This window comes from Dufourea novaeangliae, unplaced genomic scaffold (assembly GCF_001272555.1).
Source record: "Dufourea novaeangliae isolate 0120121106 unplaced genomic scaffold, ASM127255v1 scaffold84, whole genome shotgun sequence".
Taxonomy (NCBI): Eukaryota; Metazoa; Arthropoda; class Insecta; order Hymenoptera; family Halictidae; genus Dufourea; species Dufourea novaeangliae.
The window spans coordinates 2,138,370-2,397,596 of record NW_015373964.1 but is presented as its reverse complement, the minus strand read 5'-3'; the positions used below and the strand labels follow the sequence as shown (position 1 = coordinate 2,397,596).

Sequence of the window (259,227 nt, the reverse complement as noted above, 5' to 3'; positions counted from 1 at the left end):
ACAGAACATTGGCAAAGAATTACCTAATTGAATTACTTACACTAGCGTTAGGCGAGACGTATATGTTTGAAACGAAGGTTGTGCTATTCGACGTTCGGCGTCGTTACAAAGATATACCCGTTAGTACGGCGGGCTCTAATGCCCAAACGGCGCGAGCGACTCAAGCAGCAGGATCACGATATTACCTCTCACGTTAACACGTATAGAGTCGGTGATTGCCTGGCTTCTCTGGCTTTTAACCTAGATATGCTTGATTCTCACAGTTATCGATTTTCTTACTTAAATATGAATTGCTATGATTTTATATTGAAAGTATCGTTATTTTGTGATTTGTTAATGTGTAAAGAAAACGTGTGACTGCTACGCTGTTGCTTCCAGTTAGGTGATAACTGTGTTAATCACGCATAGTTCGGTTACGATACGGTTGCTACACGGACTCTGCTGCTTGAGACGCACACGCGGAAAAGACACACGAGCCGGTTACTATTCACGTCTTCGAAACTCGCCTAACGGACTCTACTACAGAAGACCACCTGAACTGGATCGCGTCCAGACGTAGAGTGAAGATCGACAGCCGCGTATCGACCTCCTTCGATCGAGATTTGGTGGGGCGTGGTGCGCACGCACGCTGCGCTATCACGTGGTATCTGTGCTGTTCGGATCTCACGCGCATATTCAGCGTATCGTCGCGTATCGATGTTGGTGGGGCGCTTCCCCTTACTCGTGCCTATCATTCCCCTCTCATGTTTAGGGTTACGCGTATATGTACGGTTACAATCTTTAAGTGAAGAATTTTGTTAATTTATCAATTGGGTTGCTTCAAGTAAGCTGCCCCTTTTAACAGGGCGATAGAAATAGAAACATATTCATATTTGATAGTTCTAGTGTTAAAATTCAGTTTCTGATATTCCTCTGTATTTTGGGTATGAATGAGTAATTTATTAATTCTTTTAATATGATGGCAGTGTAGTTTAAATTTAATATATCCTTCTGCTTTTGTGTCTAATATTATTAGATAACGATGTGTTTTTTACCTGTTTTTTAATTTACTTAACTTGTCCTACTTTCTGTTGATTTGAACTACTTTGAGATGTAGCTGTACTGTGACCTTTTGTAAGTAAGTATTAGATTGTTGGATATGTTTCGACAATTCCTAGAATACATTAAATAAGAACTGAATTTTATGGAATCTTTTGTACAAGAAACTGAACAGTATAATTATTAAGCCGTTGATATGGTTTTTACAAAATATACAACAGAAAGATTTTGGAGAAAGAATAACGTGCTTCCTTTTTATGAAAGGGAAAAACAGGTAAACGACAATTATGCAGTGACCTAACATTTATATACCTAATACATAGTTTCAATATTGCTATGATGAAAATAATTTATTAGAAACTTTCTACGTAAGTATTCACTTCAAATATGAACAAACAGCATTAGAGAAGCAACTGATATGCGATACATATAATCATTGTTAAATCAACAACTTCTTTTTAGTTCTGCCAATATGTGGCGGCACATATTACGTTAGATTTCTGTCAGCTCAGTGTAAGTAATATTACTGGCATATTGGAAATCGTTATCGATTTGCTTGTTAAGTAAACTGCCACCCGCATTACTCCGAATGGCGCGTGACACAGGCAAGGGAATCGCTGGAAATTTGAAATGGCGAAAGGAAAAGCAATATTTAGTAAATCCAGTACAAAGAAAAATAAACCTACCGTATATACTGCTCGATTATCATGTTTAACGATTATAAATTTAGAAAATTGAAAAACCATGTATCAAGATTTTGAAATTTTACGTATTCATATGAATGAGTCCAATCTTTCATTACATAATAATACCTAATATATTAAATTTTGCTTTGAATACTTTGTATAAATAATTTCTATTTATTTTATAAATTTACGATTTTGCTCTGTGTAAGAACTAAAATACCTAAAGTCATTGAGGTATAAAAACAGTCTGAACAGCCAGCTAATTATCACGCAACAATGAATTAGTCTTTAGTGCAAACGATCAATAAGGAACGAACGATTCCCTCGGATTACAGTTGCTCGACGAAAATCGGTAAGTCCCCGGTAATCCGGAAACGACGCCGGTCAGCCCGAATAGTTTCGTGCATCTCAAACAGTTCGTTGATCTCCTTATATTCAATCGCGCGCAGTTTACTCGATTCGCTCTAAAATTATTCCGCATGACCTCGATTATTCGGCCGCGAATCGAACCGTTCGCCGTTAAGTCGTGTAATTGGACGGATCCAGTGCCGACTCGCACGCCGACGGGAATGGTTTATCACGCGAGACATCGGAATACGAAAAATTCATTCGCTCGATTAATTTTCTCTTGCAACGGATCAGAACTTATTATTAGATCAGCCCGTTAATTCGTGTGTATTTTTGGGAAATTCTGAAACAAGGCAAGTGAAATAGAGTTTCATTGTTCACCCCTGCTATTTCCCTCACTTATTCTTCACGTTTGTATACGTTGGATAAAATTATTACAAATTTTGAAATTACTTGTTCTCAAGAAATCGGAAATACACAAAAAGTAGATGTGTAGTTTAAATAAATAAAAATATTTAAAAACATAACACCTATTGAAATACAAACCTTATTTCTGGTCGTATAGACCCGAGGAGGACAGTAGTATTATACATATACTTATTGTTTGCTTATGGTTGATGATATGCGCAATTGAAACCCAATGTAAACCCAACCGATGTTAAATAAACGCTAAAGAATATACCAACTGCCAAACACGAATCACGAATTAACTGGTGTTTTCCAGTTAACAGGTCAATTATTTGGTAATAGACAAGTATAGAAATAAAACATAGAAATTATAAAAGCTATAAAATGCAAACTTTTCAAGTTACGTTGTCGTGGTTATGCTATTTCGCTAAAGTTTCTTCTTGGTATACGTTTTTTATAGTACCTGATTAAAAACTCATTGAGGGTCAAGGAGGTTTCCTTAACCGAATTAATGTCCCTAGGGGAAATAGATTCAAGATGTCGGAGCAGGTGAATTCACCGCAAGGTTTAGAATCGGATTCGGGGACAGCCTTAGATTTGGGCAAACAGGAAGCAAATAGTAAGCAAATTATTTGGGTAACCACCGAGACCGTACCAGTTACTCTTGTTGGGACAATGGTTGCATTTCAACGTGTTGTTCGTGGTGCTTCGAGAACCCGTTAAAAGCGCTCGAGGCAATCCTCCGTTATTGTAGCCGCGCGTGTACCATTGTACGAACAACACAGTCCTATCGGTATGACAGTGATTAGCAATTATAAACAGTCGTAATTGACAACGAGAGATAAATTCGTTCGGTTCTAGGCAATATGTATAGCAACAAAGAGTATGTTGTCTATTATACAATATTATTATTTTCTATATAAAGATCAATTATTTTTATTGACAGCCAGTGACAAAGAACTTCATTATTGTCTACTGCTAACTTCAAATATTAATGTTAATACACTTTTGAATGTCGAGATTACTCAATTATTGTCTTCAAAATTATTAACGTTAATTACTTCTGCACAAATTGTTCAGGTTAAGGTGATACTGGCGGTGTTTTCATACGCATTCAGATTTTCATAGGTAAATTTACAGAAAGCAAAATGACAGACAATATTGCGTTCTTTGTTAACAGATTCATTAAAACGGAAACTATTTGTTAGTACCGATAACAGATTCATCAAATGGAACTTGTGTACTAATAGAGTATAAAATCCACATCGTTATTATTACAGTTATTAATGTACAGTAATTAAAATGTTTTACAGAGATAAAGGGTTGACTGTATTGTAATTTAGAAGGTAAAGGGTCCTTGAGAAATCAATATTTTTTTGGCACGTACAATAATGTATTCGTCAATAAGACAACTTTTGTATTTCGAATAGAAAAATGTGTGCAAATACTATAAAAATATAAATAATAGTAACTATCTTTTACAAAAATTTTTGTGTAAAATTAATATCACAATACAATGTAAAACAAGACCAACAGACTCTTCTAACTAAACGCATATATTATGTTACGACGAGTTATGACTTGAAAAACGAAGTAATCTGTGTCTGACTACATACGGCTATTTTTACTGTGGCAGTTAACGTGTTAAAGAACGTTGCAAATTCATTTCATTGGCATTCATAAATATATTTCATTTAAATAGATATACTTTGTAAAATCTGAATAATTTTTACAGTAACGAAAGCTCTACAATGAGCTTTAAAAAATTACACATATTACTCAGGTTTAATTATGTATACTAAGGATCTTCCGGTGATCGTAAATTGCAATTCATACAGAATTAAATTTTGTTGGCGTCTATAAAAAATATCTGCATAGTTATATACATATTAGTATTTTCTTCATAGAATTATTATTAAAACTATATACTACTATCACAACAAATACGTAAGCAATTCAACACTGTGTAAACTAGACCACGCGATACGACAGTCGACAGTATCTGTTATTACTTCGCACACGTGTGCAATAGTGGTAATAGTACTAATTAGTCGTTCTATTGCTAAAACAGAATACCGTGGCAGCGATTGCATGTGAGAATTGAAACACGTCTCGCTAGTGTATGAGATACATAACAATTTTGCTCCTAATTCGTAGGGATTCCTTACTACTATGTCATAAGTAAAGAGGACAAACCAAAAAGCATTCAGATTTTTGCAGTTATTAAAACGCTCAATAAATATTTTTGCATCATTTCGTATCATTAAGTAAATATAAAATAATATTTACTTAAATGAAAACATAGAAATTAATGTAGGTACCAGTGTACCAAACTAATTACGATTCAACCAAAACAAATGAAACATAATGAAGTATCTATTTGAAAACTGATTATTCTCAAACTTGTCAATGATTATTAACACTAACTTTTTAAAACCGTCACATGGAACTATTTCAAGTAAAAGGGAAAACTATTCCACGAAAATTCTCTCTACATTAACAGAAAAGATTAAAATATTATTGAGCTAAGAATTTCCAAAGAATGGTAAAATATCATAACATAATTGACCGCCTTGAAGGAATAAGTAAAAACATTTGATCGCTCCAATTATTGAAACAGCCAAATGTTTATTCATTACTTTACCATTTTTTCCTTTTTGTACATTTCAGGATTCTTGCAAACTTGGCAAAATAATTTTCTCTAATTAAAGAAATCAGCCAGTCCACGGTCTCGAGGACGCGCCAGAGGAAAGATTGAAAATCAGGACGCACGGTCAATCCCCGAAGGAGATTAGTTCATCAATGTTTCATGAGACGGCCATGTGCCGCGTAATCCACCCTTTAAAATGGAAATCGGAAAAACCGGAACGAAGTGCGCCAATCTTCACCGAGTGCATTCTCCGTGTCTCTGGTTTCGAATAGTACGAGACACCTCCCGTAAAATTATTTTTATAGCAATAAAATCAGATAAGATAGCACACAGATAATGCACTTACCTTACCGATCATAAGTTTGGGATCACTGATCATGTCTATAACTTTCTAACGCGCATAACATAATGTACTATAAAGTTCCATTTTTATTTCTGTACGCGTACAATGTAATCCATTGCAAATAAACCACTGTATTGTACCCCGCAAAAAAAGTGCTACAAGTCGAAAACATGTAAGTTTTCAGGAAAGCCAACAGAAACTGATTCATTACATAGAATTTCATATTTGGAATTCTTTTATTATGAACAAATCCGAAAGGGTTAACACTGCAAGTAAATAGAAACTATTGTACACCGTTGATCCGACTAGCAACAGTATTTGTTCGTTTTGCCCGAAACTAAACCGGTCGTCAAAGTCGACATTGGCGGGAACAAGAAAAACTCGCGTGAAATGAAGAGCGAAGAAAAACAGAGTGGCACGTCGAGAAGAAAAATGGCAGAATTTCGAACCCAGCACGAAGCGGGCGGAGAAAAGTTCCCGGGGCTTTTCGAATAAAAGACGAGACCAAGTATCGCGGCTGGCCGTAATTCCTTCGTGTTTACTATCCGTGATAACGGAATAGGACGGCTGTCCGACGAAACACAGGATTCCGAAATCACGAAAGACATCGGCTGCTTCCGCTTGACGTTCGTTCCGCGCTATTTACAGTTCCGCCGCTTTTCCTCCGAAGAATTTTACTTCCGTCCCGTTACCGAGACAATTATTCGAACGCTTAATGGCCAGTGAGAGAGCTGAACAAAGTTTTTTTTCGTCGGACACCGTCACGGTACACCATTTTCATTCGATGGAATCCATTTTGATTAAATTCTGCTTTGTTTTCATAATGAATCGTTATGGCACCATTATAAATCGTTTTTATGACAGTTTAATTTGAATGAGAAGATTCAGTAACCTTCAACTTTAATTTGTTAAATCTACTAAATATAGTTATGTACTACGATAATTGTTGTGAATTCATCTTCGAAATGTTGAATAATTTATTAAATATGTCTTAAATGAACCAAAAGTGTTATGGAGATCGTAAAGCTGAAGGATTATGGAAGAAGTAGCAGATGGTAAGCGAACAACCAGTATTGATCGAATAATACGTGAGAAATTGAAGACAGTTCCTCGACAGGGTTTACTTCTCCCATTTTTCTTCCATCTGTCACTCCGGCCCGCTTTTGTCCACCCTTTTTTCGTTTATTATCCTATTTTCACCAGCATTTCGCTTCCTGTTACGTCATCGAGAAAATTTAACGAGGACAAATGAAGTGGAAGAGGATGCGCGTTGCTCCTGATTCCGGAAAGCAAACTTTCCTTCATACCCCGTCTAACGTGACTCATAAATTTTCGATTATATATACATATATCGAGCTACTAGCCGAATTAAATGTCGCGACATATTTCATAAGATCCAATTTTTATCTGACTTTATCAATTACAAACTATCAAGTCGGTTGAAAACCTAAAATTATTTTTAAGTTCAGCAAACTCAACTGTTGTATTACAGTAATTTATAATGTGAATCAAATTTTGTTTACAATTAGACTTCCACATGATTTTCAAGTTGATTTTTCAAAAACTACTTATATTTCACGATAGATTTGTAAAACTGCACAAGTTAATCTTTACTCACTTCGAAAAATGAATTGGTTATAGGTATGTGTAACTATAGAACTAGTTAAATTCTGAATTTTGTACGAAACAAATTGTTACGTCCACGCAAAAGATGTTGAGTTACAATATTATTAATGACTGGAAAACAATCTCACAACGCTTCAGTGATATCTAACTTCTAATTAAAAGATTAACACTACAATTTTCAAACTGATTTCTTTTATCATACAAAAATCATGAAATGAAATTAGAAATGTCAATAATTCACGCCGAAAACATTATCTTTCATACTGAGTTTGCAATAACCATAAAAAAACACGAGCAAATTTAAAATTCTTACAACTAGACTGCGGATGTTTATGCAGTTACGATTTATATCGACTAATTTATAGAAATTAATATTGAAGAAAAATTGTCTACTCTATTTAAGGTTCTCTAATATTCGAAATAAAACGAGAATCTAAAATTGAACTTTATCGAACATTCTATGTATTCTACTACGTCTAAGATAGTCTGAATGCAATAAATCCATAAAATCCATCAATCAAATTCAACCTTCATCGAGATAGAATGGTTTTACAACAGAAACGGATAGAAGAGCCTCAGAAGCTTTGAGTACACAATAGCTGAAATGAATGATTCTAAAATATTTTATTTGTTTCGATTCAGTTGATGTATTTATTAAAATAGTATCATTAAATTTTTAATTATGTATTGTACGTGTTATTATACTTTTCATTATGAAATGGTAAAAGAGCCTCAGAAGCTCTTCTATCCGGATGAAGGTTAATTTCTTTAATTTCGTGACGAAGGAAGTCGAACGCGGAATATAATGAACGCTACAGCCATTTCTTTACCCCTTATCAGCAAGAACTCTCTCAGCAAGATATTTAATAAGGCCGCGGCATGGTGTCAAATCATCGCGCGTTACACCGCAAAGTACTTTGATGTACGCGGATAATTCATGCGGATCCAATTAGACTTTGAGATCGCCCCGTAATTATTCCGGGTCAATGGTCCAACGTTGGGACGAGCTCGAAGAAGGGAGTACCGCGGTTCACGGTGTGAAACGGGCAACGTATTTAGAATAGGAATCACGTTTGATTTCGTCAACCATTACGGCGCATGTAGCTGCACAGGTGCAATCACTGCGACGGCTTTTCTATCCCCCTAACTTCGACAGAATTCGATGAATTCAAACATGGCATTGACAAGCTCAGAACTTCGGAACAGACAAATTAGAGATTAATATAAAACAAATGGCCGTCTATTATTATTAAACTGCGTATGTTTATGCATTGTTAACGTCCCCTGATTTGCAAAATGTAGCACACTAAGCGTTCTAGTAAAATTTAATAATATTTATGTATTATTGTTAACGTGTTAAACCTCCTAGTACAGGAAATCAAATTCTGTCCAATTTTGTTTTTTATGCAAGGTAGTTCACTTAACGACTACCTCAATTACTCGTAAATTATTGGCCTTGTGAAAAAATATTTTAAACAATAGTTAAATGGCTTCAAGGGGGACATATAATGCAATAATATGCTTTTTACCATGTCACATTTTTATCAAGATATAATGATCACAATCAGATTTGTTTAATGGAGTGACTGTAATATCTCATTCCGAATTTTGATAAATATCAAATACTGCATAAAAAATTATTAGTCTGCAAAAAGTATCATATCACATAGGGTCTACAGTGAACAGTTTCTGAGATATCAGTAAATTTTTGTAACATGTTCGTGAGATCCTTCCGATTAAAATGAGACCATACCACAATTTGGACCATATTTTTTCATCAATGTTAATAAGGAGACATAAAAATAGAGTACTACAGACATGAATGTTGATCAGCCATTTATTCCTGATCTTCATAATCTATGTATTTAATGCTTTATATGTATATTCGGAGCCAGAGGTTTATAGGCTCTTTAGCTGAATATCGCGTACAATTTTAAAAAATCTGTAGCTGAATACCGCAGGGTTCCGCTATTTAAAGTATAACAGGTTAAAATTCACGTTCTCAAAATACTAAACAGTTCCAGCTAGTTATTACACGAAGGGAATATCTAATCTAAGAAAAATTTTAAATGAAGATAATAATCATCTTGCTAAAGAGAAACAATGAATGCTGCACATTTTGAAATGACGCAAACCTACGTTACCGGCATCCAGCTAAAGACTTTAAAATGGTGTAGACCTTTGGAACCTGTATTCGGCTAAAGACTTTAAAATGGCGTAGATCTATGGAACCTGTACTCAGCTAAAGACTTTAAAATGACGTAGTTCTACGTTACCTGTACTCAGCTAAATACTTTAAAATAACGTAGAACTGCGTTGGCCTGTTACAAATGTTTTCATAGAATTACATATAACTGTCTACAGGTATGAATAGTGTCAGGCGTATATACATATATCAAACTTTACTAATATTCTTACGCCTCCTAATATTACGCAAAATAAACAGACTAATAAACCTCAAGGAAATTTTTCTTTCTCCTATGTTAAAAATGAATCTATAAAGATATGAATTTCCACCAATACGCGTAGCCCATTCATTGGACTGAACCGCTATATAGGTCAATACAGCATGATTTGTTCTCTAAATCTCTGTTTTTCCTAAACATTCTATTCAGCGATAAACGATTTCTGGAAACCTTCGATTTCATTACGATTTTCAATACTTCACACGAACGATGAACACGAAGTAACGACGTTAACGCTCGAGCGTGGCAGAGACGAGTGCAGCGTGGCGCAGAAAAATAAATGTCGTGTATACGCGGCCACGAGACGACGATAGGTGTGCGTTGAGAGAGGTTCAAGCGATAAAAACCGCGGTGGGACGAGGAAATTCGATCTCGGTCCCTGAGGAATATTCGTCCCTGTCGCGTGTACGCTTATTATTCCCCGTGGCTTTTTCAACGGGCTGAACGTATGCGCATATTTTGCTCGCCGCTAGGAAAAGCTGCGTATACCTTATAGAGGCATGCATGACTCACTGTTAAATTAGAATACCAACTCGGCATATTTCTTCGTTTTTTCCTTCTTTTTTTCTTCCCCCAATCCCTCCCACCCCCTCCTCCGTGGAGAACGTCCGTAACAGGAGCGGGAAGGGGGCGAACAGCATTGACTAACGAGTTCTGTTCTCCCCGGGCAGAAGTTTGACGTTGAATACGAATACGTCGATGAATACCACCTGGCAGAAACAACTGCGTGCTCCCTGATGCACACGCCGTTATTACGGTTTCCTGTAAAAGTCTAAGTGTTTGCTTTTCAGAAGAATTTCTTGTTTCTGCATTTCTCTCTGCCAAAGTGTTGTAATTTTGGTGTCGATGCAAATGAAACGTGTTGATCGTTTTTAATTGGGTATCCTTCGTTGAAAGTTGTTTAAATTTATTGTGCATGCTGTCACACAAGTGCGAAAATGTAAAGTATGTTTGTTTATTGTTAGCTTTGGTATTGCAACAAAGTGATATGGAAGATAAGTAGATCGTATTGGAAATACCTATTTATATATTTGACCCAAATTTAGATAACAATGTTTAATTCTATTCTGTATCAGTTTGACACCAGTAGTTTACATGTATACGGACGTCACGTAACTAGGGGTACAATCGAGTAAGTGGTGATTCTATGTGAAAAAATAAATTGAAAATATAGAATAAAATTTTTTCATTTCAGACATCTTTTTCGAGAAAATCGACTTTGAAAAGGAGTTGGACAAGTTTAGAACTTGGCCAACGCGTCTGTTCATTGCATTCCGTTTCTACTTACTACCATGACGAATAATACTTGCGTATCAAATTAATCTTCAAAGTCGATTTTCTTGAAAACGAAGTCGCAAATGAAAGAATTTTATTTTATATTGTCGACTTATTTTTTCACGTAAAATTACCCACTGCCCCGTTGAACCACCAGTTACATGACAGATTCTATTAATTCGATTTTTGCTTAGACCAAGTTTAATTCAAGGAACAGTAATGCTAGGTGATAGTAGAATATTAACGATTTAATGTAAAAATATTAATTGTATTGTACATATGTATGTATACTATCGACATGTTTGATGTGTTTCAAAGAATTTTGTAACACATTTACTGCCAAGAGATATAAAATACAAAAACAGGTCAAAAACGACCGGTTAAATGGATGCTAGTTTTTGCAACCCCGATTTTGTTACATAAACAAATACATTATTTTTGCAATCTTCTTATACCTACAATTGCATTCCGTATTGTAACTGAAAGCAAATATCAAAATCCTCTTGGATTTTATTTTAGATTATTATCGTAAAATCCAAACAAATCTTGCAAAAGATACTGAAAAAAGTACAAATATTGTCATGTTTATTTCACTTATACGTCTGTGTATATTAGACATTCTACACAGACCGACTCTGTTAATTAACCCGATCCATTCTATGAAATATTTACATTTATATTAAATGTGTTGGACTTTATGGTGTAGCAATGTAATGAGCACTATTTGCATAATAGCAAACCTGTATTTGCATAGGGTTCCGTGGTTCAACGAGCGTTTTACATTCGTCCCGCCTTTTATAACTCTGTGTTCTTTATTCTTGCAACCGTTCATTCCTATTAAGTTAGAATATAATAACATATTGTCAATTTCAATAACGGACCATGTCATTCACAAATACTTTTAGATAATCTGCTAAACATTTTCATTTTAATGAAACTTTTAGGACATGTAGCAGGCTTCTTGCACTTTACAAATTATCCTGCATATAGGGGTAGTTACTCGGAAGTTTTTGAGTTATTTGCTTCTGAAGTTTTCCGCGAGACCTAAATACAAATTATGTTACACGATTATTCGCAGGTGTTGTAGCATCGGGTCAACGTTTATGGTCGTAACGGCCAAAGTTCAAATACATCTCAAATACGTCCAAAAATCTTTAGCAGTGACGTAAGTCTTATAAAGCCCACCAAAGATTTTTGGACGTAATTAAGTCACGCGGAAAATTTCAAAAGCAAATAACCCCAAAACTTTCAAGGATCTGCCATTATGTGGGGGAGGATTTGTAAAGAAGAAGAAGTGTACTCCAGCTCCTAGAAGATTTGTTAACTCCTTCAGACTCCGTATGTATAACTATGCACATATATGTATTTTAAAGGTTTTCTTAGAATACTTTCAATTAACTTTTTTTACTCGCTGTTGGGGTTTTAATATTGGCAAGATGTGCGAATATAACCTAAAATTAACGGGGTTCTGTCTTCATCGGTTTTCCTGGAATATTTAATAATGAAGTCGCCATGAAGAAGCCATCCGTGGGAGAACGAAGTAAGATCCGCGAGAAGATGAAGTCAGATCTTCTTAAATTTGTTGTATTTACCAAAGCAGTTTTCAAAATCGACTCTTTTGTATTTATATAATGTAAAGAAAGAATGAAATTGGTCAATTGGATCACTTATTTTTGTTACGCCCTATTAGAATGTCAATACTTAGCCATCAAAAGCGAATGTGCATAATTATGTAGGTCTAGTTCATACTTTGTACAAATAAAAAAAAAATCATTTTAATCTTCTTTCAACCTAAATACAGTAAACATGTACATAAAAGCATATGTTTTATCTCTTACAATTCATTCGACACAGAAGGGGTTAAAATCAGCGACCAGAACTTGTTGCCCCCTCTCCGTGTTAGTAAGTATGTACCAAAGAAATCGAATTCCAACCTTTCAGTTGTAAATCCACAGAACTCTTTCAGGCAAATTGTCGTACAGAGCATTCAAGCGTTGCCCACGCGAATAACGTGCGCAAGCGACCGCAATTAATCACGCGGCCCCGTGTCGTTGGTTGATACTGACAGCAAGAAAACGGTGATCACAGCTTAATGCGCTGATCTGAAACTGATACGTGGGTACCAAGTCGCTCAGCGAAAAACGCGATTAATATTGCATCAGCCCTAAGGTACGGGTTACGTCTTGATCCCTTCGCGAATCCAAGTCGTCGTTAATATGCAATTAGATATCGTAGCGAATATTTGCATTAGCGCATTCGTCATCGGTTTTCCATCCAGTCCTGCGTGGGGGGTTAACGTGCACGTGTAACAGAGGAGGCCTGTCACGAATCGGCTGTTAATTTTCCAGGCACGGGAGTTTCTTGCTACTCTACCCCCATCGGGTTAATTGGATGAAACGGCCGGAATAAATTAACCGACACCGATGTCGGCTAAATTTAATACAAAATTGAAGAAGATTAATTAACAGGTTCCTAAATTGAGATTAATATCGTGTGCTTCTGCCGACTGGCACACGTCAAGCAAATGGGCCCGGGTCGGAAACGCATTAACACGCGCGCGCCTTTGATTTAATATGAAACTGGGGAGGATTGATACGGCATAAATGGATGTTCACGTTTACAATGATACTTGATTCGACGGAACAGCGATATTGGAAGATTTTACGCGAGTCAGTCGTGTGTTGATTTTGCACGAGTTTCTCTGGAGAACTTGTAGAAGCATTTTATATACTGCAGTAAATCCTTGATGAATGTTCGAAGGCTCTTCGGAACTGAATATGAAAGATTTCATAAACTAATGGACATATGCGGCTGAAACGAATATCATTGACATCAGAATTCCAAGGTCTATTACTGTGGTAACCCTCATTAAAAAAGTCAGCGGAGTCCAGAGGAGCCTTCGAACACTAATCGAGGATTTACTGTAATAATTTTCAGGTGTTCTTTTAATAACACGTTCTTATATGCATTATTCAAAACATTGCGATTATTTCCTTTAAAAAAATTCAAAGTAGTAAATCGGTGCACATGGAATGTATGTTTCAATAACAAATATACTTGATTTTTCTATGATGAATAAAGTAATCAGTACTTGCATGTTAAATTAAAATTGGCTGCGTAATTTTCATGAGGGGCTATTTGTTTGGGCAGTGAAACGACTTAAAGATTAATTAATAGACTGCAGAATTTATGCATCTATAGCATGCCCTGTCTGGAATTCAGTATATTAAGAAGTTCAGTAAATTTTAGTACGGTTTTTACTTTATGTGGGGCTTGATAGAATCTTCGAAGCAGTACAGAAATTTTTGTTTACTTCGAGTTTGTGTAAATAAATTTTTAAAAACTGATACTTGCATAAATACCCGCAGTCTATTAAATAGTGTAGCTTATTCCATGGGAATAATGCAACTCGAATAGGAAATCGAAGTTATAAAGATGGAATTATTAAAAACCAATAATATTATGCTCAATGGTGTTATTTGCATGTCACAGTACCGCACAGAAAGCGTCAATCACTTCATTCATTTAATCAGAAACTTGATTGCGACTTTGTTACTAGATTCTCCCGTCGCGAGGTATTAAACAGGCAAGTTACTTTGCAATTCAGAACGGTCTAGCGTGTAATCCTGCATGCATAACGAATAAGAGGGAAAAATTCGAACAGGTAAATTGATTTCTTCACGTTCCATTCGATCGCTCCTTTCGACCGCCTTGGTATACAAATTGAAAGTCCGTGAAACTGATAATTATACTTTCCACAATTACTCTTATTATATAAGAACAAAAGTAAACATTATAAAATACTACTCACAACTGTCATTAAGAATTGGAGCGTTAAAATACCTTCTCAGTTATTTATTTTTTAATACCTTACTACACATTTTGTACCAACGAGGATAATCAATACTATGACGATCGGTTAATTTCGCGAATAAATTTCACCACTCGCCGACTGTTTTTATCAGGAATTAACAAAATTTAGTTCTCGTATACATATAGGTACATCAAAACATTCGAAAACGTTTAATATCTGAACAGAACCAGAAGACACTCACATGATGTCATAACGTTAATGTAACAATGAACACGTGCTTCCATTTCCGAAAAACACAAGAATATTATAAAAAAAATATAGACCGAAATAATATTGCAAAGAAATACATACTATAAAGAAAATCTTCTATACGGAAAAGTCAGAAAAATAGTGCCCTATCGTAATTTTCTTCTCAACTATTTTCATTTCGCAAAGAAAATACAATTTCTCCCAGACCCATAAAGTTACATAAACGGTAGAATGTATAGATGTTTCACGGAATTATAATTTCGACGATCGCCTAATTTGCAATATGCCTAATTATTAATACGTGACATCGATACATGAGATAATTAGGCAGGGTAAAAATGCCGGAGCCGATCACAACTCGCGGGATGGCCTAACGAGCAAACAACAAAATGGTCGCACGGGAGGGTTGAAGGTCCTCCCCCACGTTAATGCTGTCGATTGACCCAAAAAGCTTCGGGACGATTGACGCGAGCCCCACCGCGTTCGCGGGAAGTTCCGCTGATGGCTTTTCACTCCGGACGGCTCGTTTCTGTACTTAATGGCCAGTCAGTTCGAACGAAAGCGGCCGGCTTAATAGCCATTGTTTGAAGCGGCGGGAAGTGAATAATTATCGGTTGCATGCCACCCAAACGCCGTGCCCAAATGGTAACCTTCAATACCCCGAGGGATCCGCCGATTTTCGGCAATGCTAAATGGAGTGGGTTCTTCCACCCCCTATCTAGCTTTCACTGGTCGCTTTCGAGCAGAAATTCAACGGGGACCAGCTGCCCCGAGTGTTTCATTCGACGTTTAATAGGAACCTACTTCCATTGAGACTTAGCGTGAAATTTCTTGTAAATTGATTTGCAACATGCATGTTCATTTCGTATAATATAAATTTATCGAAGTAATGGATTACACTTACGGTGTCCCATATCACATCGGTTTATAAAGCGTTCGACTGAAAGAATAATACAAACAGGCAAGAAGTTGCTTTACATGAAAAAAATAAGTCGAAAATGTGGAATAAAATTTTGTCGGGTGATGTTTAGGATATGAGATAATCGAATTTGGAACTCTGCACGATACCTGTGGAATTGAATAAGACTGGACTAATGTGTCTGTTCGTTACATTCCGTTTCTACTTACTGCCATAAGGAATTTTCAAATACGATTTTCACGAGAACCAAGCCTCGCATGAACAAAATTTTATTCTACATATTTGATTTATTTTTTCATTTTATTTTTCATAGTAAATTTATTTCAACCTTGCATGTTGAATTCATATAATACACAGTAAGTAAAAGAAGTATTTGCAAACATCTATAGATTTTAAAAATAATTTCACAGAAAACAAGATACCTAAAAAATTGCAATTACTCTTACATTCAACCCCCCTTTGCTACACTATCATCCAACAAACAGGTAAATAAAAATTAAACACAAACACAATATTCAATCCCTATCCGTACCGCGCAAACAGTTCATAAAAACATCCAACGAGAAACAGGAAGTCAATAATTAATACTACAAAAGTAAACCAAAGCCACAACAAAACTCAAGATTTCACGTACAACTTTCGAATCCCATTAAACTCCGGACAAACATCCGGGCGTCGTCCCGTAAGAGCAGCCGGAACCACCAAATGACCAAAACAATGCAGCCTAAATAAAAAAACCGTACCGTTTTCGCCTCCCACCCTGAACAAAAAACTGATCGTCCCTGGTGAACAAGGGTGGGGAGGGGAGCGAAACGTCAAGAGAGACAAAAAGAATGAACAAGAACAAAAATAAAAAAATACACTCCAACGGAGAAGAAAGAGCCGCAGCAAAAGCCGTTTGGAAGGGGCAATTTCGTAATCTCAGTCCCGGGTCGCCGTGGAGCGTGAAAATTTCAAAAACGTCCCCGGGTATCTAGCCCACGGGCCACTAACGACTCCCCGGACGGTATCGCCCGGCATCTAGACCGGTGCATTTTCGCGGAAAATTCCCGAATAATGATACCGGCCCGGTCTTTAACGACCGCCACACGTTTGTTCGACCAAGAATTCCGTCCGGGCATCGGGCCGTACAATGCGCGGTAACGAGCAGGAGTGTCCGTTGCTTGTACCACGAAGTTATTTCATTGTGCTCGAGAAACCGAGAAGCCTTCGTTTCTCCACGCCCCCCGCCCCTTAGATCCCGATCGTCTTTCTTCTAAACCGGGTTGAGAACTCATCCGGATTCAGCCGCGGACATTTTTAATGACACTCGAACATCGTTTCCAGCCGCGAGCAGCGTTGCCGGGAGATATCCCTACTGCGCACAGTGGTCCAGAATCAAAATATAGCAGCTGAAATGGTTAAAACCAAATTTCTCAGCGAAATATTTTCAGCAGAAACCAAATCACGTAAGAAAAAACAGCTCGATAATATTACTATGAGCTAAAGTGTAACGGCGTGTCCCCAACACAAATATACTCACACAATTTTTTTATTCAAGATAAAATTAACAGTTGCTATCATGACAGCCACGGAGATACATTGTTTTAGCGGCTATCAGAAAATTGTCATTTTTAATATTTAGGTACTATATATTTACATCAAAGAAATTTGACGTATTCCTGTGATTATATGAATAAATGTAAAACAGTTTAAATTCGATGTACCATATAGTTTTTTCTACAAAAGTCACTGAATTATACCTAATCTTTGAGCCGTCACAATAGGGAAACCTCTTAATACTCTTTCAATATCTTTTGGATTAAATTTGCTATTTTTTTATTGGATAAAATTACACGAGACTCTCAGAATATAGACGTGCATCTATATAGTAATCAGGATAGGTAAATTGGCTGGAAAAATAATTAAAATTATAATTTTCTTTGTTATCATTTCTACTATTATTATTTTATCACGCTGGCACAGCGTATTTGGCTAGAATCAAAGTAGAATGGGAAGATTCTTTTTTGCGGTTATTTTCGTCCTGGCATTAAAAGCACGCGTATGATGTATTATGTGACGATGAATATTTTTCCGAGCGAACGCTTTCATAAGAGATCAGAGAATGCACAACATTCGTCGAAAACAAATGTTCCGATCCATTGATCATCCGAGAAAAATATTCACATTTGACCTGGATTTTTTCAGTGATTACGAGCGGGGTGGGTTATCCCTTCTGGCTGAAAGATATCAATTCCGCTTTTTGAAAGCATTATATCGCGGAATGAATAGAAATATTCAAATGTGACATGTTCTCGACGCATCAGAAAATTTCAATGAAAAATATATTTCATCGTAACAATTACAAATATTTACTTCCAAATCAAATAAGGTATTACTTCGAAGCAATATTTTTAAAACAAAACATTAATATTCTTTATTTAACGTTCCCTTTTTAAATTCCTTTGCTGAAAAAGATATTGATACTTCAATATCAGGAATGCAGAAAACATGACCTGTTTTATTGATTTCAGTTTAAGTTGCAATGATATTATTTCGTTGCCCCCATAAAGACTTCCGATTTCACAAATAGAAACTTGATGCCACTTATTTATTGACATTAGGCCTCAAATAACTGATTTCACCAACTAAAATTTTAAATTATTAGGAACATTCAGGAAATAAATACATTGTTCAACCTTTAACTCGCGAGGTGGGGTCTGAAGAACCTTATCAATATTTTTTAAATATTTTATTTCTATTAGGTAGCTATTTTTACTCAAAGAATTGCTTCTTTATTTCGATGTTTTCTTATACGAGAACGGAAAAATCTGGATATACATTGCGCAATTAATAAATCACAACATTTTTACCAGTTTTTCTTTATATGTGCCATATGTTTTAGCTTAAAATATTTATTTATCGTCAGTCCTATATTTATGGAATATTTTATTTTTATTCAATAGTCACTTAAACAGATGCTTGTTCATTTTGATGTTTTCTTCCGTGAGAATGCAAAACAACTAATTGTGTAATAGTAATAAAATTTCCACCTCACCAGTTAATTGAACACGAAAAATATCGAGACTCACCACACGTGTAGACCACTCTCAAATAGGCTCTGCTCTCCGGGCTGCAGGGTTCGCCAAACGTCGAACTGTTTGCCACCACCGTGCAACGACGTTTTCCATGGCACAGATTCATCAGGGTCTCCGTCGCATATGACGCCATGCACGCTGTAACCGAGCAAAATTGATCTATTCATTGTGCGTTCCGTACTCGATGTGCTCCGTTAAAAATAGTTTTTCGACACGCTATGAATCGCGGGGATCGTTTGTCAAATGAGAATCGAATGCCGGTTTAGCGGGTGACTGAGACTACTTTACAACGAGTACTGAAAATGTCAGGCTTCATGAAGTTACGACTAATCATTCAACAATCGACGTGAATTCTGCATTGAACAGGCGTACATCGATGACACGAGTGCATTCGTTTCCCTTTGATTTCAATGAACTTTTCAGAGCTTCACTGTACAAACAGTAATTATTACACAGTGTAACTAATACAAAGTGTTCCACTGTAATAAATTTCTGTAAGACAATAATGTGAATTTCAGATTCAATTTTCTTTACCTTTTTTTATAAATCTTCCAGTATCACCTTCCTCTGGCAATTAAGAATTATATTTCAAGATTATAGCTACAATTTTTCTCGTTCAAACGTTCACACGAAACAAAATAGATAGTTAAAGTAAATTAAAAATTAAAATTAAATTTCTGCTTTCAATTGTTAATACTACTTTTGATATAGTAATACATTAAGAATTATTTATATCCAATTGTACTGTAAGAGGAAAGCTTTCTATTACAGCAACGACGGGCAAACTGCGGCACGCGAGCCACATGCGACTCCCAAGATAATATTAGTTTTATTACAATTTTCCCATAACTTTTATATTAAGAATCTATAGTAAAAAATATAAATATAATTTTCAAATTATATTTTCTGTGGCTCTTGATCATTCAAAAATGTATTAAAAATGTTCTATATGGCCGTTATTAACACAGAACTAGCCCACCCCTGTGTTAAAGTATGAATGTTTGAAAATAACTTTTAACTCAGTTTTACACTAAAAATAAAGGAAAAAAAGGTATATGAACGCTATTATCTATCACTTTCTATGAAAAAAATGCAGAAACTTTCTTCATATTGACAATCGAAACAATTTTCTCGTTTTAAATTAATTTAGTCTAACATATATAACTCTGGAATTCCAGATTTTTAACCCTATGAACTTAACTTCCGAGCGCATTATTTAACGTCGTAAAAGCGCATACTTTTTATCAGCCTCGATAAATTCAACTGTACTTCCGCTAACTTTCACTCTGTGAACCCTCCAGAATCACGAAATGTGTCAGATACAGAAACCACTTACACGCGCTGCCTTTCCGGCGCGTTCCTTTGTGCGAACGACGAGCAGAATCGGGCGATGTGTCGCACGACGAACGGACACGGGGACTGAAACGATATCGCTGACGACAATATCAAGGACCATTCGAGCAAAGACTATTCTCTATTCCTCATTGTCACGTCGAAGCGATGGAATTGAGGGACACGTGGAAGTCTATGGATTGGTTAGGGTGGTCAGTCGACCGTGCGAGGGCGTGAATCCTTGCGAAGGATATTTTACTACGAAAAATTCGCGACCGATACCTGTACATCATAGACAATTTGTATGGACGATCCCTTTGATTTGTGGCAAAATTAATGTAAAACTACATACTGAATCAAGCAAGTAAGAAAAAGAAAATTAATTTCGAAAAAAATTATAAAAGAAATATTTTGAATATATTCAGAATAATACATATACTTTATTACAGACATAAAATGTTATATGAAACGGTGATTAAATGCATAAGTAGCATTCTACGCGGAAATTTTGTCAGAATGGTTTCATTAATCTTCAAGTGCGTCTACAAGGATGTGTTTATAATCGAAAAATAACGCAAATAGCAGCTAAAATTTTCCATAATATTTTACAGGAATTTATTTTATGTATCCGATATTTCGAAGAGTAATCTTTTAAGTGTCGTTAAAATATAATATGAAATGCGGTAGTTTACCAAAATTGAAAGGCTTAAGGAACCAGCGCGAAACTCATATTAAACCAAACTTTTCGAGATTTATAAGCAAACACCGTATCGTGTATTATATGCGCACTTTCGTTAACAGCACGCCCATGAATGTTTATGCTTGCGTAAACATTTAATGACCCAACTAACTTCCTAATATCTTTTAGGCGATTACTTTCCTCGAAAGCTTCACGGTCTGAGAACAACACTTAAGGGAATTATTAAGAGATTGATGAAGGGAATCACGAAATTGGAATTAGAAGGATTAATCGTCGATATTTAAATAAGTTATAAATATATACTTCACTATTTAGTTTGAAATTTTTAAATCAAAAATTTGTAAATATAATTCGTAATCGAGGAAATATTTAACTCCGAAATCAATACTATTTAAGCTATAGGGAACTGAATTTTACTTAATATATAATAAAGATTCAGAGTAAGCTAATGACATTCAGACACATCGTTTCGTTATTTAAAAAAATAAGTTCACCTGTTCCTTCATTACAGCCGCGGCGTATCAGAAAGCGATTATCTGTTGAAGTATTTCAAATACTCTTCCGTACCTTATGAAGAATTATCCATCGAAATGTTATAAATATTCTTGCAATGTTCATGAAAAATATAACAATATCGTTTTGCGGAACACACCTTTAGAATAGTGTTTATTGTTTTAATTCTAACACGTGTAGTATGTACCAGTCATCTTCATTAATAAGCTCTCTACAGTTTAGATTTCTTTGACAAAACTTACTAAATAGTGAAGAACCTCTTTAAGAAAATATCATTTTAATAACACAACACGTTAATGATATATTTATATATGTTAACACTAACCGTACCGAGATTTTTATATACCTATTTGTACCCTATTTAAAACCGGTCATTTGACCGACGATCGGTACGGTTAGTGTTAAAGACAAAGTTAAGAAGCACAGTTTCTTTACTTAAAAGATTACTCTTCAAAATATTGAATACATAAAATAACTTCCCATAAAATATTATGGAAAATTTAAGCCGCTATTTTCGTAATTTTTCGATTGTAAACACCCTTGTAGATGCAAAGTAATTTAAAAAAATCTTGCAATTACAAAGAAAACATATTAAAATTATTGCACTATTGGTGAAGACATGTTAAAGTTGTCAAGTTACTAAAACGTTAAAATTTACTCACTTTCTTCCTTCACTCCGCGTGGCTGTGGACACTGGAGTGACTCGTGTTCCGTTCTGCCGAACGACGCGCTGAAAATGACAACCCTTTGTCCGGGATAGCAGTCAAGATTGATGACATCAGTCTCGCAAGCAACCTTACTCCTGAACTCATCTGGAACAAGGAAAAAGATTTTTAATAAATTTCACCGTTCCCTGTCTACTTTCACTGTCGCATAGAATTTAATTATATCTTCGAGTTTCAACTTTAACCATCCGGCTCCATTACCAGTGCCAGTTTGTCAAAGGGATACGTTCGCTGTCGATCGAGAATTCTAGACGTTCTTGGATAATTCAGTCTAATGAATTTAATCGTGAGAAATGGAAGAATAACGTAAGATATTCATCTTAATGAAAATCGTTACATAATTTTTATGTTATATTTTATCAATAGATATGTAAGTCTATGTAAATGACAGTTGAAAGAAGTTTGAAAATTTCTTATACATAGATTTCCTTTTTGTTGACTAGATATATGTTTTAATAAAATATTATGGATTAATAAAAATTGCGGAAAGAGGACACTTTTTTTTTTTACAAATTTTTTTATTTTTGAGAATTATACAGCTTATGAGTGAAACACGAATTGTGTGTATTTATAACACGTGATGGTAGAAAACAATAAAATTCAAACTCCAATTGCGCTTTTAGTTTCGCAATCAATTTGTTTACTTTATAATATTTCAATCGCAATAACATTTTTAAGGTAGAAGTAAGAATTCTGTTTCACTCATGATTTCAAAGTGAATTTGTGAGTCATGTTTGACTTTTTTTGGAGATGCATGTGTTTATATCAAAATTAGCTGAGACTTTATAAAACTAGAGCGTGAAAACCGAATTCACGGATTCGTGTTTTGTAGAGAAATAATAGAAATATGTATGAGGTCAACAGCATGCTCAAGGTTTTATTGGAATGAATGCTCGACGATTTCAAAAGACCTTTCATAGATACGAATGAATTTTACGAGGCAATAAGTTCTTGTAACGCAAACCCACCATATTTCGTAACATGTTATAAAATCTGTAATGATTTTGAACATGTATAACACTTCTTAACATTTACTCTATAGACATTTGGTCTTAACACATTAAATGCGCAGCTAATTTCATTTTACTTTCCATTTAGGCGAATACATACATAGTTATAAATTGTATCAAGAAAATCATAACTTTTTGTAATGCTTCTGAAGGAAACATCTCATTCTTTAAAAAAATGATTCAATAAAATTAATTAAACAAGTGTAAATATATTTTTTAATATTACATGAATTATAAAGTATTATTTTTAAAATTTGATATTGTCAATCCCCAGGGACCGACGCCGCTTGAACAGAAATTTTAGTATCAGTCCCCAGGGATCGGCATAGCGTTTAACGTGATAATTCATTAAACTATTAGCACAAAAAAAGCGATTGCTTTTTGGACATTGTAATGAAAGCGAAAAAAAAGATTCCACTAAAGTCGCGTGAAGATAGTGACGGTTTTTGCGAAAACGCCGTCCGTACGGTAAAACCAAAGTCGTTTCGTTGCAGTTCGTAGTATCCAGGAGTTTCGACGAACCTAACCGAATCGGGCGTCCCTTCCAGCTGCCGATAATGCGTTTTTGCGGTCGCGATCGTCCTGTTCCCGGTTCGCGATTCTTGCCGGTGCCATGGCCGCGACATTCCTCGGATTTTCACCTGTTCTTGCGCCGGGTCGACGCACGAGTTACACATCCGACTAAATTCCGCCGCGAATTACAGGGCCCGAAACGGTATCAGAAGCTCTACGGGAAGCCATTGTGCCTCAGGCTTGAATTTATCGCGCATTGTTTCACGTAAAAGTGTAGTTTGGTATGCTAACATCGTGAGTGCATTAAATTGGAGATTTTGTGTACTTGTAGTTTATGCAAATATTGAGAACACAATGAAACAGAAACACTAATGTATTACTTACGATTAGTATAGAAACTTCTATTTAATTTTTTCTTTTGTGAAATTAGGGTTAAAGTTAGAAAAATGGAAATGAGATATTTATTAAAGAGATTGATGGAAAATAGTCTGCAGTAAATTTTCACTAATGAAATATTTGCAGAATGGAATACTGAGGAAAGTTGCAGTATATATTCCAAGTTAGGGCATGAATAATTAAATTTAAACTAAAACAATATGCTAATCCACTATGATGAGCCGTGCCTTCGAAGTTACATACGCATACATTTGGATTGTTGAACTTCACTTGACTTCTGTCTAGATCCTGATACATATCGAATTGAAGGAAAACTTTTTATCCAGGAAATATTCACCTGCTTGCTTTGTTTATTTAGGTCTGTTCAGAAATGAATAAAGTTTTTCACAGGGAATTAAAATTCACCGCGTTTGATGTATCGGACAGAAATATTGATAACGACGAAGATATTAACAATTTTTGGAATTGTTCAGATGTTTTTAGAATTCACCAAAAATTGATTTTCCAAGTAAATGCAAGTATCCAATTAATATTATTAGCCAGTTACAAAAAAAAACTCTATTTTTTTGAATGTTTAATTTTAATTGACGTTGTCCAATTAGCAAGTTATGATACGCAAATCTACATTGAAACAACTGCATTGTTCTAACGAATTGATTGCTGAAAATCCTGTACACTATTGAAGAACGTCAAACAGTCGAGTAATAAGAAAGATAAATTGTATGTATAATCTGGAGAAATAGAGCCGCCATTCGGTACGGATTTCGATAAACTGTGTAATTGAATCATAAATATGATGATTATCTCGGCCGCTCGAAACGCAAAACGTTTTCCAGCATACAGAGTTTGTCAAAACTCTGCATTCGGCGCACCGATCGTTAGTTATGCATTCTGTGCGCATCTGTTGGTTAATGTGTAGAGATTGCAATAAAAGTCCATAAATTTTACACGGGAATTCGTTGCACGTTACATTAACAACATTGTCAAAATTCTGCCACATAGAATATATTTTGTATTGCTTATTAGTCCTGTTTGTTCGTTAGATTTTCCAATTATCTGTTAGATATTTGTAAAGATATCGACATATAACAGTTTGTTTCTATGCAGTCACTTGGGAAACTTTCAATCGTTTAATTAATGCCCGCCCAGCATTTAATATTAAAGAATATCTTGTTACACGCATTACAAAATTTATTATCCGAATTTAACGAATGTTATATGATTCAACGAAATCGATATGTACGATTGTAAATCTGAAATTTATTAAATCAATGGGTTATAGGTATATTACGAGCAAAAGGTGAAGCAAGGAAAAACCCTGTATGTTTATACAGAAATGTAGTTAAAGAAATACTTATACACTATTGTAACAGCATTTAACAATCTTGCTCATCAGGCTAATCATAATTTTGACTTTATATGGTAACATTACATATTATTGTAAACAGAACTCTTATTTGAAATTTATTCGTTATTCTCGAATAAATTCGTTTTATTCGCAACTTTCATTCGAAGATTATTCAAATAAAATTTTATTCGAAAAATTGATTCGAATTTTTATTCGAATAAAATTTCATTCGAATAACGCCCAACTCTGCTGTGATTACATAGTGTAGATGTAGCCTAACAATTCTCGACAAAGTTACATTCCCTATAGTTCCGTACACTTACGAACGATTTACGAGTGACACAAAAAGAATCGCGAAGAACACTGCTACCACTCCAGCGAGTCCATTCCACCGGATGCTCGATCGCCGAAAACGCAAGGTGTTGGAGGGCGGTGCGAGAAACCATTTCTCCCAGCAGTCAGGGGGATTCGGCTAATAACGTCGTTACGTCGCGTCTAGGAGAATGAATTTATCTGTTCCCGGAGGTCGCTTGCAACTCGATACGTAAGGCCGTTGTTCGCCAGCACGAGGGATGGTTTCTCTCGCGGGTCATTCTCCGCCCACGCGGCCTTTCAACTTTCAACGGGCGCCGGGACGAACACCACCTCGAACGTCGCCAAATGCACTTTACCACCACCCTCCCGAGATAAAGTGTTATGCCCTGGTTTATTGAGTCGCCGATTTACAGCAGAGGCGCCTCTTCGCGGCCCTTCGAACTTCTGGCCGCAACTACGCCCCCATGTTGGGTTTCACGAAAAATTAGGTGGCGTTGGGAGGAGGGGGGAAAACTACTCTTTCTTAGTCTCTTCCTAGGACCGTTGGACAAAGATGTTTTACGAACCTGGTTTGTCAGTGTCTCTACCGTCTGTTTGCTTGGGGAACGAAGTGTCAAAATCTCTTAATCTACTTATTAAGTAGTAATAGAAATTTATATGCCGACTAATTCGACTATCATAAACGTGAAATCAGAATTAACACCAAAATTACAAAAAATCTAAAAAATTCAGCAAATGCATCGAATGCAATTACACCCCACATAGGCTAATGAACGAAGTGAATTAACTTGTACATAAAAATGTCACGTGACACACAAGTGTTTCCGAACCACCTAAACGTTCACTCTTTCAAAGCGTTAACTCTGTGACGAGCTTCCGGTAAAAAAGAAACGATTCGAAAGAAATCAATGAACGGTGGCTCTACGAAATTCAGACGATTCAAGTAACGTTCACGATGTTAGAGCAAGTCGTCGGGCATGTAGCGACGTGGCTCATCAAAGCCAGGAGTGTCAATGGCTCGTGAAATTCCGCAGGAAGTCGGGGGAACTTCCTTATCGAGGCGAATGCCTCCAGCGAGACGTCCAGTCTGGGGGCTTTAATTGGCAAGAAGATCTCGAAGGGGGAGAAAAAAAAGCGCGGTGGAACGGGTATAAGAGGTAATTCTCTCGACGCCAAGCACGCTCGACCACTCGATGCGACAATGGACCGGGCTCGGAGCTTTTCCAGCGACCAGCTGCCTCTTCGATTGACCCAGTTCCGATGGAATTTTCAGTTTTCGCGTGCGCCCCCCTGCCTCCAGAACTGTCTATAACTTGCATTCCCTCTCGGTGGGATGTACGCAAGAAGAAGCAAGCAGTGATACACGTGTATATCGTTTCTTGGGACGGCGTACACTGGGACGAAATGGGTAAATCTCTGGACATCAAAGTTTCTTCAAAACGACTAATCATATCTTTATCAAATATTTTTTTAAATCGTGTGTCTTTGAACGAAGAATCCAACCAATGTAAATAACTTTTACAAGAAATCGTTTATTTAAATAACAAAGTAAAATTTTCGATTTTCTTTTTCTTTAATTTTTCTTGATGAGCAATTAAGCCTGAAGTTTTCCATGGTGGTAAATATGTGGTTGCTCTAAAAAGGGCTGATGTTATTCTATAGAGAACCCGTGGTGTCAAATATGTGATAGGAAAATCAGGTTTTAGACAACTTACAAAAATTCTTTCTTTGTGATTGCTTGTTGCTTAATGTCCAAGGATCATATTGAGATAGTTAAAAAAAATTAAAATTCGAAATTGAAATTCTTGTCCATGTTGCACTGTGCGGTGGCGTTTGGGTCGATTTTATGACCGAAAATTTAAAAAATTTTAGTACTATTCCAGCTCACGAAAATTAACAATTGTGAGTATTCGGTTTTCATAGGAAGATTTGCAATTCTTGAAGTAAGTGGTTCCGAAACATATCCAAAGACAGGTGAGTAGGGGTCTATCTGGTCTCAAGTACCGTCATCTGTTGGATTCTGTAATTTCCCAAAGTGGACGTCGAGACCTGGGAAGGTGTTTCAGTTATTTTACTTTCACCATTTTCACTCCAGCTTTTTAAAATTCAGAGATTACAACGCATAACTATACGCTGAAATTTTAATAATAGAGATTGTTTAACCGAAGGGGGCCCTGAACAAAAAAAAACACTTTGAAAGGGGGCGGTGAACCAGAAAAGGTTGGGAAACTATGTATTAGACCATCGAAAATAGGGAGGAGAAACACACGCCCAACCGAAGTTGTTTGTGAGACCAACTTTAATCAGCTAAAGTGAATAAAATGAAGCGAAAGCTAAAATACGTAAACAATTTTTTAATGAATAAACTAGGTTGTCTGAGGTTGATGTTGCAACGGAACGTTTGGCTTATTGAGTTTTCAATTTTAGCCCGATAGAAAAAGAGATTGCCCATTATGGATCAAAATGTTCACCTTCGTTTCTAACTAAATAAACATAAATTAATGTTACAAAGTTACATATAGTTACTGTTCTGAAATAATTTTATAAATCTTTGGATCCTTAGATTATATGATAAAAGGTCCTATTATTTCTATATAGTTTTCGAAAAGAGACTAGAGTGTGCAAATTCAAATTAATTCTTTACATTGCACAGATAATGTAAACTGTACTCTGTGTTGCGAACACTGTACTTTTTAATCAGTGTGTACCTTTAGTTCGAAATAATCATTCAAACGAATAGAACTGCTTTAATGGCGAGCTTTTTCAACATTCCTCGAATAACTCCATTCCATGAGTTTTTCATTACGCTTTAGATAGACTGCAAAATGTAACGAACAATTTACAACTCATTATAATTCTGTTAAGCAGTTCCGTAATATATTCCGTGTACATTTATGGACACCATTTCATATAAAAATGAAAAGGAATTGTGTTTCTGAGATTTCATAGCAAAACTCTGAACAAATAAAACAGATTTCCATTTACTTTGTGTTAGCCCAATGTAGTGCACAAAAGTATATCTTGGATTTATATAAACCTACATAATTCGATTACAAAAATTATTTCGGCAATAATAATGGTATATTTAGAATATTTTAAGAATCAGATACTGTTCTTATGGTCGGTGTGAGAAATAGGAGGAACACACTGAATTCCATCAAACAGAGGAAGGAACAATCAGTTATGCCGCAGGTATCGCTGTAAAGAACAGTGGGGGGAAGCACGAAGACCGCAGCAATCCATTGCGCCATGCATCAGCGAGACGATTACATATTATACGTGTCACGTTATGTGTCAAAGCCAGCCGACACCTCACGTGTCGGCTGCAAATCCATTCGACGACACACGTGCCACTTATTGCGCTATCGTGTGATAAGCGAAACGTGTTTCGTCCGACTGATTCATTTTTCTTTTAAACGATCCACTTAAACATCAGTTCGTTTCGTACATCTTGGCGTACGTTGCAGAGCGAAATGCACATGCATAATCATTGTTCTATGGATTCTTATGCGGGCATAAACTTTTGTGAACTAATTCACGTGAACTGGAATCAAACGAAAATTTGTTTGTTCTAATAGGTATGACGAGTATTAAATTATCGATGAACAATTCGTAATTTATTTGTTAAGGGCGGTGAGATTGGTCTATTTCAGTTGAATACATTACATAATTCCAGGATCGTGGACTTTCTATTGTACATTAATTAATACAGTCTCTTGTTCACACACATTGTGACAATAAGAGTCCTACCAGGTTTTCAATTAAATAAAAACTTCATTGAACATTACTACAATTTTTACTATTACTGGATTGTGATGCTGTAAATATGTTTTGACTTTTTATTCGTTTATTTCAAATGATTTAATAATTGTTTTATTTGTTATGTAACTACATATATGTACTAATTGTATTTAATGTATAACATTCGAAATTTGATCAATGAAGCGTGTAATTCTAATTTACTTCATATCATTGTGAACTTTATGAAGATAATTACATCTATATTTTCCACGAGGAGAACGTTCCATGAAAATTTTTATCTTCAATACTGCTGCCTCAATTAATCGAACAAATCGTGACCTTATTGGGCAGAAATTACTGAAAGTTTTATTGGAGGGTAGAATTTAAACACTAATGTTGAAATCAATCTTGCTTTCCATAGATGAAGCTCGTTCCTCTTGAACAATAAATGCTCATATCGATACACTTCTTAAATAACGGAGTGATCGTGCACTATTTTATAGATTTTATAAGAAAGCAAATGCGATAACAATTAATCACCGAAAGAAATCACATAGATTTTATTTAAAATATAAGACAAAGATTTACATATAACATATGTATATTTAATTTCCAAGAAGTAGAAATAAATGCAGATTGCTAAACACATGTATAGTTTTTCGCGGATATGGTTACTAAATATTCCTACCCCTATTCGCAAAGTTCTTCGTAACATCATCCGCTACCATATTTAATCGCGAAGACACGAGTTTTGAGCACTGTCTGGGGCACCTTCACTTACACCAGAAAATTTTAATCTTTACAAAATTAGAATTTTATACAGGAGCCGAAGGGGGAATTGAAGAGCAGGTAGACTAGCGTTTAATAAAAGAAGTACGTGAGTTCACTTGTTAACAAGACTCGTTCCAAGAAAATGAAAAAATTTTTAAATATTGAGGTACGGAATATTCATGTTTACCTACATGTCGAGATTATACAGATTCCTATAATTGTAATGTCTCAAAAACTTCTCCTCTTCTAATCGTAAGTACTAATTAGACTGCTCATATTTATGCAAATTCACATTTCTCTAATCTTACTGAAAACAGCAGACGTTAAATCGAAATTTAGTTTCTGTGTTATAGGCTCCATTATACTACAAATAAATTACAAATTTCAATCATTAAATCTAATCTGGTGTGAGTTGATGAGTAATGTTTGAAATAATAATAGTGTATTAATTTCGAAATTCAAACATTCATTGCTTTCGCACATATCTTCATTCGAACTATTTAACATTTATAAATGAACCATCCCGTTTAAACAATTCTATAAAACTCCATTTCTAATTATCACAAATCCTTTTACTAAAATCATCATCCATGCATTCAAACTACTTTACATTCATGAATAAACATTATCGCTTAAAGAATCCTGTAGAAGTTACTTTCTAATTGCATAAAAAAACTGTTCAATAAAATCAACAAACCTTAGCCATTGAAAAAAAACACGATACAATGCAATCTAACAGATTACAGTGAACAATTTCTCTGTGAAATTCACAATTCTGGTGACTCCCGCAATTTACATGTTTTTTCATTGAAATTTACATTGCAAACACATTACACCGCCACTGTGTAATCAAGCTCCGCTCTCTAATTCTGTACACTGTTCTTTTTTTCCTGCTGACGGTCAATGATTAATCTAATCGTCGCATGATTAAACTTAACGACGATCATTCGCCGTCCAGCTGGCACGCCACGCCAGAAAACACTTCTGTTCGACGTCGTTTATTTAATTAAACGGCGATTCAGGGTGTCCAGCACGGTGACATTAATCCGGCGAAAGCAATTTACACGCTTACGGCACGTAACGCGGATTTTCATCGTTGTGCTCTCGCGCCTGTCCCGTATCATCGATCCACGGGAAACCAGCTTCCGTGGGAAGATCGCAGATCGATTTAATCGAACACCATCCAGAATATTTCAACTGATTCGTGGAGAATAATATAATTACCACTATTTTTTTGTTTTATTGTAGCGTATTTTTCAAATATGTATACCAGGTATTACGAGCACTAATAGAAATTTCAAGAATGACTCATCAACAGTAGCTCAACAAAAAAGATCATCTATCACGCGATTTACACTGTTTACCCTCCCATTAAAAAAGATTTACTCGTTTTCATTATAAATTTCACTTTGGAAATTTTTGAGATATGCTTAAGAAGTTTGGTTGCTTTTATGACCCTTATTTTGAGAAGAATTAATGCCTTTGAACAAAATTTGGCGCATTTTTTCGTAAAGTAGATTTTTTCTATACAATTATAAATTACAATATAATTACATTCTTATACATGTAACAATATTTTGATTCTATTCCTGAAATATTTACTTGAAACAAATATACAGCAATTTTTCATAAGATGCTAAAAAAAGTTGTTTCAAAATTTAATCTATTTTAGTAGAAAGTGCTTCAACGTTGATGTGATGTTATGAAATATCGGGGACATTTTGCACTTATGGTTATAAGTATATGCTACCGGACGTTCCACCATTAGGATGATTTAAAGCATCTGTGACGGAAAATCTGTTGACCCGAGAAACATTTTGAATCATAGAATTCATTTTTCTATGAATCTGACTTTTATAGAATAGTTCATGGAATTGGAAATTTCTGTACAGATTCATAATATTATGCACATTTCATTATTAATACCATGCATACATAAATAATTAAAATAATTATAATATCCACAAGTGTGTCTCCTTAGCAGTGTTTGATTAATACAGATGACGCAGTTGAACGTCCTTAGGAATGATTTAATTGGCTTAGCATTGAGACGTCACTGGCAGGAGCCATTTAGACTGAGGCTATCATCTACTTCGAAGCATTAAGCATTGGAATTGTACTAACAATAGAACTAATTTTCCGGAGAGGTTCATTTGTCTTCAGATAACACGAATCGGTAGCTTAAAACGTAACAAGTTTAGAGGAGAATTTTAAATTTACATCAAAATTATTTGTATTACCTTGAAGAACTCACTTATTAGTAGAAAACTGCATAAGAAATACTTTAATGTTAAGTATATATTAAATTTTACTTTTTTGAATTTGACAATTATAGGCTATTATGTGTTATACTACTTTCTCTATTACAGGCTATTATATTCTATTATTTACGTTCAAAAATGTTTAAAATAAGTAAAAATTGATGGGTACAAAATAAAATATTTCACACTGATTTTAACCACATTGTCGAAAACAAATTCTCACCACAAACGCATGATTCTAACGTGAATAAACTATTGATTGTTGAATTGACTTTTGTCGGGGTCTAGTATACCCTGTTTATCATTTGCATTATATGCATCTCGATATTCAAATTGAACTGGAACGGCGCAGTACGCAAAAGCATTAATTTATGCTCGTGATAATTTATGTTAATCCGAACGATGCTACGTTTACGAGGATTTAAATCAGCGTGCCAAATGACCAAGTAATTATCGTTTAAGCTACCTATTCGTTAACGTGATAAAAATATCAAGTTCATGAATCTATCTTAGTGGTTATTAATTGTTACGAAATGTACACATTCATCAACTCACTTCATAATATTTTTCGTTCTTAACATTTCTGTACTTCGAGTACAATAATGTATCTACATTAAAAGTTGTACAATGTACTTGAAGATCTATTACGTGCCAGTATGTGCTTTAAGTGTGAGTAAAAACTTGATGATTTAATTATTATTATGTAAAGTATTTACAATTTATATACAAGTCATGTCGACACAATCTAACTTATAAATTTCTATAATTTTAGTTGTACCGACAAGTAATCCACTATGGTTCGAATATACTCTAAATACATCTTAAACTCAGAATACCTCACTGAACTTTTATTTAGTCCAAATGGTGGAGAATGATTAAAACGTATAATGAAGACTGTTAAAATAGCACCACGTTTTCTATTATTTCAAAAGAAATATAAAATTTCACAAAGAATAGTGGACTACTTACTGGTATACCTAATATAAGAAATCCTAATGTCGACCTATTTTCATTATTGCAAAAATTTATTCTCCAAACACTTGAGAAAAATGTGTGTCCTCGGTGTCCGTACCAAAAGATGTGACGAATGGCGTAACGCGTACCGGGACGAGTACACGTTGAAACAGAACTGTTTATTGCGCGGCCAGTAAAATATGTATATGAACCGTAGGTACGCCACCGTGCAGATCCGTCCACCTACAATACGGCCACGACAACCTGTTGCGGTAACAAGCCTGAAGTAATTTTTGCCGGAGGGCGTAGTAATTCTTTCCGTTTCGTGTTTTACGCTCCATGGACGCTCGCCTCTGTACTCGGAGAACGGTCATCTTATTATTCATTGTGTTCATTTATACAGTATGAAGACAAACTCATGGTAGAACCGTACGAAGGATGTCTAAACGTGAAAAAAATAAACTGAAAGTCTAGAATACAATTTTGGCAAATGAGACTCGTTTGAGAGGAATTACTTCGAAAATTTGGTACCACGAGTTATTGAATAGATCTTGAATAATGTGTCTGTTTATTAGATGCAGTTTCTACTTGTTAAAAGTTTGTTTGTGTACGTGCTCAATTAATGTTCAAATTTAATTTCTTTTTAAAGGACGCCAAAGAAGATATAGATTTTCGACTTATTTTGTGGTACTAATTATTCGTGCCAATCTTCTATAATGCTTTAGAGTTTAAAGATTTCGAGTATGTTACTTTAGTACTAGAACTATTAGCGTTGGATGTATGCTAAACAAAACTGTATAATATGAATTTTCATATGTCTAATGTATAATACAATATAACAGAATATAGTATGATGTAAAATGTATACCACAGCAAAAGTCAATATAAATAACGACAAAAGCACTACTATGATTTCAGTAATTGTAAAACCAGAAATTTGAAGTTCGTCATTTTGATGTGTTCGGTTGTTCTAGTATATAATGTAGAATGTTAACTACGCTGGTGTATAACATTAACTGAAGATTAACATTATTTCTTTTATTTTGATAAACAAGTAATTATAATCTTCTTTTTAATTATCCGGACGAAACGTTTAAACATGGGGGAATATAAAATATGTATTAAGTACAAGTTTCGACACTAATCAAATAACAGAGACATACAACCGGTTCTTTTATTTGAAATTTGGATAACCGGTGTTCTACGGCATATAATATTGGCAATAAACGGAAAGTATTATACTATATGCAAACTGAAGATTTTATAACATGTTTGAATATGATATTTGTGGACTAGCTATTCTTCGTTTACTTTTCTATATTATATACCTTCATCGGATTTATCAGCCTTCTTGAGGATAACCCTGCTTTACAGTTCTCTAAATTAGTTTGGCTTACTTACTATGTGGAAGAAACTTTGCAAAACTTAGCCTTCAAAGTTTTAAATACATGTAGACATTGATGAATGATACTCTGACAGAGTAGGGTGACAATGAAATTATAAAGTAAAGAAATTTACAATTCATTACTAAACTAAGCTGATACAAAAAAATAAGCAATGCATTCTTTTTGTAAATAAAGTACAATGCAATAACGGAGTAAATGAAATAAAACTGTTATGAAAGCCTCGATACGACCGTCATATTGCATCTTTTGAATAGATATTGCCGTCATTCGTTTTTTTTCACAAAACCATTGTGCCACCACTAGACGTAAGGTATATTAACTTTTGCCAGAGACAAAAAAGAAGATGCGGGAGTCACTCAGTCCGCAAAAAAATTATTTCCTTGCAGTCCATCTTTATTTTCCCGGTCGTACGATACGATTATTTCGTCCTTTATTACGCATCGTAAAGGACGACCTCTTCTTCGTGATCCACGGACAAAAAAATGAATGACTCTCTCTTAAGCTTAGTAATGCGAATGTTAAAAAGACTCGACGAACTGGCGTAAAAAGCGGAACTTCGTTATTCTAGACGTAATATTATAGGATTTACGCGAGCTTTTGCGTTATTATCCACGTAAAGTCCCGCGTTTTAAGAAAAATACGAACATAAGATTCTCGTTAAAAAAGTACTTCACGCGTTTCGCCGCACAGAATAACGAACACATTCAAATTAAATATAAACTGATTACGTTTCAACGGTAATTTCATAAGCAATATTTAAGTACCTTAATTCTTTATTCTACACAATACTGTTATTTGTGACCTCAATATCGTGGCTATTGTTCATTAGAATCGCGTTGCTAGTATATGTGAGATGTTATAATACAAATGTATTATCATTGCAGTGTTTCATTATTTCTATTTATAGAAGTAATCCTAAAATTCTAAACTATCATATAATATATTTTTCCATGGTATCCAATATTTCTGTTTCTATTGCGATATAAGTTATATATTTCTATGTTTGCTCCTTTTGAGATATAAGTCTTAAACTTATATTATATTTCTACATACTGCCATTTTCCTTATTTCCATTTATAAAATTAATCCTTCTAAAATATCACATATTCTTCTATTGTATCCTTTATTTTATATTTCTACTGCGATATGTTTTTTCGTTTAAGTAAGCAATCTTAGAAATGATGTTCATTGACGGAAACACGTCTACGTTCCCCCGTCACTTACTGTAACGCGAGCAAAGAATCCCCTCGAAGCTACATCAATATCTACGGTTTGTGCGCGGTTCTCGAACTGGGCTAATGTTCAACGTCCTCGCAAAAAAGCATCGATAAGTGCCAAGAGGAAAAACGATTTCACCGCCGCAAGAGACTTCCAGCTACGCTCACACGTGCACCTTAAAGTACACCTTGAACATTCTTATTGCACTCTCTTCTTTCACAGTTTTTTTGGATACACTTTGTTCTTAATATCAGTGTATTCCATAGGTACTGCATCAAATAACGTTACATTAATCCTCTGCTGTAATTCTTCAATTGCCTAATTCACTACGACTGATTACATTAATTTGTACGATGAAAACATAACCATTGAATATTTAATACCCTATGAAATATCATTTCTAAGATTCGGCACAGTTTTTCGTTTCATGCAAAACAAATTCAGACGAACACTATTACTTATGAGTATTAAGACACGTGGTCTGTTTAATGAAAATGAGATGTTTTGTAAAAATTATATTTTCTAGACCACTTTTATTACAGAACTGCGAATTTTATACATTTATATTCTCTACGACTCTGTGAAATACCATGGAAGACAAAATTTACATGAGATGAAGCGAGTTACCTGTCTTATTCTGAGCAGAATAAGATACTTAAACCCTTAAGCGGGGAAAGAAATTTCGCGCTGTGGAGTACATGGCTGTAAAAAGCTGGCCAAAATTTCAAGTCTTAAACCTAATTAGAAACAAAGAGCGTTTTCTTCTTGTAATATTACGGAATTGAAGTGAAAATAGAAATTCCAACATTTGCTCTTCTTTTAATGGTATATTTTTTAAAATAGCATATTGCATAAAAATCCGCAGTCTATAATTATCACGTTATACTAGCATAAGCGTTGTCCATTGAGCTATATCCCCTAAACACTATTTATTTCAGACTATCAGCAATTTTGTAATGCCTCGTAACATTTAACGTATATTCAATAAATGTACCAATAGCTATGAGCGGAAATGTATGAAAGATAAACTAATAAAAAGAAAGAAATCTTTAGACGTCTGAAAAAATGAATTTTCAATGATAAAAAAGAAAGCATGTATCACTTACAAGGACGGCATTTGTAGGCGACCTCGATGTATTTGGGAAGGCCAGGACACGGATCCCCTTGAAAGGTCTTTGGACTGGTGTTGAACTTGCACTGCCTCTTCTTCTGGCACACCTCGACCACCGTCTGCAACAGTGAGTACTAATGCGTCATTCAGATGACCCGCTCCTTTTATGACAAGATTCAACGAGAACTTAATCTAAGGGAACGTGATAGACGTTGATTTATGGACGCACAGTAAACTCGCAATAACTGCCTGCTGGATAAATACTCGCAAATAATGGCCCCTCACGCATTACTTATATACACGCGCACACACCACACGCTGTTGCTTTCTGTACCTAATAATGGTTATTGGCACTCGATATTTACCCGTTCCTAGAACTGACCGCCTCTAAAGCCCCAAATGCAGCTAATTATTGCGAGTTCACTGTACATATTGTGTTTGCAGGAAGTCGAACCTGGATTCTCAGTTTCTCGAATAACTGCTTCGATGAATTAACAATAAACTAAATATCTAAGCTGATTCTTCGTCTCGTAATTATTATTAATTCTTATAATTCTAATCAATTTTAGTTATAATTGTAATTAATTTTCAAAACAAATTTACTTAACACAATCATCGGTGCATCGGTCACCGGTGACCGTCATGTAATATAGATTCAAGTGCCAGATCAGAGAAGCTACGTGAACAGAAAGCACAGCCAAAATAGGCAATGAACGTGTTACATGAATTATAATATTATCGAAACTTCAGTGTCACACCTCGTAAATTTCGTTTCACTTTTCACATAACACGGAACTTGAACACGTCTTTACGCGAACCAAGTAGCACGACGACTGAAACGATGGACAGTGATTACCTTTCGTGTGCAGGTAAAAAAGGGTCAGGATACACAGCATTGTACGTAACTGTTTACATTGTTGGCATTTGGATGGAAACGAAATTATTCTCGAAACGTTACTGTTGTTGCATGTCATAGTTTAGTATGAACGATAATATTTACTAGGGTTAAATGTGACAAAATTATGTGAAAATCAATATAAATTCTCACATCACTGAATATGTTATTAACCTACTAGCAGAAAAACGATATAGGTGAATTATTCCTTTAAAATATCTGAACTATATGATAACATACATTCGCAAAATGAATAACTTTTACTAATATACATTGCATTATTGTATACGGAAAATATGTTATTAAGAATTTCAAATATCAAGGACTATCTATATAGAATAATATAGTGGTCCACAGTTCCATTCTACGTTTCTACATCATTCATCTTTCGATGACACCGTAATATCTTCATGATCATTAGGATATATTTTACGCGTATTTCACGCTAAAAGTGCAGTGAAATATTGACGTTCAACGTCATGTCGACAAGTGATGGGATCCTGCATACAGTAAATTCATATCAAAGTATATAATTAACGACTATATGATTACACATTTTGCAATGGAACGCCCACTAATGCAAATACACCTCTGTGACATGCACGCACACGTTTTAGCAACGCGTTTACTTGAGCGATATTAGCAGCAATATGCTCCAATCTGATAGCCATTAATTCAATGATTAATATGCTTTTCGGTTTCATCTGCTGCAGCTCCGCGGGGAACATATTGGACATCACTTTAAACGAGCATCATGCGGATGCTGGTTACAAATGACTCCGTGGTGAACTGGAAACCGGCGAAATGCAGATACCCGCGCGTATAACTGCAATTTCCTACGGTTAATTCTATCCGATGCGTCGAATTAACTTCCCGTTTGGAACCCATTAGGACGTGAATATGGGATCAATATTAATGCCTGAGGTGCTGCGTGTCAACGAGAAAGCATAAAAGGCATTAACCTCTTCAATATGGCGATTGCTAGACCGTGATGAGTAAGCATTAGAAATGTAATAAGATCAAGGTTTTAATAAAAGTTAGTACTATTTCTATGTTATTATTAACATAGTAAAGCTTCTAGTACAGAATCAAAATTTCTGCTGCATTTAAATTTTTAGATATTGCTATTGGAAATTGTAAATTTGCGTAAACTTTCGCAATTTAGTGATGAACAACTAATGCCAGTATGTACAACTCACTTTAATTAGCGATAATGAAAAAAATTAAATGAAAAGTGAAGTAAGCTTATAATGTTTACATTAAAACATTAGAGTTTTTAAAGTTTGGCCCGCTGGAAAAGAAGTTTATCATTATATTACTGTACATGAAATTGTGCATTTTTTTCGTGAAATTTTCTACTATCCAAAATCTGAATCGGTTAATTTTTTTTAGTAAACCTGTAGTACCACTTCAATTCAAAACATCCTCCTTTCTTCCCTAAAAAATTACAGAGTACCTTGGAGGGAAAATGAGGGTGAATATTATTAAAGCAACAGACGCTATTAATGTTCTGATTAATATGTATGAAAGGGTCTAGCCGGGTCAGCATGGGAAAACAGCCTCCGCACCAATTTTAGTATTTATGTTTTCCAACTGATACTCTATGCCTAAATTACAACTGTGAGTAATTTTAAATCTCTATCCCCTCTCGTAAGGGTGATATGGGGATAACAACCCTAAACTTCACCATTTTCCTTCTCAACAACTAGTTAAGATATTTCAATGCTACAAAATGCTGATAGTAGGTAATTTTTAGAAACCAGCTATCGAACCTAAGTCATGTCAAACGAATTCTCGCAATTTCAAACCAAAAACCACCGGAGAAGCTTGCAACCAGGTCGAAATGAACGGTACACCATCGTTCGTCTTAAATTTCCCGCGTCGGCTTTCAAAGTCCGTTCATTAGCGGCACGAAAAACTCCATTAGAGGGTATCGGCAGGCAGCGCGGCGAGGTGAAGTCGTCGAGGATCCCCCCCCCCCTTTTTTTTCACCCAGGTAATTCGCTTTGGCGGAGGGTGTCACGTTATTCGACGATATGAGGCGGAAAACGGAAACAGAACGAGCGTCAGGTGGGAAGGGTAACAAAGGTGAAAAGCGGAGAAGAGAGTCGAGTTGCACGGGGAACAAGGGAGGGGATGGGGCGCACAATGCAGTCTCAAAAACGCTTTGAAGTCAGCTCGAAATTAATCTGGCAACACCCTTTGGCGCGTTGCGGTTATTGCAAATGAGTCCAACCGGAGGAAAAGGAAAAACGAGCCGTGATAACCGAAATAAAGAAGAAAAATCGCGCAACCAGGCCGGGATTCATCTTTCCTGGTTGGGTTATATTCAGGTTGCCACTTAATTTTGCGTGAGCAACCTCTCGCCGCACTTCGAGGTCTCGTTCTCTCTTGGGTGGACCGCAGTCTTCGCCCTTTTTATGAAAATCTCCGCGGGATTAACGACGCCTCCCCTCCCGCGAAACTCGTAAACGAATCCCGGCGTCGACGGAACGGGCACCGACGAGACGATGATGTCGCAAATAAACCGACGGAAGGGATTTCAAGGCTTTTGCTGTCTGACGTTTTGCTATGGTAACTAGGGAGTATGAGGAAATAGTCAAAGGTTTATTTCCGTGAACTGGTACTGCGATATTAAAAATTTCGTAGAAATAACGAGAACACGTGGTATATTAAATATAAACATCGTCGTGGTTGTTGGCTAAGGTCGACATGGTACTTTTATTAAAGTTAGAAATCAATTCGTGAATTGAGCATGTAGATGAATCGATTAATAAATCGTGGCAGATAGCGTCGGCAAATATTAAGCGTTTCATCGAATTGATTTATGGTTGAATTTATGTATAGTAGATAAAAGGCGGACGACTTAAAGGACTCGCATATAGGGATGTGGCAGTTAAGACATGGAGTTAGTTATGGCTTCTTTCAAGTACTATTAATATATTTTAATGAAATTTTTTTGCCAATGATTGTTACACAGATTAATTAACAGATCAAAGGGAAAAGTACATAATTGACAGTGGAAAATTAAGGGTTATGTTTTTCTAAAGGGGTGAGTTTATTTGTAGATTGTGCATATCTACAAGTAGTGTCGGATTGTTTCTTAATATCGAAGGTGAAAAACGGCGTTACTGGGACAAATAGTTCGTTATTTATCGTTCGTTTTTATCGTTGTTTATAAAAAACATATATTAAAGAATGTTTTAAATAGTTCTAAAATGTCTATTGGTTCTTGAATTTACGAAAAAATATGGTTATACAAAAAACCAAAAGGATGCATTGAACGGTTTAAAGACATGCTTCGCTTGTCCAATGATTTATTTAAGTGTAATCTTTGGTATGTTTCGCAGTTATGCGTTGTTTAATTAATTTTTCGAACGGGGAATCTAATTACGCGAAGAATTTATTCTTTTAGATTTGAATATTTCTGATCGGTGGAATTTTCTGATAAAATATTCAGCAAGGTATGTGGCTATTACGCGAATGCAATTTTGTCGAGGCAACATTTTTACAGTGGCTTTGTTAATCGTATTTTTAATGAAGGAACTCATCGAACTGACTGGGAATTAAATTGGAAGAGTAATTAGAAAAGATATTTTTCTCTTTTGGAAATGTATAAATTCTATGTGATATGAAGAAAAGCGGTTTAAACGTACACTCTTTTTCTTTTACAGAGAAGAAATGCCGATTTGATGAAAAGTTTAATACGTCTGGGCATCGACGTGGCGGTTCGTTCCGGTGTGGGTGTGAGCAAACAGAGATTATTCAAGTTTTAATTAAGAAAATTTCATTTTGGGCGTGGATTGCGTGAAAAAGGCAGGTTCAATGGAGGAAAAGTTTACCGTCACGGTTTTTGCAATCTCAATATTCTCGAACTGAGGAAGTTATTCGCCGTTGAAATTGACGGTGCTCTAACAGATATTGTCTCAAATTCCTGAAGCCCTGTTTTCATAGAAAACTTGGCTGACCTTCGTTCAACAAATACCCCCAAGCTGGCTGGAAAATTGGAAGGAGATTTTTAATATCACGAATGAGGCAGCGAATCATACTTCTGTTATATATCATTTCAATTGATTTTACCATATTGAGACGATAAAATGTTTCTACTGTTCTCAAATATGAACATTTCTGTTCATAAAAATTTTCAGATCATACGTGGAGGAAACTGTTGATTAATATTATATTACGGGACCGTTAAAGAATAATAATTAACCCATCAATGCCGATTTCGTATTTTTCAACCCATTTTCACATGATTATTGGACAACTACTGTCATTTGTCACCATTCAAAAAATATTTGTAAGCTGGTACATTTTCGTATCGGTCGGTATTAATGGGTCAATAATTATAATGTTTACTAATACAGTCTACAATTATACGTATTTCGTGGCATACCTGAACGTACGCTACCAGAATTTCAAACGATTCTAAGATTTTGATATTCTTTTAAAATGTACATATTCAATTAATAAAATAAATCGGTAACTACGAGAGAAGTAGAAATTAAACACATCAATTTCTACTAGTACATCCAACAACTTAATTTGATGTTTAAATTTATTATTGTAAAAATTTAAATACTGTAAAATCTGACATATTATTACCTCCATTAATAAAACGTATTCTTATTAAGAATCTTTAAAATACCTACAGTGGTAGCAGAATTTCGATAATATTACATACGCAGTGTTACAAATACATCGATATATTATTTAGATAATTTAGATTAAATAAATGTTCAGAAACAGATAACAAAGAGATTCCACCACCATTTCACCTATCTCTTGCAGGTCCTACCAACACAATATCATTCAGATAATTTCTCACATCTATATTTCACATTCCAAAACATTGCACGAAGCATCCTACATACCAATAAATCAATCATCGACAAGAAAAAAAAACAAAATACGTACACGTAAATCATTCAAAAGTGATATCGTGAAAAGCTTTTCATCGTGCCACGTTGTTTCCTCTATCCTATAAGCTACAGGAGAAAAGCAACCTCGGAATTGATCGTGGAGCATTAAAATCCGTCCCGATAAAGGAGTTCAACGTACGTGTTTCAAACCTGCCAGCGTATATTTGCTTGCTCCGTGCACGCATTTAATTATTCGGCTGCTAGGTTTTAGACTGGGCCCCGTATCCATGCATTTCACGTACGAATGAGAAAATCTCCCGCGGGAGAAATCGATTTCCGCTATACATCGATGCACACGTTCGTGCATCCAACCCTCTCCACCAACCCCCTCGTGCCACCCCTTTGCACGCTCGAACGCTTATCCCTTGCTCCATTAATTCCTCGGTTAACGATACGCTCCTCTATCGTTCCGGAAACAGGATATCATCGGAATCAACGGAGGCCGCAGGTGCGCGAGGAAAATCACTTCGGTTTATCGGGTCGACGGTGGACTTTCTGTTTTTTTTTAACTCGATTGATGGTGTCGCCACCGGCAGGCTACGAATAAAGCTTCCGTTCGCGAAATTAACCTCTTCGCGCGACGATGTGTACAGTAGGGTGAAACAAAATATAGGGGCAGAATATGTTTTTGTTATTCATGACTGTAAAAATCTAAACTCGATCAAGAAATTTCTTGAGGTGCTAAATACCACACGAAAATTACTATTTTTATTGAGTTTTTTTTTAGTAATTTACAATATTTTACTTTTTGTTTTCATTATCAGATCATTTTTCGTTACTATGTAACAATAATTTTGGATGAATTGATTTAGGAGTAGATTAATGAATACTATCATTTTACAAGATTTCTTAAAATAGTTTTAAGTTGTTTCTTCAATTAATTCTGTTTTGAAGGGAAACTTCTTTGACCTTAAGACTCTAAGAAAATTAACAGGTATAGGAACTTTAAAGATAAGTTTAGAAAAAAAATTAAGACTTCCAATACAATTGTGAGAGATTCGTTATCATTGTAAAATCTGCTTCCTATCAATCAAATCAGTTCCATTATAAACTCTGCACCTCAATTGTTTTACTTACCGACTCCTATCTTCATCACGTTCCCAACTTGGAATATATAATTTTAATTATACTGTAGAACAATACGGCATCATAAAGTAAATGATAATATGGAAAATAATTAATCTGAGTATACATTTCATATATTGACTCATCTGATTCTGTCAGCATTACAAAGTCAACTCGACTTTTAACCAGCTGCCATCGCAATTAATTGTACTATACTGAGCCGTCAGTGAGCAGAATGATTCGATGAGGCGACAGTAAATGGTCGAAATCCGCTTGAGTTATGCAAAGCCGATTATATAAAATTAATTGCTCTGGACGGTTACCCAATTCAATCGTTTTGATCAAATCTATACGATTTACAGTCATTACTAGTCGATATTGTAGTTCACTTGTATTCAATGTAACAGCTGTCTTTTTATCGAACATTTTTATTAATATTAAATAATTACCATGATATCTGTTGCACGAAATAATTCCCCCTATGTCGTACTACATTTTACTATTGTTCTAGCAAAAGTTAAATACTAAAACAGATATTTATTGCAAAAACGTGCAACTCACTACCTTGGCCAAAGTAAGTTGGATACAAACCATTTCAGCAATTATATTTCTATGAAAATTGCGCGTACAACATAAATTTGAGAGTGTTACAATAAATATTTCCAATACAGTATAGTATCGACCTCTTCGCTATGTTAAAAAAATCACATTCTATTCATAACGAACGTTACTTATTTTTCTGAAGTTTGTTCCCAAAAGAGTCCGAATAACAATGCAATCTTTTCCAAATAGACTGCCCTACCCGCCCGAAATTGAACGCCGACGAAGAATAGCCCGACCGACAAAGATTTTCGATTTGGTCTATATATCAGGCCCTCGAAAACTCTCTTTCCTTCCATCGCGGTTTACGATCGCATTTGTATTGCGCGGTCGGCGAAATATATTTCTCCGAATGAAAAGAAAACGAAACACAGTATCGACGGCCGAGCTAAAAAAGCGACGTTGTTGGTTGTGGGGGTGGGGAAAAGGGATTTCGATCTTTCTGGGTACTACAGTCTCGACGGCAAGCGATTCCACCAGAAACTCCGTTTTTGGTCTGCTCGAACTTTTAATCCGTCGCGAATCTGCACTACTGTTCGTAAATATTACACCTGGTCTGTACCAAGAAAATGTGACGTTTCGTAAAAATTACACAGAGTGTAATCTTTGAAACTGTTGATGACACCGATAAATGTTTCAGATAAAATGGGCTTCAGGAGGGGTGATAATTTGATGAGAGTAATTTTTTGTAGGTGAACGCGTAGAGGACATATGAAGGTTAAATTCGATTTCTTAGATGGAATCATATATTTTTTAATGCATTAGTGGATCTTTAAATATTATACGTTTAAAATTTGCGTTTAAAATATGCGAAGGATACTACGCGCAAAATCTAACATCTAACATTTAAGATTAACTTTTATGTTTTTTTAGTACCACTTCGAAATTTTAACATAAAAATATCTCCTAAATGAACTGCTTTTCGGCGTAAATATCTGAATAATTTTTTTATAGAGAATGACGAGTTGCATGAACTAATGCATTAAAAAATATTCGATTCCTTTTAGAAAAACAAAGTTGACACATGACCTCTAAGCGATGACCTAAAAAAAATACATCAAATTATCACCCCCTCCTGAAACCATTCAATTTGTGTCAGAAATATTTTTCGGAATCATCAACGACTTTGAAGATATTCTAGGGGATCAATTTAAATGAGTGACGCTGTATATTTTAGCCCATGTTTATTATTTCATGATAGCATAAGCATTGTCCATTTAGCTTTACTGTTCCCTGAACGATACTTATTTCACTTTCATCAACATCGCAATGCTTTGTAACACTTATCGCTTTCGATAAGTGTTCTGAAGCATATTTGATAACTGTCCTAATGCATATTCAATAAGTGTCCTAATACTTACAACCGGGAGTCTACGACGCCATCGTGAATCAACGAGCGGAGATGAATGAATGAAAAAAATTAATTGCTCATATAGACTAGGCATGTTCTTTTTTTTTCTAAAGTACGATTCTAGAAATGCCGATCGTTTGTCGTTAAACTTTATCCCCCTATTTTTACAGCCACACGAGCCGGCAGCCGTATTTTTTCCTTTACGCAACAGAATAAGGTCTGAATAATGCCAATAAGCGTGCACTTCGAAGGTGGTAAAAATTTTATTTTTCTTCGAACCGGGTCCTGGACGCCCGGGTTCGATGAGATAGGGCTCGAATAGGTAGCTTGCTGTACCGTGTAACGTTTATGGCACACGTAACGCCCTTAATGCCGGTATCGAAACAAAAATTGTGCTGGACGATCATTGAGTTTTATATATTATGGGCTCGGAACGTCTTTGGTATGAGATCGTTCACAGATATTAATTTTGTAGGGCGACGATGGCTATAAGAATTGGAAGATTCCGTAACAGGACACTTTCACTTGGCAGGGATTTGTTCGACAGCTTAAGAGCTGCAGATGGATAAACTCAACGATGAATGAAACAGTTTAATTTTGTTGATCTTTTGTGCTGATTGATATTGATTAGTTTAGTGATTGATTGATGTAATCGCGATTTCTTGAGGTATGCAAATTTTTAATTATTTTGATCATAATGTTAATTGAACTGATAGAAAATGTTAAGTGTTTAATGTCACAAAAAGACAATAATATCTAAGTATACTATAATTAAACAGTTACACGTGAATAATTGTTTTAAGAATTTAAGTAATATAATTTCACCATTTGCAATCGGTATTTAACAATCGAAAGGAAAATAATGAACTATACTTCTACTAGTTTGTATAAAAAAATATTCTTATTAACATATATAGTATAGTACAATTTGAATTCAATAAATAATTTAAATTCCAGATACCTCACCGTTCTTGCACTCGATGAAAGTGTTAGTTAGCATACAAAAATAAGTAAATGACCATATTGTTCATTTCATTCTTGGACTCCTTAGAAAAATCAAATTACAAAAAGCAACGACAGACTCATTGTCATATTTAGTCTTAAAACTCGCGTATATACTTCGTCGCAACAATCTATGAAACTTCGAAAATGTTTGAATTCAAGAGTCCTCGACCTGAAGTATCCAAAATGAAGACTCCATTCGGTATCATCGCACTTTATTTAAGTTCACTTCAGATCCACTCAAGCTTCCATTCAAAACGACGTTCACTTCGCCAAATGTTAACGAACTATTTTACATCAATTAAAATTTATTTACCCGGCAGTTTGAAGAGACCCTCCGAGTGTCTTCTCGATGGTGGAATCGGGGAAACAAGAACACGATCATTACGGTTTGATTTTCGCGCTCTCGAGGGGCGCAGCATCGGCTTCCAATTAACCGGAATTTTCAAAGGGCATTAAGAAGCCGATATTCACGGGCAAATGCATCCCAAAGGCTTCGTCCTGATAGGGTAAGCCACCCCTCATCCCTTCTTTGAGATTAAAGAAAGTTCGCGCCGATCATTAGTGGTTAAGAACGCTTACTTACACGATCATCGAGCAATCTCGTCGCGCGAAAGGGGAATTTTGAATGTCTGCCAAGTCGCGTTTCTTCAGCCCCTCCTCACAGGTTGGAAAACACGCGAAACTTCTCGAGTGGGTTGGAAAAACCCGCTTCCGCGGGAAAACAGCGTGCCAAAGTCGGTTATAGAAATCGAGGGGAGATTAAAACGATAAAAGCTGAAGAGTTTACGATTTCAAGATATGCATCTGATGTTATGGTAATAGAACTCCCATAAGGCCATTTTTAAAGGTTATTTCAAGATTAGTAAAAATTATTTGCATGTAACATTCTGTTTTTCATAATGAAACACAGTGGCTAACATCAAGACCAAGTCAATGTGGTATTATGACCTTGACATGACCTTAAACAGTAAGATATCGATGTTACGTTATTTCTCGATTCCTGACTAAAATTAATTGACCCCAATATTCTTGTTACTAGGTCGTACTTTTCGTTTTGTTTACTGAAGTCTGTTGGGATTCATGGATACGCAAACTAATTCATGAGGCGAATGTTGCTCTTTCTTAATTCAGATGCCTGTTTCCCCCTGTTTACACAATGTTTGTACAGTTCTCTATGATTGTTAGCACTTATTCTAAAATAATAATAGTAATAGTATTAAGATCTTTATTATACCACAGAAGATGTGAAATATAAACCAGCAGTTACTGTACGTTTCAGTTTACTTTTACATAAAGAATTACCTCTACTTCAATTCCATCACAAATATTAATTGGAGCTCCATACTTTTTCATCATATTTGAAAAACATTTTTCAACGCATTTAATTCGACCGATCGAGCAGAAATCGTCCAGAATAAATTTTCTGTGACAAGAAAAAGAAATTCCAAAAAAGTAGCTGTTGCCTTATCGCTACAATAGGCTCCTGTTTAAGTAACACCGAAAAGTTACGAACGCTGTCGACCCTCTTTACTGCAGAACGCGTGAAATCTGTTTTTTCGAATAAACGGCCGGATGGAACGGATTCCCGGGTGTTTTTTCTGCCCCGTTAAGACCCAATTCCGTTGAAATCCTCGTTACAATATGAACGGAGGGTAACGAGCCAGAGTGGAAAGTTTTAATTTTTAAAGGTGGCCTGGCCTGGGCGGGATGCATTAGTGCTTTAAACGCAGCGAAATTGCGGCCCGTAATCTTTTAACTCGCGTTTAATACAGTCCTCCTGCGGAAAGGATCGCGCGTCCACTTAAGAAAATTCCGTCGAATAAACCCTACCGAGGCAATCAAAGCGGCGAGAGTATTTGGCGCGACGCCACCCGCTCACGGAGACTGTGTGTTTCCTCTTAGTTCTCCAATTTGGCATTGCGTTTTCATATTCCGTTTCCGATAAGGTCCATTGAAAAACGTGCACGAGCAACCGCGATTGCCCCTGCGTCTTCAGGGAATCACATTGTACTAAGCGTACACGAGGTAACCGGAAGAGGATAATTCCGTTTCGTAGTTTACTTCGACATTAGTGTGTATAATTTCCAATTCTTGATAAACATTTTTGAGCATGCATGTTTCACTTAACACGACAGCAATTATATTTTATTTTATTTGAACAGGACGTTCCGTTCAGGAGGGATTTGTAGAAATATTAATACTTGATGATAAGTGCGAGTATTTGGTATGAAAGAATTATCAAGGAAAAATAATGATATGTTTAATACGTTTAATATCAATACATTTACATAATCGATGTCTAGTATGACTTTATGTTATAGTTTCAGTACTGAATCTGACTTCAGAAAATGAAAAGGTAGATTTATTGAAAATTTATTTGAAAAATACTATACTTTACTTCTGTACTGAAGAATTTCATAGAATGAGTGAGAAGCTCTGAACAGGACACGAATTTATACTCTTGGATTACAGTCATTTTACATATTACACGCAGGCTGAAGTGAAATGTGATGATCCTATGTTGGACTAGACAAAAATCTCTCTTATTCATTATCTTCACGTAAGATCGCGAAAAGATAACCATGTACATTCAGTTAGATTTTATTAGGTTGAAATTAATCAACATTAGATCGATTTTTCTAATTACCAGAAGGTAGTCATAACCACGCGTAAAAGTAAATATTGTAATTCAAGTAATGATATTTGAATATATTAACAAGGTGAACTTTACAAGATTCGATATCTTCCAGGACATTACAGTATTATCCAAAGAATTACAGTAAATCCAATTTAATCCAAATTAAAAGTATCATGAATATGAACGTGTAAAATGTGGAAATTAAAAGGAACTTATGAGGGTCCAACATTCACCTAGCTAAGAAAGTAAAAAATAAATGTCTCCATTTCCATAGAAGTCGTCGTAAGGATTGAGTATTTACGCCTGGAGAAAATTCGGAGGGCGAGGACTAGAAGAAGTAACCAAGGAAATAAACGAGTGGGGAAAAGATCTGCGAGAGAAGATAGTACCACGGGCGACTCCAACACCATTGGTTGAATAGAAGAAGTTATCTTATTTTCGCTACTGGTGGCTGCACCGGGGATCACACACAATGGCCCCCCTACTAGAGCAGCGGAAACGTAAAATACGAAATCAATACGAAATCCTCGTACATCTTTCCTGGCCATTGGACAGCCACGAAGATTCCTATTGTGGTTTCATGGATAAGTTATTATTCACGTACGTGTGACTTTCGGACCTTCCGGTCTAAACGATTTTTTTTATGCTATTAGTAATCGATTCTGCCAAAACATTCAGGCTATTGGATTCCGACGAAATTCTGCTTCACCTCGAAAGTTTCGATTTGTTACCGAAGAGGATAGTTTCCCTTTATTGACGATTGGAACAGATTCTTACTATGGCAATGGTAGTACGAGAATTATTTTTATTGGTTTAATGTGATTTAATTAATGTTGCCAAGATAGTTGGAAATAAAAATAAAGAATAGACTGATGTTTTGATTGTATTTGCTACTTGTGATGAATCTGTGAGATCACATGTAACTGTCAAAGTGGACTAGTTGGAAGTGTTTGCGAACTCACTTCTTGTTGTTTGTTCGGTTCTGTTTAGGCAAAAACGGCAAATTTAGGAACAAAAGGCCGCGGTTTAAATCCTGGCTCATTAAGGCTCCTTTACACGGACAAATACATTGCGCAAACTGATTTGTGCATTATACATTCAGTCTACCTTGCATAATTATTTCATATACATGTAAAGAATAAACTATAATTATAATTAGTTATTACAAATAAAATAATAAGGAATGTCGGGGTAATTATTTGCCAGGGACGTTAGCTTCCATTTAAATGCAACGACTTACTTGCGGAAATGTCAATGCACAAGTCAGTTGACGCAAATTATTTGACTTTGTAAGCTACCGTTTCGACGCCATAATTTCTTTGTGCAACTGTAAATGCACAAGTCGGTTTACGCAAACTATTTGAACGTATAAACTGGTATTTATGCTCGTGAAATTTCCTTCCCATAAATATATTTCTTTCCATGAGAATCGAGCTGCAGCCAACCAGTGCAAATTGCAGCACTTACAGTTACACAAGTATAGACTTCGTTGCAATTGAAACATCCAAAACATCCAAACACGATTGTGGAAGCATCTATGAAACCTAGAAACCTATTTCTTGTTCCTAATTGTTCCGTAAATCAAACCAACGAGGCACAGAAAATACCATTAAAATCAACTGGAGGAATCCTGCACTCCAGCGAATAGAGTCGAAATGTTAAACTTGTCCGAGTGGATCAGAACCGTGCATCTCGATGGTGTAAAGAGGGTCGAGCGGCATGGTGAAAATAAAAAAAATATTCTTCTCAAAGCCCGGTTAGACGGGATTCACGAGTCGGCTGGCAGGCGAAATGACTGGAAACGCGGTGAGCAATCGCGATTCTCGTTTTATTTCAACCGCGAAAACGGAACGCGGAAGGAGAACCGAGACCCCCTGGGGAAGAGTCTCGAGAGCCGTGAGAGCGGGAAATGTTGCTTTTTTTCGGTTGGAATTCAGTGGCAATTGAGAGTCCCGTCTGGCGAGACGAAAAACACGGGGAAAACTGAACGAGCAGACGGATGAGGAGAACGGTAGGAGATCGCCGCCCATTTAAACACCCGCCATCGAGAGATGATGGCAGCTGACCTGAAAACGACACTCCAGTGTTCTGTCTAGCGTGCAAACTTGTTCGAGGGAAGAAACGCGTCTCGAGAACGGGGCTCGTGTGCGCCGCAACCGAGTAATCTGAGGGGAGGGCAGTAGATTCGTGATGTAGATTAGGATTTCTTGGTTATGTTACAACTGTACGTTTGAGAGGAAAGAGGTTCCAAAAATTTCGGACTATCTGCAGTTCCATGTTGGCTTCTATTCAAACTGTACGTACGTTCACAAGCAAATGTTGCTTCCACTAGGGGAAAAAATGGCGTGGAGGAAAGGCCTTCGATCACTTGGTTTCGGAAGTTACTGATATTTATGAGAGATTAACATTCAGTTTAACATTTATTTGAGTACTTGAAGTAAATTTACCAAGGTATACATACATGTTAGACCGAAGGTGTATGCAATTACAGTTGTTGGGTGATCCACCCATGTACACCCACGAGCAAACTCTGCTTCCACTAGGGAAAAAAATGGCACAGTGAAAAGGCCTTCTACCATTTGAATTTGGAAATTTCTGAAATTTATGCCAAATTACCATGCATTTTAACATTTATTTCAGTACTTGAAATAAATTTACCAAGTGGTGGAAAGCCCTTATCCTACGTCACTTTTTCTTTATTGGAAGCCAAATTTGTTCTTACAGTTCTTGCTATTTTGTCTTTACAGAACCTATACCATAGTGTACAAAGCCTATAAATTCATCCTAATAAAATCCTCAACTAAATACTACCTTCACGTACATTGTGACTCTCGATGATTGACCAGCGTGTTAAGGAATTTCGAAGTTCGCGCCCAGTTTGCAAATAAAAAGAGGCAGGAAGAATGAGGAAGGTCATCGACTAGAAACGTGCACAAAACACTAAAGTCCGATACGAAATCCCGGCGCTGAAAGGGTCTTGCTCGAAATCGTTTTCGGGACGTACCGGCAGCGAGAGCTTACAAACCTAAGCAGAGGTTACGAGGGTTGAACCGTACAAGGGTTAACCTAGCGGTGTGGATCCGGTTTACGATTCCTTCCAGCTCACTACCTCCTTCGAGAATGAGGCCGTGGTGCTAAGGCAATCGCCCGGCGCCCTTTTTTCTGGATTAGAAATCAGGGTTTCGCGAAAAGCCAATAAATATAAGATGGCGGATAAACATTCGGGGGTTGAAACGTCGATGCGGAAACTTCTCACCGAGAGTTGTGCACGAAGCGAAATCGGATGATTGTGTGTACAATGTTTTACGATGGCATTTTGAAAGTTACTGCCTGGGTGAGCTTCGTTTAGATCGAGGAGGGGCGTATGAAACATTTATGATAGCTTTTGAATTTGAAGGGAATTGAAGTCACGGAATGAAACACCTGATATTCCCAATATGAATTTTCTATCAAAGTTAATGTATGTTCTAGTAGAAAGAAATATTTGGAATTATATATGATTTATATTTATGCAGTTTGTTCCTTAGAATAGACATAGGAAGAATTTTTTTACTAATTTTAAAGATTTTACTTGATCGAACTTGAAACTGGAGAGGAATGTGAAAGTTACGATTTTCAATTCTCCATTATCCTTCATAAACCATTTCAAACTATTTTATAGAATCGTTACTACTGCGAGATAACGATTCTATGTGCAGAATAGTTACATTGTTGCTCTCTCTCACCTGTACGTTCATAAAGAAAAAAATGAAAATGTTCCCGGCTCATTCCGTTTAAAGGCTTATTTTCATCCGTTTAAACTTTGCCATCTTTTCTCGAAATGTTTTTGCACCTTTGATCTGCTCTCCTCTAAAGTTCAAAAAGTGCGACTTAATACACTCTGGGGTCCAGATACATATTGTAGAAAGATGCTTTGTTGACACGTACCTGTAGACCCGGAGGCCAGATGCAAGTGTCATTCAGTTTGTCCCCAGCAAGCGACGACGGCTCGTGAGAGCTACACCTGCCGGTGCCATTCGCCCCAGCTCTCCCATATTGGGCGATGGTGACGGAGATGGTTGTACCAGGTGGACACTTTAGCGTCATCAACTCCTCGTCACAGGCTGCGCGCTGATAGGTCTTCAAGGTGCCTGATAACAAGGCTATCGTTTTAATCCCGTGATCACGAATCGGTATCGAATATCGTTATGAAATACAAAATGCAAATCGTTGGAAAAATCGTACAACCAAAAGTACAGACAATGTGGTAATATCATTTTGAAGTGTAATTGGTACATGATGGAATGTGGCAATTGTTAATGAGAAGCAACATTAATAATTACACAGCATATTAAAACAATGGGAATAGATAAATAACAAGAGAAATCAGCAAAATTTATTTATAATGTGTTTCAGGACAGGGGGTTATGTTTAGATAAAAGGAGGAAAAATAATCGAGAATACAGAGAGTAAAAGGTGAAGAAATTATCAAAGTCGAAAGAAATTAGACATTGTAGAATATGAAATTCAATAACACACGAACAAAATTAAATAAGACGTGTTTAAAAAGCGTATTCGAAATTAACACACGAGAAATGAAAGAAGTCGTTAATATTTATGATATTCCGAAGAAATAACAAGAATCACGATCAAAATCACCAATAGCAAAGAAGCCATATAAATTTTCATATCAAATTAAGACACACATCCAAAATTTGATCCACGAATCGTCCGGGAATGTCAAAAAAAAAAGTACCATTAACATATGGCAATAATATTTAGAATAATTTTTTTTTTTCGATGCACCGGTCACGGAAGCAACATCAAACGCGTCGACGAGCGTCACGTTGACAAACACACGAGCGTTACAAAAGTGACGGTGGTGGATTGGGTTCCAATAGAAGTGGGGAGAAAGAAGCGCGTATGAAAGAGACGTCGAAAAAGGGTGGCGAGGGGGTGGGGCGCGAGTGCAGAGTGACGGCCGGAAGGAAGGGCGAACGGGACGCGGAGGATCGATCGATGGACCGTAACGGTGCCACCGCAATGGTGATCAGTTCCGAGGGATTCGCGTTAATTAACGGGTGGATCAATCGAGGATCGTTCGAGCGGCGATGTATCGATGACACACCCGCGGAAGCGGTGTCGTTTCGTTTACACGCGAAATACAAGGCCACGACCAGGGGGAGGGGAAGGACAGGGGAGGGACGCGGAAGCAAACGGCGGCCGAGCAGTTGCGGGATTCGGGGTGGCGAGTTTGCACGCGGAACCACAGACGTTCCCAGCGTTCCGTTGGAAATCCACGGGAATGACGGTCGCCGACGGTAAGAACGAAAACGACGATTGTAAATCGCCGGCGATTTCGCGGCGCAACGGCGGTGTACCGGGCGTGTCGTTCGTCACAGGAACGAGCAACAATGAATTGCGCGGACATCGATTTTTGATTTCCGTTGGTTACCGCGGAGATTTTGGGAGTTGAGATTTTCCGAAATTAATGGTAATATCGAATTTTCGGGAATTCAGGTTTGCAGAGATTAATATTTGGAAGAAAAATTTGGGAATTAACATTTTTAAAAGTAACACAAATTTCGAATTTTGGGAATTGAAATTTTCGAAAGGTAATGAAAATATCGGAATTTTGGAATGGAGATTTTCAGACGTTAATGAGATTATCGGATTATGGGAATTGAGATTTTGAAATATGAATGGAAAGTATTGGACGTTGGAAATGGATAGGAATATATTGTTTTTGGGAATAATTTAGAAGTGATTGGAATGAAAATGCAGGTTGAAGTGATAGAATTTGAAGTAGAAGATATGGGATAGTGGGTGATGATTTTTAGTGTCAATGAAGCGGATTGTGTAAAATAAATGTTTAGAAATTATGAATACAAGAAAGCGATTTGGAACAAGTGGCAGAAGTAGACGGTGAAAATTGTGAAATTGAAAGTTAAGAGAACAGAGACATCGAGTGAATAATTGATTATATGAAGGTGTCGTTTGAAAGCAATTATGTGAAACAATTTGAAATATATAACAGTAGTACAGAATGTCAAACAATGATTAAGTTTACCAAATGATAACCAAAGCATCCAATTGCAATGTGTAAGAGCAATTAATATAGAATAAATGAAATGCAATATTACGTATCGATTATTATTAAAGATGTCAGAAAAAGAAGAAAAAATGAAGAAGCAATATTTTATAGCACAGTTGAATGAAAAGACCGTATAACCACATAGGAAGAAACGATGAAACAGTGGAAAAATGTTAGCGTACAGCGTGTGTAATGCAATTGTAAGCGTTCAAATGTGCACCGTGTGCGCAATCAAGTTATTGACCCAACAGGGTACAGAACAAAATGTTAGTGTACCAATTCGGTCGCCATTGAGCGTGGTTTGTTTGCACGCCAGGCGTGGTTACCATCACCGTGATTTATTAACGTGTCATTGTTGTCACCGTCACCACGGTGTACCAGGCATTGCGGTCACCATCGCCACGACACATAGTCGCGTTATCGTGGCCACCATCACCAGAGTTAATCAGCGTGTCGTTGGTGCCATGCGGATTGTTAGGTTTTCGTCATTGTGACCATCGCCATTGCCACCACCAGTAATTGTCCGAACGGCCAATCAGAATACGTAGCCCGAGGAGGGGAAACATGAAAAAGAAAGCAGATGAGCTTCTGTTAGCGGTTGAAATCGACACCAACAGATTTTGTATGGCGATAATATGTACATTAAATGTCTTATTGTTAACTGATTTTCTTAAACAGAACGATTTGATAAATACGATAAAACGAAGAATCTTTTAAACGTGATAAGAAAATTTAATGCTTAAACAGACAAAAACGTTATTGAAAAGTGACGTCATTTGTTTTGCCAAATTATAGTAGATGTTGAGAATGAATATCAGTTTTTTAAATAATGCAAAGGTTAATTCGGAGTAATAGATATAAATGAATTCATAAAAATGTATATTTCGTGGTATTTTGACTTGTAGTTACTATATTCTATGCCAATAAACAGTGCTGCCTTGTTGATGATTATTATCGCATTACATACGTGCTTCTAGGCATCACGTTCATGAATCTATTTTTCTCCATTTCGTTTTTCCAATTACAATTTTAATGTAAACCACTAGGCATCAGAAACGCCAAGTATAGTGTATTTGTGATAAATTCATGTGTTTTTACATATAAAATTGTTTGATAGAACGAGAAAGTTTATGTGTTACCATTAAATTCTTTGCATTTTGTAGGAAATCCATAGAGCGAAATTAAGTTTCTTGAAAGATACGCTATATACTTTTTTCTTGTTAAGTCATTTATTGGTCCAGTATCTAATGTTATCAAAACTGTACCAGAAGCTATAAATTACTAATTACAAACAATCACCCATAACAGGATATACATTGTATAACAATCAGCTGTGATAGTATTTACAAGTACCACTTAACATATTTATATGTATACACACAGTTTGTAATTAATATTTAGGAAATAAGTTAAACTGCACCGCATTGCTAACGACTTTTGGCGTTAAAGCAACGTTAAGAAATTTAATTGAAAAAAACTACAAGGACAAAAATATTACAAGATAAAATTTCAGACAGAAGACAAAAATACGATAAAAACGTTAATATTCCAATGTACATATAGATAGAAAATTTTGCCACGGGCCAAAAATAATTAAGCTTCCTCCATTGCAGGACTGTCAGACATTCCACTGTACACCAGTCAATTTTCAGTGAATATCCATGGACGAAAATACCAGAAGATTTTCAGATCTCCCGAACAGATCACTCGCAGACCACATGAAAGGGAGAGGGAGCGCGTGAAATACCCAAGGTTCCCGAGCATGTAGGACGATCCGATGGATCGGGGTCGAAGTAGCGAAGTCGATAATTCACCCGACCGGACAAGTGCTCTTGAAGGAACATCAGCCCCGACGCCGTGGCCGGGATCGTTTCGAGTCCGTTGCTCTGCCTCCTACACCGCTCGCGAAACGCACGTCGCCGCTGCGGTGGACCGTACCGCCGCCACCGATGGCTGCCATTCGTTCCCGTTCGATAAAGTAATTTCGTTTATGCGGGCGAAAAGTAAATTTCGCCTGGTGGATTGGCTTAATAATTACGCCGTGGTTAGAATGAAACGAAACACATCTCGTACGAGATCAAACACGAGGAGTCGAATTACCGGGAGATGATTGGAGAAATTCAACGAATCGGTCGGAAGTGTCGAAACTGTTATAGTGAAATGGAAACGAAGTTGGATCGAGTAAATGAAATAGGTCACGTAACCGACGACGAAGTTTCTTTTTTTAATAATGGAAATTGTTTTAAGAAAAGTTGAAAATTGGTACGATTTTTGTAATGTTGCGAGTAGAGAAGGTAATATGGACACGTTAAGTGCTCAGGGTTTGAAAATTGCGATGAGTAATTGGTAATTTTACTGTGTACGACATGGTGGAAAAATTGTAAACGTTTTAAATTTTGAATTATTTAGTCTTCATCTTAATAGAGAAATATAGTTGAGTAAGGGAATTTGCAGGTAGTGAAACGCTTATATTCCTCGTATTGAATCAGAAAAATATTATTTTGTACCGTTGTATTAGTTTGTACTGTCTTCCTTCCATAATATTTTGGTGTTAATTTATAAGGTACAAAGCAATAGAACCGGTGGCAAATAAGTACCATCGTAATATCTCCGATTTTTATGCCAAGTGGAAATGGTAAGTAGTAGATAGACTCATTAGTCAGCCGTATCTATAAGAACACGCATCACTTGAACTTTTATGTTCAATTTTCTTTAAAACAAATCCTTTGTATGAAACATTTTTACTCTACACGTTTTCCTTGTTTTCCGCTTAGGATCTTCTCAATTGCACCACGAATTCAAGATTAAACAAAATTGTAATTCGTATTTTATAATTCTCTTTTATACTTACGAAAATACGATTTAAGCGTGCCGATCAATTTGATCAGCTAGCAGTATAAGCGTACCTATAATAGCTTAGCAGCAGTTACGGGTTAAGATAAACCATTTTCATCTTTCATTCTGACATTTACAAACATATAAATTCTAAAACACATCTAGAAATGTCAGGTTTACTTTTTCTTCACATGTCACAAAATTGTCATATTCGTCCTTAGATTAACTCCCTAAACATTCTACTTTCCGTATTAAATACGTTCAAACCAAATGTTACAAAAACGTCATGCTCGGCGTTACAGGGTTAAAATGGAACATTAGTATCGCATCAAAAAACATTAAATATTCATACTAGAACATTACATGTCGGGAATCAATAAAATAAGCGGACAGGACTGGACGAAACAGTATCACTCGCAGTCGGCATAGCGCCACAAACCGATAAATTCCAATCCAATGAAACTTCCGTCACTTCGTTACCTTTTTTTTTAATGCTCGTCATAAAACGCAGTACCATTGTCCCGAGATTCCCGGCCGCGTAATTACGGGCGGCGCGATCGTAGATCCCTCCCCAGTGGGAGGGGGCGGAGGGTAGCTCATGACAGCGGCTTTTTTGTCCCGTCTAGCCCGCCAACATTTCAATCCTTTCCCGACCCTTCACCTCGAGTTTCAACGGCGCTGTAACGCCTTTATGAGGCCATTTCTCAAACTCGCAATATCGCAGCCCCGCTCGTTCTTCCGTCTCATTAACTCCACGCGCTCTTTACAAGCCGCCCCCCTACCGGGAGAAGATCGGCCACGGCGAAGATACGGGGAGCAGATTTCGCGGCGGACGGTATCGCGAAAGACGAGTGGGCCTGGCTTTGGAGCGGAATTTACTTTCCGTGGCGATTTTTCGGACGCTCGTGTAATCACGATCTGTCTTCTGTAACCGCGGTTTTACGATGTATAAGGGGTGTTCCGTTTAAAACAGGCCACCTAAATATCTTCCCTATCTGTGATCATACGGGAAATGTCTTTTGTGTAATTTAAATGGTGTAAAGAGACGAATCAGATGGTGTAAAAAAGTATATAAAATTTCTAGAGTTTAAGGTCACTTCAAGGTCGCACTATTATACATGGATAAATGCATTACAATGTTGACTGTAATATGCAACTTCTCGATCTTGAAAATAACCATTAAAAAATGACACTTATAACAAATTTTTATCGCCATTTGATTCGTCTCTTGAAACCACTTTAATTACGTAAAAAATATTTCTCGTTTATTATTCTACTGCTATGCATGGAATGGTATATAAACAAATGTATAATTCCATTTAAAAAATAGAGATGACGTTAAAGTCTTTGAAATGCCTTCATTTTCGGAGAAGACACATGCACCACGTGATGCAACATTCGAATCCACTTAATTTTCCTTCGTGAAATGTTGTTCTATCTTCTACTGTTTTAATTCTACAACTTGGTCAAGTTGCGTGGGATACTCTGTATTGTGTCTTCCATTTTATTTGTGAGATCGGTGGCGCGCAGAACTCGGGTACTCTTACAATTCTGTTTTCCACATGTTATCTTTCTTTCTCACGAAGGAAGATACCCGTATGTGAAATTAGTTTTGGGTAAATAATGGTTGGAGATTACAGGACTCGACCTCCTATGGAGTGAAATAAGTGTTACTCGCTCGGAAATTCAGTATCGGTCAGAAAAAAAGTAGTTTCATATATAAAACAAAAGGCAACATCCGTATCCTGAAAAATATGCAGATAAAGAAACTCGGATTTACGAATGTCTTACACACTTAAATATGTATAGTTCAACTTGTGTCAAACACCATGTTTTTATAAAATTCAAGGAAAGTCTTGAAATTTCGTGATGACACATGAGACATCCTGTATAAGACGTTTGCTTTATAAACTTGAGAATGTCCAGTTCATTGAAATTTTATAATTACAATCGTTGCTCTACTTTCTGAACGTACAGTGGCTACCAAAAGTTTTCGACCAAACTATAATTTCAACATACTTTATTAAAAATATGTACCTACGTAATACGAATAAATTCTTGATACACCTATTTTGACGATACATTGCATCTTCAGATTCGATATTAAAAGTTTTTTAGCATGAAAATAATCTTTTTTTTCCTGTTTCTAACAAACACCAGCCTGATAAAAATTACGACAAAGGTACGCTGAAATTACAGTTTAGCCGGAAACTTTTGGAAGCCACTGTATTTGTTCCGACAAGATTTACAGCACGCTCATAAAAAAGGAAATTCATTCAGTTTGATTACCTTATTTGAACGAAAAAATTGATTTAACCGCTTCCTTAAAAAATTCTACGATTATGAATGTTTTTCATGTCGGAAGCATTCGCTACCCGCACACTTTTCCTTCACGATGGAATTCCTTTGAAGGCCCTAACTGTTTTAATACCGTGAGTTAAAGAATTTTCTTTTACGACAGTTTCAAAAGTGCCCCCCCTCCCCTACACTAATCTCGTGTGCGATTTTTATGCTCCCCGAGAACTTTATAAACATCTGCACACCGGAAGTTCCTTCTCCCTATTCAGCTTGTAACTCTTATCCCGAGTGTCAGGAAGAAAAGAAAAATTAATGAGAACTGTATACGTATCCCGAATAGCGATTCAAACGTTTAAAAACTTGCAAAAGTCCGACGCGTGTATGTTACAGGTTGTTCAGCATATCGTAGTGTACAGGATAAGAACGTGGATTTACATATTACACATTCCCGCGTTCAGACTAGAAGTTCGTCACTGGGGACAAACAAACGCGTTTCGGAGGTTCGTTGCAAATCTCTGTGTGTAATCTGCAATTCCTAAATTTATCTCCGCGTAAACGTACCCCGTTTCAGAGCTGTCTCTGGTGTCCTCTCTGCGCGGTTTGGAAATTGTTTGCACAATGGTGCAGCTTGTAAAGTTTCGATAAAACTGCCACCAGCGACCTTCTTTCGTGAAATATGTCGTCCATAAATTGACGAAGATTACTACGATACCAGTTAATAATATGATATATCTAATAACAAATGTATTCAATTTCAAATTATACGGCGATAAATTCATGATCTAAAATATTAATCTTTAATAGGATCATAAATTCTGACCCAGGGTCTGATTTTTCATTACAGTTATTTCTGGGCTGGTATTGAAACTATGTATATGTCAAGTATAATATATTCAATATGTTTGTGAACATACGGAAAATGTGTTAACAGAATGTACATTATGTAAAATTCACTCTTTTTTGTATTTATGTATAGTGTACCTAAACGTTTATAGATGCAGAAGCAATCACGAGTTAAGGATAAAGAATTGTAATTGAAATTTTATACATTTCTTATAAATATTATTTTGACAAAATACTTTCTATAAATATGTGAAGACATAATTCATGAGTAATATAAAATCAAGACTTCTGTCTTCAGATTTATGAATGACTTATGTTTTTATTTATCCCTTGTTAGTGTCCATAAGTGGTTAAAAATGACCCAGTATTCTGTCATCTGTTGAAAATGAATCATATTCTTAAAATAAACATTCTGTACTCTGATATATTTGTAATGAATAAATCCATTAATATTCAAATTCAAGTAATATAGTCATTAATATATTTCTGTCTCTCGTATGATAATCTATCTCGTTGATTTTATATGAATGATGATTATTAAATGAATGTGGAAGCCAGTGCTTCATCATGTACATCGATTGAATTTGTCAGAACCATTGCAATTTGAAATTGTTGATAAAAATAAATATAATAGCAGAATAATACCAAACAAAAGAAAAAACGACAGCATACTGCATGAGTTCGAAGTAGGGGATTACATTTACCAGAAAAAAAAGCAGATAAAGGGTTAGTCCTTTTGAAATGGCCACCATTTTATATCCCCGGTATAGGACCTATCCGGTCGTAGAATAAATTTCTGCGGTTTCGAATGTATCCTTATACGTACGTGAACGGTTTTCCAAAGTACGTTCGATACAGTAACGCCACTACTCGCAGGCTTTTATAACAAGTGCTTGAAAATTAATGATTCCGCTCAGGTTCGTTTCGAAAACAGCTCACTACATTTTTCTTCGACATTTATCCGCTCGTTGGTATAAATACAGAGCCTCATGAAGTATGAAATATTGGAACAGTATTAAAGGTGTTACAATGGAGTTTGAAAACGCGTTATGTACTTTTTTTCATATTTGACTCCCAGTAATACAAGTTTTATAGAAGCTGATTTGATTGACTAAATTGTTGTTCCTTGGGTATAATTTAATCCTTTCGTGGAGGTAATAAATCATATAATATTAACGAGGCTGAATGACGTAAAGTAATTCACATGATAAACCTTTGTAAGTAATATTTATATAATTTCTCGTTTCTGCTGTAATTATACTATATTACATTTACATTACTATATATAAATACTGTTCCCATTATATTTATATAGTATCTTTTTTTTTAAGTAAATGTATATTAAAGGAATTAATTTCGAAACCGTTAATATTATCTGTACTGCTTGGCGAACAGTATATAAATATTATTGAATGATGTATGAAAATAAATTATTTACTGACCATAATCTACTATCTGAGCAAGTATACATTGTTATTATCTATTGATTAACGATACAATTTTTTATTTAATTTCTGTTATTACCAACTAATCTATAAAACTATGTGATAGCATAAACTTCAACAATCTACCGATAATAAAGACAGAAATACAAAGAAAACAAAAATTCAATGCTACTGAACCAAAAAAAGAATTCTTTAATTGCAGTACAGAATAAAAACACCTAGAGGATATAATTTTCTATCTAATTTCTGTTTTTACAAACTGTTTTATAAAAACGTGAAATTGCATAAAGAATCGTAATTTATTAATAATAATAACAGAGACACAAATGGAAAAACCATCCAATGACACTGAGCACAGCAAAAAGAAATTTAAAGCTTCCAGTACAAGATAAGCAAACTTAATCAAGTAAGAAAACAAAAATCCAACGACACTAATAGTGAGCACAACAAAAAAGTTAAAAGATTGCAGTAAAAAGTAACGAAACTTATTTACTTTATTATATAGGCAGTTCTTGACCATAAGCATTTGAAATTCACTTCTCTCTCCGTGTACCTACACAATTCCAGACTATATAACCGCAAATCCACCGTAAGAATGCATTTCCGTGAAATCGATGATCGATTTTCATTCGGCGCTGATTCATGCGAATTCTGAAAAGCCTTTGGACGAGCGATTGCCTCGGACAAAAATATCTTACATTGTACGGGCATTGTAACGGGAATATCGGTGCATTTTGTGGGATACGATAGGTTGGGTATCGCGGTGGTACTCGACTGCAGTCGATGCACTAGGATGTAACCTATATCACGTATGCAAGGACGACGATCGAGCAGCCCTCGCTCACAGGCATTCGAATCACGTATTCGCGTTAAGGCAGTCGAGGAAAGGTTCATCACGTACCGGTGATAATCGGACTTTGGCGTTTATGCCTTTGACTCGAGGTAACTCGAGCTCTAATCAAGATGGTCGCAAGAATCAGGAGTTCAACGAAGTTCCCGGATTTCCTAAAATAAATGTCACTTTCAAATTTTTAACATTTAAATTATTTCTCTTCCTTCCTCGTCAATTTTCTATGGTAATATTTCAACTTTTTTTTCTGGATGTTTATATTTGAAGATTACTATTTATTGGATCAGGAAAACAGGTGCAGGTTATTCGTATTTATACATAAGCATTATAGGTTTGATTCTTCATTTTTAAGAAAGAATTTTAATTGTGTTTTATTTCTTAATTTCTATCGTTAAATTTACGTTCTGCGATTTTTACTTTAAATTAAAATTCTTATTTAAGAGATATTGTTCATTAAATTAAAAACTAACTTTTACTTTAAGGTAAAACATAGAAGCTGAAATTTCTTCTTTCACTTAGTTAGAGTTTACTTACGGAACTAAAAGCTAGGTGAACATAGCAGAGAATAAGTTATAATGTTTACATAGCACTTGCATATTACTAAGAAGGTGGAAAGGGAAAATACGGCAAAAATAGGTCAATTAACTGTATGTATTCTCAGATTTCAGTTTCAAGAATGAAATTTTTTCAGCACATTTAGGGTCCTTCAACATTCCCAAATGCAATTTAACCTTCGTCAAAGTGAAAAAAAGTTTTTGCTTAATTGCAATGTCTTTTCGCACCGGCCGAACTGTAGTTTCGAAATTTTTGGTAATGGAAGTTCCACTGAATGAACTTCATTCTAAAAGTGCTTTCTGGAACAGAAAATGGAACAATGGAAAGGTGGCGTCATTTCTCATAACAAAGCTATCGTAAGTAATTGTAACTTTTAAGTGATCCGTTGGGTATCTGGAAAGAATTCATTATAAAATATATAGATTATAAAATATATACGGAAAACAACGATGTCTTTTGAAATATAATGTAGGTATTGTTTGATGAAGAAAGTAGTTTTATCTAAAATGAATCGTTTACTATTTTTCAGTAGAACCTATTACTAAATTCGAGTACATCAACAATGTTAAACTGTTGTTCATTACACAAAACCGAGGAACACATTATCAAATATTCTTGTTTATTCGTTTGTGGTAATAGCTCCATTTAAATTATTGATGTCCAGTCTGTTGCATGGTGCGCAACTAGCAAACAAAAGAGTGTACGTATACTGTTTTTCAACCCATTAAAAATACAAATAAATAAACTTTTCGATCGACTGTTCCTAAAAAAAATTGAATCACACACTGTAGTTCTGTGAAAGTAATTAAACACGTTTAATAGTAAAACTCTACACTTTTTCAATTTATGTTAAGAAGTTTCCATTTGGAATATTTTACAAAACTTTTAACAAACGCGTACTTTGTTTTGAAAATACTACTAAAACAGAAAAAAAATATTTAGATCTAATAAAGTGTACAATATAACTATGTTCTGTAACTTCGTAATAATATATCAATGTAATTCGATTATTCACACCTGCCTTCACGTATCGAGCATTACGGTCCTTGTCCAGTGAACAGAGAAGTTTACCCTATAAATCAGTAATACTACACTTGTTCTGCTATCAGTTCGAAACTGTTCTCGAATTTCAGGTATAATAGTTATTGACAAGTGGACAGACTTCTTGGCTAATAAAATGGGCCCAGGAAACTGAATCCATTATTAGAAACAGACCACGTTTCATGTATCGATTATAAGAGATTCAATCATTTTAGCGACCGTCGTATTTCAGTAAGTGAAACCAATTTCAATATAGTCAACATAAAAATTCTTCACAAGCGAAGAAAATGTGGTCAAGTTTTATGCACATAGTTTATAAACGAATGGCTTCCTTTTCAATCATTAATACATATTAACAATTTAAAAGAAGAATACTTGGAAGATGATAAATAATTTAGAGCATTCGAATGAAAATATGACAGAAACACAGTTCATTTTCAGATTTTCGGATATATGTATTACTTTTACCATGAGTCAGAAATGACCGAGCTCCGTGATTTGTCAGAATGTCACACCTTCCACCAACCAGTAGTTAGAAAGTGACGTTTTTGATCAGTCAAAGCTCGTGAACACAAATATATTACCCTAAAAAAGTTCTAGAGACAATACATCGTAAAGATTAGCACAGCGGCTGCAACACATAATCTTACAATTCTTTTGATACCTTATTAACTACACAGTAGCTGTTTAAAACGTTTTTTATTCATTTCAGTGTTTATCCAAAAGAATTCTATTAATTTACCTTTAACCCTCTCCTTATAAAATGCTAATACAGACAGCTACACCCGTTGGGTCTAAGAAACTAATTAAATAGTCACCGCCAGGTAATATATTAACCCTTGCACTCCCACATTATTTAAAAATTGCCAAAGAAACACTTTGTTATATTTGTGTGTATATTGCATCAAATTATTACACGTAATAAAACCCCATGTATCTTACTTTTCATCAATAAACCCTCTTGATGTATTTGAAAGAAATCAGAGTTTAGTAAGTTTCCTCAACACATGAATTCCATCGAATGAGGGAGACAAAGGAGCAGAAATGTCTTATTTTACCGATAAACTTTCAAATACCCATCCAAATTTGTGCCACAACATTTATACAAGACTAGAAGAAACTATTGTATACTCACAGATATGAGAAAATACATGATAGTAATATTTTATTTCGTAATTTAAAGTACGTAGCCATTTGACAATAATTGGATCGAAAGAGTTAAGTAGTGTATCCCAACTATGGAACAATATTTACTTCAATATGTACAAATCCGGTTTCAATAAGTACAAGTTTGGTTCAAACATTCGTTCGATACCGTCCATACAGTTACACTTCAACATTCTAACACTAAATATTCAGGGAATCAACTTACGGCGGACAAACAGGTTTACTATACCCGAGGAGCACCACAGTCGCGGAGGATTCAACATTTGTTTTAAACGCGAACTCCCAAGCCGTTTCTGTTTCCCTTCCCTCGTAAACCTGCTCGGAAAAGATGTAAATACACGGACGGAACATTTATCGCGAGTGCATTTTCCGAGGAGCTCGGCTTTCCAGCCGGCCCAACATGGTTGACCTCTTATTTCAAGTGCATCCTGCCCGCGTGTGACCGTGAGGAAGAACACACCGTAGAACACCCCCCGTTGGGCGTGAATTTCAGTCCATGTTGAGGGGTGAAAACGGAAGGAAGACTGTAAATTCGAGCGTTTATTCAGCTGCGCCTTTACGGAGGACACTTCCGTGAAATAGTTTCGTTGGTTAACACTCGGGTGGTAAATGTCGGCCATTCTAGATACAGATTTTGAGCATACGTTAAAACGTGGGTCGAAACTTTTAATTAAACGTGGATTTAAAATTTTGGCGTGGGTCAGAAATGAGTCTTTCAGTCTTTTGAGAATTAACTTGAGGTTTAGAGGTTAATTGGATGAGAGTTTACTCGTCATTGAAAAAGGCTTTTGTTCAGGCATAGTCTAGTAAAGTTGTCTTAGAAATTCATTATTCGTTTTTCAATACTACTAAGGATCTAATGCACTTTTTGTTACTACAATTATATCATAATTCTCAACCTTCTTATCGTACAAGATAACATTCTTGAAGCGACTAGTCTGTTTATTTATTGGGCCGATTTTGTTGCTTTTTCTATTCACGCCACGCAATGTCACTAATTAGTAATAGTATGGAACGAAATATGCTACAAGTTAAACTACGAAAATAACAGTTTTTTTTTTAATAAATTACATTGATATATTTCAAGAAACTCCATTAAAATCGTTGTATTGTATTCATTAATGTTATTAAAAATTAAGCTACATTTTTACTGTTTTCGTAATTTTACTATTGTTATTTTTAAGTGCAAAGTATTGCATCTTAAATTTACAACTGTAACCGACACGGCGGTTAACGTGTTAATATCGTCCTTCCAGATTTGCAACTACACGTGCATTACTTTGTAGCGTCTTTGTCAATGAATGTCCCAGTTAATAGATCAATATGTATTTCATATACAGATAGAGTAATATTCCGAGTTTCCGACTTCGATAGTCATCCACAGATTATTGATTCTTCCATACTGTGCATTTGAACTTTTGAATTCTGTCGATCAATTATTACTTTTAATACTGAAAATGTTATCGTTTTTATTAAACTCATCGTTTTCGTATCGAATTGAATAAAATAGGTGTGAGGTGTCCCCAAATTGTATCAAGGAGGACATTCACCGGCTGTATCGTCCTGGATGTTGAGTAACTGCGAGCCACGGGAATAAATTGAATTTTCGGTCCGCGAAATTTTAATGGTTTCACCCCAATAGTTCTGACTGTGCACGCGATCGCCACCCCCTTTTAAAGTCCGAGAATTTATTGCTGCTTGTAAAATGAGCATTTTATTGTCACCCGCGAATTGAGGAACACGCCATTGTCCGCGACGTGCCCTGAATATTGGATTTAACACTAACTTTTAATTTATGACGGTGAATTGATTTGTCTCGCCGATGACTCTACTATTTTCGTTCGTGTTGTTGTAGACAGTATATGTTTTTAAAAGTATAGGTTCTTGAACAAGTAATGATAGCGAGCACTATGGAGGTCTTCTATAAGTGAGCCGTCTTTACTACAAACAGTCGACATGTTTAAAATTGAATACTTTGATATAACTCGTTAATTTTTAAAAATTGACATTATGATTAGATGAGTGTCTTTTAAAGATCATACTTATTGATATTAATAATTTTAAGTTTCTATAATCATGTTTTGTAAGTATTCACTAATTTTATAATGGAGATATAAAACTTACATCTGGTTGTTATTTGTTCTGTTATTAATAAAATGATTTCAAATAATTATGAATCTGAGAATTTTTTCAGTTTTTATGTACTCGAAACTTTGTATAGAATGTATACGCTTCATTAATGCTAATGTTCAGTTCCTATCTTAAAAATATCATACCGGTGGAATTAGAATTCGTGAAAGTATAAATTCAATAAAGTCCGTATAAGTATTTTAAATATCTGTGTTCCCGAAATATAGTATTCATTATGATTACTTTTCACTATACATGATCATAATTGTAATTGCCACGTCATACAAATACTAGGCATAAAAAAAATACAGACCCAGTTCCGGTCACATTCATTTTACAAATAATATCTGAAATAAAATTTATCACGAAATAGGCTAATTATCTGTATTCAAACACGGTCGATAAAATGTCCGTGTCTCATTAACAGGGTATAATTATACCCGTTATAATTAGAATGTCGCGTGAAACATGGCTCGTTGCGAGCGAACTCTAATCTCATTCTTTCATAAATGAGCCGTTTAATCGGGACAGGAAATTCTTTTTCAGAGCTCCGCGAAACCTGAATGTTAATCCAAACATAATTAAACTATATTATTCGTTACGGTGAAAACTGCAACATAAAAACTGTGCATATTTTGCACACAGACAAAAAAATTGATTATCTACAATATTCGCCAATTTCACATTGAAGTCATTCTTAAAAATTCTCTGTATACCAATCAGTTATTAAAGAACATCCAAATATCTGACACAAAAAAACGCCAATTGAATCTATCATTATTTATAAAGGTTTCTATTCATTAGGTGTACCAATAAGGAACTCCCTATGATTCCAATACGGTAGTAATATATTTTATATTCAGGATACCATTCCAATATCTTGTTCAGTCAAAATAGCAGAGGATGCTAGGAACAAATAACTAATATTGTTAAAATAGCATAGTTAATAAATATATAACGAAACAAGTATAGAATTCCATAAAAAATAGAGAACCAGTTACTAGTACCCCTATACTATTAATAATTTTTAATTGACTATTATTGTATAAGATTCACGATTATTCACCACTGCCACAATGATTTTCAAAATCGATCACAAATTCTCTATCAACCTTATGGTCCTCGAAGTATTAATACTTCAAAAGTGCCTTTGATTAAAGACAAAAACAGTCGCGAGAAGAAACTCATGAGAATCGTCCCGGAATGGCCAGACAAGAAGAGTAACCTAACAAGACACGGAAGTTACCGAGTCAGTAACCGAGTTTCGTTGTCAAAGCTCGAGCTAATGAGCGAAAATTCCAGCTGGAACTTCGACGAGTTTCGATCCCGCTGTTGAACGTCCGCGATAAAACAATGGAGGTGAGTCAGAGGGCCAACGAGAAGTTTCCGTCGTGTCACCTGCAATCAATCAACCGGGCGGAGCATAGTTAACCTGAGTTAATTTGTCCATCGGTTAAGCCGAGCATTAAGGGGTATTCGAAACGAAAGCTTACCAATGGATTACCGTAACATCCCCTCGATCGAAGGGATGGCCGACGCTGGTGTAAATGTCTACAAGCCCCCTATCTGCGTACAAGCTTCCTAACGATGTACACGAAGATTAAAAACGCTCTCTGTTTTGGAGACGAAAAAAACTGGATGTTGAACTATTTTTCTCTTCTAATCATTTCTTATATTACCGATACTAGACTGCGGATATGTATGCTAATTAAAGACTAAAACGAGTTTCACAAGCCTTATACAATTTCTTGGTTTTTAGATAAGGCCTTTATACATAAATTAATTTCTCCATTCCTGGATCTGTAATAATGCTTGTATTTGAATTTTATTTGATCAGTATGAATTGATTGACTTTTGATTTAAGAACCGTTGCTGTACTCAATGTTGAACTTTAACCAGACATATATTTCTTACACTTGTACTTTTGAACCATAATTATATTGAATGACAATATCGTACTACAATCTATCCATTGGATTCAGAATTATTGAATCATATACTACAGCTCAAACTTATAAATTCTGTTTGGACTTCAGTTTTGAAATAAAAGTTCCAATTATTCTTGATAAAATCAACTGTAGAACTTTCTTTATCTAGAAATACTATCTATACCAATGAGTACTTCATTATCTCTTTAATAAAATAGTAATACCCTGTCTGGCTACTATATCTTCCTGCAGTTGTGTTTATTTAAATGTCGTAGGATTTTACAGAACACTAACTAAAATCACTAAAGCAGCAAGTGTTCTATCATTAATTTTTTAAGTGAATATTGAACTTGCTAAAAAATATTGCATTACGTATTTGTGCATTTAATAATAATAATTAAATTTTAATAAGATAGAGGAATTTAAGTTTTTAATTTAAGGGAAATTGGTATACAATAAATGGGCATATACTCGGCGCAATTCGTTTGAAAGCACGCGTGATATTTGCACAAGGAACGCGCGCCCGTCAAAAATTAATTCCACTCAGCATCGGTCCGGATTGTAAACGAGTGCCACGAGCGTTTTATTTCTTGCTGGATTTTTAATGTCACGTTTAGCGATACCGTTAATTAAAACGGTTGGCAGTGCAGGAATTGGACAGCAGGGAAATTATTTTCCGTGAAATTCGTCGGATTACAATTTCAGACGTTCGTTTCGGATCATTTTCCCATTTAAATGTTCGATCAAATGCTTGCAATGTTTTCCGTCTATTCATAACATACAACCGTTAATTCGTTACATTAATAAATCGAATTCTGCTATATCAACGTATTAATTTTAACTACTAGAACACACCTGCTATACCGTCTCAACTAAAGTTAAACATTACAGCAACATATATTGAATGAAATTATTGAAAAATATTACTAAATATTTAGTAACAAATTAATGAACAATTCTTCCAAGGAATCGAATTTGAAAGTGTTTTCAATTTCTAATTATGCATTGATCAGAATGTCCTATTTAAATAATATAAATTCGATTTAAAGAAAAATGAGTACTAATTTCAATTACAAATTGACGGCTACTTTCGTAATTTAAATAAAAAAGGTTGTAAAACTAATTATCAAGTAGATAAGATTGTATTATCTATGGTGCAATAGATTCATTTCAATGACAAAGACAATGCATATCATTAATATCTACATGAATAGTTTGAAACCACGAATGTTTCGAAATTAATATATAATTAAAAATAATAATATCTTTGCTTTTTAATTCTGTGTACTGTCCACTTACCGTTTTCTTGTACGTTTCAAAATAGAAGTCTTCAATATTTCGACTTCTTTTAATTAATGGAAATAGTTATTTATTTAAGCTTGATTTTTCCTTTATATGCACAACAGTAATCCGAATTCAGATTTCGTGGATCGCCGTCGCCGAATTCGAAGAACACTATGTATACATATATGTACTCCGTTTCGCAGTGGGATTCGATCAACTTCGCCGTGACCGGAAACCGGAAGACATGGCCGTTCGACCTGCTTACGGGGCAGCACCGCTCGAGTTCGCCCAACCCCGAACGTTTCGTTGGAACAACTGAAATCTGGAAACGATGCCAACTTTTCTGAGCTCGGGGTCTGGCTCTAGACTACGCTCTGCCCCCTCTCCCAACCGCTACAAGAGTGTTTTGAAAATTTAAAGATCCTCCCTTTTGAACGAAACGGAAGAAATATTTCGAGAAATTCAGGCAAATTCTCTATTCACAACAATGTCTTATCTTGTTCTGTTTCCATGAGCAAATTTAAATAAATATTTTTCCGTTGCTTAGAATCTTACGACACGGGTTTTCAAATGGTTGAAACAATATTTAATTATTGTTGGTCATTTTCAAATAGATACGTCAAAATTTTATGAGACATTAATAAATTCTCAAGTTTCCAGAACCTTTGGTATCATTCGTGTGTAGGTTTTTCAAATATTCGACATTGTTTATGGCCTTCAAAAAAACTTGTATTATTTTATAGATTTTTACGCTGTCGTTTCAAGTATTCAATATTTTTACAAATGTGTAAATTATTGTTTCGTGATCCTACTAATATTTCAGTAACATTTCAGAATCTCGGTTTCTATTAGTATGTAGATTTTTGAAATATTTGACATTATTTATGCTCTTTGTCTAGAAGCTAGTGTAATCCTATACACCAAGTGGAGTAAAAAATGTCTAATCGACATAGGTCCTAAAATCAATCCTTTTAATGTAAAATTAACTTCTCTATTTACGAGTGTTCAATGTCGTAAGTCAATCACTTTGCAACATATTGAATGTAAACAGAAGATTTCGTTTAGAAATATATAAGTTCAATGTTGTATGGCAACAAGCAATACAAGACATGGAAGGAATATTTGAAAATGTACATACATCATGCCAGTTTTGTATTGAAATGGAAGGAAAACATGTCGAACATCTGTAACACATATGAAATGAAACTACTGTATTGATTTCAGGATCTATGTTGATTAGACATTTTTTATTCCACTCGGTGAGTTCTATAAGCACTTAAAATAAAGCATTTTGTTGAATAACCTGTGCATGATTATGGTTATGTACTACAGTTTATTGTTTCATAAAATTTTACGCAATCATTTTCAGTATTGCTTTAGTATTTTTACAAATATGTAAATTAATCCTTTGTAATCCCTATAAATATTTTAGTGAACAAAATTCATTGCACTCCAAGCTTGTTTCTTGTATTTCTCGAAATCTGAGTGTTCTATAAAGTAACAATGCATTAAATATTTTCTGGGTGTGAAATCTCTAAAGTAAAGTAGAAAGTACAGAGAAAAGAGTCTGGTTCTTGTATTACGTTGGATGCGCGCGGTGTAACGATGCAGAACGGAAGTTAACTTTTCTATTTCCCTGGCCAAGTGGACAATTCAGATAATCTAGCTAATGGAACGACGTGATTGTCTGTTGTAACAGTAGCAATTTATTCTAATATATTTAGCCAAGTCGTAAGCCAAATGCGAGAGCATTAACTCCCTACCCTATATTTTCCGACACAGAAATACACTTACTACACATCCTCAGCTTCAAATTTACATATGTATGTACAAGGCGTTGCAGGATAAATTGAATTACAAACATTTAAAATCCTTTACGAGTGACATAATAATTTACGTTACATTATCTTTTCCAGAAATACTTAAGATATTAAGTCGGAAATTTGTCGTCTTGTAGTACCTTGACCATTATACGTTTACAGTGCGCTCGTGATGGACTGCAAACTAAATGTTCGAGCCTTTTGTATGTTATTCCTTTATGTTAGCGTAATCTGAATTGAAAGAGGTCGGTGTCGAAAAAGTTTAAAATGAATATACAAAGGAAGTAAAATACTAGAAGTGAATGGTATCGTCTGATTTAATAGTCGTCGTTCCTGGTCTACGACAGAACATTCACTTTAAAGTTCAGGAACAATTATAGAAGAATTTAATATCACATTCCGGCAAATTGTTGACAGAAATGTGGTTATAGGTTTTAAAGCAAGATAAATATTGACGCTAGCCACGCGAAGCACGGATTTGTTTTCGCTTTCATAGAATATTCATTAAATCAGTGACTCGAAAAATATTATACAATATTATTTAACCCGATTACAAACAGGTTTCCTATTCAAATAATAAATAATTGTTTTATTTGACTGAATGAAATTTCGTTATGCAACGATTATTCCTCTATTTTCGAATAATGATCGATAATCGAATGAATCGATTATTTATTGTCAGATAAATGGGTTTAAGTGAAAGCATTGTCAATGCCAAAAAATGATTATTTAACAATTTCATGCGTAGTTTTCGTATGGCATGGGTCTGTATACCTTTTGAAGATTCTTTTCTGTTCTATCACTGTCTGTGAGGTAATACACTGTATGAAATAAAAGGAACTCTAAAATGTTGCTCAAAAAGAGGTATAATATGAACAGCATTGAATATACATATAACAAAAGAAGGATTTTAAATATTTGTACCAAAGGAATTAATTCATTCGTGTATTAATAAACGTTTTGCTAACAGACGAAATAAACAATGGAGCCATTATTGCACGTATTCGAAACGCGCTGCATTGACGATGCATTGAAATTTTTCGACAACATTACAACGACGATATATCCGGGTCCATTGAAATTTTATGATCTCCATTTTGCATTCCCTACGAATATATGTATGTGTACCGCTGTAATAAATTAATTTCTGGGAAATTGAAATTGGCTGCCAAACGAATAAACCTCAGTTGAAATGGATTTTGACCAAAAAATTCATTTCATTGTTTAAAATTTACTTACGTTATAATACGAATACTAACATTAAATTCGACTTGCACAATGGACGGCTGTACAATTATTATGGAGAAATTTATTAAATAATATTCTACACATTATTTTTCTTACAACGTCCAATTATTTAATCCAGTAAAAAAGTTTCATTAATTATTCAATATTGAACATCTCCGTATCGTTAATTGTAGGATACCTTGGATATACAAGTAGATCCAGACATGACAAAATATCACAAAACTTGTATAACTGTTTTCTGAAAATGGAAAAACTAACTTTTACTCCTTCATATTACGCCTGCAAAACCTAGTTTCGGTCAAAAATGTTCTGAGGTGCCTCAATGGCTGTAAAGTTATAATTCATATTTAAATTTCATTTCTTAAATTTCGTATCTGTGAATTTCTTTAATATGTAGTTTTAAGCTCGAAAATAGTGTTTCCTTCTAAAACGGTATTAATGTAAGGAGACAGAAAACATTTTTCAAAGAATACCTAAAATAATAATGTTCACAGTATAAATGAAAAGAATAAAAGAATTTTAAATAATTGACTGAAAAATCCCTTTAATCCAGAATTACTGTTACTTGGTCAGAAAAATAATCTACTAAAAACAAAATATCACGAAAAGCTTATAAAATTAATCAAAACAATGATTTTTAAGTGACCTATGCGTCTAAAAAAAAGTTCTCAATCAAGTTCAGATTCTGACAGTTTAAGTATCATTATAAAAGTCAACTTTTACCCACGATTAGGTGTGACGAATAATAAAGAAAAAACAAATTCTGCCCCTATATTTCGTTCCACTCTAATGCCCAGCATTCGGCTGGCGAACATTATATCCCACCGCAGTGAATTTATCATGAAATTTAATGAACCGATCGAAAGGAACAAGCAACATTTCGTTTCTTTATCGTTTCACATTGTCCTTTGCGTTATCGGCGCGGAAACAATTCCCGCGTTATATTGCCGCTGACGATTTTCTGTTCGGGGGCCGTTTGTATTACCCATCAGCAGAGAAGAAACGCTGTTTCACTGATCGATTAAATCCAATCCGGCCGCGCCTCGTCTCGCGCCCGGCTCCAGGTGTGCAATTTAAAGCGGGCACGGCGGAGCTGCATCTGCCCGGAAAACGCAACCGGCGAAACGACGGGCGTATAACTCGCCGAAAAATGAATTCTATCGTGTATCGACACTTTTCCTCGGGAAACCGATTATACGTCGATTTCGGTCGAATATCGAGTTAGTCATCCCGCGGAGAGCTTTCCATGGTTTCCCGAATTTTATCGCGTGCACTTCCATCGAGCGCGCCTCGTCTGTCGATTTGACATACATCTCTTGAATTCCAAAAACGAATAAGTTTTTATGATTTTATGGACGACGATTCAGCGGTCTTCTAATTAGAAATATGGTTTTATTATTTGAAAAATTACGAATCTTTTAAAGACAGTTATCTGGCTATGAATCTGTTTGAAACGTATCGTTGAGTGCTCTTTCCTCCTTTTTCAATTCTTGGAAATCACTCGAATTCCAAAAACGATGGAGATTATGATTTGATAGACGATGGTTCAGTGATCTTCTGATTAGTAATATTGTTTGGTTTGAAAAAATACCGAGAATCTGCATGTTTTGGAGACAATTATTATCCAAGCATGAATTTCCTATTTGAAAAGTATCCCAGAATGCTTTTATTACATTGTTATACGAGGAACTTAATTTGTGTTTAAATAACGTCGAGAAACTTTCCCCAAAAGAGAGAGGGGTTAGTGAACAACACAATATTTCTTGTGAATGAAGACGGGAATGTATTAATTTTCCCTCGACCAGCTGAAGTTAATCGTGCTAAACACTTTTCTTGATATCATTGTGAGAATTATATAAATAAATAACATTGACCGCCCTCCGCTAAAAATAACTTTATAGACAAGCTTACTCTATATTATTACGACAGCAGTTTTTATGTGTTCATATATTAAAATTTAGTTAATACACCCATCAAATAGAATAATAAAGCTTTAATAACGCGGTGTAGTAAACACCACCGTTTACTTGTGATTTATTAAATTGATTTCGAGCAAAAGTGATCATTTACGATAGCTATTAAACTACTAATTAAACATTTTAATAATACCCTGATAAAGTGACGTTTAATGAAGTTTCTGAATTCATGTATACTGTACTCAAATTCTTCATGTATAAAAGAGTAACTAAATTGTTGGTGTAACTCAAGTTTTTGTAAATTATTCCCCGAACAGTTGGGTTTGCTCGTGACTGTCTCGCAGTTCCCGTTCACGTAGAACATCAAACGTGTTTCATCAACTCTAATAGCATCTCCTGTGCTGCTGATAATTCAGATTAATGCGTTTCCTCAAACAAAGATGATTACCTTGTTTTGAACGTCCGAAACGGTAACAACGCATCGATCAATTTCATCCTTCCGTCACGATATACAGAGTGTCTCATCGTTCACTGGTCTTCACAATTTTCCTTCTCAATCACATCTATTTCTTTTATACTTGAACGACGATTCCTGGGTGTTTAGGATTTCAGTAGTTCCAAAATGAAAACTCGGAGATCCGCCACCTCGACGGTCTCGGTAATTCTAATGTCAAATATTTTTATTATAATAAAGTATACAGGGTGTAACAAAAGTTTTGTAGTTCCCTGAAATGAGTCACTCGTGAGGTGATTTGGAACAAGTTTTTCCTTATGAAAAATGTTATTCGAGGCTTCGTTAACAAGATATTATTGAAAAACCCCGTCCAATCAGCGTGCGCGTCTACCGGCCGAGCTCTCTGCAGTAGAATTCGCTACGCCCTGCGATTGGTAGCCAGCGCTACCGCGGGAGCTCGACCGGTAGCCTCGAGCTCTGACTGGTCAGAGTTTTTCGTTAATATCTCGTTATCCAAGCCTCGGATAACATTTTTACTAAGGAAAAACTTGTTTCAAATCACCTCAGGCGTGACCCACTTCAGCGACCTACAGCACTTTTGTTACACCCTGTATAATAAAGTCTGCAGTTGAGTCCAATTGAGCCGTATCAGTGTAACAGGGATCGGTAGACCAGTGAATAATAAGACACTCGGTAGAAATTTCTTACTTTCCACCTTTCGCACTCCTTTTCCCACAGTTTCCGTGTTCCCCACCAGCACGAAACCGACTGAGCCGCGGGAGGACCGTTTTTAACTCGAATTAACGCGGCTCGTTTGAACAATCGCTCCCCGCCCATCCCTGAATCTCGAGGTTCCTCAGCGTCGAGTCGAAAGTTTCCGGGCGCAATATTCGCCTGGCCAGATTCTTTATTCACCGCGACGGCCATGAAAAAAAAGTTCCCCTCCCATTCCCGTGGAATCGTTCCTTTTTCCGCTACTCTCATCCCCTTTCCGTTAGCAATATTACTGTTTCGTTCTTTTGTCTCGCGAACCCCGGTACTTGGCTGGAGAGGCGGTCGACTGAAATTGCTGTCGGAGACGGCGTCTGGCGTCGCTGCAACGCCGCCGCGGCGCAGTCAAAGAATTTCGGGTTTACCCTTTGTAAACGTGACGTGAGCTGTTGCCCGAGGAAAATTAGTATGAACGACATAATGATTGCAACCTTAATTAGAAAGCAATTATTTGGTTTAAGGTTTCGAAATTATAATGTTAATCTTAACCTTGTTGCACCGCGGACGTGATCAAAGAATTTTTGGATTATCCTTTATAAACGTGAAGTGATCTATTGGAAGAGGAGAATTAGTATAACGGGCATTATTATTGCAGTCTTAATCAAAATGCAATTATTTGCTGTAATGTTTTGAATTAATAATTTTAATCTGAATGTTGCACGGTGAGCGCGGTTCAAGAATTTATGGCTATACTTTATAAATATAAAGTGAGTTATTGTGAGAGATTTGTTAGTAGATAGTAGGATATTATTATTGCATTCTTAATCAGAATAGAATTATTTGTAACATTTCGAAATCAAGATTTCAATCTTAATAATTGTATAAATACACCGTGCTTGTGGGTAGGCACAGAGGGTAACTAATCGTATTATTCCTTTAAAACGGACTAAAATGTCGAAGGTGAAGTAGAGCTGAGTGAAATATGCTTTAGATAATATTTCGGAAAATATTCAATTTATCTTTCATTAATATTTGAAATTCATCTAGTACAGATTCTATGAACTTTTTAGTTTTGACCGTTTGCACGAGAAAATCGAACCTGGGATCCCGGTTATAAAACCGGACTCTAAAACTTCTATGAAATATGACGTGGTATCATTCTCGGAAGAAGTATAGTGAATAGTAAAAATAGATAGCGAGTTTCAAAAGCGAATTTGTCTTTCGCCTCGATTTTCGAACAAAATGTTTCGGCTTTCTGTGATAAAGTGTAAAAACTAAACTTTTAATATCATAAAATATTCATAAAACATTCGTTATTTCAGTAAGGAAGTCTATGCAAACCTTCGGGAAAAGTATTTAATGGTGCAACCTAAATTTGCTAAAAACTGTGCGCACGTTGAACATAGAAACGTTTTTACTAATACTAATTATGTAGAGGCAAAAAAAAAGAGTTATCTGTACATATTTAAATAAAACATTAATACAAAAATAAATATTTTTTAATTGTAAAATAAGAAATACGTAAGAAGACCATTTCTTCCTATTCTTCCTATCATTTCATTTATTCGGAAAATCAGAGATACTTTAATATTTCATAATACTACTTACACAATTTTCTATAATTTCCACAGTCCTGTAAACATTACACTGTTGAATATTTACTAGATAGACAAAAATATTCATTACTTTGTTAATATTATCTTTAGATATGATGAATCCGTCCATTCTACTCCTTTAACATAAATGCGATAATATTTTCTATTCTATTGTAATATACATATACATGTGTATAAATTGTATTGTGATCATTTTAAATTCTTCGACGAAAAATTTGTTTTGCAACCATCTTTTTGAAGTTATATCCAGGACAATTAAAAAATCTACGAACTCGTTTTGATAGTCCTCCATTTGCAGAAATATTCCGTTCCAAAAATATGAAATAACTGATCGATTCAGTCGTCGCTGGTTGATCGTTTAAGTATGCAGCCATAATTCAATTATCGACCAATTTGAAAATGCCACGAGCGCGTGACGTACAAGAATTTGTTAGAATAAAAAAAAAACTATGACGCAACTCGGTCGGTTATAATCGCAAAAGCCAATGAAGGACTGGAACCAGGGGCTAAATGAACGTTCCTCGATACGAACACAGCGAAACCAATTACGGGACTGATGAAGCAACGCCCGAGCATTTAATCATTAACGCGATGATATTTGTTGAGAATGGAATTTAAATTTGTCGATAGTTTTTAAAGCATGGAGTATCGTCCATGTTTATTTCGAATATACTGTTTTCTGAATTTCCAAGTTTTTAACTTTTTAGTCTAATGAGATTAAAACTACAATGATGAGTCTGACAGATGCTAAAACTGTAGTGTCACTTTAATTTGGGCGAAATTTGTGTATAAATGTGTTTCTTGAAAAATATTCGACATGTGTATAAATCAGTAGCTATCATCTACAGTGACAGTGACAAGAAAGTTTAAAAGATAAATATGTTGGTAAACGTTTTCTTCTTCTCATTGTTCACTTCACTATTTCATTATTTTTTCAACGTTCAAGTTCACCTCAAGGGCATAATTTAAACATATTAAACACGCGCTACATGATGGAATAAAAAAAGGACATGTTGTTTGTGACAAAATGAACAGTGACCTAAACAAAATTTGAAAAAAATGTTCATGTACGCTACTACCCTTCTAAATCAAAATGCGTTTGAAAGATTTCTCATATTGTTAAAAATAAGGAAGGTATCTACGTGTTTTTTTAAGTAGCACACCCCGTATGATGAATAGACAAAAATTTGTAATTCTCACATTTTTCATATAACGTGGCCAGCAATAATAAACTGCAAACAGAATAACATACTTTCGACTTCATTAAAATATCAACAAATTTTGAAGAGTTATAAGTGAAAACTGGAACGTTCGGAAGTTTGCATGCGTTCGATTGATCTGACAGGGAACCAATGCATATATTGACACCCCTGAAACGGCCTTAACGCGATAACACCGGGACCCGTCTTTTCCCCGAAAATTTCCCTCATCCGCGAGAACAGGGTCGTCTCGTCTGGAGCCACGGCTGTCGTTGGCAGCGTCAAACGGGTGAAATTCGCCGCGTGAGACGAGAAACTTCTTTGGGCCAGGCCTTTGCCCTGTTTCCGATGGAAGTCGAGCGAAGAGTGCAACGCACGGTGCATATTATTACGCGGCTTCAAAGCAAGAACAAAGGAGAGAATCATGGTATGGTGACATGAAAGTTTAACCGTTTCGTGGCCGGAACAGTTTTTTTTTTTAAACTGGTTGTTTATCTACATATTGATCATCACGTTTGTAATGGATGTAGAATTTAGATAAATTTTTATTTTTTCTCTAGTTTTCATATCTTTTTCTTAAATCTTGTGTAGGGCGTATTTGTCCCAATAAACTTTGAGAGGTGTGAATAGGGAAAGGGCGTTCGGATAAAACAAATTTATATTAAAACTACTGTACTCTTACAAATTATTCTTTTCGCGTTGTGACAATTGCTTCTTATGAAAATCTTTCGAAGGCTGAATGGGACACAAAACAAAACTTCGCCTGAAACGGAGTTTTACAGTGAAGATGTAATATATTTAATACAAAAATCTCATTCAAATGAGGAGGCATTTACACGCCCAGCCTCTTAACTGGATTATTCCGTTTAAAAAGTAGAAATGAACGTAGAAATACACAGTGACAAGAAGATAAAGATATATATTCACACAGTTCGAGTACATATATGGGATATACATATGCATCCAGCTGATTGCAGAAGGGTTAAAAAAGTGTAACTGATAACAATAAGAACTGTATATTCAAGAGGAAACAGTAGATATTGTATTCATGACCACTTTGTTGGAAAGAACCAATATCACCTGGAAATGTATGTACACTGTTTTTTTAAAAGGTAAAACATACCGAGTTAGGAGGTTAAGTTATAATTACTATGTTTATAATCATGATCATAATCAGGTTTATAATTATTCGTGTCGTGAGAACTGAAACGGAAAGAGTTTGTTGCACCAACTGTACTCGTTACCAGAGGGCTCTGAGATGACACTTTTCATTATATGTATATGTATACACAGTGAAACAGGTAAACGTAAACACATATATATCTGTCTTATTTATAGATATGTGTACGACAAACTCCGATTAATGTAAACAGGTGAATAGACTGATAAAAAGCAATATCTACTCCAGGTGATTTTTATCAAGATTTAAATGTCACCAATATTTCTCTGAATATCCTTGTTATACCGAAAGTGTTTGGTGTTTATAGTTAACTGATGTAACACAGAATTATATGAATTACGGAGATTCTTGCAAGAAATATGATTCAGATAATAATTATAATAGAGTAATTATCGGAAATTAGTGTGGGTCTGTAGTGGACCAGCAATTATTTCATCATTATGTAATTGATCCTTCACGCTAATGGAGAACAGCTGTTTGATAATTAATAGAGTATCTTGTAGAGAGTAACATATTCAATTTTGTGATATGTCTGAAAATTGATGATAATTAATTGGTGTATGAGGGCAGCATAATTTTCGAATAATATAGTAGTTCATCGTATGTTGATGCTAGTGATAATGAATATATTCTACAGGAATTGGCCTCGTATTGTATATTTACAAGAATATTCTACACTTGTGTTATTATTAATGTAGTATTCTACAGTTTATGCAATATAATGAATTTTCCTCGAATGAAGGTTAACTTTCAATACGCTACAAAATCTGTCCTTTATAAACCTCGTACAAATTTGATCATATATTACTTAGTAAAAACATTGTCCATTTCTGCTTTATGGCCACAACACGATTTAATTAATTTCGCACGTCTATTATCCGGAGAGATCGTTTATCATGTAATCGTACATCACTGTCATTAAAATCGTTATACAAAATATTGTAACGAAATGGAGATTCGTGTTATTTATATTAAATTGTATCAATTTCAACAATTATAGGTATATCCAAATCAATATTCCTCGTGTACCGAAAGGAATTTGTTTCTTAATTAATAATTAAGCACATGTATTCAATGCTTAATTGACGGTTTCTATTTTGAATGTATATACAATTTTATGATCCAGTATATCATTTACGATATGTACTTCCTAACCTTTTATTTCTGCATATACATAATACATATAATTTGTATAACATGTTATTTCACAATTTTATTCCCTATTTCCTACTACATACGTCACAGTTTTCCGGACTTCTCTTGTTATCATGTATATGCTTCCTATCATGTACCACAATTTTACGACAAAGAAATAAATAAATTACTTAATTGAAGAAATATACAATTGAAATGTGCTTGTAGAAAATGCTATAAGTGCCAAAAATCAAATTTTAGACTACGGTATTCCTATTGGCACGTAGAACATATTTCGATAAAAAAAAATTTTATTTCAATTTCGGTACTCACAGTGTTTTTTACAAGCACTCTTCAACTACCGTCATACATACAATCCCAACTGCATATTGAAATGTACCTATACTAACAATATCGCAATTGTACTGCAAACTTTTACGTGTGAACAATGTATGCAGGTGTATGTGTAGCATATCAAATCTGCAGTACAATTTTCACTTCACTCTTTCCCTCCCAAAGCCTCCAATACTGAAAAAAAAATTCCTCTAATTCTTCTTTTTATCAAATATTTTAATAAAATCTACATTTACAGAAAATTCTTGTTCTCAAAATGTCTAGCATAATAATAATAATACTAAGACTCGCAATTAATTTCACTAGTTTCTATGCCATCAAACTTGTTCAATCTAATAAACAAATAAACTAAGTTCACTGATAACCTTAAATCCGCTCAAATTCTTAAAGCACATATTTCAACAATATATTTTCTTCCTCAAATCATTCTGCAATGTTTTTCTACATAAACTTCTTTTCAAGACTTCCTTCTGTACTTTAAGATCTTCAATTATTAATTTCTGTCTACCAGGCTCGCAGTGCTTAGCTCGGTGTAAAATGGGCAGATATAAGGAGTAAACTGAGTGAAAAAAAGCGTATGCGGGTCGAGTGTGCTGGCTGCAAAGCGAAAACATTTTACACCGTCACGCTGGGAGACATTTTACAGCGCGCGGAAACTCTTAGCCCCCGTTGCGTTTTCTTCGCAGCGTGAACGAGCCGGAAGTGGCTCTCTCACCGTGAACAACCCTCCCACGACAGCATCCGTGAATCGATTTTCTCGTTCGAGAAATATATCGCGAATCGGAACCGTCGGAATTGCATTTCACTTGCGAGCACCGATTCCGCGAGCATTTATTCGTATGGTCTTATACTGTTCGGGACAACAATATTTATTCTCATTAGAATCAAATGTTTCAGAATGCGATCTCATATGTTGCCTGGTAGTAAATAGGTGGAGAGAACATTTATAGGCTTGAATAATTGAAACTGAAAGTTATATTCGAACGATTTCAAAAATGAATAACTTGACTTAATTGTGAATTATTATTTTTTATGGGCGCACTATTGTTTACATTTTATTAAAGGACGTACGCAAATATTAAATGTTATTATTGTAGTTTATTCTCGTGTTTGAATTATTTCATGGATACTCTTTTCTGAAAAGTAATTTAATTAAATTTTGAAATTCCACCACCCTTTCGATATGTTCAGTCATGACTGTGAACGGTTGGTATTTTCTACGAGAACATTTTTTTCTCTAAAACATACTGTATTTAATCTAACTATTTTCTAAATCATTTTTGTACACAAACTCGGAGACTGATACGCATTGAACTACAAAATAATTTTCAGGATTAAATATTGCGAAGGTAGGATACTGAAATGATTCCATTTCTGCAGACTTCGTGCAATAAACGGCTGTTTGTACGAAATTTGGGAACGTGTGCATTGTTGTAGAATCCTCGTTAAGTTCGCAGTCGACGCCCTCATAAACATTATTGTTAACTAATCCTATATCCCAGTTCTGTACACAAACAGATTATAATAAAGCTGTATACATATAACATCGCGAACGCGTCTGATTCCGTGAACGAGTAACTCCAGAATTTATCTCTTATATACACCTTGATTCATATGTTACGGTTACATTCCGTACATTAACATGTTCTGCGTAAACTAGTGACAATAATTTGAGTTTCAGAAATACTACAACGTTTCTATAATTAAATTCATAATCTCTATTTTTAGACACCCAACCATTCAGCACCAGTTTTAAAATATCCAACTTTAGACGACCTACTTAGAGTGTGTTAACAGAGATTTCCGACGGAAGAACGGTATTACGTTTGCATAAACTGAATATTTAATACTTAGGTACTTACCTTAATATTTAATATTAATAAAATCTGTTACACTTGTTCAAGGAAAATCAAGTAAAATAGCCCATGAAACTTCGATATCATTCTTAATCATAATTAACAAACAACCAAAGCTTTCTCATTCAGCAATCACAACAATAATCCATTTGCACGAATGTGTTTTTTAAGGCACGATAACAATAGATAACTTTTGTCTAAAATACTTCCTTATGAAATGCTTTATTCTCATGATATTTCCGTGTGTCAACTTAAATGCCGCACCCTGTATACTAAACAAAATAAAATTTTGTTTCGTATCTTAAAATGTATATTAATAAACCCCAAACTGATTGTTTACTCTGTGAATAACAGTTTTCTTTTACAAAAATCCTAAAAAAGCCTTTATTTTACAACGTCTGCACCAAAATGTACGCTTAACCGTAATATCTCTCGATTTCTTGCATTCTCGACGGGCTGCACGTTCTATTCACGCGACACAATGACTCGTGACGCTTACCCGGTGAAATCTGTCGCAGCCACTGTGCAACCGACTTAATAATAACAACCTACGGGATGTCTATATCCGTAATGGAGCGCGAATATCCGGACACCGAGGACATTTTCCCCGATTTTCCAGAACTGAGATCGATCCATGTCACGGTGTCGCCGGTTTCAAATACGATTGTTCTTGGCCAGGATTCGAGATCCTGTTGTGTCCTACGATTTCTTGCCGGAAATATCACCTGTCAGACGCATCATTGACGACCGAGCTTCGATTGCGAGCTTACAAGGAGGGGGAGAAGCCGGTATTCGAGACACTCGATGGCTGCTGATCGATCGTATCGGGACATTTTGTTGCTTTTACGGGTGAATTAACGTGGCAAAGGCTGTTCCAGTTCAAGCACTATACAGTCGATATTCAATAGACGTAATGAAAACGGAAATAATCATTTGAAATAAATGAAGTTCTATTGAAATATAAATATTCTCAAAACGTCATTTTCTTCATCTTAAAATAACGTAAAGTAGACAACTTCATTTTCAATTGTATTTATACCTTAGAAGTCAGTAATTAATAAATAATAAGAGATATTTCAATAAAATATTTAATTATTTCATTATAATTTTTTGTTTTATTCATCTTCCGTCTACTGTCGGCGAAAAATATTCTGTCCCATAAAAACCGTTGCGATACAAGCGAAGCTAATTTACCGCATAATTTTTCCGCGCTTCGTTAACAATGAGTTTCATCAAAATTTCTGGAAATAATAACCACATCCCGGAGAGCAAACGAGCAAACTCGATCAACTTTCCCGCCCTTCTGCGCTTATGAGTAACTTGATGAAACAGCGCAGGAGCTAATTTCAGAATCGCCACGTGAAATCTGTATTCTGCGTTTCGTTAATTAGATCATCGACGAGCTATTTCGTTGTCTCGCGTAGCTAGTACCGAGTGAAACAGGAAAAAGATATTGTGTAACACTGAAAAGTACGAAGTTTAATGACACTGAAGGTAATTACGGCTACGACACCATTAACATTGGAACTACCGATGATAAAGTCATATCTATTGCGATCGGTCGATAAACATGAGAAACATTCGGAAATTTACAAATTTATAAATTGATTAATTTCTTAAGTTCCATATGGTATTCAAAATTGCAGAAGATCTGAGAAAATGTATTGTTCTGACATTTTAATCATCGTTATAAAAGTGTGCTGACAAGTAATTTTAACTTGCTTGGTAGTTCTAGTGATAATAAATATATGGAAACCAATAATGTATTTTAGCCAAAGACGAGATTATTATTAAGTGAGGAAAGTGTATAAAGTCGTAACAGAATTAATGAAACGAAAAAGTGAATGAGTCGAAAATAGACCCAAAGACCGTAATAGGGTTAGCTCGTCTGTCTGACCATTACTAGATATTTCTACTTATACCAATATTTACAAGCTCTGTTTATGGTACAATATTGTTCATTTTCAATGAGAAATCGATATAAAGAGACGGTCAAGAAACGTTAAAATCGATAAAAAGTAGTTAATGTTTATAAACACGGTTGACAGTTGAAAACTGTATCATCGTCACTATTTATTCTAAGTAGAAATAGTTCGTAATAGGCAGACATGGTGGGCAAATCTTCGTCCAGAAAAATTGCATAATTTCGATTTATTATTGCACATTGGTTATGCATTGAGAAATCAGTTTCTGTGATTCTCGATTATCGTTACCATCGTAATTTATATTAATACACATATTATTGAAGAGGTTGTGACGTTTATTTATAATTTCTCGTGTCTCGATAATATGCCACGCGAAATCTTATCGGGCGTGAACCATCGTCCGATTTCTCTGCTCGATTTCACGAAAGGAGAATCGTAAATTGTTCCATGACAGGGGATCGATTTTTCCACGCGACCGCTCAGAATCCTGGATCTTACAACGGAACCAGTATAATCCGTACTCGAGATTTCCGTAATTTGTCTTGCTCGTACGGTGCCTACTTATTTCCCTTTTCGACATCGATTAGATACCATTTAGTTTATTTCATTAGACGCATTTAGGCATTTATCTTGAGTCACAGGGAAACTGAATTATGTAGAAAAGTAAAATACAAGCGGAGCGTAACTTTCCCATCGTATTACGACGAGACAGTAAAAATTTAGAATAATGGAAGAGACGAAAGATAATAGGAAAAAACAGAAAATTAATGGCTGACGAAGAGTAATTAATGGACATATTAAAGAAGAGAGGAATAAATAAAAATACTTAGTGGCTTATACTTAAAAGCAGGGACTGAACTAATTATTCTCCTTGGTTTAAGTTTTTTTAAAGGGAAACCAGATTTATCTAATAAAAAAATTAACAGGGCTGAGAAAATATATTTTTCATGTTGATTCGTGTGATATGTAAAATGCATGAATTTTGTATAAACGAGAACCGGGACGCGGATTTGTTTATTAAACCAATACACAGTATTGATATTACAGATTCATTAAGTAATTAAAACAAGCGAATATTCTCAACGAATTTGATGAGTACGTGGGAATTGTGAATTCCTCTTAATGCAATTAACTAATTCAATATCAGATTATTAATTTGTATCTGTTTCACAATAAACGATTCTATCAAACTGAATCGATCATGAATATTAAATAGCACACTTTTAAGAGTTATGTAATTAAATGTTACACTTTCAAGCGTCGCCGTCGCCTTCATAAAATTATAAAAAAGCTTTGATTAATATTTCCACGAACGTAAACTCCACCCTCGTTACTGAATTCCCTTAACTACATCAGCAAATTAATGTCCATAACCTCGTAACTAGTGCACCAACAAGAGAAGCAAAATATTATTCGTTAATAAACTGAAAATTCCTTTTTCAATTTACTAATAATTAAAATCTTAATTTTCAAACAATCTGAAAAGTACATTCAATCCCTTCAGTATCGAACAAGATGTGTGGTTGACGTCACATTATTCTCAAGAGTAAATATAATACATCTATTCCAATTTATTAACAATCGGAAATTTAAAACATTAATTAAATCCTTTCAATGTAAATAGATTAAAGTGACCGGATCATGTAAAAATGAAATATCAGACGTGCAATTATGTAGACCGTACTAAATCAGTTCCATAAAAATCACCATTAACCTCGAATAGAAAATTTAATTAAATCCCTAAATTGTTCGCGAAACGTAACACGCCGCGATTTTTATCCAAGACCTGAGCGTGTGTTGTGTTTCGTGTATCATTGTCAACTCTGGCGGTGAGAAAACACGGAAAATTTCTCAGAAGGACAGCGAAGTCCACGTGGTCTAGTTCGCGTCGCGACGACAACGCTTCCCGTCACGAGAACAGAAGCGGTTACACACGGTGGCTGTCGCGTGGAAAAAAAAGGACAAATTTAAGGAAGAATTTACTGATGTTTCAGGTAAACACGACGCCGAGAAAAATGCATTACATGTATTTTGTTTTACTCCGTGTTCCGTGATTAACACTGGAATTATCAGCATTGAATGTATACTAAATTAAATTGTATAAAATAGTAATATACATAATATAGTAAAATTTAGTTTAAGATAGTGTAACATGGAATGTATAATAAATTAAAAGCCAATGTCAATTTCGTCAAAAGCAAGATTATAAATGTCAAAAATTTTAATTATAAGAAATCTGCCATCCGTCATTTTGATCGGTTTAGTAGTTTTCGCACTCAGCAACCCTTTTTCTTCTATTTAATGGTTTGTTGTATCGAACGCTAACATTTGTTAAGAAGGTTCAGAATATTTTTGTACTTCATTGGTAACTGTAATATCTGTGGTACTTGAATTATTCTGACTTTATTTTCATTGATATTTATCAGTTTAAAATAGAGAAAAAGCAAGAAAATGTACACTGTTGATCACAAATTTGTACAATCTATAATTATTAATGGCATAAGTTCAATGGAATAAACAGATTTCTATGTAATCTCTGTTTTTCTAAACCTGCTACGGTCCTCAAACCAGCTATAGATTCGAAATAATGATATCGAAAGAGAAACACGTAGATCAGCAACAATTCCCTTAAATATTTCGCAAACATAGAAACACCTCAGAAGAAAAGAGAGTAAAATTAAGTTTAAATAACTATGTAAAATCATCACAGCGTTCAAAAAACAAAAATGTAATTAAGTAGAAATACCTCCGAAAACCGAAGAACAGTTAAATTATGTAGTTCATTATGTAGACGCAGTCTATCGATAACCAAAAACAAATACAGTTCATCGAACGAATGTTATGTAAAAGACTACAAAAAAATTCTCCATTACGGAAGCGGCCTCGTGCCGGTAAACTTTTAAGACGATAAGCTAACACAGTGGATGATAGGAACAAATGCAATTTTCTGCTCGCGAAATTCCATCAAGCAGCGAAACGGGGTCCGTGACTTATGCACACGCGCGTTGTACACGATCGAACGTTTCCCAGAACCGGCCGGGGAACTTCCTACGGGCAGGGAGAGGCTCGAAGTGGAACGATTTTTCTCGGGAACGTTCCGTGGGCGGGCCAGCGTCGCGGAAATACAAACGGCCCGCATAAAAATTCATTGTTTCCTCAGCGAAATGGATAGACAACGACGATAGGGGGTTATGCCGCGCGTTAAATTGCCGCTGACGGATGAAAAAATAACCGCCACGCACCCTTTCCATTCAGCAAATTGATATACTGGTGACAGACACGCGACGCTGTTACGTTCGATTTTATTCATAATTGTTTGATTCTGCGCATACACTACCGGAAGATATTTACACTAGTTGACACATGTTATTAGAAGAAGCATTGTACCCCTCCTTGCACCGGTGCAATACTGATTTTAACAGCGCGTTACATTCTGTCGCCGGTTGAGGTGGCTTACGCAAATTTGTAATAATTATAAATTTAGTTGACAATTTAACGGCACATTCGTGAAAGCTTTAACTTTTGATTGCTACCAAAAAATCGCAAGGTCAACGATAAAATTATTGAAAAAGAAATGTTAGAAAAATGCGGTTTTAACACGAGCCTTATGGAACTGTAATTGATACTTGAGAAGTTAGTCACTTCTTAATGTAGTTGCACAAAATATTTTCATACAAAATTAGGTGGATATAGATTTTTTACGGAGATTATGATGACATGGAGAAAAGATATGTTAACGATAAAATAAAACTAAAAATTAAGATCAAAACATGCAAACTTAGATTTCAATGCGTTTTGTAGTATGTTTGTCTGCTATGAGCGTCAACGTTACTTGTATTCCTTTGATTTGTTCGACAAACTTTCCAATTTTTTCTTGAAAATGAAAAAAAAAAACTGAATTTTGTTTACAATAAAGAAAAAAGATATTGGTTTTTTTCACTTATTTGTAATTTTTTTTTACCATCTCAGTATTTTGAATTCGTTTAAAAGATTAATCATTCTAATTAATTTGGTAAAATTGATAACATGTACAAAGCACTATATGAATCCCCAGCTAGATATGACACCAAACACAAAGTTATTTTTGTAATGCGAAAATATTAAAAATATTTTTGATTTGTAAATTTGACCCCTAGGTCACATCTGAAAAAAATGTGGCAAAAGTATGTCCGTATTCTGTGATCTTTCCTTTTTTAAATTCATTTTGTTAATTTGCGGACACTCTAAAACTATGGTCGGAGCAGGCTGACAAATATAATGGCGTTCGGTGATTCAGGTCCTTTGTAGGTACTATTGATTGAATTAATTATGTCGTGAACTATTGTAGTCAACGAAATGACATTACTAGTGTCCCCAGAATTAGCATACACTATAGATGAACACCATATTATTGAATTGCGTTCAGAAGGTTCAAGATATTTCTAGCGACGAGACCGAAGATGAAAACGAAGATATCGGTCTCTTTTTGGTTGAGAAAATATAAAGAGTCAAAACGGAGAAAAAGACCTAGAAAGTAGTTTTGAATTGAAATCTTCTTATCTTAACGTTTTATCTATCGAATACACCGCGACCTCTCAGGGAACATTTAGGACAGCGACCACCGGAGGGTAAAGTTAAGGTTTTTAGTTCACTACGTTCCGTAGGTCTAAACACTCTAGAGATGCATAACATTTGAATATTGGAACGCGAAGAACTCTGTTTTCAGAAATTCTACATTTTGGACTGTTTTTCAAAAAAAACCTTTACTGTGAGAAAAGTAAAATATTTGAAGAATAAAAATGTTTTCAGAAAGAAAGTGTAGAGAAGCTTCATTTTCAGTCGACAGGATGTGGTATAATGGATAAACAAAAATTGTCTATAATAATTAAAAGTTATACAAATTACTTAATTTTAACAACTTAAGAAATCGTTTTTCCCGTTATCGAAGCAGAAAAATTTAATTCTAAACGTTGGTCAATGATCAAATTGCAAATTGCACTGTAATTAAATTTTTAACGCAGATTCGATATTGCAATCAAGAGATCGGCAAGGTCTTTAATATCATATTAACGTGATTTCCATACTACAAATCCTCTTTCGAGAAACTGCTTTGCTGACCATCCATAAGCAAGTAAATCCTCGTGCAGCTGAACTACCTTTGGAAGCCTGTAATAATTGAAGCACTGTTTGGTACACTAATGCAAATGTTAATTAATATTCACGCTTCAGGGGATGAAGCCCTTGTCATAGAGGTAATGTTTGAGATACCAGTAATGATCAACAATCAGTTTATACTCCCACACCCCAATTGCGAGCGAAATAAGCTATATCTGGCGTTAACGGCAAACTCAAACTGCACGACATTCCTAATCAATGTAAATTGATTATTTTTGCCTACACGGTGGACATCAAACGTTCTTCATAGTAGAAACAAAAAGATAAATTATATAAATTATATAATATTTTTAACGACGAAGGTACACCCTTGACATAATGTGGCAACACTCACTACATTTCCATTTTTCTAAATTGTCCATTGCTTTCACTTTAAATTCATCTGAAAATTACATTTAACCGCAACTCTGTGTATCTGATAATAAACATAATAAATTACACCTAACTATACATTTGAAACTCTATCAACTTATTTCGACAGACATTTCGGAGAGCAATTATTATTTTTGACAAACTTTTGTTAAAATCTCCGAGCACATATTCCGTAATTACCGTACTCGATAATTAAGCACTCCTCAATAATACAGAGTGTTCCATCATTCCTTGAGAGTAGGGCCGCAAAAAAATCATCGATCGCCAGAAACGATAAATTTAAACGTCTTTAATAACCTTCTCGTTCGCGAAAAGAAACTTCCACGAGCGTAGATGCTCACATGTGGTCGTTAATTACGGGATCAAATATATTATAATTAATATTGAAAACTAATGAAAGTTTGATTAAACCATGGAAAAATGAGGTTCGTTAAAGGAGATATTCAGTTTTGTGAAGTAGAGTGATTTTTAATGTTACTCTAAATGCAATGTATAACGTGAATGCAGTAATTACTTATTTTAAAGGGTCGATTCTTAATCGAAATAAGATCTATTTGATTCAGCATAATTTTGCTAACAAGTTATAAGTTTATTGATTCCAGTTTTGTATTAAATAAGATGGGTGAAATAAAGCGAACAGAAAAACAACATGTAGGTGGGGATATGAAAAAGTTCACGCAAAAATTTAGTAAAAGACAAATCATGAATTCCAGTAGATTTATTTTTCCACATATGATCCTTCGTTTTCAATGCACTTTTGAATCCTATATTTCCTCCTCTTCAAACCTTGTCTGTTGAAGAGGCATCCTTTGAATTGAATCATCTTGCAATAGCCTGTTTTACAGTTTTTTTTAATTTCCAGTTAATTATTCTTGATTGTTTTTCTTTCAACTTAAGAAAGAGGAAAAAATTATGAAAGAGCCAGATCAGGTCTGTAAGGTGGTCACACGTTTTCCAATCAAGCCTTATTCTGCGAACTTTTTGATATCCCTACGTATTATGTCAATAATCTAACATTACACATTGTTTCCACTGGTAATAGACATTAATAGCGATCTACTGTGATCCTTACTCCAACGAACTTATTCTTATATTCTACCCATCAGTTTATATCAAATTATTGTATAGAATCAGTGATACTAACTTAAACCACATTCAATATTCATGGACATTATTATAAAGAAATACCAGAAGAATAATCAACGATCGATAGACACAAATTCACTAGCCCCTTTCAATACTGATCAAACTCAATAAAACGAACTTCAGATATTCGATCAATTCATATAATTCGGTCCACACTGAACTTTGTCCCATCGTTGATCATCAAACCGCCGGTTAATTGCGTCCTCTAGAGAGGAACGCATAGTTTAAATGTTTCACGCTAAAGGAACCCGTTTCTCTGTATGCAAAGGTCACCCTCCCTTTGGCCGCCAAGACCTTCTCTCCCCATTGTTTCAATCCGGGGGTCCAATTAATTAGTGTTAATATTCATGAAAGCATCCGCGCGAACGGGGCTGCTTTTAAAAAAACAATTAAATTAATCCCAGCCCGTACGACGAGATTCTTTAATTCGCAACCGTATTCGTCGCGTCCTCGTTCCAGTCTTCTTTTTCCCGCGTCTTCGTCCTGTGCTCCCCACTTTTCCGGGCTACAAATGTAATCCAACTTAATTCCAACGGCGCGGCGGAGGCCGCGACAGACGGCGAAATCTGTTTAATCAGTCTCCACTTACCCCTTGATAAGGAATTAAGGACCGTGCTGGGTTACCTTGAGGAAGCACGTCTCCGCCCAGGATCTCTGCTCCGCGCGTATTTGCGATCTACTCTTGTAGCCTTTTCGCAGGTCCGGGCCATCCGCTTTGTTCCAGCGACCCACCGAATTAATTCACACGGTTCCGTTTGTCAGCGGTTCTTCGAGGATATACTTGGTGGAACCCGAATAGCGAGGTCGTGAAATCGGTTGGACGTTGCGGTTGACATACTTGGAGCCTCGGAACAATAATTTTAGAAATTGTCGCATCGCAAAGTATTGGCTATCGGAGCTAGACCGTCTGAATTGTTTTGTTGCCTTCAGTCCTGCCAGCCTGTATAGGAGCCTGTTATACACCAATTCTTAGCAAACGCTGATTCTAGGATTCCAGGAACAATGAGTAAGGACATGGAAGGAAGTTGCTCTGGTCATTTTCCTTCTCGCTTGGATGTGAACCACCTACATGTTATAGGTTTTATGAGCATTTAGCCAATAGGAAAGATCGTTTATTCTTTGGAATTTTTCTCATCGTCATACCCAGTGAGAATAGTCAGTCGAAAATCTACCATTGTATAATCAGCCTTTCTGTATATGAATCCACGTCATTTCAGTTAGTCTCGGTTGTTAAATCTATCTTTTTCAATACATGATTATTTAAGGCTCATAGTGTTATTTGTTGTTCATCGAGTATTTGTTCTGCTTGTCTTAATTATTCACACAAAGTTAAACCGGCGTGAGAGGTCATACATCCCTAAGGCAATTGTGCTGAAGACTTGTGACGCAACAATATGTACGGGGTGATAAGGAGCTGAAGTTTCCTTTGTAATATATATAAAAAACGGTTCGTAAAGTGTGCACTATTCAGACAACCGTGTGCACGATAAATGTACAAAATTCGCAATCTGATCATAATACAAGCCACGACTGTACAACAATTAATCTGGTCTTCGTAACAAAAAGAAATCGATATAAACAATTAAGAATATCTTCTAATAAATGTACCGAAACAAGAGAAAAACAGGGACAGCCCAGAAACGAACCATACTTCTTCTCCGTAACGGATCACCGTTTGCCAATTCCGTAAAAGACGTCTCGTTACAGGCTGGTTCACCACCCACACGCCTTGCTCCACACCAATCCATCCTATCCGAAACGATACCATCTAGCGAGCCCCATAATTACCCGCAATCAAGATAAAATCCCGTGGCGGAAGAGACCGTGATATCCACGAATTTCATCGGTCATTACCCATTCGTTAATAACATCGTGTCTTTCGCTGGGCGCGCGCGCACGCGTTGCGCCCGCGATTAAACGCCCCCGTCCGTAATTGCATTGGGTACCTAGCCCGCAATTCCGCTTAAACGCTCGACGGGATATCCGTGTGTTAAGCGAGCCCGCACGCGTTTGTTCCGTCACGCGGACAACTCGGAAGTTCGCGTTTCGAAATGGTGGAAAGGGGTTGCTTATACCCACTGGGTTCGCGATCGTGGGATTAAACGTGCTTTCGTTGAATAATCTTATCCCGGCCTTTCCACTGGCATTATAGGGGAAATGGGAGCGCAACAACTTGCGGGGTAATATTTGCAGGCTCCACGGAAACCGATTACGCGATCGTCTTGAGTGGTCTGCGAGTGGCCAAGTTAACCTCGTGGTTGTAGTTAGAGGATACGAGGAAGAAACAGGGAATGTACACTTTTAGTAATTTCACGGTCGTATAACGCGGTTTGGTGGTGGTAATTGGACTACGTACGGAACTATCGAATCATACAGAGTTGCAAAATAGAATTGTTCACGTTAGATAAAGTTACAGATTTGGTGTAGGGGTTGGTTACTGAATTTGGACCATCGCCTAAGTTGAATCACTACTGTAACTTGCGATGTATAAGGTTACGGTTTAATATAATTATAATAAATATTTTCGTAAAGTGTACCGTTAAATCATTATTCCAGTTAGCTGAGACACCCTGTATATTACAAAATGTAACTCTGCATACGTTCTATGGCTGGTAGTTCTACTGTTAAAACGGAACACTACTCATTGACCCACCGAACCATGTACAAACTCCATATACAAAAGCCTGACTTCCAGAAACCAGCATTGAAATTCCAACTTGGTTCGAAAAAAGTGTTCAAGCCAACACCTCTGACGAGCAAAACCAGGTTCGCGACAATTGTTTTGACTGCAGATGCATAATGTATCGCGCGATTACACGAAAATGCAATTACCATCGGCTCCGACCGGAGCTGTATCTCTTTCACACGCAACACGGTGACGGCTGCTAACGACACGAGAAGTATCTTAGCGAACGGAGAAAACGCGCTGGAGACGTCGAATCGCGTGGTCCGTACAAATACCAGAACTATTTTAAATTGTTCGCCGGTGGAACGTCGACCTATGGACACTGGCTCCACGGGAAACGATTTTAGAAAGGAATTCTCGTGGAGGACCCCGTCCACCGAAAACATGTGTCTCCACGGGCTTCGCTGTGAAAACAAAGGTGTGGGGGCTGAGGGAACAGCTGTAAGATTTATCAAGAGACGCCGGGGTCGGTGTGAACGGCACAAATCATCGTTTTCGGAAGCGTCTCTGCTTTTCCAGACGATGAAAAATTACGTCGGGACGATCCACGTGGATAATTCGGGGATCGAACCAGCGGCAAACGCGAAAAACGAGCAACAAGCGTTGCTCGGATTAAAAATTATCGAGCGTCCGTTTAGGAGGAAGATAAATAAATGGGGTAATCGGCGAAAATTCGGCAAAAATGTGTAATAAAAATGGTCGGAAATAATGTGTACCTTTGGAGATGAATTTGATTAATTTTTGCGTCGCAGGTTTTGTTTTTCATGGTACTGCTTTGGGAGAATGAATTGGGGGAATTAGACGAAAGAGGATTTGAAGAGTCTAAGACCCTCTGGAACTTTTAAATAAGAATCATGATTAATGTTATCTTAACACGCTCACTGCATTTTTTTGGTATCTTGTATATATTTTCTTCATGAAATCAAGAACCACTAATCATTTTATGAGTATTTAAAACATTTAAAATTTATTTTTTATAAACAATGTGTTTGCTCACTATAAATAACGAACTAGTAATCGCAGTAACACCGTTTTTTTAATGTTTCGATGTCATTTAAAGAATATTCGTACTAGTGATCGTCAAGAAATGTTCCAAATATTGTTCTAAATACGTTCTGTTAGTAAAGTACAATATAATTGGATAATATCATCGTTATTTGCAATGATATCCTTATTCAAAAATTTTATATTTAAATTTTCTAATTTGTTATTTTTTAATAGACCTTGGATGTAGTAAAAAGTAAACTACGAATTATACAGATGAACGCAATTTATTCTTTTTATTAATAAAAAATAGAATGAGATGATAGATACGAAGTGAATCTCTAAATAAAGAAGCTTAGAAAGATTATCAGATTGTCAGAAGTCTCTACTCTGATGAGATCTTGGAGTACATCCAAGAGAAGACATACGCAGCTTCCGGTGTGAGGAATAATAACACGATGGCGGAACGAGTGTCGCGGCGGAACGATTTTTCATCAAGAGATTAAGTGGATTTGGTCTTCGCAAGTGACACCTCTTTAAAGATTTATGCTCTGATCGCGTCCGTTGATTCAAACTCGATTTACTTTAAAGCGATCTTCAATCCTGAAGAAGCAGCGAACAAAAAATTTCATGTTAAATAGATAAAGTAAAATAATTATACAATCAAACTAAACGTGAAAATAGAAGAAAAATTTTACGGCTTAAACATGTATAATATTGAACGGTTTTCGTGGTGATTTTACAATTTCTGAAAGTCCCTGTGCAAAATTAAAAAGAAAATATGAACTATACAAATTTTTAAAATAATATAATACTATACAACAACTATACAATTTGTACTGAACGTGATTATTCGATTCCTATTATTTCTGTTCGCTTTGATAATTATAAATTTTGGATCTGTGAGTCGTATCTCGAAATAATTCAGTATAAACTAATAGAATGGAATTTTCCCGCGAACTCATGACTTTTCCCGGTGTAAAAACGTCTAACAGTGTTCTATTGCGTTGCACCGAGCGTGTTTGCCTCGTTCTCGACGCTAATGGGGGGATTGTAGCGTGGCACGATTTTATATTTGCCGTCTCCTGGCCAAGAAAATGGGTTTACTCTCGAATCGAATTGAGTCTCTTTGTTGGGGCTTCCATGGTTTGTTCGAGCTTCACCGTATAACGTGTTTCATTAATATCACGTGCTTTATTTCCTGACTAGATATCCTATTTTAACTGTTGCAGGTCGTATTAGATCTGTAATTACGTTGGAATAATATGTTGCAACTTGGATTAAAAAATTTGTTAACCCCTTGAGATAATATAGAAGATCTCGATTATTTAGAAAATATATTGAAGAACCACAAACGTGTACATTACCATTTTCTTTTCTCTAAAGATATGAATTAAAAGGTATTTAAATAAAATTATACTGCTTCTATAAACACAGTAATGTTAAGAATACGATACTCGTTACAACATAATCTTCGGGAACACCAGAACGTCTGGAAACCATGATTTCAATTTACGAATTAATTTAAGAATTAAAATAAATTAATTACTATTTTTCTATTTCTGTTATTATTCGGTATACTCTTTCATTATATTTCCAATTTCTTTGTCATCCATCTCAGAAATACATCAGGAAAGTATTGAAGAATTACTCAGTGCTTGAAGTACAATTTGCCCGTGTTCGTCAGACCAACAAGAACCAGTTGCTTTCAGTCACGGGCTGCACATAAGTCCTTATAACTATAATATTTAAGATTTTCCGTGAAAATAAAAATTCTCGTATTCAATTAAATAGCACAATAAAGTATTCTCAATCTTCCAAAGAAAATTGATTTAATACATCCTTCACAAAAAATTCCCAAAAATTCATTCATCTTTAGCCCGTTTACACCTGGCAACCCCCTTAATACACTTTGGCTCTGGGGTCCACAAATATATATCCCAATATTACAGGGCTGCGAATATAAATATTGAACTTTCGAATAGGAATATCTACGGCACCCGTTAGTATAATGTTATCAGAATTCTTTGAACGATTCTTCGTCGAACGAAACATCCAGAATCCCCTGAAACATCGACTAGGCAGGCCGGTCCGTTGCTTTGTGCATACCTTTAAGTGGATTGCGGCGTTGGTCGGCTGCGATGGGGGAGAGGGCAAAGTACGTTGGAAATACGCGTTCCAACGAGCAAATTGCTTATTGCGGTCCCGCGGTAATATGTAATTTTCCACTATGGAGGCTCAAACGATCTGTCCGCGACGGCATTACCTGCTGACAGCCGGCATTGCTTTCGGTTAACGACCAAGGAATTGCCCCCGTAGAATTCGAGCGAGATTCGCGCGCGCCACCGCGACGCTAAGTGCGTGATATTCTCGTTCACCGACGATGCAGCCTCGTGTCTCGTGTTCCTGTTATCCTCTACGAACGGGGCTGACCCGTATCCATTCCCGTGAACGCTTTCGTCGGCGCCGCGATTTCCGGTGCAATTGAGAGATTAGAGCGCCGCCACTCGTCCCACAGCGGCTGAACGAGAAAACGCGACGTGGTACTTAAAGTGATTTCAGACTCTCGGGCACGGACGATGCTGCGAAAATTTGTGGATAGAGCGAGGTGTAGATTCGTTAGTTTTTTTAATTGTTTTTAGTTTGAACCAACTTTCCTGTTCACTACGCCCCGTTCGGTACTATACAAGGTGAGTCACCTGAGATTTTCATCGGAAATTTCTCCGTTGTTTTTATTGATATTAGAAAATATGTAAGGGAAAAAATGTTTGCTACAGTGGGACAATTATTGTGATACGGAAGATTATTTCCTGAAGGCCATATTTTCCGATATTTCAAGGTTATTGTCTTTTTTTAAGTGAGATAACGTGTTTTGATTACAAGACAAATTCAGTCATGGGTAGTAGGTTTGTAGTTATAAAGTTTATAAACAAGGGATTTCTTCTGACAATGTTTCAATGTTTACGTTTATCGAAGCCTACTGGAGTACGGAAAGCGTGAATACCGTCTTCGTATGCGAAGACATGCTTTCTGTAGAATAACTACTCTAAAGGATATTTGAAGGTTAATATATTATACATGTTGGTATGTGTGTTTCCATGATTGAAACGGAGATGTGTTAAAGCTATTACTAGTGATACTCTGGCCATTAATATTAAGAGACTCACGATAGATAGAGCGAAACAAACAGTATGATTCAGAGTAAATTGAAAGTATTTCAATACAATGTAAGTTAAATTATTAGTGAATGTAAACAAACCACAAAATGTTTTACAACGACAGTGAAAATAGAATTGTAACCTAGAAAATTGTTGCATAATAAATGCTGCTTTTAAAATGTAGAGTTTTAACGATGATGATTTATTGTGAAGGAAATATTTTTAATCGAAGCAAGATGCATATGAATCGACACACTCCTGTCAACAAGTTACAAGCTTCTCCATCCCTTGTTTAACGATTGTAAGAATGCTGAAATGAAATGCATTTAAAAACGACATTTATTGTACAACAACTCAATGTTTCGTATAATTAACTGTATTCCTGTACATATTAACGAACATAACAGATCCATGAAAGAAAACTCACAACAAATAGCAAACTAGTAAACGACCAGCTGTATCCGTGTTTCAGGTTCGAATACACAACCTCGTGTAAACATTGGGGCCGACAATTCAACCAGAATATCGTTGAATTCCTGCGGAATAATCGAATTGTAAATGGACGCAATGTATCGCGGCCAATTTGAAGTTCAATTCACCTTGTAACATATGGTAACATGGGACGGTGAATTCTTCGCGCATTAAACGATCCGGAAATATATGAGTTACGATCGCGCGGGACGTGTGAAATTCGAAGTGAAACTTTTTCGTCAGCGCGATGAGGACGGTGTTCTGCGATTCATCCGAGCGAGAAAGAAAAACGTAAGCCCTGTAAGAACTGACAGAGTCATCTTTGTGTCGATCGGTCTTTACTCTTGAGCCGAGAACCCGGCAATTAACTATCGAATGAAAGAAACTGTCGAGTTCGTGGCTTGTAATGAAACAACTTGTTGTCGAATCGACGTCTGCACTGTCGCGCTTGACACGTCGCTTCCCTTTGATCGGTAAGTACCCTGATTAAATAGTCTCAAGTAATTAAATACTTGATATTGCTGGCATAAACATGATAATAATTTTTTATTTATGTGACTGATTTAAGAGTTATTTTTTATACAGAGTGTTCAAAAAAAATGTTACATATTGACACCTAAAAAACTATAATTTCAACATACCTTTTTAAAAACTTAATACGAATGAACTCTTGACCCATCCATATTGAGGACAGTTTGCTTCTTCAGATATGATGGTATTATATATTTTCTTGCATAAAAATAATCTGTTCTACGCTTTCTAATAAATACGGATCTGACTGATGTGAAATTACAGTTTGACTGGAAACTTTTGACAGCCACTGTATGTAAGGAATTTGTACATGTACGTATATACATTGTTTCTGTTTCTCTAAAAAAGTTACTTCCATATAAATTGTAACATTTTATTAAGCACCCTGTATATACATAGATTAAATAGTACGATTTTATGGAAAAAATTCTTTGGTGCTACATAAGCTGTGATCTTCGTTAATATGGTTTTTGAACAATTGTGTTGGCTCCGTACAAAACATTTAAAAGGAATAATTTTCTGTTGTTGAAATGCTTCAGAGTCGAAAGGACTCATTACGCATGAAGAATAAGAAGAAGAAACGATAAAAGATCTATCTATTTATTACTGCTAACCATATTTTACCAGATGAAATATCCATAACTCGTTTTATTACCATTAAATAATAATAAACCGTTTCTATTTACCATTAGTTTAAAATTGAACAGTTACAATAAACAATATTCAACCGAAACTGCTCTGAAGTAAACGTCGTTACCTTTATACAACGTTCGCATAGAAATTTCGTCTATTCTAAACTCTTTGACATCGAAGACAAATATGATTAAGTAAGTAAAGTATACCTTCCCTCTTTCCTACGCAGACTCACGACAATTTTCCCCTACACTGATATCAAATTATCGTCTACGTTCCGCACAGCCAACTTACAAAATTAATTTCTCTTGTCAAATGACGTTCATAAGAATGTTTACTCGCTCTGTGCTACGCACGATAGAGAACTGCATTCTCTAAACGTCGCGCGGGTCCTGTTGGTGCTTTGTTGCAAAGCTGATGGGTTGAATTTACCAACAATTACGATCGGTCGGAAGGGGGTTAATTCACGAGAGACGGATTAGCTGGAGCGCACTGGGACTCCGATATTACATGAGAAACTTCCACGCGCGGTGTATCCCCTTGACAACACGCGAGGACGATGGAAGACGAGCGTGTGCACGCGTATAGTTACGTATGCACGTACCCTGGAACACAAGGGGCTCCTAAGCGGGGCGCAGAGGCACGTTTCCGCGATGGAAACACGTCGCATTCCTATGTACATTATCCAATCGGTCTGAACCGTCTACATGTAACCTTTACTCGAGCCACTTACATCGCTGTTACAGAACGATGGAAAATTGTGTCGCTGCATGCTCACAGGACTCGGAACATTGTGGTTAAACCAAATGTTCCCTTCGATTTTCTACTGTCAAATGAAAACGATTGATCTTTTACATTAGAGACCACATTATAACCTATAAATTATTAGTTTGCTCCATTTGTTTTATTTTTATTGTTTTTTAACATCAACTTAAAACTTTAGTATGTGTTCAACACTCATTCGTCCTTTGTGTCAATTTGACACATTTTTCTCCTAAAAAATGATGTTATTCTGGCATATGTAAGTAACTCTAGCTGGAGCTCCATGAGTTTTTCTTTAAAGAATTTTCAAATTTAACTATCTATCTCTTGATTTTATAAATCTTTTACCATTGTGTCAATTTAACACCAAGGGACAAATAAAGTTGGGGAAATGAGGGACGGATGAGAGTTAGTATGGAGGGTGTCATGTAACTGGCAGGAAAGAATGGATGAAAAATATAGAATTAGGTTTTTTCATTTGAGTCTTCGTTTTCGAGAAAATTGACAATTAATTTGGAAGGCGTGTATTTGCGATGGTAGTAAGTAGAAACGGAATGCGATGAACAGACCTTCTAAAGAATTAGAATAAAAATTAGACGAACTGAATTTCTCCGTTGTTTTTATTGATACGAGGCAATGTGTAAGGGAAAAAATGTTTATCTTGTGTATTTTAGTAGTTCATGAAAATTCTAACATTTGCAAAGCATTCCTCAATAACCAGAATTTTAGTGGCACCTGGGTTGCTAGAGGATTGTTTGTATTTGATTCGTTAATAAGGGAATTCGTAAAATGTTACAAATAAACAACTTCAAAATTTAATGTAACGCAATGAAACCTTCTAAAAGGGTGATATATGTTACTATTCAACCACAATTTTTGCAAATTGTTATATGAAAATATCGATTTTGAATAAACTTCCCCAGTATAGTCATTACCACTATCAATCTGTAAACAACAAAGGTTCTAGCCATCAATCAATATCCATCGTGACCGATGAAGAACCTGAATATCATCGGCTTTACAAAACGTCATGAGTTTTTCGCAAATATTCCCCGATTAAGAGAAGGGCTCGTTCCGATCAAGCCTTTCATCATATGACAAGTAGTTAGTCAACTCGGTTGCATTTCTGCGCACAATGCTGAATCGAATTGAAAGTTCCATCGATTGAAAATCGTCTATTGCACGAATACATATATCGTTTAAAAATAAATAACATAAAATATCCATTACGAGTGATAAAATTATTTTGTTAATATCCCTCGTTTCCTTTTAATAAAGAGGAAGGTAGAAATAAAGCCGAGGAACCATCAGTATAAAAGAGACAAATTTCTAACGACGGGACAGGTGTTATGATAGCAAGAGAAAAAAAAACCGCACGGAATTAAGCTCTGTGAAAATATGAAGTACCGCGGAACATTATGTAAATATTCATATCGTACTATGAATACCGGGCGAATAAACGGGTCAAGTGCGTTCAAAAGGGATTCAAAGGGTAAAGGAAAAGGAGCGCTCCTCTCTACTGCGAAAAAATCGATAGGCTCAGCCTTAACAAATATTCGGTAAAGAAATTCAAGTGCGTTCGTGGCTTCCTCTCCAACCACTCGATCATTAATTACAATTAATAAGTTAATTTAATTTCATCACTTCCAGGAGGCGTTTAGTAACGTAAACGGCAATAAAATTGTGGAGAACTGTCTAAAACTTGGCACAACCAATCCTAAAAAGATATGCCAGTATAATCGTTACTAAGGATCAGATGTTAATAAATCTATCTAAATTGTATATTGAACTGAGGATAGTCAAGAAAAATACGAATTTGTAAATATGGTTTTTAATTTGACAATAAATTGTTTATTCTTCCAAAATTGCTAAGAAATATATATTCTTAATAGACTTAGCGTTTTAATTATGTCGTGTGAATGAAGAGTGAAGGAGGTAAGAATCTGTTATTTTTTATGTTTAAATGTGTATCGTCTGTGTGTAATCAAATTCTAAGAGTAAAAATGTAAAAAGGTCTATTAAAAAGTACTAAGGACGCATATAAAAGGTCTCATACGTCTCATACATCATCACAAATGTTTATGAAAATTCGCATTTCTTTACGTGAAATTAAAAAATAAACGTCGAATAGGAAATTACTTCCTCCTTTCCAAATGACATATTCTGTACATAGGAAAATGCATGAAATTAACAATTGCATTGTTCAATATTCGTATACACTACTCAAAATAATCATAGCATCAGATAACTAAATAAATAAATTATTGTTCGTTTAATGGAGCACGAAACACTTTTAATTCATTTTAAAAAATTGCATAAATTCTATTTTTAATAGAAATATTATTACATCGTGTGGAATAATGTACTTACTCTATCAGATTAACACGTTGACTGCTATAGTGAAAAAGGCCATACGTAGCGAGACACACATTATTTCGTCTTTTAAGTCATAAATCGTTGAAAATACATGCGTTTAGTTAATAAAGGCTGTTGGTCTTGCTTTAAACTATACTGCGATGTTAATTCTACGCAAAATTTTCTAATGATATTTAAATAATCCAGCCTCTTTGCAATCTACGCGTCACTCATATTTGGATGACGTGGCAGTCAGTGTTAAAAATATCCTATAAATTTTTTGAACATATATAATCGTGTCAATTGAAAACAAGCTCAAATTGCGGAAAAAGGAAACGAAAACCGAAGGAAAAGAGAATTCTACGAGAGCAATCGGGACAAGCGTGATAGCCCTCTCAAAAAGGCCGTTTCTGATGAACTTTATGACGCGAGTGCAGCAGAAGCGAACAACTTCGAAACGTTAGGATCGTCGTGTGCACCGAGGCGACACTTTGTTACGTATTGAAGCTCGTCGATCGATAAGCCACCGGGCAAAGAGATTTCAAGTGCACTTACGCTACTTCAGAAATCTTGCCAGCGAGACCCCAGAACGAAATATTGTTTTATCCTACGCCGACGAGACCCTTTGCTCGACCGATCGTTTCCATTTCCGTTTTTTTTTTTTTGGACCGTGTGAAACACTCGAAATCGTAACCGACATTTTCGCAGTCAAGTGAAATAATATCGCACGTTCCACGAACAATATCGGAAGAACGACTGTTTCCATGTTTTCAGAGCCGCCATTTGTATTTTCGTTTCTGGTACCTTATTCATCTTTCGCTCGTTTTTCGTGATATTATTTTAGAAAGTATCACACTTTTCCAGCATAATTGGCTACTATGTACTTAACTTTCGAAAAACTGACACGTTGATCTGGGTTAAGACTTTGGATTCAATGATGCCCTGAGGAATGTCTCAAGCAATTTTAACGATCATCAGTAGGAATTGAAAATTATATCACGTAATTAGACTGTGAATATTTATGTAAATAAACATTTCATAATGTAATTTATAATGACGTAACTAAAAACAGAAGCTTCTTTTTCCTGTTGGGGTGTTTATTGTGTTGAGAAAAAAATGAGAAATGTATTAAACCTGATGGAAGCTTCATCCTCTATTTTATTCTAGATACTCCTCCATGCTATAAATTCATAATATCCACAGTCTGTACGGAACATTTTATAAAGACATGCTTATAATTACACCGTGAATTTTTATAGAACTTTATATTTCTTTAGACTAATTTACAAGAATGAAGAGTACATAAATACGAAGTTATTCATTTTGAAAGATAATTCGACAGTCGACAATACTATGAAGAAATTATGAAAGTACCAGTTGGTGGAAATAACGATATAAAAGGTAAACGCACACATGCATTTATAATAATGGAAATTCAACTGTGACACTCGAGATGAAACATACAAGTCGCTAAGTAGTCTGTATGTCTGTAAGGACATGTCTGTAAAGCAATATTTACGACGTTTTACAAAGGAATAGTTTATTTAACCATTTATGAGCACGTTCATAAAAATTCTTTATTTAAACGAATAACGTCTGAACGCGTAAACGTGTTATCAGAATGGATCATTGCCCGTAACAAGAAATAAAATACGACAGTAACGAAGGAACAAATTAGCGTTAATAGCGCAGAAGATTGATTTATTCGCCGCTATATTTATCACGTCTATTCAAAAGTCGGGGCACTGCGTTGAAAGTGTGTCACTGATGAGAGTCTCGTGTCACTGACATGATGGATCATCCAATAAACTGTATTAGACCAGCCATCCTTTCCACTAGCCTTTTACGTTTTATTCAAAATATTCAGCCCTCCTAGAAGAAATTATCGAAAATTCTTTACGAAACAGCTGCCAAGTGGCTTATATTCCGAAGAAAATTGCACATTCGTGAAATAATTTAAAAGCAAAATTGTTTCAATCGTTCAATTGTTAACATCAAAATTTCATAATCGTAATTACTCGAAATTTAATATTCCTTGAAAATTGACAATTAGTTTCGTTTCATCCGACTCGAGAGTAGTTATTTCTATTAAATTGATGGTACTTCGCTAGAGCTGTCGCCGTATTATAAATATTTATTCTCGATCTTCGAGTAAGCGGACAAGGATTAAGCAAGTAGCAATTAGAAGGCACAACTGGTACCACCGGAGAGGATAAGAAAGTCGGTGCTGGATGCTTTCAAGTGCTTTTTCGTGTACAAGCGGTGTCTCCTCGTGGAACGCGTCGAGTTGTAAGAAATGAATTGTCGCTCTCGTTTCGAACGGAAGCTTCCATTCAGACGGCCGGGATGAAAGCTTTTTTCTTATTAGAATACAGGACACTTTCCATACACTTTCGTATGTCACTGTGTACATTTAATATAGCGCGGCGAAAAAGGTATTGGGATCATGCGATTGCTATTGAATGACCAGTTATACAGTAATTCTGGGACAAACTAAAGCATTGGAAGCTAAAATAAATTAAGATCAACTTGATGTTCATATCACATTTTGTTGTAAAATGATAGAACCTTATATTGTTGCGAATGAAATTATCTTGACAATTCATATTCAACAGAACAAAAATTATTTCTAAACTCATTTGTATTCATAAACTTTCAATCAAACTTTCATTATACTGTCGTCTGTCGTCACTGACTCGTCTCCGAATTGTCCTCTATTGCTGAGCGAAGGTCCTTACATACTTTTCCTTATCTTTCGATTGCGGTATGGGTATATCATCATCATCTGATTGGTAAAAATATAAGTACCTTCCAATATTTTTCTAGTTTGGAATATTATAATTTCTGCAATCTACAAACAGAAATGTTTCCTTGGCCATGTCATCACATGACCTAAGCAGGAGGTGCTCTTTGCTAGCATATCGGGCGAATATAATTAGTAAACTCTAGCCATTATTAATTCTAAATAAAACGAATACAATTTCTTGGAAGTTATAGTAGCCCCTATAGTCGAGAATAATTTGACTGAAACGTTTCGAATTCCCTCCCCATAATCACGCTTTATCGTTTTAATAACGTTAACGTCATCCTCTGCCTCCAATCATGCCCAGGAAAAAACACAACGACGAGCCAATAAAAGAAAACAGGATTAAAACGATCAAAAAATTTACGAAACAATAACAAAATTGTCTCCTTGTTTTACATCTGTCCATTTCGAAAGTGTACGTACAAGAACAGAAAACCAAATCTCATTACATGTCGATCAAAGATTCCTCCACAGAACGAAACAATAAAACAGACTCGACTTAAACATTTTATAAACGCTCAACCGTGTTCGCCGTACGATTTAATATTTCTCCCCGAAACGCGTTACGCGTATTGGTAATAATTAATTGCCGGAGCAATTAGGGTAACGATATCCAAGCGAATGATGAGCCCCTTGTTGTGGCGGTTCATTGCGCAAACAAAAATAACTTGGCTGGTTTCCATGCGGTGCACGTTGAACCGACTTTAAAAAAACTCGTCGAAAATAGTCGGCCGAAATAGACGCACGCCACGTGCTGCGAAACAAGTTCGCGTGGCAAGGTATACAAGTGCAGTGACGTTTTCCACGCGTCAGACAGCCACGCGGACAGGAGTTTCGTTCGCCTCTGACACACCCCGAACGAGCATTAGCAATACCGTCCCCGGTGAACGTGGTCGGCCATAATCGGTCATCGAGTTCTAACTGTCTTTTCGTGTCAACAGAGATTTCACGCACGTGATTCAATAAAAAAAAATATATTTGCATCTCGTCTCTTATTTAGTTATTAGATGTATTAATAATAAGATGTGTCAGTAATGCAGCATTTTTTTTCATTGTTTCTTTAACCACTACCTATCAGTATAGTGAACGAAATGAAATTGTATAAACTTTATTAAAAATTGTTTAAACGAAGTGAATTTGTATAAACTTTCGCAGTCTAATGATACATGATATAGCTGTCGATGGTAATCACTAGACTGCGAACGTTTATTCAAATTCAAATCGTTCTAGATGAATTTTTAAATGAGACACACATGAAAATTTAACGTCTTTATCGATGGAACAATTAGGTTGAAGATAAATGGATTATTTTGTTACACAATTTTATAGTCCTTATTTCTGTATATGTTTGAATACACTATAAATGCACGTACGATCGCAGTATAGTATTCATATCAGTTTGTTTGCTGTGTGAAGTAAACAAACAAATATTAGATCCTTGTTATCATAGCGACCAGTAATAATAGTTACAAAGTGTTTACTCGTGGCAAGGGAGGCCACATACAGCGATAGCACTTTTCGCCTAACTTCGACGTAATCGAGCGGTTTACATTCAGTATCTGTTTGTGGGAAAGTCAATATTACATGAATAGTTCTTTCGAAATTTAAGATAATTGAACAGCTATGTAGGATACTCTAATTTTCGTCGTCTTATAACTTAATGTTAATAAACGGAGCTTGGAACATTTCAAAAACATGGGGAGTGATGGAGCAAAAAAAAATTTCAACTTTAGAGTAGCAGGGATAAGGAACTTATCGAAGTTCAAACTACTTTTGATACTTAGCTAACGTGTTTCACCGACTTTAGGTATCCTGCTCTGAAGCCCACCTACCGTGAATTCGAAACAGAACCTTCATCGGCCGACTTATACGATCAAATACTACTTTAACTCCAGGCAACCGCTGTTGACGTAGTAGAACATTGAAAAGTTCGACTTCACTTTCACGTATGTATCACATGAAGAATCTTTTATCTACTCCTTCCATTTATTTTTCACTTCTGACATCTTACTTGAAGAACAGTATTTTCAGACACCAAACGCGAGGAAGCTAACACATCTTAGAGTTGTAAGTCACAATTCTCAAGATGCAGAGAACAAGGAAAGAATTCTTTTTCTTTGTAAAGCAATCAAAACTTTATCAAATTTGTAGTGCCAACTGACGAGGGAACTTTGGTAATCCAAAAATTCCAATTTTTTTTAAACTTTGCAGGTATGTAGGGGACCTTAATGGAAGCATCAGGACATATTTTTGCTACTTTCTGCTTTTCAGAATGAAAACATCTCTCAAAGGTGAATGTATATTTTCCTATTTCACTGCACACCTTGCAAATTTTATTGGATATATAAAAATGGATACAATGAAAATTTAACGACTCCTTATGATCTATAAAACTGTGCAATAAAATTGTTAAAGATCTTTTTATCTGTTCATTTATTCTTGTAAAGAAATTTTTAACAATTACATAGCACAGTTTTATAAAGCATAAAAAGTCATCAAATTTTCATTCCAACAATTTTGTTATATCTACTATAATTGTCAATATTAATATTAGATATTAATATTCAATATGAACCGTCAATATTAACATTCAATGCCAATGATTCAGTATTAATATTCAATCCCAATGTGCAATGCCACTGTTCAATATTATTTTTAGATGTTCATATTTAATATTAATATCAATATTAATTTTTCATAGGTGTACAGGGAAATACGAAATCACACATTAACCAGTAATGGCTGTTTTCACCCCCGAAGAACCAAAAATTAGCAAAATAAAAAAAATTCTCCAATACTTCTGTTAAGGTCCCCTACAAACCTACAAAGTTGAAAAAAAAACGAAATATTCGCGTTATCAAAGTCCCTTTGTGAGTCGCTAACAACCGCCTCCTACAGATTGACGCGACTCTAAATAACAAATAAAAGACAGAACGGAATAAAACTTCAACCAAACGAGAGTAGAATTTTCTAATCGTAGAAACCCGTAGAAGTTATTGCATTCGACTCCGCCTTTTCATCCTCACGGTTTACCGCAACATTAGACGTCTCCGTAACGAAACCGGTTGAAAATCCTAATCGAGGATACGATGGTGACCGGGTCCAACGTCACTCGGTTTATTTTTTAGTCGATTCCGTGCCCCGCCTTTTGCTAATAATTGCCGGCCTCGTTATCTCCACACGAGGGACCCACGGGTATCTGTTTCTGCGCGGAAACAAAACAGTCCGCCTGCTATCTTCTTTATACCTGAACGACGAAACCGGTGGAGGGTGGATCCCGCACATCCTGGGCCGCGAGTTCCGCCCTAATAAATGCAGCCTCTAATTAAGATTTCGCCGATTAAACTTTCGGGCTGCCCGGGGATCGTGAACTTCGTTTCTTTCGACGTTAACTTGCCCCCATTTATTCCGACTTGGTTACCACCGACCGACCGACCGCCATCCCCGCCTGCCAACGTATTTACCGTGATTTCGCGAACGTTTCGAGATGCCCTGGCTAGGGGTTTTATCGATTTCGTGGGCACACCGGGAACCGTTTTGCGGGCTTATTTACTTAACGATAGAAGAACGCGAACGGCAAATATTGGATGCAAATGTTTATCTTGGTGTAATTTATTTGGGATCTTCGATTTGGGGCTAGGCGATAGCGATTTGTGGTTGGATAATACGTTCCGGTGGTGTACATGCTGGATCTTTAGATTTTCATAAAAAGGAATGGGGTCTTTTTTTATTGTGGCATATGGATAAGTAGGTGATTATTTTGTTGAGTATGTTCATTTAGTGTTTCATTTGGATTAGAAGAGAGGCATGTAATTTTGATATTGTTTTTGGTAGTGAAAACGAAGGTAAAAATTTGTCCAGTCTTGGTGAGAAAAATGTATTACCATGGATTTAATTACATAGACAATAGTTGCTCTTGTTTTTACGTAAACACCAGTCGTGTTTGCACAAATTATGCATTATTACTGAGGAACATTGCAGCAACGTTGTCAGAAAAATTAGTGAAATTTTTAGTAGATTATCTAAACGCTAATTTCGAGTGTACTAAACTAGGAGTAAACTAATTCCATAGTTGGTTTAATTTGTACTCAATTGTGTCATATAGGAACTAGCAACTTTATTTATAGTTAATTAGCTCTACGTACATAGTCATCAAACCTATGTAGTTTCACGCTTTAATTAATATATATCGTACTGTTATCTGATAGTCAGGTGACTATTTAGATGTATTTGATATAAATCGTATACAACTAATGCAAGGAATAAAAAAAACTGACAATTTAAACGTTCTTGTAATAGTTAGAGGAATGTAATAGAGACTAAACTGGCAGACTACAGATTCCAAACACTGCCATAAGTTTGTTATTATTAAATTTGAATAAGTAAATAATTATCCTTTTCATATGTATTGTTCCATAATCGTGTACATAGTACTACTAAAGTGATATATATCCACGAACCAAAAATAATAATGGAAATATAATTGAAAAATGATAAGCAACTGAGTCTTTTTTGTACTCTCTTATGAGAACTGAGAAACTAATCTGACTACTTAATACTTGCTAATATCAAAATTTTCTTTCTTATGTTTCCCTTAACCATACTACTTCTGAATACTTTCTCCAAAAAACAATAAAACTTTTTCTGTAGCTTAATAGACGAATCAGGTTACCTTAACAGATGTACGATACCTGTTTTATGCAGCACCTTGGACACCACTGCTGCGACTTCACTACCACTTTTAAAATACCGTACGCTGCTCAAAACAATTAGGAAGTCGCTACAGTGGACAACCCCGTTTGATAATCAAGCGAAAGAAACCAGAAAAATTTTATAGGATACATAAATTAACAGTATTTCCGTGCAATGCTAACATCTACATATATAGTTTTAGTTCAATAAAAAATTATATAGAAATTACACGCCGTACTGATGTTTGCAGCGGCTGCAATACATCTCTATTGTTTGGAGCAGCTGATATTTGGCACACACTTAAGACACTGAACTCTGCAGTCAAAACACGTCATTACCCTTCGACGGTTTAATCACGACTAATACATTCTTATTTCCACACTACATTCACTCTACTCAGTCATTTAACTTTCGTGTTCGTACAGCTGGTTCACCAGTGACCCATCGATAAACACAGTTCCTGTACCGTTTATGTAACGCCAAATGGAATACCGTTTTTTGTACAGTTGCCTCGGAAAGGAAGATAATAACCAACCGTAATTTAACACTCGGAAAACGGATGTCCTAGAACTGACGTGGCATACGAATACAGGGTCATTTTGACCCATAAGTAAAACTTTATTATATGATCCGTACAAAGGCCAAAGTGACTAACTACATTTTTAAAACTTTTTTAATTTCAGTGCCAAAAGCACTTGACTGGTGCTTTAACTTTTTATATTAAAAATAGATTTTAATTGTACATTTTGTGGAATTAATCACTTTGGCAAATGAACGGCTCATACGTGGATTTCATGGATGAACTGTGTACAAAATGTCAAGTATATTTTCACGCATATATATTATATTTAAGTACAACTAGATATATGTATATAATCTAAGTATAACAAGGTATAATACACACATAAAGTCATATAAAGTCTATCTTTTCAACACGGACTACGACTTCTGTAGATTAACAAAATAACCCTGTGTCCACACTACGAGGATTAATACACAATTTCGCCAATACGCTTCTAAAATAAATACCACCTACGTTAGTGAAACTCCAATAAGTGACAAAAGAAACACAAAAACGTTTTGTCCGACAGCAACACGACATTTATCATTATTCCCAAATTGAAACAGTTTAGAAGGACTGTTGATTTACTTTCAAAACGACAGTATATACATGTTTATAACATCTTCTTATGGCTCACAATTGACCCAGCCACAAGCTCTGGCGATCCATACACCAAGGGTTAATTAAAAGACCCCAACTGTACACGGATTCGTTGACCGAGTTTGATGAACCGTCCGTCATATCAGCGGCCCCGTGGAAAATTATCACGAGCCTTTATTCGAACAACAAACGTCCACCGTTTCCCCGCTCAGAAATTTTCCAGCCGGCCGATCCCGGTCATAATGCTCCCGGGCACAATTCTATCGTCGAAAATTCATGTCGCGACCTCGTGAGTCTAGACAAACGGGTTCATGGAGTGGGGATGAAAAGTAGGGGTGGAGGGGTCAAGGCGAATGGGGGAAGGAGTAGGAAAAAGGGCGCGCTCTTGTCACGAGTCACGCATGGCACGCGTGCAGATAAACGCACCTGTTAAATTGGGTCGTCGTTCGTCGGCCGGCCGAAGAATATCCCATCCATTATGAGAGTGTCGCGCGGCTGCAACACCGACAGCAACGTCGCTCCTGCAGTTAATCCTGCCGCCTAACGAGCCGAAATTTGTCCGCGTGTTGCGTCGCGATTAAATGCGACCCGGGCGAAATGGAAAAGTCGAAAGGGAACGGAATTGATGGGGCGCGTTGGAATGGAAAAACGTGACTTAAGGATGAAGGGAATGGAACGCCTTGGAATAAGGGTGGAAATAATTCAACAGAAAGGAACAAATAATGCTTAGCGCAGACTAATAATTGGACACACTACGATTAGACACGGAGTTGTGCTGATTGAAATACGTTGTAATTGAATTATGTAATTTAATTAGATTGTAAGTTGCTTGCATAGTATTTGAATTATGTTGTAATTGAATTATGTAATTCAAACCATTCACTTAATTTAATTGCTAATCTCTCCAATCATAGGTAAGTGTAATTACACTTCATTGTAATTTAAATTTAATGTACTTGAAATACAATGTAACAGAATTATTCGGAACTGTGAAAAATTATGTTTCATGTCTATCCTTGTTCCATCATTTCTTCCGTTTCTCGTTCATATGCGACTCACAATCAGTCGTCAGTGTTTCTTGTAGATTACAAGTTCTGATCACATACTATGAATTTATGAATAATACCATGTTCATCACTGGTACTAGTCTTTTTTTAAACTTTTACGTGGTGTTTGTTCACCTCTTATTACCTCTCAGTATCGTTTCTTGCATCCCACATTCGTCTTAATTCGGAATTAGATTGTATTTCGTAAATGTATTTCAATTGTAAAAACGAATTACATTTTAATTTAATTGAATGAGAAAGCAGAATTACACCGTTCTCTGAAACGTTCGAATAATTTTTTAAAAATAATACGACTTAAACCTGAAAGATTCAACAGTGGTAACTATAAAATAGAAGAAGAATATTCGCTGACACAACACGCCCAACAGATTCTATTATTAATAAAGCTACAATGATAGAAGATATAAAATATACAGAAACAGGGGGAAAACAGTAACAATACCTTTGAATTTAATAACAAGGATGAGAGTTCAAAAGTAACATCACAAAGACAGTTCACTTTAAAAGATGTTTGTAGAAGGAAAGTAAATGAAGAGAATTATTAAGAAACACAAAGGAAGGTAAACGTGTGGAACAAAGAGGGGTCGATAAGACTCCTGAAGTTGGAAACAAGTTGGAACTGATGATCGATCACGAAGAAAGAAGATGGAAAGAATAATACCGTTAATAAAGAAGAAAATACAACTGAAGTTTTATAAAATTGAAGAATGTGCATGGCTATCGTGATTGATAATACATTTAAACGTGCTTCTCACTTTTCTTTCAAGTATAACACTTAAGGAAATTGAAGTGTACATTACTTAAAACATTAATACTTATGTGAAAATTCTTCAACATTAACTCAATGTACGCAAAATGAAGTTCTAATCGATCTACAAACATTAGTACAATGATTTGTACCCAAAAACTAAATTCATTTAAAATCGATTTAATTTTCTCCAATTCCATTATCAAAGTCACCCACCACTGCCATATGCCCGCATGCTGCACGGTGTTGCCCGCTAGTGAGTTTGGCGGGCGCTGAGTTGCCCATCACTGCCTTAAATATGTATACATGCAGCGGTGAATTCATACAAAAAATCTGGGTATTGTTTATTCCCCGAATAAAAAAGGTATTTGTCGTCGATGTAAATCCGGTCGACCCTATCTGGTCGGTATCGGTTATTAATTAATTCCAGATTGTAATTTCGGGTGACAAAAGATCTCCACGAGCGACGGGAACTCGTAGCCGAATCGCTGCTCCGACGTTCATTTCTTTTTTCAATTCCAACAATATCAGTTTCCAATACAAAACGCAGTTACAGTTTGTGCGTTCGCCTGCGTGGCTATTTAAGTTAGGATATTGCTTGTATTCGAAACCACAAACCAATGAACTTTCAGTGCCAGGCGTGCATTCAGTCACAATATCCCTGTATTAAATGCTTTAATTTAAAATGAACAAACTGTAAATAGAATTCTGTTCCATTTATGGCGTATTTATTTTCGTGTTTTCTACAGAGATTTAACTTATTTCCGATTGATAGTATGTTGAATTAAATTTGTAATATATACACAAGCTTCGCGTAAGTAATATTGGTATTATTTATTGGAGAATGTCAACGATTTTACAACTTCGATTAATAATACTTAAATAGAAAATAAAAGTAAATTTCTTAAGTTTAACGCATTGCGTACATTTAATGAGTCTAATCGACTTGGAACCATATTCAGCAGATTTAAGTCAAAAGCTCAAAGTAGATTCCTATGCGTTTCAGAGACAATGCGTATTTATAACAGAACACAGTTGTACATGAAACAACATCCTACAGCCATCGCCATCACAGACAAAGTGTTCACAATAATCGTTCAGTTTCTAAGTACACCGTCCTCAAAGTGTTAAAGAGAACACAAAATCAATTTATGTCTAGGACCGAATCCAATCTTTACCTCGGCATATTTAATTTTATACACTTTACGATGAGTTTTTTGCTCCATTCATCATCAAACACTTGAAAAGAAAAGAAGATCAATTTACTTAATAACCCAATCTAATATTTCTATGACACATTTAACTTTACACCCCTTACGATCAATTTTGTACTCCATTCATTAATAACAGACGCAAAAGACATTTCTATTGTGCTAACAAACTGAAGTGCTCAGTTTTCGACTACTCCATCATCAAACAGTTAAAAAGAAAAGAAAATCAATTTACCTTCTAATCCAATCTAATATTTCATTAGACATATTTAACTTTACACCCCTTACGATCAATTTTTTTACTCCATTCATTAACAACAGACGCGAAAGACGTTCGTATTCCGTTAACAAGCTGAATCCAGAGACAAAAAGTAGCTAGAGCCTCGATGAATATTCCTGGACCGTATTCAATTAAGGACGCCACCGACCGGAAACCAACGGTGTTTTCCATACGGTCGACTGGATCCGGCGGACTTACGATCATCGACATTAAATGTTCCGCGAAACGAGACACCGTCGCGTCGGGGCAATACACGGAGTCCACGGTTAACAATCGACGCAAATTTCGTTCGGCAATCACGGAGGAGCGTCGTTTCGGTAACGACACTTCGAGGGCATAAACCTGAAACCCCCCCATGCGTAGTTCTCGTTCGGCAGCGGTCCACCGACACCGAAATTTCCATTTAAATCCGCGAAACAAGCCGAACGCGTCCTCGAGCCGCGAAAGAATTCAATTATCCGGTAAACAAATTTTTCCCCTTCATTATGGCGGCTTAACGCGCCCCCGACCGACCATCCCAATCTCTCACCAGCGTCAAAACATTCTCGTGATTTTCCAATTCCGTGGGAAACGTCGAACCGGAGCTTTATAACGGCGCATTTGAATTTTAAATCGACGACGAAACGAACCGCGACAAGTTTTTCCCGTGGAACGAACCACGATTTTCTATTCAAAATTGCCGCGAACGAGCGTGTTATCCTTCTCGCCACGGCGCAGTGAGACGAGGCCCGATAGGATACGCGAAACACTCCGGTGTCTGATGGGATATTTATTAAAAATTTGCATATTCGGGCGATTCGTTCGTTGCGTGGCTGTGGTAATTTCTAGAAATCGAGAGAAAGAAATTTCTGATGGAATTAATTGTATTTTTTCGATGGACTTCAGGATTTTTCAGTATTTGAAGATACACTGCAGTTCTTAAATATTAGGACAGTTGTCGAATATCGGATGGATGTAACGAGGCATTAAATAATTATTGAAGGTCTGAAATAAATACAGTTTAGGGGATGTTAAAGCTCCATGGACAGCACTTACGCTAACGTAATGTAATAAAAGTAGTTCAGAGTACATCATTTTTATTAGAACCAGGTGTCCTAATGCTTATGAATGACAAAGTAATTGCTCAATATAAAGAGCACAGGTATTGTAAGAGTTCATGTTGTAGTAGCAGACAAAAACGTTACAGATTCTGTTAGTTCTCTACTTCCGTTTTTACAGAATAATTTTCCTGGAATTATATACCATATTGACAAGCAACTTGACCGCAATATTCGATACTCTATGAAGTAGCAACTCCTTAATAATAATTTTGATCAATCATCTACGAAGCAATAATTGTCGTAATTTAGATCAATCTTCCTACTAAGCAATAATAAAATGTATTTCATAACTGGATACGTAAAGAAATTTCCAATTTCAAATGCCGATATTTACAAATTAATATACTGCAGAATTTTGAATTCTGTACTACATGCTTTACTACGTTTGCAACAACATGAAAACAATAATAAACTTTATTAATACCTTTCGTTTATTGCATTTTCCAAGTCAAGAGGTGCTATAAATGCAGAAACATCCGCAGTCAGCATTTATCACTATTAAGTAGATTTAAGTAGATTTGTAATAATCTGCTTACTCAAATAATCCTACCAACAGGTATTTGAAGTAGAGATGTATTATGGTAGCCAATTTGGTATTCAAATTTAGATAAAATGGATTTGAGAGGACTCTTCATGGTTGGAAATGAGTAACATGATTAGAAAAACTGGTGAACCAAGTCACTTTCATTCTGTATCTCGCTGCTTTGCATCAGATACGAGAAATGATCCCTCGGTCTGACTGTCGAGGCTTTCACAATCTCGATCATTCAGAAACCACTGCACGAGGAACGAATGCCTTTTATTCTGACTCTTTTTCTGAGCGTATGTATAGTGACTGGATTCCGCCGGAACACGCGGGAATCAATCTTGTGGAGCATGTCGGTTTTATCGGTGACCTGTTTCACTTGCTAATGGTTCGAGAAATCCTTTACTGGAGATTTTATACAGACGTTTAATTAAACAGATAGTAACTTGCATTGTTGATTAGATTGTTAAAAGTAGTAACTTCCAATTAGATTGTTTAAACTTGTGAAAAAACATTTTTACCGACCAGTTGATTAAAATCACAAGAAATTGAGTTTATTGTCTTGAATAAGGAACAATATTATAATTCTACTACCTAAAAATTTTCTGTTTTCGCTTTCTGTAGATTTCCATGAGAGTTAAATGCATAAAATTCAAAGATTATAATCAGTACATACACAGTAGCGAACAAATAAATACCCCTTTTCCGATTTGTTTTGTTAGTCTTATTTTCTAACGTCAAGTATGGCTTAATATATGTATATTTTGATATAGAATTAAAACCTGTTTAAAACTCAGTATATTAAGGTTTTAAGCTGATGTTAATGAGATTACAAAAATCAGAAAGGTAGTAAATTTTTTGTCCGCTAATATATTAATCCTGCCTGCCTCTGCCCAAATTTTATGTTAATTTTTATAAATCTCACACTTCGCGTTGTGCATTTCTCTCCTATTCTTTGATTTACACGAGTACATTCACGAAAATCTCTGAAATGCTAAATGACATACTAAAAATCAGCAGATCACCTGTCGTACGGTGTGTAACAGCTCCTAAAAGCTTCCTTTGCTGAAGCTGCATTTATATGTATACCTAATTTACGATGAAGCTCTTAGCAGATTGCCAATAATTTCAAGATACCTGCATAGACCTAATGGAGTGTACCCGAAAATGTAGTCTACTTCAAGAACGAAATGTCTCACGAAAACGTTTTATAATCCAAAGAGAAATAAACACATTTTTATTGTATACATATATGTTTAAAGAAGTTATCGTACTACTGAAACTGAAGCATATTTAAGAAAATTATAATTATGAAAATTCGCCGAAAAGATGTTACGTGGATAATACACGTGAATTTATACGTTCGAAATTACATGTTATTGTATTTTCACTGGTCCTGCATTACGTAGCAGAAATAACGGGAGTCACGTTTCCCGTAAAACAAAGGGAAATACAATACGCTCTGTGACACTTGCTAAAATTGGAAAAAAGCTATGGATTGCGGTGTAAGCTGTGTTTCTACCGAACCATGCCAGAATTTGGTCTACGCTTCGTTGATGACGGATTGGTATAATTCGCGAAGTGCCCGGAACGTGAAATAACGAGGACAACATTTGCACAATGCGAAAACGTTTCGAGCATGTTCCAGTCATTTCAATTTTCCGATATGTACGTGCATCGGTTAATTTATTAAAATTAAATCCTCCCGCGAAAAAATTTCTTACTGCATCCACTGTAAAAAAGTGTAAATAACTTATGCCTCAATAATATTTATCGAAGTTACATAATATATAGTAACATTAATAATTTGAGAAGTTTTTAATAACAGTTGGTAAATAGAAAAGTGAATAGAAATTTTTCTATTATTAGAGAATAAGGGATACTTGTTAAATTTTATCGAGGTTCTTATTTTACTTTGTTTCATGGTGGTATGCTGACTATAAACGCTTAAATTTTGCAGTCTAACAATAATAACAATATGTCATTGTTGAATCAGTCTGGCATAAATATGATAAGACATTAAAATGTATAATTACTAGGTACATAGTATGAAAGGATTAAAGTTTTGTAAAATAGTCCAAAAGGGAAGAGATACATTTACAATGATGTTATAAACCTAGCCCAGAGAAAATAAGAACTAAATAAACTGCAGCTGCATACGCATTAAATCTAATTGGTCTTCACGGATTTTTTTATCAATTCCTATATGAATAGGAGAAGAAAAATAATATTCATCAAATTGTCCTTCAATAAATAAGATACTAATCATCTTTTCAAATCAACCAGAAAAAGTTTCTTATCGTGTAGCAATTTCCACATCAACTAGAGGAATTTTTATTAAAAATGGGGCTCTCCATCGTTAATCAGGAAATAAAGAAGAGCAAAATTCTTCATAATTTCCGTCAATTGCTCCGTAAATCGTGAAAAGGTGGTGCTCATGCCTCAAAAACATTAAGAAAGGTGACTTTTTAACTCTTTTATTAACCTCGATAATGTATCTGCACAGCTTATTCTTGTTCGATCGGGGACGACCAATTAAGTCGGGACTCGATGGTAGCCAGAATTTATAGTATAAATGATGGAAAAGTTTTCAGTGAAGAGGCTGGATGCCCCGGACCGCGGGCGGCGACCCGACTAAAAACTTCTGTCAATGCGCGGAATTCTTAAATTCACCACCCCTCTGCAAAGGCGAGATAATCGTGCTAACCCGAGTTGCCGCGTTTGTGTACAGTATTATCTGATTCGAGGATAATTAGGGACGAAACTGCCGTCCTGAATAAACTCAGAGCAAGTTTTACTCAAGCGGAAGATTACTATTATATTATTATGAAGATAATTTTCACTTAATAGTGTGATTTGATAAGGGGTATAATAACACTGGTTCTAAATTAATTACTTAAAACTTAAAATATCGATACTTCGACTTAAGCTTTGAATCGATATAAGTGACATATTGAAAATGGGTTAATAAATGCATGCATAGAAGTTAATAATTAAAATTTGGCTGAATTTAGTAGGAGTTGACAGAGTATTACAAACATACTCAGGTGTTGTAGATATGTAGAAGAAATCTCAAATTTTTGAAACAATTCGTAACGAAATTGTTAGAATGCTAGTTCTAGGGAGTAATTATTTGAAATATTTTAAATAAATTTATTGAATTTATGAAATTATAAAACATTGCATATGTAACTTTTCTTGAACATATCAGTACATATGTTTAAAGAATCAATTAATTAAACATGAAACGAACACGTATAGAATTATGATTCTTTCATAATTTAATTTTATACTAATTTATTATTTAATTGTATATTATTGAAATAAAATACAGAATTCTGCAAAAAAGTTACATCATTTCGAAAAGTTTGCCATGAGTTCCTGTTAATCCTGTTTTATAGATTAAATTAATATTTCTGTCAAATAGTAAAAATTGTAAGATATTGATGTTACTTTCTTTTGTAAATACATATGAATCTAATTATTTAAAACTATAAAAAGTGTAGAAATGAAAATTTATGATATGAAGAGAATTAAAAAATGAAATACGGGTGAATAGACTATTTATTGGGATGTTGAAGTAGATTTTACTTATCAGAATATACATTATAATTAAAGTCCTTAGTCAGTACTCTAACACCTGGATAATTAAAGAAAGAAGAAGTATTGGAAAGTCCTCATTATGGCCGGCTACATGATAAAAGTTATCGAGCGTCCTACATTCAATTCGTTTATCCAGTCAAAACGCTCGAATAGTTCAAAGAGTGCCCAATACCGTTATCGAGAAAACACGAATGCGTTTTCGATAAAACATTTTCACACGGTACATTTGTTCGCCGCTTTAAAATTCCCCCTCGTAACTTTCATGGGCGAATCGTGCACATAGATCTACGATTTCCATTGTTCGAAATTCTTGAAAGTTTCACGAGTCCTTGTAGTTTACAATATAATCAATTGTTTAAATTCAACTTATCTCTATCTTTTATCTTCAGTTACGAAGTTGTTGCAACAACGAGATATAATGTTCAAGAAAATAACTTAAATGTACCAAATGGTCAACATAAACAGTTACGAATTGATTGTTTTTAGTATAATATCATTTTCATATGAAAATAAAGACAATTCTAATAAGTTCTAATAATCTAAATAAAGTGTAGCACTGGAGAGCACTGCAAGAGGACTGGAATTATTAAAGGACAAGATCGTTACAATATGGATCGAAGCAAGTTCCGGTATTCTCTATGTACCTTCCGCAAGGTGCGCCAACTACGAAACCGGAGATTAAACCTATCAATAGCAATATGCCGCTACTTGTCGCATATGAAATGTTTGATTTCCTGACAAAAGCACTCCCGTGGCGGATCAATTTCGAAAATGAAGCAACAATTAACGATTCCTTAGCTTCATATTACAATTAGTTCCTCTATAGTCCCCATTTGGTTATACATGAATTAATTAAAAATATACATAGAAATCTATGTTTTAAATATTAAGTTTTACTATCCAACAATGTGAATTCATAATGATACAAAAATACGCTGGTGTGCTTCATCGTGTGAACGACTTATTTAATTGAGGCTAAATGAAATTGCATTCCCTTGTTACTTAGCAACGACATATGAATGTTTGCAATTACCGCATATCACTTTGCTACTTAGCAACAACATATGAATGTTCGCAATTACTGCATATCAATTTGTTACCAATTATTATGCTTCATTTACAGCATTAAGTAGGTTTGATTTAGAGCAGAATAAATTCCATATTCTACCTAAAATAATCCTACATTACCTGCACTAATATTACAGAACTTTTCATTCAAATTTTAATTTTCAAATCTCAAATATAATATGACGTATTTCAGCTAAAGTGATTCTCTACTTTCAATATAAATATTGCAGAATTTTACCTTCAATTTTGAATTTTTAAACATTAATTAAACATTATTTTGAACGTTATGTTGACAAAAAATGGTGATACTTTGTTTGAAATTTTATCTCCTTTTCTAACGTATTTATTTACGAAATAGAGGCTTCTCTTTGCGACGAATTTAGTCGCGGAAAATACACGTATATTTAATTTCATGAAAACGAACATCATTTCCAGGGATAAGGGACATTTTATTCTCAAAAGTGTCCAGAACTGTATAAATAAGACTTCAATGAGTATCTAGAAATCCGTCGTTCGATTAACAAATTTCTGTGATATGTATAAATTAACGATATACACGATAATCACTTTAAATATTGCTAAAAACAATATTAATCAACAATAGTCTGTTAGCAACAAGAAAGTTCAAGAAGGTGTTACTTTCAAATTCCATGAGTCAATAATTAAATTTTAATTCTAATCTAATATTAATTCTTCCGTCGAAATATCTCCGCGGAGTCACCTGCTCGATAAAACGATACCCAGTCCCCCTAATAACGGTTACGGGAACGAAATTACCGAAATGTTGCTGGCAGACAATTTCAGCCGCATTACGGCGCTCTACAATTTCGTTATCGTTGACGAACGCCCGAGTAGTTCTACGGCAAAGGCACAAAGGAGTAAGAGCACAAAGTAAAATAAACTCCCCGCGCGCGATGCCTCGCGATTCCCGGCCTTACGTTCTGTTATCCGGATCGAGATCAAAGATCCACTGGAAAATGGCTAATGCTGCTCCATTGGTATGATAATCCATGGATGTCGTTACAACTGCGATCATAAGGGTATTGGAACACGTCATCCCGTTGAAATTAATGCATTGTGAAATTTCAGTCATGCTACGAGTAATTTCATTGGTACGTACAACATTGTACACTGCTCAAACGAATTTAATTAGGAGATTGCTAATGTGGGCAGTACTGTTGCACCCGTCAAGCGAAAGAAACAAAACTGGTGCTGTATGTTTGCTGAATTAATCTTTTCCGAATAATACTGTACAATACCTAGTTATATTTGTATAAAAAACTTTTTACAGGTTATATGTAGTATTCACGAGCGGAACGACAGCAATGAATGATACTCTGTTTTGAGCAATGTAGAGTAAGTCATCGATGAGTTTTGGAAGGCTCTTTGGTACTGAGTGGGGGAAAGGGTCTCGTGAACCAGTCAAGCGTTCGGTAAAGTAAATGTACAGTATACCTTCGATGAGTTTCTGTAGGTAGCATAAGAGTTTTAAAAAATTGACGACTAAATTATCGCCATGAAAATGGTAGTTAAAGTGTTATGTATATAGTGTATGTAGTCTGATTGAACGAATTTTAAACCACTGTATGCCTACAGCAAAAGTGCATCGAAGAAGAAAAAAGATTGGTAGGAAAAATACAGGCTCATTTAGCGAGGTTACCATTTGATGGATTTACCTATTATAGAAAAGTGAAATTGTACGTAACAGTTCGATAAATATTAAAATATTGAACTTCATATAATAGTTTACATGGGACTGACAAGGATGGTGTTATGAATGAAACAGGAACATTTCATGGTGCAATATGATGATGTACGAAGGGCACATCAATGGATTGAATCATTGAACCTATAAATGGAAGGATGGTTCGAGTATATAATTTACTGTTTCCGACATTATGCAATACTGTTCCTCATTAGCTGCAAACAACGTAACGTGATGTAATATGTACGTAGCCTAGAATAGAACTGGAATTTCATATTATTGATATAGTATCTCGGATTTCTGTTATTTTGTTAAGGTACAGGGTGAATACTGGTGTAAATGAACGAAATGATTGAATATAAACTTTTATGGGTTACTATTTCACTCCATATACAAAGGGACAATCTTCGATCAAAATACCTTGGTCAAAAATTCTTAATGTCACTCTTCCATCGAGATAAAAGCTTAACGGAGTGCAGAATAACGTCGACACGACGTAAAATAAACTCTACGATCTTTCTAACGTCCCTTCTCTGCTCTGCACTTAAATGGATCGGGAAAAGCGATCTATAGACACACGGTGAAACCAGTAAGCAATTTCAGTTGCGTTTCCCAATTCGTAAGTAAAAGAAAATGGCAGAAGTCGGTCATTCTGGGCACTACATGGAAAATAATGATAATTTTGTATTTGAAGGGTCATGGGAAATTTAAAAGAAATTAAATGTATATGATATAATAATTACAGTTCATTTTCATATTCTGCAAAAAACAGAAATATTCAGGTACACGAGCTGAAGATTGATATTGAATAGAACCGAAGTACTATAAAATTGATGCTATATGAGAATTGTAACTATTACATGTTTGACGACATTGTGTCCGCTTATTTAAGCAGTGTATACGATGAAATGTTATTTATCGAAGAACATAATCAGCCTAACTAGGTACCTTCACGAGAAGTGTAACCACTTTGTCATTACAAGATTGTGAGTCATTACATGTTCAACACTAGAAACGTTTATCATCAAAGGAAATAGAAAAATCTTTTTCCAAATTCTAATAAACCCGCCAATAGGGAAACTAAACTTCCGTTTAAGGGGATACATACCTTTGACAGGTAGGAAAATGAGGTTACGTTTATGAATTTGTTTTTATATAAAAAAACATTTTATTTAAAAATGAAGATATACATCTTCATGTGTATAAATCGAGCTATATTATCTTTTTAATAGAAATCTGATATCTTGAGAAATGATACGACAGTAGCCCCTTCTGCCAAGACCTCTTCACATTTGCAGCTTTTGTGGTAACATAGGTATCTCTATGGGTTTTTATCGGAAATGTAACATATTTTTTCGCATTAAATTAGACAAAAACAACTAGTAGGTACATACTTACCGAAGTCAATTTTGAAAAGATTTATTTTTTTGAAAAATGGCAGCTACTCAAAATCAAGCATACAATTTTTGATCCAAATATCCATTTTCTTTTGTCAATAAAAAAAACACGATCTGAATCGAAAAGTCACTTTGACAGGTACTAGATTATAGTCTTAAGAATATTCATGCTAAATTTGATTTCAATCGGTCCAGTAGTCTCTGAGATATTTTTTAAGTGAAAAGTCCTTAAGAGAAGGGGTTGCTACGGTATCATTTCTCTACATATCAAATTTCTATAAAACGAGAATATAGCTTAATATATACACAAAAATATGTATATCATGAATTTTAAATAAAACATATTTTTACATAAGAAAAAAATTCATAAAAATAACACAATTTTCCGACTTCTCAATGGTACATAACATGCAATAACAAACCTTCAGAAATGTTAATTCCCACGAATTTCTGCGGTCTAATCATTCCCAACGAAATTTATAATTCTTAACATAATTCTCAACTCCAAATTCGTAATTCTATTGCCACCGAAATCTAAGAGAGAAATTCTCTCAACGATCTCTACGTCCCATAAATTATTAATTCGAGTCATGTCTACACGACCAAAACGCGTTGTCGTTTCGATAAATTCCGTCTTTTCAATATTTTACTGGGTACGTAGCTTTTGTATCTCCGTTCGGGCAGAACGGAGTCAACGATCCTGGCCCTTTTTGACTGCGCCAACTGCGGCCCCGGCGAAAAATCAAAAATCGAAAGAACGAGCGTGGTACGCGGCACCTGGTGCTTCGCATCTTCGACTCGGGACCGAAATAGTAATCTGTTTCGGCGTGCCGCGCTGTTTCTCGAGGGCCACCATTTTCCTTCGCCGCGCAGACACTGTTTTGAAGAGGTCCGCGGACAGAACTGTCACCGAATAATGCTTTCTGTTCTGGGGCACGTGTCATCGTCGGGGATCGTTCACTTTCGTTTGCTGGAAAACCTCACGGGATTAGACTCCAGAAACTCGTGGGAATGAACGTTTCTGAAGACTTATTTACAGACAGGAGCATTAGGGGGTTACATGTTACATATCTTTGACTAGTCGGAAAATTGGGTTATTTTTATGAATTTTTTTCTGATATAAAGATACGAATTGAAGGGGCAAAAACAGGGAATGTCCATTTTCAGTAATTTTGACAGTTCGTGCGACGTAGTCACAATAATCTCACGATTTATCATTGTTCGTTAGTGAATTAAAGCCTTATTTTAGTGGTCAAAGGTAGGGTCAAATCTCGATGAGTTACTGTGTTGAATTTCACCAAGGCTTCAAACTCAACGATCAGAAAGAATTAATCTCATCGAAGTTACGTTCATTTTTATTCGTTCAGTCGAGAAAGGAACAAAGTCGTTCTCCAAACATGATTTAATGAAAATAGCGGTAATTTAGCGGTATATAGTTTTATTTTAGATGATAAAGTTTTTATTTTAGTTTTCAATTACGTAATCTCTTAAACAGAATAAATTTTTTCACTGTTTTTGAAAATAGGGTATCGCGGTGTGAATTTATATAAACAGTAATTTAATGATATTAATGGAGAAAATCAAGCTTTCTTTTATAGGAACGATACTTCAACTTAATCTATGAATCGATAATAGTAATTTGTCCAACAAGTGAGTTAGTAGAAATTAATTGGTGCATGGATAAAAGTTAATAATTAAAAGTCTAGTTAAAATTAGTAGTCGTTTATACGAAATTACAAACTTACTCCGTTGTCGTGGATATAAGAAATTTCAAATTTCTGAAACAATCTATGAAAGTCAGACTAACGAAACTGTTAGGATGCTAGTTCTAGAGTAACTTTAATACTTAGAATTGTAAATCGAATATATTCTACATTTTAGTAAATTCTTCCTAGCTTTCGGGCACGATTATTTGGGCCAAGGATCTCGCGAAATTCCGTCCTCGATCGGAGACGCAAGCAGAGTTTGTTTTAGTCGTCTTGCGAATTCACAAAGTTCAAGCGTAGACAAGGCCAATTAGCATGAAATTTGGAAGGAAGATCAGGTTTCACGTGTACACGGTGTCGCTTTGATGTAGCCGCGTTAAGTTCCTTCCAAGCGAACAATCAAACATTCAAACGAACCGTAAGTAATGAAATTTTCGTAGGGTCGGAGCGTCAATCTTAAGCGACGATTCTAGTGACAAGTTTGTGAGAGTCGTAGCACGATCTTCCCCGTTCTTGGCTTAAATATATTCATTAAATGAAGTTGTTTGCTGAATGAGAGCCAATTTTTACTGTTTAATCGTAGATGGCTTATTAGATGTGGAGCACTGTTAATTGGTATTTAACTTTACGAACAAAAGAATATGCAATAGGATTGTAATAAAATCAATGATAATACATTGTTTGAACGTACAATATAACGAATCGAAAATATGGCATAATAATTTTTAGAAAGGATAATGACTTTTGAAATCTAAATTATTGTAATTCGTTTTTTAGACCGAAAGTAATAGAACCCCTATGTTGTATTTTACTGGAATAACTTATATTTCAGAGCTTGACAAATACCTACACACTTTTGTACGATGGATAATACTTCTGTCATTTTCTGTGATAACAATATCTAATTATGTTTCAACAAATATAAAAAACATTTGTCAAAAAAAAAACTGTTTGGTTTCATAAAGATATTTATGTCATCTTATTCCCTTCAAAACATTAATTAACTATGAAAACCCGTTTTCCTTTTTCAACTAATTTCATGAAGAGTACCTTTGTTACTAAAAAAAAAACTCGATTAATTGTCTCTGCAAATATTATTCATATAAAAAATTTCTTTTACCAATTTCAAATATTAATTCTCCTTTTAGTATTCCATACTCCCATCCTTCGCTCGTGAAATCCCATGTTTCCAAATTAATTCGTAATTGCAAAACACGTCGTAAATTCCGTGATATTCGACCTAGCAGGAACATCCTGCAAGGTGCTCGACGTTCCGCAAATCCACGCCTCCTTTCATCTTTCGAGCTTTATTGTCCACAGGAGGTGCATCGCCAACGTGCTCCCGCCCGGAAGAAAGAACGAAGAAAACGTCCGAGCTATGCGAAGCCACGGTACATAACCAACGATAACCAGCAGCTATTTCTGCTTCATCGCATGCCGCAAACCGTTTGCTTATTCCCCCTTATTCGACAGGGATGCGAGAATGACCACGTAAACGGATTCGAAAACAATGCGGGGTATCGCGAATTTCCGCTTCGGTCCTTTTATTTTACAGCTGTGTTCGCTGATTCCGACTGAATAAAGCCGAGATTTTTGTTGCCGTCTTCAGAGAGCAGTTTAATTCGGTATTCTTCCAGTAGGTAATTAATAAATTGTGTTGATTCCTTAGATTGACGGTGGATTAACACTAACACTACCGTTGATGACCATATATTTATTTCTACCCGATCCATAAACATGACAACTTTTTGAAAATATTCAAATTTACAAATGAACTGGTTTATTCATTTTTATAGTGGAATAAAAGTTGTGAAATTTCTGAGGAAATGTAGTGTTATAACGTTATAAGCATGGTTAAAAGAGTGTACTAACCAGTCATTTTGATTGCTTTAATAGTTCTAGTGTTAAATAGCCGATATCATTATCCACGAGTGCGTCAAGCACTACATTATTCGATGAATAAGTATATGTAGAGTATTTATGAACGATTATTAATTATGCTGATGCATACTAATTACTAATTTTATTTCGAACCATTATGATTCATTGCTCATAGTTATCTGAACTGCATCAAATTGAATTAATGTTTATGTAATATCATTTTAAAACTATAGCAATTTGTAAGAAGAAGGTGAAATACTTTTGTATGGATTCGTTGTAATATTATTTTTTCTATTCTTCTATTCTAAATGAAAAGTTATGACTTAGGTAATAGTAATGAGTACCTTAAACAAGAAATTGCTTTTTCCTTGGAAACTCATTGTATTGAAGTTGTTTACATTAGGTCTGCTTAACTCACCTGCAACAAGAAAGAAAAAATGATATTAGACATAAATGACATTTGTAGTATACAGATGACAAATTGTTATATTCTACTGATTTTCCATGATTCTATGTTTACAATTTCAAACTAAGACATTTTTAGAAAAAAAGGACTTAATACACTGTGTCTCTGGGTCCTGAATATGACAACGGTGGGCAAACTGTGGCAACCGAGACAATACTGCGTTTTCTTCCTATTTGTCCTAAACTTTTATATTAATAATTTATAGTGGTATAGTATGTGCCAATATTAGAATATTTCATTTATGTGGCTCTTGAACATTCAAAAATGTATGAAAAGTGTCATATGTGTCTGTTATTGTCGAAGAATTTGCTCACCCCTGATATATAATAGGAATGTAAGTTTCATTCACACACAGAATACAAAATATATTAAATACTTGGACAATATTTACAATAACCACTTTTAACAAAAAATTTATTAATCCCAAGCTCGTGGATGTTTCTATACTATCATGGAATAATACTCTTCACAATCGTCTTAAAAACATTCTCTTGAAACCAAAAGCAACCAACGAAACTACAAATTACCCTTTTTCAAGGAACAATCAACCATCTACTTTCGCGCGTGTTATCGCACACGTGAAACGTAAACGCGGTTTTAACAAGCAGGATCGTTAACGTTTCCCAATTATGACGCTCCGAACGCGTTGCATCCGAATTCTTTCGGGTCTTACGCAGAGCAACCTCTATAAATTATGTCTGTTCTTGGCGCCCTTACGAGGAGCGATCCAACGCGAGTCTTCGAGATTCCACACGCGATTCCTCGGAGTCCATAGTCGTCGGGGGCGAGGCGAAGAAAAATTTCGTCGGTTGCTGCCGCTGGCACGAATAAGTAAACGCCGTGTGGTGTCGAGGAAATGCATTTCGCGGATGCCACGATGCATCTTCCCTTTATTGCAAACATTTGTGCAGGTGATTGGAACTGGTTTATAAATGGTGGGAGGAAGATGGTACCGTGATGGAAGCTTTCACAGCTTTCCCGCCGCGGCGTCGAGGGGCGTTGAGTGCTTGGGAAATACTTTGACGCCTTTTTCACCCCCGCTTCTTCCTATTACCCACTTACGCAGAAGTTAATGTCGTTTTGTTTGGTTAACGTTGTAACGGGAATTTACATTTTGTCAACCTTTGGAAGAGTGAATGAGAGGACGGAGTTGTGGAGAACAAATTGAGGGCCACTTTGAACTACAGCGAATTGTTTCCTTGGATACAATTTTGAAAAAGGGATTTTCCTTTACAGGTTAATAAACATAAAATATTATTCACATGTATCGTATATCATCCAGCAAATCCCTTATTTCTACATTCAGGGCACAGAAATTGGTCAAAAGTGACTCACTATCGGCTACGTGAGGGTCGAGTCTTGCATAATAATGCATAGAAACTACGGTAGATTCTACCTTCATCGCCACATGCATGTTAATAAGCATTAGAAAGTTTTATTGATCATTTACACTAATTTCCATACACGGTAAAAGTCTTACAGTTTCTAGTCCGTTTTCTCAAATATTTCGTACAACCAAGTTGCCATCTATTTATGGTAACGGATACATTAGCCGACAAAATACTGTTACGTAGGTACACACCGGCGGTTAGTAGTTTGTGACTTTGAAACTGAATTTGCTGAAATTCAGGAGCGACGGGAAAGTTTATTATTTTTCCTGGAAAATCTAGTTTGATATCGGCCACATGTCGAACTCCAAAATTAACCGCCACAGACCGGATTAGACCGTATTGCGGCTCATCTCTCTCGATAAATAACACACACAACTCATAAATATGCGCGACGAAACATACGTTAACTGTATTAAAAAGTTACGGAGGGGTTTGGACGTTCGTTGTAACTCGTTTTTCCGCGCGCTAAACTGACGTAAGTGGATTATTGTTTCCCGGGGAGTTCGGAGCGCGTGCTTTGTGTCTCGGCCGGTGAAGCTCGTTTCGTTCCATTCTGTACCGACAACTATTATTCCTCGTTATGAGAAACATCTATCTGTCGAGAGGTTTCGTCTCGCTATTTTTGTTTCTCATCGCGTCCGCGCTCAGTTCACCCTTTAATTGCCTATTTCTATTGCATGTATTCGCGTTTGTACCCGTGACTCGTTCGATTTTTCTGATTTTTTTATTCGGTCGAAGTACGGAAAAAATCCAAACTGCACACGATTCCAATTATTTATATTGCATAGGAAAGAAATTTTCATGTCTGCTAGAAAATAGATTTAATGAGGTAAAAATAACTGCAGATAATTGATGGGCGAAGATACCCCTTCTCCTTTTAAAAAATCAAAATTCGGTCAAGTATGTGTTTACTATTTTTAATACAGAAAGGCTTGTATCGAGAAGTATGTTAGTTACCTCAGTAATTAAATAAATCTTTGTACCTGTATATATCTTCGTATGATGGAGAATTTCTATTCTACAGAGTGTTTCACTCTTTTCGACCATAATGAAAAAGTGTTCTTTCTTAACACGTTCGCCACCATTGTCACACATATGTGACGCTACAATTTCTATGCTACTATACGTTATGACAGAAAAGCAGAAAGTACTTTGCAATATTCACCTATATTTTATCTTAATGAATAACAACATGGGAGGTAATATTTTTGAAAATGCTACCTCCCTACTAAATTGTATAAAAATCGGAGTGTTACATTTGAATGATATCGTTTGTCAGATCTGATTGGAGACTTCGTCTATTTTTATAGATATTTGATATGCAATCTACCCCTAGTTGCATATCAGATATTTAAATGAGCATCTGCTTGTTCAGATCTGTCCAGAGACCTTCGACTATTCTGATAGGTATCCAATAATAAATCCATACCTAGTTGCATAACAAATATTTAAATTAATACCTGCCTATTCAGATGTGATCAGAAGCCGTCGACTATTCTATCAGACATGTGATATTCAATCTACCCCTAATTGCATATCAGACACTTAAATGGGTACCTACCTGATCAGGTCTCATCAGAGATCATCTTGACCATTTTGATATTCAGTCTCCACTAGTTTTATATTCTCTGTTTTATCTATCGTCTCATTTGTAATATCTGTCAAGAAAGTAATAACATTCCATTGAATGGAATGATGGAAACCTATCGTTGCCTGTGACAAACGTTTTCAACGTAATATGTTATGTACTAGCGAAACGTGTTGATCTTTATCGGAAAATGTACAGAGTAGCTGGCCTGTGATCCCGATAATCCTTCGCCGGCGGAGACGTTGTAACATAAAAATTGTCTGCCGTCTGCCGCGAAGAAACTCGGTTGGGTGTCGCATCGTGTATCTTATCCCCCGTTCAATTTTATTGAAACCATGGAGAATGATATACACTGTTCGCGACCGTTGCGTTCGCAGTCGCAATTCGCTCTTCCAGTAACGTCCGGTATGACTGGGTTGCTAGGCGGTTTTTTTCTCTCCGAGTTGGAGTACAAGATCAAGACTCGAGGAACTCTAGTCGCCTCGTTCCGAATGTCGCTGTAACATTTTATTGTGCGGAGAAACTATTTTATGTGCAGACCGTTACCCGAGGCAGTTTACGAGGTTCGAATCATGCGGGCTATTCCACGCGTCAGATGGGACTCCTTCGGGAACACTCGTATTTTCTTCCGCGTTTTTCCTGTTCACCGAACACGCGCAAGCTTTTGCGCGTCGTACTGCTTTGTTTCGGACAGGGAAACCACGATTTCCGGGGTGAATTTGAAATTAGGTCATTGCGTTATTCGACAGGAGAACAGGATTGCGAAAATAAGCCTGAGATTTTATGAATGTTTAACAGGCCCATTTACTTTTACTTCTACCCTTGAGAATAATGTTAACCCTCATCCGTTCATCATTTTCTCAACTTCTGTCCCTCGGTATCAAATTGACAGAGTGATAAAGAGTTAATATGATATAATAAAGAGACAAATAGTAAAATTTGCAAATTTTTGAAAATAAAAGTTACGGAGTTGAGACTTCAGGGAATTTACCTGCACATGACAGAATGACGTCAGTTCTTGAGAGTAAAATAGGTTAAATTAACAGAAGGGACGGATGTGGGTTTACGCGTGTGTGACATAGACTACTTGTTACAATATAGAGTGCAGCGGTGATAGGCCATTTGAATTGTCCGTGAGAAGAGTTAGTATTCCAAGGAGAAGAAGCAATTTTTGTTTTTTTTATTTTTACTTGAATAATAAAGCGTCTTATTAACTGACAGAGGCGACAAGATATTATTAAAAAGTTCATGTAATAAAAGATTATTCGCGGTATATACTACTGCAAAAAGATATCCGAGCAAACTTCTGTTCCTAAGTGTATACGTGTAATTTACAAATCTTTACATATACATCAAACATTTTTTTAGTGTCTGAATTAATATAATGTCTCAATTGCAATAAATTCGAATTTACGTTAGACGTATATGAGCGAAATTAATAGAAATAGTCATAAATCCATCATGAAGACCCGGTGTTCCGCTGAATACAAAACTTGAAAGTTTGCGCCATAAATAAAAATATGCGTACCCGATGATTAATGGTTCTAAGTAGCCAAGAGAAATATGAACGTGATTTATGCGCAATATTTCATTATAAAATGAAGTCGCATCTGCTACGAATTACTGACCGGAAAGTATTCAGCAAATAAGACATAATTCAATTGAGAAGTACCTACTTTTCATCCAAGCTCGACAATAGTAATTCATTAAACAAACTTTCCATTAAAATAGAAACGCATACATCATATTCCAGAGTAAATTAATAACATTTACTTCGTGTTATTTTTCACGTTTCACACGTACATTATACACAACTATAATGGATTTAAAAATCCTACATGGTAAACTTAAAAAATGTTTAATGTTATAAATAAATATGTACTTAAACATTATATAAATAATGTGACATTCAAGCACATTAAATAACCTTTTGCGAAACACAAGACAATCGTGAATTCAAATCCACTTTTTTGACTAAATATTATTTTTAGCACATCTGTCCAGATATATTAGACCACGTAATTTTGTTTTCAATTTTATAGCAAAGGTTCGAAAGGGAAACATTTTCATAGACAAACTCGCGAAGTTGTGGGTATACCTGGTGAACTGTATCACGAAACCAGAAATCGAGGGATCGATCGGTAAACGTATGACCAATGAACTTACACGAAGCAGCCTCAACTAAAAGCTACCGGATAAGTAAGATTAATACGATCTTGCCGGAAGTTTTTCGTAGCCACGGCTTGGCTATCCGACGCCACCGCTGGATATCCCAAAAGTCTCGTTTCAGCTGCTCTCTCTCATCTCCCCTCTCCCCTTCGCCAGCAGGCTTCTTGTTTCTGAGGCAGAAATGTTTTACCGACACCCAAAATTCGATAAACTCGTGACATTATCTTCCATTTCATTTTTTTTTTCACTTCAACTGAATAAAATGGCTCGCACAAACAATTTCGACAAACTGCAGGATGCTCATAATTGATTACAGTGTTATTTTTAGAGATAAATCAATTTTAAATATTCATCCAGCATATGTGGTTCTAAGTGTGGTTGTTATTACTGTCTATCACTCACTTTTATCTCACGGAGCAGATATTAATGATACTTTATTTCCCTTTCCACCGATTTTACCATAATTTCACTGAAACAAATAATTCCGTACCACTATTCCTGTTTATAACCAAGTGGACAAGTGAAAATGATTCAGTACTATCAATTATGTGAGTGGAATTGATCAGTAGACAGCAAATTTTATGCATTTATACCATACGCGATAGTATAAAATTAAGTGTATCGAAAAGTTTCATTTTCAGTACAGTTTTTATTTTTTGGGAAATAATTGATATAACCTTTAACACAGTAAACAAACTTCTGTTAGTTCCTAATTTCTGCGAATAAATCTTTGAAGATCTGCATTTGCAACATTACGATTGCAATCATTTCGATCATTTCCCTAGGTCTAAATTATAAATCCTCTGTCGAATCACTTTGTACCATGACAGAATGCATCAAAACATCGAGGGGACAAAAGAAAATAAAAGAAAATCGAGAATGATAATAGTATAGAATTCAAAATATTGAAAAGTTTAATAAAATCCAGAACGGTTTTTATTTATATGACCCCATAGACCTTTTAATACAGTGAACAATTTTCTGTTTATATTTACTTTCCAAGAATAAATCTTTGAAGATCGATATTCGCACAAACATCTTCAATCAAAATCAGTGTTCCGCCAATCGCTTCACTCAGTATAACTGTTACGTTCGTTTCCCCGGGTCTAAATTATAGATCCCCTGTCGAATCACTAGGTAGGTACAATGACAGAATAAGCCAAGACATCGACGGGACAAAAGAAAAGAAAGACAACGGCAGGGAAAAAAACACTTACGAAACCGCGACACGATCCCCCGGAAGGATGACACGTGGCCACGATGAAAATGGCTCCAAACAACGTAGCTTTCAGGCGCAGCTGCGCCATTTTTCCCTCCCCCGGTCGGTGTTTCCATTTTCTTTTTTTGTTCGTCGTCCACCGAGAAGGTCTGCCTTCGACTCGGCCCGTCCTTCTAACCCCGTTGCGCCGATTTCGAGTCGTGTCACTCGGACAACCGACCCGGTTCCCCTCCGCGTACCATCCCGCCACCAACTCTATACACCCGTGGATCGGAAATTCCGATTGTTATCCAGGCCCCCGTCTTCGTGACTCGTTGCTCGTGATTTTCCGGCGGGAAAAGAAACAAGCACCGAGAAACGTGGAATTACGCCGCGGCCGTGTTCTTTCCTCATTTGCCTGAGTGTACCCTTTGTCTCCTCGCGTATCGCGGTTCCCGAGTAATTCGACCGTTTTCACCCCCCCCCCCCAACCCCTCCCTTGGATCTCGTTTTTTCGAGCATCGTGTGAGACTACTCCGGGTGATGGAGCTTTTTTACTGTTAACTGTATAGGAGACACTTCTGAGCCGTACCTACTTGATTCTCGTTCGTTCCGTTCGTTCTCTCTCGTCTCGGACGATGATTAAATGCGTTCTCCCCTACGGACCATTAACAATGGGAACGTGGAAAAATTCTCGGCGACGATTCGTTGGGAATGTGTAATGTGATGAGGGGCTGGTGTTCGTGCCAAACACTTTCTGCTTATGCAAATGTTAAATAGTTTTTAAGGGTTTTTAATCGAGGTGATGCTGCGAGGGTATAGGTACCTACTGATGTGGAATGCTGAAGAATTTCTGGTTTTAAGTACACTTGTTTATTTTTCTGTGAACTTTATTGTGCTTATATCGTTTCGTTAGATTGTTCATTCTCGTATCTAGGTTTCATACATTTTCCTAGGTTAATATATATTATAAACAAAATCTAATTTATATTATTAATAAAATCTAAAACCTAATTTATATTATTCCCTCTCGGAACGTGATTCTGATTTCAGATTCGTAAGGAATTAATGCCGTTGTAGAACATTCATCAAGGATCAATAAAGTTTCCACTGCGTTTATTGAAACGTTTCATTCCTGAATTCTATAAACCGTAATACTGAATAATCTACGAACATGACCGTATGCGTAAACATCGTCGGTTTAATAATTAAAGTATCCACGTGCATTGTTTTATAGAGCTAAAATTAATAGAAGGCTCAATCAGCAAGGTTTTAATATACTATTATACAGAGAAATTAATACTTGGAAGATATTATTTGTATATACTTTTTGAGTTTATAATGCAAATGCGAACAATGGGAAATCAATATGTAAATATTACCCGGAAGAATTAATATTTGAAGGAGGAAATTATTTGCAAATATTTTCTGAGTTAATAATGCAAATGCGAACAGTGGAAAGTCAATATTTAGTCGAATAGACTAGCATCGTGTACCTATACGCGGACAGACCGGTATTAGCCATAGAGCAATATTCTCATCTCGAAAGAGAAACTTTGGCATCAAACCTGCCCCAGACTGTATGTATAGTTCGAAGGGAAGGAAGTTCGGCGAGGTTATTAACGCTTGACACAGTTTTGAAGTTTCTGTTGCTGCGTTACCATGAGCAGGACTAAACTAGCAGAAAGTAGCAAGGGGAAGCAATTTCGGAACTGGACACTGGCAATCACCTAAAGAGTATACCGCTGTTGGAGTTTCCTACCTATATGAATACCGATGTTCTTGCAAATTATAGTAACAATTTCCTCACGAGTAATAACGCTATAATATTATCACCAGACATTGAATTAAATATATTTATCTATTATTAGAATAATCTGGGAATATTATTAAAATTATTAGTAAATGTATCAATAACAATTTTCACAAAATTCAATAGCTGTTTCAAAGAATGTGTGTGGTTGTTTGATTATGTTTGTTCATGTTCTTCTATATCCTGTGGCATTTTTAATAAGCAAACAAAGTGGTCCAACTATATGTATATCACCTTGTTAAGAAAATAAATGTATTCTATTAACGATACGTACTCTGTTAGCAATTTAACGGTGATACACATTAGTAAACCTAATATTATTAAACCGTGAATTGGAAATTCCAAACACTTTGATCAATAGCGTTTGAATCATGATAGATTTTCAAAGGAAGAAACTACGTTCGAAATGTATGTCGATAGTAGTTCGAAGGTACCTTTGAGACAAAAAGTTCACCACTATCAAAAGTTGACACAGTTTTAAAGTTCGACAATGTTGTTACCGCAAAGGCAGCGGAAGACGATACGGTAGTACAAGTTGAAAATGATCCCTTTTACGGTTTCCTCCATAGAATCAGATTTCCTTAAGGATTTAGAGGGAAGCCGTAAAGTTGGAACTTACAAGCTGAATTTCTTACCGCTCTGGATATAATATCACTATCATTTAATGCAATTTAAAATCAAATGGACGAGATTGCTTCATTCTCTATATACAGCTTAACGTTATGGTCTCCTGGAAACAATTAAGTTAAAGTATTAATTTCATTCACAATTAATGTTACATGAATTTCCTAACTTCGACAGAAGCAGAATATGGAATTTTATCATGTTTTGCATGAAAGTGCCTATTCCCTAGGTACATTAATACATATTTCAATAATTTCTTGTTAATATTATCAAGGAAATATAAGAATTAGACTGTAGAGGTTCAGCCAAACTAAAACATTTGTGGCATAATTTACAGGTACAGAAATTAAGTAGATGTTTAGACCCTACATAACAGAGTTTCAATAAATTATAAATAAATGATTGATCTTTTTAGTTTTCATTGAAACTTTCATTTTACCCTGTTTCGCGTATGAATATATATCACAAATAGATGAAAGCCAAAACTCAATTCTTCAATTGAATTCTTCTTAAAAATTAATAGCAAATAGTCCATATAGTAAGAATTTCACAGATTGCACTTGGAGACTCCTCTTATTTATTGACTCGATTATCGTCTGGCTTGTTCTACACGATTATTGTCCAAGCGTTATCCCCACCATTGGGGAGGGAAGGGGGGCGTGGAACCTGTCAAGCGCATAGTTTGTTGCCGCTTCACTTTTGTTGCCGAGGCTCGGGCTTTCGGCAAAAAACGAATTTACGAAGATCTGAAGAATAATGAACGATAATCGAGAACAGTGTGTAATCATTAAGTATAATTTTTCTTGATCATTCACTAGTATTATAAAATACGTATTTCGTATTTACGTTAATACTAGAATAAATTGCGTTCGATCGTTTTTTTTCAGAATGTTTCTTAAAAAACTGACAAACGTATCCTTTCAAACGCAGCGAATTCTTGAAACGAGACGAACCGTCGCATTGATAATTTCCTGGCGTCCTCCCAGCGAACATCCGTGGCGGTCGTAGATCCATAAAGATTCCTCTGGATCCACCTCACAGCGCGGAGCACAAAGGAAACAAGACGTCCGGGTCGAAAATCAAATGAACGCCGGGCAATTAAGCGGATTTAGGCACTCTCAGGCACAAGCACCTCTCACCTACCGTCTTTCCCTTTTACTCGCCGGTTAAACCACCATTCGTCGATTAATTACGAAAGATTACGCCTGGTGATGAGGCAACCCCGCGTCGCTCCCTTTTGTTCCGTGCCGCAATTTCTTCTATTTTTTTCCCTCAAAGACAAAGAGACGTTTGCCTCCCGAGATAATCGATCCTTGAGGTTGTCTCGAAACCATCTCGTTAGTCCACTTTAACAGCTGTTTAACCAGAATGTTTCCTGGCTGATCAGTTTTCTTCTTTCATTTCGCGATTTTTTCGGATAATGTGATTCAGCTAAGAAGACACAATGACATTTACTGTTTGCTCAATCAATTCTCTGACAATTTCTGGCTATATGCAACAGTTTTGACTCTGATTTGTTGAGTTTCGTTCGTTGAATGTCCTTTAATTAACTGTGCATTCTATGAATATATAGTACATATTAATATGTTGTAGATCAAAGTGAATTGAATGGTTTAATACAGATTGGTACTATTATTTGTTTGTTTTTAATCGAAGAGAATCTATGATGTAAAGCCTGAAAAGCTTGGTTACTGTGTCTATGAATTAAGTTATAAAAATTTATTTATGAAATAAGTACATAATACTGACTTTTATTACTGGAACACTTATGAATCTTTAGAACTTCATGCTTGTTGGCATTTATTAATTTATACCATATTTTCTACTCCACATTTTTTGACTAACTAAAAAGCAGCGACGTACGAGTGGTGTCATTTCGCGATAAGTTCAGAACGATTCGAGGCGAAAATTGTGATTTTCATGCGTTCTCTATATGTATAGGACTGGTTCTTGAAGTCCCACGGGGGCAAAGAAGCTATTTTGAGAAGCGATTTTCTTTATCGATTTTCCATTTCTACTTCAATGCTAGGTAAATAGAATTTGCGAGACGCCACTGGCCTCGAATAGCGATGGACCTGTAGCCCCATGAAATTTCATTTTTGTACGAAATCCCGGCAAAATTGGCACAAGGATATCTCGCCGTTACAGGACTACAAAGCGTGTTTTAACAAGGAAAAACTGATTCGTGGTAAAATGTCATTCCGTTACGATTGACAATAAAACTGAAAAATGGTCAGCTTTCAAAAGTCAACTGATTCTTTAGATATGATAGAACCATACAACTTATTCTGAGAAATATAAAATTTTATTAAAATAATTTTTCACGAGATTATCATTCTATATGTCTGAGTGAATGTTACTACATTACTTGAATTAACTTTAGAGAAACGCATCCACTTTTCGTTTTATACGTGAATGATATTGCTTTTCCCTTGAATTCTCAGAATGAACATATATATATACCACTTATATATTAACTTTGGTTGTCTCGACTTTAGTAAAATTTAATACCATTTGTGAAGTATTGTTAACATATTAGCCATTATCAAACGCTACATTTGTGTCTATAACCTGTTGGAATCAGAACTTTTACTTGTTCAGTATTGTCACTTCCCACGTGACAAACTACTCACACGATAAACTTGCAATGTCACATCAGATGTAACATACAGTAGCGGACAAAAAAATGAACACTCGATTTTTTCCACTTTGATTATTTTTTAACATCAACATAAAACTAGTATGTGTTTAATACACATCCTAATAGGGAATTAGAAGCTGTATAAAGTCCAGTATATGAAGGTTTGAAGTTGATGTTAAGAAATAACAAAAATAAAAAACATCAGAAAAGTGGTAACTTTCTAGTCCGCTTCTGTAGGATCCCTAAAACTTAAAACCCCTAATATAAGAAACAAAAGTCTGCGCAATTTCGTTTTTTAACAAATCACTGCCAAACACTATTTCTAAAACCCTCTACTTGTACCTTACGACTTGAAAAAAAACTTTTGATTAATCACATCCCCAACGAATTTGCTCCTCAAACAATTCCAAGTGTCCCAGTTCCAACGAGTCTTCGCCGGAGCATCTGCAAACGTTTCGGTTCGGGTGTATCCATCGTCAGCAATCGATCTCTTGGCGCAACGACGACGGGGATGCCGGTACTGGCTGCCTTTATCAGCTAATTTGATCAAACGAGTGGCGCAGGGGGGAGGGGGCAACCCACCGAGTTCACCGGAACGCGGGTAACCGAGCAGAGAAATTTCCTTGGCGTTTCGGCGGCTGGAACGCAACATAAACGACATCTGCATGACAAGCCCCGCTAGGCGCGGTCACTCGAATTATTTACGGTGGCAGTGTCAGCAGCGGGCAGAAACGCAGGCTGCCCCTATATATATGATACGGGCATTTGTCATCGCGCGCCGTTTCGGGCTTCGATTATCGATACGTCCGGGCACGGTCGATAGGTGCACCCGCGCCGATGGCCGAATACGTATTTATGGCCGGTCGTTTCCTACTTCCGTGCACGTCCCGCGTTTCTTCTTTCACCCCTTTTCCCAACCCCATCCTCCCCCCTAACCGAACTCATCCTTGACAGTCTCTCTTCTGCGGATGATGCTCCATTTTCTCTTGCTGCCCGCTGGCTCCTGGAGCTTTTCCGGTTCGTCCTGGATACTTTTTCATTCACCGCCATCTTCCATTATGAATCCCGTAAGTTTTGTCACCGGGACAACTCTGGGTCATGATTCTTAACTTCATACACCCTCTTCTATCCCGATATTGTCCACTTTACTTCGCGGACGTCCGTCCTCTTCTTGTTAATCTGGTTCCCTGTAGCTCGAGACTCGTTCTTCTGTTCTTTTTTTGTTTTGCTTTTTTTTTCGATTACCTGTCTCTCGCTCACGCCGGCCCGGCAGAATTGCATCAGTCTCGCTGGCCGTGACGCGGCCGTATTTTTCGAGTAATGTACTTTAAGGCGCAAAAAGGATTGAACGATGAATAAACATCGCTAGGTAGATGCTTGTTACCATTGTAAATGTATGTACGACGGCGTGTAATGGTTTCCGGAGAGTGGAAGCTCTTTAACTCTATTGTGCTCGAGAAGATGTCTCCTCGAGAGTAAAGTACATAAATACTTCTTTTCGCGGTATCTCTGGAAGTCTTGTTACGATGCCGTAAGCTTTGGGGGCGAAATTTATGTTGCAGTTGGCGTTTATTTTGTGGGGTGAAGGTGCATGTGGTAACACCTTTGCGATGCAAATATAGATATAATCATTCGAATTTGTGTTTCGTTAAATTAAATAGGAAGAGTGAAAACAGCTAGGTTCGGTCATACTTTCAGTATTCGTTGCTCCTACTTGCACGAATAGTTTGCAGTCAACATTGAACTATTGCACATTAACAATCGTTACTAAATTCAATCAATGCTCTACAGTTGAAGTATTTTTATTATTATTTTTTTATTATTGTTTGGAGGTAGTTATTTGAATAAGTACGATTGTTTGATTTCTTTATTCCTCCCGGCTAATAGACTGTACACTATACCTTAAATATAACTTGCAGTATACTGTCTAACGAAAATTGACGAACACCGCCACTCTTATTTACATTTATTATCGAAAATTATCAATAGAGAAATATTAATAATAAACTAAGTAATATTCGTTCACTTGCCATGTTTTCTAGTTAATATTAAATTTAAGTTTTGATTTTTCCATAGATGCATGGTAGTAAATAATAGATATTGTTCCCATCGATTCGTATCTTTCTTTTCGGCACCAAGGATGAATTGGAATCAAAATTGACCTCATTTCCAAATTTTGATTCTAAATTTCTCTTCTAGATACTTCCATATAGCTGTATTCGCCAAGATAGATATTTCCTTCTTTCTCTAGGTACGACAATTCATAAAACATTCTCTAAAGGCAGTCCAAAAATTCAATTATTACACCACTTCTATTCCCCTCTTGCGTCGAGAAATAAGAATCCAAGAATACATCTGATTATTAAGCATCAATCACCCAGCCTTCTACGGAGGCCTTCGTCCTCTATCATCCCCGAACACTTCCGTATCCTTCGCCTTAAAATTTCGACATTTATCTCCGGCGTTCTGAGCCTTATTTCATAGCCGCTCCACCTGCCTCCCCCCTCCCACATCTAATCCCCCTCCCGCCAGGTCCATCTGTCTCCATTATCCGGCATCCATCTCTACCGCCTATTCTCTTCGATCCTATCGCCCGTTCTTCATCATGAAAATCGATAAAACTTATTAGATCCTACGGCCAAAGTAATTCCTGACGGCCGGGGTTACCGGAAATGAAGTCTGGAACCGCGAGGCCCTGTGGCGACCGCGTAAAGGACCGTTTACACGCTCGAATAATTTGCGCAAACTGACTAGTGCATCATATGGGCGCAAACAAATCGTTGCGACTAAACGGACAGACTAATTTGCGCAAACTGACCTGTGCATTCACATTTTCCCAAGCAAATAGTTGCGTCTACATAGAAAGAATAATTTGCGCAAACTGACTTGTGCATTCAATTTTAATATATTGTGTAGTTTGCGCAAGTTATTTGAACGTGTAAAAGGATCTCAAGTAGAATGCAACTAATCAGTTCATTTGCGCAAATTTGCATCCACAAGTCAGTTTGCGCAAATGGTTTGATCGTGTTGACGGGACTTAAAGGTCGAGAAAGACCTAATCACGGCACATCAGGGAGGACAAAAACCGTCCATCCACAGTTTTCGCCTTACCTTTCAACGGATCAAGTCTGATACAAGAGAGCCTGTCTCTCCATCTGGACGTTCGATCGATCTCCCTGATGCCTCCATCAAGGACGGCTAGGAATATCGCAAGCCGTACGACCGCTTGCGAAATAAAATATGGCACAAATATTTATGAGGCACGCAGAAATGTCCCTGATAAATTATAATATGTACCAAACTTTTAATTCTTATCGGTAGACAGCAAATTTTTATGCAAAATGACATTTCGTACAGTGATTTGTAGAGATCGGAAAAAATGTAGAAATTTCTTTCATCAAGTATTTTATTGTGTTAAGAATAAAATAGAAAACTCGTTGCATCTGATGAAAGTTCTATATTTCAGTGTACTTCACAGAGTTCTATAGGGTAAATCACCTTACACTGGTGTTTTGCCCCTATATTTATCTTTAATCTATGAATAAGGTTCACCAAATAATGACACTGAATTAAATATTACCCTAAATCACTTGCAGTACCTACAAATTGATGAAGCCGAAGTACTTATCCACGACGTTCTAATAATTCGTGTCTCAATGGCGAACCATCTGTAATTCTACAGAACCAACCAATTTATCTATGTCAAGTGAAGTTCTTTAGACCAGAAATAGAATTAATCATTATGGCATTTGGTTGTATATTAATCCTATTTCTCATCCAAACAAAAAACTCATCCGTCTTCTCAAAAACAATACATTAGCGACTCCGTAAAGACCAGATCTCGTTTACGTACTTAAAATAAATAACAAACAGCGTGTAATCTTTCAAATTTGTCGAGCCCTAGTTTTTAAATCTCGATACATCGATCCAGTTATCGCGAAGTCGAGGAAGTAGCAAGGCGATCCATGATTATCAGAACGATCTGCAACTGACAGATCTGCTGGGCGATCTGCAACCGAGAAAGGTTTTCGAAACAAGACCAAATTGTTCCCCCATTCGATTGTTAATCATCCGTCGGATCGTGTACGTGCCTCGTTTCCCTTTCTTTCTCTATAGGCGACTATGCTTCACGATTCGGTCCCACGGATTCTCATTTCGAGAATCTGCACGTCGCCCGAAATCGATTCGGAGATCAGAGAAGATATGTGCCGCTCGGTATCCCCTGTTGCGGAGTTATTGGCTAGGGGTAATCGTGGATTTATGTGGTCTGTTTAATGAAATTTGTGCTTTTGCTCGATCGAATCTGCCGTACGATCGAATACCCAGGCCGGATTTCAACCTGGCTCGAATACGATATACCCCGACCCGTTGTTTTGACTCGACGTTTGCCTTCGAACAGGCAACGTTTCAACCAAACGAACTTGAGGATCCGTCAAAAGCTCCCTGACGTTGGAAAGTAGAGGATCCGATCCATTAAACTGTTTGTTAGACACAATAGAATTCCACGTGTTCAGGAATTTAATTTCGTTGAAATAAATTTATTAAATGAAATGAAAGTACCTTTGATTAATCATTGCTCGCTACGATAAATGCGAAATGGTGGAATTGTGCCATTTCTAGAAGAAACTGGTGAAATATAATTTCATTAAACTTAATTTGTTTTATGTTTCAAGGAGGCATTATAATGTATTAGAGAAGAATAAAATGATTTTCTATTGTGTAATAAATTTCTTTTTTTACGCGATTTTTAAATAGTCCGTCTCAGGTCACGAAACTCAATGCTCAAAGCTATTACCGAGTGAAGCTATTAACGGTGGATAAAGTGAATCTATTTTAATGTTCACTAGGGTACAAAAATAATTTTTCAAGTCCGACCTCTCCACCACGTTCATCGACTGTACTGATTTTCTCTTCGTATATCGACTGAAACTGTTACTGACCCCATTCTTCTATTTCTGTCTTGTTCGTTGAAATTAAAGAAAATATTTAAATATCGAAATAATTTGCTGTCAACCATGAAAATAAATGAAACGATACTGTGTCGGTTACATTTCCGGGCAATATTTCCCGAAATAACTGACGGCGTAAAAGCGTATAAAAATGGCAGACACTTCACATGTTGCGAGCGATGAATCACTCTTTATGGCTGTACTTCTGCAAGAATATTTCTTCCAGAAGCAACAACGCTTCTGCATAGGAACTTTTAACGTTGCCGGCCTCTGGTGGGTAAAACACTTTGTTTTACAACGCACCATGACGGACGGAAAAATCATGGCAAACCAGGCATTATATGGATGTGCTCTCTTAAATATTTTTTAATCGTTGACTTTTTCAACGTAGTCGTTAAAATTTCTATTTTCGTGACAGTCTAACAATACCTAACCCAGACCTCAAAGTATAGTAAATGAGCAGTTTATTTGCCAAAGTATCTACTCTATAAAGCAATAAGTAGGGAAATTAAAAAATTTATATAATTAAATGTTTTAGTGCTATTATCTGAAAAAATTCGAAAAGTGAAGCTGGTCACTTTGGCCTATGAACGGATGAAATAATTCTTAAAAGGAAAGAATATATTCCACTTTGCAAATATATTAATTACTTATTGTTAGTAGGAGGAACTGAAAAAAAACGTTCTTTCTACGAAAAGAGTTTCGAAATTATGCTATTGTTTCACTTCTGCTGTAGAATTATGTACAATGTAATTTCAAATAATGATAATAAGTCGACTCTTCGTGCAAAGTGTTTTTGTAGACACAAAAACCGCACTTCTTTCATCACTCTGTATGATATTGACGTGAACGCAAATATACAAGTTGCGAGATTCTCAGTCCGTAACTCGCAATATTGCTTTTATTTTTTCCATAAAAGAGAGGTCTGGAGCTGGTATCAAAGTCTTTTTTCCAAAGACGACTGAAATACAGATAAAAGAACCAGTTGCATTACTCTTCTCAGATTAAAATATAAATTTTATAATTGAATTTTATATTAAATACTTTCTTGTGTACACTCTGAACAAATCTGCGTGTTGTAAAGAGACTGATAAATCATAATTCGTAATAAAATAATTATAAGAGATAACCTCGAAATACAATATGTAATTGCATTATACAGTAATGCTGGTTATTATTTTCAGTAGTACGAAAATTTATGTATTTGATTTCTGATTCTTCTTTTTAATAGACCAGCTTCTGCAAAGTGATCTGGAAGAACAATTTCTTACATCTATTCAAAGATAGGAAAACAAACTTAATGGCTATCGATGCCTCTCCATAGTTTAGGTAGAATAAGTAACAAATATTTACTTAACAAATAAACAAAACGAAATATTTAAAAAAAATATTTTATCCATTCAGATCTATTAATTTCGTGTCCATTTTTCATCGTACTCTCTATCGGTCATTTATCTAACCTTATAACAATTTAGTGCATTCAACGCACGTTCAGAGTGCTACTGCATTCCATGTTATCAAATTCATCCTAAAGAAGGTATCTGTTAAATGGAATATAAAAAAACTGAAACAAATGTGCTAATAAAATATTCTACAATTGTTTACACTGACCACTAATTTCAAACGAAAACAAAGTATCCCAAATAGATTCCTTGGTGCACAGTTCAAAGCTGAGGGACGAATGAGGGTTACTTCGAGGAATAGAAATTTAACAATTTATTCATCACTGCAGAAGGGTTAATACACCGTTAAAAATTCCTTTCTCGGTCCTTAATTCCTGAACACCCCATGTACACTGAACTTGATTCTATTTTCAAACATGACGTCAGTCGAAATGATCTTCTCCAAAAAGGGAAACATGCTTTAAAAGTCACCGGTTCGCGACCACGAGACGCGTTTCCGTGTTTTCCGCTGTCTGGCCAGGACAGGCGTCCAATTTTCTTAAGGGTCACAGGTGTGGCCGAGCGAATAGAAACGGTGGGGGACGTAGGGATAAACGTGGATGCCGATTCGAGGAGAACGCGGGTTCAAGAATAGCAGCTGGCAAAAATAGAGGAACCGCGGCGAAATGCCGAAAGGCGAGGAATAACTTCGGGGCTCGGGACACCAACAAAGCTCCAGGCGGACATCTGTAGCCCCGCTGCCACGGCCTCGACGCGATATTAATGTCACGGCGAAACGGAAAGATCGAGAACGCGAGTCGCGAAACTCGGTGGAAATGAAATTTCGTAACAATCTCCAGGACTATTTAACCCATTAAGTCCCGAGCAGTGAAACGAGGCGATTTTTACACACATAATTATTTATTACTTATAAAAGTATATAAGAATGAAAATAAATGCTATTAATAAAGTTTTTTGGAACAAAATGTTGCCTTTATGTAACTTTGGACAATTCTTGATGGAAACACGTAAATAAAGTAATTTATATATTATTTTACCGAAATATAAAAAATGTATTATAATATTAGACATCATATTATAGAAGCCCACTACGCGAGAAAGGTAAAACAAACAAGTTTCCATTATTTGAGAAAAAATCTGGTTTGGCATACGGCTATAATAAATACTTCAATTTCTTTAAATTTCAAAACGTCATGGGAGCTAAGTGGAAGAAGAAACTGTGACGAAAAATGTATTAAGAAAATCTTTGAAATCCTCTTTCATAAATGCAACATATGAAAAACAGAATTCAATAATGTAAATTCACTGTAAAATTGGGAGCGAACTGTTGCGTTAACATAACGTTGGTTCGTATTGGATCAACCGCGAATTGGTTTTATTGATCGATTCGTCGTTGTTATAATTGGTTGTCAATAATTTATACCGACAAGTTCAAATACACAGGAAAATTTTAAACGTTAATTATGAAGTTACTCTAGACGCTTTGATTTCTCATAGTACACCTACAATATGAATAGTATAATTTCATATGATTCTTACAAATATATACAAAATGAAACTCAAATTATACAGTGAATTCAACCGCAAATAAGCCAGAATTATTTTACTTGAGGCCACTTCTGGTATAATTTATAGGGCGTTTCGAAAAATCACGTAATTAATCATTGCCATAATCAATATGTTTCCGTCGATATAATCTCTAATGGTTCAATGCATTAATGATTTTAATAATTTCAACTGTTCACGGTATTATATACATAATTTATTAATCATTTCATGGAAATTATTTTGTGCACATAGCTTGTATGTTATAGGAATAATTCACTTAAATGTACGATGGTTCCAGTGAAGCGAAACAACACGTGTCCTAATTAAGTAACTGTGTATAATGCACAACCATTCTAAAATTATTAACAATAATGTACAGAATTTTTAGAGTATATTTGTACCTCCAGAAGCTCAGAATTACTGAATTAATAATTCGAATACGAGAATTAATAATGACAAAGAATTGCAATCGTTATTTACGGATGCCTTCCAAACGTCAACGCCGGACAAAAATGAAAATGTAATATTGATTCGTGTGTTTCGAGGTTTCGGAAAAATCTCACAGTTTCGCGGTCGGAACAATAAATCTGCCGGGGGAACGAAACGGTAAGCAGAGCCCTGATAAATCTGTCAAACACGGCGAAACGATAAATCAAAGTCTAGAATTTACTTTTGCTTACGTTAGTGTTGTACATTGTAAGAATATTAAGCGAGCCTGTAAATCAAAATCGGAAAACGCGAAATTGATTTGTGATGAACCACAGGGAATTTCAAACGTTCCTCGGGAGAGTCCCGCAAAACAAACGAACTTTTAAAGTTTCTCGCAAACTAAAAATAGCAACAATATATCATTAATGCACACACTGAACTGTTAAGCAAATTCTCATTTCTATGGAGAATTTTTTAACATCCAAAATTGAAACAATTATTTCATCAGTTTTATTAAGCCTCGGAGGTCACCCATCGTCCAGGCAACCCCAACAAAACTTTACAGCTTTATATCTCTATATTTCGTTTCATTAAACGAACCAAATTTAAGAAGTTATAATTCTTTTAGTGCAAAAAACTCATTTTTTAAGAAACTTTATGTCCTATGGTGTTAAAAGTATACTTAAGAATTTTTTTAATCTACAAGAATGTATACTGTAAAAACGACAACCATTTCAAAGTCCGTGTAGTCAATGGGACCCCGTGTGACCATGACGGAACTACCAAAATGTGTAACCACGGAGGATTAAGTATTTACGAAATTGAAAATAAAACATAAAATTCTATGAAGTTGCCTCCGCGTATTTAAATACGTTATACAAGTTGCAATATACTTATAACTCGATAAAATTAAAAAACTTATTGATGAAAATTATCGATAATGATTGAGGTGAAAATTCTTTCAGAAATTTCGTTTTACCTGTCGAGTCGGAAATTCGAGAATTTCAGATCCCATTTCAGAGTGTCAATGTGTTGCTAGCTTCTCGAGGAAATTCTCGGCGACAATTAATTACAAACTTGGAAACCCAGTGTTCCGGAAAATGGAATCCACCGATAAAATCATCGAGCTAGTCCTGGACCGGAAACGAATTGACGTGACGTCAGCGCGAAAAAGCAAGGACACAAATGCAATAGAAAGATGATTTACCCAGATGATCTTGTTCCCTCTGAACCTGGCCGGGTTCGACGATCAGCAGACACCAGATGGACACCAGGGACACCGAGGGAAGCAATTTTCCCAATATTCCCATTTCTCTTCCTCCGAGCCTTCCGTACTCAAGCGGTGAAAACACGGTCGTTGCCAGCACACGCGAGCGCGAGCACATGGAAACGTCAAATCAGCCCGGGGAAACACTGGCTTTTCGTCTTGTCAGCCGCCCAGTTAATATCCTTCCAATTCCTCCCTTTTCTCTCCGTCAAGAAATCATACGAACTATTTACCCCTCCTCTTTTCCAGTTTTCGATTTATAGTCACGTCGAATCCCTGAATGACATAGATTGAAGGCAATTTTTCAAAATTCCTCGATATTTTTCTCTGTCCAAACGGTTTTTCTTTGTGTATACATAAATTGCTCTCTGGAACCTTGCAGGGTGTACTGGTTCAATGTGTTTATTATTCGTTCCATTGAGAGAAAATGTTGATTCTGTCTGTTGTGTTTGTACACTGAAATTAGAATGGTTTTATACAGTTCATAATTGCATTTCGTGCTGTTGTTGCCCAACTTCATTCGTTATTGCTTTATTTTCTGCATTCTCCAATTTCTTGTTCCAGTTTTAAATAATAGTAGTGTACACATCAACTGGAAACACCATTATCCTCGAAATTTCAACTTCATTTTTTGGAATCTGATATTGTCACTACTGTATTTTTTTGTCACTGATAATATGAATAATAATCGTATTTTGGTCGAAGGATATTAATTATATTATGGACGAAATTCTTTTCACTGATAACCCAATTTAGTAAATCATGGATTTTATGCATCTATGATAAAAATGACTGTATAAAATAGAATCTTTTCAATATTAGTGTATTAGTTACATCAATGAGTAACTCAATGGTCCTCTTAGCAATAAAGCAAAGTTGTAATAATTTGAATTATAAAAAATTACACAGTTTAATATATTACAATGGCATATAACCGGTGGAGAACAGTAATAAATATTATTAAGAGAATATATGTTTCTGATTTGTGTAGAAATAAGTACTGAATTTGGTAAGAAATAGCCTATTACTCATTAAAAACTCAAAGTTTACCCGAAAAATTGCCGAAGAATGTGCCATTTTCCAATGAATTGATTACCACCATATATTCCAATTTTGGAGCAAAAGGAAATGAAATAACATAAAAGAAAATTCCAGTTCTGTATATGTGAAAAACCTGCATAAAGGATACGTTAGCCAGTATGAAATGCACGCAGAGGTGCGCACAAATGTTCCGCCATTTTTTACTATTTCGCGAACGTCATATTTCTCGATTAACCACGTCGCCCGCCAGTGAGTGAAATATGAAATTAATGAACGCATCTCGAGATAAAGTATTTATTCTGGTCGCTGCGACAAATGGTACAAAAATGCAAATGTACGAATGACAATTACGTCGTATTCGCGTAAATATCATACGCTGCGCATTCGCCATGTTTTTCGTACGATTTCCCGAGCACTATTATAACATCAATGACAGAAAATCGGATATGCAATTAATGAAGAATAATGGGTAATATTTGCGGACGAAAAACCTGACGAAACAGAGATAAATCATGATAATACTATTTCTTTTTTTTCTCGTTTCATCGAAACGTTCGAAAATAGATCGAGGAACAACATTCCGAAAGTGATGTGCTGTCGACGTTGATTTCCTGTCAAGAAACGGTCCCCTGTCGCGGGTTAGTTCCCCAGAAAATTATGCGCGTCTATTTTCACTGACCAGGCGAAAGAATGCACGTAACGCAATAATAGAAATGTCGATATAACAAACTCTCGTCGGTTTTATCAGAGTGATACGTCTGAAAGAAATCGTGTTCAGTAAATATCAACTTAATAAATACTACAAAAAGTGTACTATTCTTTTGGACTGTAAATAATATACGAATATTGTATTTCAGAATAAATTGTCCTCTTTTGTAATATGGGATAATCGTACCTTTTATTGTTCAGTACATTGTACAATTAAATTTATTAAACAATTTTAAGATATTCATTCCAAGTCCAAGTCAAACATACCTCCTTACTCTCCGAATATTTTCGTTACTTGCTATAATTATCATTTTTCGTCAATATAATAAGCTGTCTTTATTAAATAAAATATCACGATGATATATTAAAAATATAATGTTTGTACATCGGCACGTTTTAATGGAAATTCGCATCATTGAATACATAGTTCACTATTATTAATTCGAACTATAAATTCTTTTAAAAAATCGAAAATTCGTATCATTAAACAGCTGAAGCTGAAATTTAATTCTCCCCTCAACGGAGAGCAAACGGGAGAACTTCATCTCCGCGTGGCACAACGCAGTTCATTTGCGCGTAATCGAATTTTGATTAATCAGTTCGTTAGCGGAAACTCCTGCTTGCACTTGAATCGTCTTTTCACACAGCATCCCTTTGCAATCCGTCTTCGGCGAATCCAACTCCGTGCAATTGAAAAATGAGAAAAATTTAAAGTAATTGAATAACGAAGCGCTTTGAGCAAGTTACTGGACTTATTTAAATATAATAGTTAATACAGTTACTACGTGTCATGTTAATTTCCAACATTTACCTAGGGATTATTGCTCGCGCCAGTCGACCTCGAAACACTTTCTAATTTTCCCTCACAAGTCAAGATACAAGGCGAAGGAAAAAGTTCCTGCTCGACGTAACTCGCGAGGTTAGCTCGCTCTTAAAGAAATAAAACGATTCGCCGTTTGAAACTCTTCCCTCGGGCATCGATACGACGCGACGTATCCGCAGAGACATATTTTAATAACGAGATTAAAAGTTATCAGGATTCCGTCGGACGGAGTGCATTAAATATATTAACCGGTGACCTCGCGTGCACTGTGACAGATCGAATGCATTTTCCTCGTGCATATACCTACAGCACGTTTTCCCTATAATCGAGATTTGTGGATCTCGTTATAATCGTAACATCAGTCACATAACCCCCATCTGTCCCTTGTACCAATTTAACACATTTTTCTCATAAGAAATGATCCTAAGAATGTCCTGTCATGTATAGGTAAATTTAGCTACGTCCCAGTGACTTTTATTATAAAAATTAGCAAATTTAGCTATTCATCCCTTCGTTATATTAATTTTTTAACATTATGTCACTTGACACCGACCACATCCTAGACTTCATTAGCTAACTATAAGTAGTATCATAATTAAAATGTTCACTAAACAAAGTATTCGGATCAGAAATGACTACATACATTCCTAATAGCAAAAGTGCGAATTAACTGGTATCCTAATTACAAACGTGAAAATGACTCCTGAAAATTATCTTGAAACTCTCACCGAGGTAGCCCAGATCAACGAAAAAAGAACTCAAAAGCCGAATGATCAAATCAACCAACGATCGTTGTAAAAGTCTGTCAAACGCACGAAAAACTTCATCGAAGCTAATATTCGTATCTTTACCACGAACTTGAAAACGATTCGTGGAAAGCCACTTGAAATACACAGATCCACGAGAAATATTCAGAAACCGAATTTTCAAATCAATCAACAATCCTTGTAAAAGTCTGTCAAACGCACGAAAAACTTCATCGAAACGGTTCTTATGTATCTGTCATGCTGTAGAACGTGCTCGGGTAGAATGTCGTTGAAACCGGTGACAAGCTCGAATGACGAATTTCATACAGACAAAAGTTTCAACCCAGTTCGTGGGTGGAAACGAGCGAGTGAATTTCTGAAATTAATTAAACCGGAGCCGGATCATCGTGAAAGTAAGTGGATTTACACTGTAATGGACGCGTCATTTTCGAGCCGTATAATTTAATCCTGCGTATCGTAAAATTTCACGTGTCCGGAGGAAATTTTACTTCCAGTGACCCAGGATCCATCGCGACAACCTTGAATCAATATCGTAAAAAAAAAACACAAGATTCATTATATTACGCATTTTGATAATAAAAATATGTTTAGAAATATAAATGACAGAGCAAGAAGGCGATTTCCTGGTCGAACCGTTCGAAGGCTACTCGACACTAACAAGGAGAGGTCCCTAGGAGTAACGCTCACTTTTTCATTCGGTTTAGCACAGTGATAGAGCCTGGAATTCTGAAGACCATAATACTTGCTTCAGCCGCAAAATATTTAATGTTCAGTGCTGAGAAGCCTTCAAACAGTCATCGAGGATTTACTGTATCAGTAACATAATAAGATGATTATGATACGCAGATTCGCACTTATCGTATGGACTTGACCCATTTTTTAGTAACGTAATTCGAATTAATATACTTTTCAATGAAACTTACTGTTGGAAATTTACAAACTGGTCAATCAACAAATGTGATTTGTGGTAGTTGGACTACAAATATGGAGCATTTAGGGAGAAATTCCAGTCTCAATGACCCGTGTTCTATCGCGACAACCTTCGTCGACGTTCCTCGACCGCCAATTTTATTCATAGAAATCTCAACAGGGACTGTATCGAAGTTTTCTCCCCGATTTATAGACTCGACGTTTCGATCCGGCCTCCCCACGGTAACATGGTAACAGCATCCACGGGACGGGCCACATCAGAGAAAAAGGGGAAAAGTAAAGAAAGTAGACATTTCACTTCGCGAATCGGCCCGGGAGAGTTTCATATCCCTGAAATAATAAAGATTTCCCGCCTATCGACTCCCCCCTCCCGCGATCCTGCAAATATTTACGTTGCTCGCTAGGACAGCAGCTCGATCATCGACAGGGGAGGCATCCCTTGTTCCTTGAACTTTGACCCAACGAAACGCTGTATTACTGAACGTTGCGCCGGTACCCCTTTATGAGGGAGAATCGAATAAAGGACAGCTTGTCTAACTGTACCGTGACAAATTTCACTGTAAGTTTCTACTTTATAGTATACACGGTGTAACAAAAGTGCTGTAATGATCCCTGAAATAGGTCACTCGTGATGTGATTTGGAACAATTTTTTCTATAGCAAAAATGTTATCCAAGGCTTTGTGAACGAGATATTAACGAAAAAAAGCCTACCAATCAGAGCTCGGCCGACAGACCAACGCTTTTGTATGTTCCACAGTCCTGAGGCTACGTAGCTCCCCTAAAATTTTAATGTCAATACCCGAAAATACCGGTAAAGCATAAATTCAGGGTATTACTAGCCCAAATGGAGCATTACATGATTCGTTCATATTATGTGTATCTAATGTGATTTGGCGAGAACAAATGTATGCACTTCTCTAATTTAAAGGATGAATGTAACACTTATGAAACATGACGCCGAAAACTTATCTAGAAGATAACTTATCAAATGTCCGTTAACGTGTTTATAAAGAATACTAAATTTATGTAGATCGTACTTGATAGAAAGTACGATCTGGGAAACTGAATCTGGAGAATATAATTCTCGTTCTCGTAGACAAAGTTAATGTCGAGGTTGACAACGATTCTATGAAAATGAAGGTTCTATTTTGTTTCATTTATATTCGTAAACATTTCCCAACGTGTTAGATCATTTCTATTTCATGAATGGCCGAGAATCGGATACATCATCTTCTTCATGGATTATTTTCTTTTATGAGCCGTTATATTTTAACAACAAAAATACGATGTGCACTCTACACTCAAGCTGCTCGAGAACCAACTGCTTTAGAGTCATTGTTATTCATGCGAACGTAAAGTAGTATAGGCGTAAAGAACCATCGTATTTTTTTATGTTCCCAAGATTATTCTCCTTGCAGTTGCACTTGCACCAAATACGTGCATATTTTCTTCAGTTCCTTCTCATATTTTTTTATTAATATCAAAGTATGTTTTACAGCATTCATTAATTCCTTTTTCAAGCCCGAAATCATAAGTTATTCAAGAGACATTGTATTATAACAAATTTATTTTAAATAAAGGGCAATAAAGGTACATATTTGTACTATAGAATTAAAATCCTCTAAATTTAAGAAAAAGTTTTTCTTCGGATCAACAAATGTAAAGCTGTCTAAAAAATTTTAAATTATTGAAAGTTTTAAATGTTACAACATAAGAAATGTTAACGTGCTCATGATGTTTCTTCCTTTGTTTTACTTTTATGTATGATTTGGAGAAAATATTCTGCCAATATACAAAATTATTATTATTAGATTTACTAATAAGTAATCCACAGTTATATTTCTCATCACAAGAAAAGGCAGTTTAAATGTAAAGCATCTTTCGCAAGTTTAATTTGGTAAAAATATCCTACATCGTTAATTAAGAGAAATATTTTTAATTTAACACAAGATTTTTCTGGAATCACGTATGCATATACTCAATTCAGATGCAACAGCAGTAAATAACCAAATGGTACAGTACCGGACAAAAAATTATAACAACTTGACCATGAGAATTCCTTGAAAATGAATTTCTTTAACATTATCTCTATTAATTACCAAAAACTATGGGTTTAGTTAAAATTATCAATATTTAAGAAAATCACATTTAAAGAAACCCCCATACTCTTAGTTAATTAATATCGAAAATGCTTAACAAATTTTCATCAAGCATTCATTTAGTTAATTGATATTAAAAATGCTAAAGAATATATTCTGAAAGAAGTACGCTCAAGTAGTTACAATTTTGCCTAATACTATACATCCAATAAAAAATATTTATCTCCGGACGAATCTTTCGCTTTTCCAATTTCTCGTGGAAATTCGTCAAAGTAATCGGAGAAGCCCGCCTTCCTTCCTTATACGCCGGTAGCAAGAAAAATCAGACGTTAGCTGTTTCGACGGACACACGGATGGATCGACGTGACCTACTATATTCGTCCCCGTTCCCGATCACCAGGATCAAAGTTAATCGAGTGGAACGAATTTCGGGGCAAGGGTGGCTTTGAAGGTGTGATGGGTGACGGGGACGTGACAGCTGTAGCGTAGTCCCCGAATCGCATTAACGTGTCACGTCGATCCTGCGTTTACGTGTATCTTGGACATCGATGTGTGGCCAGAAACTGAAAACTCTCGGGACGATGCCCTATGACACCGTTCAAGATATCTATGCTTGCATATGAAGAGCACAGGGGAAAAATATGGATAAGTTCATTCTTATCAAGTTAACACTGATTTTTCTGTCATCTGGTAGTGAAACGGGAGTATTCCCTATAATATGACATAGTTGGAAAAGGGAACAAGTTGTTAACACGAGCTTTTAATACGTGAATCGATGTCTTTTGTTCTCCGAGGAAGAGCTGGGCAAAATGTAATTTAATTACAAAATCGAAATTGCAGTTACAATGTAATGTGATTGCGGGATAGTTACAATTACAATTACATTTTTTTTTACAATTGCAAATTTAGTATAGTTAATTACAATGTAATTGTAATTGTCTTGGAATTACATTGAAATTACATTGTAATTGTTATTTGGATTTTATAATAAGATTACACTTTGCCCAACTCTGTCCCAAGCATTGAGAACAGGAGACGTGATTCGATGTCTTCAGGTTTTCATTTATCCTGTATGTATATTGTATTATATTGTGCCTGTACCACCCGATACTGTGGAAGCGAGGCTATGTGTACGCGTGTCACAGCGTATTGTCCACAATATATTAAAAGTAGATGCAGAGGGATATAACATGACGAGTACAAGTAAAACAGGGGCATAACTCGATAAGTTTACCCGAGATCGATTTAATCCTTCAACGCCTACTGTGACGTAAATCCAGGGGTTTTGTCGTGGAAATACTGATGAGGTAAACGTATGGGACCATTTTTGAGTTAACTAATAGCGAGAAGTCATTTTTCCCCCGAAAATGGTGTTTGGGCGTTGAAGGGTTAAAAGTAAATTTTTAAAAATTAAAAAAACAGTTTGGTTTAATATCGATATTTTCGACTTCAAAATAACAAGATACAACACATTGTTCTTAAGCGCTTCTCAATTCCACATAAAGACACGCATTCACACAATTTGAGCGTGCAGCCAATTTGTCTATGTCTATACGAACTGGTGGGTTAGCAATTTTAACTGGCACTCTAAAGATTAAAGAATGATTATTTTCACTAAAGGTATCGTAACTTCTTTCATGTTCATAGTCTTTTGATAAACCATAAAATATACAGGTATGAAATGTTTGTTGGAGTCAACTGAACCCCAGGGTGTCCACGGAGGGTTAAAGGAATTGCGATGGGCAGGCAATTGTTGCGTCAAGGCAGAAGAGATCTTTCTCGAATTCGAGGTATCCAGTGGGGCCGAAAAATCGGTGGTGCGTCCCTAAGTTCTCGAAGCTCTTCGCCCGTTCGTAAAAAAAACACGGGATCTCTTCCCGTGCGAATAAATACAGCCTTTCGCGGCGCAAACTTCGACGAACTGTAACAGATGGCTTCGTGACTCGGGCGTCAAGTTCCGGGAGGGTAACTGTGGCTGGAAGGGCGCGCGCGCACGATATCCTAACCCTGACCCCTGCCCCCTCCACTTGTGAGCAGAAAGGAATTTAAGAGCGCCCGAGGGACACGGCAGAGTCGAGGATGCCTTGGTTTCTCGGTGCCGACCAAGATCTCTTTAAAACGACTTCAAACAGGGGCTAGTAAGTAATCCCACCCCCGTCTTTGTCCAGGAGTTAGGAAATAGTTCGTTTCACGGACAAAAGCGTTATTTGTGGAACGACGTGTCCTACGAAAGGACGCTGGAAGGTATACTGGCCGAGCGAATTTTCTTGCGCGAACATTTGGAGGAAAGCTGATTATGTACATAGCTCGAACGAGTTTCGAGGAATTTTAGCATTGTACGTTTTTTTCCTGACTGGGAGCAGCGATCTTAACGACAACACTGTACAGTAAATTATTTTATAGTTTATTTAAAATCAGGAAATCGAACATTTTGATGATTTATTTTTAAGAAATATTGTTTGATAGAAAATTGGCGAAAAATCTTTGAAACATTCATTTTCTTTATGAATAATGCTTAGTACGTATTACTTTTTTTGATTTTTTTACAAGTGTTAAGAAGGTCTGCAATTTATATGGTTAGACTTTCAAAGAATATGGGATGATTATTAGGTTGACATGCAAAAATATGACTGATTTTAGTGAGAATTAAATATTGTTCATACAGGTTACTACTCAAACCTTAAATTAAGATGTACTTTTCCATGTTTTCAATGTATATGTATATGCACTACAACAAATACACAATGCTGTCAGTCGAATATAACAAATATCCCTAGACATATTAAAGAAGGGAAATTTTCAACAAAACTCCTAATCAACATAATGAAACTTTACTAAAACTTTCGATAATAAATATTGTTTAGGAGAGAAAATATTTTTAACGATTAAACATGTCTTCGAACTGTCTAATACAACTTTCGAAAATAAATTTATATTAATTTCTGACTTATAAGAATAATTACTGAAATACATTGCAATTTCATTGTGAAACGACTACAGAATCTGTTAAAACTTGCTTTATCACGTAAAGTTCGTGTAATTATTCATTTGACGTAAAATTTCACTAGAAACCTACCCACTTCACGTACAAATACATAATAATTTTCAGAATGTAAATCCGTTAAATAAAGTATCGTGAAAAAAGCCCGATACCCGCTCCAGTAAAATTTAAATCACGAGTTCCCTCCGAACAAAACCTGAACTTCAGACACCACGAAATAATCCTGCACCGAACTGATGAAAACGCGCCCTTCGAGATCACAATTGGGGTTACTGATCACACGTCACTGAAAGACAGCGGAGCAACAACAATAAAAAAAGGTACCGCGTCTCCTCTCTAAGAAATGAGAGTCCTCGAAAATGACAGACGTACCCCAAACGGGTATAACCCTGGGCAAAAAGCCTGGAGAGTGGATTAAGTTCCCAACGGCTAATCCCCTCTCGTCGGCGGTGATCATCAAACACCGGGGGTAGAATCAATGGGTAGAGACCTGTCACCTAACCATCCGAGGAATTAAAAAATCTCGAGCATCGGGGGAGTGATATTCAACGAAGGGAAAAAAGAAAGAGGTCCGCGAAACCTCTTTAAAGTCGGGTCCAGGATTAACCCGGCTTCGACGTCAGAGTCTGTCGTCAAGCTCCTTTTTTCTGGCCTAGGGAAGTCCTTTCAGTACCCAAAAAGCTACTCTGTGCAGCAGAGCGAGATACAAGTGGGAATCAGTTCGTATAGGGTAGCTTGCACCCTTGTCTCAGGGCGTAATCCTCTTAGACGAGAGAACGCTTCCGTTTTAATCGTGTTGCTTGACAAGTGAGAAGAATAGAGCAATTAATCGTTCTTCGGAACTGACACTTCAATGAAATTCTTCAGATTTCGATGAATAATAGTATGGACTCGGTAGTTTTAGGCAGGAACCAGCGAAATTTAGAAAGAAAATTAAAAATATAGTGCACGTTAGTGGTTTGCCAATTTGTGTTCGATTTTATGACTACAGGTTCGAAATGAATTAATTTCAGTGGATTGGAAATTTTATTATGTGGGTTAAAATATATACGGGTTAAGTATTCGAGCATAAGTGGATTTAGTTTTCCGGAAAATTACATTTGAGGATTCGTTTCCCGTGTGTGCATTTGAGTAGCATTGATATGATCTGTCTGACCAGTACGAGATACTTCTACTTGCGACAGCAATAATAAACACCGAGGTGATATGTTGTTATTGGGTTCTATAATAATTGGACCTAAAATTTTAGAGTAAAGGTTTAAAATACAAATTCATGGAAAATATACATTAATCATCAACACGTATTATGCACCTGAAAATAGTGAGTAATAGTTCAAATTAAGTACTTCTTTGAATTTATGTCATCCTTATGACTACGCCACATATATAATTTAATCTTCTCCTTGGTTAACAGTATTATGAGTTTGTAAATATTTTCTTCGTCTGTAATTTACATTGCTATCAAAGTTCCTAATAGAAACATATGTATTTCCAAACTTTATACATCAAATCACTATCCCCGTATATTTACTCAAAAATAGTATACCAATGTGTACTTAATTCCTTTTGTATCTGAATTTTCATTTTTGTTCCCTGTCTCAAGAGAGATTCTCGATATTTTTAATCCCAACAGAAGTAAATCAATCCCTGTTTTGTTTCCAGAATACAATGAATATAATATTATTCTAGGGAGATATGGTACCGATGCCGGAGGCGTGGAGTTCAGGGAATGTTTCAATCATTTTCTGGATTTTCTCACGAAAATAGTGAAAACAAATGGTGCAGCAGAAGCAACAAAACAGACAGAAATACCAAGGGAGATACGTGTAGGCCGACATAAAAGAGGAAAGGAGGAACAAAATAAGAACAAAGGAAAACGCGTGAAGGAATGGGCTTCTGGCCTGTAATCAATCACAATAACGTGGATATTCGATTTTCCCGTCAATTCGAACCGTTCGCCAATTGACTTCTCTGCCATCAGTCTATCTGGGTCGTTCTTCATGAAATACTGGGATTTAATAGTCGCTGCAAATTGTAGATTGTCCTTTTTCATTAACCAATTTATAGTTCTCAATAAATTTATTTATTGAGGAGATCTCGATAAAGTTACCACTGCTTTGATAATGCTTCCTTTAGGACTGAAATTATAGAATTTATATTAGTGCGTGTGTGATGGTTACCGCTGTCGTCTAGCTTGATATTTTCAACTAAATTTCTATATTTTTGTGAGATGTTCGGTAATAAATATTTTAAGTAATGTTGCTACTATTTAAAACAACTGTCCATTAAGGTAAATTTATTCCACCTAAAGTAATATAAGTAATAAATTATCAAGAACATGTGAATATATTAATTTAATCATTTACGCCTTGTATGTTTCTAGCCGTAATCGTTTCTTATTAAACCTAATGGTAAAGAAACATTTACGTTCAGTCAAATCGTAATATTTTATATTTTTCAGAAAAGATTTTATATGACGCGGTAGATTCCACTCATTCGATCTGCTTTGCCTCACAAATGGTGGAGAACCGTTCCAAATACACTCGGACTTACAAATGGCAGAATGCGATAACGACACGTGTTGGACTACAGATACGAAATTGGAACCTAGATAGGGCCGTTCCGTGCATTTGTGTCAGCACGGCGCGGATCTAATGTGGTCGGTATGTAATGTATAAATGTGAACCACGGCAAATGCAATTGCAGTCGGAACTATGCTGAAACGTTACCTTAAAAGAAAGAAGCACATTATCATACGGAACAAAGGTAACAATCGATAACTTCCTTTTGTATAACAATACACCCAACCATTCTAGAATTTTGAATCACCCTGCAAATTGAAAGAAATAATTACTTATTTGTTAAATAAAAACTATTTAATTGAATGTATATAATTTTATCGATATTCAAAGGTTTTGTTTCGGAAAATATACATTTAAAATCAGGGAAAAGTGTTTATTACGATATAATTTCACTAAAACTCAACAAGCGGTTTCCAATTTTTAGTCGAAAGCGGAATATGATATTGTAATAAAATAATATGAGGTTTGAATTAAAAGTATATCCGCAACTACGTACATAATAATATTAGGTGTACCAAAAAATAATCCACTATTTTTGTACCAAATTTAATATTTGTTTCCTAGAAAATAACAAACATATGAACCCCTAATTAATATTTGTTAATTGTTCTCTGACACCCTACACTGTTTTATCAAGCAATAGGTCAAAAACACACACTGCCTTTAAATTCTATTATAATTTCATTAAGGAAACAGGGAATCACTTATTGGTACACTTAATAATTGTACTCACATCAATAAGTTGTAATAAAATAACCATTCATCTCGACCATTACTAACTTAACACCTCGATTAAAAGGATCTAATACGTCCAACAATATAACTAGAGTTACATCTTCCAACGATCAATTTCCTGTTCAAGGGAACCACTCATACGCGACCCGAGAAATAATAGTAAAACTTCGTTCCCATTCGTATGGCTAATCTCTGCATGAACATTTACGGCTGAAACTTGAAGCGAAATAAAGCAATCTGAAATCTCGAACGATCCCCGGAGCAGCTGCAACTGTCTTTCACCGAATGTAACATCAAAACTTCAACGAGATACGGGGCAACTTCGAAACGGTACAGGCGGAATGATAGTGTTTCTTCCTTATACCGCTCCCTTGCCCGTAAAAAATTACCCCAACCCTACCCATGATACTTCCGGGCAATTTGTTAAAACTCGGCAAACTGTATCGCCGTCGATTCCCGTTCGTAACAATTCGCGAGAAACGAACGAAACGAGACTCAGGCCAGGAACTTTATGAATGATTCCCCCCCGAAAGATGAACGGCGCCTCTTTTGCGTAAAATATCGTAAAAAATTCGTTGATATATCCGCGGACCTCGATCTGGAAGCCAGTGGCTTCCCTCGTATTTCTTTGCGAGGAAACTGTTCGTTACCGCCGGTTTTCTCTTTCTTGCGCGGACACACACGCCGCATAAAATTTATCCGTGAAATATTCGATTGATATTGGATCCCATTCTTGCGGAAATACAACGGTCGAACCCCTGTGAGAACTAATATCGGGACGTCAAAGGCGGATATTGCCCTCGTGACGCTTAAGTGCTTGTGCCAAGCATACAACGTAGACCATAAGTACTGCAATTTACTTGGAGCTTTAAGATTCTTTTTCGATCACTTTTGATAAAAATGATCGTTTATTTATTGTAGATGTTAGGGAAGATTGTTGGAGATTTTTGTGTATTACAGATTGGATTAATAACTGGATAATTCTTCGACCTCAAACTCCATCTAGGCACAGTAAAAGATGAATAATAATGACCGAAGTATCTCAAAAAAACGCAATAGTACAATATAATTTCCATAATTACACAAAATATGAGACGCAATTAAATTCTCGAATGATTAGCGAGGTAATTGGAAAACGGTAAATTGTCGGATGGTTCTATTGAAAATATGTAACTCGCTCAGTTACGGTTGATAGTCAATTCTTCAAATTAAAACTGATATTTGCTGAATAAATACTGTTTGCCATATTTTCGGAAAAAGTCAGCTTTCAAACTTCAGTAAATATTAAGTGTATCAATAAGTACTCCACTATTTTTTATGATACTCCGTATTCGCTCCAAAATAACTAAAATGCATCCTACTTTAACAATATTCATTTCTTGTCTTCATCATCGTCTGCCACTCTGATTAAACAAAAGATTTGAAGAATATTTTGAATCTCATATATAATGCCACCAGACTTGAACTATAGTGAACTACTTATTAATAAATACAAGGAGACTTTCTTCAACAAGGTTCAATTAAAAGCTTAAAATCAATACCTCGACACATTAACTCCCTTTTCGTAGTCCAGGTGACATATCAGGCTAAATTATATAATATTATTTATATTACTATATCGTGCTATTTAATTTCGTTTACAGCCAACACTGATAATTTCAGCGTTAAAGGTCTACAAGAACACACTGTTTCATCTGTAACAACTGAACAGTTTCCTGGCCAATCATCACAGAAACCATGGGCGGGATACGACTATCGAATCCCGGGTGAAACGTCTCGAAGATCCATGCATTACAATGCACGCTTTCCGGAACGTGGGGTAGGGGGCAACTGACTCGATAAACCGCCTTAATAAACAGGTCACGATCACAAAGCTGTGAAATCAGAATCCATCTCGAGCCAATTATCGCTCCCCGATCCTCCGCGAAGTTCCGTACCAGAATTCGGCCAATAGACGCCGCTCGAGCATACTTGGACAAACGGATCTGTCTTTCCAGTATAATAGCGTGGGCAAGATGCGAGGAGTTACTCCCAGCACCCGTGTTCGCCAGACACGACAACGACGATCCCCTCCCTCCTCGAGTATCGGGTCTACTTCGTCGCGCGTTCGACGTGCACAAGTAAACGCGGCAGGAGACTCACTGACTTCGGGAGTACCGAAACTCGTCCCGAGGATTGCGTTCAACATCTCCATCCCCCTTTCTATCCCCCCCCCCCATCCACCGCCACTCTGACCACACAGACGAACAGACCACCTGTGTTCTCCGGTAATTGCGCTTCTGGGCTATTGAACTCCTAATCACCAAGTGGCAACTGTCCCCACCTCCCTGAGCAACCGTTGCATTCGAATCTCCATTCGTGCTAACCGTTTAGCTACTTTCTACGCGCTGACAATTGCATGAACATCCGTTGGCTACTGATATTATTGATACTATTCAGGCTATTGAACTCCTAATCACTAAGTGGCAACTGTTCCCATCTCCCTGAGTAACCTGGCGCATTTAGATCTCCATCAGTGGTAACAATTCAGCTACTTTCTACGCGCTGACACGTCCATGAACATCTGCTGGGTACCGATCAGTCCTGGAACATTATATTCCTAAGATGTGACACGTACACTACTAAACATTCTCTACATTCGCGTTTTTATGAGTGTGAACAGTTTCGATTTCTTTTATTAAGTATACCAATCAGGAATCCACTATTTGTTTTTCATAAACTGGTAAAATAGTTTGAATTTAGAACATCGTCCTACCATCTTCTTCTTTCTAAATGCCAACGGACATTGTAGAACCAGGCCAAATATCATTAAAACAACATACGCGTCTGATTTCCTCGAAGATAAGTCTTGAAGTTGAGAAAATTTAGTCGATTACTCACTGGTACACCTAATACGTGCCACCAGTATACTATTGTGTCGTTGTTTCGTTACCCTGACACACCGTGTCCCCTTCAGCTGATCCTCGAAACGCGACTCCTAATTATTTCTCTTTATCCACCGTCTTTCTGGCAACGTCCCCGCAGTTAGATTCTTTTCTGCGTTTCAGTGAAATGAACGAAGGCGAAACAACTGATTCCCCGTTGTCATTTGAGGTTCGGTGTTCCCCTTCTCTCTTTGTTCTCGCCCATCAGCGCTCTAATGTCTTCCTCTAGTTCCTTCAATCTCCTTGATCTCGGCCCTAGGAAGCCGAGGCTTGCCCTTCTTGATGGCTTTCTCTGGCCCCCATCGGCCGGATCCCTTCAACCCTCTCCCAACGGTATTGAAGACACTATGCATTGTCGACGAAATCCTCCCATTCCCAAAATGTCTGCCGTACGTACACGTGTAGCCGACTTGTCCTCGGGGGTATGCTCTCTTCCCGAGCACATCGCAGAGACAGCGACGTTCATCAAGCGATACAGACGGTCATTAAGAGGCTGACCGAAGTCGTTATCATGGCTAACCTTGCTACCAGCCCGTATCACGTGGTCGTTCAATCACAGCAGTAGTCATAATTAAGTCGTTCCGTCCAATGGACTCGAAAGTTGGTTAGTACATTGCCGCCGAAAAGTTTCGAGTACCCTTTAGAATAAATAGCTGACCCATGTATGTACACATCTATCCCGACACTGTCTTTATACACGGGTGTTCTAAAATTTCTGTACTTATATAGATACGTACGTAGATTGCAGTTTGAAAATATGTGCACGTTTATTTGTTTCTGACACCACTTTAATTTAAATGGAAGCTATGATTTTGCGATGATTTTATGATTTGTTACAATTCTTAAAATTGTGTGGATAGAATTTTTTAAAGGATTCACGTTCCTGCAGAAATTTTTCAAGTACTTAATATGTAATAAGGAGATTCAAATCCGTGAGTTTCAAGCCTAATGAGAATGTTTTGTTACTTGAAAAGTTCTTTATCTTTGGGTATTAGAAGTTGGAGTCACCTTATTAGGTACTTTTTCGTTTACTAATTGTGAGGGCCATTGAATATATGTATAATTTATTATTTTAACCACTGGGTACATTCCATTCTTATCACCTTTTTATGACTGCCCCATTATACCGCTGCTTCAACAAATATACATTTAATAAACTACCATATTTGTAGAACGTCAGGTTGCTTTTCCAAGGTATGGGTTACATGAAAATAGTTCTTTGGTGTATCGAACGAAATTAGATTGAAGAATGTAAAAACTTGATTGAAACCTGTCGTGGATAATAACTCCAGTGACGAAATTTAATAGCGTAGGTCTAATTTTAACACATTACTGATAAATATTTTTAATTAATACTTTAAATTTACAGTCTATGTATTGCATAAGAAAATAACCAAGGTTACTTCCATTCAGTAATGCACACATGTTTACTACTTATTTTATCAAAACTATTGCATACAAAATTATTTCCTTGGTGGAATTTTAAAAAAAGAAAAAACGTTATCCGTAATATATTCAGACCGACAAATTTCAAAAGATTAAAGGGGAAAAAGTAGGAACAGATCATACCAGACAAATCGGTTTTCGATGATTGCCACGCGATCAATGGAAACGAAGCGACAGAGAATGCGCAGAAATTTTCGAACAAGTTCCATTCGAGCGGGACAAAGTATTACGAATTGGAAATCAACCACGCGAACCAAAAAGAAACTGGGGAAACTCGCAAACGTTTTACCGCGATATGCATTAAACCGTGCGCGATATCAATATTTTCCGTCGACGGGCATGAATATCTATTGATCCTGATCGGGATGCGCAGAACTGATGCCATATTGTGACATTAATATTTACATGTATATAACTTTCAGTAACGGAAGTTATACAAATTTTGCAAATATCCTTATAGTTAAAAAAAAACGAAATTTTAATATAATAATTTTCACGTTTTCTTGTCCAAAATAGTAGAATTTCTCCAAAAAAAAAGAAAAATGGTTTCCACAGAAGAAAAAAAATCAGGTCTGAAGAACTTCAGGCCCTTAAAATTTGTAATTGTTCCTAAATTAGTCAGAAGCGTTTCAGAAGTAAAATCATATGGGAACTATTGCAATTGTATACAAGATATTTTAAAGATCCATATTCCTTTACAGCTAAATTAAACAGAACGTTAGCGTATGCACCAACGTAACACATACGTGAAGCATGACACAAGGGTGACTAAAAAAGTCACCAGTCCACAGAAAGTTGTTCTTGAATCTATCTTTCAGTGTGTAAACTTCGACAAAAATGAATAAAATTTTCTAACGGTATCGGATCCGTAACTTCAACGAACCGAAACAAAGCACAAATGACTTTGCAGGTGCTACCTAGAAGCATCTAAGCGGACAGGCGCATTCTCTGAATCCTGAAATACGACGATTTCGCGTAGATACATACTCTGCATTTTACTATCACGCAAGTGTACCCGGCCTCGGTCTGGAAAGTACCGTAGTTTCTCATTAAAATCGAGTTTACGAAACTCTCGAAACCCTGCCAAGGAATACGTGCTTATATGTAAGAACGCTGAATTCCTTTCCTTTACCCTTTGACGTTATCTGCGTTACGTTTCGAAAGCTTGTTCTTCGATTTCTTAGTAAACATTATGTTGGTAGCTGCGACGTTCAACATTTTCCTTGCAATTTATGTATTATGGAAATGGATTACTCAACGTACCGTAAAATTAATTACATTTGCGGGACTTTAGTTAAGATTTAAACCAATGTTACTCTAACTTTTGTAGAAAAACCACGCGGTATAGTACCATAAATGAACGTATTTCGAAAGAAGTGTCATACAAAGTGAGAAATGTAATCTATTCACCGCTTAATTGAAGTTGGTAATCGGGTTGAATATACATGTATTTAAACTGTTTCAGAACGTGGATAATGGCATACTTATGAATGTTTATTCCTATAACGGTTGCTTCGGGAAATACTAATCCGTCATACTACAAAACAAACTACCAATTTCCATTAGAATCTTTACAGATTATAAACTCCATATAAAAGTTGCTAAAAATTTGAGAAAGTCGTATAATATTTTAATCATCGTTACAAGAGTATACTGACAAATTTTTTTGACTTGTTTGGCAGTTCTACGATAGTTCAGCGATTCCATTCTCGGCAAAAGATTCTCGCGTAAACATTAACACGAATATTGTGCTTGCATTACGAATATTTCTACAACCGCAGTGCTCCATAATTCTCCAAATTTCATGAATTCGTTGCTCCAAACGTATGCCCGTCAGTGTATAGAAACTACTAAATCGATGGTAACCGCGTGCGATGTAATAACAGTTCGAACGTTCCAAACGGAACAATTTAACGAAATTCCATTAACGTTCATTATTTGAGGCAGACGAAAAATTTGAAACTTGCAATTGAACCAGTAATTGACTTATCGTGATTACACTTAAAGCATACCGTCGCGTGGGTAATTGTACGCACAGTCCAACACGGACTAATCAGAAGCGCGAAATTATTCACGCTCACGAACGTTTTTCGGTGGCGCGTGAACGTGGTTCGTTCACATTTTCCAGGAATTAATAACCGCTGCACGTTCGACAGAATTTTCCCGCCAGTTTCGACGCTGGCCGTGGCGAGCCGTTCGTCCCACAGACTTGATCGCGGACGAAGCAAGCACTCGCGCGACGATCGTCCCGGGACAAATGCCCAGAAGGCACTGACGGTGTTTTCGCGGGTGACTACGAGCTACGGAATTCTGTTTCACCGCCACGCTCTCGGATTTATATTTGGCGCACGACTTTTCGCCGCGCGAATATACAGCTGTGTTATTGTTGATTTAATCGCGATGATCGTTTGTGGTCCGCTGTTTTCCAAATATCCTATGTGAAATAGTTGGGGGATCGGATGACTAGAGCAGAGTTGTTATTGTAGAGTAGAGTTAACTAGAGTTATCGTAGAATAGAGGTGTCGAGAGCAAAATTAACTAGACTTATGGTAGACTAGAGTTATCGTAGAGTTATCGTAGAATTATCGTAGAATTATCAGGCAGGTATTGTACAGTTATCGTACAGTTACCGAATAGTTATTGTACAGTTAACATAGAGTAGAGTTTCCGAAAGTAGAGTTAAATAGGCATTAAACAGGCAATCAGCTGTACTTTAAGTTAAAAGCATTGCATGCACCATACGTTTAACTATAGTATTATCTAATCATTTAGTGTTTTTCCGTAGGGTACTTCCACTGTAATTAGACCACAGATTTTATGCTAAAATCATATTTCCTTACAGTAGTATATACAGGAGTCAAAAAGAAATTTATTTCAACTCCATCGGATTCTATTGCGTTGAAAAGAAAGGAACAGTTGTCTTTATTACTTTATAACATTTTATATACTTATGTTAGATACTATATGTTAGAAATGTGTAAAATCTGTAGTCTAATTACAATAACCCAAAATAAATCTGATTAAATCATCCGAAATTATTGTTCACTAGATTCTAAGCTCACCAAAGACTTATGTTGCCTATATTGGCACAACTTCTACAAGATATCCAGGTTCCTTACCTGAAACAGTAGAAAAAATTAATATCAACATAATTAATATACCTACTTAGCAATAATATTTTATAATACATTTTCGCGAAACAGTGATTGTTTACAAATTTTAGAATTAATAATTGTTATAAGCGATGCTATGCTCCGGTCTGAATTCGAGCATTTTTTTAATGAAAATTACACGAAAAAGTAGAGTTAATTACAACGTTTCGGCGAATTCTGCAACAGAATTTCTGAAGCAGAAACAGGCGTATAATAAAACTGCTGGTTTCGTTGTTTGAACACTTCCGGCATGGAGATCTACGTAAGGCGGTTCTCCGCGAGATCAGCAACGAAATCCGTCTTTCTGATCCCGAGGAAAATTCGTTCCATCTCGAAAAATCACTTTCTGACAGAGGAATTTCCACCCTGCGAAAGTTGGAGCAGCTCGGTGGAAATGTGAAAACACGAAACCGCGTTCTTTCCTGGTAATTTCCTTTGCTTAAAGATTCATCATCTCCTACGAAAGAAAGTTCTCGAAAAAATGAACATTTACTATTGGAGACGACAAAGATAATTTTCATTCATTACATTTGTGAAATATATTCCGTGTAATAAGCATAGCTTAATATGGAAATTGTTTGAAGTGATTTTTACATATAGATGTCAGTACGTCTTAATAATCGATAAGCAAATATTTTTATTTCACTTGTAAAAAGACATTCCAGTGGTTTCGGCAAAAGGATTTGCCACTTACGAAGTGGCCTTCTCGCTCTCCGGATTTGAATCCACTGGAAACCTTATGGGGAATCTTATCAAGAGTTAAACAATATAAAAATAGTAAGCAGTGTAATAATATAAAGGAGCTGGAAAAGGTAATTAGACTTGAATGACGTAAAATCCATACTACAACATTAAAAAATTAATTTGTAGTACAGAGAATCAAATATTCGATATGATTAAACGTAATGGTAAAAGTATATGTTATTAATATCATAATTTTTGTTTTCTATACTAACTTAATGCACTGTTCTTATACAAATTTCGTAATTTCCCCTGTACATCAAATTATTATGTATAGTTTATAACAAAAATATAATAGTTTTTCAGTTCATAGTATAACATTTTTTTCCTATTTCCTATCCTTCCGTCATTATTACTAACTTGTCCATTAATTGTATTACCGAATTACTTAACAGTAGTGTTCTTACAGAAATTTCGTCCACTGTACTTTTGGCCGATAGTGTATTTGCTTATAGTTTCTATACAGCTGATAAAGGACAGTATCCAGAGCACTGTTATAACAAAATTATGCGTTTCAATGCACGTTGATCGAGGATCGTGCACACGAAGCAAAATTATTTACGCGAATCAATTTATTACACGATTGTGAAAGGTTCGTAATACGAGGACGGGGGGAAAAAGGGGGATGGTTTCGCGGCGAGTATTTAGCTGGTGCATTTGTCCTCTGGAGATGCTCGCAATTTTTCGCGCGATTTTTCAGCAACACATCGAGCCACGGGCTTTTATTCGGCGAGGGGCGCGGGCTGTGATCAATCTCCAGGCGCACGTGAATTTCGATTTCACGTTCGAAAATTGCGGCCATTCATTTTGCGATACGCGTCGCCCGCTAATAAACGAAACCCGTTGAAAAAATTTCTGGACGAACAATAGCCGGAAAAACGAGGAGAAGCACACACGGCTGGCGGTTCGACGTGCACGTCCACGCAGTATGTAAACCAACAGTTTTTGTGCGCGAACGTGAATATTTAAATGTTAGCTTATGAACAGTTCTGTTAACTATTTGTGGTTCGGTGGTTCGTGAATAAATTATTTTTTTTGCAGTAACATGTCATCGTCATTGCACTTGTATTTTCGTAAATTTGGTCGTTTACACATTTTCGTGTTGTACGGTCGCGGTCAAAATTTTCTGTACAAATTTAATTGTGATTAATCGACTTTTATTGGAGATTTATTCCAAGTTTTGACTTTTATAGAGTATTTTCCAACAACGGATATTCAAGAAATGTTAGTTTCCCTTATTGCAGGTTTCAAGAAGTTAAGAATACGATATCTAAACATTTTTGCTAGAATATAATACAACTGAAATTGTATATACTTCGAATTAGGAGAAAATTTGTCACTTGATGTGATTTTATTCAGAACCGACGAATGATTTCGAAGTTTTGGCAGTAGTATACATATACTCCCATACATATTCCTATTCTTTTATTTTAGAATCATCTACATATAATAAATGTTGTTATTAAAATATAATGTTCGAACGATCAAAACTTGCATTTAGATCGCGGATCTTCATGCAAGATAATACACTGAAGTAATTTGTAAAAACAAATGTGTAGATTGAATTTTCTTCCATTGCTGAAAGATTTAATAGGGTTACGAACTATATTCGATCTGATGTTAGTTTCACCGTTTATTTATTTCACGTAGTCGTATATAATACGAATGCGTATCATCTATAGTCTAGTTATCTTGAAAAGAACAGTTTCAATAGAAGTGAAGTCTTTATGATTCTATGTTTAATGATTTTAAGAAGGCTAAAAATGAAACGCGTCAAAAACAACATTTATTATAAAATAATCTAATTTTTGATAGCGTACGTATAAAGACGATTGTATCATGAAAATTCAACAGCGCCAGAAGCATGGAATACCTGAGGGACACCATTTAAATAACAGAACCGATTGACATGGCCGTGCACTGACTTAATCCTTTCAGGATTCAAGTCGAAGCTACTTCGATGTAGCCCGTCAGAGTTTCGGTCAAGTTGCGGTCAGGCTAGGTTCCAAGTTTCCGTGGTTGGATGCAAATGCGTTAGTTGCATTCCAACCAAGAGTTTTCCTTAGGACTTGCAAACTTCACCGGGTTAACAGGAAGCTCGGCATCTGCATCCACCGTGGATCTTCCTGTGAAAGTCTTGGCTCGGTGCAAATGTACAGTAGCGCGCAACTTTCGACCACGCCGATCCACAAACATACGAACGATTAGAGTTTCAATTATGTGTACTCGGCTATTGCGCATTTGCTCGATGAAGACAATTATATTTAGATTGCAGAAAAGAATCCTTCGTCGTTTTAAAACCATGTATGTCTCTTTCAGATAAATTTTTATATCTCTATTTGCGGTGAAAATAGTTTTGACGTTGGTAATTAGTGAGGCACTTTTGTGTTTGATCGATGAATGCGAAATGTCAGTGTCTCTAATTGTTATAATCAATTGTACCTTTATGAATCAAAATTATTAGCAGTCGTCACCGGTTATATGTTAAATTCGAACCTGCTCTCTTCTACACTTTACGAAATACTATTTGTTTCAATAGTAATATTATTTATAGCTTCCTTAGAATGAAGTAAAACACATAGTGAAATCATACGAAATTCGGTTAAGACACTTTAGTTAGTGTTAAGTTAGTAAATTTGATAAGTCACAATTTCAGATTATAACAAAGAATTGATTATAATAGGAATTATGAAAAAACAATACTTCGGGCAAAAAACGAATTTACGAGGGTCTGAAGCATTTCTCCCTATAATGATATCAGTCCCCCGAACACGAATCCGCGCCGGGACAATAATCGAGAGGAGTCTGTATATTCATAGTATACCTATCTTAAAGGTTCGTAACTTTAATTACTTATATCTTCAAAATTATCGTGTGTCATTTTAACACCTAACTAACACCTAATATTTCACATATATCATTAAGAACCTGTACATAATCTCACGAAACCCCGTTAAAATCGATGTCGGACAATTGAGTCCTTCCATTGTGGGGTGTGTCCGCCACCTTACAAAACACCCTGTATATCATTACTTAATATACACCACAAAAGTGTTACATACTTTTTCCATTCAACGTAAAACACGAACGTATAAAAACCAACCATCTGCGCCAGGAAAATCAAAGCAGAAATGAATGTCCCATTGCGATTCCCGTCACCGGCTGGTGCCGCGCTCTTATTTACCAAGCAAATAATCATCGATAAGACTTCGTGATTCGTTCGCGAGGCCGAGGAAACCTGACTCTCTCCCAGCTCTTGCTTTCTTCCAGTGTCAAGGAACAAACGTGCGCATTGCCGGGCCAACAATAGGGGCATAACTCACGAACGGAGACGATCGAACTCGAATGTAACCAATCTATTGTTACCTCAGCGGGCACCCCGTTTCCCGATCGGTATTGTGAAATATTCATGAAAGCCGGCCGCCGATTGTTCGGGGCTAATGAGGAAAACGCAGGGGTGAACGAGCCCTGGGCGCGATGAAAAAGAAATCGGGACCGATAGAACTCCCGACCGTTCACTGGCTTTGGCTGCTACCTCGCCATGGCACACGCGTAAATTCTCACTTTCCGGTTGGTTGCGATACCAGATTTCGCGAATTTAATTGCCAGGAACGGAAAAATAGAAAAAAAACAAGGCGTTAGTTCGTAGCAGGGTACCGGAATATTGCCTTTGCCCAGGTTGATCAATATGGAAAAAAAAAACAGAATAGAGGACCTGTGGACACCAAACAATAATTTGTCTTTCAAAGAAAGAATATGGAGTGAACAAATATAGAAGAGGCTGGCCCACAATAAACTCACGTACCGACCGCCGTGATACTGGACTATACGGGAAACAATTATTTTGAGGCACAATCGAGCTTTCTTTACAATGGAACCGTGATATTTCTACGATGGTATTTTTATGGGGAGAAACAATGATATTGGTTTGACATTGTTCGTGAAGAACAGATTTCGTCTGGATGAATTGAATTTATGAAAGCAGTTTTTTAATGAATGGGATAATATAGAGGCTTTTTCGTTACGTTTGTTGTGAAATTAAATGTTTTTGGGGAGATCATGGTACCAGAAGAATAGTCGTATTTGTTTGTACTAACATATGACACATGTAACTGAGAGAAGAAATAAAGGATAGGGACGACCATATACGAACCAAAAAACTGAAATATCAATTAAATCATATATAGACATGACAAAAAAGTAATAACCAACAGGTATGTTTGAATATTTTTTGAACGTTATTCAAATAAACTTTTCAACATTTTTCAAATAATATTATATACATTCTACGCAACGAAATTAATGATTCCCGCTAGAATTAACAAATCGTACAATCCACCACTTGGAATTGTGAAACTCTTTCAAAAGTGTCTATTGGAAACCGTAACATTAATTCCAAGTAATTTCTCACGGGTATAAAGGAACCGCGATGAAAAGAATTAAGCAACCGACATAGTTTCGTCGGATAATAGAATGGGCAGTGGACAATCTATTTCTCAGAGTTCTTTCCTGGAAAACCGTTTATCACTGTATCGCCGGATACATCTGGCTTTCGTTATCTCTCGTAGCGAAATAAAAGAAATCTTCGGAGCCTGAATAGGGGCTCGTACCACCTTACGAAAAAACAAAGCCATTCGATGGAAAAAAAAACGAGAGCGAAAGAGAACGAGAACGAGGGAAACAAAGAAAGAGGATAACGTAACAGCGTGGGTGGGAAAGGAACGAGAGATGGAAAGAAACACCGAGATTTCTCCCTGAAATAGAACGAATCAAGCCAAGTGGAATGTCTACCCTTCGAAACGGTAGACGATTCATGGAGGGGGATCGTGAGCTGCCTGGGAATCTCTTTAAAGTTTTTTGCGTTAACTGGATGACCGCTCGTTTCCTTTTCACCGAGTTAATAAAATTATCGTATAATGGCGTACTGACGTTTCAGCTGTAAAAAGCTTTTCGTTCCTTTCGAATATATCCCTCGTTTTGACTCCGCTCTTGGATGAGAACTACGAGATAAGATGCACGATGAGATAGAAGATTCTCCCCTGATACCAGTCTTAAACTGCGTATGAATAAAATTCCACTTGCTCTCGAGCATTACCAGCCTCGTATTAATATCGCTATTAATCTTTTCGATTTATTGTTTTCATTTTTCTTTTACCGCGTCAGACATTCAACATTTTAAAGGAAGCTATTGCAAATTTTCGCACGATTAGATACTAGTTTTGTGAAGTATATCATACACAGTATTAGCATTACAGAGTTGTACGTTATTTGGTGTAATTTATATTCAATATAATGTAATTATTTCAAGGAAATATTTTATGGCATATTATTAAAGACTAACCTTCTGCGTATACCTAATGTTCGAAGTTCTTCCACTTGTTCTGCTCGTACTCATTCGAATAAATTCTCACATATCACACAAACACACCCGCAAAATTCACAAACACTCATAAAATATATGGACATACGAGTAAAAAGAAAGACGACCGAGAATTTCGAAAGCGTAAGCGCAACGCGATGTTGAATGCGCGAATGTCGATAAGAAACTGACTACATTTCAGGGAATCTTGACCTGCAAATCAAACCTTGACAACCTTCCTCTGATTGGCTGTGCCAGCTAAAGGAGACCAAATGGTATACAGGTCAGAAGTACATAAATACGCCTATAGACGATTCACCTTTTTGGAAACGACTAATTGGAGCTGTTTTTCCTTGGTGTCAACACAAAATTGTATGTTTACATTTTTTCAATATACGACAGCTTTTCGAGACATGTCTACATTTTAATTGTACACTAAGTTTGTTATTTCTTCTTTAATGCAAATACCCTGCTCAGGTCAGTTGGATTCGAATTTTGTAGGAATTTTATGAGTTATGCAAATTTGTAACAGAATTTTATGTAATCACGTTTTGTGTACTGTAATGTGGTTATAAATTAGTTGTAGATAGTAAATGTAATTACATTAAATAATCATTAAACAGCAGTGATGGTAAGAATGGTTAATCATAATATCAATTATTATGTTTGACAATAACGAGAACAGGATTATAGACTGACACTAATTGTAAAATGTCTGTGATTAACATAAATTTAAAAATAGAAACCGGAAGTTACTTATGACTCAACCTAATAGTTATAGATGATTATATAAAATATAGTTATTCATTATCTCTAACTTGTTTGTAGGAAGGATTTGATATCTCATCAATTGTAGTTAAAGCAGATTCACATGAAATACTCAGTGTCCTGAGATTGAAATTCGGGATATGTTCACACGTTCTACATACCTCTGAAACTAGAAACTAATAACGGAAGATCGAAGATGTGAGAACATGGTGTCAGTAATGGTGCTGGTGATTCTTGGCAACGTACTATATGTCTGGAGTAGTTCATATTCCCACATTACACTAGTTTGTTAAGTAACATTGTTTCTCTGAATGTACACAAAGAGTTTAAATATTTTTAATTCAAAATTCGTAAATCCCACGCGCATTTAGAAATTTAAAGCACCTTATACATGAAAAACATCACGCTATCAAATATACATGTACATATAGTGTTATTTAAACGTTCGTAGGATCTTTGAATTTTTTAAATGTTTTTATCTGAATATTTCTATTCTAATTAGAATTTTCACCCTTGGTAATACCTACAGATTTCTTCCTTAACATGTTACAGTTTAATAAAACAAGAATGTGTACGCAAAAATTTTCATTCGAAGTATAAACAAGACCTCTTTTTATTATTTTAGTGTACAGAATGGATCCTCCAAAAGGTGCCACGATTGTAAGGACACTAGATACAAGATCGAAAACCTCAACTTTAGTCGTATCTCAATGGAACGAATAATCGATTTTAAATAATTATCTTGATCACACTAACATAACGTAAAGTGAAATCTATTGAAATATTATATAATGATTCAAATTTAGAAATGGTATCAAACAAGACAACTTTGCCGAAAAGTTTATTAATAAAAGTAATCCATTCAATATATCCCATATTGAATGAAGCAGCTTATACAGAATAATCGCAACTAAACACAAACACACACACACACATAATTGTTATCTGACACACCTTACAATTCAACGCTAAAATTTAGCCGGAAGATACGTGCCGGATGGCCAATATTAACGGACAGGAAATAAAATATTCTCCGACCATTCATCTTCACTGTCGAACGTAATTATCACGTTAATGCGCAGAAACGCACAGCCCTTTCGTGATTTATCCGCGCTCGAGTTGCATACGAATTCAATGATTTCCCTGTGAATAGCTCTTCTGTCCATCGAAGTACTCAATATCCCTCTGTTTTCTACCACCCTTCTTTCCGCGCCCTTGTTTCCCCCACCCCGCGCCAGATTACCGTTCCCTTTTTTCACATTCCCGTCCTTTCAAAGTTACTTTCAAAAGTTTCAAGCTACTTCTTCCACAATCAGATTTTCCTTCTTTTTATATTAAGCCATAGACAATCATGTATTTTCTAATTACAAATTGAGTGGTATTCTGCGCTCTATACAATTTGTATTAGGAAATTGTTCGTAACTTACTTATTAAATAAAATATATTACTTTACTTGAAAGTTACATATTGCCAATATACAAAACCACATACTGTCCACTCTTGTGCTCGTATTGAAATAAAAAATGTGAAAAATGATTGGTAAAAATTTGGAACTTTAAATAATCCTTGTGTTATCCTCTTTCGCTCATGTATAATGCACATTTTGTTATAATCACAAAAGTACAACTCCATACTGTAAAATATTATTTTAAAAAACCACACTTTTACCTTAACGATCACATTTTATTTTCTAAGAGTTGCATTAACGGTAAGTAATATGTACCAAACAGTTAGCAAAGTAGTACATTTTTAGTAACTAGTAAAGTAGTGATTAGTCAAATAATTTCCCGTCTGGAAATAACAAACCAGTAATTTCCTTTGTAGTAGCTCCGATACAAAGCTTTCAGACATTGTTCCACGTCATTGATGGTGCTCCATATAGACTGCGAGTCGTGAATTGATAGAGGGGACAGGAGCATTGTAATTAATGAACCTCTCACAAGGGATGATGGCATTATTGCCATAAGCAAGGGTACGAATCAGAGCAAAAGAGTCAATTCCCCGGAAAGTTCCTCGGCACCCGTACCTCGTTGAAATGGTTCAGTAACCTTTAGGTGAGGGAGAAAAGTGGTCATTGACAGGAACAGAAAAAAAATTTGTAGGCTGCCGATGGAATGCTGGTTTAAAAAAATATTAACCTAATTAATTATTGATGTATGTATAAAGCCCAGCATGCATTTTTTTTACATTTGTAACTTACTTTGAATGTTTGATCATTCTTATCGCAAAATGCCTTCTGAACAATTAAAGAATAATATGTAATAATTAAATTGATATTAAATTTGTTAATTTTGTATCGGTTAAGAAGTTACATGATCAGTTGAACATTCCATATTCATCTAAATATGCAGTTTGTTGCTCTCTTAAATAAACGTGTTCTTAATTGACTGCGAAATTGAATTTTAACTATTTATTTTTGATAGCCGTCCGTGTGTATTTAATATTTAAGAGAAAATTCATTCTCAGGTGAAATTAAACTGTCGAACCTTTCAAATATATTATTGAATACATATACAAACCTCGCGCAACATTATTAACAGTTCAATAGAAGCAAATGACTTTCATTTTATGACTTACAATTAGACACTGGAAATTTATATACAAGATGTGTACATAATTATATCGTACATGTTATTGTCTCTTCACCAGAACCTCAAATGTCACCAAACTATCAGTCTATATCGAATTATTGTGCGATAATAAATCAAAGGAGTAATACCAGCCCACCGTTAATCATTATAAATATAAGCACAAGTAGAAACTGCCAATAGTGATCAGACACGATTTGAATCGTGGTTATGTAAACACATACGAGACGACCATTCAAACTGCATTTTCTCTGAAATTAAACACCGTACAACAAAATGCTACTCTATAGTTATTATCAATATCTCACACCAGGATTTACCTCACACATATTCATATCATCATCGCCAACTTATCCTATACATTCTGAATCAGTAATAAACAATAATAACTAGCCTACGGATTTCATGCATTTATGGCCTATAGGACTCTCTACAATCCAATAAAAAACAAAACTTACCTCAAACACAACGAGTCTTCTATTTTATTTTGAACCCAATAAATACTCAAGAAGGAAAAGAAATTCCTACTTTTACTATTGTCTTAGTGAATTACTTTATAAAATGTCATTTTGCATACAACTCGGCAGTCTACTTATCACATAAGTACGTAATGAAATCAGCAAAAGATTTTATATCCCTTCTGATCCCAACAAGATTTTTAAAATAGAAAAACGTTCCTATATTTGCTTTCGTCATAACGAGTTTCTTCATACAAATCCGCAGTCTAATTATACACGCGTAAAAATCTGCAAACCATTTCCTATATCCTTCCATCAAAAGCTAAATCTAACGATCCAGCTCTTGGTTTTAACACCGAACAGCCCCGTAAATCACTTCGAGCAAACACAGAAAATTCAGCGAAGGGGATCAACATTCACGCAAAAGTGGATGTACGGCGGTGGCTCGCGTGACTGCTTCAATTTTCTTTTCGCGGGATCCCTGGATCGAAGGCTCGCCCCGGGGCCGCACCCCACTTTCCGGCCGCTCGCTCTCTCTGATCATAACCTAATCAACCATTTAATTTTCCGGCGATCGAAGATCCGGCAACGCGTCGCCGATACGCTCACGATCCTTGCACGCCCCCAGTCCCCGATCCAATCTCCGGGAATTTCGGGACGACAGGGGGAGAAGGAAAAAGGGAAAAAGAATTTTCCGTTGTGACGAGAAGCCGGAAAACGCGGGAACGTTGGATTTCACGGGAACCGTCCCGTTCGCCACCGTGGAAATTGCATCAAAGCGTAAATCCGTCGGTAAAATTAAAATCGCGTCTTAATCGTCGCGAAATAATCACGGGTTCAGGGTGTTCAGTGAACCCAGGGGTCGGAATCCCATCCACGGATTAAGGGGCACTTATTCCGGGCGGAGAAAATCGGGGACAAACAAACTTGCTGCGGTATGGACTCACATTTTATGCTGGTTTTCAATTAGCGATCGCGACGCTTCTGGTGGATGACCTCTCGAATTTTTGTGATCATGCGGTCTGAGGATACAAATTTTTTTTTGGATAAAGGGAAGTTCAAATTTTGTGGTGAATTAATGGGTATTTTCTTGGCGAGTTTTAATAGAATAATAATGAGGTATAAATAGAAAAATTTGCATTACGGTGGATGGTGTTGTTACTTCAACTCTACAGCTATAGAGAAATTTCAGCAAAATGTAAATAGATGGAAGCCTACTAGAGTATGGGAAGCATGAAATGAACGTCATCTTCATACGTTAAGATATGATTTTTGAAGAATAACTCATCCGAAGGTCATTTGAAGGTTAACATATTATACATGGTTGAATTTTTTTTTTCATTGGACACAATATTACACTAATCAAAATACGATACCTCGTTTAAAAAGCGTCGATAACATTGAAATGTCGGAAAATATGACTTGGATAAGAAAATCAGTATAACAATAATTGCCTCACTAAAGCAAACAGTTCGTTTATACATTTTTTCGTCTCATTGAAAACAAAGGAGATGTTTCAGCTGAAAGTCTTAGATGACTCACCCTGTATATGTATATTACGTACTCATATAGAAATTAATATTCATAAATAATGTTCATATAAAGTTCATTATGAATTATTTATTATAAGAAATCTAAAATGAATAATGTAGATATTTTATGTGACAGTTTCAATTAGAATGTGGAAATGTAAACTTACCTACCGTGTTATGTTATCACAATTTTTCCATAGTGTTATACGAATCCGTGTTATAGGGAGATCTACTGTATATTCTACAAATTACATAAACTATAATTAAATTACCGCGTATGTACAATATTCACAGCAATGTGTCCCTTATTCTATTAAAACAAGCGAGTATGTGGCGAATTTGAAATTAACGTTATGTAGTATATTAAAGAAGTAGTTAGATCGTGAATGAAGGTATCTCATGTCTATAACGTCAGTTTTTGGGGGACAAGGGCCGCGGGCGTAATACAACTTCCGTTTTGCAACAGCTCGTCACCGTAACGGTGGATCCGTGGATTTTTCATGAGCTTCTCGAGCTCCTTCAACGTGAACCTACCTAAATTTTCTTCCCATCTTACCCCTTCCAGATTTATTAAACAGGGATTTCTGGCTGCTTCCTCGGCTACGCGATATGTACCAGTATTTCGTGGTCGGGCGTGCGATTCGGAAAAGTTGAAGACTCAAGACGAAGGATTTTTGAGAAATTTCGTTCTCGGTAGCATCTTCGTTCTGTTTTATTCTTACCATTTGTGTCGCTGACATTTTAATTTGGATGGAAAATGTTCGTTCCTTGTCATGGAAGAAATATGGCCGACGGTTAAAATTGTTAGCTATAATAAAACGTAAACTTCCATTTTAAAGTCTTGATAATGCCAGGAAAGAAAATGTTTTATACTTGTTCATAGATGGTCATACATTTTAAAATTATTCTGTAACTATTCAATTATAGTTTTTTTTACATATTATGTGCAGTTGGTTCTACAATTAATGGATTTTTAATTTCTATGAACGGGAGGAAGTTTTTCTTATTTCTATAAATGAGAAAATGTAATTAGAAAAATTGATATGCAATGGTAAATAATTTGTATCTGTCTGTGTGTATTTCAATATTCTAGTATGTAATGAATTTTTGGCAACGGTTAGTATTTACTAATGAATAATTTATTGTTTCGTATCAGTTTCAATTGTTGCTTGAATAAGATTTGTCACTGTTCACGAAGCTTCTACGTCATTTTTATCGAATAAGCGATGAAAAATTTAAACGGAAATTTAATTGTATCTTGTCATCTTATTCAGAAAATAGATTATTTATCATAACATCTTATACATGAGAATTAATTATGAAATTTACTGCAATTAAAGATAAGGTTAATAAAGGCTGTGAAGGTTAGCTGGCATAAGCGTATAGAGTGCTAAGTCTGTTAATTTCTACTTTCACACCGCCTGATTGAACTTCATCGAACTACTTACTGAAAGCTTGGTTCCATAACTCGTGCTTGAGAATGCCAATTCATTACGATAAATTAATCCTCTTTGAAACTGCATTAGTTTAGTTCCTTCAGGCACTATATACATAACAAAATTGTAGATATTAATCCTATTAAGTATACATTATTGCTAAACAATCTACGTATACTGCTACTTTGAAATATAGATTCCGAAATCTAATATGTTGTTGAAATCAAATTTTATTTATTATTAATAATTTTTACGTTTCATGAATGATATTTACAGTTATATTAACCCATAAAGGACCAACCAGTGAAATAATACGATTTCTAATTCTTTACAAAATTACATTATCTAGGTGGAAGCAGAAATAGTAACGAAAATATTATTACGCAAATCCCTGGTATTCCCTTTCGCGATCACAATATTAACTCTGAAACACCACCCTGGGATTACCGGCGACACCGCAAAATTTGAATCTTGTCCACAGACGTGAAAATAACCATGAGAACATTCAGCTTTTCTTTTCCTTTCGTTCTTTTCTTTTAACAGAAATCACACTGTGCAGTTATTATTTCCTAAGGTGTTTAAGAATTAAAGAAGAATAGTTCGAAAATATTAAATAGTATTTTAAATACTAAGATTTTATTTCAGATCACCCACGACCCCACGGTATTACTTACGCCAAAAAATGGAAGGGTGTCGTTCTAGGATTAAGAAACAGTATTGAATAATATACATTGACAGAAAAAACATTTCTAAATGAAATGTATTAACGTAACATTGGCTCTTAATGGGTTCTCCGAATATAATAAAACCATAGCAAATACTCACGTGGGCTATTATATTTACAAATTATTTTGAAAAAAGGAAACATCAAATACAAACTAAATTAAACGATTCACCGACTTGAAAATAGTCTTAAAAGCTCGTAAAATCATACCACAACGTGCGTCACGATGCGCGTCTGCGCATACTGTAAATCCAGAAAATCCGTGGTTCGCTAATGAACAATAATTCCATCCTGTTATATAGAACCGACCTCAATTTCCGTGGCAATCCAACCCAATCAGGAGGTATCAACGTTCATCGGTGAACTTTCTCGATAAATAGTGGAGTGATTCGACATGATTGAGCAAAGTAAACACGCGACGAATACCGGAACGGCCGCTGGGGTGGTTGCGAATCCGGCTCGTCAGAAATTCGACGCAAGGCTTCGGCAGTCGCAGTTACAAACCAGGGGCCTCGATATCGCGATTCCTTGTTCCATTCTCAGAAATCGATTCGAATCGAACCCTATCGACGGGCGAAAATCCGCGATATTTTCTCTATGGTTCTCCTAAAATTATTAAAAATTGCGAACAAATAAAAATTTTTAGGAATACATGTACTGTGACATATTAAGAACGTAGAAGATTTTACTTAACAAATTACCCACGTTAATACAAAGAATGTCACGCGCTATTCTTACGATGACAGATGTAATTAATTCATGGAAAGTAAGAGACGTCTTTCGTGTCATTTGTGTCGTTTGCGCTTCTTCACGACTGTCGGCGACGATATAGATTCAAAATCTTAATGAAAGTCTTAATTACATTCGTAATAAAGACGGCTGTACTAATAAGTATGTTAAATTGTTAAAAGAATATACTAATTTGTAATACAGTTTTATTTCACACAATAATGTTTGTATTAATATAACCAGATAGTGAATTTCAGATAGAATTTATCTTACATAAAAATGTGTAGAAGGTCACCTTAAATTAACGAAGGTTTATTTTATTTTTAATTTCCTACACCGCATAATAAATGGTCAACAAAAATACAAATTTCCATGAATATGAGCAAACCAAATAATTTTTAAAATAAAAAATTATTATTCTGAAAATGCAAGCGAATTTTTTTTTTAAATGTTGATCAGTGTTTACATTTCATATTCCGTCCTTTTTTCTCCATTTCGTGAAACCGTATCTGTAAATAAAATCTTTTTCATAGTAGTCCGCAACAAAACAAATACACTAAAAAATATTTTTTTTTTATCATATGTATATTAAACTAATTTTTCCAAAGAATTGATAAGTTAAAGTTCACACGTGTGTGAATATTTTTCTACTGAAATCATGAAGATATAGGGAAAATTGGAAAACGTTGCTAAAAGACATTTTCAAAGATAGAGGATAAAGATTCTATACATTTTGAACGGAGCGTACAAAAAGTTTCTCGAGAAAAAAAGCTTTACTATCTCTAATGGAGAAAAAACGCAAACAAATAAACCCCCTTTTACGGAGCACTTATTCCCAGATATTCCATTCACTGTTTCGGCCATTTCGCAAGTCGAAGCGACTCGCTGAAATCCATTTTCCGTAAGTGGAACAACAGCGCTACCCTCTAAGTTTCGTTGCCACTGCACGGTTGCGTCGAACCAACAGCCTTCGCGATTTTCCCTCGACAATTTCACCCGTTCGTTGTGTTGATATCGGGCATGCTGATTTTCATAAATTTTCTTCGCGCGTTCCTCCCTCGTTGAATCGTTACCAAACCTTAACTTTTTTATTTCCTGTTAGATTTCAGCAAAATTCAACTTTTCGCGTGCATTGCCTTTTAGAAATATTTGTGTTTAGTACTCGTTTGGAAATGTATATGAATTTTTCGGCTTAAAATATCGTACTGGTATTCTATTTACATTACAGCGGCCAAAATTCTGGTACAAGCTGGTAGGAAATATTTTCTTCTGCCAAAATCTTTCTAAAGCGCTGAATCAATCATTTTATTTATATTTATATTCAATAAAACAGATTTCTTTTGTGCAAATACATGTAAAATATTTTTCAAATGAAATGTGTCAAGTTGTCGACTATACAAATTTTTTTAAAGATTATAAAAGAATTGATATTTGAAAATATATTTGCGACTTCTAACATAAACTTATGATAGGAAGATTTCAGGTTTTTAGTAGAAAGGGTAACTAATGAAAATACACGTTAGCTAAGTACTTAACCCTTTGCACTCGACTGTTCCCTCTGAAGGGACAAAATGTATGGAAAATTAGAAATTCCAAGTGCAAAGGGTTAATATTCATTTCCACATGTATTAAGCCCTTGTCTTACGATATGATTGATGTCTACAGTCTTCAGAATTATTTTATTGTTTCTAGTTTCACAGAAACAAAAAAATTATCAAAAAGGTTTTACTCCTTAAAGTCGCGTCTCAGCCGATAAAAAAAAAATACGTATCCCTTGTTTTTGACTGCTTAACAGACATACGAAGTTTCATAAAAATCGGAGGGGGACAGTTCCGTGCCTACCGTTATTAGTTGTTCATAGTGAATCACCTTCTTCTCCCCAGTACCATCATTTTGTATCATACTATGAGTATTATACTATAAGTACACAAACTATTATGTCCAAGTACATACATACATATCGTGCAACACATGTTCACCATCGCTACGATGTATCGTACAAATACAAGTGAAAAGTAGCTCGATTTTAAGCAAGGGTTAACACAAAACGCAGTTATCGTTCGCCTTATCAGAAACACAAAATTACCATTTCGCTTTCCATGTCGGAAGTTCTGTCGCAGCGCAACCATCAATCACAAGGCAATGGCCCATATATTTATCAAAACGACAAAAATAAAACCTTCTGGAGCAGGCTTTTGTGTCACGGAGTTTCGCGAAAGGTATCATTTGTCCCGAAAGTTACCAACGACTACGTTTAGTGTACGCCTCACCCCCTCTTTTCCATCAGCCCGCAACAAGGGAGGAAATGTATCTCCACTCGAGGGAAGGCGTGTGTCTTTTGCCAGGCGAAGCGCACGACGGAACGAGACAACTGTCGCCGCAAGAACAGGTAATTTGATCGCAAGAAAGTTCCACGCCGTGAACAATTGCGAACGGGAGGAAGATAACGGGTCAAAAACGGCGCAACCTGTTTGTTGCCTAAAAGCCACGATAGCTGTACGCGCAGTCGACTCTCTGTTCTATCATGACACTGTTTCCACTTGGCGCTATTTACAACTACCTTTGTTCCTGTACGCCTAAACAAGTCTTGCTAAACGTCAGCTGCGTTCAATTTATTCAAACCTTTGAGTCGATTCCTGGCACTTCTGAAGAGAAACAATGCTGCTAAGTAACGGAGTATTTGCAAGAGAAAAGGGTTAATTCGTATCGCAAACAGGGTTCCATTTTCTCTGGAAAAGTAGAGTATCGTTCTCTTTATTACTTCTAGTTGCATAGCGTCTATAAATATGGTCAATAGGGATCTGTTTTACTTTGTTAAGGTTTATTTGCTACTTCTTTTCTAGGAAATATAATCTATCCTTTTCTAGAGAAACATTATTTCTCAACGTGATTGCAAACATGGCATACTTGGTTCGTTTTTATTTGAACCACAATATATAAGAATTGATTTTCGGGTGGATCCATAGTTATACCACGTAGTGTATAGGGGAAGGTTGCCAAATGTGGACCATCGCCCAGGTTGGACCGCTACTGTAACTTGTCATGTGGAAGCAATTCCCGCAGTATGATAGACAATATGTGTTGCGTAAGTGCTAAGTTGGTTCATACAGCCATCATTATCATACACATATGTATATTATCAACCACACAGTTGAAATTGTTTGTAGTCCAAATTCGGCAACCTTTCCTTACATTCTTCTGGCAACTGATTAAAGAACCAACAGAAATAAACAAAACACAACTCCGAAATCATCAGCATTAAACTCGCCCCAAATTACAATGCAAATGACAACGCCATTGTCTAAACACTCAGCTAGCGAGACATTCTCGCGAGACGATGGTTCCACGGTGCTATCGATGCATCCGGTAGAACCCGATCGGCGTATCGATTCATCGAAAAGTCACAGCAATCCGGATGCAATCTTCCCCAACGAGTTTAGGTTCACTTACACGTACCGATAAGGGGAGAATGTGGACGAAGGGTTGGAGCGGATCGCGCGCGACGCATCTAGGAAGAAACGGGGGTCGAGTGCAACGGAGATTCGATTTATACAATCGGCAATTCGCGACGGTGGCAACGCTGGTCACCTTAAAAGCCGGTACGCCGATGAAGCGACTCGTATAATTCTCACGCGCTGGTTAACGATTCCATCGCGGACTGGCTCCCGGAATAAATCAGATGAACGTGGATCGATGAACGTGAGACGAATGGCGAAGGATCTTGTCGTTAGATGAAAACGTTTCCAACTTTCCGTGCCAGTCTCCCCCCTCTTTCTCCGTTCCCTTTCTCTCCTTTAAAGTTTCTGCGTAGTCCTTTTTGTCCTTCAACTCCCTTTTCTCCTACTTTGTTCATTTCACTGCAATCGACTCCGTTTTCGGTTCTTTTTTCTCTCTCTATCCTCCATGTTCCTCCTCCAGTCCCGTTTATACGAACCCCTTCCTCGCGCTTCGCTTTTACTTCCATCGAATGCACCAGCTACGGATTCCTACTCGGCTCGAGAGGCGGCTTCTTTCATTTTTTCCCCGCTCTTTCTCTCATAATGAACAGCATTACGAGTGATTCTGAAATATTTGCTCGAACGATTTGCAGCGTTCGAACGCGATTTCTCTGGCTGATTAAGGGAACATCCGGTGCAGCTATCCGGTTATCGGCGATTCTCGGGCACGCTTCCCTTAAAGTTCATTCTCCGAGCTCGGTTCTTGTCTCATATAGAGCTTGGCGATGGTAATTACAATCTCTCCCTCCCTCTTCTGGGTGCAATATGGAATTTTCGACTTTTTTTCAGGATTTCCATTTAAGTAAGTTGGAAGAACAATTGTTTTCACTCTCAATGTTTATAAAACAAAGAGTATCGTAGTATAGAATATCGTCAATTTGACCCGAACTCAGATTTCAATTTTTAATTATATTCTTTGTCAGAGAATCTTGTAAAACCATTTGACACCAGTAGTTTACGTAATAACAATCATGTGACATATAAGTGCGTATATACATATATTTCGTCGATTCCATTTTAGACCAAGATTAACATTGTACGAGGGTGACTATGATTATAGAAACCGACATAATATTGTATAATTTCATTATTCCGATCTACAAATTTGTTTTGTGTATCACTTTAAATATCCACACATGTGTAGTCAATAGGAAGTTGAATATCAGTGAAAATTTCAAACAGATAAATAAAGAAATTTTTAACAATTTCATTGCATAGTTTATAGAGCGCAAAAAGTCATTCAATGTTCATGGTTTTTTTTTATATCGACTACAGAATTCAAGATATAGGGGAAGGTTGCCGAATTTAGACTATCACCTAAATAGATCCAAGGATCCCTACTGTAACTTGTCATGTGTTAGCAAATTGGGCTGTATGATGGACAATATATGTTACTCATACATATACTAAGTTAGTTAACTGCAATCATCACTACCATTCACACATGGTTTATCATACGACGCAAATTGCCTATAGAATATAAGTTACAATAGTGATCCAACCTAGCGATGGTCTAAATTTGGCAACCTTCCCCTACAGAAAAATAGGAAAACACATATTACCCTTTAAGGAGTGTTTTCTCCCTGAAAAATCAAAAACTAGCAAAACAGATTCCATGATATTACTATAGAGATGCTCTACAACCCAGAAAAGTTTTTAAAAAATCACTATTTTCGAGTTACTGAAATTCCTTGTAAACTGTCATCGTAGACAGTCTTCTTCTATGTACTCAGTACATAGAACTATATGCAATTCACATAGTAATTCATATAAGGAATATAATTGTGATATTAATAGAAATAGGTTAGTAAAATAGTGTCAGTAAGGACACTGAGTGGGAAGAGTAAGGTTAAGGTAGAGATGTAAAATTTAGGCAGTGTAATATAAGTCAATTTCTTACCCGTGAGTCTGAAAATAATGATTATCATTATTATGAATTCATATAACCCAAAGAAAGATAGCTGCCACGCTATACCTTTCGCAATGCTGTACTTCCCAGGCCGTTTCCTCGGCACAGATATGATTTCTAACCGGAAAATTCGAGCACGTGGCGGGTTTCTTAAAGGAAATGCGACACGCATATTTCCCGTGGGCTCGAACCTCGTAAAATGAAACCAACTGCGCGCGACGTTTGTCACTCTTCCTTGTCCTGTTTTACAGCATCCCACGGGAGCCATCAAACCGCGGCTCAGGCATCGTTTTTATCGTCGTCGCTATTAACGGAGACGTGGCTATCGCCGCTTTAAGGAACACGTTTGTTTACGCGCCCTCGTGCAGATATGTACGTTACACCGGTAGTTCCCATTGATTAATAGCGCGCAGCGGTCCGAGACATGATTGTCGTCGTTATCGGCCACCAGGGAGCAAACGAAGGGAGTCATTTTTAAAATTGGAGCAGATCCTTAGGTCCATCCTGGAACGCTTGCATACCAGGCCGAGAAAAAGGAAAACGGTGAATTAAAATTAAAATGAGATCCTGTAATCAGGTCGAGCGAGCTGGTAAATTCATTCTGTTTTCAAGCTCCATTTCGGTTCTGCCTTACGAAGCATGATTTCTTAGCCTGATCGATTAGTCTGAACGAATTTTTAACTGAATTTGAGATCGTATTTTCTCCAGTGAGAATGATATAAACGATTGTGGTTATTTTCTCTTTTTATTGATACTTAATTAATTTCAGTAGGTCTGAAGTTAGATTAGTAGATTATTACGCATTGACGTAATTGAATACTGAAAAGTAGCAATAATTAGGTTATGAATGTTCACGCAAATTCAGAATTATGTAGATTAATTTAGTATAGCAGAAATTAAGTGGCAATCTCGTTTATTTAGTAATGGATTTATTAGTTGAACAAAAACAGGAACGTATGTTAAATATTATTAACACGTTGAGTGACAAAATAAGACCCACGAAGATCCATGAAAATTTTACGAAATGAAAGCAATTCTTTTAATGATACAGCTATTTGTAAACCAAGATTTGTCAGAGTAGTTATTCTTTTAACCCTATCGAGTTTCATAGGCCTTCGCAGGATTATTTTTATTCTACATACATATATCTTGTCATAAGGATTCACGTACTTTGAAGTGAGAACCAAAAATTGTGTTACCTATTATCCGGGTGATGTAGCGGTCAAGGTGTTAATCTATGAACATTTCCATTCTAATAGTATACAACTATCTGTTCGATTTTAAAGGAATTTGTTATTTACATAACAGTCCCGAGTTATTTTTTTCAAATAACTGATAGTTTTAAAATTGTTCATTGTATGCAAGTTAAGTCGCTCATACTGAAAAACATACAGAGCGCAGCGCCTTAAATATTTAAACTTTTCAATAGCGTTCATAGAAGCGTTGATTGCCACTTAATCTGTTTGGAGCATCGCCCTCAAAATTTTGTAATCCATCGGCTGATTGAGTGAAAGCAGCGGTTCGTGGCTAACGATCCGTAACATGATCAAAAGCACCCCAACCCCCCTGACCAGTAGGGTAGAATAAAAACTACCCACGGTCTTCTTTCAAAGCGTCACACCTATACCAGAGTTTAGTGACCGACTACATAACACTGTCGACTGCAATTACCCTGTGAGTGACACAACAGTAAATCGAATATAGTAAAAAATTCATAAATTCGAAGAGTGCAATTATTTTTTAATTACAATCCTGCTAGCTGAATTTGATGTCTCTTTGCAGATTTGTAACGAACGAAATTAAGCCAGCTGATAAATAAATTTCATGAGACGCTTTCGTCCACCGAGTACTTTAACTAACGAAACAATATTAAGTAGAAGTTACTTGATAATGTGATGTATCATCAGATATTGTCTGTTATCTATTATAAAAAGAAGATGTAGCCACATTACTTCTGTGAATATCCCATAGATAGAAAACTTACGTACGCTCAGAAATTTCTCAATATTTTCATAATTTCTCAATACTTTCACAATGCTCAAATAAAACCAGTCACTTTTGATTTATTCTTATTCGTCATTTGATATACTGTTCCTATTTGACCAAGTTTAATGCCCTGTATGTTGGTTAAATAAAGAAATGGGCACCTACGATTTTTCACTTTTAATAACGTGGACTAGAAAACGCACACAAGATTTTCCACTTTCCATTGTAACAATACAGAACGATCCCACGTAAGATGTATCCATTCGATCAGTGAATAATCAACACATTTCACTCCAGTGTACTTTACTACTAAAGACACCAAAGAAACTCCACGAGTCACTGAAAGAAACCCATCCCCCGGTAGTTTCGCGCCCATTATCGAATCGTAACAATACTGATAAAATACTTCCCTCCACGGGAACGTACCGCGCGGAAACAATATAATCGAAGAACACGTTTCCGTGACAATACCGTGGCGAAGGGTAAAATGAATCGACCGGTAAATCCTATTTGGCCAGCCCGTAATCGTTCGTGAGTCGCATGCAAACACGAACGGAAGGTGTGGCCTGGGATCCCAAGGCAATTAGCTGATGAACAGGGCGCGCCCGGCGAAGAAGGGATGAAAGCGTTGACCAGACCGTGAACGTTTCTAAATGAGAGGGAAGGTCGAAACGAAGCCAATGACTCGCACCTACTACCGTCGCGCCGTACCCGACACGAAGATTGCCACGAACTGATTCAGCTGACGTGCCCGACACTCGCTAATCTTTTCTTCAGCGACATGCGACTCGAAGGGGGCGCGCACCGTGCAACGACGGCCGGGGCCTTTATTTACGGCCGATTTACCGGCAAATCCGGTCCCTTTCATCGACGTTCCTTGAACGACGAGGGAACGGCTGCCGCTTAGTGGCCGTCCGCTTCCAGACGTTAAGTAGAATTGATTTTGTTTCGGGGTCTATGGTGGATGTCTATGGTAGACTTCCATTTTTTGGGATACAGTACTGGACTTTTTGCTGTGTTATATGTAGACTGCGGATTTTATGCATTTATAGTTTATAGGGCTCTGTGAAATACAATAAAAAGTAAAACTTTCATTCGATCCAATGATTTGTCTATTTTAGTTTGAACCCAATAAGATACTTCAGAGGAAAAATAAATTTCTAAAGCTGGATCGTGCTGGTGCGCCGGCGTACGTAACGAGGTGGGAGAGCGATTGTGCGTGCGCGAAAGTACGTGTGAAGGGGAAGTGACTCGTGTGGCATTATTTGCAGTGGCATTAAAGTTAGAGTCCATTGTATTAAGAACAATTACTTGTTACTGTCAGTCTTTTCAGAAACTAAGAAAAAATATGTATGTGGTCGTTTTCTTTAAATTATTGTCATTTTCTATAAAAACGTAAATTGAAATAAGTTAATATTTGTTAACATTACTTCAAATAATGTTCTTCACTAGTTTTGAAACAATAGAAATAAAGGTTTTATAATTATACGGTATTTTATGCGTTTTTTATTTTCCACCTGGACCGGTGAAACATTAACGTTAAGAAACGAATTGATTCCCAGATTGAAACTTTCGCGAGAAATGACGAATGAAGGCATCCATCTGCATTCAGCCTTGTCGGGAGAACCCACGGATGAATATTTAATCAAAAAGTTTATCTATTCGGGACGTGTTCATTCGTCGCTTTAATCAGCCCGCTCGAATAACCTAGGTGTCTTTCGCGAGAGGATCGAATTAATCGAATTACCGGCTGAATGATTAATACGCCCCGAAGCAATTTTGATATGTCTATGTTTAAGCCAGAGCTGTGCTAAATGTCTCTGGGCCAATGAACCCACAGATTTATTTTGGAAATGCGAAATTTTAGTAGGTATTGATCCGCGATAATTTACGTTCCATGTTATTTCTTGGCGACTAAAACTTTGGTATTGTCATTTTTATGAGTTTGGTAGAAATGCTTAAGATATTTCGTAATAATGAAACATGGAAATACAATAAAGAATCATGCAATATTGATGAAATTTTCTAATATGTTTAGAGGAACAATCATACGTGTTGTACAATTTCGTAATTCTTGGACTGCGAATTTTTGGTATTTATATCGTGTATTCTTATTATATCCTTAATTTAAGGAAACCGGTGAAGAAATGAACTCGTATTTCAATTCTTGATCTTGCACATTAATCTGTATAAGCATTAGACGACTACCTACAATTAAGTATGCAATATTTTTCTGTCTACAATCACGCTTTGTTGGGCTAATTGTAATTCATTTGCAATGATAAAAGGTTTATGTCATGTTTGTATGAATTTAAAAGTATGAGACCAAATTTCACGATTAATAATGCTAGATAATAATGTACATGTACAATACATATCTACAAGGCTGAATATAAATGATTTATATCGATAATTAATGTATTTAATTATTTTGAATAGTATTTTAAATTTGTGAAAACTCAACATACTAAATCGTGTTAAAATAATGATTCAAAATCCTGAATATTATGCTCCGAAAACTACGAACAGGTGACACTTTATTTACTGAATCCGTCGTGTATACGCTTACATCATAGACACATTTTTCAGAAAGACAGATTAGAGAAATACTCCCTTTAATTCCAGCTCGAGTGGATTTATTACGTCATTTGTCAGCGTCCAGGCTGGAAGTCACAGGTCGCGTAACTATTTCGTCATTTTCTACGTTTCCGGAGAACGTAACCCCACAGCGGGTGTTCAAAGGAGATGCTTTTTGTTTCTGCAGCCACGAGACATGCATGCTTAAAGTGGCAGGCGAACCGTCGTCCTCCGAAATGGCGAAACGATGGAAAACTGAATACACGAAGACACGCGAGAGTAGCACGGAAACGCCTACAGAAAGCACGAATTTCTCTCTTTATTTTATTCCAGAGAAACCCATTCGGCTCATACATTGTAAAGTATCTTTCTCTTATCGTCTATCGTCGTGTCTCTTATGGAAAGAGGAGTATTTTCGTCGTGTATTACGTTCACACTATTCCTAGGAATTTCTGGTACGCGAATTGGACCTACCAATGCTTTAAGCTCGTACTCCAGAAGGCAATTCATTCCTACTTTGTAGAAAATTGGCAATAAAAAGTATTACAGGATCATTAAAGTTTACAAGACAACATAATTACATAACAATTAATGCTATAAAATAGATGCGGGGTCGCCCGTGGGCCGTCTTGCTGCGCCAATAAAGCGAAGAAAATTAAAAAAAAAATGTTATAAGTTCGATAAATTGACACCTTCTTGGGATATTCTAACACCGAACATCATTTTTATAAAAGCATTTTCGAAGAATTATACACTGTATTAACGGACGCAGCGATCACAACGTTTGATCCTCTAATTACTTCAAATCATCAAGTTTCAGAACCATTCGAACCCTGTTAATCTTCATATCATATTCACAATCAAAATGGTACTCCCTCTGTTAATTAAATTCGAATTAAAATCTTTAAAATTTCAAATCTTTGACACCGAATTATTTTATGTTTCTCACTAATTATTTTTCCTGAAGAATTTTAACCATGGTTGATCACACTATTCGTCAAACACCTGGCATTAGATCGACAATAACCACCTTTCAAACATCAGAGAATTATCGTTTCTTCTTTCACCGATGATACTGAAAATAACTGCCTAGAATCTAATAAAATACACACTCATCGCGAGTATCTACTTTTATCCGTGAAAGAGGATCCTCCTCGCATGTATCCCGCGTAATTCACTACACGTCCGCCCGGCGAGGAAGGTCGAGGGGTTTTAGGGACGGGCGCCATTTGCCGAGCATATGGAAATCGTTAAGGTCGACAGATCGTCGAGAATTATCTCGAGGGAGGTCGGACAGGAAATACAGATTTTTACCCTCCAGCGGAAGGATGCTCTCGCGAGATTCGGGGGACAAGCATTGGAGATGCTGTTGCCCTCCCGACGGTTCGATTCACCCCGGCGTGCCATTTACACGAGCGACTTTAATGGAATGGTAAGGCGACTCCCCGCGCCACGAAGTAAATTTCCAGGAAGAGGAGTATCGGGAATAATACTTCGCGCATAGTACACTTTGCAGCCGAGTGTCTGGATTAGAACCGCCCTGTCGCCACGAACGAAGTGTCTTTTTGCATCATCTATCTGACTGTCTTTCAGATTTTTTTTGTAAGTATAGTAGTACTTTCAGTGCCTGAATGTCCTAGAATATAAATATTCGACTGCTAGGTGTACCAGGAAGTAATCCATTATGTTTTGGGAAATTCAATGCCGTAAGATGGGGTAAGTTTGACTCAGTCAGTATAACTTTGTCCCAAACTCAGAAAATGATCATTATCGATTATATACATCTGCAAATTGTTAAGAAAAGGCAAGGGTTCAATTTCATGTAAAAATACCTGCAAAAGAGCTGTAAAATCGAAAATGATAATTTTCTGACTTTGGGACAAAGTTATGCTCGACTGAGTCGAAGTTACCCCAATTTATGATAGGTACTTATTCTCGAAGAAATGGGAAGTTTATTCCGTTACGGTGATATTTATTCTCATTCTTCGATGTTTGCCACCATTTTGAACGAAGAAAAGTATATTTATTAAAAACTAATAATTATTTGATGAATAGTACGCTCTGAAAGGGTCAATGTTATTAACGTCGCGACGATAGATCGAAAAAGGTACCAAGCAATTCAAATTAATCTGTTAATTAGTTCTTAGAATATCGTAAGCATGAGTTCAAAAAGTATCATTCAATAGGAAACACTTATAATTTATAGTTTTTTTTCTTTCATTTTTATGATTAAATCCATTTACAGGCTAGTAAGTGGTTAGTATTTGGAACTCTAGATTTCCACTTTTAGAACAAATATAATAAACTTATATATTTAAAGAGCAACAGGATATCTGAACAAAAATTGTCTTCATTCACAATATAACTTCTTCAGTTTGTGGAATTGAAACATATGTAGAGTCCACAGGAATAACGATCACAGTCACACATAGTACAATTTTCAGTTGAGATTTCAAAAACAAACTTTGTGAACTTTCTCGAACTATACACGAGCCAAAATTTAATATTCTCCTTTATTATAATAGATTTCGGACTCCTGGTAACAACATCATATATTCTTAAGATGTTCGTTCATATATTTTATGAAATCAACATTTTTTTTATAGCCCGGACTTTGATCTATCCAATTGGACATTGATCGTTCGTCCTTTGGAAAAACGTGACAATGATCGTTCTTCCCCAAATCCAGGATTCTTTGGTCCTCAACTTCTCTGGACTGTGCTCGATTTTTTCCTTTTATTATTCTACAGTTTGATAGTTTTTCCTAACCTCTGACATACTATGCTAAAACCTCAATTTCGGTTTGGAATGGACTATGATTCTATTTCCCGTAGACTCTTCATATATTATAGCTGTTCTGCTGATCTATTAGACCTCGCAAGACAATAATTCTGTTACCCAAGACATGTATAATATTTACATACCCTCTTAGTGCTCAGTGAGCTGCCACTCGAGCACACATTACATTTCCTCCTAAGTTCTCGCCGGCACTGCTGTAACACTGCGTCGAAAGCTTTCAACTATCATAAGACAAGCGATGTAATATTACGTCGAGAGGCCCTTCGAATATCGCGAACTATAAAGTTCCCGTCGATAGCGGTACTCAGACTCCCAGTTGCTTGGCAAAATGGCGGTCGACGAATTTCGGGTGGCGTAAACGCACGGGGTTCCGTGACTTTTGACGAACCGTAAAGTTGAAAATTTCGAAAAAAAATCGAAGCGAACGAATCGGGAAGAGGCCAAATACGCGCGCGTTACGGTTATTTACCAAAATCCTCGTTGATGGAGAGTTCGGTAAATAGCGCGTACGAAGAACGGGCAAAAAGGTCGATTTAATCTGATCTCGTTTGCCTTTCGATGGGGTAGGGGCAAAAAACCCCCCCGACGCTATTAGTTTTCCGTGTTCGCGGCGGCTCGGTTCCGAACGACGAATTGTTTCACCGAATTTCGGGGAGGATACAGCCTCGAACGCCCCAACCCCCTTCGCGAAAACTAATTCTTGACAAAGAGAAAAAAAAGTTGGGGGACACACGCGATCGAGAAATCGGTGGAACGAGGGATTAACAAAGAATGGTCCACCAAGTTGTATGTATAGTACAATAGGAAATTAACTAGGAACGACACACTTTTATCCAATGCAGAAAATACACAGGCAATTGTGTAACGTTTACACTTTCCTGGGGATATTATTTATGGTAAAATAAGAATTTAGACTAGTCAAAATGCATATGTTCTGTAATTCGAAATTTTATAATTTATATATTACTTGGGTGTAAGACGTCAAGTTTGGGCAACAACGTTAATCATATAGAGTTTATATAAAAAATTACAACTATCGTTTGGTTGTAAATTAAAATCGTATGGTTTAACTTGGAATTTCGTGGAAAGGATTAACCCCATCGTAAAAGACAATACAGGATAGCAATTCAGTTATTGTCCTAACATTTAAAATGTATGCAATTATATTAGAAAGTTGCAAGACCAAATAATACAGCTGAATTATTTATACTAATAATACGGGTACGTAATTGATGGAAGTTTATGCAGTGTTAAAAAAATGCTCGCTATTGGAAGGGATGCAAACAATTAACAGGGAAAAAGGTTAAGGAAGACCATTGGAAGACAATTATCTGCAGTGAAAGTCCTGCATTCTAATTTCGCCGGAGCAGAAGAAATATAGGGTAACGAGAAACTGTAATTACACAAGGCAATTGTAACGTGAGTTTAGTGTCGTAGTGAACATTTTTGGATCGTCCTTCGAGAGGACACGTGTATTCCTGAACAAAATTCGCATCCCCCTGTAATCTGTATTTTAACCTTCCTTTGCAGGCAATTACTACGATAATTATTGCGATGTGCTTGTCACTTACTATTTAGAATTCGTATGTAACATTACTTACTCACAGAGAAACAATTTTCTTTTATTACGGTCGTCTGAACGTTTGTGGAAAATAAATGTTCCTTACCTGCAACATACAGAAAGAAATATTAATTAATAAACAGCAAAAAATGTACCGGATATTAACAAAATTGTGACAATTTTTCAATTCATTCTCGGTTAATAATTAAACTGATTTAATGTTTCCTGTAATATATCCATACTTACATTTAAATGTATACTGCCAAATGTTTCAATTATTTCAACTATTTAATCATTATTAAGTATTTTCTAATATATATACTGAGTGATTTATTACTACACTGCCGATATTTATGCAAATATAGAATTTTATGGATTAAGTTCTCGAAACTGGACGCAAAGAACAATCTATTTATCCTCTTAAGTGTTCCAATAGATTCGAAATAAAAGGAAGAGTCGAATAAACCTTCTGAAACTTTTTAGTATACCGAATTTTAGACAATCGGATATTTTATAAATGTATAAAATTCGCAGTTTATGTATGATTAGTGTATAAAAACGTCAACGCTAACCATCATTTTTTTTCAACAGACATAAAATATCTGAAAACTGTTGCTATTATACATGTATAAATTCATTCATTTCACCAGTAACTGTAGTTAAAGTCTATTTTTACGCAAACAATTGCAAAACAACGAATCCTTTTCGGAGATCCTTTGTAACTGGCTTCCATTTATGAATTAACCGTCATAGGTGACGCGACGTTTCAACTGTCAATCATGAAAAGCCATGCATCAAACTCGTTCAATGTCGATGATCTCGCTAATTGGGACAGATGAATGCCAGGGTTTCACAATCCTTTAAATCCACTAACGAATAATACAGTTACAAACCGGACGAAGCTGCGACAAAATGTTTGAAAAACGCTGAAAAGTGTGAGCTTTTAGTCTGTCACGGTGGGATTCGTGATACGCGTGGAAATTTTCATATGTCCAAATGCGGACGTCCATGGAACATTCTATTTTCCCGCGTCAACAACGACTACAATTGATCGTCGTGCTATTGTTCCTATTTTCCCTGGACGACTCGTGAAATTCTTGTTTCATAAGTTACACAATTTTAGATATTATTTAAAGTAATGTGTTTGTAGTAATTCGGAAGTATCTCTATTCCCTCTGAGAAAAATTAAACTTTAGTTTCAAATTCTATAGTTTAATATATCGATCAGATAAAGTGTGTCACCGTGCCGAAAGAAAAATTCAGAATACATACAGTATATTGAAATGAAATATTTAATTGACCCTTCCATAGTCACACTCTTCAATTTTTATTGATAGATAACTGATAATGATAAATTATTTCTAATATTTACTAGTTTTACAATATAACATATTTACTACTTTTTCACATAATTCAAGGTTTTTGTAATCAATTATTGAGAGTTTTTATTAATACAGAAAGGGTTATGGAAAACAAATAGAGAAAAGTAATAGTAAAAATAGCAAATACATACGTATAATACAAATCTGAAATGTAACTAATGGTGGGAAAACAAGGTTCTGACCTATGTTACCTATGTTATAAATTTCATAATATCGTACTGAATTAATGTTGTATTAAATTGTATTATAGTATTATACTGTGCATGTTTGGTAAGCCGATCCAGTGACATTGGTTTAGGTTTGCAACTAATTAGTAGCAACTAATCAATAAACAGCGTCATTTACATTTAATATTATAATTTGCTAGTTTCCATCGTCATTCAAAATATAGCTATCACACTCGACAGGTCTCTATAATGAATCTATGTAAATACTATTTTTCGTAACTTCTAAACACGTATACAATATCCAATGTTTAAAATTGTTCTCTTTAATTCTACGTATCTCTAATCGACATTCTCCAGATCAATCCAACAACAATGTGTGCCAAACTGTCAATCCCAGGAAAATCCAGAATACCAAATTGCAAATTGTAACGTCGGACCCTGCTAAATTGCGAATTGTAAACGTGAACGCTGTCAAAGCGCAAATGTCCGCGCATTTTCAGTGTCGCTTCATTTCGCAGTGACAAATTGCCAAAATTGTCCTACACGGAAAGACAAATGTTGGACAGCGAATGGATGATCGTCGTGCTGCTAATAACATAACCGGAAATGTGTATGAGAGAGTAAGGGAGAAAGAGGATGGGTATGAATGCGAAAGAGAGAGGGACAGAGTAAGAGGCAGAGTGAGTATGCGATCGAATTTCGTATTGGTCAGGGTTATTAAAATTAATAAACTGCGCATTATGAAATCATCTATCAAAGGCACGCGGTAAAGTTCAGTCGATTGAATGGATGTGGAGCGAAATGAATCTTTCACGAATCCTAAATTACTCTATAATAAGTGAACGTTGCGATCAGAGTACAGAAATTATACGAAATAATGCAAGCTAATGGTCCAGATACCGAAAAATTAAATTTACGACAGGTACCCTTAAAAAGTACACACTGTATGCATGGGCGTAGCCAGGTTATCAGTAAGGGGGGGCAAAAATATTAACACATAGACTGCCACAGTGAAAAAGGCTGTACGTAGCCAGACACACTTTATTTTGTTTTTAAAGTCATAAATCGTTAAAAATGCATGCGTTTTGTTAATAGAGGCTGTTGGTCGTATTTCAAATTACATATGTATACTGCAATGTTAAATATTACGCAAACATTGTATAACACTGGGAAGGGGGGGGGGCAAAATCCAATTTTTTCCGTCCAGGGGGGGGGGCAAGTGCACTCCCTGCCACCATTTCGTAAATTCAATTTTTTTTAAAGGAAAGATTAATGATTGTCATATAGGTACATACAGTTATTCAGTGTAATTTATTTATTTACTGCAATTTATGTAAACTTTACCTATGTTCAGTGAGAAGAAATATTTCAGTACTTATTATGTTACACAGTTAAATAGTATAGGAGTTGCAAACAATGCAATTACAAATATTTACTATTGTAATAATGACGGAATACTTTTCAGTAACCGTTACGGCTAATGGAAGGGGCGAAACATTGACTAATAGATCTAAATCATATATAATATTGTAACCACATAACGCAGTAACGAGTTTAACAAGCAGGGCGAACCACTAACTGCGAAACAGAAACCTGCTATTCTGTTGAACAGAATCGACAGTGTGATATTCTATTGCAACTATTCAGAATTCCACGGTTCATTGTACTGTGCCATGTTGCAATTGTCTGTCATGATTGTTGTACCATTCAATACATGATTACAATATTAAAACCTAGTTTTACTAAAACCATCGTTAGGAAAATTTCTAACAGAAAGAAAAAATTAATTAGAGATGCCCAATATGTAGGTATGTTGAAGAATGAAAACGGATAACGTTTAATATTTCTTTAAATAAAATTAAATCCCATTTCATATGATAAAATTATGCCCAGGTTGCATTTCTTAATTGAATCAATTAATAAATCCTTCCTCACTATTTAGTTGACGCTCATGGAAGCACGAAACGCTAAAATGGCGACACCGTATTAAATAGATCAATTTCTGAAGCTCGTGAAACAGATTACCAGTTCCGGGGTGACGGAGCTGATAATCTATGATGTGATCGATAATCAGATCATAGTCAATCCCGCGTATCCGCGTGTTGATCGAGATGATTGATTAATTAACTGGTGGTTGCTTTAGCATTCGATCCGGAACGACGTGCTGAGAACCTTTGTCGCCGGCTTTTCACTGGCCTTTACGAAGATTTCTTTGCCAGGGGAACGGAGTGGCGTTCGATAAATATTGCACCCAGCAAAGTGTTTGCCACGGCTTACGTGATAAGCTGAATAAAAGTATCGTAAAATACACGTAAGACATGCCCGCATAATTCGTTGGAAAATTATTTTCTTCAAGAGCTTCAACAGCTTGGTACTTTAAAGGTTCTTCACTCGAATGAAACGAAATTATTAATAAGAATATAATTAACAAAATACATTCGTCGAATGTAATTAAATAAATTGGAAAAGCAACTGTACTAAGAAATTCACTATTGTAAATTGAATTTTATGATATACCAATGTGAACTACATAGTACACGATCACGTGTAAGTTATTTAATAAAAATTCTGTTTAAATTCTTCCTTTTCCTTAAAGAGGAAGGACAGTCTCAGATGTTTCGTTAAAAATTAAGACAAGATTTCAAATGTTAGGAAGAAAAGGATAATTCACTAGAATAAGAAGTTTCACTATACTCGCCCTATTTAGTAAATTTTGTCAGCATATCTTGACCTCTTTTAAGCTTTTACTTGTTATAAGGGAACTTGCTAAGAAACTGTTCCGAAATGGTATATTTATTATGAAAGAAAAAACTAATTAAAGGAAATCTACTGTTAGAAAAGTTTAAAAAATTTATCTAAAAATTCATTCAATTATAGGAAGTGTTTAACAGACTACGTACTTTAAAAGACTGATAACAAAAGCCCACTTTATATTTGTACATGTATATCCATAGTCTTTTTCGCCACCTTTTCCATACAGTCATTAGAATTGACAACAAAATTAAGAAGATGTTTATCATTCTGCAAAGTAATAAAAACATTCGAGGTACGTCGAGTTTCAAACAGTCCAGTGAAATTTTCGAGAAATTTCAATTCGAAAAGAATAAGAATCGAAAAAGGTCTCTTTGCTGATCAACGATCCTTCGATTTTCTAACAATTGCACATCTATCTTCAAATACAGAAGTTTCCTAAGTAGATTGGCACGGACTATTCTAAGCTCCCTTGTCTAGTTCGCTAAAATCTTTAATGAGCTCAGTTTCGAAATACTCTTCGGGTCTAAATCAAAGCCGTTTGGGAATGGAAAGTTCGGTTGCAACATTAGCGATTGAACACGGATGTGCAAGCTGCTCAAAAACTTCTCTGATGACTAAAAACGAAGTGGACTGAAGCGGAATTTACGCGTTCCTGTAACAAACGATCAATACTTCATGTAAAGTTTTAATTAAATCTACCAATCTTAGATTATTTTAAATATTCCCATGAATGATTTAACAGAAATTTAATAAATACCAAATAAAACCTACTAAAAATAGTAATACTTAAGTTTACCGGTAATTCCCAACAATAATGGAGAACATACAATACATACAAATTTAATAAAGACGAATTGAAATTTTCCGTGACATAACTCATCTTGATGCGAACTTCCTTTGAAATAGAAAATACCTACGTATTTTAATAATCGAAAGAAGAATGGAGCTTCTCTGAGACTTCTTTCTTCCCTTCCATATGTCAAATATCACTCCTAATACAAGCAAAAATAGAAGTCAAAATGAACATTCGTGAGACTTACAAAACATCATTGCTTGATAAATCGCTACCCGTTTCATTATAATAAACCATAGTTACAACGAGACGTGAATCAATAGGAAGTGATATGAAACTTCGAGGACAGAAAAGAAAGCGGTAAAAGGACCGCGAACGGAAAATCACGAATAGAATTTTAATGACATCCGTGTAGAGTAACGAATACGGGCGAGCGTGGTGGACGCTGTGTGTTCACACACATGCACACACACTTTTTTATTTTTGCGTCCATTCGATTCGTGGAGGATAGAATAATTGCGAGCAAAGAACACAAGACGGTTCATCGAGGAGAGACAACAACGACGGAAACCGCTCAGCCATTCACCGTCGGAATAATTCTGAATTTTAATCGTCGCCGAAGAAGAAGAAGAAGTTAACAATGTCAACGGCGAACCGAGCCGCCTGCACCTCCTGATTTTCACGATTTTCTTTCCGACGCCCAGTAACTTCCGCGATGAATAATACAAATCCGGGAAAGGTGACTGCATAAGAATTCACGGGGACCCAGACGTAACGCTCGTAATGATGCAGGAGAAATTCCAACGGTGTGCCGCCATTAGCTGCGACCAGAGAATTGCATTACTACAAATTTGATACTCGGGGAATGTATCTTTAACGAAGTTGATTTTGGTGAATATTAGAGCGATTGCCCCACGTTATACGACAAGAAACGTTATGGTAAAATTACAGTTGTGAAACGATACGTTGTCGAGTCCCTACAAACTGAACGGTACAGAGGCAAGAGAGGTACTCTCGCTGGCCAAAGGTTAACACTTCGAGACTCTTGCTCTCGCTCTAACTCACTCGATCTGGTGTCTCCTGTTCGCACTCTTCATTAAATATGTGTATACAGAGTGAACCACGAATCGTGATCAATAGATATCATTAGATGTGTTCCAATGTACACAACGAAATGTTTACAAACAGTAGGCAAAAGCTCAACATCGGAACGCGTACAATGGCGTAGCATACGATACTCTTTGTAATATTACAGTTCGAATATTTCTTTAATCTTTTCTTGACCCAGATGAAAAACAAAGCAACACATGTTATGCTATGATACTTACCGAATTCGTCTTGAAATTCTCTAATAGATAGGCGTACAAAAATTATAGGTTCATTTGTAAAAAATTGAAGGCGACCTTGAAAAATCATGAAAAAAAAGAGTTGACAAAAAATTTGGTATTCGGTAAAACTTTGTTCCTTTTACCAACGACTTGGATATGATGAAGATAATATAAAAGGGATGTTAAATTTAAATAAAATGTATTACTATTACTCTGCGGTCGAACAGTAAGATTATTCGCGAATAGTGTTTTCACTTTTGTTCATAAATAATTATTTTCTTCTAATTTCTCTGTAAAATCATCGTTTAATCGTTGATTAAAACATCGCAGCTGTCTTTTCTTGAATTAACACCCCCATGAGGAAAACTCAACAACAAAGTACAGTGACATTTGCCAGCCCGGAATTGTGTAATATTTTATGCAAATTCTCCGTGGAACCATGTTGCTCGTGGGTAGCTCGTCCCAGACAGCGTAGCCATTCATTCCTCCCCTTTTTTCTACGACGTATATTGTCATAATATTCGCAAAACGTGCATAAATTCGCAGATTCGTTTGTGTACGGGGTTGACCGAAGCATAGTCGCTACTCCAAGGAAAAATATGAAACGTGCCTTGTGTCTGCTGAACAGAAGAATTCTCCGTAAAATGGGAATAAATGAAATGCATGCACGAGCAAAGTACCTACACTGGAACCAAAATGATTAATACTGGCGAGCCTCGGAGCCTTTGTGCATGCCGTGTGTTACAATATTCAGTTTATTAAATTGAAAAAGGGGATTCATTTCTTTCATGAGATTATGTTTATTGTGTAATAACATTATTTTCTTATATAATTACGTACTTTAAGTTTTGTGAGGTAGAACGATAAGTGTATGAAACCATAGATATTATATTATGAATTTATATATATTGCATACCCGATTGGCATAAATTGAGTATACTAAAAAGTTTAACAAACTCTATTCAGGTTTCTATTTTATTTGAAGCCTGTTAGAACCCCTAAGAAGGTAAGTAAACTTTTGTTTGATTTCAATTTCTATACATTAATCCATCAAATTCTATATTTGTATCAGTATGTTTAAAGTATACAAAAAATGTGTACCTGTCACTTTAAACGTCCCAAAGAATTTCATAATGAATTTGAATTTCTCTTAATTGTAGCCAATTGTTCCAAAATAAAAAGAATGAACGTATGCGTAATGTGGGCGAAAACATAAAGCAGATCAATTTACGCAGAATATTGTCACGCCTTTCGTTAATTGATTTAAGCTCTTCAATTCTAAGTTAATTCGACTCGAGACTGCATTCATACGATATAAAATTGCACTTGTAAATCTTAACATGAATTTCTTCATTTAGTAATAACAAAGCAGCTTTCCAACGATAAAAAGGTATTCATTCAAATTCTGTAGACTAATTTAAATAGTCATGACGTGCTCACAAATTCTTTTTGCCGTTTCCCTTTCAAAAAGTTAAGGATCCACGGAGCAAGAGGCTGCTTTGTCGAAAACGGGTTTTCAACTCGGTTAAATAAGGCGCTATGGATTTAATTACGCGAACCACGCAATAATTACGCGCTAGGGAAATAGTTGGAGCTTCAGTTTCGATGTGTCACAAACTGGGTAATAAATTATCATCATGGAAGTGACATTATGAAATTTTATGGCCACCATTAATTTCAACTAACCCAAAACTCGGTACACAATATTGCAAATATTATTCTCTTAACGAACAACACGAAGTATCATGAAATACACGTTTTTTTACAGCTTCATCTACTCTATCCACAAAATAAATACTTGGAAAACATTCTTTTGCGTTCCATTATATCAAAGTTAAATTAACTGATCTACATCAAATTAAAGTTTCTAAACTTTCTGATAAACGCAATTTATTCGATACACCGCAATTTTTCAGTAAAACTTTCAACATTGCCATCCTAAAGAAAATTAACATTAGAATTAACATTCGGGAAGAAATGAATTAAAATTTCGTGAAACAAAGTTTATTCACTGAAATTGAATTCCAAAGAGAATAACAATATATTGTATAGAATAATAAATTATCAGTTACCTAAGACGGAACTATTCTTAAGATTGTGAATACGATATTATACGGAACAAAGATATATACTAGTCCATTCAACTAACAGGCTAATTGGTAGCCATGAATGTGTTCGTATGTACGTACATGAGGGTGTGTTTTTCAAGGGCAGCCACTGTACTCTGAAACGGAGTTCAGGACGAGGCAACTATAGCAAGTGGTCCGAGTATTTACAGAGTTTAGTGTATGGAGTCAGCTTTAATGGGGTAGCATTGTAGCACAGAGAACCTGTTCCACTTGTATTTAGTATTGGCATACCAAGCGTAATACACGAACTTCCCTGTTTAATAATAATAATCGCAACGAACCTTAACTTCAACAAAAATCATCTTTTACATCAAAACATCGAAATCTTACTGAAATCAGGATCAAACAGAAGATCTTCAGTATCAGCGTTTTCGAATCTTCGAAGCGAATTCTCGCGAAGTTTCCAGATGATCGCGACCGGAAAAATCATCGACACTAAAACAAATTTATCGAGGAGAAGATAACAAGAGGCTGCTCGTAGACGTACGACGAAAGGTAGAAAGGGTTGGCCGGGCACGATTCCGTTTTACACCTGGTCCGGCTCGTTCGAACGGAGACAATCAAAACTTCGAAAGCCCCTCACGTTCCTTTTTCTAATAAATTCGACTGCAGAAGGGAAATTCCTATCACGGCTACGTTCCTATATAGTTAAACTTCGAGCGGCCGCTGGAGAAATTGGTTATAGGGCGGACACGAGCGAGAAATAACCCGATAAATTCGAACAAGGCGACGACGATCGATATTAATTTTCTTTTACGACTGATATGCAGATCGCTGTAAAAATGCGTGCTTCCTGTGTTCTCGCGTTTTTATCTCGAGCATGCATCCATGAACGCCGTAATACCCGAGGTTTTCTCAACCCTCGGTGAACTGCACTCGGCGAGAAAATTTGTATTCCGTGAAGGAACTTGGACAAACAATTCGTCCGTGGAACATTGAATCCCTTTCTTTTTCTGTTTTAACGAAGTTCCTTGGTCGTGTAAACCTACTGGAGTAGCGTTGACTGACTTCTCTGTTTATGATTAACTCATTGTTAAGTTCAAGAGGGAAGTTAGTAAACACACAAAAGAACAAAGCTTCCCGTTTTAGTACTACCAAATGATATTACAGAGTAAATTACATTAAATAGTCAGGCACTTTTCCCGATTTTATTTGGAAATTACTTTCAACTGTTTATTATTTATTTGTATTGGATTGTTCGGAAAATTTGTGGCGTTTCTAAGGGCAGAAGTACAAACTATATTTTTCAATTCATATCATATTCTCATTTACGATACTTTTCAGATACGAATCAACCTGGATTTACATGAACATCCGTAGTCTACTAATCGGGTAGAATTCTCCAGATCACACAAATAAAATTAGAAACTTAAATATTTACAAAACATTCACTACAAACATACGTCACTCGTAGCTCAAAAAATATATTTAAGTAGTGAGCATTATGTTTCACCATTCAAAAAACGAAGTCATTATCTTTTTCTTTGTCCCACTAAATCACACCGACCTTCGTCCTCTTTTCCAGCTCGGTTAGAGAAATAAAGTTACGCTTCGAATCCCAGAAAAGTAAGAGAAGTTCTGTGAGACAGGGACTAATGAAAATTTGCAAGGAAGAGCCGGTTAATGGCCGGGGGTTGTTGCACCCTTCGTGGTAAGAACGAAGGCAGCGGTCAGAATAACAAACCCGTCGGGGATGAAAATCACGATATGAAGGGCGGGCACGCGAGCCAAGCGTGGCTTCACGCCATTCGGCTGCATTCGCTATTACGTAAATTATGCCAATAGCCTTTTTACGAGGCTCTATCGTGCACGTATCGTTTTCCCTAAACCGTACACAGATTATTAAATTTTCGATCGTGTAATATTCTTCGTTAAACATATTTTCCACAGTTCATTACAATATATCATATCGACTACTTTATACAAGGTGTTCCGTAAGGTCTAGTATTATCGAACGAGGAGTGATGTTCCATTACAAAAATTAAATCGAAAACGAAGAATAACATTTTTTTAAGTAACTGTTCGTCTTTGAGAAAATCGATTTCTAAAACATATAAAATAGGTAAATATGAGCGGTCCATTTGAGATTTGATTAAGTCCATACAAATTATCAGAAAATTTAATTAAAATATACAAACTTAATTACCAATCAAGTGCTTTGCCACTAAAATTTGAAAAAATTCAAAAAGTGGTATTAGTCACTTAGTTTCTGAACGGCTCATATGTTTCCACTAAACTCCTAAGTAGATAATGAGTTGATGGATCTTTATGTATCTTATTAGAAATTATCTATCATGTTGTTCAATTTGTAATGATACAATCGGGAACTCTTATGCAGAATAGTGGACATTATATTCTCAATCAATGCAAAAATTAATAGTAATTGCGTTTACTTTTGGTGGAAGAAAATTCTACTACCAACAATTTAATTGTACACGAATTGATATTAACATTTACAACTACATTGTTGAAGAAAGCAGAATATGATGTAAAAATTGATTTTTACGACTGAATTAATTTGTCGACCAAATATGTTTTGAATGCAATTTGTAAAATACATATACACATTTAGTTGCATGGTATTCGTACACATAATCTTCAATTTGTACGAACGCAAAATAAACGTCGAGCACGGAACGAAGGAAGCTTTACTTTGCAGTTGGGAATATTTATCCGTTTAGCGACGTAATTTTCCGGAAAAACAAAACCACGTCGGGGGATTACCTAAATCTCAGTAAACAATTAACTCCCCTGCCGTTGGATTAAAAACTTTTTGCAGAAGCATCATTAGCCTTTGCAATTATAAAATTCTCGCAATACTAGCAAGAAGAAAGGAAAAGGCAGCAAAAAAATCAAATATTATTTCGCGAACACGAAAAAATAATAATACCTCGAGTATTTGTTATATATGTAAATATATGTAGAATAAAATTATTCGCCATTAATAAGTAGAAACGGAATGCAATTGCGGGTTAATCGAAGTACGATCCATCTAAATAAACACACTTTCACGAACAAGTTACAAGATTATTGATCGCAGTTTCGTAAAAATAAAATTGATCGGAATAAATCTAGTTGAAGGACGACATTTATTATGCAACAATTTAATATGATGTAAAGTTCGTCAATACAGAAAAGTTACATACGACAGAATATATTATTTCTTCTAAATAACTTTTAATAGTATTGTTCACATAATTTTCATGATCGTTATTATACTTTTTACCATTAGAAAAAATCATATCGAGATTATCTACTTCATTCTTCGACTAAAAATAGATCGTTACAGGCCTACAATTGAACTTTTAATTTACAATTACATTATGCACGACATGTATTTCATATCACAAAACGTTTTTCAACGGATGACGTGTTATATGTATATTTAATCAGGAACAACAGGAAATGCAGCGTTTCAGTTACGATTCATTGATCCGTCGGCCGGCAAACACCATTTACAGGTTGCAGAAATAATTCAGCCGCGCGCGGCTTGTCAGTGAAAACAGGGACGGGATAAATTGCAGCGGCCGCGCGTTCGGCCGAAAAAGTTCCAGCTGAAAAATCCCATCGTTCCGAAAATGTCGACACGCGACTTCGCAGCTGGCCCGGTTTCGAAGTTCTCGAAACACTTTTTTTCGCCGGTACGACACGGGCCGGAACAACGGCCGATAATTAATTTTCCGCTCGCAAACCAGGTTTCGCGATCCGTTATCGTATGAAATCGCGGTTTTTTATTAGCGATACTCGGTGCAACGATATTTTCCACTATCAAATTCAATCAAATATTGATGAAATTTGACACCATGTAATAACGACGAACCTCGTATAGTATAAACTGTCTTTACGCGCGATATTACGTACACGTTTAATTAACGATGGCCGTTGAAAATGTTAGTTAACATACTGCGTGTATATCGAAATGTGAATTCCAATAAAAATTGTTGGTATCGAACATTTATCGATATTGTTACTGTTTACATATTTGTTCGGATTTAACAGCGTTTTTGATTTACGTGAAAGTTATGAAATGGAAATGGGAAATTGCATGTAATACAAAAACGTATCTGATAGTACGTATTTTGCAGATTACTTTATTCGAAACGTTTAAATGCGTTTAAAATCAGTAGATGAGATCACAGTTTAAGGAATTGAGCACTATTCGGCGATAAGTTTCTCGGTATTGAACGTTTCTCGGACTATCAGAATTTAGTGAAATTAATTCTGTTTATGAAAAATAAAGGAACTGAAAATTCCTGAGCAGATACATTCCTATATTAGTCCTTTTTACTCAAACAATAAATAGTTTTGCATTCTGTTTTTTCCATTTTTTCTGTAGTTGTATATTTGAGTTAATAACAATTCTATGAGTAAATAAATCTCGCTTTTAAATCCGTTTCAAACAGGGGATGTGCCGTACTATTATGAAGTTGTGCAATAAAACGAGTTTGTCACGTTATTAAAACAAAAGGACAATGGAAAAGCCTTTGAAATATACGTAGACGTACACGAACAATGTCGTGTAACTTGATCATTTAATTTTAATTAAAGTAAATCGGAAGTATTGAGTTCAATGAAAAACAGACTTTTGGCAGAAACTCAAAAAAGGGACCATTAGTAATGGCTGGGATTATAAAATTCGGCCCGCTTGCATTCCAGAATTAAATCCCTTGCCAATCAGCAAATGTGGAAACATTCAATTGAAACTGTACAAAAATATAGTTTAAAAAAATAGCATTAATTTTATTGGAACTTTCAGTGTGATTTTATGAAAATCAAATTTTATAAGATACCTATACATGATTTTTGTGATACTCAACTTTTAGAAGAGACATATCAACGCTTGCTATTATGAATATTTAACAAAGTAGCAACTTTTATATTTGTCATTTGGACCTAAAGTCTCTCAGCCATACGATTAATAAATTAATGGAATTTGTATGTAACATATTCCAAATAACATAAAGGTAAAGTTGCTAAGTAATAAGTTTTCTAATAATATATTTACAAACGATAAAAATGTAGAATATCAATTGAAATATTATATGAGAGGTTACTGGATTTGAGGGCAGCATACGAATTTACAAATTTTAACAATATAATATACTCTAAAAGTTACAAAATTATTTAATGAAATGTATAATCAAAATTAAACCAGAAGTATAGTCGTAAGTGAATATGTACTGTCTGTAAAATTTTTTTATTTGAGGCTTCGTTTTCGAGAAAATTAAATTGGAAAATCTGCTGGATATGCGTGCGATTGATTAGGACTTGCCTAACGCGTCTGTGCATTGCATTCTCTATCTACTTACTACAATGACGAATACACGCGTTCCAGATTAACTTTCAAATTCAATTTTCTCGAAAACGAAGTCTCAAATAAGAAAATGTTATTCTACATTATCGACTTATTTTTTCACCTTATGTTCGCTTGTAGATAACTTTCGGAGGGACTCTGTATCATAAAGAGTTGATGTGTATGTTAAAGAATGGCAATCAGAAGCTTTCGTTCGTTTAATAGGTACTGCAGCAGGCATTTATAGAGTCACCATTAAATTGCATGACTTTTCCAGCGAAAGAGGTCAACAATGTGTTCAATTTAAGCGAGCGTAATGGACACTGACTACCCCTTGAAGCGAATAATTAGCGTTGATATTTTAATGGCTCCATTATTGAGTATATTACGCACATACGTGTGCCATTAGATTTTCTGTGTGTTCTCTGTTCAAAGAGCCGGGGCTGGTGCGAAACAGATCATTGCGTACCGCCTGATATCTGGTCCCATTATCAGGAAATATCGACATCCAATTAATTAAGGTGAGGGGAATGAGTGAGCTGAACGAATGGAACCAGGAGATCTCATTGTACAACGCGGTACAAAGGAATTGATCCCTCCTTAATCGAACGTTGCACTGGAAAAACGACACGTATGAAAGTGAATCAAGACTGACAAATCACTTTATAGGTGTACCTAATGAGTTTAATCAATTATCCTTACCTGTTGAACTTTATTTGGTAAATTTATATGTGACTTTATAACTTTTATTAATTCGATCCTGCTTTGATTACTTATTTTTATTCTTTATTTCTGGACCTCTTATACATTTACAATACATGCTCTATAGGAAACTGTGGTAAAAAATTTAATGATTTTTGATGGGGTTAACATTTTATTTGGAACTTAATAGAATTGTAATTGGATACGTAAAAATGTACATATACTTTTGTAGACACGTTTTTGTTACTTTACTTTACTAAATACTATATTTTCTAGAGTTTAACACTTGGTAGAGTTTTTTATTATTGCTGGGAATATATTATCATTATAAATGATATAATGGTTCATAAATAAATATTATTACTGAACCAGTCGTGTATTAATGAATTTTGTCCATATAGACATGAAACGTAATAGTTAAAACTAAAAATACTGCATTAATTCTTAAATTATTTACTATTCTACTGAAAATCAAATTTACAACGACTGCAGCGATATTTAAATTATTTGTAATAAGTGTGTACAAAATTTTGATTCGAAAGAAGGATAATAAAAGTGACGAATTTACTTCGTTATTCTTTCATTTCAAATACTGTCACAAAACCATGATTAAAACAATACCTCTCCACGTATAAAGTTTACCTTCCCGAAATTGATTGACAAGAGTTTCAACAGAACTCTTAATGAAAAGTTGAAATTAAAAGTAAACAGTTCCAATGCAGTAACGTAAAAACCCGTCTCAATATGCAATTAAACTATTTTTAATTAACCCTATAACTACGGGAATATTTTCACAAAACTGGCCGTCCGAATGCAAAAAACTAAGCTAATGAGTAATACCAGTGAAAATAATCTATGAAAACGACAATTCTATACCATACAACCTAATGCATATAAAGCAAACAAAACTTCCAATTAAATTGACAATGTCGTACATCGACGTTTTATTAGATTGAAACGGACCTATCAAAGGTCACTAGAAATATGATCTGGAAATCTGAGCTCTGAAAAACGGTTAAGTCTCGAATTTCATCGCGGAAAGTAAGCTTCGTGCTTCCCCTCTTCCCTGTTTCCCAACCAGTTCCCGGTTGGGATTCGATCGTTAATACCTTAACAAGTCTAATCGACGATTGTCTACCAATTATCGGGCCTGGCGTGTCGATGCGAGAAGTATCATCAGCTTCCGCGATCCCTTGTCCGCATTTACGGAACGTCTAATTAGCGGCGGATCGGCGTCGATCGTTATCGGCGTCTTCGGTTCCGCGCACTGCCATCCGCCGCGCCGCGGGCGTAACATTCGTTTCGCCTGATAACCAAGACCGATTTGTTGGTAGCCGTAACCGCACCGATGGATCGTAATTTAAGGCTCGAACGGCTCTTTACACGGTCCTACAGGTGCGCACGCCTCCCGTAGATTGCATGTATTATGTAAATCCTGGTGGCTGCGTACGGTTTTCCAAATCGCGTAGTTCGTTTGCGAACACGCGCTATGAATGATAAATAGGAGCTGGTGCGCAGTAATCTGCAACACTATGTATGTATAATACGTGTTCCAGCTGACTTGACCAGTCGAAATATCTCAGGTTATTTTGAATACAGTAAATAATTAAGGAATTAGTAAATATTAGAATACAACGAATGACAAAATGGCACAGACCAGGGCAATATTTTCATGAATATGTATTAAGGTAATTTTATTCTTTTGAACATTTTGGTATCCAATTGGTGTTTTATTTTTTCTCAATTACTTAAAGAAATGCTCGGTTATTTCGATGTTTTCTTACATGGGAATGCAAAACAACAATTTGTGTACTAAGTATTAAGATTTGTGTTTAGTACGATCTGTGTAATAAATCATAAATAATAAGATTTCTGTTTACTATAGTCTTAGTTCACACAAACCTTACAAATGTTTCGTTAATTATTTGGTCATATTACTGAACAAGATAGAAACGTTTTGAGTGGTTACATCTATTCAGATACCCTCTATTTTGATTGTACCTACAAAAGGGTCTTATAAACGCTATAAATTTTACGTTCATTGTTATCAGTGCAAGTTAGCGCTGTTTGAAGTTGTCAATGAACTTGTCTTTCCTACATGTTATTTCTTATTGTGGTCGTAATTTCAGTCCGCTAGCAAGTAGTATAAATCTTGTAGATACAGAAAGTAATACACTATCTTCAATACGTATAATTAGCATATCGAGACTGCTTTAGACACGTTTATCACTGCAGTCAGGCGACAATAAGTGACGTTAATTAGTTATCTCCTGATACATTCAGTTTGTTGTACTGCCTTTCTAAGTAGCCAGCAGGTTTACATCCACATTTTCCTAGACACGTGTTGTTCCATTCCTTTTTCCTAGAATATTTTGTACAATACGTAACTCCACACGATCAAATTCAATGCAAAATACACACATGTGTAGAGTTCATCCCAGTTTATTTTTTAATTTATTCTTTCAGTTTATTCCTAAATAAAACAATAATTTAACGAACGAAAGAAAATTAAAATCGACAGGAGGACCCTTCATTCGATGATCACTTAATTATCTCTAATATCCTTAATAAATTTCCTTAATTATATATTCTAATGTCTTTAATTATTAATCCTTGATTAATTCGTCCACTGTATTGGATCCCTTCCCAAGTTCGTAATTCCATCAACCGTTTCGGCAGAAAAACTGGCCCCTCAATGACCTCGATTAACCACCGCCGAAATAAATTCTTTTTCCGCGCATAATGTCCGTGGAAACAAACCCCCCGCATTGTTTCCGCGGTCCCATTGTGCAGCAAACACAATTAACCGTGCGCAAAATCCCGAGCCTCGAACGACCCCACGCGAGTGTACATTTAAATAAACCGCAGGCGTTTGTCGAACCCTCGATTATTAATCCAACCGCTTGGACCTGGCGCGCGCAGGATTTCCTGACATCGTTATTTTCACTGAAATGCCCGAAACTTTCGACAGGTTCCGTTTCGCGGGGAAGTTTTTAATGACAGGAACGTGATCGAAGGACTCGACTCATGACGGAAAGTGACAGAAACGAAACAAAGGGGGTTGAAAATTAGTTGAAGAGTTCAGGGGAGAGGGGCGGATATGAAAGTTAAAATTCTCAGTTGTCTCTGAAGGACTGGTAAAACGGGGAGAATTAGTAAAAAGTATTAAGCGTCCCCTGACTGAGCTTGCCACCTTTGCGCGTTTCCTTTTTCTACCGACCGCGGATAATTAAAAGATTTTCTTCAGCCCGGAATCTTAAAATGTAGCCCTTTATTCGAGTTGCGGCCGCCACGCCCCGCGGAAATTGGGACGGTGGAAGGAGTGAAAAGAGAAAGGGGTGGAAAAGGAGGATGACGGAACTTTATCCGTCCTATAAAACTAAGACACTACGCCGACGGAATAAAAATGGTCAAAGGTAGCCAACTCCCTACCCCATCCCTCAACCAGTCCTGATTGTTCGGTTGTGCGCACGGACCAATACCGCTCGACGATTTCTTTCGCCGCTTCCTAACGAGTCCTTCCTCTCCTCGTTCGTGTCAATCCTTTTAAAAGTAATTTACGAATTTAATTTCAGCTCGCCGAGGGAACTTTAACACTCTTGTGGAACTGTATTGAACTGAAATTGGGCGAAAAGAATATACGACTGATTTCGTTGCCGGTAAATTAGTTGATGAGTACTACTGTGGCCTTTGAAAATGACCTGTGTGAATCAGTCTGCTTTCGTTTTATAAATACAATTTAGGGATGAGTTACTTTATTTTGTACAGTAATTTGAGATGAAGTATGAACATTAAAGATTATATTTTCATGGTTAAAAAGTACCATTAAAAGTTTCATGTTTAAAAAAATTCATTTAAAAAAAATATCTGAAAGAAGTTTTTTAGGATACCTCAAATTACTACTACAAGACGCCAATAGTACAATTTTCAATAATACCTCAAAGATATTTTACATCGGAGTGAAATTCTGGTTCAAATTGACCCAGTGTAACAGAGGGTTACAACCAATTACACCCATTTAATTAAAACATCAACCTATTTTAACAATTTCCCTGGAAATTACCTTCACCAGAATATCAATAATTCATTACACGTTCAAGTACAACTGAATCTCGCATTAACAGCATAATCTTATTTCCCGTAAAACGTTCCTCTGTCCTATGTAACGCGACAGAACCGCCTAATAATATTTAATGACTTCCCCGACAAGAAACTACAGCCCGCGTCCCGTCAAAAGGAACATCTCATTTGGATTACCCATCACGGGGCCGTGGAGTCCCCATTTATTCGAGCATTCTCATTACGAATCAGAGTCTGGAGAAGTACGTACACTCCGCTAGGAACTCGTGTTACATCGCGGCGTTGTTACCGTTGCAACACGGCGGCCCTCATCCGTGAAACGGCTACCTAAATCACGTAATTTCCCGGCGACACAACAAATAGGGATGTCCTATTATTAATTACCGTACAAATTGCCGTAACCTACGCGGCGATTATCTCGAGAGGCGCCCCGGGTAACGAGGCAAATTACAGCCCGAGCCGGAATTAATACGAGCCAGTTCGGCCACGCAGAGTGTCAAGTTTCTCGTCTTACACGACCGTATGGCTCGACAAGGCAGGATCGAAAATCATCCCCTCCACCCTTCCTGGAAAGAACCTGGTTCGGCTCTATAGATCATTCGCGGACCACGAGTTTCACCCGCAACTTCCCGACACAGTTCCAACACCGCCCACACTCTCCCAACCCCCCTGTAAAACAATCCACTTCGCTTTGCATAGAAAACGTCCCCAGCCGAAGTCTGATCTCGACGATGGTTTCAGTTTCGTGTACTTTTGGGATCGTAAATACCGCGATCTGTTTGCTCGAGCGAGTTTTTTTGTCGTCCGCCCGGCCCACTGCCACCACCACCGCTCGCTGAAATTTCAAATTCCGCTCTCGAAGACGTTTCAACGGGTTATCGATCGTTCGCGGCCTCGTTCAGTCGGGTGGAAAGAGTTTTCTTGCGGGGAACGCGTGAATTTGGCGAAGTTCCGCGTGTCGAGGGGACGGCAAATCATGAATTCTTTTTGAAATTTTCTTCGGGAAGTTTCGAGAATTTAACCCATTGAGGTGCGACTTGGAAGTTGCGTAGCTAGCCCGTCTCTTAACAGATGGGATTCACTTTATGAGAAGAGTGAAGAAAGGTTAGGTAACTACATTTAAAAAAAAAATGGCATTTTACATCTTTCACTATTTCCTATGGTAAAAATTATTTCGTTCTAAGTCGTGTAGTTTTTAATGGAATAGTTTTAAAGTAATATAAAGTTATATCTCGTTCCGAACGAAACAGTGTAAACTCCATCACATGGAGGACTGTGCAATGTTCACCATTGCAATGTTCACCATGCAATGTTCACCATTTCTAAACATAGAGACTTTTCTCAAGTCCATTTAATAATTCGAAGGTACATTGGAACACATCTAATGATATCTACTGATCACGATTCGTGGTTCACCCTGTATAACCCTTTATTCTCCCGTTTACGAACGTAGAATCGGAGCGAAACCAAAAAAAAAAAACGAGAGACCCCCAATTACCTTTTTTTCACGGAACGAAGGAACGTGTTACCACTAATAACAACCAGGCGCAAACAGGCGAACGACGCCGGCGCGCTCCGTTAATTTATCGAGGTTCGATGCAGCGCGAGCCCCAGCCGCATATTCGTTTCGTATCTGGTCGAACGACGGCATTGTACCGTATTTTTCGCGGGACGGCACACGCCCGCCTCGAAAAGTTTCGCGTTTTTAGACTCTATCCGCCAGGAAACGAAACAGACTGGGCCGCGCCACGTCGGGAAATTTATTCCCGCGGTTTTCCGATACCATCGATATTGGACCAGGGGCCGCAGATGAAAAACCGTCCCGAGTATGTAACCAACTTTCTTCCCACGGCGACCATAGGAAAATTAAGAAATCGTTTTACGAGCCACCTCATGCGCCCGGGACAGGAGCAAAACTTGCGGAGGCGTTGCACACGTCACATCGAATATCATACGGGGTGTATCCACGTATTAAGAGTCTTCCAGATGTAACAAATTTTCGTGAATGTTTGAAAGTTTATCAGCGGGTATTGCAAAATATTAATGGGAAACGTATATTGTAAATGGACGATTAAGGAAACGGAAAATAATGATTAATAATACGAAATGTTTCAGTGAAATAGTGGTTTGTATATTATGAAATGGAATATGATGGATTTCTTAAGAAGTTGAAGAGATACTAAATTATATTGCAGAATATAATATTACGTGTAATGCACTGGGTGCCATGTAACTGGTGGTATAGCCAGGTAAGCGGTGATTCTACGTGACAAAATAAGTCGACAATTCGAATAACATTTTTTCTTATAGGAGACTTTGTTTTCGAGATAATTGAATTTGAAAATCTGCTGGATACGCGTGGAATTGAATAGGACTTGGCTGGTGGGTCTGTGCATTGCATTCCGTTTCTACTTACTACCATAATGCGTTTCAGATTAAATTTCAAGGTTTATTTTCTCGAAGATGTTTCAAATGAAAAAATTTTATTTTGTAGGTATTTTCTACTAGCTACATGACACCCTATATAATACAATTTTAAATATTATAATATGATACAATGTGTATAATAAATTACAGGTCAACATAAATCCTGCCTATGATTTCAGTAACCTTGAAACAGGAAATTTGAAATCCGTCAGTTTTAAGGAGTTTGGTAGTTTTACTGTTACTGTTGTTCGGTCGTTTTAATGCACATACATTGACAAAGATTAATAGTTTATTATTTTATTTTTCACTTAATGAAGCCCTTACTTCCCGAAATAAATCTGTTTCATACTAGCATTTTAACACCATAATTTGTGAACATGGAGATTTGCATAAAAGTCCGCAGTCTAGTTAGAACAAATTACAGCAACTAAACCGGATTCTGTCTAAGAAAAAATAGTAATTACACTAAAAATTTAGTGCAAATCTAACACCATTCTTGAGAGATCATTTTCTTGCAGGGCAAACCTGCATATACCTCTCGATTTCAAAAAGAAACAATTGACTTTGATAAGGAATGTACACGATATATCCGATCCTGTTGTGAGATTGGTTCTTATTTTTCTAAACGCAGTCTTGTACAAATCGACGCACTTAATCGAAGAAACTATTCCTTTACGTGGGACTCGTTGCGACGACAGGTGCGTGAGACAAATGAACCTAGTCGTCCGTTTAAAAACGACGGTGAATACAGGAAAACGGACTATCGCGAGAATAAAGTGTAACGTTGTCGGGCAGAAACAGCTTTACCTATCTCGCGGCCTATCAAAGGGGAACAATTTATTGAGCGCAACGCGCTGAAATGTGGCTTTGCGCCGACCATTTTGTAATCGCGTTCGCGACCGTGTAACTCACTCTTGATCGCCGATAAGCTTTGTAATATTTAGATCCCGTTCAGCTCGTAGGTGCTATGACGGTGTAAGCTGAGCACGCGGAGCCACGAACGTCTTAATACCTACTTAACAAGTGGGAGTTATACTCCTACTTGGACAAGTGAGATGCATGGTGTGCTTAGAAATGTTAGAAAATTAAGAAAACAGATCTCGTTCAAACTTCAATTCATGCTTAGTTGATACAGAAACATTTTTAAACTCGTTCTAGTAACTTAAGTTGAAGCAAGATAACAAAGATGCTCGAAAGTTTGTGAAATGTTTATATGGAAGGAATATTTCAGGTACGCTATTTATATACATTCTGTTTCACAAGAGCGTTGGAACGATGTCTAGAAAAATAATTGATATTTTTCAAAAATTCAGAAACAGATATATGTATAGTATATCTAAAACTAAAACACTAGGACGTGTCGTTAAGAATCTGCCAATTCGGCTTTGTCTGTTATTGTAAACACTTGAATTTCAAAGTGAGTGAGACCTCCTACCAAAAAGGCATCACTGCCTTCCCACTCTGTAGCCAGATTCACTAGGAACAATGTCAATGTTAATTACAAACCACTTATAAACAGATATCTTTACACTCTAGAGTTTTAGCATATGTATGTAACAGATGCAACGTGTACGAATACGCAGAAAGTTTTTATATTGTACTATGTCCAATTATATAAATGCCTTAATGCAATAAATTTCTATAAAGTGCAAATGTTTTTCAAAGATAGGTGATAATGAAAGGATAGCTTTAAGTTCCTACTATATTAGTATAAGTATAATATAAATATAAGATTGGATGAGACAAAGGTATGGATAGATGAATGGAAAACATTATTTCGTAAGCTAAGTCCCGTTTTTTAGCCGGCAGGCAAAACTTCATAACAGGAAAACAAATTTCTATGCATACACTGTGTGTGAACAGTAATGTATAAAATTATGAGTTTGAATGAACTTCAGCAGTCTACACACAATTATGAGAAATACTTTATGTTTATATGTAAATGAAAATTCGCGTATTCCAAAAAAGACTCTAACCAAACCATGGAACGATTTCAGTCAGCATCTCGATCCAATTTTTAGCCGAGAAAAAGCATTTTAAGAAACAAGAAAGGTACCTAATTCCACTGATTAAATCAGAAATAAGACCTGTCGTCAGTTCCTTTGCGAGACACGAGCCAAGTTTCTTATAACCACCGTTTCCGGTCGCAAATATGTCGATATAGGCACGAAGCGCAATTACCCGTGTTAACGAGACCTTTCCCTTATCACGACGTGTTTCCAATCTCACGTTTCTATCTCTGATTTCGCGGTACACGAAATAACACAGGGCACGCTATCGATTCTTCCCCATATTGCGTGTCCCACGAACGAATCTCACGCGAACCGCGGAATTTTAAGCAGCAGGACACTAAATAGCTGGCCGTTCCCCGATGAAATTTAACGGTGTCGCGTTACGCGAATCACGTTCGAAACGGGGGTACCGCCCCGATAGGGATTGCCGTTCTTTTGGAAAACTGATTTGTACACCAGAATTAGTCCTTTCATTGCACCGGCGTGGACGCAACTATTATAAAATCTCACCCGACTGCATGGAAAATTGGAATCAGATCCGCTGTCACGGCCGAATTTTTCAACCCGATATTCTTCCTTTGAATTTCATCCAGTGGAAATTTGTTACGGTTCAATGAGTAATTACGCTGCAATTCATATATAACTGGTGTGTGAAAAATTCATGACTCGTGAAAAATTTGTTTGTACATATTATGCATACGAATTGCTTTGTATTTCGTTCTGTATTGACATGCGCATACAGATACATCACACCGTAACCCCTTAAGTGGAAATGACGAGTCTCGCCGGCATACATTTTCTGTGTCCAATTCGAGTTTAACGGGCGACGCCCGCCGCATATTGAAATGTTTAAAAACCATATAAATTTCTTCTATCTTGTAAAAAAAATATTATTATATTTACACATTTTCTTGCCTTCTTTTCTATCTATAATTGTTTTATTGTAGATACCGGTGCTACGCATTTTGTGATCATTTTTTTACGCCTAAGACATGTTATGTTATGATACTTACTGAATTCGTCCTAAAATCCTCCAACAGATAGGCGTACAAAATTATAAGTGTATTTGCACAAAATTGAAGGTGACCGTGAAAAATCATGAAAAAAAAGAGTTAACAAAAATTTCCTATAATCACGTTAAAGCTCTCTTGAAACCATGCTATACCTGATAAAACCATTTTCAATCGTACTGCTAATAACAGAATAATTTTTACTGATTACGATTCGTGGTTCACCCTGTGTAGTGAATCAATTAAATATTATTACATCTAATAACTCCACGATCCAAAGTCATCAAAACAGAACAACCTCCAAAGAAACAATCATAAATTATTATCAACGATTGGTGTCCAACGATTAAAGGTCCGCGATTCCAATCGAGTTAAATGACGTCGGGCTAGGTAAGATCGGATGAAGTTTGGTGTTTATCTTCGGACAAATCGACCAGCGGATCAATTAATCTAGCCGCCTCCTCCAAGGTCCGGTAATTCCGGGGGACAGGAAGCGGTTGAATACACCGAGTCCGGTGTTTCCCAGCGATTAAGCAGGGAGAAATAAACCTGTCTTCGGTGCCATTGCGGGACATAACGGGCAGACAAGCTTCCAACTATAGGAGAGGCCACGGTGTGTCCCAAGGGTCTTCTTGCTCCGGCGAGGAAGGAGGGATTCAGAAGGAGTGAAGTGAGACAGAGAGATGCAACCCGGAGGGCTTCATAGGGGACCGCCTGCAGCTGCATAATTCAGAACAGCTTCCCAGTCGAAGTTCAGGATAATGCACGGTCGCATCGGGCTTCCGTAGTGCGCGGGAGCCTCGACTGTTTCGATCTGATCGGAACCGTATCGGTACTCGAACCCGTCTATCCTGGCCCCGTTATCGTTGTTACGAGCCAGCGATGTCAGGCTTACGGTTCAATTTTGACGGGGGGAACCGGATGGGATTTCGCCGACGGCAAGCAACCGGGACAAGCGGAATCGAGAGGATCGACCTTACGAGCCCGACGGTGTGCACGATGAACTGTAAAATTCTAGCAATATCGAGATGACGATCGGAGACTGGTTCCATTTTTGTTTCGTGTTGAAAATTTTGTTTCATCGAATCGCTTTTACATGGTTTCTTAGCTTTGTGGATGATACAATAAATATTGCAGCAAATGTATCTCAGAAAACAGAAGAAAACAATAATAATGAGATTGTCTATTAGGAAGAACAGGAATTTGAAATTAGTTAGTGTGTAATGACAATCAAGGAAATTTTCTACGATACAAACACATTACACGTCTAACAAGGGAGGGACCCCGACTGTCCGACTTCGTTTTTTACGGGGTTTTATGCGATGATAGTGTACAAGTTCTTAATGATATATGTGAAATATTTGGTTAGACACTCGATAATTTTGAAGATCTAAACGATTAACGTTACAAACCTTTGAAATATATAATGAATATAAGTCAAAATTATCGAAATTGCATTGAAAACCGAACAAATACTGATACTTATTTCGGTATTCGATAATATATCGGTTAATACTATATACATAATACCGGTATAAAAATCATACTGGTTTAAGTCCCTGTATGAAATTATACAGTCACTACTAAATTCATCTAAACTTGCTATCATTAGTGACGCTGATAATCCAAGCACATAGTTGATACGACCACAAATAATATCGAAAAACCAAAAGATTATTTCGTAGAGTATCAGAAGTTGAATGACCAGAGTACAGTACACAATGTGCCAAGACCAGAACCGAAGAACCTCGTTCATAACTTCAAAGAAACGATATATTCAACTTCCACTGGTACACAGATCTTTCTAATCCGTCACGTCTGAAGAGCAAAACAGACCTCGGGTATAAGATATCTTGATTGGGCCTGTTCTCACGACCGTGCCACTTGAGATTCCCATTCGAGCAAACCCGAACGATTTTCCGGTAGCGGTGTGTACCGTGTCTGTCTCGAAACGATAACAGGGGGGAGGGTTGGGGGAAGAAAAAAAATGTCTCGCCGATAACGACGCGTTTATGGCGAGGACCGCCGGCGACGAGGATGACGATGACGACGATGGGAGCCTGTCGTCGGTCGCTCACGCATGCGGAACACGCAACGCCGCGGCAGCTGACGGGCACGTTCCCTCCTCTTCCATGGACACGGTGTTCCGGGAATATAAAACTCGTCCCGGGGCACGGACGACGAATACACACACGGATTATCGAGTATCGGCTTAGGATTACCGGCTTCGAGCGCGGTAAACCGTTGCTAACGACTGTTGCGTTTTCACCGTCGTGGAAGCAACAGTACGGCGCAGTCCTCGTGGATTGTATTAAATGAAAAAATATAGACACACCCTGATAATTAGCGAGACAACGGCCTACGATCATTTGATAACAAGATCGTGGTTACAAATGTATTAGGAAAGTAGCTTATCCTTCTAATTTTGCTAAAAGTTCTGCTTTCGGTAGCAGGTAATTCAAGTCGGGGTTGTTTGCGTATTCTGAGGATTACTTAGTAGGATGACTCGTAAGTACCTTCCACTGTGGACGTGAAAAATGACTAAAGACAGTAGACTCGCGTTAAAGTAGCGGTATGGGGCTCTCGAGGTGGAATTTTCCTAGAAACGCTAATTTAACGTGAGCCAATGGGCACGCAGAATCTCGTGGCAATACGGTAGATTCAGTAATTGGATCGGAATGTTAGTTATAGATGACGACCGATAGTGGGGTGCGCGCACGTATGCGAGTAATGCGTGTGAGCTGGGACTTTTCTACTTCTACTTCTCAATTAAGTACTCGAACAAACATTTACCTCAATTGAGTAATTCGAACAAAAATTTATCTCAATGAAGTATTCACTACAGCCGCGATAATTGAGTAGATAAACAGCAAATTCTTAAAAAGAAAAACAATTCTGTCACGAAAGTGTGAATTATTATTTATGTCTCCGATAAGCAATTCGAGTATTAAACTACAATTTTACTGTCCTGTCTCTTTTATTTTTTGCAAAGTGAAATACATTCTTTTGGCAGATTGTAATGATACCACTTCACCGGTACGTTTCCGGTTCCAGCAAAACTACGGTAAACGCTCGCATCCATTAATAATCAATATCCGATCTTGCGCGCCAATATGCAAACAACGCGCCCGTGAATATACATACTTCTCTTTTTTCACTAAAAACTCACCGCGTAACTTCCTGCGAAAATACGAGCCCATAAAATGCGCCGCCACTCAAGTTTATCGGCTGTAGATTCGCGTAAACACGAGGACCGCGACGTTTGGATATTTTGTTGAGGTTTACGCTCTACTCGAGGGGGTAAAACGCGTTGGTGGAGGGGGGGAAGAGGTGGATAAAATACATTCGGGGTTGTTGATCGTGCGCGCACACGCGAAAATACGTGTGTTGGCGACAAGGTGTTTGAATATTTTTAAAATCTCTTTGATATTTGTACGCCCTCGAACTGGTTTACATGGAAGATCTACGATTTGGGTTCGCGCATAAATACGAGTATATCGCGGGGCTTCGAATAATATAACGTTTCGTTTTTTCTTGTCGCGAAGCTTCAGTAATTTTTTTATTTTACTTTCTGTAGATTTGAAAAATATTCTATCCGAAGCGTACATTAAAGAGAATGTAATTTCATGATCTATGTAGAACTAGGAGTGTCGAAATATGTAGAACAGTCAAACAGAAATAACTATACTACAGATTTGAAAATAAATTTCTAATGCTACATAAATAGTATCTCATTTCTATGTATCAACGATGTATTATACTAGCCCTTTTTTAGAGTAGTTCCACCAAATATAAACGTAAATAACATAAAATCAAAAAGCAACTAACACCCCGAATTATCAATAAAAATTACACAATTATTGAAGACTATGAATAAATGTTCTTCAAGGGCTGAGGAAGCTGAATAAACTACAGTAATCCTAATTGGAAGTAATACTAGTGTAAGATAATTAATCTTTATAAAATGTTGCATTTTCTCCAAACAAAGCAAGAATCCAGTGTATGAATTTAATTTGGTTACTGCAAAGCTTAGATTCATAGACTTCATAAATCAACTTACATAGTTAATTTAAAAACTTCAAGTTAATTAGCCACCTCAAAACGGTAGCAATACTAACAGAACGGCGTATACATATCAGAGACAATAAGATCATAAAATCCGAAAGCAAGGATTCAGTGATTCGCATAAAAATGTTTCTAGCTGCAATTAATAAAGAACTTGTAATTTCTGACGTATCTCTTTTAATTCCGTTTGCTGAAAACTAATGTTTCACAGTAATGGTACAAAACAGTTAATAAACATACGAGTGTATATATCTCTTTACCCTGACCGAAAGGAGGAGCTTTACACAACAAAACCAATTTCTGGTGTTAAGTAGGAAAGCATCAAGATAAACTGTTTACCGGAGTGTCTGGAAGGAAAAAGAACCAAGAGGGAACGGAAAGACTGCAGACCCCTTTAAACCGCCGTACAACCGCATCGTTGTTTGTCTTAGCGAGGGATCGGGACTTCTTCTGGATCTAACGTTGAATCCCTTCCAGGAAACGGTAGCGGAAACCGTCATCAGTTTTAAGTATTTACGTTTGTTTCTTTTCTCTCTCAGCTTCTGCCGGATAGACGTTTCAACTGTTTTTTCACCCGTTGTAGAATTAATTGGTACGAAAAGTTTTAATTTTGCAGGTAATCAAGTAACCAAGCAAACGATAGTTTCAAAATATAACATTCTTTGTAACAATATTTAACACTACACTACTAAACCCGTAAAAATGACGGAATTCTAATTTCTTATTTTACAATTACAGAAGTCATAAAGGTGTCGCTAAGGATACGCTAATCACTAATAACCACCGTGACAGTCAATACATTGAGTTCTAAAAACCTACACACTTTGCACTCGTAATTCTTTTATAAAAACTAAACTTCTTTAAAAACTACTGAATACACGTTTCAAGGTTGTAGAAATTTACTATTTTACGAATGTGACGTTTGGAGCCGTCCCGATCACATCACGCATAATTTCCCGTACTCGTTCGTCCACGCAAAATTGCCCAACCGAGTTACATTACAAATCGATTCCGCGGTTTGACCCGATTTTACCATGGATACACATGTTTCCATATTTCGAAACCTGAACGCAATAAGACACTACCACAACCGGCACGCGATCGTAGCTGGATACGATGCCCATTTAAATTCTGGCAAGGACAGTTCGATAACCATTTTTTCTGCTGACAAATTGTATCAGGCTCGAACTACCCTCGAAATGGTCACAATTTAGTGGAAGGATGGCAAGATTTCGCATCCAATTGTTATACAGTAGTAAAGGAAAGTGGAACGAATAAATGACAAAAGGTTTATTGTTCGATAAGAATAAATTAAAACACTATTATACAGTGAATGCAACCTGTATCCCCAGCAGAACTTCAATTATTGCACGGAAACGGGGCTGAAAACGCTTGCAAACCCTGATATCTGAGGATTGAAAGCAAATATTGCAAGCAAATATCGAGGTTTCACATCTATTGTTATTTTGATTCCCTTTATTCTGAATACTAAGGAACTGCAGCTACAATTTCTTGAGGTAATTCAATACATAAGATTCCTCTATGAACATCAATATTCTATTGTACACAAACCTTAACCCTCTGACGGGCGAATGGCGGTATATATTCAATGCACCGTTTTCACCAATTGGTAATTCTTGACATGTTCAACATTTTATATGAAATCCTTTAGATAAGTGTAATAATAGGGACAACCCCATGTAACGCGATATTCTGATAATACGATTGTACAGAATAGTGTAGTTTTATTGGTAGGTATGCATGTACATATTAATTCTCACAATTAATTTCGAAAAACAGGAATTCGCATAACACGACAATTTTTATGGGCCTAATCACCCTCTTACAGGGAGGTTACCTGTAATATGTTGTAAATAAGCACTGCTCTGTGTGGTAGATATTCCACAAGATAATATTTTCTATCTTGTACTGTCTGTTGCCCACTAACGTGACTTTAAAAGACTTGACCACGTCCCCGTTGCAACAAAAGTACATCTCTATTTCCTAAACTATTATCTACTTTTAAAAAATCGATCTTAATTATCTGAGACTGAGAAGAACAGTTTCACAGCAGAACATACATAATCGACCCAAACCGTACATCCTCCTAGCCAAATTATCCTCGTCAGACCGTGAACTACACCGAAATTTCGTCCAGAAGGAAATCTTCCATTAGATTGTTAAAAAAAACAAAGCAAACAAAGTGAACTGAATAAATTAACGATAATAGGTGTCAAAGTGTAAGTATATACTTAGTATCGCGAGGCAGGAATACACAAAGGCCCATCGTAGTTAAAAGCTCGGCGTCCGAAGTTCCTCTGTGTCGGACGGGAATTGATCGCATTTGGTGACTGAACAAGGTTTCCTGACGTCTCCGGTGACGACATAATTTCTCGCGTAGGGGTCCGTTCTTGTCGGGCAGCTTCGCCACGGCAAAGTATACGACGACAGGTGGTTACCGTTAGAGCAAACCGAGGAGAGATCACTTGCCCGTACAGTGACGGATTACAACGCGGAGGCAGCTAACAATAAGAGGTGGATGCGGTCGTGGAGGAGGCAATAAAGGGGCTTGATGGTTTGTAATACCGCGGCTGAGAAAGATTAATTTCTTATTCGTTATAACGTTCCTCCGGGGGGACCATAATTTCTCGAACGCTCCTTTCTAATTGCGACAGTATTACCGAGCCCTCGGGCCTGGACAGTAACAAACTGTTTTCGTAACGGACACTGTAACATCGTCTTGTATTCTTTCAATAGGAGTTTGTACTTCTATACAGTGCAATATTTATGATCATTAGAGAACCAAATGGTTCGAGGAAGTATGGGTTGCACGATGAAGCCATCGCGAAATGGTTCCGTTATAACGACTTTTGCAACAATTAGTTCAGATAAATGTTCCAAGGACCACATAAGGAGAAATTTAATTTGTTTTTACCATTTGTATGTTTCAGTACCTGTAAGTAGCCTTCAGTTTTTTGAATGGTAACTAATTTTCTTTTATCGAGAAATTTCAAAAGTTTGCGCTCAGGCCTAAAAAAAGAAATAGAGGTAATGAATAGAAGTAAATAATGCATTACGTGGTTTCCTCAAAACCATATAATCGTGTAATCGATTGCTACATCTTGTATACATACGTATAGGTAAAAAGAGAACAATATACATGTACTTATACATATAAGTTTCCAAAGAACCTATAATATTGTAAATGTTAGATATGTAATACGCAAATTATCAGAGGCATTACTTACACCTCAAACAAAGAAGTAATATCGTCATAATCATCATGAATTTGATTTCTTATTTCGTCAAATTAAAATAGAAAAGACAAACGATATATTTAGGAACGTTAATTGCAAAAAGCATAAGCTTCAGAGTAACGTCCATATTTTCGTGAAAAATATTTTCTCTCCAAACTGGGCACCGATCATGAAACTTTATTAAGCGTAACATGGTTTCTTTAAGTATTCCCGCATAATGAATTAACGTCACTCCTTTGACTGTGGTTACACCAATTTAATCAACGCATCGGGCATTCACGAATATCACGGTTATTATTCGGTTCGGGTAATCATCGACAAATTGAACGGAAAATAACGAAACAAAGCAAACATCGATAAAACATAACGAGGGGGGCTGAACGACACTGAAATTATGGAGATAAATTTTTCACTCGTTACGCGGAATCTCCGGTACCCGCATAATTGTGGCTTCCTAAATGATCGCGATTAATATTCAAAAGCAGAATATAAATTTGAACCGCGGTAGGATGCTTGAAAATGAAAAATAATTGCGTAGAATAGCGAACGTCTGCACAACATATAATTTGATTAAGAACTTCGCCAGGAAGGCATATTTAAATTACGGTAGCACTGAAAACTGTCGATACAAATCTAGTTTTAATTTCAGGTTCGGCGAATTCTGCTAATTAATAAATGTAAATGGCAAGCTAACAAAAAAAATGGAAAAATTACAATAAACCCATGTGGGAGTATCGGAGAATATCTTCCAGTAGAGTAACAAAATGAAGAAAACTCAAATGCTGGGTAAAGAGGAAAAACAGGGAATGTCGATTTTTAGTGTCTTTACGGTATTTAACACATTTTTTTGTGGCAACTGGGACTACAGAACGGTCGAATAACAAAGGGTTAGAAAGTCGAAATGTCCACATAAGATATCGTTACAGATTTGGTGTACTGGTTTAAAACAGTGGTGGATTAAAGTATCAAAAATTGATTTTCTCAATAAAGCTGTTTCGTGACGTGCCTTTCTCCCGTTACCCTTCAAAGCCCCCCCCCCCCTCTCAATTTCTTTTCATCCGAAATAATCCAAAGTCCACAGTTTCATCCTTAAAAGCTGACAAATTCCTAAACTAACAGCGATAGTAAGCAATAAGAAGATTAAAAATGCCTTACACAGTTACTGTTAAGTACAGCCACACTTTGTTAACTTTACATTCTTCCCATTAATCTCGTAATATTCCAACGTAAAATAATAATATCAAACGATGAATTCAAATTTCTCCATAAAGATAAAATACCAAACTAAAAGATTTCATCTTAGGAAATCCAATTTCGAAGAATGTACCTACACCTATAAAATTATTTTATTGCGACAATTTGTCCCCGTTAACAAGAAAAGTCCATTTCTGGTAAAGAAGTATGACGTGATGATACGGAGATCGTGACCACAGCTAAATCAATCCGAGCGGTGACTGATTGCACGGGAAACGACGAAGAAGTGGAGACAGAGTTTGGCCGTAGGAGGGACCCGATGACGGGTAATGACGCCTGGATTACAGAGATTAATTTATTATTCAGTACGATGGCCTCTCCGAAGCGCAGTGATTATATGCGCGTCCACGATTAGTAACCACGGACGTATCCCGAGGGTAAATGCGCCGCACCAATGGCAGTCTAACGGATAGCGGTGGATTTAAGGACTTTTTCCTTGAGTTGAAACGCGAAACGTGACATTCCGCGGAAAATGCCTGGTTGCATCCCGTGTAATGACGACGACTACTCCTCTCCTGGGAATAAAATAAACGTTCCTTCGCGTCCATCAGCATCTTATCCATTTTGCCTGTTGCGCGATGGAATTGATAAATCACGTACTCGTAGACGTTGCTCGGCATCGCGAAGGATCTCGGGAACATCGACAGTCATTCCGTTCGCTTATTCGACGTTTACGAAGTCATTTATGTCATGGATCGTGTAATCGGACAGATTTGTGAAACGATATCGTTTCGACGCGTTAAAAGCAATATCATTTATGTCTTTGTTAAGTGTACTTACTTCGTAACAAGTTTTACACTGTGTTAGAAGAATTTGTACAGTATTCCAGTTGATATGAGAGACACAACATACAATTGTTAAAATATGATAACACTTTGGATTGATGCAAAAGACTGATATTTTTATGTTATAACCTGAACAATACATAACATCATGCAAGTAACACCAAAATCAAGAATTAGCTACTGATGTGCCAAAGTTTAAAATACAATTTGTCAGAGTTGAGAATCTGTGACTTGTATTATTTTATCACACAATTTTACACATACAGTCTAATATATTGAATTATGAGACATACAAAGAAAGTTACAATGTATTTATTATAAAATGATATATGTAGCAGTCATCTTCTGTACACATCGAAAATAAAGAATGCAAAGAGTAATTGCTGTTTACAGGCCCTTACCTAGAGAGGAAAGAAAGCTTTTTAATTGCTATTGAATCTAGCACTGATTCAATGATAAAATAATGAATAAAATGAATCAGCAGTATGATTATAACATCGTTAATCAAATTGACTGTATGACAAGCAAGTTTTAAATTAAAACTATTTAAAAAGGCTTAATTAATCCTGCTCCTAAAGTGAAGCATTAAGGTTTTTGCTCGATCAGTTATTTATAAAAGATTTCAATGCAAAATTTGTGAATTTAATCTTAAAAAATATATGAAACCTAGGGCAAAGTAATTTTGATGAATCTAAGAATATATAAAAAATATATTCAAGAATAAAAATTCATTCATCATGTCTATAGCATTCAATGTATTAATTTTTAAATATATTTCGAAAACAATCTGCATTCTTTGGTCCTATTATTTCAAATATTAACAAATATTGCTCGGTACAATTTTTCAATGTCAAATTTCCAAGCATATGTATAAATTCAATATCAGCCATTCAAAGGCCATAGGGACTATTCCATTTTTTTTTCTAAAATTAACCTTCCTATTTTCTCATTTCCTATTAAGACAGTGCTGTTACGTAAATCAACAACAGACCCGTCCAGACACCAAAACGTTTATTCGCCGCCAGTTCGTTGGTAAAGGGAGTGCAATGGCCGTCGAAAGACTTGAGCAAATAATTCGAGGAACTAATCCCGAAAAAGGAATAAAATGGGCCTCGCAAAAAATCTACTGCGCGACGAATCCATGGGAACGTCATTTTTGGTTCGACTTTTTTTCCAGGCTCATACGTGTCCCGGAGAAAAATGCAATACTGTCCGGAAAAATGAAGGATAAGTGATCATGGGAAATGTCTCCTAATTCGACGCGCGACCGCGACGCGCGGTTAACCATTGGCGGCGTGGGACGGGAAGGGGGAGGAAGAAAAAATTGTCCAGCATCCATTTCGTTTCGCGTCGCATCCCAAAAAAGTTAAAAGACCCTTGCAGTGGCTCTCTGCTTGGTCGGATGATACATTTGTCCCGAAATCAAAGCGACAGTTTAATCTTCGCAATGGAAGAGGCATCGAGAAGATTGACTCTCCGCTCACTTTTGGACCTTGAGCAGGTTATGTGTACAGAATTGTACATCACTCACACAGGGTGTTCCATAATACAAACTTGTCTTTAATTTTGTTCATTCGGTACATCCATTTGTATTAGGTGCACTACTAAGTTGAAATTCAAAAGAGATTTCTGATCTTCTGTCTAGTCGAAATAGTGGAGAATGATGGAAGCAAGCAATAAACAATACTAATAATGACAAAGGGTTTTGAATTATTTTAAAACAAGTACAGAATTTTAAAAGAAATAATGGACTACTTATTGGTAGATCTAATATATTGTGTCACCTGATACTTGACTACTGAACTGAGGATTTTATGTATTTACAGTGCAGGCGAGTGGCTAAAACGCAATAAAATAAGAACCCTGACAGTGTTTAATTACGCTTCTCTTTTACTTGTAATTTATAAGCAATTTCAATAGAAGGAAGACACTCGTGTTCTGAAATTATATGTATGAATTAACATTAAAAAATTTTAATTCAGATGACTGGTCATGTATCATGATTGAGTTCAAAAAAGTTTGCTTCGATGAAAATGGATGTTCCATTTCTAGTGACTCTTGACACACTGGAACCGAACCGGAATATGTACATATATGCAGATATTTCCCGCAGATCAACGTTCTACGTGAAATGTCAGTCGGTCGATCGTTTGAGCTGAGCAAACCGAAACGGCTCGAATGAATCTGAAAAAGTATATTCGGTTAATGTGCAGCGTAATTTAATGGTTCGTTTCGTGCCGAGTAATTAATGCCCGTACAAATATGCCGGGCAGTCCCTCGCGAATATTGACGGCACAATTTGAATCCAAACAGTCATTGTATAAATTAACGTGAATATTTGATTGTTCGTGAAACAGATAATGTAGCCGGCTCACATAAATATTTTAACCGGTCACAATGGGTTATTCAAGGAAATACGAACAGGATGTGCCTAATTCTGTTTCGTGTTGTTATACGATGTTGTTGTCGGACGTTCGACCGTTAATTAACTAAAAAACATTTCTTTGGGGGGAAAGACAAGACTGATAGACAGAGAAAAAGTACTCGACTGGTATTATTATTCGTGATGTAGACAGATGGGAAAATTTTACGAGGGAATCTACGAGGTCGATAATTAAAACCAGTACAAAACTCAATATTAACGTGAAACATAATATTATAAAAATACAACTTAATAAAAGATAGATTATAGAAAATTAAAAGCTCTCCATAGTTTCGAATTTGAAATTTGTTACAGAAATATTGTTTTATGAATTTGAATTCAGTTTCAAATAATCTACTGGCAGTCTATTATAAATGCAATAAAATGATTTTATAGTTTAGTTATAATGTTACTGACATGATTTCATGGTTGTGTTAATTTCTACAGGCACATGCAGAACTGACAACAAGCAAGAATTGTTTAGTATTCAGTGAATAATATATAATTTCTTGAATGGTATTTTTTGAAGACACAATCTTATAAAAAAAAGGCATCTTTTCACTAAAAGCTAATAATTTAGGTCTTCACATTTTCACACGTAAGTATATAATTGATTATCTATTTTATGGTGAGTCTATTATCTGCTACATATAATTTACGTGGAAGAATATCAAATATCAAATAAATTAAATGGAATTCGATACGCGGAAAAAATTCTGAAAAACACTTGAAACTTATAATATGATCTAAAATGTCAGAGAAAATTAATTCCAACTGAACCGTCGATACAGAGGCTTCGTTTTCCCTTAACAATTTAATTTCACGTGTTAACGAATCCCTTTAAATTGAAATTAATGAAGTTTACCTTCCTTTTACCAAGCACAATTCGGTCGAATTAATAATATGAAAGTATAATTTTTACGATTACACGTATGTATTTGTTAAAAGTCAAGCACGTTCAATATTTCGTAATTGAGAACTGCATTTTACGTGATTTTCAAGCTGCAGTAAAACATAATTCATTCCAATTGTATGCCAAATAAACGGGAGAGAGTTTACAGTAATTAATTTATTTATCACAGTTCCCATTCTCACCACTCTCATAGAAATATACTGCCGGCCATAAGTAGGACACCTGCTGTATTTGTACATAATACGATTCAACATTTTTCACTGCTTTTGTTTTCCGGTTTTTTATTAAAACACATATTCCACTGTAAATATTTGTCATATATGTATATGGTTAATTTCTAAATTTGCTATGTTAAAAATTATGCACTGGTCACCATAATCCCGCAATCTCAATCCCATAGAGAAAATATCGGATCAGCAGAAACGCAAAGTACGTGGAATATAACAAATATAAAAAGTAAACTTGTGGAAGCAGTGATAAAATATTTGAAATGAAATTTCATCAGATACTCTCATTCTTACAACCCTCATACAAATAAACACATTTAATCGTCGTCACTTCTAGCGTTAACCTACCGATCTAGATGCAGCCGTTAACCTTTCCAAGATCACAGAAGGCTAACGTTACATCACAGCCGTGGACGTGTCAGCGTTAAAGTTAAGGTTTCACCGAAAAATTCGACCTGATAGCGGCAACTTTAAAACTTGCAGTTCGCAGCAGGGCAGGCTCGGAGTATTGTTTCGCCCCGAGTCGACAGACTCCGAACTAGCGTCCCTTTCGCGACAATGGATGTACTGTGTTCAACGGATGACTTCGTCAAAGGAAACGGAACTGACGCACGAAAGTTCGGCGGGACGACTATTCATACGGGGGCCCTGGTCGACTTTTGTTTTAAGACTTTTGTCAGAGCACCGCGAGAGCTATAACCGGCCGGCCAAGAACACCCCAAGCCAACTTTTCGACCGTGCATTGTGCCCGTTCGTCGGCCACCCATTGTTTCTCACGTGCGCGTATGGCGAGCGTGGGGTGTTCACGCGCTCGAAAGGTGTGCTCACCGTGTGCTCACCTGGAAACTTTCTTGACGCTCGTAGGTGCGACCACGGCCGATAAACAAAATACGGCTTCCCATGGAAAACAGTACATTGATTGAAATATTCCAGTAGCTTTTCGACAATTTTGATTTCCATTCAAGTTTTTGGAACTTTGAGATTTCTAAATTGTTAGGAGTTCTTGTTCTGGGAAGCCATCATACAAATATGAATCACTGTCAAAGATAGTACACAAATTTTCAGTGGCAAGTTAGTTTAGTTGTAATTTTGAAACCGTTCAAAGGCAAATGTTCGTATATAAAATAATTGGTACTTTATATTTATATAGTGAATAATGGACGCAAAGTACAGTTTTACTCGGTTAATTGATACCAACTCAGGACTGGGTTACGACAGCTATCCGAGATGATAGATGTTCTAAGAATTGTAAGAAACATTGAGTGTGAGTGAAACAGGCAGAAAGTTTGGAAGAACTTTTTCACTATGTATCTCACAGGTAACGTATCCGCTCGCTACGTGGAAGCAGTTTCAGGAATTGGTAGGGATAAGCAGGGAAAAATGCATTTAAATTTCATGGAAGTAAATTTCAATCATTCACCTAAGGAGTATTCATAGAAAATATTCTGGATATGTACAAATTTACAGCGACGAGTTCGACATAGTGAATGGAACGAAGTGTATTATAATCACTGGAGGTAATATAAAAATCAAACTACTTGTCGGTGTTAATGCCACAAGCATTTAAAACTGTTACCTAACTTTAACAGATTATTAACCGATTCTCAGCAGATTAATAGTAATAAATAGAATGCAGATTTTATGCATTCGAAGCATACATACATGAATATATGAAACAGAATAAAATAAGAACCTTAACAAAGGTTGATAAAATCTTCCTTTTACTTTTAACTTAAAATAGGTTTCCAGTAGAAGTTAAAAATATCGTTCCGATATCTACGTTTAGCACTGAACTTTAACAAATTTAAATCATCTTAATAAGTCATAAGTAACATATATAATAATAAGTAATATCGAAAGAATACTGAGTTAATAATTTTACGTCTGTGATTATAATGTTCTGTAATTTTGTTAATGCGCCTGAGTGCATCTTTTATTGTCGGCGGACAATTTTTCTGAGTGTTTAGCAACGACACGTGACCCACATTATCCGAGTGGACTAGAACATAAACAGTACATCATTCTATGAATACGAAACTGCAAATTTTACTTTTGAAAACTGGCGACAAGTTGGTTTCGACTACATTTACTGTAATGGCTTCCAACTAGCATTCGCATCGTCAGATCGTTTTTCTTCCCTGTTACTCGCGGACAGTGAGTTATGACTCTTTATCTGTATTAATTATTAACTCCTGGTGTCTGTTTCGCAACTTTCTGTTTATCTCGACATTCGCGAATCATCTATTCTTCTCTTAAAGTTTCCTGTTACCGGTCTCCGTTCCCAGAAGCTTCCTACAATTTTTCGATTAAAGTAGAACTGAAGCAAGAAAACTTTATAAACGTATTGAACATTATTTCATTCTGATATTTTCACTTTCATGTAAATTACCAAACAATAATAGTAACCCACATGTTTTGAGTTTATCATAAATCACACAAGATTTCAGTGATGCCCAAATTTCCATGCAGGAAAATTATCTATGTTTGACAGCCTGAGTTTTATCACAAGAAATGAATGATCTTGTAATTGAGTGCAGCTCATAATTATGAATTAAATCTGTTCGCTAAACGGATTAAATCATTTGCAACTGGTGCACTGCCTGACCTATAAAATCATGAGTTCCCGACGCGTTTTATGAGCTATATAATTTTATTCTATTCTGGTACATTACCTTTTCTCGATGAAAAAACGAATTACACAATTCTTCAAGAATATATAATTGGACCTGGATAACGTATAGGTACACACATTTTAGAAAAGCAACAATAGTAAAAAGTGTTGCACTGGGAACTGATGCAATAGTAACAAGAATGGGTATACAAAGATATTTAACCATACCGAGAAACAAAACCTACTCTTCGAATAATAGGTCTTTAACATTGATAACAAATACTGGATGTTATACCTATTAAAAATAGTTAAAATTTGAGTACATTTAGAGTGTATTTTGTTATGAAAATTTGGCAAATTCTTAAACGACATTTTCATGAAGATCCAATAAAAAATATACAAGTTTCAATTTTCCAATTCGTATTATCGTCTGCAAGTCGTTCAGCTCTAGATTCACCATCACTAATTGGAGGTAAAAATCGTGCACAAATCTTTAATCGAATAAATTGTCAAATTAAATAAAATTAAACTGAACCATTCCTGATATGGACAGTCAAAGTGTTCGTGTTTGATGAAACAGATCAAAGTTAAGGAAAACGTTTACCCATTTTAAGGAGAACGAAGCTCATTTTACCGACGAATCGTCCTCCTAGAGTAAGCACTTGGCAGGAATCCATTGATTGCCGCATGCTAGGCGTGAGAACGCATACAGAACCGCTTCAAACAATGAGTGTTCAGTCGTTTTCAAGTCCACAAACGGCCTTATATGCGATTATGTGTGCGCACGGCCGTTTGTATCCAGCGCGCGGAGTTGGACGAGACGAGAGCGCGGACATTTAAATTCTGGCACTCCGACTAATCCAGAACGATTTATGGTTCCATTAAGCTCGGTGTATCACCGACGAGATACTTCCTACCGGCGGAACAGAGATCAAGAGATCGAAAGGGTTCGGGAAAGATCTCGCGACGATCGCTCCCGGTGAAATAATGCCTCGTGCCGAGATTTATTTCGAGCTTCTCTTTATGTAAATTAAGTCCGATCGATATCAAGAAAGGAGGACAAGAGGGATGAATGTGGAATCACTTTGATACTGTCTTGGTGAACTTCTAGCGTAAAATGTTTCATTTTAGTATTGTGAAGATACGCTTACCGACAACAGTTAACCCTTATGTTGGCAACCAAAATTTTCATGCTTGTTTCAAGCTTCAATATTTTCAATTATTTTTGTGCAATTTTATTTTTGAAGTGTAAATCGACATAAGGATATCCAAAAAATCAGGATCTGGAGCGGTTTTGCGATATTTTCATAGGAACATAAAAAAATAGATATGCAGGGTGTCCCAAAATAGTTGTAAGTCCATGAAAGGGGTGATTCCTCGGGTGATTTGAAATAACTTTTTTGCTAAAGAAAAAATTGTTTCAAATCATCCCGAGAATCATCCCTTTTAAGGACTTACACCTATTTTGGGACACCCTGCATAGAAAAGGGCACCCAGGTATACATATACCCTTTGCCAACAAAAGGGTTAAGACAGAAAGTAATTAACTACTGACTGCATAACGTATGTACATATTCTCTTCGAGTTTTCTCTTATTTTTGTTTCTAATTGTTTAGAAATGTACAAAAAAAATTACATTCTTTACTCTATGGGAATAGCTGTGTGAAACTGACATAGATATAACGATATAGTACGTTTCTCCATTTTTGTGAGGAGATGTGCTTTTTTTGTGGGCTTTTTAAGTATTGAATGGGCAAACTTTAACACTTAAAAAGTAAATATATATATACTTTTCTGAATTTATGGTAATTATTTCTACCGAAATGTTGGAAAATACAATTGGACCTACCTCCTATGTATGAACATTTTTCTTAATTTTGAACACAGTATTCGTAGAAACTGTTGTTCACGATAACGCATACATAATTTGTCAGTCAATAAATTTCTTCTTTACAAACAAACACGTTCATAAATTACATACCTATATCAATTACGACAAACATTTTCTGTTCTTCAAAGTTCAATACGAGTGAATCACTTTAGTAAAATAAAAACATGGAGAGATATCTGTTATGAGGAACAAACGCAACACAATATGAAAGACATAAAATAATTTAATAATGTTTCAGTGAAATTTTCTACTGATTTAAACACAATTACCAGTTCCAGCAATTCCTAATACCTTTCTTTCGACATTCATCAGACAAACACATTTTCTCCAGCTGAAGATAGTTTGAAATTACATTTCTACTAAACGAAAGTAAATTTAAAGTGTCGGAAACAATCTTCCCCGTAATTGTTCATTTCACGAAATAAGAAGGTAACGAGATCAATTCAACCGCTCCAAATTACTGTCATTTCAAACGGACATCGTATAAAATTGCTACGAACAGCAAACCCTGAGAGGTAAGTATGATTTCTAATCGCGGCCTCTTATTTGAATTTCAAGTGAAATTTCCCCGACGCCGGTCAATGCATATAAATTCGTATTCGAGGTTATACCCGGTGATTCCGCGTCGAATTATCGTTCGAACGTTATTTTCCTTTAATCTTAGAAAATTCAAGAACGGCTCGCTCGGATGAAAAGGATCGCATTAGGGAGATCGGGATGAGCTTCTTCGTGCAACGATGACCTGCGCGGCGCTCTACAGATCAGAAAATTACGTTCGAGAATGAAGTCAGCGCCACGGGACTCGTTTCATAAAACTACGAAACTCGCGATGCTAGTAGTTATCCAGGGAATATATTTTTATTTCAACGAACCCGCTGACCTATCTCTTCTCCCGTTCCCATGGTAACGTAGCCAAAACGGGCAATATGTTATTACGTACCCCGTGTGAAACGAAAATACGTTTAGCTTTTCAGGGAAGTTAATTAATAACAGCCTTGCAGCGACGTGTTAATTTTATAAAATTCCGACACGCGTGAAATATTCTGGGGTGAACCGTTCGAAATGTTTATTTATGTAGGTTAGTTAAAAAATTGAAACAACATGCTTATTTTTTATCGAACCACGAATAGAAAATTTTAACAAGTCTGAGTATATTGTTCACAAGAACTACAACTGAGGATAGTTTTTAGTGTGTTTATTAATGAATCTATTATTTGAAAGCTAAAACAGAAGATTTACTAACGTTCTTATTGTATTACGTTTCACAGAAACAGAGACAGTATGGTAAAATAAAAGTGGATACTTTCGTAAATATATATTGAAGGATAAACAGAGTGTCCTGTGACTCGCTGCATACATCCCCCGGGTGTTTTGCAAGTGCAAATGTATCGATCAAAATTCAAACACGATTCTCTCGACAATGGAGCGAGTTATGAAAAAATTCTATTCCGTTTGTACCACAGGTTACCAAACAGCCTGAACATTAAAAAAGGAGTTAACCCCTCAAGCAGTTATGTCATATACATACGTCACGACCAAAGCCAATAAACAACGGGAATGACGGACATATTCGCATAATGAAAATTTACCAAAACAATGTTTAAAATAATCAGATTTTTCGAATTCCTTTAATTCTTACGAAATAACACTATTCAAAGTACATATGCCGTTTTACCAGTATTTCTCGTAATGTTCAAAATTTATTTACCAGCAACGGTCATGACCGTACACTACGTGCATATACGCCAGCGGTGAAAAATTCGTGCCACTATGAACTGCACTTCTAGCGATGAACCATAAAATTTCAGAGGTTAAATAAAGCTCGGTAAAAATACGCTGTCAGTAGTTCCTGGACTTTAATATGTTTCTTTCGTGTTATTTCCTATTTCGCGGAAACTTTCGTGAAGGGCGAAAGATCTGGCGGAGGGATCGAGCGCCGTCTAACTCGGTCCTCCGCGGAATTTGATGAATATTCATGTTTCTTTAATGCATCCACCATCTTCCAGGCCGACAACCCTTCACGTGTGCACCAGCAAGCGTACCTATACAGGGTGTCCCAAAATAGCTTCGAATCCCGAAAATGTGGGGTTCCTGGGATGATTTGAAACAACTTTTTCCTTAGCAAAAATATTATTCGAGGCTTTGTTAACGAGATATTAACGAAAAACCCCGTCTAATCAGAGCACGAGTCTGCCGGCCGAGCTTCCGCTGTAACGTTGGCTACGCGCTGCGATTGGTAGCCAACGCTCCCGCCGAAACTCGGCCAGCAGACTCGCTCTTTGATTGGTCGGGGTTTTTCGTCAATATCTCGTTATTAAAGCCTCGGAGAACTTTTTCGCTAAGGAAAAAATTGTCCCAAATCATCTCGGGAATACCTCACTTCCAGGAGTCGTAGCTAGTTTGGGACACCCTGTATGTATAATACGCGAGATCGCGACGCTCACCTTTCATCGGTAGCTCTTGCGCGGTATCGTCAACGTCATTTCCGTGATTCGAGCGACGGGAAACCTTTCACGATCGAAACGGAGAGAACCCGCCCCTTAGCTTCTCGTTACCAGGCGGGCGAGGCGTTCAAAGCACTTTGTAATGAATGTAAAACGAGACCGATCGCTGCGCGTACGGGAAAACGTTGCTGCGAGACGAAAGGCGACGGGGGGCAGGAGTGGGAAATTGTGGGTGGGCGATTTATGGGTGGGGCGCGTAATTAAACGACCGCAATCGAATTACGTGATTTCGAAAGTACCTCGTAAAACACACCGGACCCTCCACGTTTATGTTTTACACGGGCAGCCGGTATGGCGCTGAGAACGGAGGAAAGATAACACGGTTTTGAATATACTGTGATAGAGAATGGAGGTAAGATATTAAAATGAAAGGTAAATTGATCTAGATTTCAGATCTTGTGTTGTTATAATTAAACTAGAGATTTTAGGCGTTTGTATTGGGAGATTGTTGAAAATTTAATGAGGTTTCTGTTTTCTTTGTAATGTGGGATAGTCGTTGATAGTGGAAATTAATTTTCATTTTAATTCCAGTTTCTGGAGACCTGTAGGTAAAACTATATGTATGTATAAGTATCCACGACCTAATTATAAGGCATGTAACTTACACTGCTCCAAAGAATTATATGATCGCTATCACAAGCCACCTGAATGTACTAAAGAAGTGAAAGGAAGGAACAAATGCCGTTGGTTTGATCAATTGATATCTGTTTCGTACAATAATAGCACCTGGTTTTATTTTTATGAACAAAACTTTTCAGGAATAATACATAACATTGACAAACACAGCAGCTGCGATATGTGATTCCCTAATTGTTTTGAGCAGTGTATGTATATGGTATAGTAACAAACAAAGTGGAAATAACTTTATATAAACACCTTGAACAGAAGGAAGTATGTACATAGAGGAAATCGGTAGGATCTGATTTACTACAAGTATGTATTACTGAATGAAAAAATCTACGAAGATTATTGTACAATTCGCTGTAGATAAACGTTTAAATTCTGGCTGTAACTTACGAGATGAATTACGAAAATTTCACTGGTACGACACGCCAGAGAAATGGCTAGGGCCGATATTCAATAATGAAAACGTGAAATTGAAACTGAGGCGTCACGAGTACCGAGTGGTTTCGAAACTATAAATAAAGTTTTTGAGATACAGAAACGGAGGGACGGAAATTGGCCACGCGTAAACTCGAGTCCTAACTTGACATGGCAGCCCGGAGAGACATATAAGTTGCAGTCGGACTGCAGTTTCCTTCACTGGAATCCGGCTCATCGTTCGACCCCCCAAGGATATTGCAAGTGGCCCTATCCGAACGAGTCAACGAAGTATCGGGGCTACGGATGCCTTCTACTCCGCTAGCGCTGGAAATTTCACTCTGCCCTGTAACGTTTCACCTTACGTTGCGCAACATCGAGGTTTGCCGGGGGTTTGCATCTATATGCACCTTTGTTACAGAAGTAACACAACTCAGAAACACTAGTTTCACGACAAAAATGCAAAGGACTATCACAAATCATTTGTAATCTTACTCTGAACAGTAAGAATGACATAACCGTTCTGTACCCAGCCTATTTATTAAGCTACAGACTATTCTCGATTATTGTCCTGAACCCGAGTCCGCGCCGGGACAATAATCTTATAGGGAGAAATGCTTCAGACTTTCGTAAAATCGTTTTTCCTGGAAGCCGGAGTTTCAGCAACAAAAGCGGAGGGGCAACAAAGTATGCGCTTGACAAGTTCCACCCCCTCCTCCCTCCCACCCAGTGGTGAGGATAATGCCTGGACAATAATCGTGTAGAACAAGCCAGACGATATTCGAGACGAGTCTGTAAAAGGTTATTCTTTTGTTACTTTTAATGATTAGTTGAATAATGTTTCTGGTAACGTTGCTGTGAAAGTTTTATCGTACTTATGTATTTATTCCAATTAAGGTGATTTTAGTAATTTATAGCACACTTGAGTCCCAGAACCATTGTAAAATGAAAGTTTTCAGATGAAGCATTACCTATTGGTTTTACTATTCCATGTTCTATACTTATCGAAGACATCGATCAGTTTCGTAATCAACGTTCCTTTCCATTCTCTTCGTGTTCGACAAGTGTTTTTCAGTTTCTTCGAGTACATTTATAACTTCATCGGTTTCACGGAACATCAATGATGTTGTCTAACTTCAAAAAGAAATAGTTTCTTTGGGATGGTTCCCTCGGGAGAACAGATTCCCTTCGAGAAGATATCGAAGATCGAGATATGACGGATTACAGAGTATTCTTTCAACGATGATGAAGTTTTCTCGATAGATTAGAAGAAGGAACGTCGGCCGATTTACTGCATACATGGGCCCGTCTGCCCGTGCTCTCCCCATTCCATCGACATGACTTAAATTTTTCAGCCCGAGCTGCTTGTTTCTTGTTCGGGAGTTATCAAAGGAAATACTTCAGCGGAGAAAACACATTGTGACAACGGTATTATCTGCCAGAGGGATATTAAATTTTCAGTCGATTTCAGTTTCGCTTGATCTCTCGATTTTTAAAGGAAGATCCTCCCGATGCCCGCGGATCAAAGGTGCGCGTCTCGCTCGCGAAGCAATTTACTCGGCCGTTGCCTGACAAGATGGACGCCACGGAATCGAAAGGAATCCGAGTAAAGACGCGCGAACACTGTTGGCAATCTTCTTGAAACATTTCGGATGAAGCGCCGATGTTTCCTAGCTTCGAAGTATCTTCGGGTACTTCGATCTTACATCGACACTTCAAGATTTATAGATGTGAAGCTCTACCAGAGAATGGTTGTAACACCTTTACAAACGACTGCTAACTTTAATATGATTGCATGGAACAAACATATGGGTATGCTTGTTACGATATGTGGTTGAGTTATTAGAACAATTCTTCGTCATGAAATAATGGGTTGGCCAAGAAGTTCGTGCGGTTTTTAAACTGACTGACAAAGTCAAGGTAATGCAAACGGTTTCTCACGTTTGACTTCGATACCTGAAGAATTCATGCAATTTCTTGCGTTGTGTAACGAAGATTATTGTAGATTAAACACATCACTTGATCATTGTGAATTTTCTGTAGCCAGTCAAAGCCTTTTGCAATTTAGAGCGAAAAGGGACAAAGTTTTGTAAACCACTTCCGATACACTCATTCATTGATGGTATTCTATCCTTACACTTTCCATAACTTCTTACAGATTTACGTTGCGATTCATTCTTCGAAATGAAACAGCAAAATATGTCGGAAATACTGCTTTTGGATGCGCATCTTTAAAATTATACCAAAGTTACGAAACAAAGATAATTTCCAAACTTTTTGGTTAAAATGTACGGTTAAATGTTCACTGCCAGATAATCATAAGCTTACAAGGTTTTAACTAAAATTAGTTGCGTTTCAAGGGCCCTGAAAATATCTATTGCCAAAAACCGCGCCAACTTTTAGGCCAACCCAATATCATCTTAAATTTATCGATACGTACCATAAAAATAAAGTAATACATCTTAATATAGACATTTATAATTAATTATTATAATATATATTATATATTATAGTAATATATAAACATTTATCTATTAAGATAGACACAGTGATTCAAATTGTTAAGCCTCGGTCCCTCTTGGATCTGAACTCGAAGCATTCTTTCGAGTTACTCCATTTTTCATTTATCCCGAGTGAACACGTTATGCAAAAAGCATGCATCTATCGGTGTATTTTATGGAAAAATAAACTTTTCGTTCCACTTCCTAGCATTCGCCTTTCGTATAAGTTACTGCACGCAGCTGAAAATTTTGTATTCCCTGCACGCTATGTCCCCGTATCTACTTACAGACGCTACACGTAAGAAATATGAGTCGCTGCCAGGAATTATAGTCAGCTTTGTGTATACCGGCCATTTTCTATTGGAATAAAAATTGAATATATTTGCGTACGCTGTCGCCGAAGAATGCACTAGTGTATGAATGTATAAATCTACAGTGGCAGATCTTAATTCCATTAATTATGGTTTGTTTCTTTCGCGTCAGATTTGCAAAGTGAGTATCTACTTTGAAAGAGCTGTCTATTATTTCTAAGATATGCGAAGGATCAGAGTTTTTACACCTTTCAATCCAATGTTTCATAACTATAATTTTGCAATGTTTTAGGAGATTCTTTTTATCGGCATTGTAATACGTAAAAATATTATACATCTCATTTAAACTTTTGGCTGTACATCTAATGCTCTTCGAATAAAAAGTATCATTGAAAATTTTAACAGTAATGAAATAAATATTTTTGCAGTTGCTGTTACTATAAACTTGAAGAATGGAAATAAATATTTTGGTTGTCTTATATATTTTTACATGTAATTGTGGGGGTGGTCTGTGACAAAAAGACTGTCATGACTCATGACGCGATATAATCTGCTCGATACCAGCGCGACGTCAATGGGAATTCAATTTAAAAATTGTTTAACTTCGAATAGGATATCTTACTCCCAGCAGAGAATTACCACTGACCGCTTCGGAATACTGTCATCGCAGTCCTCCAAGTTTCCGAGACAATTTCTCATATCCATTCGCCGCAAAAAGAGGAAAAGTTTAATTGCTTTCTGCGTTTAATGCTATGGTGGAGGAACGGCTCAAGAACCGGGATGCGACCCCATTATTACCTTCGTTGAACCATTAGAAAGTTAACAAAATAATAGGATCAGACAACGAACTTCTTCTTGGGAACGTTTATAATTAAATTCACTTTACAATACTTGTTATTATGTTTCTGTACTTACTCCTCGTCGTGAAAAATACCAAATGAACTATGGAGACAGAAAAATTCGCTAAATGCAACTTATTATTTTCTGAAACTCTGTAAATTACTTACGACGTGAAGATAGTATACTGTAGTTGTAGAAAACTGAAATGTTAAAATGCCTTAAAAAAGAAAAGTGAAATGTTTCAATCGTGTTAAAAATTGTCATAGGATTTCTGTGCTTTTAAAATACTTATAGCTCGTACTTATAAAATGTGCTGAAGTAGTAAAAAAGGAAAAGCGTTTACAATGCTTTTTTGATTCACTGGTATTATTTCTATCAATTCTGACTCACCGTTGCTGCCCAAGGATGGATATGAAGTTGTAATCATAGAATACATGTACTCACCTGTAACAAAAAAGTGACAAATTAATAAACAATACAAGAAGAAGTTCATAGGTTATCCAAATCCACATATGTATGTACATATAAAATGATGGATTACGGTGTTTTATTCTTAGTAATGTGTTTAAAAGCTATTTTAGCCAGATTAATACTAATAGAATCTTTAAACCTTATATTAATTTAAAGGCTCTTTTACACGTATTTTCAATCGATAGAAACAATATTTTTATTAATTAATCTTCTAACATTAGTTTAGAAATTTGGTTTGATATTTCTGCTTCAATATAAACATAAAATATTACTCGGGTGATAAAAATATAGTAAAGTTCAAAATATGAATTTTTCAAGCATTAAATCTCCATTTAATGTACATACATATTTCTTATGTTAGTCACAACTTTTTCAGCCAAATGATGTTCACAAAATGGAATTCTAGGTGCTCGAAATAAAGTGCAAAAAAATCGTAGTTGCACGTTCCGACGAGGTGAACGTGTTCTACGCGTGAACTGAAAAATTTCAAGGATTTTTTGTACGGCGTCGAATAAGTTTTGCGCTCGGGAACGAAGAGTGGTCTCTCTTTTCCCTTCGTTTCCCTCTGAAAAGAATACGAAGTAGGTCGTTCGATGCACCGACTTACGTTCAATCACGTAACGTATTGCCGGCGTATGAGGCGGGCGTTATTGTGACATATTTCGACCATTCGTGCACTCTGAATGCCATTCGTTTACCTATACTATCAGAAGATAGTGAAAATGGAGAAATATATCGAAAAGAGAGGGCAACGATCAACTTCAGAAAGTAAAAAAAGTCACTGACTAAAAGAATGAAACAAATATAATCGAACACCAGAGTGTTAAGAAATATGTAATACATTAACAACAAAAAATTGTGCACAAATATTAACTATATCACAGTGTAATTTACTATTTTTTACGATATTCAATATTTACTTTCCAAGAAAAGAAAAAGTTAATACTCCCTTAGTAACATTCCCGATTGATCTCTAACATCCCACGCCATTTTTATCAAGTAAAACGGTGGGCAAATGTATTGGATTTAAATTACACTGTTGTCTTGTTAAAAAAAATGTAGTTGATTATTCACTGGTACACTTAATGCACATGTTTAAAAGAAGGATCTGAGATTTCAAGAAATTACAGTATCTACTCGATAAGAAAGTAAAAAACACTTAACGAATATACTTACAGTCGTCTCAGAAAGTTAATCATTTCATCAAACAAGATTTTTTTTATTTCAGAAAGGGGACTGAAGATATGGACCATGTATGCTACGGAAAAGAATGTTGTCCGGATTGTGGAAGGCAATGGCAGGGTTCTGTCATGCAACGACGGGGCAACCATAAATGGAAAATGGGCGGTACGTCGCCAATAACTGATCGGAACCCTCTTTATCCAAGAACTCGATCTGGCACGTCGAACCCGCTACGCGCTGCGCAACCTTTCATTCTCGATTCCTCGAATGAATGAACCGGTAAATGAGTTCCGTGTCCGCGGTGCGTATTTCTTCTTTCTGCCTTCGAGACAGACGCGCGGTATATGTGGGAGTCGCCCCAAAAGCCGATGTAGATCGATACTTAGTGCTTTTATTTGAGAATGGGTCGCGCCGAGAAAAAGATCCAACCTTTTTCGAGCCATTAACCGGCGAGGTTCGCAAGAAACGGAAAATGAAGAAGAACCATTCCTGGAAAATCATTCTGGATGGTTTGCAACCGACCTGGAGAACCGAGTTTCTCTTGGGCGGAGATCTTTCGGCGAAGAAATTCAGCGAAAGAACCAAAGGAAAGGATAAGGTTTAATTGTACACAAGAATATTAAGGTTTGTTGAAATAAGAGTTTTAGGGTGTGTCTTGTCCTTTATGGGGTATATAAACGTAGGTATTCTTCATAATTTATGAAATTTAATTTTTCTATTTCAGTACGTATGTTTTTAACTGTGATTATGTTACTACAGTTATTATTTACCCTTAAGGACACGGACCGTCAGTACACCATTCCTTTTTCGTAATTTCAAAAGACAGCAGCAAGCTTTATGTTTATCTTTTCATTTAATCATACTCTATTTTTAATGGTAGATAATTAGAATGAAAAAAAATAATTTTTGGGTAAAAAATATTTAGAGACGTAGAAGACTTCTCTCTACCGGTAGTGTACGGAATACGCCGCACGTATTCTTGAGGATTAACAGAGACGAGAATTTACTTGGAAAATGTGGAAATCGTCAAAATAATTAGCCGTACAGTGTCTACTCTCAAAATTACCGTCTAAAGTTTCCCAGTTTCTAAACAGTTTACGAAACAGAAATGCGAATAAGTTCGAAATAATTCAAATACTTAGCCTATTTTATTAATATTCATTACTTGTTCCCTCTTCCACATTTTGAATAAACGAAACGTTGGAAAAATATTCTGAATCTAAACTGTACTGCCACCATATAGAACTATAGTGAATTATTTATTGTTTGATCTTATGATGAATATCCAATGATAGTAATCGAAAAAGAAATTCACAAAGATTATAAGGTACGTGTCTGCGTACCACAATATATGTATTTGAAAAGCCAGTGACTGTCAACGCAGAGGTGGAAAGTTCTGAAAAACACGAAATTAATTTCCGTCCGACGTTAAGGGCGGCGCTGTGAAGATTCTAATAAAATATCCCGCATCAGCGTGCTTTTAATCAACGAGCCGAGCAGACATTCAACAAGAAGGAACTCGTCCATTTCACCGAAATGAAAATTCGGAATAAAAACAAACCAACGCCGATACGAACGGGATTTCGCGTTGGCTTAATTATATAAAGTCGGCAGATAAAATTGCGCAACAACAAAATGTAGGTCGAGACCAGACGCTCGAATTTTATTGTTCGAACGCACGGCTCGCTTTTAGACCGCTGAAACTGGATTTCCTGTGAGAATACTCGGCGCACTGACGGCGGCGAGACCTCGGAACATTGAATCACCGTCTGCACTTTCGAGGGAAGCGAGTTCTGTTTAGGAAAAATGGCGTATGATTCCGCAGATAGAGATTTCGTCGTTTGAAATCTGTGAGTCCTTACGTGATCGAAAGTTCAGCATTTATTTATCTATGGCTGTTCGACCGCGAGAAAATTTTCTTATATCGATTTTAGGTTTCACTTTGCAAACGTAGCTGTTGTTATAAATGTACCTAGATGGTTGTATTACGTGAAAACATGTTATGTAATGAAAATTTAGAAATATGATAAATGGACGACGGATTTGGTAGATTTATAGCGAACTTGTTATTTCGAATTTAAAGAAATTCTGAACGGAGCAAATAAATTTCTCTATATCTTCCTACTTTGTACAACAACCACTTTGCATTAGTCCTATTACCCTGAAACGTAAACTTCAGTTCTAGTTCACTTGATATGTCTATTCGACATATTTTTAATAAAGTGAAACTTTATACACGGAAAATCTGGTTCTTTAACGAACGAACGATACTCCAAATATTTAAACAGTAGTGTGTACACAGTAACATATTGGTTAATACCTGATCGCCCATAAAGTATTCCCTATTGATTTCAAAAGTAAATGTTTACGAGTTTGAACTGTAGGTAATATTCTGATATTTCTTTTACCGAATATAATAATAAGCAATACGTTCATATATGAAGTATCAGTATATTCCGTCCCGTATTTGAATAAAATAAAATATTTAAATGTATCGATAATCCCTTCACCCCAAAATCAAATCCCTAATTCACGAATATATCTACCACATAACAATAACTTTAAAATGAGTATCGTACGCCCCATCTCGAACCAAAGATTTAGAACGCTCCGCAAAGGACGTGGTCGTATCAATTTCGCCTGATACTCTATAAACGCGTGTTGTAAATTGCGTTGGATATCATAATAATCTACAATTTCAGACGATATCCTCGGAGTCTTGTGGGAAATTCAACTTTACATGTAAATTTCCGCTCACGTAGACGTTCTCCGCCGCCCCGATCTTTCATCTGCTAAAATAAATCCGTCTTCCACCCCAACACCGCCCCCCCCCCTCCTTTGTGTAAAACGATTTCCTTGTAACGCAATCAAAGTTTTTAATATAGAAGCTCTCGCTTTAAGAACTGAACTTCTTAACAGGCTTCTAATACACCTCGGGCGATCACGGGAAAGTTTCGATATAAATATCCGAGTCGCGTCATACGAGCTTTTAAGATGAACGGAACCGTAGGACCAGGTTTCCAGGTGGCTCTTTTCTTCCAACGCCCTGAAATATACGACGGACAAGGAACTTAGAATCATCCGGCCACTTTTCATACGACAATTAAACTTCCAGACTTGGAGAGGGGAGAGAAAAATTATCGGTGTTGGAAATTTTCAATCGCGGGCCAAGGAAAAAAACAGGGACCAATCGTCACACGCCGGAGATTCGGAAAGTTTGCTCAGACGGAGGATGGAATTATTCCTGAGGAAAACACCGGGAACGGGGGGCCAGGGGCGGGAAAAGGAGGAAAAGAGTAAGCAGTGGAAGAAATCCACCCATTAGTCTTCCTGACGTTTTCATCCTCCGACGACTAATCATCCTAGAGCCGCGATTCTGTGCATCCACTTTTTGAACGGATAACGTTCTATTCTGTCGATTTGCAAGGTAATTTGTGTACCTGTAGATGACAGTCAATTTTTGATTAGGAAATTAACATTCTGCGATTACTGAATTTCTCAGTTGCAGGAGAATCAATTCATATTGTAATAAGAACGTAGCACCTTCTTGTAGAAAGAGGGTAACTTAAACCTTCTTGTAGAAAGTGGAGGTACGATGTTCAGAAAATGTTCTCTTATAAGGTTTTATCTGCTTCAAATAAGTAATAAAATGTTGTAAAAGGGATGTTAATAAGTGTTTGAATGGACAAGTTCAGGAAGCCTTCGAATCTTTAGAATTTGATAAGGGAATATGATATTTGTAAATATGATAGTGATCACTTTTCGTCGTAATGTTCACACATACACTTTCCATGTAAAGAGGAAAGCTTAAGGTCGTTTTTACTTCCTAATTTTACAAAATAATCTGTACCTTGTACAATTTTTTTACCACAAGTCCAACTAGATACAACGAATCAAGGGGTCAAGAAAATAATGAATTATTCATTAATAGACTAGAGCTCTTTCTGCAAATACAGACTTTTATCGAACCAAGAATTTCTTTACCCCAAAAATGTCCTTCAGATCCCCAGTTAAATGAAAACTGCATTAAACTTTATTATCCCCCTTTATTACACTCACTTTCAAACAATCTAGCACACTATAAATGCATAAAATCCCCAGTCATCATGACAGAAATTAATTAAACCACCAGCTAGAACTTGTACACGATTCAAAGCTTAAAACATTTTCGCGACTTATTAAGTGCAACTTTCATAGGTTCCGAATATCCCGTCGGATTATTAGATCCGCGAGCGTACGACAGCCGAAGAAATCACGTGACCTTATTTCGAGAATTCAGCGGCGGCGAAATTTCAATTTTACCGGGGAAGCATAAATTTCGACGAGCACAGCGCGCCGCGGTATTCTCGTCGACGCGCGACGTGCTGCCACATTTTCAAATGCAAAACACCCGAGCACGTATTAAACCCTCGGTGCGGAGGTCTTTAAAGGTATTTCCCCCTCTCCTCCACCCCCCCTCCTCGTGCTTACAAGACCGACACACTTCCCCCGCGTAGAAAAGGAATAGCAAAAAAGCCTGTCAGCCGTGTCTTGGATTTGCATCTTACTTGAATTTTTCACGCCCGCGGGGCTCCGCTCATTTTTCGTTTCTCGAGGCCCACGATCCTTCACGCGAGTTTCCGCGTTAATCTTCCTCGCCGCGGACACTCAATTACTCGCGCCTACGACTAAACATGAACCTGGTAAGAAGCTTTTCTATTAGGAAGTGCAAAGCTTTTTTTTATTGCGCAATAAGAAAGAGGAAACTGAAATATTCAGAATTTTCTTCGAACGTAATTTTATCGAATTACCTAATGATAGTTACTTTTCTAGTTTTCTTCCAAGTATTTTGCATTTCGAATGTTATAGACAGAATTTTTTTCATTATGAGATCGATCGAGGCGCGTGGGAATTTTAATTAATACTCGAACGAATGATCCTTAGTTTCTAAGACCTATTCCCGGTCTGATATTCGAATGATCGATTTTAACCCTTCAACTGTGAAATTTTGTTTTGGAAATGCGTATCTTCGTGAGTAATTAATGTGATTCTTTTATTGTAGTAGATGAAATATATTTTTTAATTTCTACTAAAATTCCAGTTATTATAGTAAGAGGCATTTTTTTCACGTGAGTATAGTCATTGGCCAAAAAGTGATCATTTCCTCATGACGAGTATACTCGTCTAATACCGTTTAAGGGTTAATAGTCAATTCATCAGCAGATTTTCATGGACAATGTTACCCGATTGGCGCATTTTCGTAATCAATTGTTTCAGATCGACGGTTTTCATAAATCATAGTTATTTTATAGAGATCGAAATAAAAAAAGAGTGCATTCCCCAAATCCGTATTTATTATATTGTGAAGTCCAAAGTGTACTTATGACATTTCACATATACAAATATGTATACATCCTTTATACCCTATGGTCATGTAAATATTTCTAATATTTACGAAAGACTATTTGAAAAATGAAAAGCTGATCCTTCGGATTTTTTGCACCTATAGCATATGCGAATGTTTGAAGCTCAACATAGATAAACATTTAACGAAGTTCGACGAGGTTTTCATTTTATTTGGGACTTATCAGGATCCGTTATACAGTAAAGAAATTTATATTTTTTGTCCAACGATTAGAAAGCAGATGAACATCTGAGGGAAAAGTCATAAGAGAGTAAATGGCAATAAATGGAGACCATTTATTTCCCCCTAACATAAACTTATTATCTGTACCGTGAAAAATGTTTATAGTCTTTACTGAAAACGTTCCGTAAATGGAAAAACAAATTAAAAGCCATTTAAACATTTGGAGAAAGGAGTTCATTTCGAGACTGTTATGAAGTAACAGCTGGGAAGAGAGATGAAAAGGCATCAATGAACAACAGCGTATCATTGTCCCACAAGGAAGACATCGCGAGCGGTGAATTACTATACGCGTTTACATTTCTGGCGAGCCTTCTGGCGCCGTGATTACGGCAGACTGATGCCAGTAATTTCTCAAGAGAACTGCCCACTTACGAAAGTTTCTTCGTGGCAGGCTGACTTATAGTCCGGAACTTCCGATTCTCGGGCCACGTCGCTGCGCCATTCTACTCGGAACGAAGCCCGAGTGGGCCGTGCTTTTGTAGGCCGCATTCGGTGCACTGATAACCCCTCGTGATGATTATAATCGAACGTCCGCACGCGATTATCGGAGTACATTGAATGAATAAAGCGAAGATACTAAACGTCTCTCGCCTTCTGCATTTAAATCTGACCCGGAATTAATTGATTCCGAAATCAACTTAAGTTCATGATTGCGACTTTGACATTATTTTTAGTAAAATAATTTAGGTTGGGGAATAATCTAATAAACTTCTGCATTCTGATCTCTTTTGGAGATATTTGATTCCGAAATCAACTTCAGTTGCGTTTGTGATTTTGTCTTCGATATTACTGTTTAATACAATAATTTACGTTATAAAATAGTGTTAATAATAGATTTAATTAAAATGGTTATTAAGAATTTTTTATTATTGAGAAATATTATAAGTTCATTAAGATCCAAAAAATTTTTATAAAGTTAATATTAACAAATTTTTCAACTCGTTGAATAGTGAAGATAAGGAACACCGCGTGAGAATGACATCATAACGGAAACAATCGTTTAGTTTATTAAGAATGCAGGGAATAATGGAAGAAATTGGAAGGACTTTCGCCACAATGCATTCATTATGCCCGTGGCCTATTTCTGAAGTAATTCGCGACTTTGTAATCGCGATACTCTGCAATCTGTCGAAATTACGGGCCGGCTTTGTTTATTCCTTATGGTTCGTGTTATCGTACCAAACGCATACGCTACTCTACCTTATTTAACATTGGACTGATAATTCGTGCCTCGTATAACTAATAAATTTCAGGATTGCGTTTGCACAACGGATTCCGATTTTCGCTTCCTGTGGCTTGGGGGGAGGGATGGCTTTAATACTCTGCTATATGAACTCATTATATAATAACCGTTATGAACCGGTGAAGATTCCTAAAATTTCAAAATGGAAACTACTATATTTTTTTGTACAATAAATTACCAGTGAAAATAAATTTTTTAGGACATTCCAAGAGTATCGATACATTTGTAATATACACGTTTCACTTTGTTGGAATAAAACCATATCTACATTAAATCCTACTTTAATTCAAGTAAAAAGATTGGACGTTCATTAAATAAATGATTGTATCAAAAAATTACGCAACAACACAATAACTACAAAATAGAAATACATACATAGAATTTCATTCAAATATGTGCTTAAATTAACTGATGTCTATTGAATAAAACAAATATTATTCGTCCAATTTTTGGTCTAAATTGTTGGTCTAAGTTGACTCAATAATAAATTACTATCCCAGAGCCAGAAGTTAATACTTCCACAGATAATTTACCTATGTGAAAACTTACAAATATTATTAGATAATTCTAATCATGAAATCAGATCACAGTTAAGTTAATACCCAATGTTTGCAAAAAAATTCAAATTAAATATTTATATAAAACTTCTTGAGAGATAAAATTTAAGGGGTGTATATAAAAATTCTAATACTCGGAGAGACTTGATTGCCATTCCAGGAGTGATATAAACCGCGCGAGAACTGCTGACATCAGCGCGCCTTCCTTCACACACGTTAATTCGTAAAACGGCAACTCCACGATGGCCCTCGGGCGATTTTACGACTAACAGCAAGTCTAACGAACTCGCGCCACGATGAATGCACCGACAAAATCTGAGGAAACCGCGAAATTTC

The 259,227-nt window shown here is 36.2% G+C and overlaps 1 protein-coding gene across 1 annotated transcript; it reads right to left on the bottom strand.

Moving 5' to 3' along the window:
* Positions 1-18,892: 18,892 nt before the first annotated feature.
* LOC107186676 (protein eva-1 homolog C-like) lies at positions 18,893-152,283 on the bottom strand (the record flags this gene model as incomplete). Its single annotated transcript, XM_015574604.1, has 5 exons — positions 152,181-152,283; positions 53,616-53,830; positions 37,208-37,346; positions 22,106-22,255; positions 18,893-19,036 (listed from the first exon to the last, which is right to left on the bottom strand). Coding segments are annotated over exons 1-5 (751 nt in total), but the record flags the coding sequence as incomplete, so codon positions are not given.
* Positions 152,284-259,227: the final 106,944 nt, after the last annotated feature.